This window comes from Mesocricetus auratus, unplaced genomic scaffold, assembly GCF_017639785.1.
Source record: "Mesocricetus auratus isolate SY011 unplaced genomic scaffold, BCM_Maur_2.0 Super-Scaffold_4256, whole genome shotgun sequence".
NCBI lineage: Eukaryota > Metazoa > Chordata > Mammalia > Rodentia > Cricetidae > Mesocricetus > Mesocricetus auratus.
Window position 1 is genome coordinate 116,828,050 of NW_024429182.1, and position 202,090 is coordinate 117,030,139.

Genomic DNA, 202,090 nt, shown 5'->3' on the forward strand with positions numbered 1-202,090 from the left:
GTGGAAGCTGCAGCTGTTGTAAGAAGGAGACAGGAAAGAGCACCAAAAATGCCCCGGTGAATGGACACCTTTAGTTCCACAGATGGATGCTGGGTTGAACACTGGAGCATCTTCTGGTGGTGGGCAAGGTAGCACTGTCCTCCGGTTCCTGATTCTAGTCCAGAACGGACTAGGGAAAGAACAGTCTCTGCTTCAGAGGGTTCGTGTGAGCCCTCAGTGAGATCATTCTAGAACAAGGCCCCCCACTCATGTGCCTTTGCAGAGACCTGGTGGGGAGAAGTAAGATGGGATCAGGTTTGCAGTCAGGATCGGAATCCCACGAGGGAGGGCTGATGGGTGTTTCCTCACCCAAGTCTGAGGGCAGGAGCAGCGGCCACCCCCAGCTACTGCTCTTCTGGCCGTCTGGCCGACCTTGGGAACACATGACTAGGGGACTTGGCCAGTGGCTGGCCACAGTGCTCTCTCTCCATGACGCATTGCTGCTCTGGGGTAGGGGGAGGTGCCTACAAGGAGAATGCTAAGTCCCTCTGGAGCCTGGAAAGGAAAAGGTCACCTTTTGTGCTGCCTCCCAGGGGAGGAGCAGCCACCCCCACCCGTGCAGAAGCACGTGAAGTCTGCCGGTGGCACTCTCCTGTTGCCATGGGGCTGATACTCCACATGATCACTGGCTCTGAGAAGAGGCTCTGTGGTGGCGCTGTGCCTGGAGTCCAACTGTGCAGGCTCAGGAGAGCCGGTGGTGCCTCCATTCCCAAGAAGTCTGACTGCCTCTGGGAGTGGGCCGCCTGTCTTTAAGCACCTGTGCTGTGACCTTCACCCCCCCACACCACACCCCACCACTGTGAGGTGTTGAGATGGGATCAGGGGGGCCTTCTGAAAGGGGACTGGGCCCAGTGGCAGGTGCCGGTAATCTCAGCACTCAGGAAGGTTTTCCCAGGGAGACTGTGAGTTTGAAGCCAGCCTGGACTACAAAATGAGACCATGTCTCAGAAGAAGTGGGGACGTGGGGAGGGGGAGCTGGAAAGAAGGGGAGGAAGAGAGGGAGATGGACAGAGGAGGGTGGAGAGGAGGGCAAAGGACAGATACAATGGACTCCAGGAGGTTTGTCTCTCCCCCGTCTCACAAGTTTCTGTATTCTCCATCTGCCCCAGGTGGACAAGTCTTTGGGGGCTCCCCACTTCAATGTCCAAGTGAGCCGCTGCGAATGTTCAAATCCTGCTGATCTTACACTTCACCAGGGAGAACGATAGAGTCATGGGTGATGGTGTAGGGACATGCCCTCCTTGTCCAAGTTCTCATTTAGCTCTTACACATTTACCATTTGGTTGGTGCAGCCTATTAAACGAGCTGCGAGAAGGTAAGCAACTCTCTGTAAGACAGCCATCAGGAGTGAGGCTGGGGTCTCCTCCTAGCCATTAGTTTACTGCTGGAGAAGAATGTCATAATCGGACACTGACCTTGGGGAAGCAGCTCACCCTCCCTGCCTCCTGAAACCAGCTCTGGTGTAAGCTTGCATCTAGCACTGGGTGTTGATCTTAGTCACACACAGTAAGATTATTGTGGATTTATAAAACATGGGGGCTGGGGAGGCAGCTCAGCTGTTAAGAATGCTTGCTCCTGGCTCCTGCAGAGGACTGGGTTCAGCTCCCAGCACCCATATGGCTCACCACCATCCATAACTCCAGTTTCAGGGAATCTGATGTCCTCTGACCTCTGAGGGCACCAAGGAGAATGTGGTACATAGGCATACTTGCAGGCAAAACACCCATACACATACACATAAAGTAATAAAATAAACTGCCCCAGGGACTAAACATATGCTCTACACCCGAGACATAGAATAGACCCTAACCCAGACCTTTAGAGAACTTTCCCCCATTAATTTTTAATTCTCCTTTGAATTATTTATTTATTTATTTATTTTGGAGACAGGGTTTCTCTGTGTAGCTCTGGCTGTCTTGGTACTTGCTTTGTAGACCAGGCTGGATTCAAACTCAAGAGATCTGCCAGCCTCTGCCTCTGGAGTGCTGGGATTAAAGGTGTGTGCCACCACTACCTGGCAATTTTTAATTTTTAAAGTGTGTGTATGTGTTAGTGCAGGGTGACACATTTCACAACACATTTGTGGAGATCACAGAACAATGCTCTAAGATAGGTTCTCTCCTGTTACTTGGTGGGATCTGAGGATCAAACTCCAATCATCAGGCTGCAAAACATCGTCTTTACCGACTGAGTCATCCTGGCAGCCCTAGGAAATTTTAATGGATATGCAAGACTGTCCTGGAGTTAATGATCCACTGTGTCATTAAGGTGACACTTCTAAATTAATCAACTATTAACTAGGAATTGAGATCAACTCAACTCAAGACTGGTGCTTAGCTGGGTATGGTGGTACAAGTCGATAGTCCCAGACGTCAGAGGCGGAGATCAAGGATCAGGGGTTCAAGGCCATCCTAAGATAGAGTGAGTTTGAGAGTTCAAGGCAGCTGGGTGGTGGTGAAGGTCTTTAGTCTCAACATTCAGGAGGTAGAAGCAGGTGGATCTCTATGATTTTGAGGCCAACTTGGTCTACAGAGTGAGTTCCAGTTCAGCCAGGGACACACAGTGAGACCTTGTCTCAAACAACAACAACAACAAAATACCAAACCCATTTAAGGCTGGACATGGAGATGCATGCCTCAGTACTCACAGTCAGAGGTGGATCTCTCTGAGTTCTAGAATAGCCTGGTCTACATAGTCAGTTCCAGACCAGTCAGGATTGACTCAAAGAAAAATAAAATAAAATAGAACCATCTAGGGAGCAGGGTATCTTGGGAGGCTGAGGCAGGAAGACTACCATGAAACTGAGGTCAGCCTCAGATACATAGTGAGTTCTAGGCCAGCTTGTGCTAAGAGTCTGAAAGAAAACAACCCCAACCAAAATCAAGCTAAAGTTTCAGGTAATGGATACATTAATGAGCTTCATTAATTATTCAACTTGGGTCTTGTACATAAGTTCACTGTATAGATGCACTCAACTATAATTTGTCAAGTTCTCCACTATCACCTCCCCCCCCAACCCCTGAGACAGGGTTTCTCTGTGGCTTTGGAGGCTGTTCTGGAACTTGCTCTTGTAGACCAGGCTGGTCTCGAACTCACAGAGCTTCGCCTTCCTCTGCCTCCCTAGTGCTGGGATTAAAGGTGTGCACCACCACTGTCTGGCTTAATCTGTCAATTTCTAATTTAAAAAAAAAAGGTGGGGTGGTATTGGAGAGATTAAGAGGTTAAGAGCACTGACTGCTCTTCCACAGGTCCTGAGCTCAATTCCTAGCAACCACATAGTGGCTCATAACCATCTGTAGTGAGATCTGGTGCCCTCTTCTGGTGTGCAGGCATACATGGAGGCAGAATGCTGTATACATAATAAATAAATAAGTCTTAAAAAAAAAAAGTATAATCCCAGCACTCGGGAGGCAGAGGCAGGCGGATCTTTGTGTGTTCGAGGCCAGGCTGGACCGATAGCCTCCGAAACAATACAGAGAAACCCTGTCTCGTAAAAACCAAAAAAAAAAAAAAAAAAAAAAAGAAGAAGTAAATGGATAGTAGAAGGATGTTAAAGGAGCCCAAAGGGAAGCCACAGGAAGGCAGCAGAGAAATGACACAGACAGAGACAGGCCTGGGGCAAGCAACCCTGCCAGCCAGCCCCAGACTATTCAAACACATCGGCTGTTGAGGCCACGCAGATTGTGGGCATTTGTTGTGGCAATGTGGCACATGAATACAGTCAGCAACCCAGGGTGAGTTGAAATAAAGCCAGCCCAATGTCTGGCTGTTAGCGTAGGCTTCCCTGCAACCGATTTTATTTATTTAATCTCCCCTCGAAAAGATTGGAGGAGGAGGTTATTTGCAGATATCCCCACCCCCCCAAGCCTGATTTTCTGACTTCTCTTCTGCTCACCTCTACGACTATGGTTACTGACAAAAACCCTAAGCATGCCTGTCCCGACACGCTGGACGCTCTCATTTCCCTGGAGACCCCCATTCCACCACAGCTCAGCTGCTCGCTGACCACCATGGTTGAAACTGCTTGCTTTCCTAGCTGCTAACCGAGAAATCTGCAACTCTGCTCTGATCCACCTCTCCATCTCCTGCATCCCCACGGCTGGGGAGGTTTACAGCTTCCCTGTCCTGTTGTGTTCCCCTCAAACTCTGATAAAATGGTTCTCAAGCTTAAAACAGAAAGAAAGAGACCACATCTGAAACAAGGCAATGGGGTCCTGGAGAGATGACTTAGCAGCTAAGAACACTTCTTGCTCTTGCGGAGGGCTTACGCTTGGTTCCCATTGGGTGCCCTCTGGCCTCTCAGGGCAACCATTCACATGTAGTGTTGGTTCATTTCTGTTAACTGAACACAAACCTAGACATATATGGGAAAAGGAAATTTTAATTTTTTTCTCTTTCTTGAGGAGGGGGCTTTTCAAGACATTGCCTCTCTGTGTAACAGCCTTGGCTGTCCTCGGCTCTGTAGAACAGGCTGGCATTGAACTTACAGAGATAAATCCCTGCCTCCAAAGTGCTGGGACTAAAGGGATGTTCCACTACACCCATCTAGAAAAAGGATATTTGTGTGTGTGTATTTTGATTTTTAAACTTAATTTGTCTTTGTTTTATGTGCATTGGTGTTTTGCCATGGGTGTCAGGTTCCTGGAACCAGTTGCAAGCTGCTATGTGGGTGCTGGGAATTGAATCCGGGTTCTATGGAAGAACAGTCAGTGCTCTTAACCACTGAGCCATCTCTTCAGCCCCGTTTTGCTTGTTTTACAGGCAGGGTTTCTCTGTGTAACAGTTCTGAAGCTCAATTTGTAGACCAGACTGGCCTCAAATTCACAGGAACCCAGTTTTCCACTTTCCTCTGTCTCCCAAGTGCTAAGATTACAGGTGTGCGCCACCGCAACCAGGCAGGAAGAGGTTCTTTTTTTTTTGGTTTTTCGAGACAGGGTTTCTCTGTATTGTTTTGGAGGCTGTCCTGGAACTAGCTCTGTAGACCAGGCAGGAAGAGTTTCTTAACTGAGCAATTACCTCCATCAGATTGGCCTGTAGGCATGTCTGTGGGGCTTTTGTGTGTGTGTGTGATTAATGGTTGCCTTGATAGGGCCCAGCCCACTGTGGGCCCTGCCACTCCTGGTCAGGTGGTCCTGAGTTGCACAGAAAGCAATCTGAATGACTAGGAGTGGGGGCACAGGTTCCAGAACTCTGGAGACAAGAGGCCAGCCTGGTCTGTGTAGGGAGTTCCAGGATAGTCAGCGATACACAGAGAAATCCTGTCTGGAAAACAAAACAGAAAACCAAACCCAATCCAAATAAATTAAGTAAATAAAGCAAAACAAAACAACCACCATCACAACAAAACAAAGACCAAACCAAAAGAAACAAAACCGGCATGGCATACTCCTGCAATCCTCACTCAGGAGGTGGAAGGAGGGGGTCAGTAGGTGAAGCACAAAAAAGCTAGAATGGTTGTTCACTCTTGTAATCCCAGGATTTGGAGAGCTGAGACAGGAGGATTGCTATGACTTTGGCCACCCTGGTTGACAGAATGAGACCCTTAAAAGAGAAAAATTTGGTGATTGCTGGTATACGCACACCTTTAATTCCAGCACCTGGGAAGCAAAGGCAGACAGATCTCTGTGAATTAAAAGCCAACCTGATCTACAAAGCTTGTTCCAGGACAACCAAGGCTACAGAGAAACCCTGCCTCAAAAAACCGAAAACAAAACAAAAAAGACTTGGGCTAGGAATTAAGCAGAACACTTGCCTAGCAGATATGAAGCTCTGAGTTCATCCTGAGTACTACAAACAAACAGACAAACAAACAAACAGACAAACAGCCAACTCAGCTATACGTGCATAGACACAGAACATGTGATAAAATAAACAAAAGAAAGAGTACCAGGCACACTGTCTCAAAACAAGAATGAAAGTAAAAGGTGTGAAAACAAATTTTCAGTTTTTGTTTGTTTGTTTTTCCAGACAGGATTTCTCTGTATTGCTTTGGAGGCTGTCCTGGAACCAGGCTGGCCTCAAACTCACAGAGATCCGCCGGCCTCTGCCTTCCAAGTGCTTGGATTAAAGGTGTACACCACCAACACTGGACTAAATTTTCAGTTTTTTAAAAATATTTTTAATTTTTATTTTGTGTGCATTGACATTTTGTTTGAGTGTATGTCTGTATGAAGGTGTCAGAACCCCTGGAACTGGAGTTCCAGACACTCTTGAACTGCCATGTGGATGCTGGGAATTGAACCCAGGTTCTCTGGAAGAACAGCCAGTGCTCTTAACCCCTGAGTGAACTCTGCGTCCCCCTCACTAAATTTTCATTTTGATTTTTGAGACAGAGTTCTGTTAGATAGCCCAGGGTGGCCTTGAACTCTTTTTTTTTTTTTTTTTGGCCTTGAACTCTTGATTCCACTGCTCAGTTCCCAGAGTTAAGGGATTACAGATCTGAACTATGGTAGCCATGAAGGCTTTGAAAATTTCCAAGGAAGCTGATATATCAATTCCATGCAGCTCAAAGTAGTTAAAAGATGAAAAGCAGTGTAGCAGCTAAGTGCAGAGCCCTCCACATGGTTAGTTTCTAGTCAGCTTGCTTTGGGGTTCCTGTTTCTCCCTTCTGTGTGTTCTGGGAATTCAAATCCTGGTCCTCACAAGTATACAACAAGCACTTCTAACCACTGAGCTGTCTTCCCAACCCTCTTCTTTTTAAAAAGTTTCTTCTTGCCGGGCAGTGGTGGCACACGCCTTTAATCCCAGCACTCGGGAGGCAGAGGCAGGCGGATCTCTGTGAGTTCGAGGCTGGGCTGGACGGAGAGCCTCCAAAGCAATACAGAGAAACCCTGTCTCGTAAAACAAAAACAAAAACAAAGTTTCTTCTTTGAGCATTTCCTATAGGATTACTTTATTTCTATCATCTACAGTCTCCCTCTTCAGCTCTTTCTATGTCCCCCAACTGTCTTTCAGCTCTGACTTCAATTACATACACTCACACACTCTCCCACACACAACCTGTTGAGTTCATTGAACATTGCTGATACTCATGTATATTTAAGGCTAGCCATTTGGGATTGGATAGCCTATGTTGTGGGGGGTCTTACTTGGAGAAGAATGATTCTCCCTCTCTTAGCATCTCGGAGTGGAGTCTGGTAAGGTCTGGTAAGATCCCTGCATTCATGTTGGTATGTCAACTGGTGTTGTCATTATCTTTTTTTTTTTTTTTTGGTGTGTATGTGTGTAAATTTGAAACAGGGTCTCTGTGTAACACTGGCCTTGAACCCACAGACATAGATCCACCTGCCTCTACCTACCACGTGTTGGGATTAAAGGTGTGTACTGCTGCACCTGGTTTATACAGGTATTATTTAGGCAACCATATTGTTGAGATTTCATGGGTGCAGCTTCCTGTCATCTATAGAAGACATCATTTCACAGCAGACATCCTGGTCTTCTAGATCTTACAATTTTTTTGATACCCTTTTCCATGGTGCCTCTTTTTTTTATTTTTGTTAACCTGTTTTTTTTTTAATTTCAATTAGAAACAAGCTTGCTTCACATGTCAGTGCCTCTTTTTTTTTTTTTTTTTTTGTTCTGTTTTGTTTTACGAGACAGGGTTTCTCTGTATTGTTTTGGAGGCTGTCAGACCAGCCTCGAACTCAGGGATCCACCTGCTTCTGCCTCCCGAGTGCTGGCATTAAAGGCAAGAGCCACCAACGCCCGCCAAATAAGTGACTCTTTACAAAATCATTTTGTGTGGATTGATGGTGGCACATGCCTTTAAGTCCAGCACTTAGGAGGCAGAGGCAGGTGAATCTCTGTGAGTTCAAGGCCAGCCTGATCTACAGAGTGAGTTCCAGGACAGCCTACAAAACAATACAGAGAAACCCTGTCTCGAAAAACCAAAACCAAAACCAAACCAAACAAAAAAACAGTAAACTAAATAAACATTATATGTTTGTGTGTGTTTGCCTTGTATGTACACCACGGGTGTGTCTGGTGTCCATAGAAGTCAGAAGGGGACATCAGATATTCCTGCAACTGGAGTTACGAATGTTTGTGAGCCACCACGTGGCTGCTGGGAACTGAATGCGGGTCCTTTGCAAGAGCAATAAGTGCCCTTAACTACGGAGCCATCTCTCCAGCCAGTAGAGTAGCCTTTAATTTTTCATTCTACTTATATTATTTTAAATTATGTGCATATGTGTGTGGGTTTGTATATGTGACTGCAGATGCCCTTAGAAGTCAGAGACATTAACTCTCTTGGAGCTGGAGTTCCAGGTGGCTATGAGGCACCTGATGGGGGTGCTGGGAGCTGACCTCCTCTGCAGGATCAGAACGTGCTCCTAACCACTGAGCCGTTCCTCCAGTCCTAATCCTGTCCATTTTCCTTTAGGAACAAAGCATACGAGGTAGAGCTTTCCTGGTTACACTGTAGAGTTTGAGACAGTATCCATGAGGATTTTTTTTTCTCTTTTCTTTCTCCTTTGCTGGGAACTGAATCCCATTATGGCCTAATCCATGCTAGGCAAGAAAGTTCTACCATGGAGTCTTCAAGCCTGTTCTCGTGTACATGTGTGATGGTGCACATGTGTGTATATGCGTGTGCACGCGCATGTGTGTATGTGTATGTGTGCTCACGTGGCTTGCTTACTTGATCGCTTGTGTGTGTGTGTTTTACCCCATTCTGCTAGATTGCCTGTCTAGCAAGACACAGGCATCTTTTCCCAACTGCCCCCTCCCTCGTCAGCACTAGGGTTAGAAGGAAATGACACCAATTGTGGTTTTTTTTTTTCTTTTTCATTTTTGGGCTTTTTGAGATAGGGTCTCTACATAGCCCTGGCTGTCCTGGAACTCAAATGAAGATCAGGCTGACCTCAAATTCATAGACATCCACCTGCCTCTGCCTCCTGAGTGCTGGCCTTATTAAAGGCATAATTCCACCATAACAGGCTCACTTATTTCTTTATTTAGGTTTTTTGAGACAGGGTTTCTCTGTGTAATACCCTGGCTGGCCTCAAACTCACTGACATCCCCCTGCCTCTGCCTCCTGAGTGCTGGGATTAAAGGCGTGCGCCACCACCGCCTGGCTCACTTCTTGATTTGTATGCTTGTCTTCCATGTGTCACTTCTTTGTCTGTTTAGATGTACATGTATATATGTATCTATACATGTGTGTGATGGCACAAATGTGTAGGTCAGAGGTCAACTTGCAGAAGTTGATTCTCTCCTTCCACCTTGTGGGGCTTGAGGCTCACACTCAAGTTATCAGGCTTGACAGCAGGCACCGTGACCAACTGAGTCTTCTTCCTAACTTTCTGTTTCCTCTCTCGCTTTGCAGCTCAGCATATCCTGGAACTTTTTATGTATCCTAGGCTGGCTTCGAAGTTTTGGCAATCTTTTGTCTAAGCCTCACCAAATCCCTGAGATGACAGGCCTGTGGCTCCACACCTGGCTTTCAGTCTTGATTTCCCTCTTACAAACAGCAGTGCTTTGAGTAGCTTCATAGCCTGTGTCTCTTGCCCCTGGTGATTATTCCTGTGGCAGCCGACCCTGCAAGTGAAATTGCTGACTTTGCGGGTCCATGCGTTTCAAAATGGAGGGATGCTATGGTTGCCTGTAAGACACTGCTCCAGCCAGCACTCTCTGGACCACACTCACTATATTTTGAAATAACTGTTTACACGTCCATCTCCTCCACACCCCTGGAGATTAAGGTCCTCTCAGGAAAGAATGTGCCCTCTGGTCCATCCTTAGGCAAGTCACAGGCCCAGCACATGCCCTCGTGTACCAGGTACTGTGCTGGAAACTCATTTAGTTCCCAGAACTCCCCCAAGAGCTGGCGCCATTACTTCCCATTTGCAGCTATGGGAACTGCAGTTTCCAGAAGCTCTGAGTCTCAGCAATGAGACCCTAATGATTCCAATTCCATCTGTAAGTTGGCAGAAGCTCTACACTCTGGGAGTCTCCTGCCAGCCTAGTAATGTTGCAGCTGGTTCATGTTAATAACTGTCAACCATTTCTCTTTGTTTGACTCTTGCTCGCTGGATTTAGGAGTGTTTAGGATTAATTTAGGCAACAAAATGTTCATGAAATTCAATGGTGTTTCAACATCTCCCAGCACTGTGTGGAAGCACAAAGATCAGAAATTTAAGGCCTTATCTCAAAAAAAAAAAGATAGTAACTGTAATTTCACCCCTAAATTTGCTTCTAAATCTCATTTTTGTCCATTTTACAAAGTTGGAATCAGAGATTGGGGGTGTATCTCAGTTGATAGAGTGTTTGCCGAGTATGCCCAAGGTTCTGGTTTGATTCCCCAGAGCCACAAAAAATGGCGAGCCGATGCACTGCTAACATCCCAGCACTTGGGAGGTGGAAGGACAAAAATCAGGAGTTCAAGGTCATCTTCAGCTACGTAGCCAGGCTGAGGCTAACCAGGATACCTGCAACCCTATCTTAAAACAGTAGTAATAATCACTGGACTAGAGCGATGGCCTAGCAGTTAGAGCACTTGCTGCTCTTGCAGAGGACAGGGCTTTGGTTCCTAGCACCCACACATGGCAGCTCAGAGCCATCTGCATCTCTAGTTCCAGGAGATTTGATGATTCTTCTGGCCTACTCAGGTAGTGCGCGCGCGCGCACACACACACACACACACACACACACACACACACACACACACACACACACGCACACACGTACACTAAAACATGGATAAATCTTTTAAAATATAATAAAAGACCCAGGTAGCAGTATATTTGCAGCCTTGTGAGCTCTTTTTCAGTTCTATGCTCTTACACTAGAGAGGCCAACCACCTCATGAGATTTCTTACCAGGTCACTAATCTCATTCATGACAAGTGGTCCCCATGATGTGATTATGTCCCAAAGACACCAGCTCCAAACACCATCACCACTGTGGGGACACACGGATACAGGCCAAAGCATCCACCAAGTAGAAGTTGGATTGGGCTATGGATGTGGAAAGCAGCTACTTGACTTGGTAAGAGGCAGGGCAGGCACAGGCGACAGAGCTAGCTAGCTGTTGTTGCCCTGGCCCATGGGAGAGCTACTGCAGGAATCTGCTGGAGCTAGGCTTCAGGGAGAAGGTTCTGGAAACAGGCACAGGCCAGGCTGAGGAGATCACCATAAATAGCTCGCTCAGCTATCAACATTCGCCTCCTGTTTTCCACTTTCTAATAATGGCACTGTCACTCTCCAGCCTTCCAGGGGGAGGTCTGACTCACTCCGACTCCTCTCCTGCCAGGCCTGTGTTCAGGCAGCGGCTGTGCTGTCTCTGCCGTCCTGTCCTTTTTGGACGTCTTCCAGGACCCGTGTCAGACTTGTCTTTGGCCCAGGGACTCAGGCCTCATATCTTCATGTCTGTTTTGGGAGCCTACACTCTGCTTACAAGCTCACCACAAAACTCGTGCCTGGAGTGTAGGATGATGTTTGAGACACCCCTCTGTCAGCCTGTGGTGTGGACGCCTCTCATTCTCGGTGGATACTCCGCCCACATACACTCTCCCCAGGGATGTTCCTCCTGCACAGGGGATCGTCTTCTTGCTGGATGTCTCATGTGCCATCAAAACTCCCCTGGGAAGCAGAGTAGTCTCAGCACTGGGAAGTGGGGACAGGAGGATCAGGAGTTCGTGGTCAGCCTCCAGGACAGAGTAAGTTTGAGGCCAGCCTGGGATACATAGGACCTTGTTTAAAGATGACAACAAATCACAGTAATAAAATGAAATGATAAAGGAGGCTCCTCTTGTCCCTGGATCTGTGACGACTGCATCCATATGCATCGAGCTCTAAGAGGGTGGAGGGAGTAATGGAGGCATTTTTGTCCCTCTACAGAGAACTCGTACATAGCTTTGACTCAGTCATGAAATGGGGTTTAACTTTAAAAGTGTGAGGCGGAGGAATGGCTCAGCGGGTAAAGAGCTGGACATACAAGTGAGGGCACCTGTGCTGACTCCTGTAACGGACCCAGCCACGCACTGTAACGGACCCAGCCACGCACTGTAGTGCATGTCTGTAACTCCGTGCTTCTACGATGAGATGCAGGACAGAGGCAGGAAAACACCTGTAAACAATGACAAATAAGAGACACCCTGCCTCAAATAGGATGGTGAGAGGACTGCCGTGCGAAGTCGTCTTCTGATCTCCGTGGTGTAGCATGCATGCTCCACCACCTACACACAGGCACAAGCGTGCACTCTCTCTCTCTCTCTCTCTCTCTCTCTCTCTCTCTCTCTCTCTCTCTCTCTCTCTCTCTCTCTCTCTCCCACACACACACACACACACACACACCATCCCAACTCATTGACTTCAAATTGGAGACTTTAACCCCATTTTATTTAATATCATCATAGGCAAAACCTTCAGGGTCAAAAGTTATCATGCATGATGGGCTGAAGAGATGACCCAGAGGTTAAGAGGACTTCTTCCAGGGCATGTAGATTCAATTCCCAACTCACATGGCAGTTCACAACTATCTGTATTCCAATTCCACATTCTCTTCTAGCCTCTGAGGGCACCAAGCACGCGTGTGATACACAGACATACATTACACATAAACAATAATAATAATAAATAATAATTTTTTTTAGAAATTGCCATGGCCAGTAGTTCCAAACATGAGTAACAGAGGCCTAGCTTCTCTCTTGTGTTCTGAAGCAAATAATGGGCAGTCAGTCAGGTATTTGGGTTTGAACTGGAGTTCTGCTACACCTTGGCTGAATGACTTTCAACTAGTGGTCTAACCTCTCTGAGCTCTGCTAAAACCAGCTGGGATGGAGTTGGAGCAGGCAAAGAGGGTCAGTTTAAAAAGTGACCGTGCCTCAGCTGCTCCCGGCTGATGCTGTGCTTATAAAAAAAAAAAAAAACACAAAGACTTCTACTTTGGTCCCTCAGCAGACAAACACCAGAGTCTATGGCACACTGAGGGTGCAGTAGTGACCTTCCAGGCCTCTGAGACGCCTGTCCCCTGCATAGGGGACACAGGAGGCTGCTTGTGGGGATGAGCAGCAATTGTCACCCTTTGAGCAGTGGCAGTACGGGCAGTTGATCTCCATATCTGCATCTGATTGGTCTGTTCTCCAACCTTACAAGAGTGGATCCTGAAGCCCAGGGACCGGATATTGCCAGGATGGCATGAAAGTCAGAGCCAGCAGCCTCCGTGGTCTTTACTAGAGTTTTATGCAAGAGAATTGTGAACCCAGTAAAAAGGCTCTCATGCTGTTCTGGAACATGCTGCCCTGAACCAGGCCTTCCTTTGACCGAGGCCTCACAGTCTGGAGGGACCCAAAGTGACCTGTCTTTGCATACACTTTCTACTGAATCCTAGAGCTAAAGCTGTGACTTAGCCGGACTGAGACTCCAGGAGCGCAGCGTTGATGTTAGCGGTTCAAGGTCACTTTCCGGGCCCAGCTCCACCTGGCAGTGCTGGTCATGAAGCTGGAGTGAGATCTGGGAGCACAGGACAGAAGGGTTGCTCTCTTTGGTGTGATTGGGAAAGCTGGGGTGGGTTTGTTAGATTTCGAGACATAAAGCCTAGCCTTCAGCGAGCCTTACTTCAAGAGAATGGGCAGTGATGGATTTAGGTTATCTGTGCCAGGCTTCTTGTTTGTTTTTCCATGCAAATAGGCAAAATAGGAGCTGTTGGGCCGGGTGGTGGCTGAACCTTTGCCTAGGATATAGGAGATACGGGCTGTCCTTCAAGACTGCATAACTACTGGCATAGAATGTAATTAACTTGGGCAGCGCCGTGAAGGGTGTCTGCACCTTTTTTTTTTTTTTTTTTTTTTTTTTGGTTTTTCGAGACAGGTTTTCTCTGTATTGTTTTGGAGGCTGTCCTGGAACTCATTCTGTAGACCAGGCTGGCCTCGAACTCACAGAGATCCGCCTGCCTCTGCCTCCCGAGTGCTGGGATTAAAGGCGTGTGCCACCAATGCCCGGCACCTGGCAGCACTCTTAGGTCCAGGGGAAACAGATTCCAGCCATGCTAAGAGACTTTCGGGGCTAGAAGTCTGGTCTAATGCAGGAACAAAGGGGGGATTCAACCCTTTGCTTTGCTTTGTTTTTGTGGCAGGGTCTCATGTAGCCCAGTCTGGCCTTGAACTCATGATCCTCTTGTCTCCACCGCACTCGAAACTTCAACTCTTATCCTGGTTAATCCACCCAACTGAGCGCTATCTGGAGGAGACCCTAGGAGACCCTGGGGTCTTGGCTCAAGAACGCAGTTTGTCAATTGGCTTGATGAATGCATCTCTGTAGATCGGTCAGCCAAACGCGGAGGACGCAGAGGATTAAGGCGACGTGTCACTGCTGACATCCTGGTGGGGCGTCGTGTTTCCGTGAGCCCTCGCGACCCGAATGGGTCTCACTGGCTTCTGCTGCTTTGGTGATTGACTGAGGCGCCCAGAAAGCGCGGGCTCAGCGCTGGGGCGGCCCCAGCTCTGGTACAGGCCCAAGGGTGGCAGACAGGCTCCTGCCCCGGCCCTGGACCCGCCTTCTCCCGGGTGAGACCCAATGGGGCGGCGGGCTCCGCAGCTCCGCCCCGGTTGGGTCCCGGCCACCCGGACTAGCCGAGTCCCCGCCGCACAGCCTGGTGCAGCGACGCGCTCGGACCTCTCCTGTTCGGGATGGCCGGTTACCTGCGGGCCGTGCACTCGCTCTGCAAAGCCCCTGGCTCGGCGCGAGCCTGGGCACCGGCCGCCCTGACTGTCCCCAGCAGGCCGGAGCAGCCACGGCGCCACTGTGAGTGCCGCACCAGGGGGGCGGGTGCGCTCGGAGCTCTGCGACGTGGCGACGTCCCGGGAGGGGGACCCCGGAGCGCTGCTGGCGACACGCCGGCGGCCGGGGAACGACGGCGTGAGGGTCGCTAAGGGCCGGGCGGTGGCCTCGTTCCGGGCTCCCGCGCTGGGCGCGCCCAGGCTGCTGCAGGCGCAGGGGTTCGCGTGTAGGGGACAGTGGCAGCTGGTGGCCTGGGGCATGGTTGCTGGGTCCCCTAAGGGTTGGGGCTAATCAGGTATTTCGGGGGGATTGTTTTTTGGGGGTGTGCCTGGATCCGGAGTGAGGTATCCTGACTGCCCTGTGCCCTTGGAGGGGACGAGCGACCCAGAGGGGCCGGAGCGGCCTGCTGCTGCCCTAGGCAGGGGAGGGTCACCTCGCGGTCCTGGCTCAGACAAAGGCAAGGAGGAGAGGCCTCCATTTCCCCTTCGCTCCAATCCAGGCGCACTCTGGTCCCTCCTCTCCAGCAGGCCGACGTCAGCTATTTTTGGAACCTTTACTCGACAGCTGGAGGAATGTTCTTCTATTTTTCCCGCTTTTGTTTAGCTGCCACTCCCGCACCCTTCGTTGCCCTGGAGGCTCAGTCTGGGCCCTGTCCTGGCCTTTTCTTGCTGGGCCCGCCAGGCGCTGCGTGTGAGTCGGTCCTGCCTGGCATACAAGCTGTGGAGAGCTGACAGTACACGCGCTTTGTGGTTTTCTGCGGTCACTCATTACCACGAGGTCTGCATAGCGGGCCTTCAGCTTCCTTCTTAAACGTGAAGGCGCAACGCTAGGCAAAGTAAGCAGGGTTTAGCTAGAGTCTCCATTGCCAACAGGCTGCCCAGCCTGGCATGTGGGCATCTTTTACACCCTAGCTACTCAACGCTCTGCTACCAAAGACACGGAACAATGTAGAGCGCTTGGTGGCCTTTTGGTTGCGGAAATTCTATCCTGACCTGGCCCAAAGCCCCTTGGAAGAGAATGAGGAAGAGGGGGTGGGTCTGGCTATGGAGCTTGGCCTGGCTAGAGTGGTAATCTTTAACTGAGTGGGGGAGCAGCTGACCGGAGCTGGGGACCAGGAGGAGGGAGAGGGCGGAGCCCCTGACCCTCCCCCTTGCCAAGGAGAAAGGGACATTTCTGCTTTTGTGCTTCTGCCTGAGTCCTGAAACCCGGTCAAATGTCCGCAGCCTCTAAGATGCCCATGTGGCGGCCCTGAAGCAAAATCTGTAGAAGTTAAAGGCGCCCAGCACTTCTTGTTTTCACCTTTCCCCCTTATTCGGGGGAGGGGGGCTGCACTAATGGTAAAAATAAAAGAAGCAAACAAAAACTACTCCAAGAAACCACATTACCAAGAAGATAAAGCTCCTTTGGGATCCTGAATTTGGACATACATTTTATTTATTTATTTATTTATTTATTTTGGTTTTTCGAGACAGGGTTTCTCTGTGGCTTTGGAGCCTGTCCTGGAACTAGCTCTTGTAGACCAGGCTGGTCTCGAACTCATAGAGATCCGCTTGCCTCTGCCTCCAGAGTGCTGGGAATAAAGGCGTGCGCCACCAACGTCCAGCTGGATATACATTTTAAAAAGCAGTCAGTGGAAGGTCCTTCCCAAAGGTCACCAAGTGGGGTGGTGCGCAAAGCACACCAAACAAAACCGTCCGGTGTGCTCGCCGCCCGGCAGTTCCCACATGCAGCTCTTTCTAGCTTGTGTCCCTCAGCAGCTACTTACTGGCAGCTCTGTAAGTTAGACTGTGAGAAGGTGTGGCACGAGCACTTACCGAGACTCCCTTTCTTCTACTCCTGGCTAGAAACTTTGTCATTTCCTCACCTTAGTTTTAAAGCGAAGAAACTTCATCAGTTCTTCACCTTAAATATATATATATATATATATGTATGTATACATATATACAATATATATACATATATGTATATATGCATATACACAATACATACATGCATACATACTGTCCTGACAGTCCTGCACACTTGGAGGGGACAGGCAATTCCAAGTGTCTAAGATCCTAGAATAAATTATTCAATGGTTGATGATCAAATGCTTTTTGAACTTCGTTATTTATTATGCATGTGTGAGAAAGAGACAGATGTGGTGTGATTTCTTTGTAGCTTTGGAGCCTGTACTAGAAGTCATTCTGTAGACCAAGCTGACCTCGAAATCTGCCTCCTGAGTGCTAGATTTAAAGATGCATCCCACCACCACCTGGCCTTTCATCAAGTTTTGCAGACCCAGGGGCCAATTCATTTCTGTTCTGCCCTGTTAAGCCAGGTCAGATGGGTCCCCAGCTGCCCATCCCCAGCACAGCTTCCCCCAGAGTTGGTTTGGGTGTTTGTGTTTGACCCAGTAGGTTTTGAGGGGATCACTCTAGAACAGGTCTCAATCCGTGGGTCTGGACCCTTTGGGGCCCAATAGCAGATGTTTACATTAGGATTCATAACAGTAGCAAGATTACAATTATGAAGTAGTAACAAAGTAACCTTATGGTTAGAGGGTCACCACAGCATGAGAAACTATGTTAAAGGGTCTTAAGCATTAGGAAGGTTGAGAATGGCTGCCCTGGAAAGACTGGGCTGCCCCAAGTTTTCCACCTTTAGCTGAGTTCTCTTGGGCTCATTCTACCTTCCACTTAGGTAGACGTGGAGAGGAGCTCCTTACTGTGGGAAGCCAGGATCTGTGGCTGGCTTTGGGGTTTATACTGTGTAAAATGCATCAGGGCTTCACACATGCCTTGCAGGTTCCAGGTCTTTCTAAACTGTTTTGAGCCAGTCTCACTAAACTGTTCTGGCTAGCTTTAAAATTTGTGAACCTCCTGACTCCACCTTCTGAGTAGGTGGGATTGTAGGCATGTACCTTAACTCCTGGGTGCAAGACCCTCCCCCAAGTGCTGGAGCCCTAACTCAGGGAGCCACAGACACTAGGCAAGCCTTCCATCACTGAGTCACACCTCCAGCCCAGATTACAAATACTCATCTACTCTGTGACTGCTCTGGGCAGGGTGCCCATCACATGAGAGCGTTCCCTGCTTATGTGTGACAATGGCCCTGGGCAGTGGGAAGGGAGGCAATACATCCATTCAAAAGAAAGTGAGCCCAGGCAGCCCTGACATATGCTTGTCCTCCTTTTATGCCTTTAGTATGTTGTCTTCCTTTTGTGGGCCAGAAACCATGCAAAGTTTAGGGGACAGAGCTAGGAGCGGGAGTGGGGAAGATTCTACCTTTGGGCTTTAATTCTAATGTGGAGGGGACAGGCACTTAAGGTAGTCGACCAGTGTGACACATAGTAATGAACTAAGCAGAAAGATACGAAGGCGACAAAGGCACTGGGTGCTGAGGCTGGTGACCTGAGTTTGATCCCAGGACCCACATGGTGGAAGGAGAGAATGGACTCCCACAAGTTGTCCAATTGTCCTCTGACCTCCAAAGGTACACTGCAGTGCATGCGCGTGCCCAGAGTAAACAGACATGATATTGGAAGAGCTAAATAAAGCAGGCGTAAGGCGTATGGGAAGGCTAAGGTACACTGCAGTGCATGTGGTGTACAGAGCGAATAGATGTAATATTGGAAGAGCTAAATTAAGAAGGTGTAAGGTGTGTGGGAAGGTTCGAATGGGGCAGACAGAAAAGACCCAAATGAACGAAGTCTGAGCAGGGGAGGAAGCTGACTCTTTAGATATCAGAGAGGGAGGGAGGGACCCGCAGGTTCCAAGGTGGCTTGCACTGTGTGACAAACAGGAGATAAAGTCTTTGGCAGTGGGAGGATTTTCTTTTAAGGGAACACATTCATATAACCTATAGTATATTAGTTTATCAGTTATTGTTAATATTTAACTCTGCTGATTGGTAGGGTAAACTTTATCATAGTATGTATGTACAGGAGAAAGTACGTTACACACAGAGTTTGGAACTATCCACAGTGCCAGGTGCCCACTGCCGGTATTGGAATCTATCCCTTATAGAGAAGTGGTGATCACGGTGTCATCATTTACATTCTTTCTTGGCAGGCTAGGAGCGTGGAGAAATGGCCTACAGGACTCCATCTTGCACCATCATTTTCCCCCACTATTAATGCTGTCTTGTTTTTGTTTGTTTGTTTTTGTTTTTGTTTTTTCGAGACAGGGTTTCTCTGTGGCTTTGGAGGCTGTCCTGGAACTCACTCTGTAGACCAGGCTGGTCTCGAACTCACAAAGATCCGCCTGCCGCTACCTCCCAAGTGCTGGGAATAAAGGTGTGCGCCACCACTGCCCGGCTTAATGCCATTTTTTTTTCTTTATTTTTTTGGTTTTTTGAGACAGGGTTTCTCTGTGGCTTTGGAGGCTGTCCTGGAACTCGCTTGTTAGTCCAGGCTGGTCTCGAACTCACAGAGATTCACCTGCCTCTGCCTCCCGAGTGCTGGGATTAAAGGCGTGCGCCACCAACGCCCGGCTTTTAATGCCATTTTTTAATATGTCCTATTTTTTGGAAATCCCACCTCAGCACGGTGGTGGAGGGGCAGTTTCGGGTTTCAGTTCATGGTCTTACGCATGTGGTCTTATGTTTTCCAGTCTAGCTTTGAACTCTCTGTGTTGCTGAGGATGGTCCTGAACTTCTGATTCCCTCTGCCTCCACCCCCCTAAATTCTGGGATTACAGATGTACACACATGCTCTGTTTATGCAGTGTTGGTGTTCGTGTATGGTAGGCAAGCCCTCTACTGAGTCACGCCCTGGCTTCTCCTCTCTTTTATTTTGGTGCTGACAATCAAATAAATGCCTTGCACTGGAGGACACGCACTTGCCACTAAGCCACACCCTCAACCCCTAGGCCATTTTTGAGAACTTTGATTCTTTTATTTATTTTGAGTGAAAAAGAAAGATCTGCAGGATTTGACTATCCTGCAATCAGGTGTATATTTTTTGTTTGTTTGTTTTATAGATTTATTTTTTTATTTAATAAAAATATGCACACCAAGTGCATAATGCATGTTTGGTGTCTGTGGAGGCCAGATGAGGGAATGAGATCCCCTGGATCTGGAGTTACAAATGGTTAGGAGCCACCATATGAGTGCTGGGAACCAAACCTGGGTCCTCTGCAACAGCACCAAGTACTCCTAATTGTTGAGTCATCTCTCCAGCCCCTAAATAACTCTTTTTTATTTGTGTGTGTGATGTGTGGTGTGTGTGTGTGGTGTGTGATGTGTGGTGTGTGTGTGTGTGATGTGTGGTGTGTGTGATGTGTGATGTGTGGTGTGTGTGTGTGGTGTGTGTGTGTGATGTGTGGTGTGTGTGTGTGTGATGTGGTGTGTGTGTGATGTGGTGTGTGTGGTATGGTGTGTGTGTGTGTGATGTGTGGTGTGTGTATGTGGTATGGTGTGTGTATGATGTGTGGTGTGTGTGGTGTGTGTGTGTGTGATGTGTGGTGTGTGTGTGATGTGGTGTGTGTATGTGGTATGGTGTGTCTGTGTGTGTGATGTATGGTGTGTGTGTGTGATGTGTGGTGTGTGTGTGGTGTGTGTGTGTGAGATGTGTGGTGTGTGTGTGGTGTGTGTGTGAGATGTGTGGTGTGTGTGTGTGTGGTATGGTGTGTGTGTGTGTGTGCGTGATGTATGTGCTGGTGCCTCTGAGGCCAGAAGAAGGCATTGGATCCCTTGAAGCTAAAGTGCATAGTCCATGTAGTGAAGCATCTCAGGTCCTAGGAGTACAAGTTCTCCCAGCTTGTAAGCCATCTCGTGAGCCCCATGTTTTGCTTGTTTATCTTTTGTAATGCTGGGCATGGAACCTAGGCCCTTGAGAGATTCAAGCTGGCTGTCACTTTGGAAGCTTTCAGAAAGTCTTGGGTATTGCTCCTTGTGCTTTAATGACACATTTCTCTTCCTTTCCCTCTTGACAAGGGTACATACAAGCTATGGTATACATTGTGGAGGTCAGAGCCAACCTTGGGTTTTGGCCCTCCCCTTTCACCTTTTCTGAGACAGCATCTCTTACATTTCACTGCTGTGTGACAGGCACCAACTGAGTTCAGCTCTTTTATGTTGGTTCTGGGGTTTTGAATTTGGGTTCTTAATCTCGTGTGGTAAGCACCTCCCCCACTCCAGCCCATTTCTTGTGGTTTAGATGGTTTATCACCAGGCGTTGGTGGCGCACGCCTTTAATCCCAGCACTCGGGAGGCAGAGGCAGGCGGATCTCTGTGAGTTTGAGGCCAGCCTGGTCTACAGAGCGAGTTCCAGGACAGCCTCCAAAGCCACAGAGAAACCCTGTCTCGAAAAACCAAAAAAAAAAAAAAAAAAGATGGTTTATCATCCCTTGTCTCTTTGAAGTGGGCAGAGCATGGTTTGTTTGCAAAACTAAACAACAGGAAAAAGTCTCAAATGCCCACCATTGGGGTACTCTAGAGGGTACAGGTCAGCCTGGAACAGGGAGGCCCTCTCTCAGCCCCACTCTCCTTGCTCCTAGTGAATGTCACTGTCACTGTGACAGGGGTAACTCATTCAAGACAGGCTGCGATCTAAGAGTGTATAGGGGGGTTGTTAAATTTTTGCTACTTTTATTTTGGTTAAAATATTAGCCATGACAACTTTTCTTTTTAGACTTTTTTTTACATTGATTAATGTGTGTGTGTGTGTGTGTGTGTGTGTGTGTGTGTGTGTGTGTGTGTGTGTGTGTGTACATGTCTGCCACAGCACCCTTATGTCAGAGGACAACTTGCAGAATTTGGTTCTTTCTGTCTAACAGATAGAATCCAGGAATTGAACTCAGTGGTCAGGCGGCTGGCCTATCTCTGGCCCTAGAAGATCTTTTATTTATTCTTTGGCAATTGCTTTCTTTTTACTATTATTTTAATAGTACATTTAAATTTATTCTTTGACAACTTCACACATCCATATAATGTATCTTGTTCATACTCGATGTTTCCTTCCAATCCTCTGACTTCATAGGTTAGCATTGTTACTATGTAGCCATCAGCTCCATCTGCAGAACCTTTCCATCTTTCCAAACTGAAACTCTGTGTCTAGGAAACAGTAACTTTCTACTTCCTCCTCTGTTAGCCCTGGCAGCTAGCGCTCCGCCTCTTTTTTGTACGTTAAAGGTCTAGGCTATCTGTTCTCAACCTGTGGGTCTCGACCCCTTTGATGAACCTCTGTCTCCAAAAAATATTTACATTACAATTCATAACAGTAGCAAAACTACAGTTATGAAATAGCCACAAAAATGATTTTATGGCTGGGGGTCACCACAACATTAGGAACTGTATTAAAGGTTGAGAAACATTGGGAAGGTGCTCTAGGCACCCGTGTAAGAGAATCTTACAGTATGTCTTTGTTTTTTGTTTTGTTTGTTTTCTTTTGAGGCAGGGTTTCTCTGTGTAACAGTCCTGGCTGTCCTGGAATGTTCTGTAGACCAGGCAGGCCTGGAACTCAAAAGATCCGCCTGCCTCTGCTTCCTGAGTGCTGGAACTAAAGGCGTGCACCACCACACCTGGCATAACTGTCATGTTTGTGTTACACACTGTCCTTAGGGCTCACCCATGTGTGGCATGTGACAGGATTTATTTTGATTTCTTCCTTCTTCTAAGTCTGAATTGTTTCATGGATGTTGTTTATTCACTCACTGCTAGACGCCACTTTGGGTTGTTGTGAATGGTGTTGCAATGACCGTGGGTGTGCAAGCATCTTTTTCCTGCCCCTGCTTTGAATTTGATTCTGGCTTTTGTTCTCTTGGTTTGCTTGTTTGTTGGCAGTTTATTTTGGCAGTGCTGGCGATGGATCCCAGGGCTTTGCCCAGCCTCTTGCCTCGGCCTCCTGAGGGCTGAGAACTCAGGTCCACTACATCACAACGGGTTCAATCTCTTGACAGTTTACACTTGGTCTTAACTAAAAGACATGATCCCTCCCAGTTGGCTTATTGAGATGGGGTCACTTGGAGCCCAGGCTGGCCTTGAATTCCATGTGTAGTCTAGGATGACCTTCAGTTTCTGACCCTGCAAGCCCAGTTTATGCAGTCCTGAGGACTGAACTGGGGGAGGGGTGGTGAATATTAGACAAGCACTCTATCAGCTGAGTTACATTCTAAATCCACTCGCATGATTTTCCTTAAAAGACTTACTTTATTTTGAATTTTGTGTATCTGTATTAGTACGTAGCACATACTAATCCTTATAGGAAGTTGTGAGCTTTGTGACCTGGGTACTGGGATCTGACTCAAGACCTCTGGAAGAAAAGCCTGTGTTCTTACCCTCTGAGCCATCTCTCCAGCACCTCCTGATTTCAACAAGAAAAATTATTTTATGTGTATGAACGAGTGTTTTACCTGCATGTGTACCATGTGCGTATTTGGTGCTCAAGGAGTCAGAAGAGGGATCAGATCCCCTGGAACTAGCGTTACAGACAGTTGTAAGCTATCACATGGTGGGAATCAAACCTGGGTCCTCTTTAACCGCAGCCCCTCTCCTGACTTTTGAAAACATGAGACACCAATGGATACTTTAAAAGGCATGGTGGTATTGGTGTCTGTAATCTCAATATTTAGGAGGCAGGGGCAGCAAGATTTTGCATTTGAGACCATCCTGGAATACAGAAAGAGTTGAAGGCCAACTTGAACTACACAATAAGACCCTGTCCTCCCCAAACCAAAACTCAAACCAAACAACAAAAATCCACTAATTGGATAGGGAAGACTGCCTGTTTAATAAAAAAAGCAGCCAGGCGGTGGTGGTGCACACCTTTAATCCCAGGACCAAGGAGGCAGAGACAGGTGTATCTCTGAGTTCGAGGCCAGCCTGGCCTACAGAGTGAGTTCCAGGACAGCCAGGGCTACACAGAAAGACCCTGTCTCGAAAAACAAAAACAAACAAACAAAAAGTTCCAGAGGTACATTAAAAAAAAAAAAAAGCAAAGGGGAGGGAATGGGAGAGGGACCTGGAACTGACTTGTGAAGCAACCTCATTTCTTTTTTTTTTATTATTTATTTATTTATTTATTTTTTATTTTCCAGTTTAAATTTAGATAAGAAACGAGGTTGCTTCACAAGTCAGTTCCAGGTCCCTCTCCCATTCCCTCCCCTCCTCCCGTGCCCTCCCCCCAACCCCGCAACCTCATTTCTTATCTAAATTTAAACTGGAAAAAAAAAAAAAGCAAGAGGTGCTTGCTTACATTTTCAGGGGCTTTGTCCGTTATTGTCATGGCAGGGAGCATGGCGGCAGGCAGGTGGAGGTGCAGAAGTAGCTGACAGATACTACAGATACTTCCTGATGGTAGACTGAGCAAGAGAGATTGCACCTGAAACCTCAAAGCCCACCCCCAGTGACACACCCCAACAAGGCCCCACCTTCTAATCCTTCTCAAATAGTACCAGTCCCTGATGACTGCATATGAGCCTTTGGTGGCCATTCTTAGTCAAACCACCCCAGGGGTGTAGTTCAGTGGATGAGTGTTTGGGGTGAATATGCCAGGCTCTGTGATGTCTTTGGTTGGGGGGTAGGGGAGGAATGGGAGGGACATCAGTTTCTAGGGCAAAGCAAAAGGGCCCACCTGGCTTGGAACAGCTCCCTGCCCCTAGCTCCTCTGGGAAGCCTCAGCAACCTGGAGTTTGACAACATCCTTGCTTGCTCTGTTATCTGTTATCTCCCCTCCCTCCCTTGGTGGTTTCACAACATACTATTGCAGTGTCAATGATGCGTACTTAGCACCAGGTTGCTATGTGACCAGATAGGCCCTGTGTTCTCTAACTCTATGAGGGCTCCCACAGCGGGGGTGTGATCTTGACTTTGACCCTCCCCTCCCCCTGCTGAGGGTGTGGCACCCACATTGATGCTGGCATTAGGCTGTGTCACCTGCTACTGAGGAGACCCTTAGAACTGGCTTATGACGTGGTTTTAAATGTTTTAAAAATCTGACAAGCTGTCTTTAAATTAACTCTCAGAAGAGACTTCTAGAAGCCAAGCACGTTGTGCCCAGCAGACTGTCTCAGGTCCTTCTCACTTCAGCTTCAGACAAAAGGGAAAGAATTCTATAGTTTGGGTTGAAGGCATCTTGGGTATGGTAATGGAGCCAGCCATGTACGCCTTTAGTTCCCAGGGAGAGGGCTAGCTGACGTCTGTTCTTTTGGCTTCTCGGCGTCTGACCCACAAGGACGGCTACACTGAGCCAGGGACCTGGATTCTGTCTTGCCCACACCCCCCAGCTCTCCTTTTTCTCCCTAGATGGCCTCTAAGGTTCTCTCTCTCCTTACTGTACAAAGTCATTTGCGTGTCTTTGGGAAGTGAGCTTCTTTGCTCACTTTGTGTGAGGTTTACATTCAAGGGTGTCATGAGTCATGGCTGAGGTGTGTTGTAGGGCATTGATATGTACATTTAAGGCTGACTGGGCTTTTCTTGTCTTCCTTCTTCTCAGACAAACTTTCTGGTATTCCAGGCTGGCCTCGAATGTACTACTATGTTGTTAAAGATGATGTTGAACTTACCCTGAGTTTCCCTCTTCCTGAGTGCTGGGATTTCTAGCGCTTGCTACCACATCCAGTTCATGGGATGGTGGGGATTGAACCCAAGACTGCTTGCATGCTAGACAAGCATTAATCAACAGAGCTGCAGCCTGAGGCCAAGTTGTTGAGGCATTTTTAGGAATATTTTTGAGGAGATGGGTCAGTAGTTAGGAGCACTTACTGTTCATACAGACGGCCAGGTTTGGATCTCAGCACCCACATGACAGCTCATAGTCATTTATAGCTCTGGTTTCCAGGCAATCCAATGCCCTTTTCTGACCCTCTCAGACACTGCATGCATGTGGTATGCATACATGCAGGCATAACACTCACACACAGGAATAAATGTTAATGTGTGTGTGTGTGTGTATGGTGGGGGTCAGAGAACAGCTTGGACAAGTTGGTTCGCTCACAGTATTTGGTTTCTAGAGATCAAACTCAGGTTGTGGATCTTGGTGGCAGGCTCCTTTATTCATTGAGCCCTCTTGCTTGCCCTTGTTGGGGTTTTGGTACTTTCTCTAGAATGGCCAACCCACCTGAACCTGCTTGACTCAGGCTGAGTCCCTGTCTCAGGTGCCATAAGCCTGTGTTCCCAGAGAGGAAGGTCCAAGTCCTCTGGGCTTTGTGTGTTCTTCCTCCATAGCCTGAGGCCGTAAGCCTCAGTTCCCTCATGGTTAAAATGGAAGCAATGAGGGGCTGCAAAGACCCTCAGACCTTAAGAGCACTGGCTGCTCTTCCAGAAGACCCAGGTTTAATTCCCCACACCTGCTTGGCAGCTCACAACTGTCTGTAACTCCAGTTCCAGGGAATCTCAAACCCTCACACAGACTTACATGCAGGCAAAACAGCAATGCACGTAAAAATATTTAAAAAATCATTAAAGAACAAAGAAAAATGTATTAATAAAATAAAGTAAATGGAATTGGTGAGTACTGTAGCATGCACCAGTAGTCTTAGTATTTAGGAAGCGAAGACAGAAGGATCATGACACTGAATGTCAGGCTAGACTGGGCTACATATCCAGATGCTAAGTAAAAAACAAATGAACAAGCAGACAGGTAACCCTGGACCTGAGAGGGCGCAGGAAGGAAGATCAGACACTCAAGGTCATTCTTGTCTACACAGAGAGTTCAAGAGCCTGGGCTCCCTGTGACCCTGCCTCCAAAACACCAGCCAACCAACCAACCAACCAGCCAACAAACAAGATGGCTCTAGGGATGCATCCCTTGGGGTTGCTTCGCAATGAGATGGAGATTTGATAAGCAGGTTGTCAGGCACATGGTGAGCTCTCACTGTGGGCCTGCACATGTCTCTCCTGGCTTCAAGCTTTTTTTGCAGGTGGGGATTCCAAGACAGCGTTTCTCTGTAGCTTTGGAAGCTGTCCTGGAACTCACTCTGTAGACCAGGCTGGCCTTGAACTCATCAAGATCCACCTGCCTCTGTCTCCCGGGTGCTGGGATTAAAGGCGTGCACTCCCACAGCAAGGTGAGCTTCAAGCTTTTGAGAGCTCCCAGCTTGCAGACAGCAGTTCAGTTTAGTGCCTTTGAGAGGATCACATTGGAAGGACAAGCAGGGGACAGGGAAGAACTGAGACTCTTGGAGAAGCAGGGTTTCCGTCCACCTGATGATCTGTGGGCAGGAACCCTGAGTTGGTCTGGACCCGGTAGTCCCAGCTGCCTGTGGTTCTGTTGGTCTCCAGCTTCCAAGGGGAAAGGATCTGGCTGGCCAGGCTGGCCCCAGCCCCTTAAGCTGGGTGTAACGGGTTAGCTCTATCTTGCCATCCTCCATGTGGGAATTTAGGTCTTGAAAGCAGGGTGGGGGCAGTTGCTGGGCCATTGGAACCTTTGGATACGATGTGCTCTGTATTCATTTCTAGATGCTGACAAGAGGATCAAGGTGGAGAAGCCAGTGGTGGAGATGGATGGCGATGAGATGACCCGCATCATCTGGCAGTTCATCAAGGAGAAGGTAGCTCTCCTCCCTTGATGCGTGGCAGGTAGATGGTCAGTCCCACGAAGTAGCAGGGCCCCAAGCCCCCTATGGTTCCTCGGTCGACCATAGTCCTCTTTCACTTTCTGCCCACCCTCCTCATGTTAACAACACTAGTAGTCGTTAGTTCTTTTTGTTTGTTTGTGTTTTGAGACAGGGTTTGGAGCCTGTCCTGGAACTCACACTGTAGACTAGGCTGACCTCGAACTCATGGAGATCCTCCTGCTGACGTGATGAGTAGCAGGAGATGCTCACACCTGGCTCCCCTCTGTGGAGCCCAGTCTGGCTTACCACTCAGAGCCTCAGCCTTCTGCCATCTTTGCCCTGCTGAGGAATGGCTGACCCTAGCCCCTTTCCTGTGCCCTATCTACCAGATTTCCCGCATCCTTTGCCTGCCCAGGTGACTTCTTCGCCTCGGCACCCTGCCCAAGTCAGTCTTCTGGCTTGACACTCTGCTCGGCTCTCTCCCCTAGCTCATCCTGCCTCATGTGGATGTCCAACTCAAGTATTTTGACCTCGGGCTTCCAAATCGTGACCAGACCAATGACCAGGTCACCATTGACTCTGCTCTGGCCACCCAGAAGTACAGTGTGGCTGTCAAGTGTGCCACAATCACCCCTGATGAGGCTCGTGTGGAAGGTAGGAGGTGTGGTAGGGTCACAGCGGCTGGCAGGGTTACAGACTGTCTACCACACATTAGATGGAAGCAGTTGCCTGTGTCACTCCTTAGGGGACGGGGAATGGGAGCTTCCCTGAGGCTGGTGTCACTTGGGGTCTGGGCTGGGGTTTATGGGGACTGAGAGGGCAGTCCAGTCTTGCTGAGTGGGTCTGCTGGGCAGCAGAGCCTTTGAGGTCGCTATGGTGTACCTGGGGGAGGTGTGACTGTTCATAGCCAGTCCAGGCTTCCTGTCTTCTGGAGGCCAGGAAGGTGATATCCCTGTTGTGGTGCATGGCTTACACCAGAGAGAGGCACCGGCGGTTACAGGGAGGAAGGAGATGGCACGGGCACTCTCTCACAGTAGTGAATGCCGTTAAGATCCTGGCCTTCTGACTTCTGGCCTCTTTGGCAGGCTGCGTGGAAGCCTGGGGGAGGGTGGGTATCATGATGATGCAGAGCTAGCTAAAGGCTAAACTTGCTTTCCTGGACCTCTGAGCACTTTGCTCTTCTAAAGCCCCCCTCTTTTGTGCCACGTGACTGTCAGATCCCCTTCTCTCTTCCTTTCTCCACTTCCTCTATTCTGGCAGCTGCTGAGACCCACAGCTTGCCTGGCCTGTTATTTTCTCTTAACTCTAATGAAACTGTCCTTAAGCTTCAAAAACAACAGCAGAATATAGTTTAGGGATTTTCCTCCCTAATTTCTGCAGTATGAAGAAGCTAGGAACAAGCATTCCAGATGGTCGGCAGAGCTGGGGGTGTAGCTCAGTGATGGAATACTAGCATAAGGCCCTGGGTCCCCCCCCCCCCAGCAAAACAACAATAAAGGGAAACTCAAGACACATCAGCTGTCTATTGCACACTGGAGTGAGTTTTAGTGCTGAGCTTTTCCTTGATGTCCCTGATTCCTGGAATTTAAAAAGGTGGGGAGGTGAAAGTACTTAGAGTAAGACTCAGGCCCTGAACCGCATCTGCAGCTAGTGCTGGGCTTTGCCGCTCACTCTATTATGGACAAGGGCCCTTTCTCTTCACTGAGTAGTCACCTGGTAAAACGGTAGCCAGGCACTTTACAGACAACTTATTTAAGGACAAGTCAGCACGCTTGATATTTTGTCAGTGATTTCATTTCAGAGCTCAGACTAAGGCACATTGCAAGCCTCACAGGCAAAACTAGTCGATTTCCAAGGCCATGTGTTTATACTCTGGAGCAGTGGTTCTCACCCTTCCTAATGTTGCCACCCTTTAACACAGTTCCTCATGTTGTGGTGACCCCCAACCATAAAATTATTTCGTTGCTACTGTTATGAATCATAATGTAAATGTCTGTGTTTTCCATGGTCTTAGGGGACCCTAAAGGGGCCATGGACCACTGCTCTAGACTTTTCTGCCTTCTCCGGGATGACACATGGGCTCCCTGTCTGGCTATGTTTTGGCTTGGGGTGCATTCTGGTGGCTCTGTCTGTGGTGGGTCTATCATATCCCTGTATTCACAGAGTTCAAGCTTAAGAAAATGTGGAAGAGCCCTAATGGAACCATCAGGAACATCCTTGGGGGAACCGTATTCAGAGAGCCCATCATCTGCAAAAACATCCCCCGTCTTGTCCCTGGCTGGACCAAACCCATCACCATTGGCAGGCATGCCCATGGCGACCAGGTATGACAGACTTGGAGACAAAGTCTGCTTGACTCAGGCTCCCCATGGGAAGCCCTGGCTCAGACTACCTGTTCTCTGCAGTACAAGGCCACAGACTTTGTGGTAGATCGATCTGGCACGTTCAAGATGGTCTTCACCCCAAAGGACGGCAGCGGTGCCAAGGAATGGGAGGTGTACAACTTCCCTGCCGGTGGCGTGGGCATGGGGATGTACAACACCGACGAGGTAAGGCTGGCCAGGGCCTCCTCCCCAACTCACCTCCATCCCTGCCTATTTTGTAGCGTTCTTTACATATGTTGGCCTCATTCTCATGCCAGGAAGAGATGGAAAGGACCACTTGGTCAGAAAAGAGAGTCTCCTTGTGCTGGCCGGGATTGGGTCACGTGATCGCCTTTGAGCCAATCACCGATGGCCAGGAGGAAAGGCTCTAATTGGATAAATTGAAGACATGTGGTCAAACCTAGCCTTAGGCAGTTTAACCAGGCCACCCAGGCCTCCACCGGCCCTCTGTAAGGTCTGTGAGGTAGAGAGAGCTATCCAAAGTGAAGGTGACAGTAGGGGTTTGTGCTCCCCAAAGTCTGGAGGGAAAAGATGCACCAGCCAAAACAACAGGGCCGGCTGCGCGGTGGTGATGCACGTCTTTGATCCCAGTACTAAGGAGGCAGAGGCAGGGGGATCTCAGTGAGTTCAAGGCCAGCCTGGTCTACAAAGCCAGCTCCAGGACAGCCAGGACTGTTACGCAGAAAAAAAACAAACAACAAACAAAAAACACCGGGGCTCAGTCCATAGTGGCAAAGGTTGAGGAGTCTTGTGGAAGTGATGTTGGCCCGGACCATGGCCAAGACCGGCAGTCCTCAGGCCCGGGGCCATGCTATGCCCGCTCTCCCCACAGTCCATTTCGGGCTTTGCGCACAGCTGCTTCCAGTACGCTATCCAGAAGAAGTGGCCGCTCTACTTGAGCACCAAGAACACCATTATGAAGGCCTATGACGGGCGTTTCAAGGACATCTTCCAGGAGATCTTTGACAAGTAACAGCCTCTGACGCTTTCTGCGGGCACCGCAGCCTCCCGGCTCCCCTGCGCCTTCCCTACTCCACCTGGGGAGGTTGTGTTCCCAGTGTGCCTCATTCAGCTTGGAGCTTTAGGGAGGGGTCCTAGAGCTGCCGGCCTCCTTCAGCTTGGAGGTCTAGGGAGGGGTCCTAGAGCTGCCGGCCTCCTTCAGCTTGGAGCTTTAGGGAGGGTCCTAGAGCTGCCGGCCTCCTGTCCTCTCCCCGAAACAAGCCCTTTTGTCCCCAGGCACTATAAGACTGACTTCGACAAGAATAAGATCTGGTACGAGCATCGGCTCATTGACGACATGGTGGCCCAGGTGCTCAAGTCTTCAGGTGGCTTTGTGTGGGCCTGCAAGAACTATGACGGAGATGTACAGTCCGACATCCTGGCTCAAGGTATGCTGGGATGACCGGCTCCAGGGGGAACTGTTGATATTCCATGACTGGGGTGGCTTTTTTTTTTTTTAATTGAAAGATTTCAGTATGAATGTGAGCACAGGGTTGAATAAAGGAGTGACTCTTGGGGAAAAAGTTAAGATACACCCAAGTTAGGCCAGGCATGGTGGCACATTAGTTCCAGCACTTGGGGGGCTGAGACAGGCGGCTCTCTGAGTTTCAGGCCAGCCTGGTCTACAAAGTGAGAAACTCTGTCTTGAAAACCAAAACAAACAAAACAAAACCAAAACAAACAAAAAACAGGAGCATGAGTGTGGACTCCTCAAAGAGGAGTCACCTGGAGGTGTGTGTGTGTGTGTGTGTGTGTGTGTGTGTGTGTGTATGTATGTATGTGTTATGTGTATGTGTGTTCCCCGTAGAGGCCAGAAGTAGGTGTTAGGTATCTTCTGTTCCACCTTATTATTATTTTTAATATATATATTTAAAGATTTATTTTATGTATATGAGTGCTCTTTCTTCATGCACACCAGAATCCTATCTCATTACAGATTGTGAGCCACCATGTGGTTGCTGGGAATTGAACTCAGGTCCTCTGGAAGAGCAGCCAGTGCTCTTAACCGTTGAGCCATCTCTCTAGTCCCTATATATATATATATTTTTTTTTTTAAATTAGATTCATAAGGTCAGGTGTGGTGGCATCATAAACAGAGGCAGTTGGATCTTTGTGAGTCTAAGGACATAGTGAGTTTTAGAACAGCCAGAGCCACATAACAGACCCTGTCTAAAAGCTTTCATGCGGTCATTGTCTATCTGGCAATACGACTATACACAGGGCTTCGTGAAAGCCAGGCCACTGCTCTGCTAGTGAGCTGTGGCCGCAGGCCTTGGCTTATCTGTGCTGTGCATACGCTGAGGCACACGTTTGGACGGCGGAGGACACCTTGAGGAGCTGGCTCCGTCCTTCCACCCTGTGGGCCTCAGAGACTGACCTCAGGCTGACCTTATCAGGCTTGGTGGTGAGAACCTTTACCACCTGGGGTGTCTCCCCTTCCCTCTACCTTATCTTTTGAGAGAGTGCCTTCAGTGAGCCTGTCTGGAAGGCTGGTGAGTCCCGGGGATCTGTGCCTGTGGCTGGTGTGTTACAAGGCTGTTCTAATAGAGAAAGGAGTGCAGGATACTAGGGCTCACACTTGTAATCTCAGCACTCAGGAGGCGGCAGTGGGAAGACTGCTGTGAATCTGAGGCCAGCTTGGGTTACAAGGTGAATTCTAGGCTAAACAAATGCAAAAATAAGACAAGACAGGAAAGGGGCTCTTGAGACGGCTCTGTGGGTAAAGGCACTTGCCGGAGTTTGATCCCTGAAATTGACATGGTGGAGAAAACAGGCTCTTGCAAGCTGACCTCTGACCTCTGCACTGGCACATGTGTACCGTCCCCTACACAAAATAAAAACAATGAAATGTAAAGACAAAATCTGAGCTGAGTTTTCTCCTTATGTAGGTTGCCCATGTTTCTTTCCTTGAGCCTTCTCATTCCTTGTGGGTCTGGGGGAGTTTTTGATTCCCTTGACGACAGAGTCATTCTAGCTAAAATCTGGATTTGGGGACATTTGGAAATAAATGACTAAGTTTGAAGGTAGCCTAACAGCAGCAGAAACCGTGATGGTTGCGAAATAGCTGGTGGCAGCTCATTCCTGCTGGGAAAGGCCTTCTAGGAGGTTGACAGCCCCAGGCTGTGGGGTCTGGGAAGGGAGCACAGACCTGTGTTAGCCCACTGATGACAGCTGCCTGTGAGGTAGTATTGTCACAGCTGCAGTGGGCTGGGGTGGGGTCAGAAGATGGGAAGGCCTCCAGCCTAAGATGAAGCGTTCTGAGCATGACCTTGAGGGGAGATCTACCCACTCCCAGGCTTTGGCTCCCTTGGCCTGATGACATCTGTGCTGGTCTGCCCTGATGGGAAGACAATTGAGGCTGAGGCTGCTCACGGGACAGTCACCCGCCACTACCGAGAGCACCAGAAGGTAAGTGTGTGCACCTCAAGGTTCATTGCCCACTGATGCTGGGAGGGTGAGGCTGACGTGTTGCTCTAACGGTGGGTAGCTCTGTGTGGGGCTCAGCTGTTGATCCCATGGCCTGTCCCCAGGGCCGACCCACCAGTACCAACCCTATCGCCAGCATCTTTGCCTGGACGAGGGGGCTAGAGCATCGAGGGAAGCTGGATGGGAACCAGGACCTCATCAAGTGAGCACACAGGGAGGACTTGGGCTGGTTGGGCCCATGGTCTTGCCCACATGCCTAGGGCCTCACTGCCGCATCCCTGCAGGTTCGCGCAGACTCTGGAGAAGGTGTGTGTAGAGACTGTGGAGAGTGGAGCTATGACCAAGGACCTGGCTGGATGCATCCATGGCCTCAGCAAGTGTGTGCTTTGGGGTGCAGGACCTGAGACCTGAGGTGGGAGGAAGCCAGGGGGCCCCACTTAGGGCCCGTCTCATGAGCCAGCATAACTGCCTGGGGTCTGGTGCAGGACACGTCCTCAGCCTCCCTGGACCAGGCCTGAGTTGGTCTCTATTGGCAGCTATGTCCAGTGGCTTGTCACTCTTTTAAGTTTCTGACTTCATTGTGGCCCTTTGGCAGTGAGCTACGGGCAAACTTGAACCTGTGCCTGATGGCCTGAGATGGCCATTCTGATGCTTGGGGTCTGATGTGCTTGGGAAGGGCTTGGTGGATGGCCTTCAGGACGTCTGAGTCGCCTCCAATGTTCTCTTGGCAGTGTGAAGCTGAATGAACACTTCCTGAACACCACAGACTTCCTGGACACCATTAAGAGCAACCTGGACAGAGCTCTGGGCAAGCAGTAGGGGCAGACACTGCCCAGACGCAGTGGGCACTCCATACATGGTAGAGGGTGAGCCTCACAGCCCCTCTCTGGTGGCCTTTCTAGGGGACAGGTCTTTTTTTAATGATGGATATGTTTTTAAATCTGTGAGTGTTTTTCCCTCACGGTGGACACTAGGCAGGAGCAGTGTGCGTTACCTCAGCCAGTCAGTGTGTTTTGCATACTGTAATTTATACTGCTCTGAATCACATGGTGCCATATTTAGCTACTAAAAAGCTCTTCGCAAAACTGTCTTGCTGTGTTTGTCCCTGAGTGGGAGGAAGCAGCTGGCAGGATGCCCCAGGGACAGGGTTGGGGTGCCTCTGGCTGTTAATAGGTCAGCTAGGAGGCCCTTTCAGGAGGGAACAGGGCAGCCTGTGGGCCTCATGCATTCTGCAGAAGCTGCCAGAATTACTAGACTTTTGGGGTAAGGCCCTGGGTTTTTCACAACTGTCTGCAGTTGTCCCTGAGCAGGAGGCAGCTGGCTTAGGCGCAGAGGCGCACATAGGATTTCCAAGCCGGATCCCTTCTATCTAGCTCTCCTCAACTAGGAAGCATCACCTTGTGATATTCTAAATACTTATTATTATCACATTCACCTTTCGTGGTGCTCAGAGTCTACCTCAGAGCTTTGTGTAGAAGAAGCAAGTATTCCATCACTGTGTCCCCAGCCCTGGTCTTTTACTTACTTATCGGAGACAAGGTCTCACTGCATTGCTCTGACTAGTTTGGAACTCACTATATGGATCAGGCTGGTCTTGAACTCACTAAGGTCTGTCCTGCTTCCCGAGGGCTGGGATCAAAGGTCTCTACTATCGTTCTCAGTTCTCGGATTCATTTCCCGAATACTCTTAAAACACATCCTTCCAGGCCCTTCTGTGCAGGGCTGCCCCCACGCCTTCTGAGGGTCCTTGTCCTCAGCTTCACCACTTTGTAAGGTGTGGAAAAGCTACTCCAAAGCCATAGGTACCCTCATCAGCAAACACCGTCCTCATACAGTGATTTCTTTCTGCTTGTTGGTCCTGTCTGGTAATTTTTTTTTTATAGCTCTGAACATTGAGTTTAGTAAGGCAAGCATTTTATTACTAAGATCACTAAGCTGCATTCTCAGATCCCCCCCCCCCCCAAAACCGTTCTTACACATCCTAAACTAGCCTCAAATTTCTTATGGAGGATGACTTGGAACTTCTTAGCCTCCTGTCTCCACTTCTTGAATACTGGGATTACAGGCATGTGCCAAAATACTCTGCTTATTGTGCGGTGCTGGGGATCAAACTCAGTAGGCAAGAATTCTCACAACCGCACCTCATCCTCAGCTGTTGGCACAGGTTGTAAAGCCTTTTTGCTTTATTATGTTCTGTGTATGGGTACGCTGTCCTGCATTATGTCTGTGTACCATGTGCATGCAGGGCCCAGTGGGGTCAGGAGAGGACACTGGATGGACACCCTGGAGCTGCAGTTAAAGACAGCTGTGAGCTGCCATGTGGGTGGGGGGAATTGAACTCGGGTCCTCTGGAAGAGCAGCAAGGCTCCTAACCGATTACCCATCTCTTCAGCCCCTAGCCACAGGTTTTATATTTGCAGATGCAACTAACCTCAGAGTGGGAATATCTGGAGGTAAATAAAGCAAAACCAAACAGGTATAACAATGTGTGCCGATAACCCACACTTAGGAGGCCGAGGTCGAGAGATCACCATGAGTTTGAAGAGACTGTCTCAAAAATCAAAGGCAAAACAAAGCAAAAACTATGGAAAGGCCAGGTGTACACACATACTTGGTCCGGGCAACTGAGGCAGGAAGACAGCTGAGTTACAGGTCAGCCTGGGTTAGATAGTGAGACCCTGTCTCAAAAAGCCTCAATACTGTAAAAAGCAGCACTGAGAAAGAAGCTGGGTGTGGGGGTACATCTGCAATCCCAGTCCTCTACAGGTAGATTTGGGGGACAAAAACTGTCTCAAAACAACCCCCCAAAACCCATCCTTGGGACTTGGAGCATGCCCCCCAAATATATATAGTAAGTCAGGTGGCTGGGACAGTCTTGCACTTCCAGAGAGGGAAACTATCTGGCATGTGACTGGGGAGCCTTGCTGGGACCTCCCTGGGGAGAAGGGCCACCAAGAAGCATGTACAGTCACCTCGCTAAAGAATATCCATTTATTTATAATTATTGCTAAGTAAACGTCTCTTTTAAACAGGAACAGAGAAACACAGTAGGGCTCTGCACAAGTGGAGTCGCTAAACAGTTGGTTTGTATACATGTCAAAATAAGTTAGAGTGGAATTCGGCCAGGGTTTCTGAGTCACCCTTTCCAGAAGGCTGGGAGGGGCGAGGCTGGAGCCTTGCCAGGACCGCCCCCAGCTCCAAGTGTGCACTGTTGTACCTTCCTCTCTGCATCACCCTGGCACGAGGCGTAGGGCGGGGGGGCTTTCTTTATGAGCATGGTGCCCCTCAGAGGGTTGTGCCAATGGCGGACTGGGAGGCAATGAGAGACCCCACCCAGGCCAGACTTCTCCCTTCTGTTTCCAAGACCAAGGCCACTGCGTTGGCAGGAGAGGAGGAGGAGGTACAGGTGCTTTTTGGTACCAGGGGAGAAAGTCATTGTGGGAAGAGGTAGTTTGCAGGGGTGATGCCTTCTGCTCAGCAGGAGAAACGTCTTGTACAGTGACATCTTATCACTGCCACCTGAGGGTCCTTATGACGGGCACCTGGGAGGCCGGGAGCCTTGGGAAACCACACTTGGGCCATTGTGTCCACTTGACTCCCAGTTTTGAACAGTCACCCTGAGGCCTGGTGTGGAGTCTCACTTAGGGACACGGGCTTGGGGGCAGTTGCACTTCAAATCAGCACCTTCCACCCCAGCTGGTTCCCCCTCTTGGTTTTTCAGCTAAAGCTGGTGGCTTCATCTGTGCCTTTTCGGGGTTGCCCTGTCTGCTCCTCCCCTAGGGGGCCTGGGGATTTATGGGCAGGGCTTTGGGTGCTCTGGAGTTTCCGAATGTGCCAGTCGCTACCTGAAGGATAGAGGGGAGGAGAGCGGACAGGTGAGGAGGGGACAGCTGGCCACGTAGAGTCAGAAACCTTGGCCACTTGGATGGCACAGAGTCACTGGCTGGAGAGGGCCAGGTAGGCGCGCTCTCTGCTGTCTTCCCTTCTGCCTTAGCCTTCTGAGGCTCCCAGCTAGTGACACCTCCGGGCCAGGGCACGGGTCCCACCATATGCCTGGCTGCTTTAGACAAGGGAGGCAGGGAGTGCACAGCATACAACAAAGCCTCCGCTTGCCTGCCCATCACTCCATCAAAGATGACAGCCAAGAGTTGGTAAATCACCTTCAAGATGTCCTCAATTGCTCAAAACAGACCCTGCCCCCCATGGTCTCTAATTTCCTTTTTAAATATGTTCTCTTCCCTGGGAGCCCGCTGAGCCTCGGCTCACCCACTCCTCACAACACATGCTTGCTTGTAAAACAAACAGACAAACATTCTAGTCCTCCTCTTCACAGGCCTCTCTTGGTCCCAGGGATGTCACCCTGCCCTTCCTCTTGACTCAAGTGACCCCCACCTGTCCTTGTTAATGTGCCAGACACAAGGCATGTCCTGATTTTGTTTGGTGAGGACACTGTGGTTGGTACCTTAGCTTGGGACAGAACTGGATGAAATTTGTTGAAATGCACATTAGAGACATTCTTTCAAAATAGGGCTGAGGGCAAGGGTGCTCTGCCGGCTGGCTGGGAGGGGCTCTGGAGGCTGGGCTCCCCGGCTCTCCTACAGGCAGGGCCAGGGCAAGGGCCGCATGCATGTCTGGATGGAGCAAGGGGAGGCCCAGGAGGTAGAAGGCAGAGTGCCCTGCCTGGCTGTGACAGGGGAAGGGAGGAGGCTCTTGGGTCTGAGCAGGGTTGGGGTAGGCAGTGCTGACCAGTGCAGGAGCGCAGATGTCCTTAAAGGCCAGAGTCGGTGCAGAAGAGAGACAAGACCTGGTTTGAACTCTTCCTCACGAGCCCCTGTGGGCCCAAGGCAGCTTGGAGAAGACTTCTAAGTCTGTGCCCCCGTGCCTGTAAGAGACCTCACTAGCATTTCCCCTACCCACCCACAGCAGCAGGCCAAGGAGAACCGGATCTGGGCCTCCTGGTTACCTTTCCCTCACTGGGATGCCTAGGCCTGCGCCCAGCTCCCTGTAAATACAGTAGTAGTCTCCATTTGGTCTAAAGGTCCCTAGTGGTGCAAAAGACTGGGGGTGAGGAGGGGGCTGGGCAGTGGGCAGTAGCTTGGTTCTGGCTGCAGAGGTGCAGCCCTCAGTACGTGGGTCTCACACCCCGTGCCCTCCCCGCCCACTCAGCTGGCCTGCTATAGCACATTGTAGTAGGCCATCTCTTTCATGGCCTGCTCAGTGAGGGAGCTGGCCTCCGTGCTGCTGTCCACACTGGTGTAGGTATAGGCGTTCTCCTCGAAGTCCTCCATCTCCTGTTGGCTGTCAAGTTCAGAGGGGTCAGGGCCTGCCAGCTCCATCATGGGGTCTACAAGAGAGGGGCACAGTTAGGCCTAAACACTGGCCATCCCTGGTGTGCTCTAGGAAGTGGAGGACCTTATAGTCCAGCCATTGTTTTCTTAATCTTCCCATCTAGGCATTTATGGACCCTACTGCTGGGTGTACCTGGGCCTTGGGCAGAACAGATCCTTGGCCTGGCCTAGGCTTTGGGGTTATGTTCCCTTGCCCCTGCTGGGTCACTAAGCCCTCCTGGGCCATTCTCTGCAATGTCTGTCATTGGTCCCCCTTCCTACGTGACTCATTTAGTGTCAAGTGCTCCCCGGACTGTGTCTCATCATTGACAGCTTGCAACCCCAATTTGCAGTCATAAGGCTGATCCACTACCCAAGGTCACCTGTCAAGCACTCCTGTGACCCTGTAAAACTCTACGTCAGCACCAGAGGGTACGGTTTCTCCACATTTAGTGCACCAAACCAGCCCCTCCCTGGGCTGGGTTCTCAGCCAAGGTAGGTCGTCAAAGCACCTTGGAGACAAGGATGTCTGCCAGGTGCTTTGTAATTCTGTCAAACTGAAATCTTAGGGGGAAACAGACCTAGCCCAGGGCTCACCCTGACAGGTCCAAGGTGGGCTTCCTAACTTTGACATCACTCACATCTGAGGCCATGATCCTTTGCGGTGGGGCCACCTGTCCACTGCAGGATATCATAGTATCCTGCATTCTATCCATCTGATGCCAGCAGAGTCTTCCCAATTTTGACACTCAAACGTTACCTCAGGGGTCAAATTCACGCCCCACGCCCATCTGCCGAAGAGTGGCTCAGGGACTGGCATGTAACTTAGTCTGACCTCTGGGTCAGAAAGAAATGCCCACAGGCAGGTTACTGATTTTAAGGAAAGGAGGCAGCTTTCATTCTTTTCCTGGAGGTGCCGGGATGCAGGGTTCTGGGGGCTACTGGTGGCCATCCTGAATCTGGGAGGAAGTGCTGATGCTGTGAGGTCCCATAGAGACAGCCTAACCCTGACGTCGCTGTTGAGGGGTTGAACCACCCACCTTTAAAGGTGGCCTAGACTCGGATCTCTGTGAGTTTGAGGACAGCCTGGTCTACAGAGCGAGTTCCAGGACAGCCAGGGTTACACTAAGATGGCCTAGACCTTTAATTCTCCTCTCTGCCTTTTCCCCCCCTTTTCTTTTTTTTTTGGTGGGGGGAGATAGGGTTTCTTTATATAGCCCTGGCTATCCTAGAACTTACTATGTAGACCAGGCTGGCCTTAAATTCAAAGAACTGCCTATCTGCCTTTCCCAGTGCTGGGATTAAAGATGTTCTCCACCACGGACAGCTTGCTCTCTCTATCTCTTGACTAAATCTCATGTATCCCAGACCATCCTCAAACCCATTATATGGCCAAGATGACCTTGAACTTTGGTCCTTCTGTCTCTGCCTCCAGAATGCTGAGATCATAGTGGCACAGCGCCACACCTGGTTTATGGGTTGCTGAGATCAAACCCAGGGCCTTGTGCATGCTGAGCAAGCACTCTCCCAGCTGAGCTCTCCCCAACTCCTTCAAGTTGCTGAGTTGCTGCATCTAACACACAGAACCCTCCGGACCTTGTAAAGCAAGGTTAAGTGTTCCAGCAAACCAAACCTACATTGTTTTCCCCTCAAAGCCAACTGCCATACCATCATATTATGCCACTGGCTATTAAAACAAGCCAAACCCCCACGTCCCCACTTTATCTCCATTATGTCCAGCAGGCCTTGAACTCAGTATATAGTGGAGGACTGTGTTGAACTCCCAGACCGTGTCCCTGTGCTGGAATTGTAGGCGAACACCAGCCTCAGTGTGTGCATGCACACTGACCCACTTCCCTAAATTATAACCAAGTCTGTGAGGCCGTTTCACTTAGAAAGAAGCGGCCTATTCCAGCTTCATACAAGAGGGATACGGGTACCCAGCTGATCTAGAACCAATGGCCACTTCACTCATCTGGTACAGGGATGGACCAGTGCTAAGCATTCCTGGAAGAAGGAGATTGTTTCTCTCATCCCAGAGAGATTTGATGGCTTGATCATTTGCAAAAGCGCAAGGTTGGCTTGCTCTCTGCTGGTGGGTAGCTAGCTACAAGGCAAGTTCACTGTAGTGAAGCTCTCAAATGGGAGCCATCCAAAGTGCTTAGAAACCCAGCCCAGCACCTCTGGGGCCCAGACTCAGCATCAGCACATTCTTCAAATGTGCTGGAGAGATGACTCAATGTTCAGCGCTTTTCCTCCAGGACCCCAGGATTGACTGCCAGCACCCTCGTGGTGGCTCACAACTGTACTCCCAGTTCCATCAGATCTGACAGCCTCCTCTGGCCTCCACCAGGCAAGCACATGGTACATAGACAGACAGAGTCCAAACACCCAAACTCATAAAATTAAATGTTAAAGAAAATCCTCAGTGGCTCTCATGGACAGCCAACTGGAAACCTCATCCTGTAAGGTCTATATCAAAGGCGTTCAAAGGGAGCCTATCAGAAATGCAATCCCCTCCCCCCATCCCAGAAAGTGCTGGAAGCCCAGCAGTTTGAGCCAGTTCTGGGGAGATTCTGAGGAGGTAGTTCGGCCAGGAAGAGAGAGCCTTTGATAATACAGATTCCCATTTAGCAGACCCCAGGCAGAGCTAAGCTGGCATGTCCACTCCAGGGACATGTCTTTCAAGGGCTACAGAGAGCATCCAGATGCAGGCTATAGGGTTCCCTACTAAGCTACTGAAAAACTACCTTTAACAAGCCACAGTATCACCTGCTTCATCAGAACCTGCAGGCCACCTACTGGCCAGATGTTCCAAAACCAGTCACTAGCCATCTGTAGTGAACAATTGAACACAGCTAGTTAACTCATCCAGCTGCTGCTAAGGCACTGTGGCATGGAGGGGGCCCACTGGAAGGTCTCTGGGATGCACCTTCAGCTGTATCCTGCCTGTACAATCTGAAGCTAACTGCCCACAATGGAGCCGAAGACCAGTGGCCAGGAGTGGGGAAGTCTCATAACAGCTTGAGATTTCTACTCGTAGTCAAGATATAAGATCCTCTGGAAATTTCTTTTCCTTGTTTTCAGGTTTTTTGAGAGACAGAGTCTCATTATGTAGCCTGGCTTGACTTCAAACTTGTAATTTTCCCGCCTCAGTATCCCAAGTGTTCACATTACAGGTTTTTGCAACTGCACCTACCCTCTCTGGAAATTCTATTATTATTACTATTACTATTATTATTTGATGCAGGGTCTCACTGTGTAGCCCCATGGTGGCCCTGGGGTCTCTTCCTGCCTCAGTTTCCTGAGTGCTAGAACTGCAAGTGTGTACCACACCACACCTAGCTCTCTTAGATCTTGGGTTCTGTCTTAATTACTTTTACTACTCATTTATTTTATGTTTCTCTCTCATAAAGCTCAATGGCAGGACCACCTGTCCCTCTTCTGAATACATGTGTGTGTATGTGGCTTTCATTCTTTCCATCAGGCACCAGGACTGGCTGTTTGCCCTAACTTTCCCGAATGTCTGAGAATTTCCATGTGCACTTGGAGATGTGACCTCATATTTCCCCCTTTTGTCCCTTCCCCGTCCGTTTGTTTGAAATTACCAAGGCATCTCATGATAATGATGGGAAGGATGGCACATCTACGGCTCTTGCGTGTTGTGACTCAATTGCCTAATCTCTCTGCCCTGAAGTTTCTGCTATAGGAGCGAGTGATACTAGAGCCAGCCTCCCTGTGAGGGTCACATGAGTTACACAGCACTCAACATGTGTAAGTTATTGTTTTTATTATTGTTTTAGTGAGCCCACGTAAGTCCTTGGAAGACGACATAAATACCCCCGTTATTGCCAGGATGGCTCCCCAGGTTCTCCCTCTCTCCAGACCTGAGCCCACCTCAGTGAGGTCTCAGCCTTGGCCAGCCTCCCTACGCCCCTAATGGGACAGGGGACTCCTGAGTGCGCCAAGCTGCTGTCATTCCTGCTCTGTCCACTGCGCACAGCCCACCCACCTTGGCTGTCCAGGCTGATGTCCATGACGCCATGCTTGACCTTCATGTGGCGGCTCAGGTTCCCCTTGAGGTTGAACTTGCTGGAGCAGTACGGGCACTTGAACGGTTTGCTGCCTGCGTGCAGGTGCATGTGTCCCAGCAGGTTGTACATGCGGTTGAAGGACTTCCCACACACCTGGAATGGGGACGGCACCACAGGGCTGTGGGGAGCCCGCCACCCCGGCCGCCCTCCGCCCACCACACACAGCTCCTTTCCTGTGAGACCGTGCCTTGCATCTCTGGCCAGCTCCGAGCTGGTGGTAGGAACTGCAGCGCACCTCTTACCACAGGGCCCTGAGCAGGCCCCTGCAGCGGCTGCATCTCAACCTTCACCCCCTCAGTTCTCCCCGACTTTCTGCAGCTTCAGGGCTCTGACCCCCACCTGCCCTGCTCACCAGCCACGCGGGCTGCGGGGACAGCCCCATCCATACCTTGCACTTGAATGGCTTCACGGGCGAGTGCACAATCATGTGGGTCTTGAGCGTCTGCTTCTGCACGAAGGTCTTGAAGCAGATGTGGCACTGGTAGGGCCGGACGCTGGTGTGGATCAGCATGTGGCGCTTCATGTTGGCCTGCAGGGTGAACTCTCGTCCACACACCTCACACTTGAACTCCTTCACGCCCTGCAGGGGGAGAGGCACCGCTCACGGTCGGCTCTGGGAAACTCCTTTCGTAAGAAAAGCGCTTGTTTGTGTGCGGGTGTGAGTGTGTGTGCCGCTTTCAGAACCTGGTTCTCCTTCCACCGTGTGGGTTCTGAGCAGCAAACTTGGGTCATCAAGCTTGGTGGCAAGTCCCTCTTCCTGCCAAGCCATTCTGCTGGGGTGTGACAGGCAGGGCTGCCGTTCCAGGACAAGGCAGACACAAACTGTGTGTCTTCTCACCCCTGCCGGCCAGGTGGTGTGTGAGCAGATCTGCTGTGCCAGTATGCAGAGATATAAGGGAGGTCTGCGCACCCACCCGCCCGTCCGTCTGTCCATCCATCCGTCAGTTCACCCATCCAGCAAACAGGCATGCTAGAAGCCAGCACCACTAGTTTGTGGGCAGCAGGGCAATGCCTTTGTCTGGATAATTTTCATTGCATCATGGATGTGTTTACTTGTTCTTTGTCAGTTACATCTCTTGGGGGACAGACCCTTTGGGAATATGGTTAAAGCTGTGTTGCCAGGGACAGAGCTCAGCAGAGAACTTTTCTAGCATGTGCAAGGTGTCCTAGGTTTGAGCCCTAGCACTGAAGGGTGGAGGCTGAGGCAGAAAGAGCCAGTTTGAAGCAAGTTACGACTGGACAGCGAGGAAACAAGAAAGAGCTGTGCACTGCCAGTCTTGGTGCACCGGCCTGCTAATCCCAGATGCTTGGGAGAGGCTGAGACAGGGCTGTCCAGGCTACGGAGCAAATTCAAGGCCAACATAGACAACTTACCAATAAAAGCCAGGGGGAGGGGTGGAGCTGGGCTGGAGAGTTGGCTCAGTGGTTAAGAGCACTTGCTACTCTTCCAGGACCTGGGTTCTGTTCCTAGCACCCACATGGTGGTTCACAACCTTCTGTCACTCCAGTTCCAGGAGCTATGTCACCCTTTCTGGCTTCCATGTAATGCAGTATACATGCATACATGCAAGCAAAACACTTCTACATGTAAAAGTAAATATATATAAGAGCTGAGTATAGGGTCACAGAAGCAGACAGATCTCTGTAAGTTTGAGACCAGCCAGGGACAGAGACATAGTGAGACTGTGGTGGGGGTCCGGGTGGTGCAGGGAGTACACCTCACTAGCGGAGCACACATCTACCAGAGGTTATGTCCCGAGTTCAATCTCCAACACTCAGAGAAAGGACAAAAGCCTTGTGCACCCCGGGGAAAACGGCTAACATTCAGCTCCGCAGAGCTGTGACCCCTTCGCGCTCTTCCACAGCCCCCTTGAAGGTGTTTCCCAGATCTCCCTGGAGATGAGAGCCACCCACAGCTGATCCCCAGCAGACACTTGAAGCCCCTTCCTAAAGAGGCTCGGTTCAGTGGGGTCTGGGATGGCCCAGGAGTTTTTAGTTGCAACAGTCCCCCGAGGTGATTCTTATCATGGACACGCAGCCCCAGGAGACACTGGCTCCTGTGTCTGGTCTGGACTGTCACACGCCTCTTGATGGCCCAGAGGTGACATTCATTCAGCACAGGGGATGCTGGGAGAGAAGGAAGAGTCACAGTTGGGAGCAGTTCTCCTGCTGAAGAGAACCTCCTGGGGACAAATGCATGTCTACGGTCCCAGGTGCTGTCCCAAGTATCTAATATAAAACTTTTCTATTACGTGTTTTTGTGCATCTGTGATGGTGGCTAAACCCAGGGTATTTATGGCACTTTAACAGACCCATGTCTTTTCTCTTAGCAGCCAGGCGCTCTCTTTTGTGTTCCCTGTGACATGGCCGGTCACATGACCACCAGAGGGCCCCATTCAAAACTTGTGAGCACTGGTGTGTGTGTGTGTGTGTGTGTGTGTGTGTGTGTGTGTGTGTGTGTGTGTGTGTGTATCTCAAGCAACAACTAACAGGAATTGGCTCTCAGTGGGTCCTGAGGATCAAACTCAGCTTCTCAGGCTTGGCAGCAAGTGCCTTTACCTGCTGAGTCATCTCGCCGGCTTTCTCCCTCTTTTATAATCATATATATTTTGCCTTTTCCTAAAGGGAAATCAAAGGTTTTGTGATGACAAGAACTCCAAGCTATCCTCTGCGTTTCTGGTCAGTGCATCCATCTATCTGTACTCAGTCCTCATATCTAGGAAACAGAGAGACGCCCTTGAGTCCTGCAGGAGTTCCACAAATGTTTTACACAAAAATCTTCTAAATTCCTCTTCTCTGTGTGTGGTGTACATGTGTGTACATGCGTGTGCATGCAGTTGCCCAGCTGCAAGCACAATTGCTTCTTCACCTGATTCTTTTTTTTTAGCTTTTAAAAAATTATTATTTTTTACATCCATCGTTGCTTTGCTTACATGTATGTTTACATGTCAGATCCCCTGCAACTGGAGTTACAGACAGTTGTGAGTTGCTGTGTGGGTGCTGGGAATTGAACCCTGGTCCTCTGGAAGAGCAGCCAGTGCTCTCAACTGCTGAGCCATCTCTCCAGCCCCTCCACCTGATTTGCTGACCCTCACTGAACTCATGCCATGCAGCCAGCAGCCAGTGAGCCGATGAGTGGTTACGAGCATCGCCATACCCACCTGTTGCAGGCTTGCAGGGAACCTGATCTCAGACCCTCGTGTTTACACAGCAAGCAGTTTTCCCACTGAGCCATCACCCCAGGCCTCAAGAACATTTCAAAGCTAAGTTTCTACTATGGAAAAAAAATTAATTTCAGTTATGTTTCTAATGCTCTACTAAAATTTCTAGAAATGAAGATAAGTGAAGTCTTGGACTGGAGGGATGGATGGCTCAGTGGTTAAGAGCACTGGCTGCTCTTCCAGAGGACCAAGGTTTGATTCCCAGCACCCACACAGCAGCTCACAACCGTCTGTAACTCCAGTTCTAGAAGATCTGATTCCCTCTTCTGGCCTCCATGCGTATCAGGCACACACCATGGTGCACAGACACACGTGCAGGCAAAAAACGCAACACGTAAAATAAATAAGTGCACCTAAAAAAAAAAACTTTACCTGCGTTATTACACAAATAACTGCATCCAGGACCTTGGGCTGCCAGAGAGAGGGGACAGGTGGGACAGCTAGGCTGGTGGCCTTACCTTGTGGGTGAGGGAGTGCTGCTTGAGGTGATGGATCTGGCTGAACTCCATGCCACATTCCGTGCACACAAAGGGCCGCACGTTCTGGTGCTTGAGCATATGGTTTTGCAGCTGGCTTCGGTAGTGGAAGGACTTGTCGCACTCGAGGCACTGGTAAAGGGTGGGGCCCTGGTGGGAGGCCAGGTGGCGCTTGAGCTGGGTCAGGGTGGAGAAGTCTAGGCCGCACTCCACGCAGACGTGGCAGCGGCCACTCTCGTGCTTCACCTCGTGGGCCTTAAGCTCGCTGGGGTAGGCAAAGCCACGGCCACAGAAGTGGCAGCTGTAGGGCTTGACCTCAGAGTGCAGCAGCATGTGGCGCTTGAGGTGACTGGTCTGGGTGAAGGCCTTGTGGCACACCTGGCACTTGTGGGGCCGCGTGCCCTGGTGTGTCAGCAGGTGCGTCTGCAGGTGGCTGGGCTGTTTGAAGAGCTTGCCGCAGTGCGGGCACGAGTGTGGCTTGATGCCGTTGTGGCCCAGGATGTGCGTCACCAGATTGTACTTGGATGTGTAGGACTTCTCGCACATGCGGCACTGCCAGCGTTTCTGGCGGTCACCGGCCTCCACCAGGTAGGAATCATCGATCTGCACGTTGATGTCCAGCCGGTCCAGCTGCGCCTTCTTGTGCCGCTCCACTGTGGAGCCTGCTGCGTCCGCCTCGAACTCGCCGGACTCCTGCCACACAAAGCCCTGTTCTGGTTTGACGAGTTCTGGCGATGTCATGGTGGGAGGCTCAGGATTGCTCAGGGGGGCCAGGTGAGGCGGCTCAAAACCACATTCGGTGGGCAAAGTCTCTGGTCCAGGTAGTGCCATGCTGGGCTCAGGGAAGCCTTCCCGGGTTGGGTCCGGGAAAGGAGGAGGATCGAACGAGGCCATGTCCAGCTCTGGCCTTGGAGTTCGAGGCAAGTGCCGGAGTGTCCGCGGCTTGCGGCTGAAGGCGCTGAGGTCGATCATCTTGACGGCACTGCTCTGCACCAGGGCCTCGCAGCCACCACTGGCCACCTCGGCAGGGGCCTCCGCGGGGCCCGGGTCCTTGTCATCGCCAGGCACAGATACCTCATACACTTCCTGTTCCTCTTCCTCTTCCGCTTTCTCAAACTTGACCTTGGGTACCAGCCGCACAGGGGGGCGTGTCTTCCTCCGCGTGTGCTTCTCAAAGGCTGCCTCTACCTCCAGCACCTCCTCTTCTGGGGCCTCTTCCAGGGCCCGCCCATTACAGGCCAGCTGATAGATGTCGGGTCCCGGTGGTCCTGGCTCCCCGATGGCTGTCCCAGACAGTTCTGGCCCTAGGTCTGGATAGAAGGCTTCAGCACTTATGGTGGCTCCAAAGAGCTCATTTTCTGAGACCAGGCCCAGCACAGCAGCCTGAGCCAAGGACAGCACCACCACAGCGTCCGTCTGTGTCCCTGAGTCCATGAAGCCCTCCATTCCGTGGCGGCTGGCTAGGAGGGCATTTCTGTGGGAGGAAAGGGGCACGTTAACTCCGCTAGTTCAATGCTGAGTGGTCAACAGCCCCAGCGAGGACAAGGGCCCAGCTAACGTGGGGGGTGTGGCTCTGATGTCACGGGACCCCTTCCTTGAGAACAGGATATGCTTGTTATGGGGAGCGATGACATCCTCGGTGTGTCCAGCCATCCCCTCCATCTCCGGGGAGGTCCTGGGTAAGCCCCACCCCCTAAGTCTTCCCATCTGTAAAACAGGGAGGAGGGTGGATTTCATCTGTATTCTTTGTCTTTGAGACAGGGTCTCAGTACGCAGCTGTAGCGGGCCTAGAACTCACTGTCCTCTTGCCCCGGCCTCCCAAGTGCTAGGCTTACCAGAGTGCCCCCACGCCCAGCTGTTCAGTGGTTCACTCCCCTCCCCCGACCTCTCCTTCTTTGGTGGCATGTGCATGTGTGTGCAGGTGCATGGCGTGGGTGCATGTGCCATGTGTGCGCCTGCACGAAGACCAATGATGTCACCAGACTACTGGCCTAGCGGCCGCAAACCCAAGGGATTCTCCTGACTCTGCCTTCCAGTTCTGGGGTTGCAGGTGTGCCCTGCCGCACTTGGATCTTTAATTGGGTGCTGGGGACCAAACTCAGCTCTCACCCACAGAATCCATGTTCAGTGTCTCTGGAACTGTGTCTTAAGAGGTTCTTCGTGGGGCCCTCAAGCAATGTTTCATAACGCACAAACATGGCTCTATTCTCTGTTTTGAGACAGGATCTCAGCGTGTACCTGAGGCTAGCCTGGGATTTGGTATCTTAGAGCCTTAGCCTCCTGAGTGCTGGAATTACAGACATGTGCCTCCAAGCCTGGTGATTTATGAATGAAGTCGGACAGCTTTTTAATTTCCTTTTTTGCAGAGCTGGGGACTGGACCTGGGGTTTTGAGCATGCTAGGCTAGCTCTCTTCTACTGAGCCATAGCCCAGCCCTTCTGTTTTCAAAATTAATTACTCTATTATTTTAAGAACTGATTAAAAAAACCCACCTACTCAAAATGTAACGTGCCACATTCTAAAGCACGTCGAGCCCCACGGCTGTGCTGGTGGGGTAATTAATTCTGCACGGGCCCTGCGATGTACCGAGGTGTTAAACAATCGTTGCCATTAGTGATGGCATGGCTGCATGAATGAGGGTGTGTGTGTGTGTGTGTGTGTGTGTGTGTGCGCGCGCGCGCGCGCGCACGTGCACGCACGCACAGAATAAAAACAATACAGCATACAAAAATAGATTAGGTTCTGAGGCTTTCAAATATGGTCTTCTGCCGGTCAGTCCTAATGCTAAACAGTCTATCATAGGAGCCATTGTTTTTCCTAATTAACTAAATGCCATATGCATAGATATCTAAATATACTGATAAAAAGATAGCGCTAGCTGACGTTGGAGTTGCGCTTAGCTGACGGCTAAGGCTTTTGAGACCGCTGTCTGACCTGACTGTTAAAACTGGATCCCAGGTTCACGGTCACGTTCCCTAATCTAACAGGTTCGTCAACAGTACCACTGCACCCCCTGTTCAGTTGTAAAACCAGCAAAGGCATCCTCCTTTCCCCTGGCTCTGAGGACCATGAACCCCACCTTGCACAAGGCGACCCCTGCTCTGTGCCCTTCCCAGCTCTGCCTGGGTGCTTTGTCACCAGTCTCCTGGTTCTCGTGCCCATGCCAGCTTCCCCGGGTCTGTGCTGTGGGTGCCCCCTTCTGGGCTTCACACACTCAGTTCCCCAGCCTTGCCCTGGCTCAGTTCCTGACACTTCCAGAAGGGGTGACACTGGAGGAGGGATGCCTCCTGCCTGCTCTGTCCTCAGGGCCAGGCACAGGGCCGGTGGACAGCCCTTCCTCAGGAAATCAGTCCAGGCTTGGTCTGCCCTCCCCCCAGCACTCAGTGGAGCTTCCTCTTCCTGAGGTTGGCTAAAAATACCCCAGACAGGAATCCGGCCTCCTTGCAACAGACTCGAAAGATTAGACTATTAAGCTCAGAGCGGCTTTGGTGCAAGGGTCAGTAGGAACCCTGCCGGGACTTCAGAGTCCATCTGGAGTTGTCCAGGGGGCTGAGCTTACTTCTGGACACCCTCTACTCCATGCCCAGCTGTACCCGACTATGGATTTCCCACTTGGGTCACTTCTCACTGATTGCAAAAGGTTATTTCTGTGCCTCAGTTTCTCCATCTAAACACTGGGAATGGATACACACGAGAGGTACAGGATCCCCAAAAGCCTAACGCAGGACAAAGAACACCCTAAAAGAACATAGCTTTATCATCCTAGATTCCCAGCAAGAAGACAGCCACAGGGCTGGAAAAACTTCCCAGCCTTAGGCCCGAATTCAGCAAAGCTTTGGCGACTGCAAAGTTAACTATCAGGAACTGTGAACTTGTGAAAAAGAAAACTGCTAAATCCCAGCTGGGCGACAGGCCTTGTGCGGAAAGAGAGCAGGTGAACAGACAGGGGCTCAGTCCCCTGGAGCCCGCAGAGGAATCCTGCTGGGTCCGTCACAGCCATGCCCAGTGACCACTAGCCACTGCTGGCTTTCCTGAATATACTAGGAAATGCCGCTGCCTGTCATACCAGCCCATCCCCGACACAGCACCAGGTAGCAGCCCAAGCGTATGTGATGGCTTCAAGCAAACAATCCACTCAGCAATTTTTCTAGGCTTTCCCAAAGGCAGGACCCATGGGGAGGAGGGACTAGTCAAGCGCGTGCTTGGAAACTGGCACTGGAAGCTGGGTGTGATAGCCCACACCTGTAATCCCAGCACTTGGAAGGTAGACTGGGTTTGGGAGTTCAAAGTCATCCTCAGCTACACACTGAGTCTTGAGCAAACAAGAGTAACAACAACAAAAAGAACTTGGGTTGAACACTGAGGCCAGTCACAGGTTTGCCACATCCTAATGTGTCCCAAACCTCAGTTCCTCTATTTCACTCCTGTCTCACTTGAAACAGACACAAGATGAAATGGCCTGCCTTTCCTCGGAAGCCCAGATGTCGCATACACCCCCTGCAAACTCAAGAAAATGGTGCACAAACCCGACTTCACATGTGGACAAGAGTGACTACCGACCACAGGCCAACCCTGCCTGAGGGAGCAGGAGGGGGGGTATGGTTCTCTATTGTGAGAGAAATCATACAATTAACTATCCAAACTGGGGTCCCCTCCAACGAGGAAACACCCATTACACACCCAAGATGCAAACCAAGCCTATCCCTGGCCACCTAGGCTTACCATCCTCCAGGAACAGGTCATTTTGACTGGACCCTGTTCCCGCTGTCAAAAGGGGCTTGTCCAGAGTCAACAAGCTTCGGCCAAGGGTTGGGGGCTTAAGAAATGTCAATCATGAGCCACAGACCTGGCAGAAGCTCTACAGCTTATTGTCACTGACAGCTCCAGATCCCATTTATCCCTACTCCACAGGCTGGGGAATGGTGCCTAAGTCACAGTGACAGGGGTTCTTAATTACCAGAGCAGAGCTGGGTGGCATCAGGCATCTCCAGCACCCAGGAGGACTCCAATTCCAAATTGCAAATCTAGAGGCCAGAGTTCAGGAGCTCCCCAGGGGTCAGCAGAAGCCTGAAACCTGGTGGCAAGGGAAGGGCCCTATGCTCACATAGTCTCTTGGGATAGCCACATGCATGTGTGAGTGTGTGTGTTGTGTCTGCCCTAAGGTGTGTTATGTGTGTAGAAGGGGCTCCATTGAGATAGAGGTGAAGAGAAAGACAGATTCTAAGTGATCTGCTGCTCTGCTTGTGGGTCTGATAGACAGAGATAGGGGTGTGTGTGTAGGGGTGTGTATGTGGGGGGGGTGGCCTCCAGTCCAGCATCCCTTTAATCCTCTTGGACCACTCTTTTGGTTTAGTTATCCCCAAGTGCCCTGGCTCCTTCACATAGGCTAGAGTCCTTCCGTTTGATGCCCTGGCCCAGACTGCTCAAGGCAGAAGAGCCCACAGGGGATCACACCACTTGTGGCAGGCACAGGGATGCTGCAGGCCCCCAAGGGCTCCTCCCTTTATCACTTGTGCTGGGGACTCAACCAAAGCTCCTGACAATGTCCAAGAGAAGAGAGCTTCGAGGGCCCTATGTTCTTCCAAATTGTGTGGCTATGGCGGGGTGGGGTGTGGGGGTGTGTAGGGGTGCTGCAGCATCCATTAGTACATGCACCTCTGCTACTTAACTCCTCCCACTCCCCAGTCTGTCTCCCCTCTCCCCGGGGCGTGGAGAAAGTAAATGTTACAGGCATAGATAAAGAGTAGCTGCCAGAGCTCAGTAATGCAGGAGTGGGCTAAGGGAAAAAAGGAAAGGGGAGGGGGGGAGGGGAGAGAGGGCGGGGAGGAGACAGCGGAGGGAGAGAAGAGGACTGAGATGAGGGGGAGGGAGAGAAAGAGAAAGAGGCTGTGGAGGACAAGAAACAAAGGCAGGAAGGGGGGAGGGGACGCACAGTGACACAGAAGCCAGGGCTGCCCTATTTCCCAGGGCTCAGCATCACCTCTGGGCCAGAGGGTCAGGCTGATCCTGGGGAGGGAGGAAAGTCTCTCTTTGAGACCCGGCAACAGGCTTCCCCACCCCACAAAGGGCCCCCAGCTTCTCACTGCTACTCCAAAAGTGCTTTGTCTCTGTCCTATGGCTCCAGGGAGGACTGATAAAATCCCAGGGAACATCGGCAAGTCACCTGACACCCCGGAGTCTCAGTGTCCCCATCTATAAAACAGACACAAGGGCCTACCTGGAATCTCAGGGTTACGGTACTCTAAAGCCCGCGTCCTAACTGCCCGCCACACAGGCTCCTTTCACTACACAGGGCCCTAGCAGCGCCTAGCCTTCATGGAGACCCTCATACCCCTGCTTAACGATAAGGAGGCTTGGCTGGGTGGGGGGTGGCGCGCGCCTTCAATCCCAGCACTTGGGAGGCAGAGGCAGGTGCATCTCTGTGAGTTTGAGGCCGGGCTGGTCTACAGAGTGAGTTCCAATACAGGTTCCAAAGCTACAGAGAAAAATCCTGTCTTGAGAAACCGAGAGAGGGGAGAGGAGGGGAGAGAATCAACATAAGTAAAATTTGTAATTCTAGATTTCTAGATGCTTGGGAGATTGAAGCAGAAGGATCAAATTTTGAAGGCCGGGGGGGGGGGGGTATCCCACAGTGTCTTCTAGAACCTGGTCCCAGCGTCCCTTTCTATCTAGCCCTGCTATCTCCCCTGTGCTACTGGGAGGAGACGGGGCCCTGGGGCTGGAAAGGTAGCCTGAGAGGGAGGAGCTGAAGAAACACTCCTGGGAATTCACCCGGTAGCAAAACCTCCCTCTTGGCTTCCCTGGGGTTTGCATGGTAGACTCAAAGGTAAACTGCTCATATCCTCAGAGAAGAAGAGGAAGCGAAAGCCCAAAGCTGGACGCTTGTGCAAAAACCTTGGGTTCCTTGCCACAGTCTCGATTCTGTCAGCCACGGGCCACCCCACGGCATTGAGGGGCTGGCCCAGCGGAAGTGTAGCTAACTGAATTCTCTCTTCCTCGGCTTCCCCTTTTCTGAGTCCGACTCCATGGGCTACACAGGAGCTGGGCCACAATCCACAGACCACAGAAAGTTCTGACAGGTGTCACCCTGCTCTGTGTGGACGATCTGTCACCCACGTGGTCTCAAACTTGTGAATTCGAGGTCATCCTACCTCAGCCTCCTGAGTACAGGCCATACCTGGCTCAGTCCTCTCCTCCCAGCCCCAGAATCTTAAGATGAGCCCAGCCCAGCCCAGCCTCCAGCTGGGACGTTCCTCACTGGGCCTCCCAAGCTTCAGGGTTACAGGCGGACACCTCAGCCCCGGACCCTCTGCACCTTCTTTCGATGTATCTTTTTTCCTCGACTGTAAAGGGTGGGCACGCGAGTCACCAGAGCCCTCGGTGGAGACCCTTTAACCACATTTCCTGGTGTTAGGACCTTCATTGCAGGGCTGGAGCTTTGGGGCCCCTCCAGCCAATGCTGTCATCTCACAGAGGTGGAAAGCCAAGCCCTAGGCGGCTGCGTCACACCACAGGGCTGACCTGGGAACCTGATCCCTCGTATGCGTTCATCGGACATTAAACATAATACCCCTGCCCCAGATCGCTAGGCAGGACACTGCCTTCCAACACGGAGGGCTGTAAGGGCAGAGTACGGGGAGGGAGGGTTTTCTGCCACAATGGCTGTCCCTTGCCCTCAAATGCTAAGCTGAAGGGGGGAGGCGCAAACAAGACACAGATCAGGCCGACAGGACGCCACACCTGATCTAGACCCCACAATCACCTTCCCATTGTGCTTGCAAACCAAAGGGTCCGAGAGCAAAAAAACAAAAAAACAAAAAAACAACCCCCTTTCCTTCTCAGGCCTTACCATAATCAATTACTGGTTTAGTACCTGCCACCCCAGTTAGGTGACATTGCCCAAGGACAGACACCTGGCCTAGCTCACCCTAGCAGAGCCGTGTGATCAGACTCAAGCAGAAAGAGGCTGATGAGGGGCACAGCTTGGAAAGCCCCAGCCTGGCCTCCCTTTCCCTGGTGGAGGGACAACAGCCCTCCTGTTTCTGGAATGCTCCATGTCTTCCCTCCAATTCCAGAAATAAAGCACAGGTTTTCTCAACAAGGATGCTATCTGTGTCAGACCCCCAACTCTCCAGCTAAACCTAACAGAAAAACAAACAAAACTCTGGTTCACAAGTCCAAGGGGCAAAGATAAGGATGGTGAGTGAGGACCAGGAAGAGCAACGCTGGGCCCGAACTCTGTCAGGCCCCTCAGTGAGTGCACCTGCACAGCCCTCTAGGAGCAGGGGCATTTCCACCTCACAGATCCAGAAACTAAGGCAGTCCCTGCAGGCTGGGTGAAGCAGGCTCCCCAGGGTCTCTCACCCCAGCTCTGGACAGGAGTGGCTTTCAGGGCCACACTGCTCCTCCTTTGCCGGCCTGTCTGGGCCAAGGGATGTCTCACAGCTTCCCTTGCTCTTCATCTGGCCTCCTGTCAGGCCCCTCCTCTGCAGAGTCCTCTGCCTTCTCCATCCTGTCTTCCTCTCCCTCCATTCCTCCCCTCTTCTGTTCCCATGGCAACCCCCTCCTCCGCTCTGCCACCCGGTCTTGCCTTCCCATCTCATCTCTTTCTCTTCTCTTTCATCTCTCCCATCGTTGCAGTGGAGAGTCCAGATCTCCCCATGTCCTTTGCTGCTGGCCTTTTGCTCCCTTTTACTCTCCTTTTATCTCCTCCAATGTTCTCCTGTCATCTCAGAGTGACATTTATTTATCTCTTGCTTAAAAATAAAGAGAGAGAAGGAAAGGGAAAAAGAAGTCCCAGTCAATTTGGTCTGGCTCTTCCAATTCAGTCCCAGCCTCCCTTCCCATGAGCCAAAGGGTCAAAGCCCCAGGATTGCAAGGAGGAAGGAACCTTCCCCAAGGGACCCTCTGCCTGCTGGAGAGTCCCCTCTTTGACACACAGTTGGGGTGGGGCTTACTGGGAGAGGTACCCTAGAGTAGCCTGAGGTACCCTTAAGCAGAGCAAGGCCCAGACAGGCCCAGAATCCCCCACGATGCTGCCCAAGGTAGGAATTCACTGTGTTTAGCGAAACCCAACCCAACCATGCAACAGCCTGAGGCCCCTCTCCCGGGCACACCTTGCCTTTAATGAACTGGCACCCACCTTTAATCCCAGCACTTGGGAGGCAGAGGCAGAGGACAGTCAAGGATACACACTCTGTTTTGAAAAACAAACAACAAAAAAGAACTGGATCCTCAGTGGGTCCAGGTCTCTTCCCTACAAACAGGTGGCAGAAATCACCAATTCTTCAGGATTCACTTTTTAGGAATGGGGGTGTGGCCTAGTAATAGAGCACTTGCCTGGCATTCAGGATGCCTTGGGTTCCTCTCCTAGGGGAAGGTGGGATTGAGGGTTTTCTACCTAATGTCTTTCCTAGTTGGGGCTAGCCAGGGAGGTGGATATTTGTACTTTTATTTGTTTTGGTTTTTCGAGACAGGGTTTCTCTGTGTAGCTTTGGAGGCTGTCCTGGAACTCGCTCTGTAGACCAGGCTGGCCTCTAACTCACAGAGATCTACCTGCCTCTGCCTCCCGAGTGCTGGGATTAAAGACACCGTTCAGCTTGTATTTTTATTTTACAGATAGACAAACTAAGGGGAGGGACCACTGTTCGTCTGAGTCATGTGGCCAATGTGGAGAGACTTGGGCCCACTGACCATGCTCTTCCATTATACTATAGACTCCACTTCTCCCTGCACTCCAGGGCCCAGCAGTCCTGAGGCCCACCTCCTCAACGCCACTACAGTGCTGTACTTAATCTGAAGTGATCAGAAGAGAAAGGTCTGGGGGTGGATTTACCACGGAAAAGAAAGCCAAACGGTTATGCTGGCGGCCTGGAATCTCAAAGCAGCTGAGGACAGATAGGTTGGCAGAAACGGTTCCAAGGTCCTGGGTGACACGGAACAGGATGAAGGGGCCCAAGTGCTATGAGAAACCTTGGCAGCAGCTGAGTAACTCTGCATGCCAGGGAGGTGGCCCAGACCCTTCAGCCTCTGAGTCCTGGGCTCCCAATGGAGGAGTCCTGTCCTGTGGGTGCAGTTGACAGGATCCTCTCCAGGACGCAGTGACAGAGGCGCTATCACCATTCCTGAGTCCTTAGGCCAGGTGTTACCTTCTGAGATTGTGGGTGCAAAGAGCGGCACCTTGGTAACAAAGCCCTTTTACTAGCTGGCCACGGAGGTGCATACCTGTCATCCCAGGATTCGGGCAAAGGACTTGTGCTGTGAATTTAAGGCTAACCTGGGTTACAAAGTGAATTCCAGGCCAGCCATGATTCTATAACAAGACCTTGCCTCAAAAACAAACAAACAAACAAACATGATGGGGGAAGTCCTGTGTATATGTCAATAAAGCACTTTTGGCCAATAGGGAAGCAAGATAGGTGGGACTAGGAGTCCAGGAGGACTCTGGGTAGGAGAAACACAGGGAGTCAAGATGTAACCCGCCAGAGAAATAAGATGTCTGGAACTTTTCTTCGGTAAGAGAAATACTTAGATGGGTTAAATACTTAAGTCAGAGCTAGCCAGTAAGAAACAAGCAGGGCCAACAGCTTCATAATTAATATAGCCTCCTGTGTGTTATTTGGGGACTACAACGCAGCAGAGCCCAGGCGACTGGTGGGGGGGGGCACCAAGCGGCAGACAAGGAAAAGTCTTCTCTCTATACAAACCAACAGATGAAATAAAATAAGTCAGGACAGGACAGGAAAAGAAAGAGAGAAAGAAGGGATCTGAGAAAAACCCATTTCACAGAGGAGGAATGAGGCAGAGAGGAGCTGAGCCACCTGGCTAGGCCCATAGGTGAGGTGGCGGCTGGGGTTAACCCCACACTATGCTTTTAGATGAAAACAGTGAGGGAAATTCTGTAATCTGCAGTTAAGGCTACGTGCAGGGAGGACTCAGGGATGGGAGCTGTCGCTATCATCGTTACTGCCAGTGCCATCACCTACTCTGAGGGGCAGGTGGGTGCAGGCTGCATGCCTGAAGGACACGGAGATCTTCAATACCAGGGACCTCAGTTTATTAGAGACAAGATTAAGAGTCACAAAACAGAAGTGCAAAATATCACACATGAAATGAGTATGGGGCGCCACAACACCAAAGGCAGGGCCGCCTTCCCACCCATTTAAGGCACCGGGAATGTCCTCCCATGTAAATCAGCATGCTAACAGAACTGACAGGAACCTGCCCCTTCCTGCCCAACGGGCTTGTGTGGCGCTCATCACCTGACTTACGGCATGGGACATGAGGCGGAACAGATGCCCACTGGATGGAGGCGACTGGCGTGGGGCACGCTGAGGAAGGTGGGCGCGGAGGCTTGGCGATGGGTGTTTAGGAAGCTGCCACTCAGACCGATGCAGCAGCACCAGGCCGACCGAGGCTGGGAGCACAGGGTGGAGAAAGGGAGGAAGAGTACAGAATAGCAGGAGACAGAAGTGCTGAGGTTGGAGGGCAGGCGAGAGCGTGGCCTGGATTGGAGGCCTCTCCTTTCACAGGCCGTCAGTCTGACTCATCTGCGGGCCTCTCGGTAAGGGAATCAACATTTATTTTGCAGTCACCCACACACCCGAGTCGGGTCTAGGTTTATGCCAGGAGAAGCGTAATTTGGGTCTACAGGGGGAGGAACAGCTGGAGTGTATACACAGGCAGAGGTCAGACACACACTGGCCCCACAGGAAACGGGGTGCACAGGCATTCTTCCTTCACCGGGTACACTTACTTCCATACAGGGAGACTAGGGGAAGCCCTGAGCACATGTGTTCTGCCCTCGACCCCACAGTCTTCGGAGGGACACACATGTGTGAGCAGAGCAGCTCAATGGGGGAGCAGGAGGCGGGTCATGTCATTAGGGCATGCACACATGCACACTGGGCTACTGGGTCTGCAGGTACTCTGGTAACAGGAAGGGGCTAAGAGTCTGGCTGCTGCAGGCTGCAAAAAGGTAAGCAGGGAACTTGTAAGAGTTGGAAAGTCAGAGAAGTAGGCAAGTCCCGGGAGATGGCCTTAAGTGTAGGTCCCTGGAGGAGAGGGGGTAGGGGATGGAGGCAGGGAGGGAAGAGGAGGAAGGGAGGGAGGGAGGGGGAGAGAGAGAGACAGGGGGACACAGAGACACACAGAGAGAGAGAGGGTGCCCAGAGAGGGAACCTCTCTCTTTTTCTATCTGGACCACGAAGGATGGCACTCGGGAGTTTGTGACCGAGAGCAGGGTGATGGCTGTTCCTGTAGTGTGTACAGATGCGGACTTTGAGATGTATGGGTGTGGCCTAAATCCCAAAGACTTTACGGTCAATGACCTTACATCAAATGAATGCCTTGACTTCCCTGGAAGTGAGAGAGCGTCCTCCCTCTAGGCTCTCCTTGCTGTGGAGTCTGAGGGCTAAGTCAGCTCAGCTTCCATTACTGAGGGCTGGTATACTAGGGAAGTGTTTCAGTCTGTAAAGTACTTAGAGCTTGCACCCCCAGAACCCACATAAACAGCTAGGTATAGATAAGGCGGAAAAACAAAATGGTGAAGAGTGATTGAGGCCCACACACCACACACCCACAGAGACAGGCGCAGTAAGGAAGGAGCTGCACAGCTTACAAGGCCCCTCCTGGCCTGACACCATTGGATTCTCCCTGCCAGGGGCTGTACCAGCCTGGCATGGACTGCGCACACACTGCTCCTGTTCGTACGGCAACGTGCCAGTGCTAGTGGCAGCAGACTGGCTGTCTGCCCTGAGAAATGCAGTGCCAGCCCGCACACTCTAAACGCATTACTTCACTTAGTCCTGACTAGTGTGGGGGAGCAGAGGCACGGAAAGCTTCACAACAGCCCTCAAGCATTGCTTCTCTGAGCCCGGGGTCCCAGGCGGCTGACTTCAGGCCTGAGTTCCATCCCTAGGACCCATCTGCAGGCTGTCTTCTGATCTACACACACCCTCTCCCTCTCCCTCTCCCTCTCCCTCTCTCTCTCTCCCTCTCTCTCTCTCCCTCCCTCTCCACGTCCCCTCTCCAAGGCTTAGGGAACACTGTGGAATGTAAAAGCTGGGAGGATGCTTTGCTGTGGAAGCAGTCCTCAGCACACGACATGACCACTGTGCTCATGAAGTCACTGCAGCACAGTCTCCTGCACAAGGTCAAGCTGACAGGATCAGCTGGCATCCCAGAAGGCGGCACTAACTCAACTGAGTGTGCTGCGAAACATAAACAAACTCCATCGAAAGGGCATGAAAGTGTGGGGGGGACGTGTCAGGGTGTGTCGTGGAGGAGTTAGGGATGAACACGATCAAGATGTATGTGCAGGGGCTGGAGAGACGGCTCAGTGGTTAAGAGCACTGGCTGCTCTTCCAGAGGACTGGGGTTCGATTCCCGGCACCCACATGGCAGCTCACAACTGTCTATAATTCCAGTTTCAGGGGATCTGACACCCATGGCAAAACACCGATGCATATAAAATAAAAATAAATAATTTTTAAATGATGTATGTGTACATGAAATTGTAAAGAATTATAAAGAAAAAAATTCTTTTAAGTTTGCTTTATTTTTTTTTTTTAATTGTTCTTAAAAGCTATGGAGGGCCAGGCATTGGTGGTGTATGCCTTTAATCCCAGCACTTGGGAAGCAGAAGCAGTTGGAGGCCAGCCTGGTCTACAGAGAGAGTTCCAGGACAACCTCCAAAGCTACAGAGAAAACCTGTCTCAACTGTCCCCGCCCCCCCCCCCCCCCCAAAAAAAAGCTATGGAGGAAGCTGGGCATGAGGATTCACACCTGTACTCGCATTTGGGCTGGTGCGGGATTGCCATGAATATGTGGCCAGCCTGGGCTACGGGACCCTGTCTCAAAATAGCAAAAAGCAAGTACGATGGTATACCTCTGTGATTCCAGCACTCTGGAGGATCTCTGTGAGTTTGAGGCAAGTTTGGTCTACATATTGAGTTCCAGACTAGCCAAGGCTACCCAGCAAGACCCTGTCTCAAAACAAACAAACAAAACCCCACTACCAAACCAAACAACAGAAAGTTCAAGGCTGTCCTTAGCTACATAACTGACTGAATATATCGCTAGCATGATGTACATGAAGCCCGGAGGAGGAGGAGAAGGAGGAGATGGGGGAGGGGAGGAGATGGGGGAGGGGGAGGAGGAGATGGGGGAGGAGGGGGAGGGGGAGGGGAGGAGGAGATGGGGGAGGAGGGGAGGAGGAGATGGAGGAGGGGGAGGAGGAGGAGGAGATGGGGGAGGGAAGGAGATGAGGGAGGAGGAGACAATAAGGGCGAGAGCTGCCACTCTGCTGGCAGATGTGTGCTTAGATGGCCGCATTTGTACCACACACGAGTGAACGTCTTTCATTGTCATTATCCCCTAAACAGCACGGCACACCAGCAACTCACGCAGCAGTGACACTGTGTTAGGTATTATTATAAGTCATCTAGAGACGCTTTAAATCATACGGAGGATGTGTGGGCTTGTGCAAGTACTACGTCATTTATGTAGTTCCCCAGAGATGGCGGCATGACTGTAAGTCATTTAAAAAGCAGCAGTGAGAGCCCACACATACTTGTGGTCCGAGTACTAAGAGAGCTATGAGGGTATGGGGTGTAAGGCTGACTTGGGCTACACACACTGAGGTCTAGGGCAGCCTGGGCTCCTTAGCTGGGCTGACTCTAAATAAATACATAAATGGCCAGACAGACAGACAGACAGACAGTCAGACAGACAGCACCAAGCAGCCTAGAACGGAGTCTAGTTCCTGACTCCTTCAGCACTCCCGCAGCAGGTGCAGCAGGGGCACCGGCTTGTTGGCCGCTGCGAACAAACCCCAATGGCCTGTGAGTGGTTGCAGTTATTGACTTTGGTAATTCCACAGCCACACAGTCAGTTGGTTCCTGGAGGCACTGCCTCCTTGGTGCCAGATCTTAAAGAGGCAGGGAGCGCCAGTGAGATGGCTCAGCTAAAAACACTTGCAGCCTCAGCCTAAAGACGGGAATTTGATCCCCGCCACCACGCACCACACACACATCATGAAAGAGGTATTGCCTTATAGGCACCCTGTCGAGATGCCAGGAAATATTTTTGCCCAAACCAGAATAACTTGAAAGCTACCCACACCCGCCCTGGCAGGTGGGATTTGCCAGCAGGTGTCCCAAGAAAGCCGGTGGCACCAGGAAGCAGTAGCAGCACCAGGAAGCAGTGGCGGCCCTACTTAGTAGCACTGGGGTCACATGTCTCTAGCAATTCCTTGAGACATAAATCCTGAGTATCCCTAGGGAACAGTCTCAGAATCTGCACACAGTAGGTGCTTAACACTCCCCAGAGTTTGGCACCCTGTGCAGCAGCATCTAAGTGACACTGTCCCCCAAGCCCCCACCCCCTAGGAACCTGCTCACTTATGCTCTCTGGCGCCCGTCTTCTCCGTCTGCTAGCCTTCCTTGGCTCTGCGCTAGTCTCTGCTGGGGAGGAAGCGGCCGGTTCCATGATGACTCAAGGAAGAGGGATGGGCCCTACCTCACAGGACACTGTCATTTACACAACTGGTCACGGTCAGAATCCAGTTTCCTGTTGTCTACTTTGCTAATGGCAAATTCAATTCGCACTCCAACAAACCCAGGCTGCCTCTGAGAGGTTCCAGGTAGCTGGGACCCACAGGCCTAGCAGTTGGTGTGTGACACCCTGGACAAACCCTCCTGTCACCTTGGCTACAGCAGCCCAAACTCCTCTCCTCCAAACAGCCCCTCTTTCTGACACGCCGAGTCCCCCACCGCCCGCTCATACCCGAGTCACAGGATTCAGGACAGGTAACAGGATGGACGGGCAGACAGAGGCTCTCCCTCCAGCCTGCCACTGTTCTGGGTGTCAACTGTTTATCACCCGGGTCTACACCCCACCTTGGCCCTGTCCTTGAAGCCAGGTGCCACTTTCAGCTTTTTAGACTCACTCAAAACTTTTAGAACGTCACTTATGAGTGGCTGAGATTAGGCAAACGTTTTCTTCTTTTGAATTCAGAAAGACAAAGTTGGCAGCTCTGCCCTCCGTCAAGGAACCACGGTAAAAGGGTGACTGCCACAGCTAGCTGTGGATAGAGAAAGGGAGATGTGATTAACACCACCTGGGGACTCAAACAGGGAGGTGGTGCCTAAGTAGGGGCTTTGTGGGTTCTACAGGAGTCCAACTGGAGGATTAACAAGAGCATTGCATGGAGAGGGGACCTGATTTGTAACAGTATGGAGACAGGGAACTGAAACCTGAGCACATCTGGAGAGGAGTCAGGGCCACTCCAGCCACAACGATGGTGACCCTGTATCTGGTCCTATCTGGACCCTGTAGGAACCCAGCCAGTACTCAGCAGACAGCCTGAGTATAGCCCTCAGGAGAGACCCACCTTCATCTTAGGGAAACAGAGGCCTACAGAGAGAGAGCCAGGGCAAAGGAAAGGGAATGCTCCCTAGCTCCAGGGAACACTGCTTTATTTGGCAGGGGACATCTAATAGTGCCACCCATCCAGAGGACAGACCCTCTCCACCATCCCGGGTCTAGCCCGCTGGGGCCAACTGTTTCTGCAGTCAGAGATGTGCCACTGTGGTAGGGGACTCAGACAATTATCACACACATGTGACCTGGCCTTCCTGCTTGAGTTCAGTCCAAGTGAAGGTCTCATGTCTCCACTAAGGCCCTTCTTGGCCAGGACGATTGAAAGCAGGCTCCCACAGAGAGAGGTTTGGGGGATCTGTATTCACCTCTGACCTCTGCCTCAGGGCCATGCTGGACTTCCCTGGCTGAAGGACTTAGGGTTCCTTATCTGTGACAACAGGTGCGTCTTGTCCAACGGGGACCTTCCCAAACTCCCCGGCCGCTCCGAGATGGGGCTGGCACACATCAGTGTCTGTAGAGGGAGATCTGTGCACACAGGGCAACGGAGGGAAAAACCCTCACAAACCCATTTCTCTAACTTCTCCCGCCCCTTGAAAACAGAAGCGCCATTCAAAAGGAGAAAGAAGACTTAAAAGAAAAAGGGAGGCAGAAAGGAAAGAAAGGAGGAACTGAATAGAAGAAAGGGGGGGGGAAAGAGGGAGAAGAGAAGAGAGCGATCCCCAGGGAGGTGGGGAGGGCCCAGAATGAAAGGCAGGAGCCAAGGGAAGGACAGCAGGGACAAAGCGCGGGGGAGAGAAAGACACCGGCTTTAAAGCAAAAACGTTCCAGCGTGAATGCAGCGTGCAGGGGAGAGGGGAGCGCTTGAAAAAGAGCAGCCCAGAGCGGTGACCCCTCATTCACACAAGGTGCCAATCACAGGGACAATGCCAGCCCTTTCTTCTTTTCTCCTTCCCTCCTTCCTGGGGGTGGAAAGGCTGAGAGCTGCAAGTTAATTCCCGAAAGTGCAGGGACACACAGTCCCACTGAGGAAAGAGCCCCGTAAAGGCTCCCCAATCTCACACACTGCACCCCCAAGTGCTCCCTCAGCCCCAGCAGCCATCAGTTCTAGTGCAGCCTTGGCTGGCCCTGCCCTCAGCCTGGTCCCTGGCGGTGGTTACCCCTGATAGCACCCTGGGTGACTGGGTCCGAGGGTGAGACAGACGTACAGCTGCTTCCCCCAGGCCCTGTCTACCTGCTGCAGATGTAGGGCAGGCCGCACACAGAAAGGTGCTCTGTCCAGGGTGACTGTGTGCAGTGACTGAGAAGCAGCACCGGGACCCCAGCTGGTCAGGCTGGGCCTCAGTCCAGGAGGCTAAGGTGGGTCGGTTTTTACACTGGATCCTAACTGTTGGGTCAGCGTCTCTCAGGACGGAGGAGGCCCTGGGGGAAGAGGTTTGCTCTTCATGCACCATCAGAGAGCTACGCTTTGCTGAGTCATCCAAGACCCAAAGACTCTTAGCAAGAACAGAGTACACCCCAACGGGCACGGAGTGTCTAAGTCCCAGCTATGAGGCAGAAGTTTTGCTCTAACGCAGGAACTAAGGCCAGTCTGGGAAACACAGCCAGAACCCATTCTTGCTAGGAGGAACACATGGCTGTCCTGGGCTTGGATTGGAGCCTCCCTCTTTCCTGCAGCCACTGCCAGTGCCAGCTCCAGGGTAAGACAATTCTCGTACCCTGGTGACCAAATGGCTCCTCAGGGGTCCTCCGAGATGGCAGGTGAACGTCCCTGGCTCCCCTTCTTTGTCTTCTCTCCCTCCTCCTACTTCCCAGGACCCAGTGAGTCATAAGCCCTGGAACGAGGTCCCCTTTGCACAGTGGCTGCTTTCCCTTCTGATCACCCTAATGCTGGGTATTAAGTGCTGGCTGGGGGTGGAGAGGCTTCAGGAGAGAACGGGCGGGCTGGCTGACTGACTGACTGACTACCTGAGCAAGTCTCTGCCTTCCTCTCTATTGAGCACTCAGCGTGTGCAAGGAGACCAATGGTGCCGGGCGGGGGTGGGGAGGTGCGGGGGTGGGATGCAAACAGACCAGGGAAGGAAACCCCTTCTTTACCATCTCCACCAGGAAAGACCCATTTGGAATAGGACCCAGAAGGGATCCAAACCCCAAACCCAGCAAGGAAGCTAGAGAGAGAAGGGGCATGAGGCAAATCTAGGCTCACGGGGCAGGAACCTGACGGAACCACAGCCTGCACTCAGCCTTGCACTTCGATGTGTAACAGAGTGAGGGCTAGCCTAGGCTACACGTGAGACCCTGTCTCAAAAACAAAATAAAACAGGGCTGGGGAGATGGCTCCATGGTAAGAGAAATTGCTGTGCAAGCATGAGGGTCTGAATTAAAAGCCCAGGGCGTACAGAGGAAGCTGGGGATGGTCACCTGTGCCTGTAACCCAGTGCTGGGGGAGGGGACAGAGAAAAGATCACTGGGGCCTGCGGGTGCCAGGCTTAACTCAGGGTTAGTGGGAGTGAGAGACCCTGAGGAGCACACCAGGTGGGCAGAGACAAAGCCGGGCACCTGATGTTCTCTGTATGCCCCTAGGTGTGCACACACGCAAAGACAAACGCACAAAAACACAATTTACCACACACAGACGCTAAATAAATAATTAACAGCAACGAAGTTACCATTTGTTCTGAAGAGGTTTTAGGAATTTTGCTGACAAGCCACACCAACACCAATGGAAACTAAAACACAGCTTCTGCTGAGGTGACAGAGCAAACACCCCATAGAAGGCTCCTGACCTCTTGGTGTCCTGGGAGGAATTGACAGAGACAGAAAAAAGTCATCTGGGAAGACCCGCAGAGGCCATAATTAACACTTGAAAATATTTCACTATTTTCCATGTATGGGCATTTTGCCTGCATGTGTCTGTCTGTGCACGCGTGTGCCCGGTGCCCTCAGAGAGCGGAGGAGGGGTCAGACCCCCGGGAACTGGAGCCTTTAATCCCAGCACTGGGGAGGCAGAGGCAGGCGCGTCTCTGTGAGTTCGTGGCCAGCCTGGTCTACAGAGCGAGTTCCAGGACAGTCAGGGCTGTTACACAGAGAAACCCTGTCTGGAAAAATAAACAAAAAGCCTGGGATGTGGTGGCGCACACCTGTACTCTCAGCATTGGAAAGAGGAACAGGTGCTTGGGAGGCAGAGGCAGGCGGATCTCTGTGAGTTCGAGGCCAGGCTGGACCAACAGCCTCCAAAACAATACAGAGAAACCCTGTCTCGTAAAACCAAAAAAAAAAAAAAAAAAAAAAAAAAAGAGGAACAGGTGGAGGCAGCCTGAGCTACATGAGACCTTGTCCAAGAAAAGGAAGGCAGGAAGTGAAAGGAAGGAAGGGGAAGGGAGGCAGGCAGGCAGGAAGGAAGGAAGGGGAAGGAAGGGAGGCAGGAAGGAAGGAAGGGCAGGGAAGCTTTGTAAGAGTCCCTCTTTAAACAAACCAAGATTCCCCCTAACTCTCGGGGATATCCAGAGGAAAGCGAAGGGGCCCGCCCGTGCCTGTAAGAGAGGCTGGACCTCAGAGGCTCCTGCACAAGGAAACACAATGAGAGCATCCTGGAGGAAGCAGCCGGGGAAAGCCTACAGTGTGTGCTCTCAGAAGTCAGCACAGGGGTGTCATGTCACCCTGGAAGGAAGAAGACGCAGAACAGAGACCACGGTTCATACTGGGACCAGATCCTCAGGAAAGCTGGGAGGACTAATAAATGGACCTCACGATGACACCTGCAGGAGGTTAGCTGTCACACATGTGCCTGAGGTCTGAGTTTCCTCACAGTGAGCCCCAGCAGAGACTGCTTTTTCACTCGGCACCATGGCCACTGTGCCCAGGAGGCTCTGGTCCTCTGGGCCTCACACTCACACAGGTACCTTCTTCCTGGCCAGCCACTCGGCCAGGACTGCAGCAGTTCCCGTCTCTTACGTCTGAAGCATACTTAGCACCGCTCCTCCTTCCCCGCACCCCTAGGTTCTGACAAAGGAGCAGAGAAATGCAGAGTGCACCAAAAGCTCAGGGAATGTGGAGATGTGAGAGGCACCTCTGTGTCCAGGCCAGGAACCTTTGCACCCTGCTCTATCAGGAAAGCTGTCTAACTTCCTGGATCTCAGCTTGTGCAAGGTGCAGGTCAGAAGGCAGAGACAGGCATGGAAGGGGCGCGGCAGCTGATGGACATGGCAAGATCGCAGTTAAAAAGGACAAAACGGATGATGGGGAAAACCACAGACAGCTGACCCGAGCTCTGGGAGCTCACAGATTCTGGACTGGCAGCTTGGGATCCTGCATGGGACTAAACTAGGCCCTCGCAATGTGGGTGGCAGTTATGTGGCTTGTTCTGTTGGGGGGTTCCTGGCGGTGGCACCAGGACCTATCCCAGGTGTATGAACTGGTTTTTTGGAGCCCACTTCCCATTATGGAATACCTTGCTCAGCCTTGATACGGGCGAGGGGCTTGGTCCTGCCTCAGCTTGGTATGCCAGACTTTGTTGGCTGCCCAAGGAAGGCCTTATCCCCTCTGAGTGAATGGATGGCATGGGAAGGTGGGAGCATGGGAGAAGGGGAGGAACTGGGGTTAGTACGTAGAGTGAAAACTAAAATTTTAGGAATAAAATTAAAATGATGAGGCCCTTGAGGGTAGGTGTCCTAGCACATGGGTTCACTCACTAACTCTCAAAACCATGACTAGATTGCACTAGATTACAGTCAATATTCTTCAGACTGTACTAGAGTGACGCTATCCAGTCCCCAGCTGCCCCTGCAGGGAGCTCCACCTTGTGTCATAGGGCTGGGGCCATGGTCCACTTCTGAATGTGGGCCCAGCTTCAACCTCTTAGAATCCCATCCATGAAATGAAGACAGCACATGCCCAGCCATCCAGGTTAGCTGTGGATCCAGCAAGATAACCTTTACGGTCAGCTGGGGCCAGTTATAAATAGGTTCTTAAAGCAGGAGCGAAGATCCCATGACTCACAGGGGGTAAGAACAAAGGCCACGCCTCCAACCGTAGATACCTCTCCCCTTTCCGCTCTTTCTGGATACAAAGAACCAATGCTCCCACGGTGGAGTTTTGATGGTAAACAACTTGAAGGTAGTCAATCCTACAAATCCAGAACCCATTCTTTAACACAGTTGGTCTGCACAGACTCTTCAAAGTCCACGTCTTACCACACTCACGCTCTCACACACACACTCACACACAGCGCAGGGGGATTGTCTGGATTAAAAGCTAAAGAAACAAAACCAAGTGTAATGCGTGGAAGATATTTTTGGAAGACAACTGGGAAAATGCAATTAGGAGGACACAGTGGATGGTATCACCGAGTAACCACGATTTTTAGTGCCATCATGACACCAGGTGGGAAACAGATTACCTTACTTGTGTGTGAAGCCTCACACACTTCACTTTCCAGTGACTCAGAACCACATGACAGGGAGCAAGGGGCGCAAATGTGCCGGATCCATGAGGGTGCCGCACTCGTCAGTCAAGTTTGGCAATTTCAGAATAAAACCTTGAGTAATCAGACCTCGCGGACAAGCTCCGACTTGTTCCTTGGGTCTGCAGGGCCGGGCTCTAATTTCTTTTCCTGTCTGCCCATGGTGGAGAGCAAACAGCATTAAGCAGACCAGTGTTCCCAACCTGCACAGCGGATATCAAAAACTGCTGCACGGACTAAGCAGGGGCGAGCAGGCAAGTGCACTCAGATCTGCCAGGGCACCAGCTGTCCAGGGCCCGCCCAGCCCAGCTGCTGCTGGCAGAGGGGAAGTCACAATGTGGGCACAGCTTGGTAGCTCTGGTGGCCCAGCGTGTGGGCTGGCCTGCTAGGCTCGTTGAGGGTGATGTGATCCCAAGGCCTTGACCGCTTCCTCCCTGGTGGTCTCCCACGGCCCACCTCTCTCGACATGGACACAGTGTGTCTTGTCCCACACGGGTTTTGGAGCCGTTGCTCTATGGGTCCTGGGCACTCTAAGGGTGGAGTCTCTGGTCCGTTTATTCCCACCATAATGGGCAGCTCCGCCTCAGCTCACCCTAGCCAGGTGGGAGACTGAGCCATCTATGTCTTCCCAGCAGAGGGGGTTGGTGGTAACCAGGCCTCAGCACCCCCCCTTCAGAACAGGAGTCCTTCCTGCTGAGTCTCTCCCAGTGCCTCTGGGCAAAGCAGTCTGACCACTGGCACTGCCCCAGGGCACTGGGGCCATCAGTAAGTTCTGGGTCACCTTCCCCAAGCCTCAGTGGGGGGATTTCCAGTGAACCTGAGAGAATAAATGCAACCGTCTAGGCTGGGCCTTCCCACCCCAGGCCCCAGGAAGTTTGAAATGCCCTTCAAGTAACTAAAACTGAAGTCGAGGGCCCAGCTCCTCTCCCAGGGGTCCAGGCCTGCCATCCTGAGCTAGCCAGGCTTCCCTCACCGAGAGGTCTTTCCCCTCCTGCCTCTCAGGAGCCGTCCACCCGTCAGCCTGCCCCGTGCCCCCACTTTCCTCCGTGTCTCCCCATCCCCACAAGCCAGCATTCTCCAAGGCATGCTTCAAGTGCCTTTTCAGGAACACGAGCGAGCATGTTCCCTGTTGTGTGGGACTGCGGACAAGCGCTGGAGATGGGAACACTAAGAAGCCAGCCCCTGTGAGGTCAAGTTGAGAGCCTGGATACCATCCTCAGAGGAGTTTTAGGCCAAAGTCATTTAAACACACACACACACACACACACACACACACACACACACACACACACATACACACATTTAGACACGCTTGAGGTCTGTATATGTGTGGCAAATGTCCTACCACTGAGCTACATCCACAGTCTTTGCCATGAACGCTTGTTGTTTTTGTAAGTTGTTTTTGAGAGTCTCATATAAGCCCTGACTCACTTCCAGCTTATGGCAATCCTCATGTGTCCACCTCCCGTGTGCTAGTACCCTGGGCCTGCACCACCAGGCCTGATGTGGCAGCTGTGTGAAAATTCATGTGGAGAGCAGGCAGGACAGTATCCCAGCTTATCTACTGAACCTTCAAAGAAAGCTGGGGATAAGAATGATGGCCAGGTCTGCTCTGTCACCAGGCTCACAGAGTGTCACCAGGGAATGGAACAGACTTTTTCCACTGTGGCCAGTAGGGTTGACAGCTGGATGTGGGCAGGAGGTGGTGACTGAGTGAGTGAGTGCTAACAATGAGAATTCACCCCAGGCTCCCAACAGGCAGAGACCATCTGGACAGAGCTAGAGGCCACTGAAGGGACTCCCCTTGGTGAGGGAGACATTCACTCCAGCCACTTCAGAGAGGCTCGGGAAACCTAAGGAGCCAGGTATCGCTGAAAAGAACCTTAAAATCGAATGGTACCAGAAGAATGGCTGGGACGTGCTACACATCAATCCGTCAAGGGTTTTCCCCTAGATAAAGTAATGGAAAGAGGAAGAATGAAATGGCGGAGGGGGTGGCGGGGGGGGGGGGAGGAGAAGAAGCAGAGGCCAGGAGAGGAAGCTGCAGGAGGGAGGAGGCGCCTCAAACTGCAGAGAAAGGGGGAAAGAAAGAAAAGAGGAAGGAGAAGTTGGAGTTCTTTTCCTTTAGAAAGGGAAATGGCTCAGCATTTAAGAGCACTGACTGCTCTTCCAAAGTACCAGGGTTCAATTCCCAGCACCCATACGGCTGCTCACATGTCTAAAATTCCAGTTCCAGGGACCCAACACCCATGGCAAAACACCAAGGCAGAGAGGAAAGGGGGGGGCTATGGAAGTATCTTGAACAGAGCTGTTCAGGGGCCCAGCTGGGTGGCTGGCCTTTGGGCTGTGTGTGCCACCACCTGGGGCCCACACTGTAAGGGCCTGCTTCCCATCTCATGTTCTGCAAGGCTGTCCTGAAATTCTTCCTAAAATTCTTACTCATTTTCAAACACAGGGCCCGTGTGTTTTTATTTGCTACCTGGCCCTGAAAAGTATGTAGCCAGTCCTGCTTGACCTTTCCAGAGGACATTTCTGCAAGCCGGGCAGGAAGAGGGTGGCTGTGGGCGGGGCCGGGCTGCTGCTAGGTGTTTGCTATGCAAACACCAGTGCCTGTGCTGTTGACTCAGCCACCAGGTATTAAGAAACACAGGGCTTCACCCCCCAGCAGAGGATCTGGGCTGGTTCATCTGTGAGCCTGGCCGGTCCCCGCACACAGGAAGCATACTGAGAGCACCTGTTTCTGAGGGCTTGCCGCTACTCAAATGACCCAAATCTCTTAGGTTGATCGGGGGATGATTTGGCAGAGACCAGGAGTGTGAAGGAAACACCTGCAAGCAAAACCTGGAGCAGCTGCAGCCCAGGTGAACAGAACAGAACAGGCTCAGGAGGCCTGCCAGGCCGTCACCAGCCCAAGGTGGAAGGGGCCTGGGTAGAGGACCCCGAGAAGGAGGGAGGAGAATAAATTCCAAACCTGATGAGGCAGAGGCTAGGGAGGAGCCCAGCTTAGAGGGGCCTAGTGCCCAGCTCCCCCTCCCCCCAGGAACTGAGTTAATCATCAGGAAACTACCAATCCCGGCTGCCACCAAGGCCACAACCGCTGCAGGGAACACACACAAGAACTTGGGAGCAGGACGGTGCTGCCCACTTCCAGCAATGCCCAGCTTTCAGATGACTTATAAACACAAGGAACTCTCCCTCTGCTGAACCCCAAGCCTAGTTCATGTACCACTTCATAAACACTTCTCACGAGAACCCCTCTGTGAGTGACATTCTCACCCTAAACTCAAAGGCACCGGGCAGGACCCGTCACACAGCAGGGCTCCAAAGGCTACCTCAGACTTTCTTACTCCACCCATGGGTTGCCTCAGTGTTCAAAGAGTCAGTCTCAATGGGACCAGGCAGAAGAGCTCAAGGGGCGCGAGGGAGGGCTGGGGGCTGCCCCGTGAGGGGGCTGCTGGGAGTCCCAAGCAGAGCTGGCCGGAGAGAAGGCTGCTGGCTTCCTCCTCGGCTCCTCGGCTGCTCTCCACTTCTTCCCCCTAACTGCACCCTGCACACACACCGCTGTTTGCTGTTTCTCAGGCTCTCTGCAGTAAAGGGTTAGTTCTGTTTATCTTTGTAGACCTGGCACTGGTGGCCAGTCATTCATTGGTCCTGAGGATTGTCACACGAAGTCAGTGGTGTCCACACCCAGTTTAAACAGTGCTAAGGATGGGACCCCATGCTTCCTGCATGCTAGGCAAACAATCTACCAACTGAGATCAGACATTTTCCTTTTCTTAATATATATTTTTTTAATTTTTGCTTTATGGATATGAGTGTTTGGCCTGAATTTATGTCTGTGCACCGCATATGTGTTTAATGCCTGCAGAGGCCAGAACAGGGCATCAGATCCTCTGGAACTGGAATTACAGTTGTAAGCTGCCTATGGGTGCTAGGAATCTTCCAGATCCTCTGGAAGAGCAAGAAGTGTTCTTAGCTACTGAGCCATCCCTCCAGCTCCATTTCTTTCTTTTCTTTTCTTTTTTGGTTTTACGAGACAGGGTTTTCTCTGTATTGTTTTGGAGGCTGTCGGTCCAGCCCGGCCTCAAACTCACAGAGATCCGCCTGCCTCTGCCTCCTGAGTGCTGGGATTAAAGGCGGGCACCACCACCGCCCGGCCGTCCAGCTCCATTTCTTAATATTTCAAACACACATTTTTTTATCAGTCTTGGATGGGAGGTGTTTAATTTTCCAAAGTCATCTTCTTGCTCTTAAAAATAGAAAATAAGGGCTGGAGAGATGGCTCAGAGGTTAAGAGCACTGGCTTCTCTTCCAGAGGTCCTGAATTCAATTCCCAGCAACCACATGGTCACTCACAATCATTCATAATGTGATCTGATGCCCTCTTCTGGTGTGTATAGGCATACATGCAGGCAGAACACTGTACACATAATAAATAAATCCCCCCCCAAAAGAACAACAAAAAAGAATCTTTCTTAAAAAAAAATGAGAGAAAGAAAAATAGCCAAGTGTGGTGACACATGCCTTTAATACCATTCCCAGAACTCAGGAAGCAAGCAGGCAGAGGCAGGCAGATCTCTGAATTCAAGGCCAGGCTAGTCTACATATCAAATTTTACATGCCAAGGCAATAGTCAGACACTGTTTCAAAACACCAAAAGAAAAAAATACACTTAACTTTCATAAATATTCTTGGAATTTATATCTAACTATATGTGGCCTGCAGAGCCCCATGGAGCAAAGGCGTGAGGCAAATGAAAGTTCAGTTGAGCTCCATGTACAGTTAAAACATGTAGCTAACCAGGTCCATAGTTCCAGTGGGCTTCTCCAGATAACCAGGCAACTGCCGGTCCCACCTGGGCAGGAAAAGCTGCCCTAACAGCTCATGGGTGGCCACAGCAACTGGAGCATTGAGGACTCACTGGTGTGCTTTAGTGGCTCTGGGACTAGGTCCAGGCAATGGTCTTTTTATAGCCATCTAACCCCTAACAGGAATGAAGATTCCCCACTGCCTAAAAACCAAGAGTGATGGGACAACCAGTAGCTTTGCATACCCAAAGTGAAGAAACTCAAAGAAACCAAATGGGTTTATTCTCCTGGGCCAAGTGCAGATAAAACCGTGGTGCTGAATGGCCAGAGCTATTTTCTGAAACTTTCTGGGTGTCCTCAGGAATGAGTCACTATCTGGTTTTCTGATCCCTTCAGAGATCAGATGGATGGACAGGAGCACTGCTTCTCAGATACTCAAGGAGTCGCTCGGAACTGTTTAAACACAGGTTCTGGATTAGTGGGGGGGGGTCCCCCATGCATCCCGATCTCTAGAGCCCTGATATGCTCCCATGGCTTTTCTGTTCATCATTCAGTCCAACCCATGTGTTGTATTATTGTATCTATGACCATCATTATAACAATGAATGAAGCCACCACTACCAACTGTCAGGTCCACACCTCATGAGGTAAGTCCAAGCCATCAATTTAAATGATGGTAGCTTTTTTTGATATTCATTTGTTATAAAGCAATCCATTCAGCAATTTTATCTTATTTATTTATTTACAGAGTCTCACTATGTAACTGGGGTTAGCTTAGAACTCACAGAGATCCATCTGCCAGAAGAGGGCGTTGGACCCCCAGGGACTGGAGTTACAGGTGATTGTGGGTGTTGGGAATTGAGCCCAAGTTCCTTGGAAGAGCAGCCAGTCACCTCTCCAGCCCCCACTCAGCAATTTTTTTTCTTTTGCAAAGCTAAAAGGAGGCACTCTGTAGCACTTACAGGGGTGCACTCCTAGCCTGTGGGCGGTGCGACCTTCCCTCCTGTTGGAAAGCAGGCCTCCTGGTTACCACTGCTGCCTCCCGCCGGCGGCCCCCCCCCGGTCTGGCTCCCTTTGGCTTTACTATGCAATAGGAGGCTGCGTGCAGCTGCAACTGGAGCTCAGCCCATGGTGAGTAGCGCTAATGCCAGCTGCTGTGAAGACAGTGCAGAAGGCCTGTGATCTGTGGAGCACTCCTAGGAAAACCTCTTCCCTCTCTCTCATCTCGGCATCAAAATGGAGAGGGTAGCAATTGCTAATCCTTATAGCTGTGAAGCCTGGTCTACAAAGTGAGTTCCAGGGCAGTCTGTTACACCGGAAAAAAAAAAATCCTGTCCTGCCACCCCCCCCCCCACAAAAATAGAATCTAGCTGGAGTTTGAGCTCGCACAGTGATTCCTGGCCAGCCTTCCTTCCTACCCACCCCTCACCCCTTCCAGCACTGAGGGTCAATCCCAGGCTCTCCTGAATGCTACCACCCCGAGCCACACCCCAGCTTCACACCGAATAACCCAGACACCTCCCTAGATCTTTCAGTTGGGCCAGGAGAGCTGACCCTGTAATACACCCCAGGGATGTGCTGGCTCCCCGAGAGCCCAGCTGAGGAAGCTCTCTACAAACACGTTCCTGGGCCAGACTCTTCTTGCGAAGTTTCCCAGTGGGCGCCCATCCAACACTCACATTAATTACATCCACAATGTGCCAGGCGCATGCGGCTGGACACTGGAAGATAAAACAACAGCAAGGAACAGAGCAGAGCCTCCTCACCATGACCTCACAGAACTGTAAAGTGGGTGTGAGTGGCTTTCCTATATGATCTAGCGTAAGTGCCCACTACAAAGAGTTTGGAAAGAAACCCAATCAATATTCCTTCGCACCCTAACCTGCCACTCATGTTCTTTCTCCCTGAATGTGTTTTTCAGGGCGCTGATGGAGGTCTGGACAATCCATTGCCCTGGTTATTTTTCCATCGGTGGAAGCCTCATTACATGCTTATAATCAGTCACTCAGCCATAGCTATGGACTGTTCACCACATGCCTGCCCACCTCATTCAGACCGCTTCCAACTTGTCCAGCCGCCCAAGTGACCACTTTCATGCACTCGGGAAAGGAAAGATGAAGAGGAAAAGGGGTATGTTATATAATTTGATGGAGTCAGCGGGTCCAGGTTGAAAAACCACACTGTGTGAATTTAAGCAAGTTACTTAACCTCTCTGACTCTGGTCACCTGCGCAGAATGTCCCACTGATGTTGGTTTTAATTGGCAACTTAACACAATGGAGTACCTCCGGGGAAGAGAGTCTCAATGAGGGATTGTCTAGACTAGGTTGGCCTGTGGGTCTGCCAGTGAGGGATGTTATTAACTGAGTATGGCACCACCACTGCATATGCTGGCCCGGAACTGAACGGGAAGGAGACAGAACACTGAACAACAATGCATCCGCTGGCGCACTGCTTTCCGCTCTGCGCCATGGATGCAACGACCAGCTGCTTCTAGTCCCCGCCACGCATGAGCGGGCACATGCCACTAATCTCCCAGTACTCCAGAGGCAGAGGCAGGCGGAACTCTGGGAGTTGGAGGCCAACCTGGTCCAAGCAGCAAGTTCCAAACCAGCAGATGGAGCCAACATGGCAAATACTAGCATCTGCCCTATCGAGACCATCGTGTGCAGACGTTTACAGTAAAAACATTTCAACTTTTCAAAGCATTTGAAACATCTTCACAATAAAACCTTGGTGGGAGGGAGCCTTCCTAGGGCTGAGGATACTGCTTAGCAGTATAGCTGCTTGCCTGGCATGCAGGAAGCTAAGGGTTTGATTCCTAGTTCTACAAAACAAGTAAACAAGCCCTTCTCTACAAAAACAAAACCAAACCCTGCATACCCTTTCTAACTTGAAGTAAAACTAACATGGTACTTTAATTAAAAGCATGTGTTGTAGGGCTAGAGAGATGGCCCCCTGGATAAGAGTGCTTGCCAAGAAAACATGAGGACCTGGGTTCAGATCCCTAGAAGCCATAATAAAGCCAGATGTGGCAGACATCTGTAACACCAGCATTCTTTTATTTCTTTTTTAAAGATTTATTATTTATTATGTATACAGTGTTCTGCCTGCACGCCAGTAGAAGGCACCAGCTCTCATTATAGATGGTTGTGAGCCACCATGTGGGTGCTGGGAATTGAACTCAGAATGTCTGGAAGAGCAACCAGTGTTCTTAACCTCTGAGTCATCTCTCCAGCCCAACACCAGCATTCTTATGGTGAGATGGGGGGAGGAGGAGAGAGTCCTTGGAAACTGCCCGGATGGGAGGCAAAGATCAATACTGCAGGTTGTCCCGACTCCACAGTGCACACACACATGACAAATGTGCATGTGCACACTCTTGGGCACGCCTGCAAATGCAGGCACACCCACACCAGATAAACGAGTTCACTGTATTCGTTAACTTACCCAAAATTATTAACTCAATGTAGTGTCTGTCACATACTGAACTGACTTGGTCCCTGTGTTCATCAAGATTGCTACTTGGCAATTTCTTTGTGCCAGGTACTTACATGATAATCATGAGGCCTATTCATATTGTTTAAGTTTGTCTTCATCTTACTTATTTGTTTGAGTTTTCCAGAACAAGGTTTCTCTATATAACAGTTTAGCTGGGTGGTGGTGGTACATGCCTTAAATCCCAGCACTGCTTTTTTTTTTTTTTTTAAGATTTATTTATTATGAATACAACATCTTGCCTCATGTATGTCTGCACACCAGAAGAGGGCACCAGGAATTGAACTCAGGACCTCTGGAAGAGCAGTCAGTGCTCTTAACCTCTGAGCCATCTCTCCAGCCCCCCGCCAGCACTGCTTTTAATCCCAGCACTTGAGAGGCAGAGGCAAATGGATCCCTGTGAGTTCGAGGCCAGCCTAGTCTACAAAGTGAGTTCCAAGACAGCCAGGGCAACATAAAGAAACTGTTTCAAAAAAAACAAAGCCAGGCGTTGGTGGCACACATCTTTAATCCCAGCACTTGGGAGGCAGAGGCAGGCGGATCTCTGTGAGTTCGAGACCAGCCTGGACTACCAAGCGAGTTCCAGGACAGCCTCCAAAGCCACAGAGAAACCCTGTCTCGAAAAAAAAAAAAAAACCCCGAAAACTTCTTATTTGTCCACTTATTTATTCAGTTAAGGTTTTACTCTATAGCCAGATAGCCTCAGATTTGTGGCTATCATCCTGCTTCAACTTCCTGAGATGCTAGGGTTATAGTCTTTGGCCATCATGTCTGACTAACCTTAATCTATTATACAAAACAAATCTAAGCTGCCAGTGAAGGTATACTCTGTAATGGCAACAATGTAGACAGAAGGGTCTCAAACTACTCTGGTTTCCTTTCACAAAACAAACTAAACAAAAAACAACCACAACAAAAGAAAAAAAACCGACATTCACCAACAACAAACACAAATGAACATAGGCTCTTTGGTAAAGCATTAACCTATTTACAATATGTGTTTAGGATAAAATCTTTTGTCATTTTTTAACTGCATATAAATGTTGCGAAATTTTCAGAGCCAAATCTGTTTGTTTTTAGTCTTATGGCCTTGGGGATGGAACCTAGGGCCTCATGCAGTTAAGCCGGAGCTCTCCCACTGAGCAAGACCCCCCCCCCCTCCAGGCACTTGACTTCTCCGATGACTTATTTTTACAAGTTCTGAACTTTATAAATCAACCAGCCTGAGCTGTGATATCGGCTAAACTGGGTTAACTGTCACTTTCACTCCTTCTTTCTGTTATTTGCTTCAGGATTACTGAGTTGACTGGATTGAAGCGATGGTGACAAAGGTCTCTTGGCCTACCTAGTTGGCTGATTTCAACACTGGTGACTATCTGTTGCTGGTCACTAGTAGCTTAACAGGTACTCTGAATCATGCTAAAAAAGGCACCCACACCTCTGTGCCTCTTTTGGCGTATTGATTAGGTAGAAACGCAGTCAATTCTCTCCCCAGCACATACTGGACTTAATGTGGTCTTGCTGCTTTAACTCATTAGCATACCATAGTTACTATATTAAGCTCTCCTAATACTGACTCCTTCCCTCTTGCCCCACTGGGTTGTGGAGGATGACTTGCTTAATATGTTATTGAATTCTATTTCCTACCTAGTGTTTTCATTCTTCAATCTGGTCTTTGCCACATTTAATATCAGTCTTATTTTGCTCTGTAGAATGAACTAGAGACTCTTATCTTTTGCTAAAGCCACAGAATAGCGAGCATGACACTATCAGCACCATCAAATTTGAAATTAACCAGCAAAAGCACCGGGGACTGGTGTCTTCGGGTGGGGGAGGCAGCCTGATAGGAATCGTGATTTTTTTTTTCCTCCATTAGCAACATACACATTTTCAGAGGATCGAGCATTTAATTGAGGTTTTCAAACATAAGCCTATTGCTATGCGTAAGTTTTCCACTTAAAAATCTCTAGATCCATTGAAATGTCCCCCCTTTTATGGTCCTATTATTGTTTTCTTTTTCCCTTTCATTCTCAAATAAACCTGCCAGGTTAGTCTACTTTGTTTAAACACAGAATTGGCTCTTAGACACATATGTTAATTTCAGGGTTTTGGTTTTGTAACTCATTTATTTCTGCCTTTGTCTTTTGCTGGTTTTTCCTCTCACTTTCCTTGGGGGCTCTTTGAATACACCCATCCCTCCAAGATCTCAAGTGGAATGCTTGGTTTACTTTCTTTCTTCTCTCTTTGTCCTTTTCATAATAAAGGCATCCGATGCTATGAGACTAGAACTAACTGTCTTCCATAGGTTTCGTTATGTAGTATTCTGGTTTTATTTTCTAAATATTAGTCAGTATATTCGTTATTTCTTCCTGGACACAGTGACACCTCAGAAGCATGCTTTGCAATCTTGTTGAGTAGCTGGATTTGGGCTGTAGCGTGTTTGAATTTGCAGTGTTTTGGCTTGGTTTACTGCATAGTGATCAAAGGCCCCCTGGACTGGCACTGTTTCTGTTTTGGGTAGAATGAGAGTTCTTGCAGTTGGGTAAGGGAGCTGACAGCATGTCTGCGGAGCATATGCTCACTCGCAAACCCCAAGTGCTTGGAAACTTTTCGCTTGCCATAATGCTGTGTCAAAAGTAACGAGAGGGAGGCAAAGTTCGATGTGCCTATGGTATGTGCTGAAAACACAGGAGGGCTTGCAGGACTACACAGTGCTCAGAACGTCTAGTTTAGGAGACTATGAGAAAGTTGTGATGTTAACATTTTCATGTTTATCAAGTTCCTTTCAGAGCCATAAAGCTGACTAATATGGTTTTCTTTCTTTTCTCCCGGTGTTGGTGACAGACACAACACTGTTGGTGACACAGGGTTTCAGCAACCCTCCTCCCCGAAACCAGACTTAAGGAAGCCACCAAAAATAACTGGATTTGGAACACCTGAGGATAGTGGCTTGTGAGGTGCCTACCATCACCCTGGCTCTGGAAGAGAGAATGGATGCTGATGTTGTAATGACAGCAGTTCTGGAGAGAGTGTGCAAAAACCCTAGGTAGGTCTAGAGCTAGCTCTATCACTGTGCCCAGAAAGAGGGGGAGACCGCCTATGGAAGGCCCAGTAGGGGAGAACGGTGGGCCCTGGCTGCTCCTGGGTGACCCATCATTTACACTGGGTGACCAATGAGCCCCCCAGCTCCACAGTCCTGCCAGACACCTGGCCTCCCTCCTCACCACACTTCCTGCAATCTCCTGGAGTCCTTCCTCCACTGAGATCCACTTCCTGTCCCTACTCTGCAGTCTCTCTGCCCTGAGTCCTGTGTTGAGGCCAAGAGGTGTAACTAAGGATGGGGGCAGGATAACCAGTCATTTTAATCAGTGCTGACTAAGCCCCGCCCCCAGTGCGGTGGTCAGACCCCATACGATATGGTGGACAGTTTAGGCCAGTGGAGTCAGAAGAAACATCAGGGAATGTACTCCTGTTCCTTTTTGTAGGAAATGGACTGAGATTAAGAGGGTCAACCAAATATGGCAAGGGTAGAAGTGGAAGGACAGACAGGCTCCTGCAAGCTGTCCTTTGACCTCCAGCAGGAGGGGCTCGCTCGCGCTCTCTCTCTCTCTCTCTCTCTCTCTCTCTCTCTCTCTCTCTCTCTCTCTCTCTCTCTCTCTCTCTCTGTCTCTCTGTCTCTGTCTCTCTCTCTCTCTCACACACACACACACACACACACTGGCACACAGGTGAGTGCTCAAACTGGCTCCCCTCCTCCCCTTGCTGTGTAAGCCCAGCTCAAGCTCATGCCACATTTCAAAAGTTCTTGCTACATTCTCAAACGCAGAATCAGGTATGCAGAACACGCCCCAGTGGAAAAATTTTAGTTTTGGTAATTTCTCAACAAGCTTTAAGAAACACAGCCAAGTACAGAGAGCATACTTCTGTGAATTATCTGCTAACATCAGGAGGGAATTCTAAGAGATAACGACAAAGAATTCAAGTAAAAGAACCATATGTATTCCCACCAGGGGTCCTCAACTCTCAGGCCAACATTCCCAAGAGGATTTCCACACATACACAGACATGGTCAAGCCTGGTCATGATCAGGCCAAGGCCAGAACGATCTCCCACACTGGTTCCCTGCTCAGAACTCACTGGTGGCAATGACAAGCCCCTGGAAGGACATCTGCACTTCTGACGCAGCCTCAGTTTGCGCTCCTGTACCAACCATCTCCTACCCCACACTCTACCTCCCAACCATCGCCTCACCTGTCCAGGGGTTGGGCTTCGCAGGTCTTTTGCCCATGAGACACCATCCCCATAACCTCTGACCCCACCCTTCCCCACCCCTAGGCCATTCAGAGAGCCAATTTCCCAGCTGGGGAAGAAGCTCAGCGAAAGTGAGAACTTCCAGCACATGAGAGCCCCAGGTGTGGTGGCTGTAATCGCAATGTTTGAGAGGCTGAGGCAGGATGGTTCCTAAAGGCCAAAGCCAGTCTGGACTACACTGAAACACCGATACCCCCCCCCAAAAAAAAACCAAATACAAAACAACAACAAAAAGCCACACCAGAAAACAAAACAAAACTGCAAGCGGCTTCACAAACTCTTGTGTGTAAATCCAATATCCAGTATCAGTTGCAGATGAGGGGCAGAGACAATGACATTCACCTGTGTAGCACAGAGTTTGGGCTAATGGAAGAAGGTACATGGTAAAAATTGCTGATGGAATGAAGAAATGGGAGATGACAAGGGAAATTTTTAAGAGGCCAGAAGATTCAGGGTGGCACATAGACCCCCGACTTCACAGCCCTGAGATTCACAGGAGAGAATGACAGCCCCGAGCAGATGCCTGTGTGTCCAATCCACAGGCTGTGAAACTAAGGCTTGGGGGATGGTGAGCCAAGACTGAAAGACATAACTGTTCAGATCTTGAGCCCTGTGACTCAGCTGTGGGTCCTCTCTTTCCCTCTGAGCTCAGGTCTACAGGGTCTATCGGATCAGGGTCTACCTGGGTAAAAGCAGTCTGTATTTCCACTTAATAGTTTCAGTCTACAAAGGACACAGCAAGTGACGAACGTGCAAAGATGAGATGAGATAGATGGTGCCAAGTTAGAAGTTAGATCACACTGACTCCATCTCAAGCTACCCACAGCGGAGACCCTCACCCTCGGACCCATGGCTCCCCAGTCCTAAGAGTGGGCCAGGGCCCCTCTCAGAGGATACCCAAGTGGCCTAAAGCTTGTACCTTTGGCGGGTCCAGCACCATTGGAAGTAGTTCATTTCTCCCAAATCTTAGCTGGCTAAAGAGCACAGTGACAAGAACTTCCATGTGAACCTGAGGTTGCGGAAGGGAATCAATCCATCACGGTCCGCCACAAACGGGGGAGGGACAGCGTGGGGACGGGGATGCACCAGGAAGACAGGGAGGACAGGGCAGATAAGGGATCTCAGCCACCAGAAAGATAGCAGGGACAAGTGACAAAGGAGCTGGGAGCCTGGCTGGTGCTTGCAGAGAAAGAAGAGCATATTAAAATTTAAACAAAGCCCACCCCAGGGGAAGCATCCAGGCTCCCTCTCCCAACCTGCGCCTCCCATTTCCAGCTTCAGTCGTCAGGTTCATATAAACTGAAACAGGGGCTGGGGCTGTGTGCTTTTGTTTTTTGTTACCCATTTGGGCAGTGGCAGCTGGCATATTGGGCCTCTTGGGGCAAGGCAGTTTGGGCCTCCCCAAGCCTATGGCCTTTCCAGGGAGGCTTGAGAGAAGACAGCAGGCTGGGCTGGGTCTCAGCTGGACCAGTCCTGTCAGGACAGGAGGGTCCAGGGGGTGGGGGAGTATTGTGATGTGTGGACATGGGCAAACACAGGCCTCAATGTCAGCAAGAGAGGGTAAGAAAGGAGCTAAGGAGAGAAGGCCCAAGAACACCCCCACCCCCGCCACACACACACCAACTTCCACGACGAACGTACCATGTGGGGGAGAAGGAGGAAGAGGAAGAGCCTGGCAGGACAAGGAACAGGAAGGCCCAATTTAGCCCACACAAAAGCTACTTCCTCAAGAAAGGCCGTCTAACTTCCCTCTGTTCGCTTACCAGATGATGGTGATGGGAGGATTAGGGTGTGGGAGGCCCAAGTCTGGGCAGAGGCAGACACAGGATACCGTGAGCTCCCTCCACCCCAGCGAGGCCCAGCAGGGCCAGCCTCAGCATTTTCCCACAGGGGTCTCTAGCTTTTGGACAGGATGTTTGTTTTAGGGCTATCTTCCTACCAGAGAGACAGGCCTCAGTTCCCTGACAGTCTCCCTTCTGCCCTAAGCTCTAGGAGGTTTCCCAGGGAACCACAGACTGACTATTGCTTGAGGTTAGAAAGGGCAAGCCAGGGCCTCTGAACCCAGACCTGGAGTTCATGGAGCAAAACAGAGGCACCAAGATAGAATTTTCTTTCCCAGGCCAACGAAGCTAGCATCTCCAAGGCTTCTTAGCTATGTATGTGGGAAAGACTTGGAAAGAGAAGTCTTAAAACTTATAATCCCCCCAAAACCAAAACCAAACAAACAGACAACAGTGTGAAAACAAAAGTTGGTGTCCAGTGAAAATAATCCAAAACGCAATGGGCATTTATTTCTGCAAGGCGATTTAACCACCTAACTCTGTCCTTGAGGAGAGAATACAGGCTGTCTTAGTTGTTTTTCTCTGTGTGTAGCTTCTGGTGCCCTGAACTCGCTCTGTAGACCAGGCTGGCCTTGAACTAACAGAGATCTGCCTACCTCTGGGCCTGAGTGCTGGGATTAATGGCGTGCACCACCACCGCCCCTGCCTTAGTTAGGGTTTTCATTGTTGTGAAGAGATGCCATAACCACCTTTCCTTATGAAGGAAAACATTTAATTGAGGTGGCAGCTCAGTTTCAGGTGTTCAGTCCATTATCAGCACGGCGGCACACAGGCAGACACGGTGCAGGCTACATCTTGATGGAAAAGCAACAGGAAGTGGACTGACACACCTGGCGGTTCACTGAGCAGTATCTTGAGCATAGGAGACATCGAAGCCCGCCCCCAGAGTGACACCTCCAACAAGGCCACACCCACTCCAACAAACCCACATGTCCTAATAGTACCACTCCCCCCGGGGGGCCATTTTCTCGCAAACCACCACGCTGAGGCAGGAGGATTGCTAAGAGTCTGAGGCCAGCCTGGGCTACAGAGAGTTCCAGACTAGCCTGGGTACAGGGTGAGACCCTGTCTCCAAAAACCAAAACAATGAAAACAAAGAACATAATCTAACTGCAGAAGACTGCGACAAATAAATCCCACTCCTCAGGTTGGGCGATGCTTTACTTGGTAAACCGCTGGCTGTGCAGACATTAAGATTTGAGTTTGACTCGGGAGGCAGAGGCAGGGGGATCTCTGTGAGTTCGAGGCCAGCCTGGTCTACAGAGTGAGTTCCAGCACAGCCTCCAAAGCCACAGAGAAACCCTGTCTCGAAAAAAACCAAAAAAAAAAAAAAAAAAAAAAAGATTTGAGTTTGATTCTGGCACTCAGGTACAAAGCCAGGCCTGGAGGTAAGCTGCAGCTACCCCAGCACTGGGCGGTTGGAGACAGGGGGATCCCTAGGGCTTAGCCAAGCAAAGCCAATTGGTCAGCTTCAGGCTGAGTAACAGACCCTGTCTCAAAAAATAAGGCAGAAAGCAAGTGAGAAAGACAACCGATGCCACCTCTGACTAAAAAGCCCATTCACAGGCTCAAAAGAATGCTAGATATCCTTTATAGTGATTCGAAGAAGAAGGTTTAACCCAAAGAGGATTCTGATTAAAAAATTAATTTAACATTGTTAATTAAGTAACAAGATGGTACAAACAGCACAAGTCACTTATTCTGAAATAAAAACACAACATGCTGAAGGGGGTATATATGTATTCTCATTTTAAAATATTAATAATTTATACTTTTTGCCCATTTATAATCCTGATTTTTCTGCAATAAATCTCTTTGTAGTAAGAAAAAAAGTCATGCTGGGTGGCGGTGGCCCACGCCTTCAATCCCAATTTTGTGAGGCAAGCGAGCGTTTTCCCAATTGAAGCATCCCCCTGGCTCTCTCACTAATATTGAGACAGGGTCTCACCCTATGGTTCCACACTGGCCTGCTGTACAGACTTGAACTCTTGGGAATCCTGGTGCTCCTTCTATTTCAGTCACCTGTGGAATTACAAGCGAAGCTAATGGTATTTTGAGAAGGGGAGGGAATGCGAGCTCCAAGGTCCAAACTTTTCATTCCTCAAACACATGAAGGAGTTGGAATAAAAATAAATAAATAATACTGTCCGGGAAGTGATGGCACTTGCCTTTAATCCCAGCACTCAGGAGGCAGAGGCAGGCGGATCTCTGAGAGTTCAAGACCACAGTTACTGAGAGACCCTATCTTGAAAAACCAAAAATAAATAAGAATAAAAGTACTGGACAGAAACATCTTAAAACTATATTTGAGTCTTTTCAAGGACTAAGAAGTGACATCCAGACAAATGGAATTAGAATGCTCCAGAAGGTCTTAGCCAGTGCAGACAGGGTTAACCTTCAAAACAGAGCCACACAATCCCCCAGTGAAGTCTCCAAATTCTGAGGACACAGCCTCTCTGTGCAGGCCTTCTGTGAGAGCTGAGGGGTGGAACCGAGGAACCGAGGGGTCCGAAGCAAAGCCCCTTTTATCTTGGCCCTTGTTTGAAGAAAGAGCAGCGGTCACCCCAGAGGACAGTAAATTCAAAAGGAAGGAACAACCAGTTTCTAGCTAGGTTTACTGTAATCCAGCGTCTCAGGAGAGGGAGGCAGGAAGATGGATCACTATTAGAGGCTAGCCTGGGCAACATAGCAATAGTCTATCTTGCATGGGGATGTGTGTGTTTGTGTGTATGTTCTAGAATCCTAACACTTGAGAGGCAGAGATAAGAGGATCTTATGGCCAGCCTGGGCTACACAACCAGTTTAAGACCAGATTAGAGTGCAGCTTCTGTGCTGAGATTTGGGGGCAAAGAATTTTTACAATTGAGGTGTTTTTGGTTTTGGTTGTTGTTGTTCTTTTTTCTTTGGGAAGCCTCCAAAGCAGGGGTTGGCAGCAAAATTCCCCACACGCTCTGTAAGAGAAGCAGAACACTGCCACACTAGGGAGAAGTTTCCCCAGATGAGGATGGAGCAGAGGATGGACAGGGAGTGTTTAGAGCACCACGCTAAAAGTGAGGCTCATTCAAACCAGTGTCCTGGAGCCCGAGGGGGCTTAACTCCATACGGCACAGACTTAATTATCCAAGTACCAGGAAAACCCCAGGAGCTAGGGAGGCGGCTGGATGTCTCCAGCCCTTGTTATGATCAAAAGCCAAAAGCATTAAAGTCTATCTCAAATATCAAAACGCATCTATTTGGGGAACATTTATTGGGCACCTCCTCTTCATTCACACATTCAACTCCATCGCTGGGTAGGAAATTCACATGGTGATGGCGCTGAGATAGTCGGTCAGACAAACGAAAATGGGAAAAGCCGGCTGTTGGGATGTGTCCCTGGTGAACCTGTCAAGTGACATCAATGCAGACACACAGATCCCAAGAACTTCCTGCCCCTGTGACCACCACTTGAAAGAATCCTGCCTTTCTAAAGAAACAACTCTTAACTAAAAACTATGGTACTGCATACCAGGACAGCTAGTCCAGGATGGTTTGTATCTCTTAAAGGCATCAAAGTCTTCCCCTGGATGAAGCCTGTAAATTACAGTCTTATAGATGGCCAGCACCTCTAGCTTTGTTTACACAGCATTTCTCTTCAGCACAGGGAAAGCAGTCAATACCCCCATCTTTGGGAAACAATGCAAATATTTGTGAGACAAAAAAATAAAAACAAAACATACATAACTTTCCTCCCCTCTAATTAAAGGCATACCATCCAATTTACACCTCTTCATAGAAAAAAATACTTTAAAAACTATTCTGCAGCAATCTTCCAAGGACTAAGTGCTCTCAGCTCTGAAAACTTCTTGACCACAAAACAAAGTCAAGGCCTCAGCTTCAGAGAGCAGGGAGTGGTCTCTCCTCACATCTGGCAGTGGCGGGCACCCACCTGAGGCCAGGTCACCGACAGTAATAAAAGGTCCCTTGAAATAATGCTGAAGTTCAGACATTCTGATGAAAGCTGGCCACTTCAAAGATAGGACTGCAGAGCCCATCTCTAATCTTTCTCATTGAGTCTGATGCGACGGGCAGGATCCGGGGCTTGCCTTCACCACCTATTGCCTGGGCTTCGCCTAGAGACACAGGTCAACTAGAGAGGTAGGAACAGAAATGTACACACCTTCAACTGAGTCTAGGACCAAGGAAGATGGAAGAATACAGGCTCTCGACCAAAGAAGTGCCAATTAAAAAGAGAGCTCAGACATAGGCATGGTGGCGCACACCTTTAATCCCAGCACTAGGGAGGCAGAGGCAGGGGGATCTCTGTGAGTCTGAGGCCAACCTGGTCCAAAGCCACAGAGAAACCTTGTCTTGAAAAACAAACAAACAAAAAAAAGAGTAAGCTTGGGCTGCTAGACGCCTTACAGAGTAAAGGTCCTTACTCTCTTGTGACCTGAGCTGGATCCCTGGAGCCCACAAAAGGGAGAGAGAATCAACACAGTTGTCTTCTGACCTCTACATGTGCCTGGCACACATGCCTTCCCAACACATCATGTGTGCACACAGGCACACACACATAAGTAAACAAAAATAAAAATAAAAATAAATGACAAGCGGAGCTGAAGAGACTCTCTCGGCTCAGCAGTTAAGAGCACTGGCTGCTCTTCCAGAGGTCCTGAGTTCAATTCCCAGCACCCACATGGTGGCTCACAACCATCTTATAAGTGGAATCTTCTTCTGGCATAAAGTTGTACATGCAGATAGAGCACTCACATACATGAAAATAAGTAAATAAATCTTTAAAATGATGAGCTTGCACAAGTTGTAGGAAGGAGTGCTTGAGAATGCTGAGCACTCCTGGCAGTCCCATTTTCCTATCAAACTCCTTACTTACAAATATTTGTTATCAGGTAGTATTATGCACAAAGCACAAAATTCAAAATGTAGAAGCCAGCTCCTCTCCCTAGGAAAAGTAGTTATAAGTCTAAGTACAAAGGCCTTGCTCGGCCAGGCCTTCTTCTATCTCTCATTCTCTCAGAAAACACCTCAGAGATCACCCCAAGTCTACAATGGCACACGATGGGATTTCACTCTTTCTGTAACTACAACAGCATGGAACCGCATGGTGGCTGGATGAGTTTAGCAGCTCCCTACCAATGGAGGTTTAGGGTTTCTCCTCTCCCACCTTCCCTCCCAGGCCGGCCTCAAACCACAGAGACCCACCTTCCTCTGCCGAGATCCCAGAGTCTCAGGATCAAGGGTGTGTGCCACCACCATCAGCTGTCCTAATCGTATATATAATGTGTTTCTTGTCATTTCCTAGACTTTGCTGAGGCCTCGTACCTGTCAGGCCAGAGATCTACCTCAGCCCCTGTATTATAGAAGTTCACTCCCGTTTTTTTTCTTTCTTTCTTTTGGTTCCTCGAGATAGAATTTCACTGTGTATCCTGGCTGTCCTGGAACTCACAGAGTCTGTCTGCCTCTGCTCCCGAGTGCTGGGATTAAAGGCGTGCGCCACCACTGCCCAGCCCCAGCGTGGTGGCTCATTCTCAAGGCCCTTTTTCGTCTCTTCCGATTCATGTCCAGTTACCTCTAGGCCATGTTCCTCCCATCTCTTCATACCATTTATGAGCCAAGACTTGACACCTGGTGTTGCAGGACATTCATAAACTGCACTAAATATCAATACCTCAGCAGGAGGGAAACCTTAAGCAGTGAATGGCCAAAAAGAGTGAGCTGGACGTCTCCACAATCACAGGACAGGTGGCCTTATAACATTCTTATTATTATTCAAGAGGAATAATATTGATTGGACTATAAATTCTGTTCAATCAATAGATATCTATTAAGCAATGACTCTTCCCAACAGTGAGCTAGGCACTGGGGCTCCAGAAATAAGGAACACGGCTCTAAGCTTCCAAAAAGCTGAGTCCAATTGTGGGGGGGGTCTGAGCCTTCCTCCCCAGCTCCCCCCCAACCAACAGCAGTGGTGGCGTAGAAACAGGGAAAGGCACACTTAAAATCCCAGTACTATCACCATTCTAAACAGGAGGCTATCCTGGACTACGGTGAGTCCCTGGCCAGCTAACGATGCAAAATGAGACCCTGTCTCAAAAAGCAAGCAAATAAAGGACTTTAATCCTAGCACTTTGGAAGCAAAGGCAGGAAGATCTCTGAGTTCCAGGCCAACCAGGGCTACATTGTGAGTCAGGCACTGGGCTCCAGAAATAAGGAACATGACTCCAAGCTTTCAAAACACTGAGTTCAAATGTGGGAGTGAGAGCAGATCGTTGATTCACTCATGTTTTAAGGTCCTAATGAATCCTTGTGCAACAGCATAACATCCATTTCTTCCTACTTTTACAATGAACTGCAAAAGCGCAGAGAAATTAGTGAGGACAGTAATTGGGTCAGCAACTTCTGCATCAACAATGAAAGTCCCAGGTGTGGTGGCACAGCCTTCGGTCCCAGGCAGAGGCAGGAGGACTTCTGAGTCCTGGCCAGCCTGGTCTACTAAGTGAGCGGCAGGACAGCCTGAAAATTACACAGAAAGGAACCCTGTCTAAAATACAAACAAATGTGGAATGTTGCCTATAAGTTCCAAGAGCGAATAACTGTCAAGCTAACTTTTTTTGTTTGTTTGTTTTTTGTGTTTTGAGACAGGGTTTCTCTGTATTGTTTTGGAGACCGTCCTGGAACTCGCTCTGTAGACCAAGCTGGTCTCAAACTCACAGAGATCCGTCTGCCTCCCAAGTGCTGGGATTAAAGGCGTGTGCCACCTATGTCCTGCTGTTTGTTTGTTTTTGTTTTGTTTGAGACAGGGTTTCTTTATTTAACATCCCTGGCTGTCCTGGAACTTGCTCTGTAGACCTGGCTGGCCACAAACTCACAGAGATCCGCCTGCCTCAGCCTCCTAAGTGCTGGGATCAAAGGCGTTACACCACCACCACCACCACCCAGCTAGTAAAAGTATTATTTTGTTTTGTTTCTTTGAGACAGGGTTTCTCTGTATTGTTTTTGGAGTCTGTCCTGGAACTCGATCGGTAGACCAGGCTGGTCTCAAACTCACAGAGATCCGCCTGCCTCTGCCTCCCGAGGGCTGGGATTAAAGGCGTGCACCACCAACGCCTGGCTAAATTATTCTTAAATATAAGAATAAAATAAAATTTTAGTCAAATATAAACTGAAACTCTCTGACTGAAAAACCATGTTATAATCCCAGAAAGAGCTGAGATGAAAAGAGAAACCTGAATAAACCAAATACTGAAGATGAGGAGAAAGAAAGTCAAGGCAGTGATAATTACATACACATTTAAAACAGCACCCGGCTGAGGAGATGGCTCAGCAACCTGAACCACAGTGCAGTAATCACATCTCACAGCACAGAACAGAACCAACTCTCATAAGTTGTCCTTGGAGCTCTACTATGAGTGTGCGAGTGCTCAAGTGTTCACACACCTGTGCATGCACATACATACACACACACATTTGTAATGCATACACATACATACACACACAGTCACAAAAAATTTTGTTTTAACAGCACCTGTCTTAGGGTTCCTACTGATGAGAAGAGACACCATGACTACAAGAGCTCTTACAAAGGAAAACGTCTGAGGTGTTGGCTTACAGTTCAGAGTTCAATTCATTGTCACCACGGTGGGGAGCATGGCGGCATCTTGATCAGAAGGCAACAGGAAATGGTCTGTGACAGTGGGAGGTATCTTGAGCATAGGAAATCTCAAAACCCGCCCCCATGGTGACATACTTCCTCCAGCAAAGCCACACCTCATAATGGTGTCACACCTTATGCGTTTATGGGGGACAATTACACTCAAACTACCACAGCACCAGATTATTTTGTGGAATTAAAGAAAAGGAGATGGGAATGGCAGGGCACGCCTTTAATCTCAGCACTGAAGAGGCGAGGCAAGCAGATCTGTACATGAGGTCAGTCTGGTCTACACAGCAAATTCTAGGTCAACCAGAACTACGCAGTGAGATCCTGTGTCCAAAAGAAAGAAATTAGGAGGTAGCGGTGCCTGCCTTTAATCCCAGCATTTGGGGAGGCAGGGGGACGGGACAGAGGAAGGCAGATACCAATGAGTTCCAGGACAGCCAGACTGTTAACACATAGAAACCCTGTATCAAAACAAAAAACAACAACAAAAAGCAAAGGAAGGCAGGAGGAAGGGAGGGAAGGAAGGAGAGAGGGAGGAAGGCAGGCCAGGCATTGGTGGCACACACCTTTAATCCCAACACTTGGGAGGCAGAAGTGGGTAGGATCTCTGTGAGTTCTAGACTAGCCTGGTCTACATAGTTCCCCAGGATAGGCCCCAAAGCTACACAGAAAAACCCTGTTTGGAAAAACCAAAGTGGGGGAGGGAGGGAAAGTCAGCTAAAGTACTGTGACAAATGAATGTGACTGCATTGTTGGGGGTGGGGAGGCAGGGTGTGGTGGTGCATGCCTTTAATCCCAGCACTGTGAGTTTGAGACTAGCCTGGTTTACATAAAGAGTTCCAGGACAGCTAAGGCTACGTAGAGACCCTGGCTCAAAAAACAAGCGAGCAAACATACAAAAGACAGGTACCAAGGATCTTTAAGTCTTCCGCAGTCTGTATACATAAAAAGGAAATGGGTACAACCATGTTTTGGAGAGTCGCAGACAAGAAGACCTCTACAAGTCTGCAGATGGCTTGATTTGCATAGAGTTTTGACCCAGCCAGGACTAAACAATGAGGCCCCGTCTCAAAACAAAACAAGGGGCTGTAGTGCTAGTGTGCATTCTACTAGCTGAGCTACACCACCCCATCTGATGTGGGGGCACACCTATAATCTCACCTAACTACAGAAAATGCAAAGGCCTGAAATCACTTGTCCAAACAGCATAGATGTCAAAATGGGTCCCAAACCAAAGGCCGACCAGCTGGGACTGTGAATGGGGGCATGTGGCCAAGATGGCGCCCTCACCGCTCAGACTGAACTCGAAATGTAAGAAAGCAGAATGCAGGGGACTGTGGCCATAGGCACCAAAGTGCAGCCAGGACAGGAGCAATGGCAGGATCAGAGAGAAAAGGACCAGTGAGACACCAGACCCATGCAGGCTAGGCTGTCCCTGATGGTCACCATGCAGAGAAGTCAAGTGGGTTCCGGCGTGAGGGAAGTGACACACAGAAAGACTGTCCACAAGTGTAGACAGAGACCTGGCGCTCAGTATGAGGGACCCCAACACCTACAGAGGCAACAGGGGGCCAGGGCATGATGGAAAGGCAGGGGGAGGAGCCCAGGGAAGCAGGCAGGGGTTTCCAGCTTGGGCAAGGATGGACAGGTTCACGTCAAGGAGGGCTGTGTAGAGGGAGACAAGGAAAGGCATTTCTACAAGGGGTCTTGAGGTCCAAAGCTAATAAAGCCACAACGATGGAACACAGCATGTGTCAGCAAGACAGTTTGGAAGTTCAGGGTCCAGTACCAGAATCAAATGAGACCAACCAACCACACCACTGGCTTCGAGAGGGTACCCGACAGTTCTCAAGAGGACAGCTTGGACGTGGTCCCTAGGAAGACATGCTGGTGTGACACACAATACCAGCAGTCAAGTTTGCCTGTTGTGTCTTACCGGGCAAGCAGAACTGCCTACACAATCAGGAAAAGGTGCCGTCACTGTCCTACTGGAAATGGGGGGGGGTGTCCCCACACGCAAGCAAGAGTCAGCTTCTGGAAATGGGGGGTTGTCCAGGGTGGCACCCAGCCACACAGCCTCTCCCACCCCAGACAATCCACACGCAAGCAAGAGTCAGCTTCTCATTTAAATCTGGGCACTCTTGCCTTCTGCAGCCATCTTTCCAACTGCTTTCTGACTGTAGTTCCTAACCAGGGGTACGGAGGTAAGGCAGCTGGGCCACGGTGATGTCTTATGCTTAGTTTTGACTGCTCAGAAAAACCTCACATTTCCCACAGCTCTCTGCACACTCCCAGAAATAAACACACAATGGAGCATATATATATATTTAATACCAGAAGCTCATACAATGGTGGGTGTGAAAGACAGCCAAAACCCTCTTAGAGGCCAGCCTACTTCTGATAGTGATTTGACCTCGTTTGCAAACACACTCATACATGTCATAAAGGAAAAAAAATCATACGAATGAAAATTCAAATAGCTTAGGAAAGAGTGAAAGAGACGGCGGAAAGCCTCTGTGCTGGGACAAGGCACCGACCAGGGATGGGGGAGGGTCAGGTCTGGAAGCACCACACATTAATTAGGAGGTAATAAAAGCAGTTATTTCACCTTATGACGCTGTTGGCATGCATCTGGCCCAGCTTTGGTTCTAACACCCTTTAATCTGTTCCGTTTGGGCATCTACCCCAATCTCCTCTTACAACCCCCTCCCCTAATTCAAGGGTGCATTTCTTCAAAGGCTCTCCATCCTGAATGTTTAGTCTTCAAGGCTGCAGTCTTCTCGTTTGCTAATTCTTTGCTTTGCAAATTAGAGGAAGTTGAACCCAGTGGTGATTCGGCTTTTCAGAGGCAGTATGGGAACCTGGCCCCATCTCAGTGTTTCCTTATGGAAATTCTTCCTGTCACATACATGAACAATCAGGAGACGCTGACTGGGGGGGGGGGGACACACATCTCTATAACCTCCATCTCTACTACTAAAAAGGTCTCACCCATCCCACCTGTGTCCAAAGATTGCTCGCTACATGTGTCTTACTGTGTCTGATGCTTGCTACATGTGACTTCAGGAAAGCTATTCTATTTAAAGGAGCTAATTTAAATATTTAAACAGATCTCCCTACGGTAGCATGCTGTCCCAGCACTCGGGAAGTATAGGAAGGGGGATTTAGAGTTCGAGGCCAGCTTCAGCTACATAGCAAGCTAGAGGGCAGTCTGGACCACAGGAGACTGTCTCTATCTCCACCACCCACAAAAGAAAGAATGAATAAATAAAAAGGTAATAGACATTATGTAAACTACTTAGAACTGTGCCCTGGGCATAGTTAAGTACTGTTGAATCAAAGAGCTGGGTGAGGCCGGGCGTTGGTGGCGCACGCCTTTAATCCCAGCACTCGGGAGGCAGAGGCAGGCGGATCTCTGTGAGTTCGAGGCCAGCCTAGTCTACAGAGCGAGTTCCAGGACAGCCTCCAAAGCCACAGAGAAACCCTGTCTCGAAAAACCAAAAAAAAAAAAAAAAAAAAAAAAAAAAGAGCTGGGTGATACTACTTAAAATCTGCCCAGGTTATAGAGCAAGGCAAGTTCAAGCCAGCAATTTGGTAAGACCTTGACTCGAAATAAAAACAAGAGGGCCAGCAAGATGGCTCAAAGACTTGCCACCAAGTCTAGCAACCAAGTTCAGTCCCCAGGATCCACATGGCGGTGGGGAAACTGACATCCACAAACCGTCCTGTGCCGCCACACCCCCTGCCCCACATAATCTTAAAAATGAAAGTGAAAGGAAAAAGGGCTAGAGGGACGCTGGGTTCCAGCACCAGTACGGAGCTTAGCCTAGACCAGTGAGTGGGTCTCAACCTTCCTGATGCTGTGACCTTTAACACAGTTACATTACATTGCTAGCTCATAACTGTAACGTTGCTACTGTTGTAAGTTGTAAATATCTGACATGCAGGACATCTGATAAATGTGACCCCTGTGAAAGGGTCGCTCGACACCCCCAAAGGGATGTGACCCACAAGCTGAGACACTGGGCTAGAGTCAAGGGCTCCTCTGAAGCTAAGGAGGGGTACAGTCTTCTTCCAGAATGCCACATACATAACCTGCATGGCTTCACAGGTAAACAGTCCACTCCAACTGCTATAGTAAAGGACCCTGTCCAGTCCTCCCTGCTGTGACTACAGGAGGCCAGGGACAAAGTTCCCACCCACAGGACTACAGAGCAGGTTCCCCTCCCCCTTTAACTTCCACTTCGAGCAGAAACCTCACATCTCCCTTCCCTAAAGCCCTTTGACCTTGTCACTTTTTCTTACTTAGGCTAAATCTCCCTGTATACTTCTGACAACTTCCTGATACTTCTCAAAAGTGCCTGAGTGCTCACGAAAGTGAAGGAGAGTCCCCACGAAGGCAAGGCAGGGGTGGAGGCTGCAGTGGCGCAGGTCCTGGCCCTCAGAATGCTTGGAAATAGCGCGAACATCCAAAAGCTAAAGGCCAGAGACACCAGGAGGGACCTGTGAAATTGCCCAATTCCCTGCTATTTGCCGGAGAAGTTGTTCCAGGTCACACCACTCCTTGCCTGCAAAACTAACCACCTCCCAGCTCAGGGTGCACCTCCGGAGCGCTCTTGGTAAAATGCAGGCTCAGCAAACCTGCTGAGGGCTCCAGGAGTCTGCATTTCCACCAGGCTCCCAGGCAGTGTTGGATGGTGCTGGTACACCCAACCACACAGAGAACAGCAAGATTCATAGCAAAGTAAACAGACCAAGCCAAGCCTGGCGGTATGTGCCTGTAATCCTAGCACTGGTGAGGCGGAGGCAGGAGGGTGACTGTGAATTTAGGCAAGCATGGTCTGGTGGCACACGCCTGTAATCCCAGCACTTGGGAGCTGCTAGAGGAGGACTGGGTATTCGAGGCCAGCCTTAGTTACTAAAAACAAACACGCAAACACACAAAAGCCCATCAGGAGGGGAAAGGAACTGTCAGCAGGAAGCTTTTCAGGTTAAAACACCTGCTGTCAAGCCCTGTGACCCGAGTTCAATCCCCCAGGATCCACATGATGGAAGGACAAAATTGACTCTTACAAGTTGTCCTGACTCCACACAAGGCACCATGGCATCCTTGTGCCCAAATACATACATAATAAGTCAACAGAATGCTTGAGTTAGACCTGTACCAGCTGTCTAACCCTGTCCATTATTATCCAGAGTGCCTTTCTTTTCCTTACTGTCCCTATTTCCAAAGAAAGAAAAAAACAACTCCTTCTAAGTCAGAAGACTGTTCCCAATGCCCTTTCTTCAGGAACTGTCCCTTTACTCCTCCCTCCCTAATTACTGGCTCCTATGCCTCTGAACTTTTTCCTTTGAAGCATCTATAACAACTGTAATTAAAGAGTATTTGTGTAATTATTCGTTTAATGTCTGTCTCCTAGACAGACTGCAAGCTCCAAGAGGACGGGACAGCACAGTGCCTAGACCACCACAGACTGCCCATAAACAAACAGCTGCCGCATCTGCGCGGCACCAGGCAAGCACTGGACTGTACATGTGTGGGACATCTGCTGGAGACCCCAGACCAACAGTGGCCTTTGTGGGGGTGGGGCCGGGGTGAGCAGGTGTGTGTGCTCCTATACATGGGTGCATTTGTGTGTGCACATATACCTGTTTGCATGCAGGTGGTGGCCCGAGTGTCATTCTTCAGGAGTCATCCACGTTGTGTTTGACATAAGGTCTCCTGGATTAGTTAGGCTGGCCAGCTGGTGAGCCCCAGAAACTCCCGTCCCCATCTCTCCAATCCTACAGTTACAAGTGTACTATGGATTTCATGCGGGTGCTGATCATCTAACCTTGATCCTGCTGCTTGCAAGGCAAGCACTTTACGGCCTGAGCCATTTCCCCTGCCCTCAACAGTACCTTCCTAAGCTTTAAAATTCTCACCAGTGTAAATATATTCCAATCGGGTAGAGGTGTAGCTCAGTGGTATGGCACATGTGCAAAATCCTGGATTCAATTCAGGCATCACCTGTGTTCACGTGTGTGCATGCATCCTACATTCTTGTCAAGTACAAAAGTAGTCTCAGTGTGGTACTGCTACTGGGGAACAACTAGATCCTGGAAATTAAGAATACCCTTTCATCCTGACTGGCTGAACCCTCACCAGGCAGTGTAAGGACCCTCCCGCTGCTGCAGACTCAGCTTCTCTCCAATATCTTTTCAGAAGAACCCAAAGCTGAAGACTTTGCATGAGTAGAGACCTGGCCACACATCGTTACCACAGGGAAGCAAAGTCAGAAGTCAGTCTGCCTGGGCTCAGACACCAGCTCTGCGCCCCTGGACAAGTGACTTGACTCCTCTGGGCTGTTTCCCAGGCTACCAAATGAGAATAGTAATGTGTCTGCCAGCACCTGCAAGGACCATGGGAGATGATACATAAATACTTTAGTATAATCCTGGCCTGGAACACCTGACTATATTATTCTCCCAGTGTCTGAGTCCAATTCAAAACCTCTCTATTGTTTTGCACAAGTCTCCACCCTGTGGCTCCACCCATTCAGGATCCACTCTTCCCAACCCCCTCCTGCTTTACCTGTCTGGAGCCTGTTGGAAACAATGAATCACAGCACAACTCGGCAGCTCCCATCAATCACCTCCCTGTCCCTGCCTCTGTGTGTCATTTCTGGACTCCTCCTGGGAGGGAAATGCTTTTACTAATGTCCAGTACATCATTCAACAAGTATTTACGAAAAGGCCAACTATATGTTAGTCTTAAAGGGGCTTAGCGATGGACAAAGCAAATAAGCAATAAATAAATACAGGATAAATAGGTTGGTAGGCGAAAATCCATATATAGCCAAGCTCTCTGGCCCGCTAAACAGACATTCCAGCAGATCTAAACGCTGAATGGAGATGAGCTGGCTGAGGCCCTTCCTTCTGTCCCCATTCTTCCCCTCTAGTCAACCCTAAATAAACCACACACGAGTACAAAGTATGAAGAAAGTATTCCAGATCAAAACCTGGTAATTTAGGAACATCCTGATGACTAAACTTCTACCCTGCTGAACTGCTAGGCTTTAAAGAGATTGGTGTTAAAATAGCAAGCTCTCCCGATAATTGCCCTGGCCTGCCCGGTCCGCCAGAGCAGCATGTACAGCATACCTAGAAAACAAGGTGATGTTCCCTCAGCCTGTACATGCGCTACAAGCCCACGGTTTCAAGTCTTCGCTGCCATGTTCTTCCAACTATGTGTGGCCGGGAAGTCGTAGCAGCAGTAGAGGTGAGGCCTTGTAGAAAGTGCTGGAAATAGTTCCCAGGGCCTCAGGTTTGAGTGACTGCCCCACTGTTGACTGTTAGGTAGTGGGGCGCTCTTCCTGCCATGGCCGTTCTTGAACAGTATCTAAGATCCCCTAGCTGTGAAGTCCTTAGCAGAGACCTCGAAGATGCAGAACCCTCCCTTCTGCATACTGAGTAACCTGCTTGGGGCCAAGCCCTGGGAAGGCATGAAGGACCTGTGGGTAATCACGCCCAAGGAGGGAACTGCACCAAGCATCACTCCGGTGTGGGGGAGTAAGCACTGTTTCGCCTTTTCCTCTGAGAGGCAATGGACTCTTCCTTTTAGTTTTCTAGATGTTCCAGTGGTTCTCAACCTCCCTAATACTGCAGCCCCTTAACAGTCCCTCAGGTTGTGGTGACCCCTGGCCATAAGATTGTTTTGTTGCTACTTCGTAACTGTCATTTTGCTACTGTTAAGAATGTACCTTGGGCGGTGGCGGTGCACGCCTTTAATCCCAGCACCTGGGAGGCAAAGGCGGGCGGATCTCAGTGAGTTCAAGGCCAGCCTGCTCTACAGAGCGAGTTCCAGGACACCCAGAAGTGTTAGACAGAGAAACCTTGTCGTAATGTAAACATCTGATATGCAAACCCCACAGGGGGTTATCTACAGGTAACTATTCCCTTCTGGAAAGAAACTCTGCCAGAGCCATGCAGGGTGGCACATGCCTGTAGTCTCAGCACTTTAAGACCAGAGGATCACCAGTTCAAGGCCGGTCTGGGCTAGGGAGTGAGATGGGGTCTCAAGAGAAGGGAATAGTTGTTAGCTACTTCCCAAGAGCAGGCTTGCTAGAAACATCTCTAGGCCACAAGGTAAACCTAAACCAGAAGCCATACAAAAATCTCTGGTGACCGCCATTACTATTTCCTCTAACCCAAAAGATATTGTAGACCTTGTCTGTCTCCTTGTCTCTAGATAGAGGGCCTAAAATAAAATGCCTGGTAGTGACAGCAGGGACCCGAGCACCAAACAAATGCCTCATACACTGTGGGACCAAGGGTCAGCTCAGAACAGCTTAAAGAAGACACTCTACAAGACAGTCTGTCCCCGTGTCAACTCCCTGAAACTCTTGGCACATGCTCATGCAAGAAACCAGACCAGACTAGAGGAAGAAAATAGGATCCAACTGTCCACTCCCCCTACCCCAAGCTCTCTACCCAGTGCCCTCGGGCAGCAAAGCCAGCTCTGCAAGGTAAGTTATCATCTCAAGGTTGTGCTCCGAGAACAGCAGGTGCCTGGCTCAGGGTTACGTGTGGGATGAGAGGGGAGCAGGCAGAACCACTAAGCAAAGCTCTCAAAGGTAAATCTGCTTTGAAACAAGTGAAAACGTGGTGGTCACACTACCTCTCAAAATAAAAACCAGACTGGCCCATCAGCTTTGATAGCAATACACTTTAACCCTAAAGACGGTGAATGACCACCCTCCCCCTTCCCACGCCAGCTCCCTGAACCTTTGAAGGGCCCTAGTAAGGTGCTACAAGCCCTCCCCCGTCCCGTTCCCACACAGCAGCTCTTCTCTTTGACAGAAATGAACTTTGACTGCTTTTACTTGCACATGTACAAAGGCAAAGCCGAGAGGGCAGCGTCAAAGCTGGCTGGATGACCCCCAACAGCACAAAGTCCTCCGCACACCTGTGGGGGAGTTTTGTGAGCTTCCGAGGTACCCACAAGGACTAGTTACGTCTTCAGGTGGACAGTGGCTGACAGTTTCCATTGTGAAAGGAAAGAAAGACGCCCAGGGTGCCCTTCGAAGGTAGGGCACTGGGCTCACGGGTCAAGTGTCCCCTCACTGGCATGCCGGCCAAGACCGTGAAGGAACTCCGCAGTGTCCGGGTGAAAACACACCCAGGCTACTGCTTGGCCCGGCCGGAACCATCTCGCGGGGCGTACAGATACATTTAATGACCGTTTTGGATTAGTTAAAGGCCACACAAGCACCTCCCTGTCCTCTTAAATCTTCCCAAACTACAGTTTAGACTGGAGGGAAGCAGTTGCAGGGACCATAAAAGTCATCTTAAAAGCCAAGTTGAAAAAAACACACACACACACAAAAACCGGCAACCCGCTACGCACGAGTTAGCAAGTCCGCAGCTCGGGGTGGGGGTAACACCGAGGCCGGTTCAGTGGGGTCTGAGAGTCAGGGAGGGAAGACCACCGGATTCAGGGGGCTCCTCGATCTGACGCCGACGATCACGCCCCATAACTCCATCCAATTAGGAAAATGACCGCGAGGAGAGGGAGGGGGGCGGCGAGGAAGGGAGAACGAGCCACGGGAGGCTCTAGACCAGCCATGGGGATCTGCCCACCCTTTCCCTGCACCCGGCGAGCGCCTTCAACAGGTCGGAGCCGGGGCCACCGAGGGGGGCCCAGGGCCCGCGGCACCCGGCTGGAGACGCCCGCTGACCTCGAGGGGCGCCCGGCACCCCAGCAGCGCGCTGCGCCCTCGCCACCCCGCTGGCCCGGCCGCGCGGCCACCCCACCCGCTCCCGGAGTAAAAAGTTTGTGGGCAGCCGCAGGGGCGGGGCGGCGAGGGGTGAAACTTTGAGTCCCGGACCGGGTGCGGGGGGAGCGTCCCCGAGCGCCGCGACACCCACGTGCGGGCCGGAGACCGCCGCCGCCTCCCCGGCCTCCTGCGCCGCCGCGCTTTCCTTTCATTTTGCCTCTCTCTCTCTCTCTCTCTCTCTCTCTCTCTCTCTCTCTCTCTCTCTCTCTCTCTCTCTCTCTCTCTCTCTCTCTCTGCCTCTGCTTCTCTCTCTCTCCGCGCGCTCTCCTCCCTCTCTCTTCTTCCCTTCCCCCTCTCCCTCCCCCCCCTCCAGACGCCATCTCTCCCTCTTTCCCCAGCTCTCCCTCTCTCGCTCCAGCTCTCCGGCATGAGGGAATGTGGAAGTGAAAGGAAAAGACGACATGTTTGCAGCGCGGCTGCGGGCCTGCGCGCCGCCGTCCCCGGGGAGAGGCGGGGGGCGGGTCGACCGCGGCCGCTGCGACCCACCCCCGCGCCCCCAGCCACCCCGCCGCGGGCCGCCGGGGGGCTGGCGGGGCCGTGGGCCGCGCGGGACACTCACCCTGGGTCCGGGCGCGGCTCCTGGCGCTGGGGGCCCTCGGCTGGCCGGGCCGGGGGCTCCTGCTGCCCACCGCCCGGGTTGCTGCTGCGCGCCGCCTCCACGCGCGCCCGCCCTGCTCTGCCACCCTCCCTCCGGCTCCTCTCTTTCTCTCTCCCCCCTCTCTCTCTCCCTCCTGCTCTCTCTCGCGCTCGCTCGCGCTCTCTCCCTCCCTGGAAGAAGGGAATGAGGCAGGGCTGACGTGAAGGGATGCTAAACAGCTCCTCCTAAGCCAGCTCGCAGAGGAAGAGAGAAAAGCAGCCCTTTTATCTCTCTTTTGTTTTCTCACTTCCTTCCACCCCCCCAGCACCCCCCTCCAGTCGGCCCAAGTTTTCTTTTTCTCTTTCTACCGCAGAGAGGATTTTTCTTTTTTTTTTCTTTCTCTTTCTTTCGGTGCAACTCTCCTACTCGAATTGCAAGCCTGAAGGCTTCTCTCTTTTTTTCTTCCCCTTTCCTGTTTTCTTCCTCCTTCCTCCTTTCTTATTTCTCTAAAAGGGTTTTGTTTGCTGTGGGAGTTTCGTTTGAAAATCGAGTCACGCCTTTTTCCTTCTTTTCTTTCTCCCTCTTTTTTTTCTCCTCCTCTCAGCAGAAAAGGGGAACAAAGATTAACAAGCGGGGGAGAAGGGAGCGTCAGAGCCTCGCATGGAAATGGGGGGCTGTCCCTGTCAGGCACAAAGGGGGCCCGAGAGAACAGCCCCCCCCCGGAAGCCTGGGGTGTCCTATCCCAAAGAAGAGCCCCTGGGATGGGCGTCCGGGGAGGCCCCTGGGTGCCCAGTCCTTCCAAAATACGGATAGAGGCTCTTGAGTTCGCCCCCTCCCCCGTCAGGGGTGGAAGCTGAGGGGGGTGCTCTTCACTTAATATTTTTTAAGTGGGCAGATGGGCTTGGAGCAAACGTCGCCGCAGAGCCCTTAACAGTGAAGCGCCTTTAAACAGCTGTTTAGAGCCCTGGACGGTCAGACTGGAGGGAACAGCTCCGGCTGCGATCGCCGGGACCCGGGTGCCAAGGGGTCCAGAAGAGTTCAGCCCCTCACGGCCTCCCCAAGCCCAGGGCATGGATTCGGCCCGGGGTGCACGGCTGGGGGGCGCCGAGGCGTGGTCGTTAGCTGAGGTCTGGGCCCTTGCTGGCTCCCTGCGGGGCCCGGGGTTCAGCTTAGCCTGGCCTCCTCCCAGCTCTGGGACAGGCCGGACACCCCGCCTCCAACCTCCCGGACACCGGCCACTCAGCTGCGCCGCTCGACTCCGACGCAGGGCGGGTACCGAGCCCGCGGACAGAGCCGGGCAGTGTCGCCACCAAGGGTCAATTATTCATGGGGCGCCTGGGCGTGCTCCCAAGACCAGCTCTGTCCTCGGCTTCTCCGGAGGAGTGGAGACAACACGGGGGAAAAGTTCCCAGAGCAAAGTTGGCCACATTTCTTATTTTCCCAAGTAAGTATTGAGCACCTGCTGGATGCCTGGCCCTTGGACTGGGGCTGCAGCTGGGCGAGAAACGTGAGGTCCCGGCGGGCCCAGACAAAGCCAGGGAAGCTGCGGCTCCGGACCAGGTCACCGAGCAGAAGGGAAGCCTGGATCCTCTCCCCTCCCTGCGCTCTTCCTTCCCCTTCCCTCCTTCCTCCCGGCTGCATCTCCTTGGCTCCACCCCTTCTCATCAATTCCTCCCACACTTCCCTGCTCTCCCTGGCTTTTCACTGGAGGGTCCCTTCTCCCAGCTAGGAGCAGACGCTGAGCCCCATTGTCTGTCCCCCAATGACTGCAGCCTCCCAGGGATAGGACCAGCCACTCCTTCCCCTCCCCCCAGCCCAAAGGCCTGGGCCTTTACTGACAGGAGCCCCAAGGCCACTGCCCCTCGCCCCACCCTACACCAGCTCACGGAGCTGTGAGCAATGACTCCAGTCACTCAGAACATGATTTATTTCTGGCAAGGAGTGAGAAAACAGAAGCCAGAGAGAGTTTGGTTCAGCAAGAACGACCCCATGATTTCAGGCTCAGCACATTGGGCCTCTCCAGTGACCCCAGCTGCTTCCCAGTTCACCCTTTTAGTTGGGAATGCAGGAAGCGGCAGTTCTGTCATTACCTGCGCCTCTTCAGAACACCCAAGCCTTACAAAAAGAGAGACAAAGTGATATCTAAGAGTATTCATTCAGCTCTGCTCACCATGTACCTGCTCTGTGCCAGCCCCCCAGCGTGGGGCTGAAGACTTAACCACCAGCCAGTCCTGCTCCTTGTTCTCTGGCTTTGCAGACTGGTAAAGGAGCAGAAGAAAACTGGGCCTCAGAGCTGGGTGCCATGGTGGATACTTGTAGTCCCAGCACTTGGGAAGCTGAGGCAGAGGAAAGTCAGGAGTTTAAGGCCAGCATAGGCTCCATATTAAATACCAGGAGAGCCAGGACCATTATAGCAAGACCTTATTTCAACAAAACTAAAAAGAGACTCAATTGTGTACTATTATAATCTCAGAGTCTGGAAGGTAGACACAGGAAGATCAGAAGTAAAAGGCCGGCCCAAGCTATGTAGCCAGTTCCAGGCTGGGCTACATAATATCCCTCCTTAAAAAAATGAAAAGGCATGGGGTTAGGGACAGCCAACATTGAGAGTACAGTGTAGGAGCACCTCAGAAGACAAGGGTGGTCAGCGAAGGTGGCGTCTACATAAGTGGGGTTACACCAGTCAGAAGCATGGGACGGGGCACGTGTGATGGCTTTTGCTGGAGCGCTTGGGTGACAGAAGCAGGCGGATCTGTGAGCGTAAAGCAACCCGGTGGTATACATGCTTCCTGGACAGCCAGGGCTACACAGAGACCCTATCTCAAAACCACCACAAAAAGGCCTGGGGGTAACAATTTCTCTGCAACAAAAGGGACATTCTAAATTCTAGGAACTCTTCAGTTCAGCAGCCAGGCCTGGTGATACATGCCTTTAGTTCCAGCACTGGAGAAACAGAAGCAGAGGCAGGTGGGTCTCTGACTTTGAGGCATCCTGGTCTCCGTAAGAGTTACAAACCAGCCAGGATTATATAGAGGAGTCCTGTCCACAAAAAAAGAAAGAAAGAGAGACAGAGAGACAGAGAGAGAGAGAGAGAATTCAAGCACTTGCCACAATATAGAGTACATGCCGGGGAATGAGGATGGCTGTTGCCACAAGCAGAGGACAGGGTTAGTGCCAGGGAAATGTCCAAAGTTTATCCTATTCACTTGCCAGCTTCCTCAACTTAAGTGACTAATATGCTTAGTAAATAATGTAGCCCAGTTTCCTGCCTTATAAAAATGGAGGTAACTGAAGTCAGGCATGATGATTGTACACACCTTTAACCCCAACACTGGCAGAATGTGGATCTTGTGAGTTTGAGGCCAGCCTGGTCTGCATAGAAAGTTCTGTTTAAGCCGGGCAGAGAAACCCTGTCTCAAAAAACAAACAAACAAAAAAAGAAAGAAAGTTCCTGTTTAAAGAGAGAGGCCTGACTGTGGTGCACACACCTTTAATCCCAGCAATGGGGAAACAGGCAGAGGCAGGCAGATCTCTGTGAGTTCGAGGCCAGCCTGGTCTACAGATCGAGTTCCAGGACAGCCTCCAAAGCCACAGAGAAACCCTGTCTCAAAAAGCCAAAAAAAAAAAAAGGCCGGGCGTTGGTGGCCCACGCCTTTAATCTCAGCACTTGGGAGGCAGAGGCAGGCGGATCTCTGTGAGTTCGAGGCCAGCCTGGTCTACAAAGTGAGTTCCAGGACAGCCTCCAAAGCCACAGAGAAACCCTGTCTCGAAAAACCAAAAAAATGGAGGCCAGCCTGGGCAACATATGGAGACCATGTCTCAAAAAAAAAATGTAAGAGGGCTGGGAATGTAGTTCAGTGGTGGAGACCATGTGTTGAATTCCCAGAGCTACCAACATAAAATCTAAGTTCAAGGCCAGCTTGTGCTACATAGTGAGACCCTGTTCAAAATATGGAAGAGAGGATATAAAAGTGAGGGGGGCTGGACCCATGGGTTGTCCAGTGTCTTGTGTTCAAGTGCCCGGACTTGGGTGACGACGTATCTGTGGCTGAGTCAACCACTCTTCATCTGTAAGACAGGGATGCAAATACCTGCTTCCCATGTGCAGTGGGGCCTAAAAGAGCCCACACCTTTTGTGCTGTTTGGTGCATGAGCACCAGCAATACATAGTAGCTTTTATTCACTGTTACTATAAAATGAAGGAGTGTCAGGGAGGTGTCCTTACAACCTAGAGATGAGAAGATGGGTTGAAACCAGAGTGACTCATGGGCTGCAAAGGCAAAGAGTCAGCTGTGGCAGAGACATTCCTCCAAAGATGCCTTGTCCCCGTGGGTGGCTGGAATGGGGAACACCCACATTTGGTCAAGATGCTTAGGGTGTCATCTCAGGAGTGTGACCGGAACTACGTGGGCAGAAAGGCCCAGCCTGATCACTGGAGTTCTATCCTGCCTGAGAAACCAGTAGGAAGCAGAGGAAAGGGCCCTGTGAAATCAGCAAAGGCTCCCAGAAGCAGGGGGAAAAGTCAGTCTCTAATTCATATAGGGTGGGAAGGGATTCTTGGGTTCTCTGGGATCCAGTTAAATCTCTGGAAGACTCCTAACCCTTTACAAGGATCTTGATTCTCCAGGCACACTCAAACATCACAGCAGCAAGACGCGCTGTGCATCCAAGGCAGACACCTGTGTCCCTCTCCTCCCACTGTGTACTGTGCTCTGCTGTATTGTAGTTTATTTTATCGGAGTACTGGGAATGGAACCCAGGGCTTCCTACATGCCAAGTAAATATCTCCAGCCTGCTTCTTCCTTTTTTCTACATGCCCCTCTCTACGCCCTCTCGAGGGTCTCGTGGATCCCAGGCTGCTTTCAAACTTGCTACGTAGCAGAGGCTGACCTGACCTGGTATTGCAAGTGCTAGGATCACAGGTGTGCACAACCCCATACATGACTTTTTCTTTCTTTCATCATAGCACAAATACATTGTAACAAAACTGAAAATCAACTCGGAACAGCTGAAAACCCTGAAGAAAGACATTGTGTTTTAATGTATGGCCATGGGCATTCCATCTCCCCATAGTTACATGTAAATATTGTTAAATAGCTGGCGGTGTATGTAAATGTTAGCTTGGAGTGTTGGTTCATCCATTAAGAGGGCTTCCTGTTTTTGTAGAGGATCCGAGTTTGTTTCTCAGCACCCACATCTGGCAGCTCACCATCACCTGCAACTCCAGCTCCAGGAGGTCCAACGCCCTCTTCTGGCTTCTGAGAACACTTACATGCAGGTGACATATACATGAACATTAAAAAAAGAAAAGTTCCAGCCAGGCGGTGGTGGGGCACTCGGGCAGGCAGATCTCTATGAGTTCCAAGCCAGCCTGGTCTACAAGAGCTAGTTCCAGGACAGCCTCCAAAGCTACAGAGAAACCCTGTCTCAAAAAACCAAAAAAAAAAAAAAAAAAAAAAAGTTCTGGGAGCAGTAGCATATTCCCTTAATCCTTCCGAGTTCAAGGCCACTCTCTGGTCCACAGGACACAGATCGAGGAGTTCCCGGATGGCCAGTGCTACACAGAGAAACTTAGTCTAGGAAAAAAAAGTTGAAAACTATACAGGAAGACAATTGACATCAATACACACATACAATGAGCACATAAGCATACACACATAAATAAATAAAATTACAAAACAATAAATGGGATTTTAAAAATAAAGCTAACAAAATTGCATCACATAACTGAATTGCAATTAGTTTGATCAAGTAATATGCTACAAATATCTTTTCCTGTCTGTTAACATCTACAGTATCATTCATAACAAATTACACTATTCCATAGTATGTATGTATACAAATTGTTGGGGGTGGGATATATGCAGATTTCCAATGCTTTGTTTTTGTTTTTTGATTTTTCCAGACAGGGTTTCTCTGGGGCTTTGGAGGCTGTCCTGGAACTAGCTCTTGTAGACCAGGCTGGCCAGGAATTCACAGAGATCCCCCTGCCTCTGCCTCCAGAGTGCTGGGATTAAAGGTGTGGCCACCAAGGCCTGGCCTTTGCTTCTGTTTTAAAAGACTACAAATACCCTTTTTTATTTATTTATTTATTTATTTATTTATTTTTTTGGTTTTTCGAGACAGGGTTTCTCTGTGGCTTTGGAGGCTGTCCTGGAAATCACTTTGTAGACCAGGCTGGCCTCGAACTCACAGAGATCCGCCTGCCTCTGCCTCCCAAGTGCTGGGATTAAAGGCGTGTGCCACCAACGCCCGGCCAAATACCCTTTATTTTATTTTAGCATTAATTCATTTATTAAGTTGGAATGTGTGCATGGCATGGTCTTGGACCATACAGGTCCCAGGCATGGAACTCAGGAACTCAGGCATAGCTTCAGTGACCAGGCATTGAACTCAGGAACTCAGGCATAGCTTCAGTGACCAGGCATGGAACTCAGGAACTCCGGCATAGCTTCAGTGACCTTCAGCTACTGAGCTACCTCACCAGCCCTCGTGTCTCCCACTGGCCTTGAACTCACTAGTAACCCAGGCTAGCCTGGAATTCCCAAGATCCTCCTGCCTCTGCTGGAATGATAAGCATTAGCTCCCACACCTGGCCAGATGCATCCTTCTACAGCCTTCTCTGTGGCAGGCTTCCAGATTACTTTATCAAAACTAAGCCAGAATTTACAGATAAGGTTGGGATTTTTGCTCCTGGCCTGGTTTATCTCTTTCATAGGGGCCAGTATCCCTCAGGATCTTCTCCGTCTCTCTTTCTCTCAGACAAGGTCTCATGTAACCCAGGCTAGTCTCTCACTTGCTGTATCTCTAAGGATAACCTTGAAATCTGAATCCACCACCTACCCACACCCCCCCCTTCGCAAGCAGCTTCCCACTATCCTTCTTACATATTGCCTCCCTGAAAGAACCTGTCTGGGCAGATGCCCCGCCTTTTACTCTAACATCTTATTAACTAAAATAATTAATGCCATTTCCTGGAGTTGCTGGAAAGAATGAAATCAGGTAACAGAAAACACAGGATACTGTATCTTGTACACTCTAAAGGCTCTTTGAATGTCAGTGAGAGCTCAAGCTCAAAACATTACTGTTTAGTCAAATACCTGATTGACTGCAAGCAGAAGAGGCTTCCACATTGACCCTAGAGAGCAAGCAGCGGCTTCCATTCCAAGTGACACACGCAGCCCTCTTCCCAGACACCCAGAAGCCCCAGAGTGATTTCCCTGAGCTAAAATTTGAAGGTAGGTGTGCTTTAATCCCAGCACTGGGGAGGCAGAGGCAGCAGAATATCTGAGTTCCAGGCCAGCCTGGTCTACAGAGCAAGTGCCAGAACAGCCAGAGCTTTACAAACAAAAAGACTAGTGTCTTGCCAGATTAGCCAATTGAAACTTTTAGAGGATATCAGCAGGTTTGTAATATCTAGTATTCATCATATTCTTTTTTTGGGGGGGGGTTTTTGGAGACAGAGTTTCTCTGTGGCTTTGGAGGCTGTCTTGGAACTAGCTCTTATACTAGAGCAGGCTGTTCTCGAACTCACAAAAATCCTCCTGCCTCTGCCTCCCAAGTGCTGCGACTAAAGGTTTGTGCCACTACTGCCTGGCAATATTCTATTATTATTATTTTTTTTTTTTTTGGTTTTTCGAGACAGGGTTTCTCTGTAGCTTTGGAGGCTGTCCTGGAACTCGCTCTGTAGACCAGGCTGGCCTCGAACTCACAGAGATCCACCTGCCTCTGCCTCCTGAGTGCTGGGATTAAAGGCGTGCGACACCAATGCCCGGCAATATTCTATTATTATTATGGGTTTCTTTGTGGTGTTTTTTGTTTTGTTTTGTTTTTTTGAAACAGGGTTTCTCTGTATAATGCTGGCTGGCTGTCCTACACCATACTCTGTAGGCCAGGCTGGCCTGGAACTCAGAGTTCCAGCTGCCTCTGCCTCCCTCCCTAGTGCTGGGATTAACCACCTCCCATGGCTTGATATTTGATTTTTAGTATCAGACCTCTCAACTAGCATCCAGTCAAGGAAAGGAAGAGAACCCCAGGGGTCACACAGTGCTACACACACACACACACAGCACAGCACACATGCATAGACCATATCTATATAACCAAATAAAATTACAATACAATGGGATTTTAAAAATAAATTTAACAAAATTGCATCACATAACTGAGTTGCAATTAGTTTGATCAAGTCATAATGTCACAAATATCTTTTCCTGTCTGTTACCACCGACAGTATCATCCATAACAAATTACACTATTCCATAGTATGTATGTATACAAATTGTTGGGCAGTAGGATGTATGCAGATTTTCGATATTATGTTTAAAGCTAGCTAACCTGAGCCAATGTCACACCCCACCCCCAGAAAAAAAGAGGAAGAAAAATTTGCCACAGAAAAGTTTCATAATGGCTATAAACAGGCAACAGTCAGCTTCCTTAAACAAATGAATAACAAATAAATAGGACCATGATTATACAAATTATTATGGGGGCAAGTTGATGCAAAATCTGAATAATAATTTGATACTACAAAGTAAGGCAAGTTTGGACTGGACAAATGGTTCGGTGGTTCAGAGTCTTGCAGATCTTTCAGAGGACCTGTGTTCAATTCCCTGCACCCACATTCGGTTTCCACCAGCATCCACTGCAAGCCGCAAGCACACAGCACACAGACATCCATGCAACAAAACACAAAATGCTGTACACACAAAATAACAGAAGTAGTCTTTAAAAGTACATTCTCTTTTTTTTTGTTTTTGTTTTTGTTTTTTTGTTGTTGTTGTTTTTTTTTTTTTTGAGACAGGGTTTCTCCGTGTGGCTTTGAAGCTTGTCCTGAAACTAGCTCTTGTAGACCAGGCTGGTCTCGAACTCACAGAGCTCCACGCCTCTGCCTTCCAAGTGCAGGGATTAAAGGTGTGTGCCACCATGCCCAGCAAAAGTATATTTTTAAAAGGGAAGTTAAATAGTTCCTACCTCTTTTTTTTATTATACTTAAAATTGTAGAATTTTTTTGTTTGTTGTTTTTCCAGACAGGGCTTCTCTTTGTAACAGTTCTGGCTGTCCTGGAACTAGCTCTTGTAGACCAGGCTGGCCTCGAACTCAGAGATTCCCCCTGCCTCTGCCTCCCAAAGTGCTGGGATTAAAGATGTTTGCTACCACCACCCAGCATAGCTCTAGAATTTTTATCTTATTTTTTTAACAGTGGAATTGAACCTAAGACCTTGCACATGCTAGACAAGAACTCTACCACTGGGTTAGATCCTGAGCCCTCTTTTTGCTTTAAATAGATAATGTTTTATGTGTATGTATTTGTAAGTGCCTGTATGTCTGTGAACCTCGTGTGTACAGGAAGGCCAGAATATACCAGATCCCCTGGGATTACAGTTAGAAGTAGCTGTGAACTGCCATGTGGGTCCTGGGAATGGAACCTGGGTCCTCCGTAAGAGCTTTGAGCCCTCTTAACCACGGAACCTTCTCAACTGTTGCTTTTAATTGCTAAAATGTTTTATTTTATCCCTGTTCACTCCCATCCATGTACCAGCCAGGCCAGGCCCTGCTTAGCTTTGAGATCAGAGGAAACAGGATACATTCAAGGAGATATGTCCAGAGACATTGTGCTAGCCTCTAAACTGATACTTTATTTTTGATTTATCTTTTTTTTTATCCCAGAGCTAGCTTGGAGAATCCTTAATAACCGATTCATAACATCCATTTCCAGCTGTAGCATTTTGGGAACAAGGGATGTGGTTTAGATGACATCTGTATTTTCAAAATAAAATCTTTTTTTTTTAAAAGATCCTTGTTTATAACTTATTTTTTCAGTGCCGGAAAATTGTCTGGGTAACTTAAGGGTGGGAGCCAACTGCCGAGCTATCTAGAGGAAGTGGAAAGAAGAGCGAAATGGGAATGGGAAGTAAGTTTCCGAGAGGAACTGGTCTTGTTAGCCAAGGGACGGAAACCACTGCTCTACACCTGATGCATGCTGGGAGGTGGGATTTTAACCTGTGGAGGTCAAGTTAGCAGCTTCCCAAGTCTTCCATCTTCCTGAGTAAAGCAAGCTTTTTTTTTTTTTTCTGTTTGGTTACTTTGTGTTGGATAGTCTAAGGAGTTCCTGTGTCAAAGCAAAGGAACAAACAAAACCAGACGCCAATTCTCTTTAGCTTCAGCTGGCCTTGACTCATTGTGTGCCCAGGCCTGGACTTACACTCAAAGCAATCCTTCTGCCTACTACACCTAGCTTGTTTTCATTTGAGAGAGCAAGTGAAACCTTGCCTCTCAAGGACTGGTGGAGTGATTCAATACTGGTGGTATTGGATTCAATCTCCTCTACCATAAATAAATAAAATAATAAATAAATAAGTTATAAGGCCAGGGGCATGGTGTCCCGTACTTAAGGCAAGCCTGGGGTACAAAAGACCCTATTTCAAACAAAAGCAAAATAAAAACAGCTGGGTGGCGGTGGTGCATGCCTTTAGTCCTTGCAATCGGGAGGCAGAGACAGGTGAATCTCTGTGTGTTCAGGACCAGCCTGGTCTACTGAGAAAGTTCCAGGACAGCCAGGGCTACATAGAGAAACCCTGCCTGGGAAAACCAAAAGCAAACAAACAAAAAAACCCTCAAAGTACAGACAAAGGAAGCAGCCAAAACAAACAAAACTAATAGCTTAGTAGCAGAAAGTGTTATTACAAAAAAGAATTTACATCTAAAAAATCCACAGGTCAGGCATGGTCCGGCACACTCTGCAGGAGAGGCACGTGGATTTCGGTGGCTTTGAAGTTAGCTGGGCCTACACAGGAAGTTCCAGTGAAGCCAGTGAGGGCCACGTAGTGAGGCCTCGTCTCAGAATCAGTACAGCAGAGGAAGAACAACCACTGGGAGCTGCGGCGGAGGCAGGAGGATCCCCAGAGTTCAAGGGCAGCCAGGACCGCAGAGTGAAACCGTCTGAAAAACAAAGAATTAAAAACTGCAAACAAAACACTGAAGATTCACACCAATAAGTCCTTCTCTTTGTAAATACATTCCAGGGATCTGAAATCGGGTGAATCAGGTTCTGTGGCCCAAGCTAGCCCAGAACTCACAGCTATACTCCTGCCTCGGCTTCCTAACTGCTAGGATTATAGCTGTGAGCTGCCATACCTGTGTCTTCAGACTGCTTACTGACGGCTTAAAGGGAATTCAGCTTACTCGGTTTTACCATGGTTCTCAAGGACAATGACTGAGCCTGCATGAGGTGACAATGGGTACCGGGCTGGTCGAGGACTCACGGACCCAGGGACTTGCTGGGACCTTCGGGTGGCCCTGCTTGAAGTCTGCCCATGGGATGGTTGCTTCTCCAGGAACTATCTGCCAGCCTGTCTCCTCCCCCCCCATCCTCCCCTTCCCCACCCGACAACCTCTTTATCTCCCTTCACAAAAAGCTCCATTCTCTCTTTGCACAATACACTTCCACAATAGATACTCTATTCCACCCAGGGCTTAAATCAGCAACCGAAAAGGCTGGTTCCTCTTCCCACCCAGTTCTCCAAACACTTCTAAAGGAAGGGAAGTCAAGGCATTGCGCAATATAACCTCTATTTGCCTGGCTGTTCACCACCACCCAAACTGGAAGCTCTCTGAATGCTGCGTGGGGCCTTTGCCAAAGAAACTTATGCCTTGGTTTCTAAATGTCCAAGCAATTGTTTGAGAATACTGTAATTGCTCTGGCCGCAAAAACAAAACCAGGATAACCAGGAGAGCTCTGGAGAAACAGGTATGCTTGTGAGTCACCTTGGCTGCTGTGATGCAACCCCGCAGCATACGTACATTTACTAATTTATATGTGGATTATATGCAGCCTTTACATACCAGTTAGATATGTTTTAGCAAAGCTAGATGTGGGAGGGGAGAAATATGGCTTGTTCAAGGAAGAGGGAAAAATGTACACTTGACAGTCTGGTCTACAAAGTGAGTTCCAGGGCAGCCAGGACTATTACACAGAGAAACCCTGACTTGAAAAACCATAAAAAAGAAAAAGAAATGTAAAAAACAAATAATATCAGCCGAGCATTGGTGGCTCACACCTTCAATCCCAGCACTCGGGAGGCAGAGGCAGGTGGATCTCTGTGAGTTCGAGGCCAGCCTGGTCTACACAGCGAGTTCCAGGACAGCCTCCAAAACAATACAGAGAAACCCTGTCTCGAAAAACAAAAACAAAACAAAACAAAACAAAAAAACCAAATAAACAATATCTATAATCTCAACAAATAAAAATACTGACTTTTTAAAAATAATATTTCACTGGGCGGTGATGGCACACACTTTTAATCCCAGCACTTGGGAGGCAGAGGCAGGGGGATCTCTGTGAATTCGAGACCAACATGGTCTACAAGAGCTAGTTCCAGGACAGGCTCCAAAGCCACAGAGAAACCCTGTCTGGAAGAAAACCAAAAAATAAAAATAAAAATATTTCTTTTGTTATAATTTATTTTTAAATTATATACATATACTTTCAGGAATCAGGTCCTCTGAAATAGGAGTTACAGACAGCTGTGAGTTGCCACGCGGGTGCTGGGAATTGAACCTGGGTCTCTCGAAGAGCAGCCAGTGCTCTTAACCTCTAGTCTCCCTATATTTCTTTATCTTGTGTATATGTGTATGGGCACAGGTGTGGTAGAGGTGTGAGGACATAGCAATTCTCTCCTTCTACAGTGCGGATTCTGGGGTAGAACACGGTTAGGCTTGGCAGCAAGAGCTCTTACACACCGAGCCATGGGGCCAGAGAAATGGGAAAAACAGGAGTGGTGGTTTAAATGGGAATGACTCCGTGTATTTGAATACTTGGATCCTAGTTTTTGGAACTATTTGGGAAGAACTAGGAGGTGTGACCTTGCTGGAGGAGGTTTGTCATAAGGGGTGGGCTTTGAGGTGTCAAAAGCCCATGCAATTCCCAATTAGTTCTCTCTGCTTGTGGATCAAGATGTGAACTCTCAACCATGGCTCTAGCCCCATGCCTGCCTGCCTGCTGCTACACACCACCACACCTGGTGGAAATAACTCATTAATGTACATTTTCTTCTAGGTATTTTATATGTATTTTTCTGGATAAGATACATGTGTACACAAAATGTTACAAAAATGTAATTCTGATTCATGTATAATTTGCTGTCTTACTGTTAAGTAATTTTCAAACACTGTGCCTGTTAGGAGGTGAGCGTCACTGGTAGAGGGTTTGCCCAGCGTGTCCAAACTGTGGGGTGTGAGGTTCTTCCTTCCTTCAGTTTCCTTTTTTGATTTTCCATTTTCGCCAATGTACATAACACTTTGATAAACATCCTTGCAAGGAAGACGGATCACTTCTCTTGGATTCTAGAACTTGCAAGGCCGAATGCTGCAGGCTGCAGTCCTAGCTGATAGTGAGGCTGAGGCAGGTACAAAGAGCCTGGGATAGAGAGGGAGCTCAAGGACTTTCGGCATGACACTGCCTCAGGATTTAAAAGCAAGGGTCTGGAGAGCTGATTCAGGATTTAAGAGTGCCTGCTCTTACAGAGGACCAGAATTCAGCCGCCAGCACCCACATTGGGCAGCTCCCAACTGCCTAGAACTCCAGTTCCAGGGAATCTGAAGTCTTCTTGTAGCCTCCAAAGACATCTACACACATGTGGTGTACATACAGACACTCAGACACACATGCATAAATAAAATCTTAAAAAAATAAACAAAATGGGGGGCTGGAGAGATGGCTCAGAGGTTATGAGCACTGACTGCTCTTCCAGAGGTCCTGAGTTCAATTCCCAGCAACCACATGGTGGCTGACAACCATCTATAATGCAATCTGGTGTATATATGATAAATAAGTAAATAAATCTTAAAAAAAACAAAATGAGTCAGGTATTGGTGGCGCATGCCTTTAATCCCAGCACTCGGGAGGCAGAGGCAGGTGGATCTCTGTGAGTTCAAGACCAGCCTGGTCTATGGAGCGAGTTCCAGGACAGCCTCCAAAACAATACAGAGAAACCCTGTCTCAAAAAACAAACAAACAAACAAACAAAACCCCAAAAATAAAAAAAGTGCTGAAGAAGAAATGGCTCCATGGCCAGAGGACCCAGGCTCACTTCCCAGCACCCACACAGCAGTTCACAGCTACTTTTTTTTTTTTTTTTTTTTTGGTTTTTCGAGACAGGGTTTCTCTGTGGCTTTGGAGGCTGTCCTGGAACTCGCTTGGTAGTCCAGGCTGGTCTCGAACTCACAGTGATCCGCCTGCCTCTGCCTCCCGAGTGCTGGGATTAAAGGCGTGTGCCACCAACGCCCGGCAGTTCACAGCTACTTTAAAAAAAATTTTTTTTGGTGTTTCAAGACAAGGTTTCTCTGTGGCTTTGGAGCCTTTCCTGGAACTCTCTCTGTACACCAGGCTGGCCTGGAACTCACAGAGCTCCTCTTGCCTCTGCCTCCTGAGTGCTGGGATTAAAGGCGTGTGCCACCAAAGCCCGGCTAAATATATTTTATAAAGCAAAAAGAGTCTGAGGATCTAACCCAGTGGTAGGGTTCTTGCCTAGAGTGTGCAAGGTCCTGGGTTCGATTCCCTCTGCTCACAATCACCTGTAACTCTATCCCAGGGCATCTGACACCCCTTCGTATGTCCTTGGACACCAGGCATGCATACAGTGCACATCACACACACACACACAGGCAAAACATCCATCCATCTAGTCATCCACCCACCCATCCACCCACCCATCCACCCACCCATCCACCCACCCATCCCATCCACCCACTCATCCACCCACCCATCCATCCATCTATCCATCCACCCATCCATCCATCCATCCACCCATCCATCCACCATCCATCCACCCACCCATCCACCCACCCATCCACCCACTCATCCACCCACCCATCCATCCACCCATCCATCCACCCATCCACCCATCCATCCACCATCCACCCACCCACCCACCCACCCATCCACCCACCCACCTACCCACCCACCCACCCACCCACCTACCCCCCCATCCATCCATCCACCCACCCATCCATCCACCATCCATCCATCCATCCATCCATCCATCCACCCATCTACCATCCATCCATCCATCCATCCATCCATCCATCCACCCACCCATCCACCATCCATCCAGGAATACATGTAGTACACAAATACATGCAGGCCAAAAAAAAAAAATCCATACTTTTTTGTTTGTTTGTTTGTTTTTGTTTTTGTTTTTGAGACAGGGTTTCTCTGTGGCTTTGGAGGCTGTCCTGGAACTAGCTCTTGTAGACCAGGCTGGCCTCGAACTCACAGAGATCCGCCTGCCTCTGCCTCCCAAGTGCTGGGATTAAAGGCGTGCGCCACCAACGCCCGGCCCGGTCCAAGTTTTCTAACAGTTAAAAAACAGGGCCTCTTGCAGGGGCCCTGGGATCAGTACTCAGTACAGATATGGTAAAGAACCTATTACTTCAGTTCTCTGGACTCCAACGCCCTCTTCTGGCTTCTCTAAGGAACTACATGAATGCAGTGCATAGACACACTCCATAATATAAATTAAAAAAAAACACATATTTAAAAAACTATTTTTGTGGGCCAGTGAGATGACTCAGTAGGTAAAGGCTATTGCCAAAAAAAAGTTAGGACCTGAGTTTGATGTTTGATCCTTAGAATTCATGTAAAGGTAGAAGGATAAAAGATTCCACAAAGTTGATTTCCAACTTGGTCTCTCTCTCTCTGTCTCTGTCTCTGTCTCTCTCCTTCTCTCTCTCTCTCTCTCTCTCTCTCTCTCTCTCTCTCTCTCTCACTTTATTAATTTTTTTTTTAGTTTTTCAAGGCAGGGTTTCTGTGGCTTTGGAAGCTGTCCTGGAACTAGCTCTTGTAAACCAGGATGGTCTCAAACTCACAGAAATCTGCCAGCGCCTGCCTCCCGAGTGCTGGGACTAAAGGCATGGGCCACCACTGCTGAGCTTAATTATTATTATTAATTAGTAATTATTTTTAATATAAATGACTTCCTTGCTGGTGGTGCATGCCTCTGCCTCCCAGTACTAGGGAGGGAGGTAGAGGCAGGCAGATCTCTGTGAGTTTGATGCCAGCCTGGTCTACAGGGCGAGTCCCAGGATAACCAAGGTTACACAGAGAAACCCTTTCTTGGAAAATAAAAATCAAACGACTCAGCAATAAAGAGCACCTGTTACTCTCACAGGGGACCCTCACGATGACTACTGAAGGACTACATGACCAGCAACCATCTTTAACTACATTTCTAGAGGATCCAACACCCTCTTCTGGCCTTCATGGGAACTGCATGCATGTGGTGCACAGACCTGTGTATGCAAAACACCCACACATACATAAGATAAAAAATAATAAATAAAAATTTAAAGAGTCAAGGCTAACCTTGATTACAGAGTTTGAGGCCAACCTGGGCCACATGAGGCTTTGTCTCAAAAACAAACAAACAAACAAACAAAAAAGAAAACAGAAGAGAATAAGTTAGAAAAATAAACATTAAAAAGCAAATAAGCGCCCGGCGCAAGACCTTAATCCCAGCACTTGGGAGGCAGAGGCAGGCGAATCTCTGTGAGTTTGAGAGCAGCCTGGTTCTACAGAGTGAGTTCCAGGACAGCCAGGGCTGTTACACAGAGAAATCCTGTCTTGAAAAACAAAAACAAAAACAAACAAAAAGTAAATAAGCAAGCTGAGAATGATGACCCATTCGGTGATCTCAGTCTTTGAGAGGTAGAGGCAGGAGGATCACAAGTTCAAGGCCACCTTGGTCAACCTCAGACCCTGTTTCAAAGCAAGAAGAGGAAGAGGAGGAGGAGGAGGATGGAGGGAAAAGAGTAGAATTAATATATTTGTTCTTGGGCTGCTTATTTTTGTAAAAGACAAAGTCTAACTAATACAGGAGTTAAGAGAAGGGGGGAGACAGACTGACAAAGAGACATTAGAAATGTAAAGGGCACCTAGCCTTGCTGGCACACATCTGTAATCTCACAACTCCGAAGGGAGAGGCAGGAGAATTTCAAGTTCAAAGCCACACCGGGCTACACCAGAAGAGCCTGTTTCGAAATACAATAAAAATAAGAGGCATTGTGTTTGGGTCAGAAACTTCCCCTGTAGGCTCGCGTTAGGACCCGTGATGACCAGCCAGCAGTGCACTCTGGGAGACTGGGGCCCGCTGGCGGAAGCCGGGCACTTGGAGCAGTCCTCTGAGCTGTAGCCCCTGAGCCTTGCTGCTGCTCCCATTCCCTGTGCTTCCTGAGCTGCACGATGTGACAAGCTACTGCTGTCCCCGCACACTCCCACCTCAGCAGAGCCGTCTCCCCTGCCTTCCTAGACATCGCGGGGCTAAATATCTGGAACCAGAAAACCAAACAAACCTCCCATCTTCCAGGCGCTTCTGTCGGGGGTGCAGTCACACCAGGAGACAAGGAACAACACAAACACTAGCAGGTAAGAATGCTGACAAATTTTGAAACTTCATGAAATAGTTGTAGACACTGTAAAACAGACGTTTCTACATTGCAGAGAGCCCAAAATAGGAGATTAAAAAATCACCTCCCTCAGATGCTGCGTTGTGCTTCCTGGGCAAGAGGCCTCCCCACCAGCTTCACAAAGCCGCCTCTGTCTGGATTTCTCCTGGCAAACTTCACCCAGAACCTTCACCTTCTTCTTTTCCTTCTTCTTCCTCTTCTTCTTCTTCTTTTGGTTTTTCGAGACAGGGTTTCTCTGTATTGTTTTGGAGGCTGTCCTGGAACTCACTCTGTAGACCAGGCTGGCCTCGAACTCACAGAGATCCACCTGCCTCTGCCTCCCGAGTGCTGGGATTAAAGGCCTGCGACACCAAAGCCCAGCCTGTAGTACACACCTTTAATCCCAGCAGAGGCAGGTGGATCTCTGGGAGTTCGAGACCAGCCTGTTCTACAAGAGCTAGTTCCAGGACAGGGTCCAAAGCTACACAGAGAAACCCTGTCTGGAAAAACAAACAAAAATGAACAAGCCCCTCAAGCACTGCTGCATTTAGGGCATAGGCACCGCACAGGGCTTGCTATGGGATGGAAGCTGGCGTTCTCCAGTGGCTGCCCCCAGCAGTGGCTAAGTGCTCATGGGATTTGGATTGTGTGGCTCACGGCTGCTGGCTCACTCCATCTGTACACTCTCCTGATGAGTCACTTGTATAAAATAGAGTTCCCCACACCCTGCCAGCTTCTACACCAAGCCTGCCTCACATTCTTCATCCAGAAGAGCCAGTGTCCATCAGGAACCAACTGAAAACCCGACGCTCCCTCTCCTCCACCTCCACGCTCTTAAGCATCCAGGACTAATTAGTGTTTCCCCCACGAATCCATAGCCCAAGCAGTGCTCGCTCTGCTTTTAGCCCGGTCTGCATCATCGCCCTCCCCGCTAACAGACTGGAAGGACTTTAGCTGTGTGCTCTCAATTCCTCAGACCGCCATCTTTCTTTATGTTTCATAGTTTCAAGTCGTCCAGGCTTACCTTAAACTTCTGATCCTCTGTGTCCATCACCCAAGTGTTGGGATTACACGTGTGGGCCACCACGCCCCGTAGATAGAGGCGGTGCTGGGGACTGCATGCTAGGCAAACATTCTCCTACGGCTGACTCACCTCCTGAGCCCGAGACCTGTGCTCTTGGTGACCGTCTCTCAGGGTTCAGTGAGTACCGCGCCTGCTGTGTAAGCACAAGTCTCCGCTTCAGATCCTCAGCGCCCATGCAAATGCTGGACAAGGTGGTGCTGGCCCTTAACTCCAGGACTGGGGGTTGGGGTGAGGATAGATTCCCAGGGCTACCAAAAACTTCGAGCTCCAGCTTCAGTAAGAAATTCTGTTTAAAAAAAACAAAACAAAACAAAAACAAGAGCTGGGCAGTGGTGGTCCACACTTTTAATCCCAACAGAGGTAGAGTTAGGTATATCTCTGTGAGTTCGAGGCCAGCCTGGTCTACAAGAGCGAGTTCCAGGACAGACTCCAAAAAAGCCACAGAGAAACCCTGTCTCGAAAAACCCCCCAAAACAAACAAACAAACAAAAAAAACTGTTCTGGCCAGGCTGAGCTGCCACTCAAATCCAAACTGCAGCAGTCCCATCTTTCTAAAAGGACTGCGAGAGGAGGAGCTAGCAGTAGGTTGTGTGAGTTCGGGTCTTTTACAGCAGGACAGTGGCACAGCTCTATCTCCTTAGGCAGACACAGGCCGTTTTCCAGAAGAACAAGTCCTGCACATCCTCCCAATTTATGATTTATGAAGCTTTCCTTTGCCTCTCTGCCCCTCCCCTGCGGCCTCTTCAAACACCCTTGGCTCGGGAGGAACAGCCTCCTGCTCTTCCCCGCCCTCCCGCAGACCCCATTTGTGAGGCACAATGACAGAATCATGGCTTGGTTGCAAAGTCACGTCTTCCTTTTGCACCTGTGAGGACATACGAGGAACGTTCTGGGTTCATCTCTGTCTAGGGAAAGCAAGACCACAACATAGGAAGGGAAATCCTGCTTCACAGAGAGCCCCGTTGTCAAACCCTGAGACCTTGGAGATGCTCCGAAGCCCCCTCCGGTCCCCGCCAGAGCCTCCATCTGCCAGCCCATGCTCATTAATTAAGCTTTCTTTTTCTCAAGCCCCAGCACTCCAAACAAACACAGATAGGCTTTCCCACCCAGTAGCTCTCCGGCGTGTCATCTGGCCTTATGTATTTTTATTTCTATTTTTCATTGCAAATATCTAGTATCTTCACTACATTTACAGATGAAATAATAAATATTTATTTAGGCTAGCCTGGGATATTTACAATGAATGCTCCCTACACAGAGAGAGAGGTAAAAATGTACTGACTTACAAACAGATAGTAAATGAGCTTTTGAGTGTACCCGTCCTGGAGACTGTCTGTCACTTTGCTTTTAACCCCAAATGGATTTCTTGCCTGCTTATCTGCCTTCCTCTCCCCTTCCTTTGCGTCTTCCTTCCTTCCTTACTCCTGATTCTTGCCTTCATTCTTCTACACCCCGTGTCCCATCCGTCCTGCTCTTTTGGGCATGCGTGTGTTATGGGGAGGAGTGTGAGAGAGAATCCAGGGCCCCATGTATGAGAGGCAAGCTCTCTGCAACAGGCCTAGCCCTTCCTTCTCCTTCTCCTTCTCCTTCTTGGTTTTTTGAGACAGGGTTTCCCTGTGTAGCTTTGGAGGCTGTCCTGGAACTCACTCTTGTGGACCAGGCTGGTCTCTGCCCCCGAGTGCTGGGATTAAAGGCATGCGCCACCAACGCCGGGCTCCTTTCCCTTCTTATTTTGAGATAGGATCTTGATAAATTGACCAGAGAAGACTTGAACTCCCTCTGTTCAGTTAACTTGTGATCCTCCTGTCTCAGGCTCTCAGATAGCGTGAGTTACAGGCTGCATCGCCAAGTCTGGCTGATCCTGCTTCTCGTAATGTATCCCACTACTGTCTGAGAACATCCCCCCTCATCCCACTGAGTCTGTGAAGTCCGTGTTGTTGGCCCTCCCACAGGTACCCAGAGCCAGCAGGTCAAAGGAGATCATTTGCCTTTTCCTTTTTTTTCCCCTCTCTTTTCCTTCTTCTTCCCCCCCCCCCCTTCTTCCTGTTTTGAGACGTGATCTCACGTAGCCCAGGCTTTCTCCACTTCCCAAGTGTTGGGATCGCACGCACATGCTAACACGTCTGTCTGATATCACACTTTCCTGGTCCTCATTGAGCCACCCAGAGCCAGTGGAACTCAGCTAACTTACTGGGAACATGTGTCCCTGAAGGGCTCTAACAGGCCTGAGCATGGCACACAAACGCATTGCCCTTCTCCCCCTTTCGATCTGCCTGGCTAGAGCTGTTAGATGACATTCCTAAAGCTGTCCCCAAGGTCTAGTCCCTCATTTGGCCTCCTCCTCCTCCTGAGGCTGACTGCTAAGGTCCAGCTACCAAAGTATTGAAGTTCAGCAATCAAAAGCCCCCTTTTGATCACCCTAGTTAACATGCCCAGTCAAAATAAGCAGCTCCTAATGCAGGGTCTCCTCTTTCCCTTTGTAAACTGCCAAGTCTCTTTCCTCTAAATCCAAAAGCAGTCCTCTGTCCCCCAGGGACAAATATCCCACCCCCTTCCTTGTTCCTTTTCCCTTCCTTCTCTCTTTCTACCTCTGTCTGCAGCTCTTATCCCTGCCCTTTTCCCCTCTGGGACAAATAAATCTCCTTTGTGCTGAGAATTTGATCTTGGTGTGTCCTGGGCCAACCTTCCTTTCAGATCCCCTTTCCTTAGAGGAGATAAGACTTGAATATGAAACATCCCTTCTGGCTCACAAGCTGACTACTTGGTCCCTAGCCTGTGGCACTGTTTTAGGAGGTGCCAGAAAACTGAAGAGCAGCATTTTAGCTGGAGGAAGTGGGTCATTCCTTTGTAGGGGGGGGCATGTCCTGGCCCCTTCTCAACACTGTCTGCTTCCTGTCTGTCATGGGGTGAGCAGCTCTCCTAACACAGGCTCACGTCATAATGGTGCTGTGCCCAAGCATTCATGGATGGAACCCTCTGAACCTGTGAGCCCAAACAAGTCACTCCTCCTTGGAGTTGCCGTCTTAGGCGCTTTGGTCCCCGTTATGGAATAGTACCGCACGGCAGCCATCTTGCTTTGAGAGAGGTGAACTGGGAAAATGGGTGGGACCTGAAGCTTTCTTGACCTCTTGATCAAACTGCTCCTGAAGATGTGCCGGCTCCTAAGTTTTCTGCTCTGTCAATCACTGTCATTTGGGTTGGGTTTTCTGTTGCTTGCAACTGAAAGAATCCTCCAGTTTTCTGTCTCTAATACCCACATACTCCTACACGAGGGAGTCCCCCAGCCAACTCAGCATGGGTCCCCGATACTGATTTTACAGCGTTTCCTCCTTTTCTGTGGAAGATGAGTGCTGTGCACACATCTCGCTGAAGAGAAAGGAACTGTTTTGAAATAGTCTGAGCTCTAGCTTCCTCTGTGCCTCCGAATAGACGTGTCACATATGTTCCTAAGGTTCTAGCAGACACTCTGGCTGTCAACTGGCTTCCATCCTGAAACCCAGACAGTTCTTCTGCTGGGAAACAAAGCCAGCCTCAAACTGAACCATGGAGTCTGGGAGGTCAGGCCAAGAACATCAGGTCTGTGGACTCCACCCTGCCTTCAAAAGCAGACAAATGGAGGAACAGTGAGCCTGGCTGGCAAGGTGGGGGTCAAAGGGCTGGACCCAGGGATCAGCTGGATCTGGGCCCCATTTTCGTTTCCTGGTGGCAAACTCCTAGGTCTCCTGAGCCTCAGTTTTCTCCTATGTCAAATGGGGGCGGGGAGCAGGACCCCACCTCATAAAGCACTTTGTGGGGACTGAATGATAGTCTTAGGGTTCCCGCTGCTGTGATAAAACACCATTGCCAAGAGCAAGGTGGGAAAGAAAGGGTTTATTTCATTTGTAGTCCATCATCCAAGGAAGTCAGGGCAGGATCCTGGAGGCAGGAATGGAAACAGAGGCCATGGAAGATGCTGCTTACTGACTTGCTTTTTCTGGCTTGCTCAGTCTGCTTTCTTTCTTTCTTTCTTTTATTTTTTAAGACAGGGTTTCTCTGTAGCTTTGGAGCCTGTCCTAGAGCTCACTCTGTAGACCAGGCTGTCCTTGAGCTCACAGAGATCTGCCTGCCAAATGCTGAGATTAAAGACATCACCACCTGGCTTCAGTCTGCTTTCTTTCTTTAATTAATTAATTAATTAATTAATTAATTAATTAATTTTTGGTTTTTTGAGACAGGGTTTCTCTGTGGCTTTGGAGGTTGTCCTGGAACTTGCTTGGTAGTCCAGGCTGGTCTCGAACTTACAGAGATCCCCCTGCCTCTGCCTCCCGAGTGCTGGGATTAAAGGCGTGCGCCACCAACGTCCGGCTTCAGTCTGCTTTCTTACAGCACCCAGGGCTACCAGTCCAGGTTTGGTTCCCAGCGCTCACATGGTGGCTCTCAACCACCTACAACTCCAGTTTCTGACACCTTCTTCTGGTGTCCTTGGGCACCGTACACATGTGGTGCACTTACATAGATGTAGTCAAAATACACACACACATTAAAAAAAAAAAAGCTGTGTGCAGCTTTATCAGAGCTGTTGGACGCAGTGGGAAAGAGCTGCTGGAAGCTTTCTGGGCTTGCTTCCGGTCAGATTTGCCCCAAGGACACTGAGAGACCCTGCCATAAGGGAATCCAACAGGGAGTAATAGTGCAGAACCCCTGATGTCCTCTTCTGGTTTCTGTACATATTCACAGGTGAAGGCCAGCTGCCACACACGTGTACAAACACCACACAGAAAGAGACACACACCTACACAGACACACAGAGGCACACATAGACACACACACCTACACAGACACACAGAGGTATACACACACACACACACACACACACTGTGGTGATGGTTTGAGGGAGAATGGCTCTCAGAGGCTCCTATGTTTGAAGACTTGGTCCCTAGTTGTTAGACTGTTTGGGAAGGATTAGGAGGTGTGGCCTTGGTGGAAGAGGTGTGTTGCTGGGAGCGGGCTTTGATGTTCAAAAGACTCAAGCCTTTGGAGCTAGTGCTCTCCACCTACTGCTCACGGCTTAAGACGCGAGCGCACAGCTGTTCCTGCTGCAAGACTTTGCCCTTTGGAACGCTAAGCCCAAGTAAACACAGTCTTTGTATACGTTGCCTTGACCATGGCTCTTTATTAAAGCTATAGAAAATTCACTAACATGATGGGTGTGGGGGTGCACGCCTTTGATCCCAGCACTCAGGAGGCAGAGGCAGTCAGATCTCTGTGAGATCAAGGTCAGCCGGAACTACAAAGTATAAGTTCCAGGACAGCAAGGGCTACACAGAGAAACCCTGTCTCAAAACAAAACAAACAAACAAAAACCACAAAACAATTAGCTAACATACACAGAGAAACAAACATTCATGTAAATAAAATGAACGGCCTTCTCTTTCAGTGGAACTGGTTGGAAAAGTCAGCCAGGAAGCAGCCATTCTGAGTGGGAAGCCACGAACAACCTTCAGAACCTTCGCTAAGCTCCCTGTCAAGTGGGCAGGTGGAAACCCACCTCTGAGACCTGTGTGTGGTGCAAGGGACTCAGAGGCAGCTGCCTGCTACGTTGCTGCAAGTGCACTAAGTGCTGAGAGCACCTCACGTATGGCCCTGGGCTGGCTATGCAAGGGACAGTCCACGGTTCTGTTAGCAGGAGGGAAGCTGCTAACTCGTATGTGCACGAAGTTAGTGTGTTGCTTAGGTGGGGATTTTACTTATGGTGAGAGAAGAGGAAGAGGAAACAGAAACAAGGAAGAAAAGATCCTGGGAAAACAGCAATGCTATGGAGGAAGAAAGACACAGAGTCACCTTGCCTTGAGTTCTGTAAGCACACACTGCTACTCTCCGGGAACTGTGGGACCCAATCGGAAATCTCTGGCACTGGCTTGAAAAGAGCTGGGTTCGAGCCTGCACCTCTTAGGGTTCCAGAGACCCCCTTTAATTTTAGCCAAGACATTTTCCGAATTATTTTGTATTATCACAACAAAATACTGAAGGCTGGGTACCTTTTAAAGAAAAGAGGTTTGCCTTATGTGGTGGTACATCTCTATAATCCCAGCAATTCAGAGGGACAGAGAGGAGGGTTGCTCTAGGTTTCAGCCTAGTCTGGGTTGCAAAGAGAGTTCCAGGCATGTGGCAAGACTGTCATGACATGATGGATGGCACCATAGGTAAACAGCATAGAGAGATTGCACGGCATAATGAGAAGGCAGAGCACAGTGAGGGCTAGCTCTTCTCCTCCTTCCTCCTCCTCACCTTCCTCTTCCTCCTCCTCTTCACAGGGTCCCACTGTGTAGCCCTGGCTGGCCTATAACTTGCTATGTAACCCAGGCTAGCCTCAAACTCACAGATCCATCTGCCTCTGCCTCCCATGTGCTAGGATTAAAAGTGTGTGCCACCAACGCCCGGCTCCTATTTTATTCTTAATTAACTAATTAATTAATGTGTGTGTGTGTGTATGCACTCCCACATGCATGCACTCATGGGTAAGTCATAGCACACATGGAAGTCACAGGACAACTTTTGGAAGCGTGCGCTCTTCAGTTGGTTCTGCCATCTTGCTTCTGAGGACAGTCCCTCTTTTTGTATCCACGACTCCCCCATCTCACTTTAGGAATGTTGTGATTACAGATGCATGCCCACACATGCAGCTTAAAAACAAAAAACAAAAGAAAAAAGAAAAAAAGACCTTTGGGTTCCAGGGACTGAGCTCAAGGTGTCAGGCTCGTGTTTTACCTGGCGAGCCATCTATCAGGCCCCACCCACCTGAAGTCTCACTACACTGAGACCACGCTTCCAGCACATAAACCACTGGAGGACAACCCCATGAAACCACGGCAGGTGTCTTCTTACTTGTGTGACGGGGGCAAGTTCCGGCTCCTCTGAGTTCCGTGTCATTTTGTAAAATGCAGCCATATTAACATACCTCTTTTGAAAAATTATTTAACTTTTGGAGATTATAATATAATTATGTTATTTTTTTCTTTCCTTTGCTGTGTCTAGACTCTCCCGTATTCTCCTCCCGAACACTCATCTCTTTTATGAACTGGACTTGGGGACTAAATGAAACGTGCGCTGTGGAAACACGCTAAATGCTGCCTAGATGTCCTTATGAGCTATGGAGCCTTCACAGTCAGTGTTTTTTATTTTTTGTTTTTTGTTTTTACGAGACAGGGTTTCTCTGTATTGTTTTGGAGGCTGTCGGTCCAGCCTGGCCTCGAACTCACAGAGATCCGCCTGCCTCTGCCTCCCAAGTGCTGCGGTTAAAGGCGTGCGCCACCAATGCCCTGCCGTATTCAAAGTTTTGGGTGCTGCCTTTTCATAGGAGATATTAAATACCTTGAGTGGTGTGTGTGTGTGTGTGTGTTCATATGCATGTGTGTATCTGTGTGTGTAGGCCAGAGGTCCACTTGGATGTCTCCCCGAGTCACTCTTCCATCATCATCATCACCATCGAGGGGTCTTGCTATGAATTATTGTCTGGGGACTGAGGAGACAGCTCGGAGGTTAAGCACACTGACTGCTCTTCCAGAGGACTCCAGTTCAATTCCCAGCAACCACATGGTGGCTGACAACCACCTATAATGAGATCTGGTGCCCCCTTCTGGAGTGCATGCCGACAAGGAGGGAGAGCACCATGCAGGCAGAACACTGTATATGTAATTAATAAATATGTCTTTAAAAAAAAGTTTGAAACGCTGCCCCCATCTCCAGATGTTTCTGTGGGTGACCAAGGTTCTCCTGCGACTGACCAGCACTGGGAGATTAACTGTCTCCCGGAATTGGAATGTGGTGCTCTGTCCTGACCATCGGTGTGCAACTTCTAGGTCCGATTTCTAGAATTCTCTGTTCTGCAGAAGGCTCCCAGCATGGAGCTTCCGCAGCTCTAGGGCCTTGCTGACTTGACAGGCTCTCTGGAACATCAGGTGGGGGAGCTCAGAATCCTTGAGAAATCAATCCTTGGGGGTGAGGAGTGTCTCAGGTCTCAGAGGCCTTATGAACACGAGCCCTGTCCTTTGTGAAGCCGTAGGCTGATACACAACAGGCTGTAATTAATATCATGGAGACTCTTGAAAGACATCCCACTGCTCTAATAAAAAATGAAAACCCATTGGGCCCAGTGCCCAGAGCCTGCAGACTCAGCCAGGCCAGAAGTCTCCAGCAGAGGGTGCTCACGGGGACCTGCTCCCCCATCGCCAGGCAAGGCTGGCATGCCAATCACCCATCGGGAGACCGCAGCCCTATCCAGCTGGTCTCACTCAGCCAGAGCAGAGCAGCGCAGATGGCAGAGACCTGCTGCCTCGGGGTGTGAGTCATTCAGAGCTGTGGGAATGCCGGGAGATGGGGCATGGACTTCGGAAGCTAATTTCCTTTGACCACTGACAGGTTCTTGTATTTGTTACCGATCTTGCTGACTGGGTTGAGGGCATAGGTCCAGCCACTCCTTCCTCACACACCGAGGGAAACACTCCCGGGGTCACCGATTCTGCTCAGGGAACTGCCATGACTTCCTGTGGACTTCACATGGCCGTCTTTGCCTGGTGTCAAGGCCTGCACTCTGTGCCAGTGCTTGCTACAAGCAGCGCGGGGTGTCGCCATTCTGGCTGCTGCAAATAGCCTTCCACGTCCTCTTCCCCGGAAGATGTAGGGGGCTGCTGCTCCAAGGGCTGCAGGGGAGGACGCAGGTGACCACACACTGATTACGCACCTGGCACGCAACAGCCTTTCCTTCTGCTGGCCTTGAATTTGATTATTTTGCAGAGGATGATCTGGAACTCCTGATCCTTCTATCTCCACCCTCAAGTCCCAAGAACTGGTGGGTCTACAGACATGGGTCATCACAGTCATTTCTTGTTTGTTTTATAAAGTTACATTACGTTAAAATTTATGTGTATGGATGTTTTGCCGCATGTTTGTCTGTGTACCGTGCGAATGCTTCATAACCCATGGAGGCCAGAGGACGACATCAGAGTCTCTGGAACGGGAGTTATAGAAGGTTGTGAGCAGCCCTGTGGGTGCTGGGAATTGAATCAGGGTAAGAGCAGTTCTCTTGACGGCTGAGCCAAATTTGCAGCAGCTTTCTTTAATAATGTAGGCATTTACAGCTACCTACTTCTTTCATTTTGTAAGTTTTGTTGTATTTTGTTTCTATTCGTCACAAGATAGTTTCAAATTTCCCTTGTGATTTCTCCTTTCACCCTTTGGTTAAGAGTCTGTTGGCAGCTGGGTGCTGGTGGCGCACGCTTTTAATCCCAGCACTCAGGAGGCAGAGGCAGGTGGATCTCTGTGAGTTCGAGGCCAGGCTGGTCTACAGAACGAGTTCCAGGACATCCACCAAAACAATACAGAAAAACAGACAAACAAACAAACAAGTCTGTTGGCTAGGGGCTGGAGAGATGGCTCAGTGAGTAAGTGCGTGGGTTTCAGAGCCGGGGGAAGAGCATCTGTGTACACAGGCTCATAAGCCTTTAGCATTGTTCTTTAAAATTCTGTTGTTTATTTTCTCCAGTTGGTGGGTTTTTGTTTCCCTTCTGATGTTGATCTCTGATTTTCCACAGTTACTGAAACAGACACTTTCTACGGTTTCAATGTGGAGGGTCTATTCTGGAGAACGTTCTACATGCCCTTGGGAAGAACGTATATCCTACTGTCCTGGAATACATATAATCTCCAGTTGGTCCACAGTGCTGATAAAATCCCATATTTCCTCATTGATCTTCTGTCTGGTTGTTCTATTTCTTTCCTCTAAAAAATTTATACTATGTATTAAAAGGTAATACATTCACATGGTTCAGAATTTTAAAAGTCCATTTCTGACTCCCAGCCCTCATTTTTCTTCTGTAAAGACACCTAGTGTTAATAGTTTCATGGCTATTCTTGAAGTGCTTCAAACAAAATATAAACTTAAGTTTTTCATACACTTCAAAAATTCCTGTGTTTAGTTTATGTGTACAGGTGTTTTGTCTGCATCTGTGCACTATGTGAATGCAATGACCGTGGAGGCCAGAAGAGGGTGCTAGATCCCATGGACTGGAGTTAGAGATGGTTGTGAGCTGCCATGTGGGTGCTGGAAATCGAACCTGGATCCCCTGAAAAAACAGCCAGTGCTCTTAACAGCTGAGCCATTTCTCCAGTCCTTCATTTATTAAGAAAAACGAAACAAAGCGCGTGTGTGTGTGTGTGTGTGTGTGTGTGTGTGTGTGTGTGTAATGGGCTTTTCTAGTGTAGCCCAGGCTGACTTGAATTTGAGATATTTCTTCCTGACCCTCCTGAGTGGCTGGGATCCAAGTATGCCCCAACACATCTGAAAAATCTGTGTCTGTCTGTCTGTCTGTCTGTCTGTCTGTCTGTCTGTCTGTCTGTCCCTCTCTCCCCCCTTCTCCTCTCCGTCCATGTCTCCCTCCTTCCCTTCCTGGCTCTCTTGCTCTCTTCTTGCTGTACATCCCAGCTGGCGTCAGACTTGGTAGGTGGATCTGGCTGCATTATGCCCTGGAGGGCTGGGATTTATAGGCATGTTTCACCATTCCTGGTCTCACAACACGAATCTGTAAGCCCTTTTTCAGAGGTGTGTGTGTGTGTGTGTGTGTGTGTGTGTGTGTGTGGTGTGTTGTGAGTGCGAAGGTAAGGGCCTGTGCCTGTGGAGGCCAGAGGTCAACATGGGTGTCTTCCTCAATCATCTTTAATGTTATTTTCTGAGACAGGGTCTCTCATTGCAGTCAGAGCTGAGGTTGCAGGTGAAGGCTGCTGTGGCCTAGCTTTTTCCATGGTGTTGGGATGGCAGTTTGTAAAGGTCCTCCCAGGCTCGTGCAGCAAACATTTCCTAGCTGAACCTTTGCCCCAGCTCTCCCAGAGGGTTTACATTTGGGAGCAGGAGAAGTATTGGAAAACTGCACTCAGTCAGTCTCTCTGATGACCCAGATACTCCAGCGTTTGAGAATGTGTGTGTGCTATGTAATCCCAGCTTCAGGAGGTTTAGGCAGGTAGATCGCAAGGTCAAGATCTACAGAGTGGGGCCGGGCATTGGTGGCGCACACCTTTAATCCCAGCACTCGGGAGGCAGAGACAGGCGGATCTTTGTGAGTTCGAGACCAGCCTGGTCTACAAGAGCTAGTTCCAGGACAGCCTCCAAAGCCACAGAGAAACCCTGTCTCGAAAAACCAAAAAAAAAAAAAAATCTACAGAGTAAGTTCAAGGTCAGCCTTGGTGATATAGAGACACTGTCTCAAAAAATATTGCTATGTGGTGACTCACACATATAATCCCAGCACTTGGGAGGCAGAGGCAGGAGGATCTCTACAAGTTCAGAGAAGCCAGGGAGGCACATCTAGACCTTTTCTCCATAAGAAACAAAACCAAACAAATATCATAAAAAGAAAGTCGAGGAGCTCAGTGGTTAAGAGCACTGACTTCTCCTGCAGAGAGCCCAAGTTCAAGTCCTAGCACCCATATCGGGCAGCTCCCAGCCCAGTATATCTCCAGCTCCAAGGGTCAAACGGCCTCACAGTTTCCTCAGGCATCAGCATGTACGTGGCACACACGTAGCCACACACGTATAGGCACATAAACAAGAATGACAAAAGCAGGGCTGGAGACGTGGCTGGGTGTTTAAAAGCATACACTGCTCTTGCAGAGAGCCTGAGTCCAGGTCCCAGCATCTACGTCAGGCAGCTCCAAGTCCATTGTGGTCATGGGAAAGAAACTGGCTCCCAAAGAGAGTGGCACTATTAGGAGGTGTGGCCTTGCTGGAGGAAGTGTGTCACTGTGAGGGCGGGCTTTGAGGTCTCTTTTGCTCAAGCTTCCCTCAGTGTGACAGTCAGGCAATTTCCTGTTGCCTCTGAGCCAAGATTTAGGACTCAGCTCCAGCACAAAGTCTGCCTGCGCTTCAACATGCTCCCACCATGATGACAATTGACTGAACCTCTGAAGCTGTAAGCTGCCACCCCAATAAATGTTTCTTTATAAGAGTTGCCATGGTCATGGTGTCTCTTCACAGCAATAAAAAAACTGCAATTAAGCCGTGGCTCTATATACCCGGACAGTGGTGGCGCATGCCTTTAATCCTGGCACTCAGGAGGCAGGCGCAGGTGGATCTCAGTGAGTTCGAGGCCAGCCTGATCTACAGAGCGAGTTCCAGGACAGCCTTCAAAGCTACAGAGAAACCCTGTCTCTAAAACAAACAAATAAACAAAAGACACAGCTCCAGCCCACTAGGCCTCTGCATATTTGTATTTTGGAGGGCCAGAGGCATGAGCCCGGTTCCGGGTCTTGTGAAACATTAAATGGGTCTGTATCCACACTGAAGCGGCTCCTGATCCCCAACCATGAAAAAGTCCTGGTGCCACTACTGCTGGACAACCATGTTTCATTTGTTTCTTAGAGTTTCATGTAGCTTAGGCTGACCTCTAACTCAGTTTGTAGCAGAGGATGATCTTGAATTTCTAATCCTCTTGCCTTCACCTCCCCAGTGCTGGGGTTACTGACATGGGTCACGCGCCCAGTTTATGAGATTCTGAGAACTGGATCCAGGGCGCCATGCATGCTAGGCAAGCGCTCTAGCAATTTAACTGCACCCCCGTCCCATTTGTTGTTTTGAGACAAGATCTCATATTAGCTTAGCTTGGCCTTGAATTCAGGCCATGGCTGGTCTGGAACAGCACACACTGCATTAAGCAAATAGTTGACTAAGTATTAGTTGTGATTAAATCATTTTAATTAAAAATATTTTTGGAGTCAAACTTTTTTTTTTGAGAGACGGTTTCGATTTGTAGCCTAAGTTGGTTTCAGACTTGTGACCTTCCTCCTCCACCTCCCAAGTTCTGGGTCTAGAGGAAAACAGATTATGTATTACTGTGCCCTTCTTGGAGTCAATCTTTCTGTTGTTGGGACTTGAACTCAGGGCCCGTGTGTTCTAGGTGAATGGCCTACTGCTAAACTACATGCTCAGCCCTCTTTTTATTTTAATTTATTTTTCCCTCGAGGCAGGGTTTCTCTGTGTAGCTTTGTATACCAGGCTGGCCTTGAACTCACAGAGATCTGCCTGTCTCGGCCTTCTGAGTGCTGGGATTAAAGGCGTGCGCCACCACTGCCCGGCTCTCAGTCCTCTTTTTACTAATTATTTTGAGACAGGGTCTCACTGTTTCCCAGGCTAGACTTGAACTCACCAGTAGTCGAGTCAGTCCTTGAACTTGCAATCCTGCTGCCTCCACTTGCTATGGAGTTAATATATTTCTGTTCCTGTTGTCTGTTTCTAAGGTTGCCATTATTTTGCTTGGCTTGGCACTATGGCACACTGCCTGGTGGGTGACGCAGCGTGAGGCACGCCAGGGGCACTGGGTGACCGTTCTAGGGAGTCTCTGACTCGGCAGGCGGTTTTCTGAGGCCATCATGGTCTCCGCCTTAGAGCTTTCTGCATCTGGGAGCTTTGTATTTCAGGTCAGCTACCGTTTGCAGAGCACCTCATCCCTGCCAGACGTCGTCCATCCTCAGAAACGCTGCAAGAGCAGCTGCAAGGGTGGCTCAGTGCTTAATAGCACTGCTGTCCTTCCAAATGATCAAGTTTGAGTCCCGGTGCCCACACCACGTGACTCACAAACAACTGATGGGCACAGTGGTCTGTACTCCTCTAGTCCCTGTGCCTGGGCGGTGGAGGAGGCAGGAGAATCACAAGTTTAGACACCACACACTCTCATACACACACACACACACACACACACACACACACACACACACAGAGACACACACAGAGAGAGAGAAAGAGAGAGAGAGAGAGAAAGAGAGAGAGAGAGAGAAAGAGAAATACATTTTTACAAAGGTGCTATGAGAGGATGTACTATCCTTAATGGAAACTAGGAGGACACGTGCACATCCATGCAGTTTGATGTCTTTACTGACAGTGAAATTGTCTAGCATCGTCTGGCAGCTGCCACTCAAAGTGTGATCCCTGATCCTGCAGCAGCTGGGAGGGGATGCTAGCTAGAAAGTCCAGTCTTGGGTCTTGTTAGAGCTACTGGATTGGAATCTGCATTTCATAAGATTGTTAACAGTTATGTGCATGTGACTTTGAGAAACATAACCCTTGTCCCCAAATACCAGGAAGATGTAACTGATACAGCTAGTCCTGGGCTAAAAGCAGTTATACTCCCCCAGACAAGGTGTCTTTGTATAGCTCTGTAGACCATGCGGGCCTCAAACCCACAGAGATCCGCCTGCCCTTGTTTGCCCAGTCTGGGATTAAAACCGTTTGCTGTCAGGCTTAAGATAACCCTTTTCCCACAGACCCCCTGCCCTCCTGAGCAAGTCATCCTGGTTGTCATGGGATCAGCAGGTGGCAGTCTGTGGCAGTGAAGAGCTTGTCTTCATGCGAGGTCAGAGCCCTGACACAGCTGGAATTCTGAGTTTCTGTGCCACACCTGTGGCCAAGGAGCCGTTGACTGTCGTCACTTCCCTATGTGATAAGCCAATCCTTTTGCCAGGCATTTTGAAAACATTATTGATTTGTGCAATAATATCTCTACTTGGTGAGAAGGAAGCTGAGGCTCTGGTGGTAGGCCACCCATCCAGGCCTTCCAGGGGTCTGGACTGAAGGTCTAAACTGAGAATGCCCAGTTACAGATCTGAGAAGGGCTTGAACACGTGACAGCCCTGGCTCTCCGTCTGAGTTGCTCGCCGGTAAGCCCCGTGGAAGGGCTCACCAGATGTCTGCCTACAATGGAGTCTTTCCAGTGTTTTAGTCACTATGACAAAATACCAGGCAAGAGCAACTTTAGAAAGGAAGAGTTTAATTTGTCTCCCGGTGTGAGGGTACAGTTCACCATGGCAGGGGAGGCGTGACGGCAAGAGTTTAAAGCCACAGGTCACATGACATCCGTCAGGAAGCAGCTGACTTTCTTGTCTATATTAAGTCACCACAGAATGTGTGGAATGAAGTGGGAATGATTCCACCCACATTTAGGATGGTCTTCCAACCTCAAAGAGCCCAGTCTAAAGAATCCTGCATGGACAGGTCCAGAGGCATGACTCCTAGATGACTCCATCAAGATGACGATCGGTATTAGCACAGGCTGTTGACTTTAGTGTCTTAGTATCTATTTTAGTAGACCAAGTCATTCTAGTTCAGATCTCTCCATTTTTTCCTTTCTAAATGGCTTCATTTTTTTCCATCATTTACCCTTTCAAAACTTGTAAGCCTTCTGATTTTCACTCATTTTTTTCCTCTTTTGAGGCCCCCACATTTAGGGTGGAGATTCTCAACTCAACTCAGTTAACCCAGTCTAGAAACTCCCTCATTGACATGTCCAGGGGTGTGCTTCCACGGTGAACTCTGATGCTGTCAAGTTGACAGTCAATGCTACCCATCACACAGGACCTCACCCCTGGCTGGCTTCGTGCTTGTGGTCTCCTGAGTCAGCCTCCTGGTGCTGGAATCCTAGGATATACCACCTAGCTGCACTCAGGTCTTCGATGATAATTAGATCACACCCTCTTCTGTGTCTACACCACACGGGGAGTATCTTCCAGCACCTGTCTCAAGTGATGTCCCCTCCAAGCCCGGCTGCCTGAAATCGACCCCTAGTGCCTACATGGTAAAAAGAGAGAACCATCTCCAGAAATCTGATCTCTGACCTCCACACACGTAAATGTAAAAATGAAACCCTCTTTTGACTGTCCCAATTTCCTATCAGTTTTATTTAACGTATGTATTTAGAAGTGAGGTCTTTCTATAAGCCCTGACTAGCATATTACACACAGTCTATCCCAGGTTGACTGAAACTTGCAGCAACCCTTTTGTCTGAGCTCCCCAAGAGCTGGTATTACAATCATGACCCACCAGGCCTAGCTTCTAGTTTCGTTTTAGTTTTACACTTACGTATTTAGGCATGGGGCTGGGGGGGGGGGCAGGGATCTACCATGGCATGCATGTGAAGGTCAGAGGTTAACTTCCTGGCGATGGTTCTCTCTTTTCACCATGTAGGTCCCAGGGGTCCTGGTTTCAATGTCCACATCATCACAACTGAGCTCGACGGTCACAAGGCCATTCGTTTCTCCACGTTTCTGGCATGTCTCCTGGTGTCAAAGGATGAGTAGACAGTCCCTGTGGCAGTGACACTGCAGCCTTGTGAGCCGCAGCATGCCGCACGGCTGGGGTAGGATGGTGTGGCTCAGCCAGCCTGCCTCTGTCTGCCAGTGTCTGAATCAGGAGACCGGCATGGAGACTGGGTTGGAGCCCAGACAGCGGCTGTGCCAGGAGTCTGGCTAGTCCTACAGGAAGGGACCTGGCGGACGATCAGCAGATCCAGGTGGGATAAGTGACGGTCTCACTTGCCGGGAAGCAGTCTGGGAGCTTCTGGAACCAGGACCTCCAGGGAGGGAAGAGGCAGGGAGATCAACTAAGCAGAACACAAACTTCCTTCTGCTCCTCCCTTCTAGGAGTGAGTCTGGGGGAGGAGGAGCTCACCTCTACCTGCGGTTGGGAATGTGGGTTTTGTTGTCAGATTGTCCTGAACCAGGAAGACGAATCTACTCCAGTGGTTCTCAACCTGTGGGTTGCAACCCCTTGTGGTGGTGGTGGGGTGGTCCAATGGCCCTTTCACAGGGGTTGCATATCAGATATTTACATTATAATGCATAATAGTAACAAAATTACTGTTATGAAGTAGCAACGAAAATAATTTTATGGTTGGGGGCCACCACAACACAAGGAACTGTATTAAGGGGTGGCAGCCTTAGGAAGGTGAGAACCACTGATCTACTCATTAACATTTAGGGCTTTGGGATCTAGGAAGAGAGTTTAGCAATTAAGATTTCTTACTGCTTGTTCTAGGAACCTGAGTTCAATTCCCAGAACCCACACCAGGCAGCGCACAAAACCTGTAACTCCAGCTCCAAAACATCCAACCCTTTCTTCTGGCCTTCATTGGCAACTGCAACATGTAGCATACATAGACTCATGCAGGCACATGACACACACACACACACACACACACACACACACACACACACAGACACACACGCACACACACACACACACAGAAACACACACAGAAACACACACAGAAACACACACACACACCAAGATAAGTCTCTTAAAAAGCACTCTCCTGTCTCTCTGTATTTACTTCATTTTATTTTTAGTTTTTCAAGAGAGGGTTTCTCTGTGTAACAGCTCTGGCTGTCCTGGAACTCATGCTGTAGACCAAGCTGGCATTGAACTCACAGAGATCCGGCTACCTCTGCATCCCAAGTGCTGGGATTAAAGGTGAGTGCCACCACTGCCCGGCTTCTGTGTTTATTATTTAATAAAAAGTCCAAAGTTGGGGGCTGGAGAGATGCCTCAGAGGTTAGGAGCACTGACTGCTCTTCCAGAGGTCCTGAGTTCAATTCCCAGCAACCACATGGTGGCTCACAACCATCTGTAATGAGATCTGGTGCCCTATTCTGGCATGAAGATATGAATGCAGGCAGACTACTGTATAAATAAATAAATACTGTATAAATAAATAAATCTTTAAAAAAAGTCCAAAGTATTAGGGATGGGACTCAGGGACGCAGATATGGTAGACAAGGGCTCTACCACTAAGCAATGTCCTTAGGCCTTTTTATTTTGAGGAGGGTCTCAATAAGTTACCTAGGCAGGCCTTGAACTTTGGTTTCTCTTTTCCTAGCCTCCTAGTGTTGAAATTACAAGGGTTGACTTGTGTTTTATTTGTTGAGGCAGGGCCTTTCTCTACATATCCCAGGCTAGCCAAGGATGGCCTTGAACTCCTGATTCTCCCGTCTCCACCTCTCACAAACTGAAATTACAGAGGAGTGCCATCACACTTCCTGTGTTACTTTTTTTTTTTTTTTTTTTTTGGTTTTTTCAAGACAGGGTTTCTCTGTGGCTTTGACTATCCTGGAACTAGCTCTTGTAGACCAGTCTGGTCTCAAACTCACAGAGATCCTCCTGCCTCTGCCTCCCAAGTGCTGGGATTAAAGGCGTGCGCCACCAACGCCGGGCCCTGTGTTCCTTTTTAAACTTTCTTTTTCTTTTTTGTTTTTGACAGGATGGGACCTTGCCTGGCCTAGGCCTCACTGTTGGACCAGGCTGGGCTGGAATTTGCACCTCTTTCCGGGATTACAGACTTGCACCACCACGCCCGGTTGCTCTGTCTTTTAAAACTAGACAAAGCTGCAGTGAGCATGGCCCATTGCCCCTTCCTAACTCATCATCTCCTTCCGATTCTCCAGTGACATTTTCTCTAGCATTCAGGCATTCTGCAGTTCCTAACTTGCCCCTACATAGTATTGTGACCCTTACTGTTTACATATGACGGATGTCCTGGTACACAGCATGTTTACACTGTCCTGTCCTCCAGACTTTCCCTTCGTCCTCGACATTTTTGGAATAGGCTTAGCAAGGACTCTGCGCCAAGATTATGGAACTATCTTTCCCCCCAAAATACTCATGTTTGTACTTCAGAAAGTAAGTAGTAATTTTTTTGTTAGTGTTTATTTAGCATCTGGTATGAGGTAGGGCTCAGCTCCATCTTCTAGTTTGTTAGGTGGCAGAGCCAACGGAATGCATTGAACTGCCCATCTTTTCCCCATTGATCCAAAAATCCCACCTTTATCACACATCAAATTCTTATACCTATTGAATCTCTTTCTCAGTTTTTCTATTCTGTTTTATCGATCTGTTGGTTTATTCCCCAGTCAATACCACAAAATGACTTTATTTCTTATTAGAAAAGCAATAAAGACTTATTACAGAAAGATCAGAAAACACACAGACACACAAAAAAACCAAGCTCAAACTGCTTGTGATTGCATCCCAGAGATAACTACCATTTCACTGTGGCGTACATCACTCCAGACTCCCTACTTTATATAAAGGTGCATGGATAAATATGTATTATAAAGCAAAATCAAAACCACACCACATGTGTACTTTGACAAACTTTTTTCATTTCATGATACTTTAAGTGCACTTCTCCTTGTTAATCAATAGTTTTCTTTTGTTTATATTGTCTTTATCGTTACTGCTATTTTTTTCAGGGCTGGAAGTGGAGCTCGGGGCATTATGTATGCTGGGCAGGTGCTCTTCCACTGAGCGGTAGTTCTTCTTGGGGCTTTTAAGTGATAAAATACAAGATGTATTCTTATATCTATATTTATCTATATAGAGAAAGATGCAAAGCAGCCTGTTTGCTTTCATGATTTATTAAAAAGTGATGCGGATAATTCACTTTTGACCCCTACGCTGACATAGGTGCACACTGCTACCTCTTTTCTTGTTTTTCTTTTGGAGTTTTACTACCTAAGCTTTTATTTTTATTTTAATATTTTGGTTTTTCAAGTCAGGATTAAAGGTGCGCATCACCAACTCCTGACTAAGCTTTTATTTATTTATTTGTTTGTTTGTTTGTTTGTTTTTTGAGACAGTGTTTCTCTGTGTAACAGCCCAGGCTGTCCTGGAACTCACTCTGTAGACCAGGTTGGCTTCGAACTCACAGAGCTGGGATCAAAGGCATGTGCCGCCACCACCTGGCCAAGCTTTTATTTTTTAAATGCTAGTTTGGTATTTTCTCTTTGTGCTTATTAGTTTGGTTTTCATTGTTTTAAAACATTTTTAGGCCCACAGAGGTCAGAGAAGGTGTCAGATGAGGGGGGGTGTCCTTCTACACATATGATTCTCTTATTGGTTGATGTATAAAACACCGATTGGTCAGTAGCCAGGCAGAAAGTATAGGTGGGGCTATGAGCCGAGGAGAATGCTGGGGAGAGGACACAGAGAAAGGGAGATGCCATGCAGTCGCTGAAGGAATAACATGCTGCAGCACTCTCCGGTAAGATAAGACCACATGGAAATACTTAGATTAATAGTTATGGGTTAATAATTAAGAGAGAGCTAGCCAATGAAAAGCCTAAGCCATCGGCCAAACAGTTTGTAAATAATATAAGTGTGTGTTTATTTGGGGCAAAGTGGTGGTGGGACCAGGTGGAACAGAGACTCAGTCGACAGTCAGATGACTAGAACTGGAAGTATACATGGTTGTGGGACCAGGGGGAACAGAGACTCAGTCGACAGTCAGATGACTAGAACTGGAAGTATACATGGTTGTGGGAAGCCGCTTGATGCTGAACACAGTCCACATGTCGACAGAAAGTACCGGTTAGGGCTGAAATGGAGCCAAGATGGTAGACTGCTTCTAGTCCATGAAACCCTGGCTTCACTTCCGAGCACCTCATAAAACCAGGCAGGAGGATACATGAGACTCTGCCTCAAATTATTACAAAGGGCAATTTGCAGTTTAGTGTAATGTGGGAACACCAGACCTTGAGCAGAGACCCACTTCCCCTTCTGCCTGGGAGTAGGCAGCTGTAAGACAATGTTTACTAAAAACGTGTTTACTAAAAACAATACAATGCCTGGGGGCATTAAGTTCCTGGAAAAGGCCTGCCCACAGAAACCACCCTGACCTCGACCTTGTCCAAAGACTAACCACCTCTTCTGCCACGCCCAGATCAGTTTTTGGTGTCAGAGCAGAACCAGCCAGGGGAGAGGAGAGAGCAGAAGCTTCTCTGGTGGGAGCTTTTCTTAGGAAGTTTTCTTGAACCTTTTTGGGGCCTGCTTAAAGTTTTCTTTACATCGTTGAACAAGTCTCTGTGTTGTCAATCCCCGACACCCTCCACACGTTCTCGGACACAGGCCGCGCAGCAGACACGACAGTGTAACGGCCCATGCCCACAAAAGGAGGTGGAGGCAGGAGCATCAGGAGTTCAAGACCAGTTTCAGCTACATGGGAAGTCTAATGCCAGCCTGCACTATATGTCACACAAAAGGCAAACACTAAAACGCAGCAGCAACAACCTAGATTCAAACCATAACAGTGTACGAGGGTGCATATTTCTGTGGGTTTTTGTTTTGTTTTGTTTTAGTTTTTCAAGACAAGGTTTGTGTAGCTTTGGAGCCTGTCCTGGCACTCGCTCTGTAGACCAGGCTGGCCTTGAACGCAGAGATCCGCCTGCCTCTGCTTCACGAGTGCTGGGATTAAAGGCGTGCGCCACTAATGCCCAGCAATTTCTGTGGATCTTGTATCAGGAGAGGAAGAAACACTCGGGTTTTGTATGTGTTCAGCTATCATAGATGCCAAAATAGCTTCCCAAAATGGTTGTAAAGTCCCACCAGTGGTGTATGAATTCTAGGTGTGTTAAAACCTTATATAAATTCTGGATACGGGGGTTGGAGAGATGACTCAGTGGTCAAGAACACTGACTGCTCCTGCAGAGGATCTAGACAGAGGCTCACAGCAGTCTAACTAACTCCTGCAGAGGATCTAGACAGAGGCTCACAGCAGTCTAACTAACTCCTGCAGAGGATCTAGACAGAGGCTCACAACAGTCTAACTCCGGCTCTGCTGGCCTCTGTGGACACCAGGCACACAGGTACCACAAAACACGCATGGATTTTTTTCACTATTCTTATTTGTGTGTGGATCTCTCACCTGCATGTGAATCTGTCCAACACTTGCATATCTGGTGCCTTTGGAGGTCAGGATAAGACATTGGAGCCCCTGAACCCACAATGTAGGCCAGGCTGACCTTAAACTTGTAGTGATCATCCCGTTTCTGCCTCCTGACTGCTGGGACCAAAGGCACACGTCACGGACCCTTATTTTACAGAGTCCCTCCCTGGTCAGTGGTGTTCAGTCAGAGAAACAGCGTAAGACAGTAGTGGCATCTGAGTGTAGTTTTAGGACACATGTCCTCCGTATCTACAGAGTTCAGTATCTTTCATATCTTAAGGACCATTTAGGTGTTTTTCTATTTTCAAGTTCTTTGCTGTTTGTCTCCTATTGTGTTGTCTTTATTTCTTATTGACTTTTGAAGTTCTTTGTGTTCTCTGAATATGAGTTCTATTTTGATTATAGGTGTCATAAATATCTTCTGCTGTGTGGTTTGCCTTTGTACATTTAAGAAAAAAATGGTTTCTGTAGCTTCATGCCAAATAGCTCACCCATTTAAAAGTGTGCAATTCAGTGGCTTTTAGTATATCCATAGTCCTGTTCATCACTGCCTCAATTTTAGAACATTTTTATCACTCCAAAAAATGACCCCCACATCCATTAACTGTCATTCCCCAATTCATCCATTACTCCTGGTCTTAGGCAACCACTGATTGACTTCCTGTCTCTATAGATTTGCCTATTCTAGACATTGTGTATAGAGAGTGTCTTAGTTAGGGTTTCTATTGCTGTGAAGAGACACCATAACCACAACTCTTTTTTAAATTTTCTTTATCATAGCAATTCTTATAAGGAAAATATTTAATTGGGGTAGCTCGCTTACAGTTCAGAGGTTCAGTCCATTATCACGGCGGGGAGCATGGTGTCATGCAGGCAGACGTGGTGCTGGAGAAGGAGCTGAGAGTCCTACATCCTGACTCAGAGGCAACAGAAAGTCAACTGGCTGTCACCGTGAGGGAAGCTTGAGCAAAAGCGTGCTCCAGTGACACACTCCCTCCACCATGGCCACGCCTCCTCATAGTGCCACTCTCTTTGGGGGTTATTTTCTTTCAAACCACCATACTCCTATTCCTGCCACCCAAAGGCTTTTTTGTTTTTCCAGACAGGGTTTCTCTGTATTTTTTTGGAGGCTGTCCTGGAACTCGCTCTGTAGACCAGGCTGGCCTCGAACTCACAGAGATCCACCTGCCTCTGCCTCCCGATTGCTGGGACTAAAGGTGTGTGCCACCAAAGCCCGCCCCCCTCCAAAGGCTTATATCCATATCATAATCAAAAAAAAAAGGCATTCAGTCAAACTCCAAAAGTCTCCACGGTCTATAACAGTTTCAAACTTGTTTCAAATTCCAAAGTCTCTTTTGAGATGCATGGAAATCTCTTAATTGTAATCCCCCTGTAAAAAATCAAAATTAAAAAGCAGATCACATACTTCCAATGTATAGTGGCACAGAGTATACATTACCATTTCAAAATACATGCAGGAAAGGGAGCATAGTGAGGAAATACTGGACAAAAGCAAGACCAATAACCAGGTGGGCAAACTCCAAACTGTACATCTCCATGTCTGAACTCTTTAGATCTCCAACTCTGTTCGGGTTTGTTGACTGCAACAAACTTCTTTCTCCTGGGCTGGTTCCACTCCCCGTTAGAAGCTGTTCTCAGCAGGTTTCTCACAGCTCTGGCACCTCTAACACCTCTAACATCTTGGGTTCTCCATGGCAATCCAGGCTTCAACTGGCCTTAGTGGCTTTATTTCATAACTCCTTTCTTCTATCCTTAACTCTAAACCCAGAATCATGTGGCTAAAACTGCCAAGTTCTGCTGCTTGCAGGGACTGGAACATGGTCCCTTCTATCAATTACATCTTCACCAGCTTTCTGTCTTTCACTGCCTAAGCTTGACTGTTCTGGAGCTCGCTCTGTAGAACAGGCTGGCCTCGAACTCACAGAGATCTACCTGCCTCTGCCTCCCAAGTGCTGGGATTAAAGGCGTGCGCCACCAACACCCGGCTCGTTCAGCTCTATGTATTTCTCCAGTTCTAGTTCACCAGCTGGAAACTTAGCTGGGTGGGACTTGCCCTGAGGTCACCATTACCTTTATTCCATCTCTTAAGGCATTTATCTCTTTGAACAGACGATTTAGCTCCATTCCACTTTCTGGTGCCCCCTTTCTTCTCAAATATTTTTCCTTGTTTAGCTTGCTCCTTTTGTTATATATCTTCATTAGAGTTACCACTAATATCCACACAAGAGAGTCTATAGAAGGCTGTTTTTCTTCTGCCAATGGAATTAATCCAAAACTTTTCATTTTAGCCTCAGGCAGACTCTTAGACAAGGGCAAAAGGTAGCTACTTCCTTCACCAAAATATCACAAGAATGATTTCTAGGCAACACACTAAAATTCTTCTCTGAGACCTCTTGAGCCAGCTCCGGACATTTAAAATCATTATCAGCACGGTATCCTACCTGTGTGCCCCAGGAAACAGTGCTTAAAGCATTCCACCGCTTTCCTAACCCAAAGCACCAAAGTCCATACTCTCCAAACATGAGCACAGGCAGGCTGATCACAGCCATACCCCAGTCCCTGGTACCAACTTCTGTCTTAGGTAGGTTTTTATTGCTGTGAAGAGACACCATGGCCATAGCAACTCTTATACAGAAAACATTTAATGGGGATGGCTCGCTTACAGTTTCAGAAGTTCAGTTCATTACCATCATGGTGGGCAGTATGGCGGCATGCAGGCAGACTTGGTGCTGGAGAAGGAGCTGAGAGTCCTACAAACTGACTCAGAGGTAACAGGAGTTGCCTGACTGTCACCCTGAGGGAAGCTTAAGCAAAAGAGACCACAAGCCTGCTCCAGTGACACAGTTCCTCCAACAAGGCCACACCTCCTAATAGTGCCACTCCCTTTGGGGGCCATTTTCTATCAAACCACCACAGAGAGGGGATTAGTTAATTTAGTCCTGTCTGACTTCTTTCATTTAGCAAGATCTCAAAGCTAATCCATGTCCCAGTGTAAATTTTATTTCTTTATATTGCCAAATGCCATCGTAACTTATGTATATTTGTTTATCCACTTGTTCTAATTTTTGGCTATTGAGGATAATGCTGCCGGGTGTTGGTGGTACATGCCTTTAATCCCGGATTATTAAAAAAAAGTTGTTATTACTTATTTATTTGGCTAAGGAGAGTGCATGTGAGTCACTGTGCATGGTCATAAGAGAACACTGACTCCTACAAGTTGTCCTTTGACCTAGACACCTTTAGTCCCAGTACTTGGGAGGCAGAAGCAGGTGGATCTCTGAGTTCAAGGCCAGCCTGGTCTATGGATTGAGTTCCTGGACAGCCAGAGCTACATAAAGAAACACTGTCTCAAAATAAAAGAAAAAAAAAAGAAAGAAAGAAAGAAAAAAAAAGAATTAAGACACCAGCTTCAGCTGGGCGTTGGTGGTGCATGCCTTTAATCCCAGCACTTGGGAGGCAGAGGCAGGCAGATCTCTGTGAGTTCAAGACCAGCCTGGTCTTCAAAGAGAGTTCCAGGACAGCCTCCAAAGCCACAGAAAAACCCTGTCTCAAAAAACCAAAAAGAAAAAAAAAAAAGACCCCAACTTTCTCTGCAATCCTGGATGGTTTAGAACTTTTTTTTTTTTTTTTTTTTTTTTTTTTTGGTTTTACGAGACAGGGTTTCTCTGTATTGTTTTGGAGGCTGTTGGTCAAGCCTGGCCTCGAACTCACAGAGATCTGCCTGCCTCTGCCTCCCGAGTTTAAAGGCTTGGATGGTTTAGAACTCTTTATATAGACCTTGTAGCTGTTTGCTTCCTTCTGCTTGGGATCTGGGACACTGAATTACTTGTCTTTTTTAGACAGGGTCCAACTGTACATCCCTAACTGTCATCCTATGTAGATCAGGCTGACTTAGAACACCCAGAATTCCATTTGCCTCTGCCTCTCAAGTACTGAGATGAAGGGTGAGTGCCACCCAATCCCAGCCACTTGTCTATTATTATTGTACTGGTTCTTGGTGTATGGGGAAACTGGGATCGTGTACTAATCCTGGAATCTGAGCCCTACCTGGTGGCCCTAGACAGCAACATGTGGAAAGAAACAGAAGGACCTCTGCTCAGATTCCTGACCCACAGTGAGATAAGGAGACAGTGCGATGGTCCCGAGTTTGTCCCAGATAGGGTCTGGTTGCACTGTGTGGCTCAGGCTGGCCTCGGACTCTCGTCCGCCTGCTTTGGTCTCCAGAGTACTAGGACACTCAAGGAGAACTATTTTCTTGCAGGAGCCTCCTTTTTAAAAGCCACTGAGCATTAGGTTTACTTTTCAAGGTAATGACAGATAACTGAAGGAGGTTATTATGCACCCAACACTCTTGCTCTGTTTGCTTGCCCGTTAGTTTTACCTCAGCTGCACAAGATGGAGTCCTACTTCCTCGTTGGTCTGTGCGAAGCATATTTCATTTGTTTATTGTTTTGGTGCTGGGATCAAAGCCAAGGCCGTGTGCTCCACCGATCAATAACCCCGTCCCTGATTTGTCTCGCCTGCTTTATTATTCTATTCTTGTTTATGTGGGCACCCCCTCTGGTGTACTTAATACAGCCTGCTTCTGACCCACCGTCGGTGTTTTGGTTAATACATATTAACTCTTAAAAATATATGAAGCCGGGCCGTGGTGGCGCACACCTTGAATCCCAGCACTCGGGAGGCAGAGGCAGGCGGATCTCTGTGAGTTCGAGGCCAGGCTGGACCGACAGCTTCCAAAACAATACAGAGAAATCCTGTCTCGTAAAACCAAAAAAAAAATGAACTTCTATTTTTGGTATATGCTTTTAAAATTATGGAATTGACGTTGTGCTGAGAATCACTGTGCGATCTGAATATCTGAACACTATTACAACCCACATTGAAATTAATGGATTTATTCACTTACTGTTTCTATTAAGGAAGGGGCTCATGTAGTCCAGGCTAGCCTTGACCTCCTGAGCCTCTGCTTCTCCACCCAGATTTGTTGTTGTTGTTTCCATATTTGTTTGCAATTAGTGATCTGTGGATAGTGCAACAAGCATCTTGTTCATATTTTTTATCATGCTACATGTGTAACGTCAATGAGTGTACTTAATGTGTCTGTGCAAGTGCACTTTCTAAATGTTTTCCTGAGTGGATCTTGGAACGATTGTAAACTTTATCACTGTTTCCACCATCAAATTGTAACTGTAAATCATACTCGGGTTACCCTTGTAACAGAGGAAGGCTGGTAAATGCTATGGCCCAGATCGGGGGATGGGTACGGCGATGGGGAGGCGCTATGTCAATGGGGGTCCTGGGAGTGGTGTCAGTGGCGGTAGGCATTCTGGCTTTATGCCAAATTCAAATGTACCTTGTTCCATAGGTAACAGATCCATCACCAAGTATTGCTCATCTTAGCCCATGGCAATGCCAGTAGCCATGAAGTCTGGTTACAGATGATTCAAAGATGAGTTTCTCTGATGATGGGCAACCTGTGGGGAAGAGACCTCCCCCCTAAGACAGGGGTCTCCAGGTCCCCCAAAGACGGGTAAGGGAGGGTGACCCTACTTGACCTAAGACAGGAGTGCCTCATTAGAAAATAAAAAAGGGGGAATTGTGGGAACAACAGACCTTGGCTGGAGGCCCACTTCCCCATCCGCCTGGGAGCAGGCAGCTGTAAGACAATGTTTATTAAAAACAATACGGTGCCCAGAGCAATAAGTTCCTGATAAGGGCTCGCCCTCGGGAACACCCTGACCTTGACCTTTTCCAATGATTAACCACCTCTCCTGACCCACCCACCGCCACCTCTGGTGTCAGGGCATATAATAACCAGCCAGGGTAGGAATAAAGTGAAGCCTTCTTGAGGAGCCTTGTGGAAGCCCTCTTGAAGCTCTCTTTGCATCACTGACTGGCCTCTGTGTCATCAATCCCAACACCCTCTGCACATTCTCGGACACAGGCTGTGCAGCGGGCGCGGCACCTCTGTAGAGTAACAAGTGCTCTCGACCTTTGCACCATCTCCCCAGCCCCAGCATGCAGCTCTGTTTACAAGGTGTGCCTATGCCACCCTGGGTGGCAGGGTTGTTGAAATTTTTGCTTTGTTAAGTGTCTGTCTGTCTGTCTGTCTGTCTGTCATCTATCTTATTTTTGATCCGGGCTTCATATAGTGCAGGCTGACTAGAATGCGGTGTGGGTGTGGTGGAGCACACCTGTAAACCCAGCACTGGAGAAGAGGGAGCAGGGGGAGCAGAAGTTCAAGGTCAGCCGCTCCTAGAGCTAGTTTGAGGACAGCTTCCATTACGTGAGACCAGTTCCAGAAAAAGGGATTGGGGTGGGGGTCCTGGTTTTCCTTGGCAAGGAAGATGTTCTCCAATGTTGTAGTTGTGTCTATTTAATTTTAACTTTGCACACGTGTTCCCAGCTCTCACTCCTCTGCTCACTCACCGCCCCGACTTTGATTTTTTCAGACAGGGTTTCTCTGTGTAGCCCTGGCTGCCCTGGAACTCACTTCGTAGACCATGCTGGCCTCAAACTCACAGGCTGGGGACCAAACTTCCCATACAGAGCCTTTAGGAACATTCAAGTCTAAACCACGACTTCATTTCTGCGCATCTCTTGAGTCCACGACCAGGGTTACATAGTAACACCTGTTTCAAAAACCACCACCACCACCACCATCACCACCATCACCATCACCAACATCATCACCACCACCACCATCACCATCATCACCATCAGCATCATCACCATCACCGTCATCATCACCATCACCACCATCACCATCATCATCATCATCACCATCACCATCATCATCATCATCATCACCATCATAATCACCATCACCATCATAATCACCATCACCACCTTCACCACCATCACCACCATCATCACCACCATCACCATTATCATCACCATCACCACCATCAGCACCACCACCGACAACAACAACGCTAAAGCGAGGGGGAGTGAGTGAACCTGTGAATCACCAGGTCCTGTCAAAATGTGCTTTTTTTTGCCCTTTTTTATTTTTAAATTTAAATTTAAATTAGAAACAAGATTGCTCCACATGTCCATCCCAGGTCCCTCTCCCTTTCCCTCCCCTCCTCCCGTGCCCCCATCAGCCCCCCAGCACCCCCTCATTTCCCCAGGGAGGGTGAGGCCCTCCATGGGGTGTTCATAGTCTGTCATTTCATCCAGGTCAGGGCCTAGGCCCTCCCCCAAGAGTCCCAAAATGTGCTTTTAAAATGGCTGAAGAGTGGCTGGAGAGATGGCTCAGGAGTTAAGAGCACTGGCTGCTCTTGCAGAGGACCAGGGTTCAATTCCCAGCACCCACATGGCTGCTCACAGCTGTCTGTAACTCCAGTTCCAGGGGATCTAATGCCCTCTTCTGGTCTCTGAGGGCACCAGGTGCACAAGTGGTGCACAGACCAAACACCCATACACATAAAATAAAAATTTTAAAGTCTAGAAAAAGCAGCCGTAGCTAGGTGTGGTGTATACACCCATTATTCCTGCGTTTGTGCATTTGAGCATTGGAGGCAGACAGATGGAGCCCTGTCTGGGCTACACGAAATCCTATGTCTGAAAACTAAGGGAAAGAAATGAAACAAAACAAAACATAAAAACAAATAATTAAAATAAAAAACAAAGCAATTCACTGCCTGACATCTTTGATGTATTTAGGCAGCTTGGGAATTGGGTGTTAGTGATGCGGGCATAGAAACTGAGTGAATTTAAAAATAAAGCAGGAATTAATTTGGAGGAAAAAAAGCTCTTCCCAGAAAATAAACAAAATCATGGAACTCTGCATGAACTATAAGCATCAAGGAAATACCTCCCTAGAGAGTGAGCCTGACTATATGATTCAGTTAAGGCTGGGAAGAGACAGGGGCAGGAATGCTCAAAAGTGCTTTGCAGCTATTCTAATTGCTTACAGTGGGAAGTCATATGATCAGGTCCTAAGCTGAGAAATCAAGAAATAGTTGCCAATGTTTACTCCTAGAAGCAAAGACAAGATCAGGAAGAAAAAATAAAAATGTTAAGATGGTTGATTCTTAGCAGTAGGACTGAGTAGAAGGGAAGAAAGGTGAACCTATTTACTTTAAAACAAATTACTGTTTTGCCAGATAGTGGTGGTTCATGCCTTTAATATCAGCACTCAGGAAGCAGAGACAGGTGGATCTCTGTGAGTTCAAGGTCAGCCTGGTCTACAGAGAGAGCTACAGGACAGCTGGAGCTACATAGAGAAACCCTGTCAGAGGATACACACACACACACACACACACACACACACACACACACACACACACACACACAGAGTTTTGCTTTGTTTTGTTTTTTGAGACAGAGTTTCTCTGCGTAACAATCCCGGCTGTCCTGGAACTCTCTTTGTAGATCAGGCTGGCCTCAAACTCACTGGGATCCACCTGCCTCTGCCTCCCTATATAGTTTTAAAAGAAAAAAGACTTTTAACTAGAAAAGGAGTGGGGAGATAGAGGATCAGTGGGTCAGAATGCTTGCTGTTCTTGCAAAGGGTCTAGGTTTGGTTCCCAGGGCCCATACCTAGTAACTCCAATTCTAGAGAACCTCACACCCTTATAGTTTCCAAAGGTACCTGTACATACATGCCACACAGACAGACAGACAGGCACATTTGCATTTGTGAAAGTGTATGTATGTGTGGAGGTCAGTGTTCATTACAGGTGTTCAATGTTCAAATAATGTTTTAAAGAGATTGATCTGTATGTACACGTATGAGCCTGCATGAATATATTCATACCATGTGCCTGGAGGAGACTGAGGAGGTCAGAAGAGGGTGCTGGGTCCCGGGGAACTGGAGTCACACGCAGCTGCCATGTGAACCCAGTCATCACCTTTAACTCTGAGCCCTGTAAATGCTCAAATTTTAAGTAGCTCTGGAAGCATCAGTCGTTTTCTTTTTGATAAAGCCATTCAAAATCTTTTCTAATCTCAGCTACTCTGGAGGCAGAGGCAGGACCATCACAAACTTTTACCTGGGCTGTTGTAGAAGGAGTTCAAGGATAGTCTAGGTGACTCATCCATCTCAGTGAATCCGAGGATCAGCAGATGAAGGATCCGTCAGTCAGCTGGTCAGTCATCTGCCGAGCAGATGTGACACCCGAGCTTCAAAATCCAGCACTGGGGTTTTGGAATATTCAGTACACTACTGTTGCCTGGGATCACCATGCCATGCAGCAAACACAACTTCTTGCTTTTGTCAACAGTAGCTCAGGACTTTGGGAAATCCTCATATATAATAGACACTCCTAACCTGGGAGCGTCTCGTGAGCGCTCCTGTTCTCTTTCCTGTTTCCATCGGTCTCATGAATTAAATGTGTAAAGGAGAGTGCTTTTTAAATTTATTTACTTGTATTCTAGGAATAGTGGTGTTTTGCTTGCATCCATGTGTGTGTGAGGGTGTTGGATGCCCTGGAATGGGAGTTACAGACAGTTGTGAGCTGCCACGTGGGTGCTAGACCAACCTGGGTCCTCTGGAAGGGTGGCCAGTGCTCTTAACTACTGAGCCATCTCTGCAGATCCCCCGGCCCCTTTTTCTTTTTCTTTTTTTGGTTTTTCCAGACAGGGGTTCCCTGTGTAGCTTTGGAGCCAGTCCTGGAACTTGCTCTTGTAGACCAGGCTGGCCTTGAACTCACAGAGATCTGCCTGCCTCTGCCTCCCGAGTGCTGGGAATAAAGACGTGTACAACCAACCCCTGGCTTGTAGGGCATTATTACCTTCAAATTGAAAAGAAATTCAAGCAATTGATCCAGCCATGCAAGTGCTTACGGAAGCACAGCAGAATCAGGACCCATTACAAATGCCTGTCACTAGATGCAGAAGTCACCACATGGCTACTGAGGGTCACAATGAGATCAAATAATTAAAATGTATTTACCTTTGTGTTACCAGTTGTAGAGGCTTGAATGAGAACCTCCCCCCCACATATGCTCATGTTTGAATGCTTACTTCTCAGTTGGTGAACTGTTTGGGAAGGGTTAGGAGGTGTGGCCTTGTTGGAGTAGTTGCGGCCTTGTTGGAGGAAGTGTGTCACTGGGAGTGGGCTATGAGGTTTCAAAAGTCCACACCAGGATGGGCAGTGCTGGTGCACACCTTTACTCTTGGCACTCAGGAGGCAGAGGCAGGTGGATCTCTGAGTTCATGACCAGCCTGGTCTATGTGGTAAGTGCCAGGATTGCCTGGGCTATGCAGGGAAATCCTGTCTCAAAAAACAAGCAAACAAGTCCACCCAGGTCCAGCATTCTGCCTGCTGCCTGTGGATCAGGGTGTAAAGTTCTCAGCTCCATGCTACGGCTCCAGCACCATGCCTATCTGCTACCATGGGGCTGGAGCCACCACCCCAACATGGTGATCATGGATTATTCCTATGACATTGTAATTGAGTCCCCAAATAAATGCTTTCTTTTATGAGTTGCCATGTCCAGCACTTGGGAGGTAGAGGTAGGCGAATCTCTGAGTTTAAGGCCAGCCTGGTCTACAAGAGCAAGTTCCAGGACAGCCAGGGCTACACAGAGAAACCCTGTCTTGAAAAACCAAAAAGAAGAGTCGCTATGGTTGTGGTGTCTCTTCACAGCAATAGAACAGACACCATTCCAGCTATTACACTCTGTGAAGATAAAACAAATGGCTATAGAATATTTGAGTATGGTGGGAAGTGAACTGGGAGCTTTTTTTTTTAACGAGACAGTGCTTCTCTGTATTGTTTTGGAGGTTGTAGGACCAGCCTGGCCTCGTACTCACAGAGATTCGCCTGCCTCTGCCTCCCGAGTGCTGGGATTAAAGGTGTGTGCCACCAACGCCCGGCTGAACTTGGAGCTTTGAACATACGAAGAATACCCTCTACCAGGGAACTCCACTCCCAGTCTGTAACCATAGTTTTAATGAAGATTTTTCTAGTAAATAATTTAGTGTGGGTATTTCCTCTTGAATCAGAGCCTTCCCCCCCTGGAGAAAGGAGAGGCTGGTCAGACCCAGGAGCTGATGAAACTCACAAGCCACAGAAGTCTCCAAGAGTTACTTGGTTTCAGGGGGCTCCCCCAGGTTATACAGGCAGTGTGTTGCTGTGCAACAACCTTTGTATCCTGTAACTAAGTATCACTCTTATTGGTTAATAAAGAGCTGACTGACCTCTAGATGGGCAGGAAGAGACTGTACAGGAGAGTCAGACTAGGAGGACCTGGGGAAGAAGAAGGGAGGGGTCTGAGGAGTGGTGAGCCAGACACAGGAAGCAGGATATGTAGAATATATGCTAAGGAAGCATGAGCCGTGTGGTAGGACTTAGATAAGAAATATGGGCTCATTTAAGTTGTAAGAGCTAGTTAGTAACAAGCCTGAGCTGTCACTTGAGCATTTGTAATTAAGTTTCTGTATGGTTATTTGGGAGCTGGCCAGGGGTCCTGATGAAAAACCCCACCTACCGTGTGTGTGTGTGTGTGTGTGTGTGTGTGTGTGTGTGTGTGTGTGTGTGTGTGTGTGTGTGGTATGTGTCATCACCCATGCCGGGGTGGGTTTGTCAGAAATGCAGTTGCTTGATCCATCTGTCCTTTGTAAGTGACCCCAGCAGACTCAGTGGTTCCCCAAGCTAGACTTGGGTAGCATTGTTTTTTTTTAATCTGTTGTCTTGGGGTACCTCCCCAGGAAAAGCTGCAGAATGCTCCCTAAATCCAGGGGGGTCACAAAAGTAGACAGTCTCACTCTCTGACGTGTCTGGGTGATGATGCACCTGTCCTTTGGTCACCAACTATGCTGGCTGCATGATAAACAGAGTCTCCATTAAGCAGCTCTTTGGGATCTAAAACAGGATTCCGAGGAATAGACTGGAAAGCTAATTTGGACAGCCTCTTCTGTGGAGTCAGGGCCCTTTAGGAATTCTCAGTGATATTTATCGATCATGGCTGCATTCCCTGATCTATTGAGTACACACTGGCATCTATTTTTGAACCAGAGTAAGAAGCATTTATTTGAATATATTGATTATATTTGGAGGTATCACAGAAATCCCAGTGTGTGTGGGTTTTTTCGTTTCTGTTTTTGAGGCTGGGTCTAGCTCAGGCCGGTCTACAGCTCTTGGCAAGTCTCCTACCAAGTGCTAACAATACAGACCTGCTTCACCAAGGCCCACAACTACATCACAAGTATCTTACGCCTTTCCCAACAGACAGTCCTGTGTGGGAGACATACCAGCCCTCCAAACAACAGTGCAAATACACTGCCTACTCATTTTCTGCTTAAAAGCATACTTATTAGATGAGCATGTGTGTGCATGTGTGTGTGTGCTCGTCTGTATATGTGGACACACAGGCATGAGTGTGTGATTCGGAGGTCTTGCATGTAGAGTCCAGAGGACACCTTTGTAGTTAGTTCTCTCCTTCCTCCTTTTATGTGTGCTTCCAGGATCGAACTCAGGTCATCAGAGAGCATGGCAAGAGCTTTTCCCCACTGTTTATGCAATTCTAATGCTAACAATGGACAGAGAAAGCACAAGTAACCAAATGGCAGGTAGGATCACAGGAGACTGGGTGGAAGGGCTGGGGTAGAAACTGGGCCTTTTGAGAAGCCTGGTTTTTGTGGCTTTAACTCTGGAGTTATGAGTGTTTAGCCTATGAGGAAAGCCAACTCCAATCATGTATTGATAATTTGCATCTTCCTTTCGCTCTTCTTGATCAGTCTATCTGGAGGTTTATCAATGCCATCGATCTTGCCAGAGAAGCAGCTTTCAGGTGCATTGATTTTTCTCTAATGCCTGTCTGTTTCCTATCCCATCGATTTCTCCTCTTATTTCCTTTGCTGACTTTGAGTCTAATTTGTTCTTTTTCCTCTAATGACTTAGAAAGTTGATTTTCAAACTGTTTTTTGTTTTTATTTTTTTAAATTTATTTTTTGGTTTTTTGTTTTTAACACAATATTTCTTCATATGTGTGTGAAGAGTTTATTTTTTGCTTAGGTTGGTGTCTTGTTTTTGTTTTTTGTTTTTCCAAGACAGGGTTTCTTCTCTGTGTAACAGCCTTGGCTATCCTGGAACTCACTCTGTAGACCAGGCTGGCTTAGATCCACCTGCTTCTGCCTTGAGAAAGCTGGGATTAAAGGTGTGTACCACCTCTGCCTGGCATTTAGGCTGGTTTTAAACTCACTGTGTAACCCAGATTGGCTTCAAATGTGCCATGAGATGTCCTGAGTGACTAGGATCACAGGTGTGTGTTACCACCCCTAGTTAAAAATTCCTTTAAAGCTGGGTTGATGGGGGAAGTCCTTCTGTGTATATATTGTCTTATTGGTTTATTAAATAAAGCACTGTTGGCCAATAGGGAAGCAAGATAGGTGGGACTAGGAGTCGAGGAGGATTCTGGGAAACAGAGGCACAGTCTGTCATGATGTAGGACACCAGAGGAGTAAGAGGTCTGGATCCTTTCTTTGGTAAGAGAAGACCACGTGGAAATACTCAGATTAGCAGTTATGGGTTAATAATTAAGTCAGAGCTAGCCGATAAGAAACCAAGCAAACGGCCAACAGCTTCATAATTAATATAGTGTTTCGTGTGTTATGTGGGGGCTGAGACAGCTGGAAGACTACATGTTACACTGGGTGTGGTGGTGTATGACTTTAATTCCAGTACTAGTGAGGTAGGGACAGGCACATCTCTTGAGTTTGGGGCCAGCCTGGTCTATGGAGCAAGTTCCAGAACATCCAGGGCTCCACAGAGAAACAAAAGCAATGCTTTTCCTTTGAGATACTCTCAGTGTCCCCTGCCTCTATTTCGCTGAGGTTACAGGCTAGAGCTGGGGATAGGGTTTGCTTATACTACCAACTAAGCTACAGCCTCAGGTTCTGTTTTGAATACACATTCAGTTTCTTTCAAAGAAACATGGATCCTCAGACTGCCTGTCTCATGGTTTTTATTTTTCATTTATGGTTTTTCGAGACAGGGTTTCTCCATGCAACAGCCTTGGCTGTCCTGGAAATTGCTCTGAAGACTAGGTTGGCCTCAAACTCACAGAGATCCACCTGTCTCTGCCTCTGGAGTGCTGGGGTTAAAAGTGTGTGTCACCACTGCCTAGCCAGTCTCATAGTTTTAAGAATGTATTTTGTGATGACTTTCCAAATAATGGCCTTACTGTCCAGCAGCCCCTTTACCGGGGCTGGCATGACTGGGCTCTGGATGTCCAGCAGCCCCTTCACTGGGGCTTTACGGCAGGGCCCTAGGTGTCCAGCGGCGGGGCTGGCACGGCTGGGCCCTGGGTGTCCAGCAGCCCCTTCACTGGGGCTGGCACGGCCGGGCCCTGGGTGCACTATGCTACCTGCCCCAATTCCAGCTCTGTCAGCACTCTGCTGCCCTGCACATCTCTCCCTGTGTGTGTTTAACTTGGGGTGTTGCTTCGCCCTGACCCGCAAGACTTCTCAGCGGGAAAAACTCGGGATATAAGTGTATGCCTACATTTATTTCTTTGTCTAAACTGAAAATCATGAATCACATGATCCCTTAAATTCCAGCCCAACCCCATGAGCTTTCCATTTCATATTTGAGACGTCGTCCTCAGATGGTGATGCACCTAACATTCCTTATCTTATTAATGAATATCCTTGGACATGCCAATGCTGTGTCACCTCTGCCATCTCTTCCTGAGTGTCTCTCATCCTTTTCGGACTTTGTCTCTGCAAGAAGGGTCACCTCCCTGGGGAAACCCTTGTGTGGTTCCTCTGTGCTAGGCTCTGTGGTGCCTCCCTCAGCATTCTTCACACAGGCCGCCCCTCACTGGGGACATCTTCCTCACCCTGCTTCTGCTCCGATGTCTCATGCTAGGCTCTGCCCCTCCTGTACACTCACTCCAGCGGCTGCCCAAACCCAGGAGCCCTGCACTGTCATGTGTCACCCACCCATGCTTTAGCATTGAATGTTTCTGAAAAATGTGATTAAAGTATCATTTCAAATTTCAGTTTATTATCTTTAATTAGTAATTTCTGTATCTTGACCTTCTATCCAGGGATATCACCAAACTCATGTCACTACTTCTAGTTCTCTCTGCTTTGCCCCTTTCCTTAGTTTTTTGAGATAGAAGCTCATAATATTAGCCCAGGCTGGCCTGGAATTGTTTTCGTTTTCCTACCTTTGTCTCACAGAGACTCACCTGCCTCTGCCTCCCAAGCCTTGTAATTTCAGGAATGAGCCACAGCACCCAGCCAAATAAGGCCTTTTTCTTTTTCATTCATTCTTTCTTTTTTTTTTGAGACAAGACTCACTATGTAGTACTAGTTGGCCTGGAACTCCCTATGTAGGCAAGGGTAGCCTTGAACTCACATAGTTCCTCCTGCCTCTATCTTTTAAATGCTGGGATTAAAAGTGTGCACCACCTTGTCCATAAGGACTTCCCCCCCCTTTTAAAAAAATTTAAATTAGAAACAAACTTGTTTTACATGTCAATCCCAGTTCTCTCTCCCTCCCCTCCTCCCCTGACCCCCACTGACCTCCTAGCTCATCTCCTTTCTGCTCCCCAGAGAGGGTGAGGCCTCTCATGGGGGATCTTCAAAGTCTGTCATAGCATTTGGAACAGGGCCTAGACCCTCCCCATGTGTCTAGGCTGGGATAATATTCCCTCTATCTGGAGTGGGCTCCCAAAGTCCACTTGTACACTTGGGATAAATACTGATCTAGTACCAGAGGCCCCATAGATTAACCAGACCTCCACACTGACATTCTAGGGGTCTGGAACAGTCCTGTGCTGGATTCCTAGCTATCAGTCTGGGGTCCATGAGCTCCCCTTGTTCAGGTCAGATGTTTCTGTGGGTTTCTCCAGTCTGGTCTTGACCCTTTTGCTCATCACTCCTCCCTCTCTGGAACTGGATTCCAGAGTTCAGCTCAGTGTTTACCTGTAGGTGTCTGCTTCTGCTTCCATCAGCTACTGAATGAAGGCTCCAGGATGGCATATAAGATAGTCATCAATTTCATTATAGGGGAAGGGCATTTGAGGTAGTCTCTCCACTATTGCTTAGATTCTTAGTTGGGGTCAATCTTGTAGATCTCTGGACATTTCCCTAGTGTCAGATTTCTCTTTAAACCTATAATGGCTCCCTCTATTATGGTATCTCTTTTCTTGCTCTCCTCTATTCTTCCCCTGACTCAACCTTTCTGCTCCCTCAGGTCCTCCTCTCCCCTCCCGTTCTCCCCTTCTCTTTCTCCTAACTCTCTCTCCCCTCCCCCCATGCTCCCAATTAGCTCAGGAGATCTTGTCCCTCCCCCCATCTCTGGGTAACTATGTATGTCTCTCTTAGGCTCCTCCTTGCTTCCTAGCTTCTCTAATGGTGTGGACATCAAGGACTTCTTTAATCCATGTGTTCATTCATTAGGTTTTTTTTTTTTTTTTTTTGGTCAACTTGACACAAGCGAGAGTCATCTGAGAAGATAAAACCTCAATCGAGAAACTGTCCCTATCGGATTGGTTTGAAGACAAGCCTGTGGGGCATTTTCTTGATTGATGATGAAGGGCCCCGCCCAGTGTGGGCGGTGCCATCCCAGGCTAGTGGTTCCGGATGCATAAGAGAGTAAACAGAGGAAGCCAGAAGCAAGTCAGTAAGCCGCACTCCTCCAAGGGCTCTGCTTCGGTTCCTGCCTTGGCTGCCCTTCATGAGGGACTGGAGGCTGTAGGTGAGATAAACCCTTTCCTCCCCGAGTCGATTTTGTTCACCACAGCAACAGAAAGCAGTTTGCTTTAGAGTGTCCTCAGATGTGGATATTTAAATCCCTGGTTTGGGTTACCATATATTAATTGCACACATTAATTAATTGTTGTGATATTTCAGTACATGTTGGCACAAACCAGTCAAGCCCAGCTTCCCTCATGCCTACTCCTCCACCCCTTCCCAACCTCTAGAAATCACTATTGGGGAAGGATTTGAAATGTTCACTTTTGTAATTAACTTTTAACTTTACTACCTTTTGTTCAGACAGAGTGACCCACACACTCCCCATGCATTGAAAATGGGTTGTGGTTTCCTTAATTTTTGTTAGTGTTTCCTGTGTGAATGAGAAAAACAACTGTTCCTCCCGGTGCTGGCTGGGGAGCTCGCTCTTTATTCATTAGGCCAAACTTGCTAATGTTGTTGTCCAGTTCTCGTTCGCAGCTTTTCTGCCGTCCGACTCACTTAGGAGCACTTCGATAAAATCTCCACTCTGATGCCACATCAGTCATTGCTCCTTGTGGCTCTATCAATTTTTTGCTTCATATACTTTATTGGGTGCACACAAGTTTAAAATTGCTACCACTTCTTGGAGAATGATGGCATTCATCATAATAGAGTGAGTTTGCTCATTTGTAACAATGTTCTGTGGCTAAAAGACCTATGTGTCTAATATGAACATCATTACGTACCTTTACATTTCTCTTTTTGGTGTTTTGAGTTCATGCAGTCCAGACTGCCTTCTAACTTGTTATGTAGCCAGAGATGTCCATGAATTCCAGGTCCTCCTGCCTCTATCTTCCAGGTGCTGGGATTACAGGCGGGTGCTACCATCTTTAATCTTGCTGGATAAGATTTCTTCCATATTTGCCTGCCTCTGTCAACCAAGTGTTGGGAATAAATAAAAGCATGTGACATAATGTCTGTCTCCATTCTTTCCTTTACTCTTCTTATTTAAAAAAATCTTTTTATCTGTAGAAGTGCTTTGCCTGCATGTATATCTGCACACCACATGCATGCAAAGGCCAGAAGAGGGCGACAAATTCCCCTTGAATTGAAGCAGGGGATGCCAACCAGCTGCTGTCATGTTGGTGCTGGGTCCTCTGGAAGAGCAGCCAGTGCTCTTAACCACCAAGCCATCTCTCCAGTCCTGGTTCCATCCTTTTTTTTTTTTATCCCAACATCCAAGCATCCTTATAGTTTTGGTAGATTGTGTATAAAAAACATATAGCTGGGATTTTTAGAAATCCAATATGCACTTCATTGTCTTTTTTGTGTGTGTGCTAGGGACTGAATGGGAGCCTCGTGCATGCTAAGCACTGTTCCACTATTGAGCACCTTCCAAGCCCAACTCACTGTCTTTCTGGGTGTACAGTTAGTGCTACCCCACCTGCCCTAACTCACTGTCTTTTGGGGCATTGCTTTAACTGTGTGTGTGTGTGTGTGTGTGTGTGTGTGTGTAAGGGGTGCACACACACAGAGGCCACAGGAGAACAATAGTAGGTGTCCTCTGTTACTCTTCATCTTATTCCCTTGAGATGGGGACTCTCACAGGGACCGTAAGTTTTATATTTTAGCTAAAATGGCTGGTCAGTGAGCTTCCAGAATCCACCTGTGTCCAGAAACCCTGGGTTACAACCATCCGAAGCCACGTTGGGCTTTCTCTCTCTCTTCCTCTCTCTCTCTCTTGCTTTTTTGAGATAGGGTTTCTCTGTATAGCTTTGGAGTCTGTCCTGGAACTCACTCTGTAGACCAGGCAGGTCTCGAACTCACAGAGATCCTCCTGCCTCTGCCTCTCAAGTGCTGGGATTAAAGGCATGCACCACCAATGCCCAGCCCATGTTGGACTTTCTATGTGGGTGCTGGGAATTTGAATCCAGATCCTCATGTTCTTACCCACTGAGCCATTTCCCCAGCCCCACCCACTCCCCTTCTTTTGAAGGACCTTATTTTAAATTATTTCTGTTATTAATGTAATTGTAAGTATTCTTTTTCCCCCTTGAGACAGGCTTTTACTTGTTGCTAAAGCTGGCCTCAAATTCCTGAACTCAGATAAGCCTCCTGTGTCAGCCTCCTTACATCTGGGACTATAAGTGTACACTTAATACCTGGCAGTTGCTTCTTTACTTAAATCTTTTTTTTCTTTTCGTTCTTTCTTTATTTCTTTCCTCCTCCTCCTTCTTCTTTTCCCTAGATAGGGTTTCTCTGTGTAGCCTTGGCTGTCCTGGAACTTGCTCTGTAGACCAGGAACTCACAGATATCCACATGCCTCTGCCTCCTGAATGCTGGGATTAAAGGCGTGTGTCACCACTGACTTTTTTTTTGTTTGTTTGTTTTAAAGAATTGAAATCTCGAGACCAGTGAGGTGGCTGAGCTTGAGCTTGTAAAGGTGACTGTGCCAAGTCTGGTAATCAGAGTTTCATCCCCAAGTTCCACACAGGAGAGGGAAAGAAATGATTTCTGAAAGTTGCCCTCTGAGCTCCACATGCCTCTAGGCCATGCATGCACCACCCCCATGCAAATAAAATAAATAAATAAATAAATAAATAAATAAATAAATAAATAAATAAATGTAAAACATTTCCAGTCCCAGCACTTGGGAGAAGGCAGGAGGGTTGGTTCCAGGTCAGCCCTGTGTATGTAGCAAGTTTGAGGTCAGCCAGGGCTAAGTTGCAAGACTATGTTTCAAAACAAAAGCAACAAAATCCTGTATGTATCTTTCCTTTAAGGAGAAAGTGACCTGCCTGTTGGTGGTGCAGACCTTTAATCCCAGCACTCTGGGGAGGGGGAAAAAAAGATTTGGGCTAGGGAGATGGCTCATAGGGTAAAGTGTTTTCTGTGTAAACATGAGAAGCTAAGTTTGGATCCTGAACACCCAAGTAATAGCTAGACATGACAGCACCAGTCTATAGCCCCAGTGCTGAGGGCTTGGAGACAGATGGATCCCTGGACCTTGTAGCTAATAGACCTTGATAATAAAAGCCTGGAGTCAGAAATAGGGTAAGTGCTAAAAGATCAGAGAGATGCAGGAGCAATCCACAGCCACACCTTACCTCCTCAACCTCCCAGCAGAAAAGAGAGCAAGCTCCTGTCTCCTCCTACCTTATATTCCTCTCTCCATCTAGCCATGTCACTTCCTGTCTGTCTGTGCAGACCTCCAGGCTTCTATGGTTAGCTAGTGGCTAGCTCCACCCTCTGACCTTCAGGCAAGCTTTATTTGTTAATGTATAACAAAATATCTCTGCAGGAGCTCACTGGCCAGACAGGGAGGCTGAAATGGCCATTTCTGTGTTCACCGAGACCCTGTCTGAAAAACAAGGAAGCAAGAGACAATCCCTGGCCTCCACACACACAAGGGTAGGGGCATGCAGGTGCATACACACGTGCACAAATACATACACACACAGCCAAAATAAAGGAGAACAGACTGCCAATCTTCAGCCTACAGATAAAGAACAGAGTGAACTGAAGGGGCAAAGATTGTGTCCCTGGCAATTCTTCAACTGCAGTAATGGAGATGAAGAAGAGAAGGGGCCTCGTTTTCCAACCATTGACAAGAGAGAATGTTAAGACCTAGAATTTTAGACCCAGTTGAACTTTCATTCAAATGTGACACCATGACTTAAACAAAATCCCATCATGCATAGAAAGCCTGAGAAGGTTTGCCACACAAAGATTCACACTAGAGCTAGTTTTGAATAAAGTTATTAAATAGTAGGAGAGAAAAATCTGGTCGATTCCAGAAGTAAAACAAGTTAAAATGATCATTTTTGTCTTTTAAAAGTCTAAGGAGAGGACTGGAATTGTAGGTCAATGATAGAGCAATTCCCTAGCAAGAGGTATCCTGAATTTAACTCCCAGCATCACACACACACACACACACACACACACACACACACACACACACACACACCCCTAAAAGAAAGTCTTAAGGATAAACATTCTCATATCAATATGTGCTTATTCCTTGTTTTAAAAGTTTATTCTATTTGTGTGTCTGTCTGTCTTTCTGTCCCACATCTATGAGTTTGCAGAGGCCAGAAGAAAAGGGCATCAGATCCCTCAGAGCTGGGGTTGCAGGCATTTGGGGGACATGGGCTCTAGAAAGTGAACTACAGTCCTCACGAATGACCAGCAAGCACTCACCCCCTGAGCCATCTCTCCAGCCCTGTTACTTCTTTTTGTTTTGTTTTCTAGACAGGGTTTCTCAGTGTAGCCCTGGCTGTCCTGGAACTCGCTCTGTAGACCAGGCTGACCTCAAACTCAGAGATCCTCCAGCCTCTGCCTGCTGAAAGCTGGGATTAAAGGTGTGCACACCACCAGGTGCTGATGTTTTCTTTCTTTCTTTCTTTCTTTCTTTCTTTCTTTCTTTCTTTCTTTCTTTCTTCCTTTCTTTCTTTCACTTTAATTTTTAAAAAAGTGTGTGTGTAGGGGGGCAGGAGAGGTGCCTTAGGGTCAAGAGCACTGGCTGCTCTTTCGGAGTACCTGAGTTCAATTCCCAGCACCCACATGGCAGCTCACACTGTCATAACTCCAGGATCTGGCACCCTCATACAGTCATACATGCAGGCAAAACACCAGCACACATACAAAGAAAAAGAAATCTTTAAAAATGTGTTTATGGGGCTGGAGAGATGGCTCAGTGGTTAAGAGCACTGACTGCTCTTCCAGAGCACCTGGGTTCAACTCCCAGCACCCATATGGCATCTCACAACTGTCTGTAACTCCAGTTTCAGGGGACCCAAAACTTCCCATGGCAAAACACCAGTGCACACCTGAAAATTTTTTTTTAATTTTATATGCATTGATGTTTTGCCATGGGTGTCAGTCCCCTTAGAATTGGAATGACAGAGATTTGTGAGCTGCTATATGGGTACTAGGAATTGAACCCAGGTCCTCTGGAAAAGCAGTCAGTGCTGTTAACCGTTGAGCCATCTCTCCAGCCCCCCAATGCACACTTTTTAAAAAATATATTTATGTGTTACCAGGTGTGGCACCTTTAATTCCAGTACTCAGGAGGCAAAGGAAGGTGGATCTTTGTGAATTTGAGGCCAGCCTGGTCTACATAGTGAGTTCCAGGACAGCCAGGGCTATGTAGAGAGACCCTGTCTCAAAAAATGTATTTATGTGTGTTTGTTTGCATGTGCATTATGTGTGTGTAGTTATCTAAGGAGGCCAGGTGATGGCATTGGATCCCCTGAAACTGGAGGTATAGGCAATTATGAGCTTCTAGATGTGAGTTTGTAGAGATAAATCCAGGTCCTCTGTAACAGTGACAAGGGTTAGCCACTGAGGCATTTCTCCAGTCCCTGCTACTGATATTCTTTTTTTTTTTTCTTTCTTTCTTTTTTTTTTTTTTTTTTTTTTTTTGGTTTTTCGAGGCAGGGTTTCTCTGTATTGTTTTGGAGGCTTTCCTGGAACTTGCTTTGTAGGCCAGGTTGGCCTTGAACTCACAGAGATCCGCCTGCCTCTGCCTCCCGAGTGCTGGGATTAAAGGCATGCGCCACCAACGCCCGGCTCGCTACTGATATTCTTAAACTGCATTATTATCAGGCAAGGCAGCATTTGCCTACAATCATAGCTACTTGGGAAGCTGAGGCAGGGGGATCACTTGATACCACAGGTTTAAAACCACCCTGGGCTGCACAGTGAATCAGTCTCAGGCATCCTCAGTCTTTCTCTCTCTCCCTCTGTATCTTTCTGTGTGTCTGTCTTTCTCTATCTCTGTCTCTCTGTTTTTGTCTTTTTTCAGATAAGACCTTATATATCCCAGACTGGCCTCAAACCTCAAACTCAAATGCAGCAGAGGATGACCCTGAACTGACCTTCCTGCCTCCACTTCCCACGTGCTGGGATTATAGGCATGTGCCTTCACGCCTCACTAAACCCGTCTCTTAGCAAAAATTCCCCACTATTATTTCTGTCGGTGACAGTTTTCCTTGGCTTCTGTGGCCCTGTGTCCACCTGAAATCTGCCATCTCTGCCTAATTCCGGTGAATTTATCCCTGATTGTTTCTTCACTCACTCCCAAGCCCAATTTCAGGAGCTTCATGGTTTACATTTTCTCTTTGACTATGTTTTCTAATAGTTATTTCTTTCTTTTTTTTTTTTTTTCGAGACAGGGTTTCTCTGTGGCTTTGGAGGCTGTCCTGGAACTCACTTGGTAGTCCAGGCTGGTCTCGAACTCACAGAGCTTTGCCTGCCTCTGCCTCCCGAGTGCTGGTATTAAAGGCATGTGCCACCAACGCCCGGCTAATAGTTATTTCTTAAAAGGGGAGTTGTGATGATATCCACCTGAAGACTCACCTCCTTTGCTGGGTCCTGTGAACACTGTATTTTACATGCAAAAAGGAATGCAGATACTAGTCAGCTGACCCTAAAGAAGAGTATCCTGACTTTCCTGGTGGAAACAATGCAGTGACCAGGCCTTTAAGCGATTAAGAGGGAAGCAGGTACCTGACAGGGGGGTACACACCTGTAATCCCGGTACTTGGGTGGTAGGGATGGAGAATCAGGAGTTCAAGGTCATCCTTGGCTACACAGAGAGTTTGAAGCCACTCCAGGTTACAGGAGACCCCATCTCAAAATAAACACACAGGGGACTACAGAGGTGGCCCAGAGGTTGGGAGCATTTGTCTTGCAGAGAGGCCTCAAGTTCAATCCCCAACACCCACGTGGTGGCTCATGACCTTCTATAACTCCAGATTCAGGGCATCTAATGGCCTCTCTGACCTCTGAGGATACCAAATATGAATGTGGAACACACACATTCATGCAGGGCAAACAATCGCACATAAAACTGAATTTAAAGAAAATGCCAACAAAGGGCTGGCAAGACGGCTCAGCCGGTGAAGGCATCTGACACCACCCCTGACACCCTGAGCTCGACGGCCTGGACTCCCGTGGTGGAAGGAGAAAACTGACTCTCACAAGTTGTCCTCTGACCTGCACATTCCCACTGTGGCAGGACAGAGGCCTGAACGCACAGCCACATGTAACAAACAAGTAAATAGATGCAATTTGGGAACAAAACAGAAAGAGAGAAGGAAAGAGGGAGGGGGGAGGCACAGGTGCTGGAATGGTGGGCGTGGCAGTTTGTGCTAACCTGTGCCAACCAGGAATTTAAGAAATTAAGATTCTGTTACTTTTCTAGTTATGTTTTCCTGTGAGCCATGTTTTTCTCTTGTTTTCTGTCGTGTGCTGACTTGGCCTCATTTTCTTTGTTCCACATACTTTCCCTCACTAATGGTTTGCAAGCCACATATCCCTGGGACTGCTACTTTCAGCTTTCATTAGTGAATGAAAACTGCGCACCTGCTACAGGAGCGGGCCTCTCTGTAGGAGATCCTAAGAGAAATAGCAGCCCCTGCCCAACTCCCACCGCTTCTTGGAAACCTCATCCACCCCTGTATTCCTCTCACATTTACACGTCTACCTCTACATCGGTATGGACGCTGCTTCTTAGAGTTTTCATCTATAATGAATCGTCTGTTGGTTTCCCACTGTAGAAGACACACACACCACACACCACACACACTATCCCATGTTTGCACACTGGGGTATTATGTAGCTTTGACGATGCGTGGAGGAAAGAAACAAACAGCGGTGGCTAGGAATCCAACCAGGACTATAATGAGAATGAAAAGAAAACATACTTGGAATGCACCCTGGTTGATCTTGTAAATTTAGCAGAATTAGGATTAAAGGTGGAAGAGAGGGTGTTGGGATGAAGCTCAGATGGTAGGAAGCTTGCCTAACATGCACGAGGCCCTGGGTTTGAGCACCATTACCATATAAACTGAGCCTGGTGGTGCTACCTTGGCACTGGGGAGGGGAAGGCAGGATGTGAGGAAGGGAAAATTTGGAAATTCAAGGCCCACTTCAGTTACATAGGCATTTGTAAACAACCTGGGGAGACTCTGTCAGGAAGGAAGGAAGGAAGGAAGGAAAGAAGGAAGGAAGGAAGGAAGGAAGGAAGGAAGGAAGGAAGGAAGGAAGGAAGGAAGGAAGAGAAAAAGAAAACAACAGAATCAACCCAGGTTACAATACAAACCTCTGGGCAAGTCTCAGGATGTCTCCAAGCTTAACTGAGTTGGGAAGCCCACCTGGATGGGAACAGCATCACCCAAGGCCGGGTCTGTAAAAGGAGGAGGGAGCAGCCCCCACCACCCCTGCTGGAGCCTTGGCAGCCAGTAAACCCTTCCTCCCAAGCTGCTTTAGGTTAGGCTTTCATCACAGCCCAAGAAAAGTAACTTCATACAAAGTACTCTTTTGTAAGATCCTAAACCAAGTAGAAGAAAAGAACATACTGTCTGGGCACTCATAAGTATGCTAAACTCCTTTTTTGTTCAAAGGAAAGGAATGAATGATAAACACAAAACTGAGGGTGAGGTGGTAGTTACCTTCAGTTGGGGGAATCCCAAAGAGGGAAGGCAATCAGGTCCCAGACGTCTGACAGCCTTAAGCATGCTGTGGCGTACACACACACACACACACACACACACACACACACACACACACACACACACACACGTGTGTGCACACGCACGCACGCACATACGCACAGGTGCACATGGACATGCACACGCGCGCGTGCGCACACACACACATGCATGAACACACACACACACATGCATGCATGCACACATGCGAGTACACATGCCAATGCCAAAAAGCTTTGGCCTCCTAGGGTCTTTGCCCTGTGGGTCTCTTCATGGCTCACTGGCATCTTATGAACAGGCTTCCTCTGAACACACAAAGGAGAAAATCTGCTAGAAAACAGAAGCCAGGAGTTTTTCTAGAATTCTAGCAGCAAATCATAGGTTTGAATCATACTCATAGGTGAGCGTCAGAGGGCGTGAGCACCAGGAGGCAGGGCTCTCTGGAGTCTGCTGCAGTACCCACTGCAGATGGTTATTGTTCCGTCACATACACCAGGAACTTCCCTGTAGCTCTTAGTTACTTTTCCAGTTGTCATAATAAACTACTCTGACAAAAGCCACGTAAGGCAGAAAAGACTTATCTCGGTTCACAGTTTGAAGTCAAAATGACAGTTCCAAGTGACTGGCCACATCGCATCAACAGCAGAAGGCAGAGAATCATGAATGTGCTCAGCTCATTTATACAGTGCAGGATTCCCAGCCTAGAGAATGTTGCCGCCCACAGGGGGCAGATCTTCCCATCTCTGAGCCTAATTCAGGAAATCCCCTACAGCCTGCCCGAAGCCCATCTCCTAGATGATTACAGATCTCAGTAGGTTGAAATCCAGAGTAATTGTTACAAGTGGTAAGACAGCTTAACACCCAAAGGTCTGAAATTGACTTTTTTTTTTTTTTTTTTGGTTTTTTGAGGCAGGGTTTCTCTGTGGTTTTGGAGGCTGTCCTGGAACTCGCTCTTGTAGACCAGGCTGGCCTCGAACTCACAGAGCTCTGCCTGCCTCTGTCTCCTGAGTGCTGGGATTAAAGGTGTGTGCTACCACCGCCCTGCAAGAAATTGACTTGTTTTGTCCTCCCAGTTAACAATACAGATAGAGATACGATTCTGGGTTTATAAAGTTCTTGTACCTCAGAATTTCACCATTACCATCTAGTATCCCATGTTGAAAAAAAAAGCTGGAGATGTAGTTCAGTGGTGGTGTGCTTGCCCAGCATGCAGAAGGTACCCGGAATGACACCCAGAGGAGGTGGTCAAAGTTGGTGTTAGTAGCTGGGTGTGATACATGCCTGTAATCCCAGTGCTCTGGAAGTAAGGCAGAGAGATAAGGAGCTGAGGTACATAGGGGAACTTGAGACACTGTTTCAACAACCAAACCAAATCAAATTAAACCAAACAAAGGAATCAACAAAAGGCTAAAGTCAATGAAGTCAATCTAAATCTAATACTGGTCCATTTAGGCACTCTGTTCTTCCTTCCTTCTTTTTTTTTGTTTTTTGAGATAGGGTTTCTCTCTGAAGCTTTGGAACCCATCCTGGACCTCACTTTGTGCATCAGGCTGACCTGTAACTCACAGAGATCCTCCTGCTTCTGCCTCACAAGTGTTGGGGTTAAAGATGTGTGCTATCACTGCCTGACTGCTTTTCCTTTTTTAAAGACTTCTTTTTATTTTTTTTATGTTCATCTGTGTCTGTGCATGCACACACAGGCAAGCCATGGCATGCTTATGGTGCTCACATGTCTGAGAACTGCTTGCCTCTTCCTCCCTGGGATTCCCCAGCTGCAGGTTACTAGCGTGCACACACACACACACACACACACACACACACACACGTACACCCATGGTCGCCCCATGGCAAATGTATAGAGGTCAGAGAACATCGTTTAGGGGCCAGTTCCCTCCTTCCTCTTAGGGTGGGTTCAGGGACCATACCCAGGTTTCAGGCTTAGTAGCAGGCACCTTCAACCACTGAGTCCCAATTCTATTTTTGGTCCCTTACCCTGGTCCCAATTTCTATTTTTGGTATGAAATATCACCACACAGTAATTAAATATAGACCGTTTATTTGTTTTTCTTCTTTCTTTTAATAATTGACAAGTAAAAATTGTATATATTTATGGTGATCAGCCTGATGTTTAGACATATGCTTGTATCTCTGAGTGGCTAAATCAAGCTAATTAACATGTGTTTGTGTGAGAACATGGGGATCTCAGCAGTTTCCAAGCGCACAGCACTTGGTTATAGACATAGTCACCATGTTGCTCTCTCTACTTCCTGAATCCCTTCCTCCATCTCCCGACACACACACACACACACACACACACACTATGTAAGAAAAAGAAGATCAGTGGAAGAGTGTGCCCCACAGCAACCTCTTGCCTATACACACTCACATTTACCCATGAACGAATACAAACACATTTTAAAAATTGATTAAAAAAAACAACTAGGGAACCAGGCATGGTTATCACACCTCTGATCCCAGCATTCGGGGAGGCAGAGGCAGTCAGATCTCTGAGATCAAGGCCAGCCTGGTCTACAGATCCAGTTCCAGGACAGTCAGGGCTATACAGAGAATTAAACAAAAACAGCTCTGGATGGATATATAACCCATTTAGTGTTGTGCTTGCCTAGCGTGCACAAACCTCTGGGTGGGATCCCTAGCACTTGTGAATTAGAGGACGAAGGATCATGACACCTGAAGAGGTCAGGACAACTTACAGAGGTCAGCTGTCCCCTTCCATCATAAGGGTCCTAGGTATTGAACTCAGGTCGTTGGTCTTGGTGACAAACACCTTTACCAGCAGAGCTGTCTTGTTGGCCCTTCCATCTTGTATTGTGATGTGTGTGCTGAGGATCCAAACTCAGGTCTTCATCCTCGCACAGCAAGCACCTTACCACCTGAGCCGTCTCCCCAGACTTAGTTTTAATTTCTGAACGTAATCTTTTGTTCATCTCAGAGTATCACATGGAATCAATCTAGTAATGTCCTGTTGCTTCCTTTGCAAGCAGAGTTTGGTATCATTGTTTCCCGGTGGTTGTCTTCCTCTGTATGCTTTGGTTCCTGGATGTGATTGTCTTTGTAGTTGAGTGTTCTGATGATCTTTCACACAAGACTCTGTCAATGGGCCAATGATTACCCCACCCAGCCCTGACTGTCCTGGAACTCCCTATGTAGACCAAGCTGGCCTCAAGCTTGCAGAGATCCGTCTGTCTCTGCCTCCCTAGTTATTTCTCATTCCCTGTTTCCTAACAGAACTGGGGTTGTAGATCAGGGTTGGAGTGTCTGGCCAGTGTGCATGAAGTCCTATGTTCTGTCCTCAGTACTGCAGGGGAAAAAATCAAAACAAAAAAAATCCTGCCCAGCCAAATGAGGTGACAAACCACGAGGCAGCTCTAGCTTCAGGAGAGCAGAGAGAAAAGGCAGAGAACCTGTCCTCTGAATAATCCCAACAAAACCCAGAGGCCACCTATCCCCAGACATCTTTGATATGATCCAACTCATTGTCTTTTCTATTTGAGCTGCTCTTGGTCAAACTTATTACTTGCTAAACTTGTTACCATGACCAGTGAGTGAATATCGTTTGCCATGCGTTTTATGGTGGAGGAAGGACACCATACTCTGGGCAAGTCAAAGCAACAACTCCCATCCTTAGCTCCTTTTTGTTCCTGCATGCTGGTGGTCTTCTCTGCCCTGGTGACTTGATTACCACTCCCGACAGAAGACAAGGCAGGATGGGAAAGCGGAGCGCAGGCCTCCTGCTCCCTCTGCTATGCCTCCTCTGCACCTTCCAAGTTCCCCAAATCCTCCGGCCTTAGAGTCCCAGAGGAGCACTTGGCTGCAAGGGCTGTCTGCTCCTGCATACGGTCCACTCCAGGGTCTCTGCCTTCCCTCTAGCCTCTGCTTCTGACTCAGAGGGGCGTCTGTGGTGTTTTGTGGCGTTGTTTGTTGTTTTGTTTTTTTTTTTTGAAGACTATTTGTTTTCAGTCTTTCAGGGTATTTGTGCATGCACACAAGCACACATTCGTACCTACCTCATATCTACTTCAATAATTGTAATTTGTGTCCATGAAAAACATAGTTAGCCTCAGTTTTAACTCTAAGCCTTCTTTTAGGATTCTCTCTAGAGAAATAGCAGAATTGCAGCCCAAGTTTCATGTTCAAAGGTTCCTTTTCAGCCAGATGGAGGGGTGCGCACCTGTAATCCAAGCACTTGGGGGGCTGTGGCAAGAGGACAAGGCTAGCCTGTGCTGTGTGGTGAGACCCTGTCTGAAAAACAGACAGACAGAGGAATGCAAGGCAGGGCTGGAACCTTTGCCTCACTCGCATGAAGCCCTGGGTTTAATCTTCAGCACCTGGCAAACCAGATTTTGTGGTGCCCGCCTATAATCTCAGAACTCTGAGGGAGTAAAGAGAATCAGAGGTTCAAGGCCATCCTCAGAGTACTAGGCCAGCCTGGGATAGTTGAGACCCTGAATTTGTTTTGTTCTGTTTTTAAAGATTGGTATTATTATTTGAACCATGAAGCATCTCTCTGCCATATTCATGGCCCCAACTCCCACCTTCCAGCACTTAAAAGAAGAACAAAGAAATACCACGACCATGGCAACTCTTGTAAAGGAAAGCATTTAATCCGGGCTGCCTTACAGTTTCAGAGGTTTAGTCCATTGTCATCATGGAGGGACATGGTGGCATGCAGGCAGACCTGGTGCTAGAGAGGAAGCCAAAAGTTTTACAACTGGATGGGCAGGAAGCAGGAAGAGAGGGGGTGACACTGGGCTTGGCTTGATCATCTGAAACCTCAAAGCCCACCCCTAGTGACACACCTGCTCCACCAAGGCCACACCTCCTGATAGTACCACTCCCTAGTCGCCTATAGGGGTCTATTTGCATTCAGACCAGTACACCAGGGGCGTCCTAAGAACACTGCCTGCTCTCCTGAGGACCTAAGTTTGGTTACCAGCCTCTGTGTCTAGCAGCTCACAGATATCTGTAAGTCCAGTTCTGGGAGATTCAACATCTTCTGGTCTCCGTGTGTATCTGCAAACTCATGGCATGCTCTCACACAGACACATAGAAATGAAAATAAATGAAGGAGAAATTTACAAAAATATCCTTTTCTAAGCCACGGCAATGCAGTAAGATTAATATATCAGAAAGCATTAGTCTTTCCAAGCATGTGACCTCTCAAGGTGACTTGAAGTATACCACCTGCCTAGAGGCAGCAGTGGAGGCGTGAGAAGGAGAAATCTCAACACTCACTCAAATCCATCATTCCCAACGTGTACATTTCTCTGGAAGTGGCATGTGTCCTACAGTCAATACAGCTGTTGGTTAGAGAGCAGTCATGGTTGGTAGCTATTGCCTGCCCATAGGCAAACTGGGTCTGGTCACATTCTATCAATGCCTTCCATGACATTTTAAAAAAATAGTGGGTTGGGGAGGACAGTGAGGTGACTCACAGGTAAGTGGTTCTTGTGCAAGCCTGATGCCCTGAGTTCAAGTTCCAGAAGGTGAGAAGTCAATCCTGAAAGTTGTCCTCTGACTTTCGCACACACATTGTGGATGTGTGCCCTGGCCCCTCTGTTACACACACACATACACACACACACACACACACACACACACACACAGATAGTATTAATAAACTAAACACAATTTGTTATTTTTTTCTTTTCCCCGAGTCAGGGTTTCTCTGTATTGTTTTGGAACCTGTCCTGGAACTCGCTCTGTAGATCAGGCTGGCTTCGAACTCACAAAGATCTACCAGCCTCTGCCTCCCAAGTGCTGGGATTAAAGATGTGTGCCACCACTGCCTGGCCTGAACACAATTTGTAAAGGTTATGAGGTATGCAGTATAATAGCTTGCAGAACTGATATCAACAGCTTGGAAGAAAATTCTGGAAGCAGTGGTGGGGCACTGGGTTAAGAGGGTCCCTTCTGTGTCAAAACTTGGAATGCACAGGCATTCTCAATGAGGGGGAAGAGCAGCCATGACCAACTCTGAGTTGAAAAGGAATTCAGAAGTAAATTAGCCCCCGCACCAGCCTGTTCTATAAGGAAGTTTTAGTAATAACTGCCAATTTAATTCCCTTTTTACCTATGCACAAGAGTGGTGTATGATAAAAAATGTGCTTAAGTAAGTCTAAAAAACAGCCTTTCAGTAAATTTTAACCAAAACCCTAAATAAGAACTCATTGTTCATGGTTTCATTGGCAGCTTGGTTTTTGTTCTTAGGTGGACTTAAAATAGGAGCACAGCTCACAGATGAAGGAAGCGGCCTGGGTGAGGTCAGAAGTGATGGAAGGGGAGATACAAGAACCCGGCGTCAGCATCCAAAGCAGAATTGTGAAGCAAGACTTTAGCCTTGCAAAATGTCTGCTGGTCCTGAGAAATCTCCACACTTCAGTGGCCCAGCTAACCGTGGGGGGGTAGAGGCAGGTCTGGTTCAGGGAGTCATGCCTTGGGTGGAGAAGATGGTCTGCGTGGGGGAAGTGGCTGGGAGATGCAAGCTGGAAGCCAGAGGGTGGGTCAGGAAGGAATGCCTTCGCGGAGAGGAAGCTGCCCCACTGGAGGAGGCTGCCTCCAGGAATGCGCGCCCCGTCCCTCTCTAGGGCATCCTCTCGAAGGCCGACTTCCGGCAGATGGAGGAAGACCTTACCTGTAGACCATCCTGAAACTCTGGAGTTGGCAGAGATGGAGTGGGTGCTGGCATTGTGGGCTGTGACATTTCCTTGGATCCCTGAGCAAACTCACCACCTGTCCCTGGAATCTCAGAAGCTACATGCCTCTGGGATAGCAGCAAACCCTCATTACTGAAGATCTCTCGAACCCCAGTTACTTTAATTTTTAATTTTAATTTTTGAAACATACTCCCCTGTAGCCTAGGCTGGCTTTGCATTCACTGTGTAGCCAGGGATGATGCTGAATTCCTGATTGGCCTGTCTTCACCTCCCAAATGCTGGGATTATAGTCATGTACCATCACTCACGGTTATTTGTTTTTTAATTTTAGAATAAGGGAATCTACCCCCCCCCACCAAAACAAAATCTCAAGTAGGCAAAAGTCTCAGTGAATGGAACACTTGGAGCCATGCCTGGTAACCTGAGTTCAAGTCCCAGAATCCACATGGTAAAAAGAGAACTGACGTTTGCAAGCTGTCCTCTGACATTACACTGTGTGCTATAGTGCACATGCATGAACATGTGCATACACACGCACACACACACACACATGCATACACACACTCCAAATAAATAATAAAAATAAAATTAAGATGAACATAATTGCCGGGCGTTGGTGGCGCAGGCCTTTAATCCCAGCACTCAGGAGACAGAGGCAGGCGGATCTCTTTAAGTTTGAGACCAGCCTGGTCTACAAGAGCTAGTTCCAGGACAGCCTCCAAAGCCACAGAGAAACCTTGCCTCAAACCCCTTCTCCCCCAAAAAGAAAATCCATCAAACATAAACAACCATTATTTTGAATGGAATATGTGCATGGATACTTTTCATTCTTTAAAAAATTTTCCTCCTGCTTCCTGATATCTATCTGGTCCATGTATGAGTCCTGGTTGGGAGTCCTCACCAGGCCAACCCTCTAACTTCAGTCCTCAAAACAGAAGTGGTACATTGTCTTTCTAGGACAGTTCAGCAGCCACTGTTAATGAACATGTCAGTGAGAAATTCTCCGATCAATATCCATGCTGGCAGCTCCCAGAAAACCTGCTTCTGACATTCGAATCCTCAGAGATTACCTCTCTGCTTCTCCATGAGGTACAGAAGGCAAAGATCTAAGTGCAATCCGTGTGTGACCATGCCCAAGCAGACAGTAGCTACCCCATGGCAGAGCAGGGAAACCGGTGGGAGGCTCCTGAGCCATGCCCAGGATTCACACTAGTCACGCCATGTTCTACCACCGCTCTGTAGAGGACGTTCCCTCGCAGTAAGACAACAATGAGGACAGTTTGCAGGGGTCTTCAGGGATCTGTGCTTAAGGAGTTAGGCATCTGATGCACCTCTGGAAGGAACCACAGAGCCCTTGACTGAACTGCACCCAGCAGGTAGGAAGTTTAACCCCTTTCTGGAAGTAGAGATTTTTAGGTGTCTGGGGAAATCGCCTACGCTGGGAGAGAGCAGGAATCACTGTGTGGAAAGCCACACTGCTAAGTCTAACACGGAAGTGGACCTAACAATCATAGGAACACCTTTAAGGATTCTTTGCTTTAAATGGCTAGCAAGCTGCTGTCCCCTCCACTCTGTCCTAAGCAGTGGGAAACCAACATGTGACATCCTAGGTCCCCAATTGTCAATCCAGTTGGCTCTGATCAGTCCAGAATAGATGCACTTGGACAAACAAGTAAGGGAGAAACCCCAAGATAAACGGACGGATGCAGGGAACTTGTGTATTGACTATTGGGATATCACATTGAATAACCAGAGTCAGTGTGTGCTGCTGTTTAGAAAGGGGTCAGAGTAAAAGCCTAGGCATGAGCTGTCAAGGTGTCAAGGAAAGGCACTTGCCAGCAAGGCTGGTGATCCGAGTCTATGATTTCTCCTTTGAGGAAATTCATAGGCATGCAATGATTGAAGCGAGGAGATGTTTTTTAAAGTTTTTGATATCAAAACAGGCAAATGATCCTTCAGCTAGCTTTACCACTGCTCATTGCCATGAATAAAATATACATGGAGTCCATCCCCCCACCCCCACCCCGCATCTTCATCAACTATGAGCTCTATGAGTTTTAAAATCCTTCCAAAAAATCCAATTTCTCTGATGTTTTAATTTACATTGCTCTGATTATAACTGAGATGGTGTATTAAAATGTTTTCATAGTTTAAAAAATTAACTAGTTTTTAATGAAAGAGTAATTCATGCACATGGCAAAATATCAAACAGCATAAAAAACCTATTCTATGAAACACGAATCTTCTTCCTGCCCTGGAGCCTAAGTCCACCCCCTCCCACCCCTCTACCCCACCCTCACCCCTGGGCAGTCACCATCTCCAGTATCTTGCTTCTTTTTCCAGAACAATCACACACTAAAGAAATGCATGTGTGGTGTTTGTGTGTATGAAGAGGCTCACGTACGTGTATGCATGTGTGTGGAGGCCAAAGGACAGCTTCAAGTGTCATTCTCAGAAACACTGTCCACTGCCATGTAGATCAACCTCAGTGTTGTGGAATCTTCAACTATACAAAGATGTGTTGCATTTGTTTATGTTGTGGATTATTTGTTTAATTATGTAAAGATGTGTTGTTCTTTTGCCTTGACTGCCTAAGGCACCCGATAGGTCTAACCAAAAATTGAATGGCCAACATCGAGGGAGGAGTTGTAGGTAGAGCTTCCAGGCAGGGGGAATAAGTAGGAGAAAGAAAAGGAGATGCCAGGGAGACGCCAGGTGCCAGTCAGACACAGAGGAATCAGCAAAGTAGGACACACAGAATGGAAGAAAGGTAAAAGCCTCAGACAAAGCACAGATGAATAGTAACAGGTTAGATTAAGTTCAAGAGAGCTAGTGGGACAAGTCTAAGCTAAGATTGAGCAATCATAATTAGTAATAAGTCTCTGTGTCTTTATTTGGGAGCTGGTTGGTGACCCAAAGAAAGTTCCAACTCCACTTCAGGTTTAGAAAGAGACCCTCAGAAAGATGGAAAGTGATTAAGGAAAGACACCCAACATTGATCTCTGGCTTTTTAGTTTGTTTGTTTTGTTTTCTTCCTGGAACACAATATGTAGACCAGGTTGATTAGGAATTTACAGAGATTTGCCTGCCTCTGCCTTCCGAGTGCTGGGATTAAAGGCGTTTTCCATTCATCTCATCTCAACCTCTGGGTTTTACACACACACACACACACACACACACACACACACACACACACACTGACAACTATACAGGATACACACACCCAACACCTCTCCTACATAAATTTTATTTAAAGTTTAAAGTTCTCTCTCTCTCTGTGTGTGTGTGTGTGTGTGTGTGCGTGTGTGTGCTTGTGAATGCAGGCGTCCAAGGTGGTTACAAGACAGCCCCAGATCCTGGAGCTAGAGTTACAGGCAGCTGGATGATGGAAACCAAACATGGGTTCTCGGCAGGAGCCAATGGACTCCTAACCTCTGAACCATCTCTCCAGCCCCTCAAGTCTTTGAAGTGATTTCTGTATCTGATTTGCCGTCCTCTCCAGCCCCTGCTTTCCCACCACACCCCTCAGCACTCCATGCTCTTTCCCCTCTAATAAGTGGTTCGTGGCCCCTGAACTCACAGCAACCCCTGGGGAAGTCCTTCCCTTCCTCTTGAAGTAAGCATCCTGCCTTAACCCACCCGACATCTTAGGGTCACAGTTCTTGCTTGAGTTTCCTCTGTAGCACTTACTGCTGTCTGAAATGATCGATCTCATTGCCCATCTCCTGTCAGTTTTATCTTTGTGTGAGTCTTACCTGTTTGGGTCACTTCTGTACCCCCAGGACCCAGGACAGCTCCCTACAGAGCTGATGCCCCACCACCAATAACTGAATAATGAGTGAACCTTGGGTCCACTGTCTTTTTTTTCTGTTTTAATTTAATACATGAAATACTTTACTAGTGTGAATACATACTCATACATATAACACATGCCCTGCTTATTTCCTCCTCTTTCCTCTCCTTTTTTTTTTTTATTTCACACAGGATCCTTTTATTGCTATTTTATGTGTATGGGTGTTTTTCCTGCGTGTGTGCCCACAGAGGGCAGAAGAGCGGCATTGGACGCCCCAGAACTGGACTTGGAGACGGTTGTGAGCTGCCATGTGGGTGGTGTGAATTAAACATAGGTTCCTCTGGGAGAATCGTCACTGTTCTTAGCTGCTGGGCAGATCATCTCTCCAGTTCACAGGATCACAATCGGCATGGACTGAAACTCACTTTGTAGCTCAGGCTGGCTTTGAATGTGTGTTCTTCCTGCCTTGGCCTCCCAGTTGCTAGGGCTACAAGCATGCACCACCAGGCCCAGCCTTTTCTTTTGTTTTCGGTCTCTCTAAGTAGCACGGGCTTCCCTGGAACTCACTGGGTAGCCTGGCTAGCTCTGACCTCACAGTCATCCTTCTTCCCTAACCCGTGCGGTGCTGAGACGGCAGGCGTGCATCACAAGGCTCCACAGACTCCTTTTCGTTGTTGTTCTGTGATATGTTTAGCCAGTCTCCGGTGGATGGGCACCAAGGTTGTATTTAGCATTTTGCTATTTCTAACAATGCTCACATACATATGATCTCCTACACGACTATTTCTGTCCCTGGAAATGAAAGACTTGATGAGTCAAATAGCATATGTGTTTACATTTTAACAAACATTACTGAGTAGCCCTTCAAAAAGACAGATCAATTCAAACGTGCATTTTCACCTAGAAAGGTACAGGAGTGACTGTTTATTTTTGCTGTAACCAAACCTGTGTCAGCAAGTCATTTGATCTTTACCAAACTGGGGGAGAACTGGTGAAACCTGAAACCTGACTTCACAGTCAAGAAGAGCAAATGTAAATAGTTTACAAAACGTCTTAGAAGTTGCTCAATCTAACTGGGTGCAGTGTACACCTGTTATCCCAGTATTCAGAAGGCTGGAACAGAAGGATCATGAGTTCGAGGGCAATTTGAACTTTATAAAGAGACATTGTCTTTTAAAAAAAGAGGGAGAAGCTCTAGGTGTGGTGGCATACATTAATCTCAGAGCTCGGGAAGCAGAGGCAGGTGGGCCTGAGAGTTCAAGACCAGCCTGGTTTACATAGTGAGTTCCAGGCTAGGCTAGGGGTACATAGTGAGATCCCATCTTAAAAAGAAAAATAAAAGTGACAACTGAGAATGTAGCTCGGTTGACGGTATTGTTGAGCATATATGAAGTCCTGGGTTCAATCCTCAGTATCTCATAAACCAGGCTTTATGATACAGGTCTGTAACCCCCAGAACTTTCCAAGTAGAGACAGAAATATCAGAAATTTAAGGTCATCTTCAGCTACATAATGAATTTGAAACCCATATGGGATACCTGGGACCTTGCCTATGAAAGAAAGATATTCAGCTTCATTCATAGCTGGCAGTGGAGAGACAGTAGACATCAGCACTCAATGTGCAAGCAGGAGGGTCTGAGTTCAAATCCAAAGCACCCATGTAAAAACATCCATGTAAAAAATCTGGGTATGGCCGGGCAGCGGTGGCACATGCCTTTAATCCCAGCACTCGGGAGGCAGAGGCAGGCGGATATCTGTGAGTTTGAGGCTAGGCTGGACTGACAGCCTCCAGAATAATACAGAGAAACCCTGTCTCGTAAAAAGAAATTTGGGTATGGCAGTGTGTGCCTCTGTGTGTGTGTGTGTGTGTGTGTGTGTGAGAGAGAGAGAGAGAGAGAGAGAGAGAGAGAGAGAGAGAGAGAGAGAGAGAGAGAGAGAGATCACCAGGGCTCACTTGCTGGGCACCAATCTAGCTCCAGGTTTAGTGAGAGACTGTTTTAAGGGAATAAGGCAGAGAAAATGATAGGGCAGAACTCTTGATGTCATCTGGCCTCCTACACAGGGATATGCACAAGAGTATACAATGGTGTTCAGGGACACACACACACACACACACACACACTTAAAAAATAAAGTCATTTGTTGCTGTTTAGAAAAGCCATTCCATATTTAAGTTACTAGACTCTCCCCCAGTACATATGCTTTCTTCTAAAAAAATTTTTTTTTTTTTTTGGTTTTTTGAGACAGGGTTTCTCTGTGGCTTTGGAGGCTGTCCTGGAACTCGCTTGGTAGTCCAGGCTGGCCTCGAACTCACAGAGATCCGCCTGCCTCTGCCTCCCGAGTGCTGGGATTAAAGGCGTGCACCACCAACGCCCGGCCCTTCTAAAATTTTTATAGTTCTTTTACATTTTTTTCTTTTTCTTTTTGTTTTGTTTTGAGACAGGGTTTCTCTGTATTGTTTTGGAGGCTGTTCTGGAACTTGCTCTGTAGACTAGGCTGGCCTCAAACTCACAGAGATCCACCTGCCTCTACCTCCTGAGTGCTGGGATTAAAGGCGTGCGCCACCAACACCGGGCTCATTTTTTTCTTTTTTAAAAAAGACTTATTTATTCGTTTTACATATAATAAGTGCTCTATCTGCATGTACACCTTTATGCCAGAAGAGGGCATCAGATCCCACTATAGGTGGTTGTGAGGGCAGCCAGTACTCTTAACCACTTAGTCCTCTCTCCAGCCCCTACAGTTTTTTCTTTAAGGGAGCTCATTGTCCAATACTCATTGGGCTGACTGATGAAAGATTAGGTCAAACTCCATTTGCTGGTTGGCTTCTATCAGCCCTCAGTGATATGGCTGTCATAATGGCTGTCACTGCAGATTTCCTATAACAGCATTTGATGTGGTCTTTTGAAATTGTGAGTTATCCTTTACTACAGAGCACAGTTATCAGGTCAAGTGTCCATTGATACCTTGGACCCAGGACTAATATACCTGTTGCTTTTTACATGAGGTGGTGGCCTGCCCCAGCCTCTGCTCCAGACAATGGATTCTATCTGAAAACCGACTTGCTCTGGAAATGCACAAAAGGCTTTAACTTTCCTTTAAACCAAAGTTGGGACTGGAGAGATGCTCATTGGTTAGGAGTACACGCCGTTCTTGTAGAGGACCAGGGGTTGGTTCCCAGCACCCACATCAGGCAACTCACAAGCTGTCACTCCAGTTCCAAGGGATCTGACACCCTCTTCTGGCCTCTGCTGGCCCTGCACACATGTGCACAAACCTTCTCACAGTGTGCATACACACTCATAATTAAAAACTAAAATACTTTGAAGAATGGTTTTATTTATGTGCATGTATTAGTGCTCATGAGTGAGTGTGAGGGGAGTGTGCGTGTGGGCACCATCAGAGGACACAAGTCTATCAGATCCTGTGGAGCCAGAGTCACAGACAGTCGTGAGCCACCTTATATGGGTGCTGAGAACCGAACTCTGGTCCTCTAGAATAGCAGCAGGGTCTCAACTGCTTAGCCGTCTGCCAGCCCCACCCATAACTTCTTGTTTTAGTGGCATCAGTCTTTTACTCCCTTGGCTATAAAGATTTTGGTTGTTTTGATATTCTGATGTGTGGTATCTCATGTGTCCCAGGTTGGCTTTGAACTTGTAGTCTTTAACGGACGCTGTAACAATACGCGACACACAATTACTGAAAGTAAAGCTAAGTATTTAATGTAGAAATTACTCACAAGATACCAAACCCAGAGGAGCCAAGCAGTTTTCAGCTGTCGGACGGGAAGCCGAACTCCAGGAAAAGAGACCGAGACTTCCTGTGTGCTGTCTTTTATACCTTCCCCCGTAACGCTCCCTAGCCATGCCCAGTGCTAGTGACGTAGTTCCGCCTACGTACGTATACGTCTTTACGTCCAGCCGTATACGTCTTTAGTCCTGCCTAAAGTGGGTGTGGTTAGCGGTGTGGTAAACCACCCTTTTATTACCTCATTTGTATGCGCCTCTAATAAGTCACATGTTTAATGGCGGCATCAGACTTCCTCCTACAGAACCCACTACATAGCTGAGGAGGAGTTTTGACTCTTGATCCTCTTGCCTTTGCCTCCCAAGTGCTGGGATCATAGGAGTATACATGAGTATACTTGGATGGCTCTGTGTAAAACAAAAACAGAGTCTCACTGTGTATCCCTGGCTATGTAGACCAGGCTGGCCTCAAACTCATAGAGATCTTCCTGCCTTCTGCCTCCCAAGGGCAGGGATTAGAAGTGTGTGTGTGTGTGTGTGTGTGTGTGTGTGTGTGTGTAGGTCAAAGGACAATTTGGGGGTAGTTTTCCCCCATTCGTTCATTTTGTTGGTTCCAGGGATTGAACTCAAGATGGTCAGGCTTAGTGGCAAGAGCTTTGACCCACTGAGCCATTTTGATGGCCATTTTGGCTTTTTTTGAAATAGGATCCCACTCTGTAGCCTAGTAGGCTAACATCAGATCTCCTACATAATAAGAGCTGGCTTTGACCTCCTCACCCTTCTGCCTCACCTCCTGAGTGCTGAGATTGCAAATGTGTGCCACCATGTTCAACAGTAGATAAACACACCCCAAATCTAACATCGCTGCCATGGCAGTCCATCCATCTTCACTCTGATAAGATCATAAAGCTAGCCACTGTCCCTAACTGCTTATAGCTACTGCTACCAGTAATTCCATCTACCTAGCCTAGCAGATATGGGCTCTACCAGGGCTTGGCATCCTGGTCCAGATGCCTCATTCCATCAGTCTCAAAGGGCATCTCAAAGATATTGGACCTGTCTTATGTCCTCTGGACCTCCCTGAACAAGCTGGGTAGGGGAGATACCTCAGATCGTACTGTAGCAGCCTCTGCTACGTCATAGTCACTTTCTCAAGGGGGAGTCAGAGTGGCTCTGAAAGTTCACACTGACGTCTTCCTGCACAGGGATTTGGGGCTCGGCCCTTCATCACGGTCTCGAGTGATCCAGCAAGGCTGCTCCCTTGGCAGCTTTGTGGCCCTTGTGACTGGATGCTGACCCGACTCTCACCATTGGCTGTTAGCTACTCTGAGAAAGACATTTCTCCTTCTTTCTCTACCCCACCCCCCAAGGTTCAGCATTGATAATAAACGCTAGCTTCTGAGCTGTAGGTGCAGCTCGGGCGGAAGAGAGCTGGTAGAGCATGCACCAAGCCCCGGGCTTCGTCCTCAGTATCACATAAACCTGGAGTGTGGGCTTAAACCCCAGAACTAGGGGGCGGAAGCTTCAAAAGTTCGTGGTCATCCCCAGCTACACTTAGTTTGAAACCAGCATGGGCTACTCGAGAGACCACGACTCAGAAAACAAAACAGAAGAAAAAGCTGGCTTACTTTGTTCCATCATGCCAATCAAATGGCATGGTACCTGTTCCCAGCCCAGTTTTACCTTCCATCTGAGCCTCACACCAATGAACACGTTTTCATTTCTTGTTTTAAGATGTATCCCTGGCTGGAGTGGCACTCACCATTGTTTTGCAGGCTGATCTTGAGCTCAGGGCAATCCTCCTGCCTCAGCCTCCTAAATGCTGGGATTACTGGTTGTGGGGTAGCACACTTGGCCTTTAGTTGCTATTATTATTTTAGAGACAATATTGTGAAGCAATTTCCTCTGAATTCAAACATTCCCTCTGGAGCAAGGCTTCTAACACTCAAGAAGCTAATGAAATTTACAAGGCTCGGGAAGTCGGGAATGTTGCAGGTTTCCAAGCCTCCTTTGCAAGCTTCTATAAGCAGTAAGCAATTGCTAAGGGAGAGGAGACTGTCTGTTGGAGCTGACTGCAGGCTAGGCAGGGCACCCCGGGGGGGGGGGGGGACCGGTGTCACCCATGCTGGAGTGGGCTTTCCAGAGATGTAGCTACTCTGAACCATCCATGCTCCTATAAGTAACCTCTCACCCACACTCCTGTGCACAATTCCAATAAACCCACTGATTAATCAAGTCAGTCTTGAGTGCAGTTGGTCTGACCTTGGTGTGTCTCTGCAGGAAAAAGTTGTTCAGTACAGGGTCTCATCATATTGCCCAGACTCACTTCAAGCTTCTGGGCTCAACAAATCCTCCTGCCTACCTTAGTCACTGTTGTATGGCTGTGAAGAGACATCACGGCCATGACACTCTTATAAAAGAAAGCATTTACTCGGGGCTGGTTTACAGTTGAGAGGTTTAGTCCATTACTGTCATGGTGGGAGCCTGGCAGCACACAGGTAGACGGAGTAGCTGAGGGCTCTAATCTGGATCCACAGGTTCCAGGAAGAGAGTGAACGATTCGGCCCAGTTTGAGCTTCTGAAACCTCAAAGCCTACTCCCGGTGACACGCTTCCTCCATAAAGGTCACACCTATGCCAACAAGGTCACATGTCCTAATCCTTTCAAAAATGCTGCTCCTTATGAGTTTAATGGGGGCCCTTTTCACTCAGACCACCACACTGCCTGAGCCTTAGACATTTTGAAGCCACATCATGCTGAGGGTTATCACCACCCGCTCACCACCAGGACCAGTGTCCCTGATGCCATCAGAGAATGAACAGTCAGTTTTACAATCCTCTTCTGAGAGTTGGCTTTCCAGGGACTCTCTCGGAAGAATCATCTCAAGGGAACAGTAGGATACAATGCGGTAAGCAGAGAGCATGGCGTTGTTTCTTTGTCAGTTGGTCACTGTGGAGAACAGGACAGGCCTGGAGGCATGTGAGGTGGGGACATGGAATCCACACTAAGTGATGTCTGATCCGAGGGCGTGTCATAGATTTTCTTTGCCGAGCAGGCTCCCTCCATTTACATTTATTGATGGGCTGTTGATGGATGGGCCTGGCCCTCCTTCTGGCATCTTATTTCATGTTATGCACGCTGCCTCTCCCGAGTGCTTCCTTTGTTTTCTCTGTTTTGCTCCGTGGTGTGCATGTGTGTTTTCTCCAGGCTATTTCACTGCATTGGCGGCAATTTAGTATGCTATTTCTTCTGGAACCACCAGACTTTCCTCGGTATGAGATGTGTCAGATATGCTAAGTTGTCACCCGATGCATGAGTGCGCTCCTGTGTGTTTTACTGTCTTGCTCCAAACAGGGATCTTGACAAAGTCTATTTTCTTCAGGGGATGGGGAAGAGATTGGTGTGCTTGTAATTACGTGCATTGCTTTAGGAAAAAAAAACATTCCTGAGAGAATTTCGATTTTTGACTAGAGTTAATGATAAACAAATCTATCATTTACAATTTCACCTGCCTGCTGACTGGAAGAAATCTCTACATATTAGCTTCTAGGTCTTTTTTTTAATATTAAAAAAAGATTTATTTTTATGCTCACACATATGTCTGTGCACCATATGCTTGTTCAGTACCCATAGAGGCCAGAAGAGGGCGTCATATCCCCTGGAACTGAAATTAGAACCAGTTGTGAGCTTTCCGATGGGTGCCGGGAATCAAACCTGGGTGCTCTGGATGAACAGTCAGCACTCTTAACCACTGAGCCATCTCTTCAGTTCCTGTTGTTTCTTTAAGTAGGGTCTCATCCTGCAGCCCAGGCTATCCAGGAACTCACTGTGTAGTTAAGGCTGACTTTGAACTGCAGTAACCCTCTTGCCTCAGCTTCCTAAGTCTGGAGTCAGGCACGCTCCACCATGCCCTCGTCACCTCCTGGCTTGTGACTTACGTTGTTCATGTCAGTTGCACACAGCGTCTCAGTGCCAGCATTGTAGAACATGTCTCTACTGTGACCTTTCTCTGCTCCTTTCCACCTCTGCTTGGCTCCTTGGTGTCATGTGCTTTGTGTCCTGCACCAGATAAGTAGGGGATCCATGTTCAAGATGACTGATGGCAACTCTATCAGAAGAATAAATGACAGGCCACCTGTGTCCGTTCCACTAACCCTCACGGCATCTGTCTCACTTGGTTTCACTCCCTCATCACTGACATGGATCAGAGGAGAATCCCCGGTTAAAAAGAAAAAAGTAGTGGCCTTCACTGATGGTAGCAGAATTGCCTTATCTATAAAAGTTTTTACAAGCTGGGGGGCGATGGTGGCGCACGCCTTTAATCCCAGCACTCAGGAGGAAGAGGCAGGCAGATCTCTATGTGTTCCAGGATGGTCAATGCTACATAGTGAGATGCTGTCTCAAAAAACAAAAAACAAAAAACAAAAACAGAAACCACCACCAACAAAAATAAACAACCCCACACCACCAAGTATATGACTAGTGGCCAAGGAAGTGAATTTAAATGTGCTGATATTCTTTTTTAAATTCTTATTATTATTTTCGGGGTTTTGAGACAGAGTCTTACCCTGTAGCCCTGCCAGCCCGGTACCTGAAGTAAGACCCAGGCTGAACTAAATTCCTCTGTACCCTAAGGCATTGGGGTTACAGGCATGAACCACTATGCTCAGCAAAGTGATGTCACTTAGAGTTTAATATCTATGATATTAAATAGCTTGGTGGTTGAACACTTGTCTGGTATGCACAAACACCCTGGGTTCTGTTTTCAGCGCTGCTAAAAGAAAATTTAAATAGCTCCATGTAGCTGCCTCAGAGGGCAGTACAAATTTAGAGCCACAGTGAAGGGACAAAGGCCCAGGAAGGGGAAGAAAGAGAAGGGAGACCCATTGGTGCCTCTGCGCTGCCCAGAACTTTTGAGAGACAGAAGGGCAGTCCTCCCCAGAGGATCTTTGTCTCTCCTTCCGGGAGATATGAAGAGCCACCTGACAGGCCAGACATGGGGTGGGGCTGACCAATGGCAGGCACCATGCTGAGGGCCCATCATATTTTTAGGGATCCTTAGAACTGTTTTCCTAGAGCTGGGAGTGTGACTCAGTTGGACCAGACCAGTGACCTAATGTGCATGAAGCTCTGGATTGAACCCCCAGTGCTGAACAATCCAGGTGTGGTGACGGCTCACATCTGCGATCCTAGCAATTGCCAGGTATTGTGGGGAGAAAGGAGTTTGAAGTCATCCTAGGCTACACAGTGAGTTCAAGGCCAGCCTGGGATATATAAAATGAAGTCTTAAAAAAAAAAAAAAGGCTGGCCTGGCTTGGCCGTGGTGGCGCATGCCTTTAACCCCAGCACTGGGGAGGCAGAAGCAGGCAGATCCCTGTGAGTTTAAGACCAGCCTGGTCTACAAGAGCTAGTTCCAAGACAGCCAGAGCTACACAGAGAAACCCTGTCTTAAAAAAAAAAAATAAGATTTAGGCTGGGCAGTGGTGGCGCAGGCCTTTAATCCCAGCACTGAGGAGGCAGAAGCAGGCAGATTCCTGTGAGTTTGAGACCAGCCTGGTCTACAAGAGCGAGTTCCAGGACAGCCTCCAAAGTCACAGAGAAACCCTGTCTCGAAAAACAAAAAAAAACAAAAACACAAAAAAAAAAATCTGTAATTTGTTAAATGAGAAAGGGCCCTTAAAAACACAGTGGCTGGTTTCTTCTGCTCCAAGCTGGGGCCTCCCTGGCTGTATTTACATGATAACTGAAGTCTTCGCTATTCATCAAGGATACTTCTCTTTGCAACAGATGGAAACCACTACAGAAAAACAACCAATTAAAATAGAGAGTGGCGGAGCACAGTCCCAGTGCACACAGCTACAAAACACCCCTGCATGTAAGGCTCTGGGAACAGAGGAAGAGGGCCAGGGAAACTGTAAGATCCAAAAGGCCAGGGAGTTTGTTGTAAGACTGTGTCCCCCTCCCTAGTAATGTCAGAACTCACACCCATTAATTCTCACTAACATGACTGCGTAAACGTGAACCAAACATGGACCATACCAACAGGCAAACCTAAGTGGTTGAGAAAAAGTCCAGGAGACCTCAACCCTACACAAAAAAGCACTATAGGAAACAGGCATGCTGGGAGTGGGCAGTCTTCAGCAGGGCAGAGATCACCAACTGGTTTTCCAAACCAAATGGTCCGTCCTGAAAACACACATAGGAACAATATACATACTGAGCAGGTTATATTAGGAATATATGTGTATACACTTACTTGCATACAATAATAATCAATGAAAAAAGGTCGTGAATTTTAAAGAGAGCAAGAAGGAAGGGAATATAGCAGGGCTTGAAGGGAAGAAAAGGAAGAGAGAAATGTAATCATAATCTTAAAAAGTAAAACTTTTTTTTTTTTTCGAGACAGGGTTTCTCTGTGGCTTTGGAGGCTGTCCTGGAACTAGCTCTTGTAGACCAGGCTGGTCTCGAACTCACAGAGATCTGCCTGCCTCTGCCTCCCAAGTGCTGGGATTAAAGGCATGCGCCACCAACGCCCTGCCTAAAAATAAAACTTTTTAAAAATTATTTTTACTGAAAATTTTGTTGACATTACACACACACACACCACACACACACACACACACACACACACACACACACACACACACACACAGAGTGGCTGAGACCCCTGTGTGGTCATACAGTGTGGGAGAGAGAGCTTCTTCCAATACTGACATCTCATCCGGTTTCTCCGGTATCAGCCAGGCCACTTCTCCATTGTCCACCCCCCCCCTCCACCCCACCCTATCCTCCCAACCTCCCGGCGGGCGCACCTGGCATCCCAGAATGTGGGGCCACCTGCTCCAGGGTTTGGCACAATGGAGCCAAAAAGACAAGCCCGCTTCCCAATGACTTCCAGGTCAGAGGAGACTCCTGGGTGCGCGCTTAGAATAAAAGGCTTGCAGACACCCTTGAGCAGAGGACACACTGGGACTAGAGAAGCGATCCATCAGAATCTGGGAGGCGTGGGAGGGAAAGACTAGGAACCGGTGAGTTCCAGCTTTGCAAACCATCGGACACTTTCATTTTGCTGAGGAAGAAGTGAGGGCTCAGAAAGGTTGAGGAACTTGCCGCGCTCACACGGCAGAGATTTCAGGTTTGCCTTGCAGCAGATCTGACTCCCATCCGTACTCCTTCACGCATCCCCGGAACTCCCTCAGGTCGCTGCGGGGCCGCGGGAAGGTCCGAAAGGGCAGCGTCTGTACGCACCACTCTGTGGTTCCTCACGGCTGCTCCCTTTTCTCCCTTCCTGCTCCCTGGGAAAAAATCCTCCTAGACTCGATCCCAAGAAAGATCTACAATTCCTGAGCCTCAGCTGTCGCTTTGTATACTGGTGAATTTTGTTTGAGACAGGGTCTCTGTAGAGTACAGTTCGGTCTCGAACTCTCGATCTTTCTTAGACTACAAGGACGTGAAGGACAGTAGTCATTCGGAAAGCCCGGTTGCAACTGCACGTGGTCTGGAGGTCCGGAATGCGGCTCGGCTCCTTTAAGTCCAGCCTGGGAACGCCCCGGCAGGCCGCACGGTTCCGGGATCTGCAGGCTGGGAAAGCCTTCCCTGCAACGACCTCCTGGCTCCTGTCCCCGAGGTGCCCCGCCCCGCGCTCCCGCTGCTTCCTGGAGCTGCTGGGCCTCGGCGCGGGGAAAATGAGCCGCATCTACCACGACAGCGTCCTCCGCAACAAGGCGGTGCAGAGCGTGCGACTGCCGGGGACCTGGGACCCCGCGGCCCACCAGGGGTAGGCTGTGCTCCGCCCACTCCGGCTGCTGGCCAGGCGTGAGCTGTGCTTACCCACACTGCTAGCCAGGGGTGGGCTGGGAGCATCCCTGGGCCTGAGCTCCAGGCCTCTGTCGAACTCAGAATCTGATTCCTGTTCAGAGATTGATCTGGGGCGGAAGGGGGCGTTGGAGGCGAGAGAAAAAAACTGGCCACGTCTGGTTTCCAGGCCGCTCTTCCCAGTGTCCCTGAGCACCACACACCGGGAAAGACAGATATGTACTTGAAATTCCCGCTGTCCACACTCATACCACCGGAGGGACTCCATCCAGACTCCCAAATGGAACTCCAGAGGCGGTGCCCCGGTTCCCACCCCAGGGATCTGAACTCCAGTAGTTTGTCATGATGTGGCATCAGTGTGCGGTGTGGCGGGAACAACGGTGGAGGGGTGGGAGCGTTAGGAGGTACAGGCCTTGTGCAGGGTAATAAGCGGGATGGGCAATTCCATTTACAGTCAGAAACACCCAGTTACTCTGTGAAAGAAGCCAGTCCCGGAAAGCCAGATATCGTGTCTCTAGGAAGTGGAATCGAGAGCCCAGCTCATAAGGTTTTCAGTGAAGCGGTTCTGAGGATCGAATGTGTGCATAATTGGATTGTGGGAGTCATTACGATGTGTGTACATATCAAGCTTTCTCGTTAAATGCCTTCAGTATAGGCTGCCTTTGTCAGATGTTTTCAGAAAGAATTAGAGAGGAGAAAATATATAAGGCAAGGAGTCTTGGCCCAATGTTCTTCCAGTGTCTGCTAAGACCCACCCTTTCCTCCTGTGGATGCTTCCAAAGACAGCCCAGGTCCCAGGTTCTGCTTTTGTGAATGCTATCATCTGCACGTGGTAAAGGGCAACTCTGATCACTCTGTGTGGTACCCCGTGATCTTAGCTAATCCCCCCAAACTTCTGAGTCTCTCATCTTCTAGCTGTATGGTGACAACAGCCATTTCTCTGGCTGTAGAACATGTAGACATGAATGGGAACAGGAACATGAAAGTCTTTAAAGTAGGGGAAATGTCTCACCAGTGAAGAGGGCTTGACACTCTTCAGAGGACCCACGTTCACTTTCCAGCACCCTCACCAGGGGCTCAACACTGCCTGCAAGTCAAGCTCTGAGGGTTTGACTCCCTCTCCTGAACACCACAGGTGCCAGTACACACATGCTAAATTTGCACAGACACACACACTCACACACAAAACCACCCCCCCATCAAAACAAACAACAACAAAATACCCAGGCATGATGTCTCACAACCTTAATCCCAGCACTTGGAAGGCAGAAGCAGGTTGATCTCTGTGATTTCAAAGCAGGCCCCCTCAGAGACAGGTGAATGGGGTCTGGGGTGAGGGTGAGACTTGCTTCTGTTTTAATGCAAATTCTCACCCAGGCCACTAAACCTTAGTGTGGCTTCCTGAGGACTGACAGAACCGGCCTTCCTCCCTCCCTTCCTTCTCACCCCCAGGGGAAATGGCGTCTTGCTGGAGGGAGAGCTGGTGGATGTATCGAGGCACAGCATCTCGGATGCCCATGGCAGGAAGGTGAGGCTGCATCCTGGGTGGTACTCACCCACTAACATCCCGTTGTGCTGGGTTAAGACATGGGATCTAGGCCAGTCCTGAGGAGCTCGTGGAACATATTGTCACAGCCTAGCAGGGTCCTTTAGTGTCGCAGACAGGAAGGACTACATGGTTCGTGCAGGGAGAGCCTCTGCTACAACCAAAAGAACAGACCAGGCCCCGAAGCCAAGCTAGCCTGAATACAGTCTATACGCTGACATCTGGGCCTGCAGCTCTTGTGTGGATGGCCTTCTGTCTTTGCTTGGCAGGCTCCTCCGGTTGTGTTTACAGCCCACACACCAGGTGTCCATGACCACTCCTAGGGTCATCCTGTGCCAGCCCGTGTCTCCTTCCTGAGCATTAGCTCTGTACCTCGGCCGTCCCTCAGATAGTCCCTTCTGGATTTGCTGAGCACACTGTCTCCTTGGTCCTTGGTCTCAAAACCTCAGGCTAGCATCAATGTAGGGTCTTCTCAAGATGGGTGGAGGCCAGGTTATACACTCAGCCTATGCTCTTTTTTTGGGGGGGGGGTTAGGGTTTCCCTATAGCCCTGGCTGTCCTAGAACTCAATCTGTAGACCAGGCTAGCCTTGAACTCAGAGATCCACCTGCCTCTGCTGGGATTAAAGGTGTGAGCCACCATGCTGGGCTTCAGTCTATGCTTTTGTATTCCGTGCACTCCAGACAGCAGTCTGTCACTGGCTCACCGTTTTCATGCCCAGAGATCTTGCCACACTCTGCTCCTTAGCTTGCAGGTCAGTAGGTGGGCACATCCATCTGAAGCCCCGCCCCCCAGCCTGCCCAGGAGAGCTGCCCCGTGTGGCGCTGACCTGCCTCAGCTGGCCCAGCACAGGCAGGTGTTCACACAGACCCTTTCCAAACGTGCCTCTTCTGCCCTTATCCCTGATGACACACAGGGCAGTAGCCCTGGCAGCCACTGGCCTTTGAGCCCGTCTCCTCCCTGCTCCTCATCTTTCTCCTCCTCCGCAGGCAGGCAGTGCCCATGCAGCCTCGTTCCTACCCGATGTTCCTTTTCTCTCCCATCCTCTTCCTCTCTCCATGGCCACCCTCCACAGGGCCCTTAGCTATTCCTCTTAAATCTTATTCCCGATTTCCTACCATCTGGTGGCCCTCAGTTAATCCTTACTTAACTCATTTCCAGAAAGACATCTCTGGCGTATTGTTGCTGCCCCCAAACCTTCCAGGGTTCCTTCTTACTTACCAAAGAAGATCCAAATTTCCAATGGCAATTTGAGGACCATCCAAAACCCATCTCAGCTGCTCCCGGCCTGGACTACCAAGGGGCGTCTCAATGGTCCTCCCTGCTCAGATGGGCACATGGCCTCTTGACTGGCTCAGGCTTTTGTTGTTTTTTGGGGGGGGCACGATAGGGTCTTATCCAAAAAATAGTCCAGGCTCCTCTTGAACTCGCTGCATGGCAGAGGATGACCTTGAGTTCCTGATCTTCCTGCCTCTTCCCCCACAGTGCTAGGATCACAGGTGTGTGCCGCCGTACCAGGTTTATGCCGCACCGGAGTTCAAACACAGGGCTTGGTATGCGCCAGACAAGCGCCTGACATCCTCAGGCCTGTGTCAGCTTTGGTGCTCTTTCTACGCCCTTGTCCCACGCCTGCCTGTCGCGCTGCTCTTTGCGAACTCACCTTTCGTGATTGTCCCAAAAGGACCATGTGCTTCTTCCCTCTTGGGCACTGTTCCTGTGCCTGTTTTGATGAGGTGACCTGGTCAGTATCTTCTCAGCCATTTCTTGCTTTGCCTTCTCCTTCATGGTGTCACTGGTTCCCTTAATGTCCCTGAAAGGGAGCATCGTGCTGCTCCCACGTGATAGGGGAAACTGAGGCATGGGAGGGGTGGGGTGATTTGCCCCAGTACTGAGTCTGGGGGCAGCAGAGTGACTGCCCCCCCCTTAGGTCCTCAGTGTCTTTTTTTTTTTTTTTTTTTTTTTTTTTTTTTTTGGTTTTTCGAGACAGGGTTTCTCTGTGGCCTTGGAGGCTGTCCTGGAGTCCTGGAACTAGCTCTTATAGACCAGGCTGGTCTCGAACTCACAAAGATCTGCCTGCCTCTACCTCCCGAGTGCTGGGATTAAAGGCGTGTGCCACCAACGCCCGGCTCCTCAGTGTCCTTTCTATGTTGGCAACATCCCTCCTGCCTTGTGGCATTTGGGTTATGGTTTTGGTCATTGGTTGTGTGGAAACCTTGGAGGCCTTGTGTTGCCCTGCCATGGCTTGTGTGGCACGAAATGCGGACAGGAACTCTAGAGTATAGGGTTAGTGTAGGATAATGGGACTCTGAGACGGAGGGCGAGGTGGGCAGAGGCTGCAGGGAGAGCCTGGGCTGTATGTGTGTGTGTGTGTGTGTGTGTGTGTGTGTGTGTGTGTGTGTGTGTGTGTGTGTGTGTGTGTGTACACGTGTGTGCTCAAACTGGGGTGGTGAATGAGGTAGTCTCCTCACTCCTTCTTTGCTTCACCCAGGAGCGCTACTATGTCCTGTATATCCGGCCCAGTTGTATCCACCGCCGTAAGTTTGACCCCAAGGGAAATGAAATCGAGCCCAACTTCAGTGCCACCAGGAAGGTGAACACAGGCTTCCTCATGTCATCTTACAGTAGGTATCCTGGGTGCTTCCTCCCCAAGAGGCCATTAGACTGTTCTGCTTGTCTCCCGAGACCCTTGATGACCCCCTCCCGTTCCCCCCCAGGAAGTGGCTTCTCAGCACAAGAGGCTTTGATGATGTTTCCAGCTTGAGCTTCCCCCTGTTGGATTCCTTCCTGCCTGCCCCCCCCCCCATTTACTCAGAGAACCCTCAGTGTCCCACCTTAGTCCCAGGAGCCAGGCTGGTATTCCCAACGGCTTCCATTGGGAAGTCTGGCAGGATTTACCACAGACTTGGCTTTGGGCTCTATCCTTGTGTGTGGAGACCAGGTCAGGTCCCAGCAGCCTCTGATCTCCTGTCCAGATGTTCGCTGTTGGCTCTCGATCTCCTTGTATTTGTTACTTTTAGTATGAATGACTTTTCTTGTTGCTGTGACAAAATGCCCCGACAGAGGCAGCATCAAAGGAGAAGGGTTTGTTTTGGCCCACACAGCAGGGAAGTGCTGGCAGCAGAACTGTAGGACAAGCCATGGAGACCCTGCTGGGGGCCGGAGTAACCATGCCTCTGCACCTTACAGACAGCTACTGCCCTGTGAGCCCCATCACCTGCAGGGTTAGACCTTGGATTCCTTGCTGAGCTGCTGAGCTCTGCCAGGGCCAACCTGGAGTAGGCCAGCAGAGGCTGTGGGGACCACAAGCTGTCTGCTGGTTCTAGAACCCAAAGGAACCCTGCCTGGCCACAGAGTCTCAGTTGGAAGGCAGACCTGTACTGTAAGTGTTTGAAGGCTGCCTCCTCTCTGTCTTGGTTTTTCTCATCTCTGAGATGGGAATACCAAAACCACAGACCCTTGCCCCTTGCTGAGGGCTGGCTCCAGGCCAGACACTGTGCTAAACGCTCTACTTCCCCCCCCCTCATCTGTACTGCATGTCAGCATTGTCAGATTGGCACCATTTTTATACCCATTCTTAGGGACAAAGAGAAAGCTCATTTGCCCAAATTTCAGCAGAATCCAGATTTGCTCTGGGTAGCCTGGCTCCAGCATCCAGGTCATAAAACCTCCACCGTGGAATTGAATGCCGAGCCCTGGCAGGAGGGATGCCCTCAGCGAACGCTTCCTCTCCAGGCACACTAACACTGCTGCACCGTATGCTCTACAGAGACAGAAGCCAAGGGGGACACTGACAGGCTCACACCGGAGGGGCTGAAACGCCTGGTAGACAAGCCAGAGCTGCTGGAGCTGACAGAGAGCCTCACCCCAGACCAGACAGTGGCATTCTGGATGCCTGAGTCAGAGATGGAGGTCATGGAACTTGAGCTAGGGACTGGAGTGCGGTTAAAAACTCGGGGTGATGGCCCCTTCATAGGTGAGCAGTGTGATTCATTTTGCCTGTTCCTACAGGGCAGTGGTTCTCAACCTTCCTAATGCCATGACCCCTTAATACAGTTCCTCATGGCGTGGTGACCCCAACCATAAAATTATTTGCTGCTTCATAACTATAATTTTGCTGTTATGATAATTATGTAAATATCTGGTATGAAGGATATCTTATATGCAGCCCCAAAGGACTGAGAGCCATAGGTTAAGAGCCACTGCTGGGGAAGCTCCTGGCCTCCCTTCAGAGGCTCCTCATCTCTGTGGCTTAGAGCTCTGGGAGAAGGCCAGGTCTGGCCTTCCAGAGGGATGTGACCTGTGATATCGAGCTTTACTCCTAAGTCTGTGGCCAAGCGCCCTGGGGCCATTAGCCTGGGCACACCATATCCCAGGATCCCATCCAATTCCTTGCTTCCTATGGCTGGCCCTTGCTTTCTAGTGCTTTGGGGGTCCCACCAAGAACCTTAGTAGCCACACCAGAAAACAGAGCCAACCCAGACTTAGAGGACTCCACCACAATGGATTGCCTTAGCCCGGCTAGTCCACTACAGGAAGAGAGGCCATTCAACTTCTGTTCTTTCAGATTCCTTAGCCAAACTGGAGCTGGGGACAGTGACCAAGTGTAATTTTGCTGGTGATGGAAAGACAGGAGCATCCTGGACAGACAACATCATGGCCCAGAAGTCTTCAGAGAGGGCCACAGTGGAGATCCGAGAGCAAGGAGATGGGGCAGAGGATGAGGAATGGGTACGACAAGGGGGCAGCTTTGCACCTGGACCTGCTATTGCATCTCTTGGTGGGAGTTATGTACATGCAGGACATGGCTAAGTAGAGTAAATTGAAGGCAAGATAAATTCTGTGTAATTCCTGAGACTGTGTTAGTATCAGGGAAATTCCCTCATGGAATTATCAGAGGGTGGCAACCTGAAACATTTCTTGCTGGAGGAACCGAACACAGAGCCCCAGAGATTTATAAAAGCAAGGAAGGGAAGGAAAGATCATAGGAAGAGCTAGGGACTGTCATTAAGTTTCCAAGTGTTTCTCCTGAAGTGATACATTAGTCATGGAGAGGTCTTTGAGCAACCAAATGTTTTTTTTCCTCCTTAGTGTGAACTCCAAAGCCTGAAAAGAGGCTGAATACTAATCTGGTTTTACTAATGTTCCCTGTGCTACCCTACTTCCTTTATATGTAGTTATCTGAAATGTATTTCACATGAACTGATACCAAAAGCCTCCTAATAGAACATTTAGAGCAAAGAAGTCACAGAAAGATTAGGTATTCACCTCTGAGAGGACAAGGACTTTGGCCAACGAAGGGCAGGGCAGGGCAGGGCAGGGCAGGGCAGGGCATGTAGAAGGTCTGGGCTCCCTTCTGTGTCAGTAAAGCTGGCAGATGGTGGATTTGCTGGGTGGGCTCTGGAATCTGCTCTGTGAGGCCAAGGCAGTGAGTGACTGAGGATCCCGTGGATACCACAGGATCAGACTTGTCTGAAGATTGCCAGGAGACTTTTATGAAATATGTTCTACTTACACCTCTTGACTTGACCACGTTGTGTGTCTCTAGGATGACTGAGGTACCTCTTCCCCCTACCAGCATCTGAGATGGCGTCGTTGAGAAGAGGCCATACCGACTTCCACCCTGAAGAGATCAGTCTGTCAAGATGAATACCATTTAACACATTCTGCTGAGATCAAATCTAAGACCTCAAGACTCTCTGAGGGAGCCGGGCGTTGGTGGCACACGCCTTTAATCCCAGCACTTGGGAGGCAGAGGCAGGCGGATCTCTGTGAGTTCGAGGCCAGCCTGATCTACAAAGCGAGCTCCAGGACAGCCTCCAAAGTCACAGAGAAACCCTGTCTTGAAAAAAAAAAAGACTCAGAGAGGGTCTCCAGGCAGTGGCTTTTGTATGTGTGTCCCTCTTTGGATGCAAGGCTTGCTCTCCTAGGTGGTGGACATGTACTGGATGAGTTCCCCAAGGTACTTAGTCCTGATGCACTAAGTTAAGGAATGTCCCTGTGTAGGACAGAGGGGGGCGTGGGTGGGCTCTTCCGGTTCTCCCTGTTTTCTCCTTTCTTTCCTTTCTGTCCCATGCCAGACTTCTTGTGCCTCTGTTCTCCTGATGTAACCCGCCCTTCCCCACCCTACACCCAAGGTCCCACTTCTACATTTCTGTTCTGCTCCTCGTCTCCATGGGGTTTCTTGCCTTAGACCTCTGTCTTAGGGTTCTTACCGCTCCGATGAAACACCGTGACCAAAAGCAAGATGGGGAAGTCCTTAGAGTTCCATCTCAACAGTTCATCGTCAGAAGCAGTGAGGGCAGGAACCTGGACCTGAATGCTGGGATTAAAGGTGTGCACCACCAAGGCAGGCTTTCAGCCTGCAAGGCAGGGATTACTGAGTCTCCTTCCTGTGCCAAATGCAGTGCCAGATGCTTTCTGTGACCATGACCGGCACTAACAATACTAAGTTTTTCCTATGCTAGTAAGTACTTGGAGTATTCTGTCACTGTGCCCCTATGATGTATACATGATTAATAACCCCCTTTTTTTTGGTACATGCCTCGTCAGCTGTGCAGCCTGGGTCCGAGAACGTGCAGAGGGTGTCGGGGATTGACAACACAGAGACTCGTTCAACGATGTAAAGAAAACTTTAAGTAGGCCCCAAAAAGGCTCAAGAAAACTTCCCAAGAGAGGCTCCCTCCAGAGAAGCTTCTGCTCTCTCCTCTACCCTGGCTGGTTCTGCTCTGACACCAAAAACTGATCTGGGTGGGTAAGAAGAGGTGGTTAGTCTTTGGACAAGGTCGAGGTCAAGGCGGTTCCCGTGGGCAGGCCCTTTCCAGGAGCTTATTGCCCTGGGCACTGTATTGTTTTTAGTAAACATTGTCTTACAGCTGCCTACTCCCAGGCCGATGGGGAAGTGGGTCTCTTCTCAAGGTCTGGTGTCCCCACAATTCACCCCTTTTTATTTTCAAATGAGGCACTCCTAGCTTAGGTCAAGTAGGGTTACCCTCCCTTGCCCGTCTTCGGGGGACCTTGAACCCTTGTCTTAGGTGGGAGGGGTCTTCCCCACAGGTTGCCCGTCAATGGAATAACCTCATCCTTAAATCATCTGTAACCAACCTTCATGGCTATTGCCATGGGCTAAGCTAAGCAATACTTGGTTACAGATCTCTTGCCTCTGGAACAAGGCATGTTTGAGCTTGGCATAAAGCCAGAATGCCTACCGCCACTGCCACCATTTCCAGGACCCCCATTGACATAGCGCCTCTCCATCACCGTACCCATCACCAGATCTGGGCCATAACATTCTACCAGCCTTCGTCTATTACAAGGGTAACCCGCACGTGATTTACATTCTGTTACAAGGGTAACCCGCATATGATTTACATTTACAATTTGATGGTCAAAACAGTGATAAAGTTTACAATCCTTCTAAGATCTGCTCAGGAAAGCATTTAGAAAGTGCACTTGCATAGATACATTAGGTACAATCATTGATGTTACACATGTAGCATTATAAAAAACATGAACAAGATGTTTGTTGCACTTTCCACAGAACACCAATTTGTTCCTGTGGTGATGCAGTTTGTTGATTTAACGTCCGTAGCCTCAGCTGAATGTGACTTGAGCCAAAGTCTCCTTTTTGTCTCATTAGGACAAGTTGCATTTTTCCAGAAAAATACACTGGCATAGGCGCGATTCCAGAAACAGGAACCACCAAGTCTGATATTTCAAGTGACCATGTCCTGTTCAAATACTGAAAAGAGGCTTTTGCCGCTCATCACAGTCCATACCAATGTCCAAATGTTTTAAATGGGTCGTTTTCTCCCCGGAAGGGAAAAGCTGGCAAAATGAATTCTGTTGTTTCAAGGTGTTGACAATTAGTCTTTCCAGTTCTCTGTTGGCTTCCGGATGAAAACTCACGGGTCCGGAAGGTTGATGCAGCAGGTCTGTTGAGAAACTGGAAATCTCGAACCGACTGTTTTCTTTCTTTCTTGGGCTGTAGATTCGATGACATCAAGGGTCAGGAACACTGATTTAGGAGATCTCACTCAAACTGGCTCCCATGGTCTCAGGTCCAGTTTTTCTCTGCTCCATGCATCTCACCAAATGGTCTGACAGCTGCTGAAGCTTTATTCTTTTCCTGCAAGAAAACACAAACATGCCCTTGACCCCAAATTAGGGTCTTCTCCACTGTCTAGTATATGGATGTCTCCATTTGACCTGAGCAATAGTTGCTCAAGTTCCATCATGCCAGAATCTGTCTGAAGCAGATTGCTCACTGGCATTCACATTTTAAAATTTTTAAATGAGGAGTGTATTATTTGATGAATCATGTGGGAACTGGGGACATTACTCCCCTTTTTTATTTTCTAAAATTTTTTTGAACTGTTGAAGCTGGGCCATAACAGTAGAAGGATTTGTCTACCCTCCTTGGTTAACTATCTAGGTGAATTGGGATCACTATCTAGATTATTAGTAGATGCTCTTTAAAAGGGACATATCCATTAAATATTTCCCAAAAAAGTTCTGAAAATCACTCAAAGATTGTAAACTATACTGTGTCCAAATAACCTTTGAAAATTATTTGAAGTCTGTGAACAGTCTTTCCCAATCTAACCTGTAGAGCTCTCACTAGCAGACAAGGCCTCATTTGCATCTTAAATTTTTCTGTTAAAACATTAACAGACTGGCTGGATGTTCCTTTTGGTTATATTTAAAGCAATCTAGGTAGCTTTTTAACTATTTTTGAAGGGATTTAAGTATTCTTTTAATCATATAAGCAGTTCACACTCACGCATTCACAATCACATTTCATACATACCGGTGTGGCCACACCATACATTCAGAACATACATGCATCTTTCAGTCATCCTTTTTCCCTAAGTCATGATTAGTCTGTTGAAATGAAGCTTCCTTAATTGAAATCTATGTAAAAGAACAACTCCAGCCAATCCTTGAACTAAAAAGGTTAAAAAGTCCTGTATGCTCTTCATCATTCCTCCATTTGAGCTACAGTCATGGAGTACAGCCGTACCTACTCCTTGTAACTCCGTAGATGCAAGGCTATTCACTCCATTTCAATCCATCCTCCAACCCAGGATGTTCCCTTAGGCAAAAGCTTTAAGATTAGCCGGGCGTTGGTGGCACACGCCTTTAATCCCAGCACTCGGGAGGCAGAGGCAGGCGGATCCCTGTGAGTTCGAGACCAGCCTGGTCTACAGAGCGAGTTCCAGGACAGCCTCCAAAGCCACAGAGAAACCCTGTCTCTAAAAACAAACAAACAAAAAAAGCTTTAAGATTTACACAATCCACCCTCCCACTGAGGGTGATCTCTCAGGTTCCCCTTTCTTTCCTGACCTTTGTTGGGCTAAGGTCTGGAGATTTAATCTAGGAGACATTAATTTTTTTTTTTTTTGGTTTTTCAAGACAGGGTTTCCCTGTGGCTTTGGAAGCTGTGCTGGAACTCGCTCGGTAGACCAGGCTGGTCTCGAACTCACAGTGATCCGCCTGCCTCTGCCTCCCGAGTGCTGGGATTAAAGGAGTGTGCCACCAACGCCCAGCTACATTAAATATTTTTTAATAAAACAGTGATTTCCCTTTAGGAGGGGAAAAACTCAGAATGTTTAGTTTCTGACTTTTTAATCTCTCACTGGCAGTAGCCGCTCCCAATGTATTATTGGTGCTATAAAAATTGATAAACAGGGAGCTGGAATGACTAACTGGCATCAACATGGGGGGGGGGATCCTCACCAGTGCCCATACTTCCCTTACCTGAGTGTTCAGCAATGGCTGGATCATCTTTATCATGGTGAGCATTCCTAGTATCCGGAGTAGTATTGGGGTCGACATGCCTGATGCACCGTTCGGGGACCCAGATGGGCTTCTCACTTCCTGGAGGGAAAACACAAACAGCCCCTCGGACCCTAGCTAATAGGGGGGTGGGTGGCTGCCATTTTCCTGTAATTAAGTCCTTCCATCTGACCCATCCCAAGGACTGGGAGGGTTTGTTCCAATGTCTCTCCATAGCAGACAAATTATTACTGTCTATAGTCAAAAAATTTAAAATGTAAAGTATGGTGGGTAACTGAATATTGGGGGAGGTAGCATACTCCCCCTTTTTAATTTTCTTAAAATATTGTTTGAGAGTGGCATGGGTGTGCTCCACAATAGCCTGTCCCGTGGGGTTGTGAGGAATACCAAAAGAATGGGCAATGTGATGTTCCCTGCAAAAGGCAGCAAAGCGATTGCTGGCATAGGCAGGGCCATTGTCCGTTTTTAGGGCATCGGGAACGCCCATGTAGGCAAAGGCCTGCAGACAATGAGAAATAACATCTTTAATCTTCTCTCCTGAGTGGAGAGAGGCAAAAATCAGTTTAGAATACGTATCCACCAAGACATGCATATATTTTAATTTCCCTGCCTGCGGCAGGTGAGTAACATCCATTTGCCAGAGATGGTTGGCCCTGAGGCCCCGGGGATTTAACCCCTCATTGGGAGAATTATGATAAGGGGCACAATCAGGGCCCTGAGAGGTAATCTGTGTAGCTATGGATAAGGGGCACCTAGTGTGAAATTTAATGGAGCGGGCATTTAGATGATACCGCTCATGGAGCTGGTGGGCCAGCTGCTCCTGAGTAAATAAGACCCTAGGGTGGGTCAAGGAGTCAGCAATTTGATTGCCCTGGGCAAGGGGTCCTGGAAGGTTAGTATGTGCATGAATAAATCCCACATAAGCAGGGTGGATGCGCTGCCAAATAAGATGTTGGAGCTGAACTGATAAAGAATGAACCTGGGAGGTTGGAAGAACATATGGAGAAGTTTCTAAAGGTCTGACAATGTTGGCAACATAAACACTATCAGTATATAAATTAAAGGGCTCTCCCTCAAACATTTGGAAAGCCATCAAGCAAGCAAACAACTCGGCGGCTTGTGCTGACTTCTGCCCTATGGGTACCCTCTTCTGCACCTGAGAAGAAACCACCACTGAGAAACCCTTGGAGGAGCCGTCTGTAAAGACTGAGCGAGCTCCAACTAGGGGGTTCTCCTTTAAAATCTTGGGAAATTCACAGGGTGTTGTTTAAAAAAAAGACATCAAGGGGCTATTGGGATAATGGTTATCAAACTGGGTGCCTATAGATGTAATAAACAGGGTCCACCCATCATGGAAGATCTGTAGATGTTCCACCTCCTCCTTACCATAAGGAAGGGTAATTTTGTCAGGACTGTTTCCAAAGGTTTGAATGCTAAACTTGTGCGCCTTCCACAACAATTGTAAAATCAGATCATAGTAAGGGGCCACTACCTTCTTAGGGGAGGCTGACAAATGTATCCAATAAATAGGACCAGTCTGCCAAAACACGGCAGTGGGCAAAAAGCTAGATGAAAGTACAACCAGAACAAGGGGCTGCCCATAATCTATACGCCGAAGGTGGGCTTGCTCTATACTTTTTTTTTCGAGACAGGGTTTCTCTGTATTTTTTTTGGAGGCTGTCCTGGAACTGGCTCTATAGACCAGGCTGGCCTCGAACTCACAGAGATCCACCTGCCTCAGCCTCCCGAGTGCTGGGATTAAAGGCGTGTGCCACCAACGCCTGGCTTGCTCTATACTTTTTAACAATTGTAGGGCTTCCCTGGCCTCTGGGGTAGTCTGTCTAGGGGAAGTTGGAGCAGGATCCCCAGGAAGAATATCATAAAGGGCTTTAAGAGCCCCTGTTTTAATGGAAAGAGAAGGGCGAAACCACTGCACCTCTCCCAAAAAATCTCTGCCAATCATGAAGCGTTTTTAAATTTCAACAATCAATTTGGAGTCTTTGTGGCCGGAAGCCAGTTTGTTGAATTTGATGACCCAAATAAGTATAAGGGGGTCTCTTTTGGATCTTTTCAGGAGCCAAAATAAATCCGTGGGCCTCCAGAAGCTCCTGTAGCTCTGCAAAGGCTATGTAACATTGTCTGTCTTCAGCCGTGGCCAAAAGAATATCATCCATGTAGTGGATAATGTAAAGAAAGATCAGGGAACTTACATCTGAGGGGATCTAAACAGGCAGCTACATAAATCTGGCGTATAGTTGGGACTATTAGCCATCTCTTGGGGGAGCACCACCCATTGGAAGCGAAGGGCAGGCTCCCTAAAGTTAATCGCAGGAAGGCTAAACGCCAACCGAGGACTATCTTGAGAATGCAAGGGAATAGAAAAGAAGCACTCCTTGCATCCCTGAGGTGGCTCTAAGGAGGTCTGAGATATGAAGGGGTTTCTCTGGGGGAGAAAATGAATCCTGCCACTGCCCGGAGCAGGGGTCATTGCTCCGTACACATTGGTTTTGGGGCCCTTGCGCGGGGCCCTCCTCCCGTTTCCCTGATGATTATTAGCAGGAAGGAAATTTCCCTCCCGGTCAGTTTTAGAGTAGCAGTTACTGGCCCAATGATATCCCCTTCGGCAACGGGAGCATAAACCAGGTCTCTTGAGACCCGTAGTACTATTTTGAGGGCACTCTCTACCGAAGTGTCCCTCCCTACCGCAGCTGAAACATGTTTTTCTCCCTCCCAGAGTAGGTCTTTCTTTCCCCACTTGGGGAAATAGCAGCAGCTAACACTTGACCCTGGATGAAGTTCCCATCAATGTCCCTACAGATCCGGATATAGTCATTTAGACTTTTATTACGATAGGGGCGAAGGGCTTCCTTACAATATTTATTTGCATTTTCAAAGGCCATCTGCTTTATGACTGGCATCGCAGGCCCAATGCCCCCAAATATTCTTTCTGCTACCTGACTGAGACGGTCTACGAAGTCCTGGTATTGTCATATGAAAGTTCCCAGCACGC

General features: G+C 48.8%; 4 protein-coding genes and 3 long non-coding RNA genes across 14 annotated transcripts; 6 read left to right on the top strand and 1 right to left on the bottom strand.

The window, feature by feature from the left end:
* Window positions 1-14,601: 14,601 nt before the first annotated feature.
* Window positions 14,602-34,127, top strand: Idh2 (isocitrate dehydrogenase (NADP(+)) 2). Of its 2 annotated transcripts, XM_005077796.4 has the most exons (11): window positions 14,604-14,780; window positions 27,135-27,226; window positions 27,721-27,886; window positions 29,396-29,556; window positions 29,638-29,781; window positions 30,449-30,585; window positions 30,853-31,004; window positions 32,912-33,024; window positions 33,147-33,244; window positions 33,327-33,419; window positions 33,774-34,127. In XM_005077796.4, the coding sequence occupies exons 1-11, from the start codon at window positions 14,666-14,668 to the stop codon at window positions 33,859-33,861; spliced, it is 1,359 nt and encodes a 452-aa protein (XP_005077853.1). In that variant the 5' UTR covers window positions 14,604-14,665; the 3' UTR covers window positions 33,862-34,127. The 2 variants fall into 2 exon arrangements, with proteins under 2 accessions (XP_040585658.1, XP_005077853.1); XM_040729724.1 differs by lacking the exon at window positions 33,147-33,244 and having other exon boundaries at window positions 14,602-14,780.
* Window positions 34,128-36,019: 1,892 nt separating this feature from the next.
* On the bottom strand, window positions 36,020-102,166 carry Znf710 (zinc finger protein 710). 4 transcript variants are annotated; one of them, XM_005077795.4, is made up of 5 exons: window positions 101,970-102,166; window positions 46,143-47,634; window positions 42,852-43,043; window positions 42,382-42,556; window positions 36,020-38,386 (listed from the first exon to the last, which is right to left on the bottom strand). In XM_005077795.4, exons 1-5 carry the CDS (start codon window positions 102,149-102,151, stop codon window positions 38,217-38,219), a joined length of 2,211 nt encoding a protein of 736 aa, XP_005077852.3. In that variant the 5' UTR covers window positions 102,152-102,166; the 3' UTR covers window positions 36,020-38,216. The 4 variants fall into 4 exon arrangements, with proteins under 4 accessions (XP_005077852.3, XP_012974383.1, XP_040585644.1 ...); XM_013118929.3 differs by lacking the exon at window positions 101,970-102,166 and adding an exon at window positions 100,493-100,615; XM_040729710.1 differs by lacking the exon at window positions 101,970-102,166 and adding an exon at window positions 97,259-97,756.
* On the top strand, window positions 72,606-76,578 carry LOC121133420. Of its 2 annotated transcripts, XR_005870250.1 has the most exons (3): window positions 72,606-73,647; window positions 74,731-74,939; window positions 76,520-76,578. It is a non-coding gene; the product is annotated as an uncharacterized LOC121133420 (long non-coding RNA). The 2 variants fall into 2 exon arrangements; XR_005870249.1 differs by lacking the exon at window positions 76,520-76,578 and having other exon boundaries at window positions 74,731-75,847.
* On the top strand, window positions 76,691-84,612 carry LOC121133416. 2 transcript variants are annotated; one of them, XR_005870244.1, is made up of 4 exons: window positions 76,691-76,734; window positions 77,599-77,710; window positions 79,151-79,352; window positions 84,280-84,612. It is a non-coding gene; the product is annotated as an uncharacterized LOC121133416 (long non-coding RNA). The 2 variants fall into 2 exon arrangements; XR_005870246.1 differs by lacking the exon at window positions 84,280-84,612 and adding an exon at window positions 80,317-83,083.
* LOC110342360 lies at window positions 100,806-111,643 on the top strand. Its single transcript, XM_021231658.2, has 2 exons — window positions 100,806-101,954; window positions 111,228-111,643. Exons 1-2 carry the CDS (start codon window positions 101,581-101,583, stop codon window positions 111,505-111,507), a joined length of 654 nt encoding a protein of 217 aa, XP_021087317.1. The 5' UTR covers window positions 100,806-101,580; the 3' UTR covers window positions 111,508-111,643.
* A 5,981-nt stretch (window positions 111,644-117,624) lies between these two features.
* On the top strand, window positions 117,625-128,832 carry LOC106021753. 2 transcript variants are annotated; one of them, XR_005870254.1, is made up of 4 exons: window positions 117,625-117,932; window positions 126,051-126,179; window positions 126,445-127,863; window positions 128,606-128,832. It is a non-coding gene; the product is annotated as an uncharacterized LOC106021753 (long non-coding RNA). The 2 variants fall into 2 exon arrangements; XR_001196927.3 differs by lacking the exon at window positions 126,445-127,863 and having other exon boundaries at window positions 117,643-117,932.
* Window positions 128,833-187,420: 58,588 nt separating this feature from the next.
* Arpin (actin related protein 2/3 complex inhibitor) lies at window positions 187,421-195,821 on the top strand. Its single transcript, XM_013118965.3, has 6 exons — window positions 187,421-187,701; window positions 189,192-189,267; window positions 191,774-191,906; window positions 193,052-193,258; window positions 193,850-194,013; window positions 194,831-195,821. The coding sequence occupies exons 1-6, from the start codon at window positions 187,436-187,438 to the stop codon at window positions 194,837-194,839; spliced, it is 855 nt and encodes a 284-aa protein (XP_012974419.2). The 5' UTR covers window positions 187,421-187,435; the 3' UTR covers window positions 194,840-195,821.
* The last annotated feature ends 6,269 nt before the right edge of the window (window positions 195,822-202,090 follow it).

Bases quoted from the DNA above. Each gene is read 5' to 3' on its own strand.
- Idh2 (XM_005077796.4), top strand. From the start codon at position 14,666: ATGGCCGGTTACCTGCGGGCCGTGCACTCGCTCTGCAAAGCCCCTGGC. The intron at 30,586-30,852 runs GTAACAGCCTCT...TTTTGTCCCCAG, and splicing joins TTCCAGGAGATCTTTGACAA to GCACTATAAGACTGACTTCG. The intron at 31,005-32,911 runs GTATGCTGGGAT...ACCCACTCCCAG, and splicing joins GTCCGACATCCTGGCTCAAG to GCTTTGGCTCCCTTGGCCTG.
- LOC110342360 (XM_021231658.2), top strand. From the start codon at position 101,581: ATGGATTCGGCCCGGGGTGCACGGCTGGGGGGCGCCGAGGCGTGGTCG. The intron at 101,955-111,227 runs GTAAGTATTGAG...AAAAATCCACAG, and splicing joins CACATTTCTTATTTTCCCAA to GTCAGGCATGGTCCGGCACA.
- Znf710 (XM_005077795.4), bottom strand. From the start codon at position 102,151: ATGCAGCCGGGAGGAAGGAGGGAAGGGGAAGGAAGAGCGCAGGGAGGG. The intron at 47,635-101,969 runs GTGCTCAATACT...TTCCTCCCACAG, and splicing joins AAGGGCCAGGCATCCAGCAG to AAATGCCCTCCTAGCCAGCC. The intron at 42,557-42,851 runs GTATGGATGGGG...TCCCCATTCCAG, and splicing joins TGAAGCCATTCAAGTGCAAG to GTGTGTGGGAAGTCCTTCAA.
- Arpin (XM_013118965.3), top strand. From the start codon at position 187,436: ATGCGGCTCGGCTCCTTTAAGTCCAGCCTGGGAACGCCCCGGCAGGCC. The intron at 187,702-189,191 runs GTAGGCTGTGCT...TCTCACCCCCAG, and splicing joins GACCCCGCGGCCCACCAGGG to GGGAAATGGCGTCTTGCTGG. The intron at 189,268-191,773 runs GTGAGGCTGCAT...TGCTTCACCCAG, and splicing joins CGGATGCCCATGGCAGGAAG to GAGCGCTACTATGTCCTGTA.